The 288358-nt window shown below is 45.6% G+C and overlaps 1 protein-coding gene across 1 annotated transcript; it reads right to left on the reverse strand.

Moving 5' to 3' along the window:
• Window positions 1-79731: 79731 nt before the first annotated feature.
• STARD4 (StAR related lipid transfer domain containing 4) lies at window positions 79732-208603 on the reverse strand. The gene is made up of 6 exons (XM_069625489.1): window positions 208398-208603; window positions 175517-175635; window positions 150116-150165; window positions 117809-117935; window positions 100146-100260; window positions 79732-86820 (listed from the first exon to the last, which is right to left on the reverse strand). Exons 2-6 carry the CDS (start codon window positions 175622-175624, stop codon window positions 86570-86572), a joined length of 651 nt encoding a protein of 216 aa, XP_069481590.1. The 5' UTR covers window positions 175625-175635; window positions 208398-208603; the 3' UTR covers window positions 79732-86569.
• Window positions 208604-288358: the final 79755 nt, after the last annotated feature.

Below are 288358 nucleotides of genomic sequence, written 5' to 3' on the forward strand. Positions count from 1 at the left end.
GCCGCTGAGACTTGTAATGTTCCAGTGGCACCGGGATATCAGGCGGTAGATTCGGTGTTATGAGGATGGCAGCAACCTGCCGGTAGCACCAGCAGGTTACTGTCATTCTTACAATCAAGCCCATGGTCTTTAATTTGGTAGGAACACCCCACAACCATGAACTATTTCTAGTTCCTTCTACTTCTGCTCGTTGAACTGTCCCAAGTGATTCAAACAATCATCTGCTGTTCCCCCTACCAGCGCATGGCATGACATCATCGATCACCGCCCCTCCTGTCAGCACTACAGGTTCTATGACTGTCCCCAGCTGGTTATAACCCTTGCCTTCCATTTCCAACACTTCCAGACCTTCCACTCACAGACCACTGAGTTCCCAAACTAACTGGGGCGCTGAACGTGGTGGCAAATCCTTCTAAAAAACTGGAATAGTATTCTGCTAACCCTAACAAAGCCCTGAGGGTTTCCTTATCGTATGGTGACCAGCTGTTTTGGATACACAACGTTCTATTGACCACAAGGTATTTTGATTGCTTGGCCCACCCCTTTTAAAATGACACAACCTAAATACCCAATGTAGTAACTTATACATGATGTATTATCATTAGGAAGCACAGCAGGATACGCATATCTTGAGACAACAGCAACTGGAAGGAAACACAGCTTATAATGATCAGATTGTGCCCCATAATCGAAGAAAAGGTATGGTTACCTATTATTTGCTACCTAAGGCACCCCTGGGCAACCAATGCCCATTTCGATCAATTACTTTTTACCCATTCACATAACAAATTAGAACCACATCACACATTTACAATATTCCTTACAATGTTAGCCTTATGCTTGGATTTATGGTGCAGAGTTCGGCTGATGTTACCCCAGCCACTAGTATAGTATTACCTCTATGTACAACTAACAAGTTACACATCTGAATATACTAAAAAATTGTTTATGAATGTCTCCCCCTTCTTTCTTTCTTTCTTTCTTTCTTTCTTTCTTTCTTTCTTTCTTTCTTTCTTTCTTTCTTTCTTTCTTTCTTTCTTTCTTTCTTTCTCTCTTCTCGTTTTTGTCGAACTTTTCATCTCTGTATATTTTACCCTTCATGAACTAATTGGCAACTGATTTATGTTGCATAATTACGGGTCTATTACCTAAAAACATATCTACTATTGTGACTTTAGATACTGATACCAACCAACAACTAGCAACTAACAAAAGGAGTTAAGAAGTGATTACAGAAAACGTTCAAACTGTAAACTACCTGTAATATATTAGCCATAAATAGCCTTGAAAAAGCCCTAAGGGCGAAATTCCAGACCATGGAGTTGGCCCATTCGTCTAAATTAGATGGCACATTATTCTGAATTGGATAACGAACATGTGATTGAACTTACTAACACACCTCAATTTGTATGACACAAAATGCAAATGACACTATGTGACTGCGAGATAAACTTGTAAAAGCAAATTCTGTTTAATACAACCAACAAACAAAGCAACTTTCTGATTTGCTTTATTTATGATACATGTGAGAAGTACTTACAATGAGGGATCAAGCTCTTAAAATATTTAATAAGCCCTAGGTTGTGGGCCTTCACTCTTGTGAGCTGCTCTCTGTATTTACCGAAAGGCAACATTCAATCACTATAACTCACAGCGACTTGGTAGCGCCACCAACACAACTAAACAACCACAGTTTCTCTAAAATGATGCTCATGAAATACTTCACCCCATGCAAGAGGCTTATCATTTCTTGCACCTTCGGTAGTGGATGGCGATGGACCCATATGTTGTTATTCAGAGACCATAATTCTACACACATTCTACCATGTTTTTTCTTGGCAATCACCACCGCGAAATCCATTCTGCTGCCTCAGTTGATTCAATCACTTTAGCCTTCCACAATCTATCCTGCTCCTTCTTGAGCTTTTCCTTCAGTATCAAGGGTAGAGACCTCACTTCATGAGCTACAGCTTTTGCACCATACTTCAAAATTATTACGTGTTGGAACCTTTAAGGCAACCTATCCTGTTACTAAAAACGTCTCTGAACTCATCACACACCCGTCCCCTTGCCAGCATCACTGCTTCATAATCATTTGGTTCAAGTATAATACTTAAGGAGTTTTTAAGCTTCCAGCCCAGTAAGGACTCACCCCTGTCTGCAATATGCAGTATGCCCTGAGTGCTTCTATCCTTGAATTCAATCTGCACAAGTTTCAAACCCAGAATTTTTATCGGCATACCCCCACACCCTTTGGGGTTTTTGTCAAGTTCACTCAAGTTCGACAACCTAAACACTAGCCGCTGATTTTCTCAGCAGTGACTACAGTGTATTTTGATCCAGAATCTTCCAGCATACGCAATGTCTGCCCCTTAATTCTCACCATTCACCATGGGCCGTCCAGATCGTGCTCCTCTACTTTGGCAATCAAACCTACATCATCTTGGACGAACTGCAAGTCATCATCTACATCTCACATCACCTCCCAACTTGTTCCTGCACAACCCTGTCAAGTGAACACGCTTCTTGCACTTGCCACACACAACAATCTTGACAGGACAACGATCACTGGTAGGAATGTGATCACTGCCTCCACATGCAAAGCAAACACTTCTGCCCCATTGTACTTGCCAGAAAGCAGTTGTCTCGGGGCCTCCACTGTGCTCTGGCACCTCTCTGGGAACTCTCCCCTTCTTTGGGGGCCTTCATAACTGAAGGGTTCACGTTGTGAACATCACTCATGTGTGCACTGGATGATGTCTTCGAATAGGCAGCTTATTGTTCTGCTACCTTCACCAGGCTTATGGCCAGATCCAAAGTAAGCTCCTTTATCATCAGAAGCCTCTCTTGCAGTCTCTTGTTGGTGCTGAAATAGACAATCTGGTCTTTAATGAGACTGTGTCTGTCAAGTTGCCAAAAACACAATTCTTGATCAGGCCCAGCACAGCTGCCACATATGTATTCACTTTGTCATTGGATTCTGGTGAGCATGAGGAAAATAGATGGTGCTTCATCCCAACGTTTATGCAGGGGCCAAACTGCTCAGCCAGAGCACGCTTCGTTGCCTCGTAGACATCATGCACATCACCTTCACCATGTCCTATCTGTACCAAGGGTAGGGTTTCAATGATTTCCCTCCACACCAAGACTGTCCTCCTCTCTGGGTCAAATGCCTTGCCTCCAATGGCAAGTAAGTACGTATTGAATATCTTTTTCCACTGCACCCGGGCGATTCCAGGCTCTGCAGTAGTGGATTGAAAGGGTGTAGGAGGCTGAATGGTGGCCTCCATAACTGTGAAAAATGCTGCTAGTTCTCTCCTTCTGCTCAGCCCAAAATCTAATTAGCTCAAAACTTGCCACGCATAGATGAGAGCTTGTGGCTCCTCAATCAAACCGTTCTGCTGGGCAATGCTGGGCTCTCAGTGGAGTAGAAATCTATCCAATCCAGTAACAAGACACATCCAGTACACCTCCAGTAACAAGATTCAGATGAAACTGCATACCTGGGTGCAGTCAGTGCCACTGGCCCCTAAAGTCCAGCATACTTCCAAAACTGGACTGCAAACGCAGACTCGCCCGCTCTTCAACAATGTTATGGTTAATAGCCGACACCAGGAAGAAGAAACGGACAGGAGCTGGAGTGAACAGGCCCTTTATTGGTGAGCACTCCCGCTTACGGAGCTGCACCGCATCCAGCCATCCATCTGAGATTGCCAATAGCTCTGCTACCCCACCCCGCGGCAGCCAAAACTACAGCTTTAAATCCTGAACTCATATCTGTCACAGTGCAGGGAGCCAGAGCTGTCACAATACAGCGGGAGTGGAACAAAGTCACCACTACATGATAAATGCTGCCCTGTGCCATTATTGTTCTATAATCTGCGTCCCTAATTCGCACTGCTGACATGAGAACCAGCAAACAAGGGCAAAGATGGAGGGATTCATGTGGCTGGGTGCCCAGCCCCAACTGATCATAACATGACAGCTAAACTACTGAAATGCTGAAATAATCCTCAGTGCTCTGTGAGAAACCTGAGGGTATTCTCCCAAGTAGACCTCGGGAATCCCTTATTCAGCTGGCCAGGGGAGGGCTGGTGCTCTCAGATCCCAACCCCAGGGGTGGATGAGCGAGGGAGGATCCCCTGGGTAGGGGAGCCCAGGGTTATGCTCAGTGGAAAACCCCAGTTGAGACGCAGTATCCTGCCGAGGAAGGAGAGGCGAATGAAATCCTGGAAACCTTTGCAGGTTGTACCACAGCGATCTCCTTTCGCTCCGAATGAAGCACCCCTTTTAGAATCCCACCACCCACACACCGCTGGTAAACCAATCAAAAGCCCAAATCCTGGCACAGTAGGAAATCACCTCAGGATCTTTGTTTTCATGTTACCCACCAGAATACTCCCAGTTTTTCTTCTCCACGTCCCCCTGATAATGTTACATCTCCTTACCAGCGCCACATGAGACTACGCTACGCGATTTCCCTAGTTGTTAACAAGATGGCGGCCAGAGAAGGACACTCTCCTAGGGAGCTGCACAGCGTTCAAGTCGCCACCCTGACTCCTCCCCCACTGACGCAGGAAGCATAATATCAACAGGATGGAACCAAGCCTCACCGTTCGCTACTCTTTCTAAAGACGCTCGTAAGTTTACGTATGTCTCTGATTGCACTCTATTCCCTGTGCTTTTCCCCTATCTGATTTCCACTGTATTTTCAGCCGTTCAACGCCTGATCTCTCGTTTGGCATTGACCCAGCAAACCCACGGCACCTTCAGACACACAGATGCGTCATGCCGCACACATCCTCGGCTATCCCACAGTAGGAAGCTTTCTGATCCTCACTTCAAATGTGCAGCTCGCACTGACACTTGCACTCACCCTTTCTCTTTTTCCAGCACAGAAAGATTCTCCCGAGGGACGAACTCCTGTTTTGGACCTGTCCCTTCGCCTCTCCCGGATTCCATATGGTCATTCTCCCGGTTCACAAATACATCATTCCTAGAACAGGTGGGCAACTCTTTGCTGGTCCCTCATTTCTCTCCCCAGTGCTTCTAGGCTGGCTCTTACCTGTCTCTTACCTCTACAGACCTTACCAAGCGGTTCTGCCGACTCATTCCCATACGAATCTCCACCTGTTCTGTTGGAAGGTATACATCATTTTATTTGACCTGTTGCCCTCTGGCCTTTTCTCAGTTTACACTTTCCTTACTCTCTCATCAGAACCTCCGGTCAGCAGCTCCTCTGAGTTTACCTTCAGTCACGTCCTCCATTCCTAGAAGAATACATATGGCTGTACCCATCCTGGTTCCGGTCATCAGAGGGTTTCCCTGGGGACTCTGTACCACTCCAGTCCTTTTCTTAGGGACAGAGAGGGATAGGGCCTCTAGGGTGATCTTCCTTTCCTCAGTCGCTGACATTTGATCCAGGTTAGTACAATGCTGCTGTTACCAAGTCTTACTGTCTGTGAATGATCCCCCATGACAGATAATTAATTCCCGAACACCCAATCTATCTTGATTAATCACTACCGTAGCCACAATCCCATCTGATCAGTTCATGATCCCGGCTACCCCTGTTTGTTTCCTAAACCCTATCAACCCTTTCCTTCAGAATATCATTTTCTGAATTCCCAGTCGAATCTGGCCACCAACTACCGTTTCCATAACACCTCTTTCCCTTCCGACCATGTAGGATGTTTGAAAACTCAACAACCTACCTTTTCCAACACGAACACCTTCTCCTACAGTAAAAAGACAACAAACTAAATCTAAAGCAGTTAACCTGACATGTCCCAACCCAAGGGCCAGACAGAGTCAGGCAATTGACCCGAATCACACACACCTGACAGCCCTTTCCTTTCCCCACAGAGATAAAAGGTGGAGCACAAGAGCACAAGATGAGCAGGGCAGACCACACGATGTGAGAGCTAACTCAGCAAGGCAGTTCAAGAGGAGGCGAAGATGGCGCAATTCAAGAGGACACCAAGGGGAGAAGAGACCTTGCCCTTATAGACAGAGATCCGTGAAGCCTCAAGGGAAGGAATAGTAAGACCATGAACAAGAGCCAGCACTTGTTGCAGCAGATGTCAACGCTGCCCGGGCGCCTCCTCCTCTGACAGCCAAGCCGGGGAGAGACGCATGGCCCAATGGTACCGGCCTTAACTCTACAGACAAGAAAGCAAAGCAATTTATCACAGCCAGTGAGTCAAGGGGAAAGCTGATGAAGAAACCAAACTGTGTTGAACGAATGTATCAAGCAGCTAATTGAACTATGAGTAAGCAAAGGAACTATTAAGCAAGTGGGGGGAAAGCCTGCAACAGAGGTGTTCGGCACCACGTGGGTGCTCACGTAGAAAACTCTGGGTGATTACCCGAAGGTAGAGACTACCATAACCAGAAGGCCTTAGGAAGAGATGAAGCAGGGTCAAAGTGGTCATACGGGAGTCATGTCAAATACTCCGTACAGTCAAAGGTCTTTGACCGGCAGAGGAATGGGAAACTAAGAGAACTGAATCCAGCATGATATGAAAAATACTTGAACATTGTGTTGGCAAGAGTGAACCCGGCAGAGGGATGTCCACAATGAACTGGTGTGGAACAATTGGCAGAATGAACCTGAAGGAGGGAAACTGGTAATCAAAAGGGGTCCGAACCCAAAGGAGGGAGATCCAGGGGATGGAAAGTCATCACCCGAAGTTCACTAAGAAAGGATTGGAAAGAGTGAACCTGGCAGAGGGATGCTAACGAGAAGGGGCAAAGTCTAAAGTCCCATAATGAACTGTGTATCGTAAAGGTTGACGAGAGTGAACCCGGCAGACGGGGGCTAATGAAAAGGGGCGAGGCCTGAAGTCCCTATGAACAGTGTGTTGACAAGGTGAACCGAGTCGAGGGAGACTCACACTGCATTGTTTGAAAAGACATTAGGATTAGTGAAAGCAGGAAATATTGCAAGATACGGGGATGTGAAGTGTTCCCCTCGTCATTTGGGGGTCTGAGCCTGGCTGAGGGGGATCCAGGGGTAGAAAGTCACCACCCTAACCACCGTATGAAAAGAACTGTTGAATTGAATTGTCGAGGAATGACTGTGAGGGGTCTACGCCCAGAAGAGGGGGACCCAGGGGTGAAGCCATCACCCAGAGCCATACGAGGAACAGAACGTTTGTGTTTGTTGAAAATGATCAGGCCCTTGAGGGCAAGAGACTTTTTATGGAAAGGAAACTTTGACCATCAAAGAACCTGATAGCTGATAAAGAACTGTTGGCGCATGCTGAAAAAGCTTGAGCATGTGCTTTGCTCCAAGGTCCCACCTTGTCCCGTGCTGAAAACGTGGGGAAGGGAGACCCCAGGCAATCACATCCTGACTTATTGTTTGTGAACACTTCTTTCTTTATTCAATCCTTATCCCACACTCTTTGTATAATCAGTTGTAAGGAATTGGCAATAGGTTTTTCTTACCATAGGCCCTTTTATTTTGACACAACGCCACAAAGACTGCCTTATTTTTCGTTTGGTGGTTGATGCTCGCACCCATCTTAGATTTAGTTTTAAATTAGGTGTTTTCCACCCTGTATTTACAGTTTAATAAACACCCTTGAACTGTGATCATTTGTGTCTGTCTTTACTGTTGCCACCATGAGTCCCTTACAGCTGCTAGTGAGACGGGTGAACGCACCATTTCAATGTATTCCGACTTCAGCCCAGCCATCCAGAGCACAAGCAGACGATTCTAGGAGGAGAAGGCAATGCTTGGGCAACAAGGGATCAAATACACAATGTTGTCTCCAGCATAGCTTCAACTTATACAAAGTGGGATGACACATTTCCTCACAGACCACAATCAAGATAAACAGTTTCTCTGCACCAAGGTCCCCACATAAGGTGGGATGACCTCTAGTTGAACCCTGATGTGTGACTCCGGAGAATGATGATGGACTTCACTTTAACTCAGACATCTTTCCTCCATAGAACTGGGGGCATGCCATCAAATACCTGCAGTCCCTTTTGATATGTGCTGTAGCTGGCTTCCTGAGGAAGTGGGTAACCCAGGACCGCCCGGGAATGTGTTGCTGGTATCATTCGAAGCAATAGCTGCTTATATTGTTTTGTTTCTCTTGGGGAGTCATTGGAAATGATGCTGCTGTGTTGGCTGTCCATGTGGGTTTGGGCAGCCTGAGCAATCATACTTTGCAGTTGAAGACAATTTCACAGGATGGGTTGTGAGCTCGAAGGGCACAACTATTTAGGGCAGGTGTGCATACTACACTAAGCCACTTTGCACACTTTGAAGCTACTACAGACATGACACAGTCACAAACACACAACAATGCACATCAGGCATGCTGATTGCGTGGAACATAAGAGGCATGAAAGACGGGAGGAAAGGACATCAGGTATTTTCTTATGCAAACAGACACAAGGTAATAAAACTTCTCCTGCAGGACAATCATCAAACAAAGGACCCCCAGTTTGCTGTTGGGCCAAGCTGGTTATCCCAGAACCACTACTCCTCTAATTCCTCCTAGCGTTTTAGAGGGGTTGCCATGCTCATCCTCAAATGATTCAGATTCTGCCTCCATGAACAGAGGTGTGATGATCTGGGAAGGTTACTCCTACTAGAGCGGTGCCTGCACATAGACTCACCTGAATGTTCACCTCCGTGGCAGAATGCCTAGACCATTTTAAGAGTACAGTATTATTTGCGTGGTGGGTAATTTCACTATCACCCTTGAACACCCTATGGATAGATTAAGGGATCTTGCCTATGCAATTCCAAAAGCAGAGCAGCTGCAACCTGGTGCGCCATCGTCAACTACTCACTAGCTGGTTTTCTCTGTTCTTGCCACTCTGATAGAGTCTACAGGTGCTATTCATCAGGGCATGACATAAATATCCCTTATTGACTACATCGCGATTTATAAAATTGAATTCTGAATACTGTGTTGATTATGCTGTATTATGAATTGTTATAATCCCTGGAAACTTGGTTATCCCATATTGTAATTTGAATTTTGAATTGGGTACTATGGATTGGTTTTGACATTTTTGCTTTATGTACATTCAGACAATGAATTACAATTGTCTGACCAGATAAAGGATGTTACAGGCCCTGACGAAGTTATTAGTGTCCGAAATGCATTGGCCCTTTGAAGCATCTGCTTAGATCATGAAAATGACCATTTACTTATGTAGAGAATGTGCGAATAAATTGAATTGAATTGAATTGATTGTTTATTTGTATAACGCTTATACACAATGTGTTTCAAAGCACTTCAAGGAGGGAGGGAACATGGGAGAATACAGTTACATTCTTACAAGTCCTTGAAACAATTTAGAATTTGGAAAAATAACTATCTTAATCAGCCTGGCAACATTTCAGAATAGTGCAAGTGCATGGAACAATAAGGGAGGCAGGTGGTGGGGGGAGGGGAGATAAAATGAGACAAAACAAGCGGTTACATTACTATGCCTGACGACAATTGATGTAGTGCCAGAAAATTAACAGGAGGATGGGGGCAGGAGGGGTATGGAGTGAGGGAGAAGGAGAGGAACCACAAAGGCATCTAACATACTAGGTCTAATGACGATTCAGAGTAGTGCTGGAAGGGGAAGTGGGAGGAGAGGACAAGGAGGAACGGAGGGGAGAGACAAACAAACTGCTATCACAGAGGTCATGAGATGAATGATAGAGTAAGTGCTAATGAACAGTAAAAGGGAGGGGAGGAGGAGAGTGGATGAGAAAGACAGGCGGCTACAATGACTATGCCTGACGACAATTGAGGTAGTGCTGGAATTTAACAAGAGGAATGGCGGGGAAGAGGGATAGGGGTGAGGGAGGAGGAGAGGGACAAGTCGACCAATGTACTAGGCCAGACGACCTTTCAGAGTAATGCAGGAGCGGACAGTTAGGAGAAGAACAAGAATAGGGGGGAAGGGAACAGACAGGCAGCTATCATACAAATCAGGAGGCAAGTATGAATAGCAAAGTGCTAGAGAACGGAGAGTGGGAGAAGGGGGTAACAACACACCATCAAGGGAGACCAGAGGGGGGTGTGAAGTTAATAATTAATAATTGATGTGAAGAAACACAGAACTGTTCAATTTTTCAAGAACTCTAAAGGCACATTGTGGATATTGGGAGTGCAGCCCACACCGCTGGCATCATAGCCAAGATCCTTTTCTTTAATTCTTTGGTGTGCTTTTCACGGAGGCACCTTTTTTACTGGTTTTGCACCTAACACAAAGGCTAAGTGTTCAGCAAAACATGAATAACTTATTGGAGTATCAGCTGTACACACTTACCGCCCTCCAGGTTTGATAATCCTGTCACTAAGATCAAAACAACTGCACCCTATCTTTTGCCAGGATGGTTATAGTAATCTTACTGAACTAAAAGATACGGTCCCCATTAGATCTTACCCACTCGAAAATGGCTGACGTATAATCCGGAGAATAGTCTGATATGCAACCCAGAACTTAATCCACTCCGCCTATTTACCTCTCGGAATGACTGAAGCTCCGGTCTTTCAAATCAATTTAGGGACAAAACTACGTGGATGTCTGTAATGATCCTGACCCCCTTCTATGACAAATCCCACTCCACAAGCTCAGTGTGCCATGCTCAGAAGACCCGGCATACCTACCGGTCAGAAGTTAGCTGCTTGACATTCATTAGGTATTTTGTTGTGGTAGCTACGTTCCTGGTTTTCCCCATACAGCTTCCCGTAAAGTTATGTATTGCAAAACATAGTTATTGATCAGACTGTTGTTTCGCAAACCAAAGAAACACAACTTAGTTCAGTATGTATGAATTCTGGAATCTAATCTACCTGTTCCCGCTCTGCAATAGAAATTGATTAAGATTAAAATCACGTAAAGAGTGCCTCCTTCGAAAACCAGACAGAGAGAGGCTACCGGAAGGCTGTTGGCACAGTCTCAGGCGGCTCCCCAATTCAGGAGGGTTAACCACCCCTACTAGGCATTATATAAATAGATGGGATGTAAATGGGATGGATTTATCCAACAGTAGTGTATCTAAAAACCATCTATGTTTCTCCCTTGCTGCAGCTCTTCAATCTTTGAAGACCTGCCCACCTGAATCTCCAGCACTCTAGATTCTTCATACCATCAAGGTGAGGGGGGTAGGGATTTGGTTGACTTTTGTCACAAAGCCTCCTTCCTTTACTTTTCTTGTTGACTATCTTCATGTGTCCGAAGGTCAGATTGGTATCTGAAATTGCCTTATCTAACACCAGGTGAAGAAAGGGCACACAGCAAACATGTCTGTCAGTTCATGCTGTGACACCGACTGTGAAGTGATCATTCAGACATTCTGCAACAGGGGCAACATAGACCAATCTGTGGGATTTGAGTATCTCACCACCAGGAAGCAGGGATGGAGTCAAATGGCAAAATCTTTCAAACTGTTAGATGTGATTGATTAATTGGCCGGATGTTATAACTTGAGATCTGGAATGTATGCCTGAGTGCAGAAAGGCTAGTATGGGTAGGGTGCACCATTACCCTGCATTTGTTGTAAAGATTAATGGTAAGAAGGACATGTGCTTTCTCACAAATATTATCAGTGAGTCTTTGTTGACCAGGATGCCATCTGAGAATAAGGATGGGTAGAATAGATGAAAAGGTATTTTTCCAAGTCAGTTTTAGTTTTGGCATTGTGAATGTTGCCTTTACATTTTTTCCACAGTCTTTTTTCCAATAGCTTGGCCTGATTAATTCTTGTGGTGATCAGTGCTGCTTGGCCCCTGGCTTCTGCACAACGTGGTACAGATAATCCACGGACATCACGGAGGTGAATCCACAAACTATGCCAAGCTATGAAAAATGACCTACATTCACTTTTCTGATGCAGTGTGGCAGGTGGCCGATCCAGGGCTATTGGCCATGTCTCCAAAACCCGTGGTGGCCTCAGTGTACGCGATCTCACTGCTTCTGCATTGGCACTGCAGAACCCCACAGTTTGGACTAGCCTCTCATGCAAGTAAGCCTTGCCTTGATTTATGTTGTGGGTAGGACTGATGGGTGGTGCACCAGCAAGAGAGGTGCACTCTGATCTTACAAGGGGGCTGGAGGAGCTCTCTGACATGCTCCTTCCCATTCATCATTTCTGATGGCAAAATTAAGAACAAGAGTCATTCTGCAGACCCGAGTTGTGGTTGCTGTCATCCTCCATACGTCTACTGTAGGAATGTGAATTGCTGTAGAACTACCAGGCGTTGGATGGTATTTTGTGTCAGAAAATATGTTGCATTAGTCTATATCCGTCTTTGAAAAGTCCTAGTGACTGACCAACTTTAATGAGAGTTTGATACGTCTCAGAGTGCATTGTGGCCCAGCCCGGTATTAAAGGCACTCCTTAGACCTGCAGATGTGTGGCGATGGTGTCCTCAGTCAGAAGAGTTATTAAGACCTTCGGCACTAGGCGTTCCAGCAAGAATGGGCAGGGCTGAAACATGAAAGAGTACAAGATACAAGTCGGTGATCTGATGTTTTTCCAGAGGGATTCCAGAGGAATGTATAGGAACAAGGTGAAGGTTTTACTTAAGGTAGTGGGGGCCATTTCTTGTGAGCAATAGGTTAAACTAAGAATGGAACGTTTACATTTCCCTGCAGTATACATTTCAATTAAGGATAATATCTGTGTTTAAAGCAGCAACTTGTCTGTGTGAACATAAATATGTTAAAGAACTTGCAGTTGCGATGGGAATTGTTTGTGATACTGTACATTAGACAATTAAAAAATACAAATGTGTAAGTCCTAACTATCAATGAGCAATGAAGTGTAATTTGAGTCAATAGATTTGCATCTTCTGAAAGACAGGTGTGCAGCAGAAAAAAAAGAGAAACGTATTCCTTGAGAAATATGTCAAGTCAGAATAATGTGAACCAATAAAGGCAGGCAGAGACAATTAAAAGAACATATAAAGGTAAACACACAAGATACATTAAATCTCCGTTTGACTATGGCTTCTGGTTTCATCCTGTAGAAGAAGCTTGGAGGCTGCTAAATGCTGATCAGATTCTTTGCCTTGACCAATCATCATCTTCTCTTTACCCTGCGCTACACGCTGTCCTCTGGTACTTATGTATGCTCCGAGTAAGCCTTGTGTTTGCGGGGAGAATTTATGTCTGAACGGATTTGTGTTAATACTGCCTCCGAGGGAGCTGGGACCTTGACAGCGCAAGGTGCAACTTCAGGGTATGTTTCATATCCAAGTTATATGTTTCCTCATCCTAGAAAGCGTGTGCATGTAGAAAGGAGAAGGGATACATATACTAATTCAAGTCAAATTCTGTCAAACCCTCTGTTAAAGAAAATCAGTGTTTCTTTCTTGTCTCCTAGATCATGCTCCTTGTCCGTGTGAAGCTGCTTGCTGGACTTCACAAGCGATGGAAACTGGGGCTTGGCACGCACTGGCAAAACCTTAGAGCTTCCACTAGGGAATGAGTGACGTGCCTTTTTCAACCGTTTCTTGGTGTCTTTATCCCAGTCTCAACATTCTACCTCTGGTTCCTGAAACCCCATCCTTGTCTTCCTCCTCAACAATTTGAAATGGTTTCTCTCCTCTTCCACACTCTCCCGTCCCTCTTTCTTTACCTCCTTGATTCAGTCCTCAATCTTCCTGATTGGTTTCTCCTGGCATTCTATCGCTTCTCGCTCTGTACTTTTCTTCACCTTTCTCTCGGTACTCCAGGCAATGGCCACCTTGGACCAAGCATTGATAGGGCTTGTCTGTCATCTTGAAACTGACATTCTGCTGTTTGAGGACTTGAGTAAGCCGGCATACCCACAGGACTCAACCGCCAAACTGCTGCAGTGTACACACTGTAATGCACACTCCAGAAGCAGGCACATAGATTCCCACAGTTACATTGAACATTTCACTTTTTCATTTCTCACCGGGCTGATCAGACTATGTAGTGTTAATGCACCCGGTATTATTACAGTGCTGCACAACATATGCAATGGCATCTCTTAAAAGGAAAGGATCAGCATAGCAATGCTTCATGTGACAGTCCTCTGCCACAGAGCTGGAGCATGATGAGGTGGTCGAAGGGATTCTCCATATGCTGTTTTCAGGCCCAGCATCACTCTACAGGTGTTGGCACCCAGCACCTGTGGCCACCCTATCTAGTGCCCTCATAAGCAAGGGACCGTGTCACATATCTGCCCCTTTTCTCCTAAATACTTCCAAGCAACATCAATGGTCGGCCAGCTGAAGAAGTCTATGTTGCTTTCTAATAAGCCCCCCCAGATAGAAAAGCATATGGCTGCAGGGTAACAAACCAGCTCATTACCCCCCCACCCCCGATTAATGTCTTTGTTTCTAGCTAGCCAGCTCATTACCAGTCATCACCATAAATTTCCACTCAGTAAGGTAGTAATTTAGGGCATCATGAAATAATTTATGTCCAGGCATTCCAGTTCCAAAACTAAATCATTGCTTTCCGGGGGAAAAGCTTCTAACTGATGTATCATATGGGCTCCTCAAACCTGTCGCATTCCTGTGATAGTTGATAGAACAACACCCAGCCCCACCTGGGAAGCGTTCAGTTTTATAAGGCCCTTTCCGTGCAACCAGTCCATATCAGATTGTTTGGTCCAGATCCCTTTGGATTTTCTGTAAGTGGCACTGGGAGCATTGCCAAGTGTGTAATAGTCTACCAGAACTAGTAAGGCCTTCTTTCTTCATCTGAGGCAATGGCTTCTGCTTTATGGTATCCTAAAGCTGTACCATCCCCATTCCTACCTTACACCCAGATATTTTAAAGAGGGAAAGGCAAGATGACTTTTGTCTGGGTTAGCTCTTAGACCAGCCTTTAGGAGATTTTGTGTGTTGTAAGAGGATTCAATTTAACACTACAGCTAAGTCAATGCCTAGTCTGGGATACTGAATGGAAACCCTTATTGATATATCTTTATGTCCAGTTCATGCGTTCTGGATGACTACCCCTATATAACACCCCTCTCTTGGAATCCCCCTGACCCCACTGAGCCAAGAAGTAGTTCTGTTTTGCAAGTTAAAAAGGTTTATTTGATAATTTAAACAATAGATATATATATCACACTTTATAATAATTTAATAATTGAATATCACACTGAATCTGAGCAGTAATCAATAATGGATAGTCTGGCACTAGCACACTTGTGGATAGGAACAGAAGAATAAGGTGGTAGAGAATGCTTTATATAAGCTCAGATGGATGTAATGTTGAATGAAAATGCAATACAGAAAATACTCAATATGATTTCAACAAAACAATGTAATCACTTTTCTCTGGCAATCCCCTCCCCCCTTTATGCAATGCAAGGAAATGGAAGGAAAGCACACAGTTCTCAGAAATGCAATCAAATGTAATTCAGTTCACCCCAGCAAGCTTAGACTACAGAAGTTTGAAACATAGGCCCAAAATGCTTTTATATGTGCTGGCAATGAAGTGAAAAATATGCTAAAATGCTTTTAATTCCCTCTAGAGGTCCAGGTTGAGGATTAGTTGGTTTAAATTAGTTCAGGCTTACTTTAGCAATGTTCTAGGAATGATTGGCAGGTTGCAAACGACTTTCTAACAGTTCTAGCAAGGAGCTGCAGTTTTCACACGTGGAGGAATTTTCAAATCGCGGTAAAATTCGCGCGTGCGTTTTTCGCGATTGCGGCAGAAGTATCGGGGGTAGGAATGCGGTTCTAGGTTTGTTGAAAAGCCAAGATTCCTAGCTTTCAGAGGAAAGTTACTGCAAGTCTCTAGGACAAACGGTCACGGAGATATGAGCGATATGGTAAAGGTCGTTTTTCAGATTTGAAATTTTAAAGTTCAAAAAGACAAGTGACAGCTTTGCAAATGACAGGTGACAACTTCTAGGAGGCAGTTCTGGTTATATTAAAATAGATTGAATTATATTATTTTAACTAAGAGATTGGTTCTGCACAGTTCTGCTAGGTACTCACAATATATTTAGAAATAGAATGGGCCTCGCCACGGATCTGGTCAGGTTTTCTTCACTCGCCACGGACGGTCTCTGCGCACAGCGTCTGGGTCAGCTCTACTCTGCTGGTCTGGTCTGGGTGTCTGGTTCTGATCAGGTCTGTGGGTCTGGATACAGCGGTCTCCGGTTCAGCTGGTCTCTCTCTAGATACAACACTGCTCTCTGGCAAATGGCAAGGGTTCTTGCAAAGAATTCAAACAGCTCGCCTGGCTGTGATAGTGGCAATGATTTGAGGCCTGCTAAAGAGGGATTTAGCTTGTAGTTGACCTCTCTGCTACAAATTCTGAAGTTAAGTCTTGGTCTCTGAAGGTGGATAGATTGAAGTCTCTATGTTGGCTCTCTGAAGGTTGATGGAGGTAAAGTATGGATTTTCCCGGCAGAGCGTCCCGCAGCAAATGGATTTGAAGGGCCCTATCTGTCCTGACTGTCTGCTTTTATGTGTTTTGAAAATGGGTGTGTGTGCAGCATCACTAGGCTCTACCCCTCTCCACTTGTCATTGGCCACTTCATCCTCTTCCCCTTGATTGGGGGAATTAAATGAAGTGTCATCATGATGAGGTCTGTTTATGGTACAGAGAACCCACCCCTGTCAAATTACACACAATCTATATTTTGACCCAAAAGACATATTTGCACAGGTACACATTTGTTTAAAATTACATGCACCCATCACATATCACAGGAGGTATACCCTGTCCAAATATGCTCTTCCTGGGAGCTTGCATTCAGAAATGGCAACATATTTCACTTTTTGGTCAAGTTACCAATATCAGATTCTTACTCAAATGTACCCAAATGTGTGCAAGGCATGCAGGCATTGATTGATGAAGTATCAGACTTTTCACATGCAGACATTTTAAGTAATACCCTCTTAACTGCTAGTTTGCCCCCAGAACATCACACAAATTGGAGTTTGGGCTTGAATTGAAGGTACATTTTTTAAATTAAGGCTCTCAAAGTTATACATTTCTGTCATTTGATTACAAAGAGTTATCAGTGTTTCTGTAAAATATATATTTTGCTTTCAATTCAGTTCTTAGAGTGTTGGAGTCCGCCTCCAAGACTTGGGTGGGTCAGTCACATGTGTCTTCTGGCAGGCAGGCCTTTGTTGACAGGAAACAGTCAAAATCAACATATCCTATTCAATTGCAAGAGCCTATTGTGTGGTCTCCAGGAGGCTCCCAGCCAGTCTGCCTTCTATCAATCAAGAGGTCATGTGAGATTCTAACTCCTGGTGTGAATCTCTAGAGGTGAGAGGGTTTCCCAGGCTTCAGGCCTCTGGGAACAGCAGGTGGCTAATTTTTAATTAAAATGCAGCCTTTGAAGTCAGCTGAGTCAAATCCCTTTGTCAGCAACTGCACTCAGTTCTCCTGTCAGAGTTTAGACCACTAGCGCCGCCTTGAGGATTTTGTTGGTACTGCATGCAATTTTGGGATCTTTCTTGGATTAATGCATTCTAAACAGGAATGGTTCTTACATGGTAGTAAATCCTTGCTTAACATTGTTTTGATGGGGCTCCTTACAGTAAGATGGTTATGTGGAACCCCACAAAAAGGGTTGAATCTTTAAAGTGGTCCAATGAGCCACGATTTCAGCAACTTTTTGACATCAGTAACAGTGGATTTTGTTAACAAAGATCTTTCTTTACACTGGTGGTTGGCAAGTTAGGTGACCATTTTGGTGTGCGCACAAACTGCGTGGTTCTCCTGGATTCTGGCGCACTTGTGGGCTTTTTGGCCATCTTGGATTTTCTAAGCCCACAGCACCAAATGTTGCAGCATGATAGTCTAAACGTGGGTCAGGACACCCAACAGTGTCCAAATACAAAGGCTTCAAGTGCTCTGATCGGGATTTCTGTAAATGATGATATAATCAAGATATGTCTCCAAATGCACCTGATGGTGTTGAAAGATTTGTTCCATGATCCGTTTGAAACATAGCTGGAGACCTTTCATGGCCAAGGTGTAACACCGCAAATTGGAGGAGACTAACAGGGATGATAAGGCAATCTTTTGTCAGTCCCACAGGGCAAGAGGGATCAACCAATGCTCCTGGGTCAAGCTGTGAGTAGAGATTTATGTTTCAGCACAAATCATCCATATCATACATGTGGGGCATCGTTTAGGAGTCAAACCTGAAAATCTCATTCATCTTTCTGGAATGGATACAGAAGTGCTGCAAGCTGTTGGGCATGGCGACTAGCAAATTGGATAAGCACTGTAGATAGCTCAACAACACTCAGCTCGAGCATGTTTTGAACCCCAAGCTCCAGTTTCTGGGAATCTGTAAAGCCAGATCTAGACATATTTTTCTGCACTGTTTTCAATGCAATGCACATATACCGTCACCTTTCCTGGCTTGTCAACAATCTCTGAAGTTGTCGAGAAACATGTTTGTAGATCACTGGCCTGCTTAGTTTTAGATTATTAAGGATCATCTTTTGTAGTCAAGCTGTCAGACCAGATGGAACATTCATTCCTGTTTAACCTGTTACTCTGAAGTCTTTGAAATCTTTTCATACCTTCAGTCAGCTAATGCGATAGACCTGCAAGGTCTTCTGTGGATCCCTCTGCTGTATTCAATAGTTCAAGTCACTTAGGTAACTCAATATGGGCTTTGCTATTGTTCCAGTATCTCAATCTAAGATGTAGGAAGGAGTACTGGAACCTTGTCTCCCGCCTAGAACTTCTTAAGCAATCCCGACGATCATATAAGTGTTTCTGTTCGTCATGCTGGCTTGTAGATGTTGATGCATGGGCTCTCTCACCAGCTCCACGTGCTCCTTGATGGTCTGAACAAACTGGGTTTTGTACTGTCCCGTCCTTTCTGGGTCCTCCTACCTTTCGTTGTGCATGTTAACAGTGTTTCATGGCTCCAGTTCATAGACCATCTTGCCCTGTGAAAATCTGGTGAATGATTGCACCGTTGTACTCACAGAAAACAGGCACTAGGTCACCCCAGCTCTTCATGCTGCTCAAGTAACTTCTTTCACTCATAAGGTTGGACATACAAATTGACCTCTGATTTCAATGTATTTTGTATTCATTTGAAGAACAGGGATGTCAATTTCGAAGAGAAATTACTTACAGTTACACATTTACAGATTGTGAAAGCATTCCCAAGAACGGTGCATGTACAATAGCATAAAGATGAGAACAAGTAGTGAGCAAGTTTCTGATGGTGTAAAAATATAAGGACATATACCAAGAACAAAAGAAAACAAACAGAAACTAAAAATATATATAAGAAAACATATGTTTTACAACGTAACATTAACCTAAAGGAATAAGTGCTTCTAACTAAAGAGGAGCACTAGTTAGTTAAATATACAAAAAATACATTATAAAGCATCACTAGAGGCAGTAGTGGGGCCAGGTCGGGAGGATGGAGGAGAGGGCAGAGGGAGCTCCCTCTTTAGCAAGTAAGCCGAGCTATGAAGAGAACCACAGCTGGAGATGCTTTGATTGTCATGGGCGGTGGGTTCCAGTGGAGCTTGGCAAGTAGGGGGAAAGAGCGGAAGCAAGAGGAGGCACAGGGAGGGTATGGAACAGTGAGGTTAAGTGCAGAGGAGGATGATTGGAGGGAACAAGATGGTGAGTACACAATAAGACAGGAATTTAGGAGCAAGGCCATTGATAGCTTTGCAGACTAAGAGAAGGAACTTGAAAAGGGCGTGGTTGTGCATGGAGACCCAATCAGCATGTTGTTGGTAGGTAGAAGTGGGGAGGATCTTGGTAGGTCATATAGAGTGCGGGTAGGAAAGTTGAGGACTTTGCCTAGATGGAGGAAAGAGTAGAGAGAATGGCCAAGGAGAAGATGTGAGCGGTAATCCAGTTTACAAAAACTCTAATCTCCTCTCCTGTGCTTGGTAGAGTGGTTAGTAAGCAAAGGATAGATTTTCCTTATGTTGAGGAGGCTAATATGAGCAGCAAAAGCAGTGGTAGTGACCTGTAGGTCATTTTCAAATATGACCCCAAGATTGCAAGCCTTGGGTAAGGCAGCAAGAAGGTCAAGCGGGAAGGAGATACGAGAGGTGAGAATAGGGATGACATTGGAAGCTGGCAGAAAGATTGCTTCTAGTTCAGCACGAGGCAGTGGAGAGCCACCCAGTGACAAATTGCAGCGAGACAGGATGATTTTAGGACAGAGTTTGGAGTGGACTTTTGATCAATGGGGAAGGAGAAAAACTGGGCAGTTGTTTGCTGGGACGTTTGGGTTAGCAGAGGGTTTCTTCAATAGGGGTAAGACAGTTACAGATTGAAGAAGGCAGGGAAGAGCCCAGCATATAGAGAGAGGTTAAAACAGCTCAGAGAGATACGGGCAAGTGATTGAGATTATGTTTTTGACCATTTGCAGATCAAAAAGGTCGATAGATGGGTTGCCACTGCTAAGGATGGATGCTAATTCAATAGGAGAGGTAGGGGAAATGTAGTTGAACGTAGAAGAAGTTGAGGGAGAGGTGCTGGACAGAAGGAAAGTTGGGGGTGAGGGAGAGGACAGATGTGAGAGTGTCATGAATTTAAGAGGGAAAGTAGTGAGCACAGTCATTAGCAGAAAAAGAGGAGGTGATGGATGTTGGCTTGAGAGGTGTGAGTAAAGATTGGAGGGTAGATGAAAGTTTGCGAGGATGATTTCAATCGGAGGAGATCATGTATGTGAAGTAGAAGAAAATGGGCGAGCCAGTGTTGAAGTTAGAGCATCAAAGACTTTTTTTAGGCTTGGACTAGGGAAGGTGTCTGTAATTTCTGCCAGTGTTGTAGCTCACCGTGCATGTTTTTTTTGAGGGTCTGAATTTCAATAGTGATCTAATGCTGATGACGGGATGGTGTGAATGTGCAAGCAGGATAGTGTTGGTCTAATTAAGTCATACATGCATAATGAAAGTCAGAGAAAGCATGGTCAATGGAGAAGGCATGAATAGGGGAAATAGACAGGAGAGAGGCCATCACATCATCAAGGTAAAGGGTCAAGACAGTCCTCCCTGATTTTCCTCTTAGTCATTAAAGAAGGGGGGATGAGGAGTAGAAGGTGGAGGGATCGAGATATTAAAGTGAACAATGGAGTGATCTGAAAAAGGGGAGTCAATGGAGAAGTCGTAAAAGGATAGTGAATTAGATAGACAAGGTCAAGAGAGTTCCTGCCAGAGTGAGTCAGTTGATCATGAAGGGAGTAAAGGGAGTGGTCAGATAGTATGGATTTAAGTTCAAAGCAGGTAGTTGCAGAGGGTTTCAGAAGGTTAAAGTCCCCCAGCATGACAATGGGAATATCGGTTGGAAGTGGCTGAAGGAGAAGGGTCAGATCAGGGAAGAAAGAGTTGAGAGGACCAGAGGCCGATAGAGCCATGACAATGAGAGGCGTAGGAGAGAGGAATTGAATAGTAGCATATTCAAAGGTGGATGAGTTGATATCAAAGGGTGGTAGAGGGGCAGTGTGGAGGGTCTTATTGATAATGAAGCCCACACTGTCACCCTTGCCAACAGTTCTGTGATAGTGGGAGAAGGTATAGCAGAGTCAGTGCTTAGAGCTGTTAAAGTAGCAGTGTCATGAGGGGAGATTCAGGTTTCTGTGATAACAACAAGTGAAAGTTTACAGTGCTAAGAGTCCAAAGGGTCAGTGAATTAGGAAGACCTGTTGCAGAGGGATTGTGAATTCCAGAGGCCAGGTGAATGATTGATAGAAGGTGGGGGAGAGTTGTTGTGCGGCAGGTGAGGTGGATAGATGAGGATGGGGATCCTGGAAGCATATGAGCATCTTATTTGAGGGGTAGAGGTGCAGGGAAAAGGTGGAGATGGAGGACAGAGTCTGTTGCAGAAGTTACAGCAACTTGAGGCTGAAGGCTATAAGAGAAGGAACAAGGAAGAGTGAGTAGAAGGAGAAAGGGAGCAAGATCAAGATGCATGATGGAGGGTGGACAAATGAGGCAAATGAAGACAATAAAAAAGAGTATAGTCTAAGAGAGAGCGAGGGTAGGCGAGTGAGTGGAATTGAGAGTGGCGGATGGCTGGCTGAGAAGAAGCAGTTGTAAGTTCTGAGTAGTGCTAGAGGGAACCAAATGACAGTTAAGAGACCCAAAGTAGCAATGTTCCTTGGTTCTATGAGGGTACAGAAGCTCAGTGGTGAATGAATAGTCAATGGGTGGCTGGGTCCCTATGTTTGGAAGTAGCAGTCAGGTAAAGGATGAGATTGGTTAAGTCCTAGCTTGAGCAGGGGGTCTGGCCATAGTCCCTTCCCTGCCCCAACAGGTGCAAACAGCAAGCTACCCTTTGCTACATTGGCCCTTCACTGCAGCTGTTAGGCTGGATGCCCAGAGGAGGCTGAATAAGGGAGACAGTGTGTCACGTGTATCTGTGGGAGCCAGTCACATTGTTCCAGATGACTTACCCACTTGCAAGCAGCGTCCTGGTCTTTTATGTCCATGGAACTTTGTTTTGTAGGCAGGACCATCAGTTGGTGCACAGGGTCCTCTGGTAAAGCTGAATGTGGCCAAGGAACAAAAACAAGAAAACGGTATTGAAAAATGATCCTCCAAACAATCACATGTCCTTCTGGGAGAAAGTCACTGGGCCTCATTAGGACCTTGGCGGAGGACCATGGCGCTATTAGCACCATGGTCCATGGCGCTAAATTGCCAACTCCGCCATGGTGGTTGGCGGACTTACCGCCCCATTCCGACCTTGGCGGGGCGGTAAGTCCCCAATCCCCATTTACCCTTCCCCATTCCCATTTTTGCCCCATAGGGCATAATGGGAGTGGGGAAGGCGTTAATTACGCCACCGTAAATTACGGTGGCGTAATTAACAACAAGGTCCCTTAGCGCCATGGATTTTAACACCTGCTAAAAGCAGGTGTTAAAACCTCCATGGCGCTAAGGGACCTCGGAATCAGGCGGTAAGGGTCGGCGCTGTTTACGCCGCCGTAAACCCCTTACCGCCTGGGTCCTAATGAGGCCCACTGTGTTTCAGAGGGGTTCCACACTTTCAGGCATATTCCTGGATGTTGTAGGCCCTAGGAGATTCGTTTTGTAGATAGAACCTTCTGGGTCCTCTGGCAAAGCATGATGCAGCAAAGGAACAAACAAAAAAAGTATTGAAAACATACCTCCAGACAGTCACATTTCTCTCTGGGAGCCAGTCACAGTGTTCCATATGGTTTCCACACTTGCAGGCAGAATGCTGGGTGTTGTAGGCCCAAGGAGCTTGATTTTTTTGTTTTGCATCATATCATAGCATATCAAGGAGCCTCGGATGGTGCAGTGGGTCCTCTGGCAAAGCAACATGTGGTAAGGAACAAAAACAAAAGAAAACAGGATCTCAAACCTACCCGGGTGAAGTAGGGGACTAAATGTTAGATAATATGTTGGGTTGCATTGCTCCCAATAGGGAATGCCTCGGAAATTGAGTGGTATGTTCTACGACCACCAAGATGTACCTATTCCTAGCTCTGGAAGGGCTTAGCAGTCCCATAGCATACATGCCTCCCTTCTGACTAGTACCTCAGTGCTTGGCAAAGGGTCTTGTTACGCTCACCTGGTATCCACGGGGACGCCACCCAGCCCTGGTTGGATGATTTGCACTCTCGAACCCTCTCCTGGTCCCTTGGTAAGGCCTCTGGTTAAAGATGGGTCTGCAATATAGGAGAGCTGGATTCAATATCAGATTGTCTTTATGTTTTCCCCCCTCCCTTGGCCCCAACTCTGTGTGGCGCTGTTTCGCCTTTTATATTGCTAACCTGTGTCTTTTCTCTCCTTGCAGGTTGCGATGTTCCTCGCTGAGTGCCGTAATGTTCCAGCAATGACACTGACCAGGAGATGACTACCCAGGTAAGAGTTGTGTGCCTTTCTTCATTCGGGAGGAAATATGAGTAAACGCTTACTAATGCTGTCTTTCTTTCTCCTCTTTCCAGGTTATGGTATTCCAGGATGCATGTGGTGCCGGTTGATGGAGTTCGTACCTTCAGGTGAGTGGAACTGAAGTCGGAGATGGATTGAAGACAGGATACTGTTCCAGGTAAGTTTCGTAGTGTTCTTTCTCTCTCTGCAGGTCCTTGGTTTCAGGTAAGCTGGCATCAAAGAACTGGACACGGTGAGCGTTACGCTGCCCACAGCAGAATAATGCAAAGCATGTTCTGCTTTTTGGGTGCGGTTTAAATAGTCTCAGGTAAAGTAGTCCAGGTAAAGTAGTCCCGGGCCTGGCACACCCAAAAGACTAGACCGCATAGCGCAGTTCCTTGTAACTGAGCTATGTACTTGCCTCCATGTTGGCTGAACATCCCCAAGTTAAATAGTCCCAAGTAAATAGTCCCATTCTAATGTTGGTCTTCATGATGGTTATGAGCCTGGCGCCAAAGGCGCCAGGACTGACTCCAAGAGAGTCTTGGATGAGGTTTTAAGGCCTTTTACCTGGCCCTAACTGGAAGGCTGACTTGCCAGTGAGGGCCAGGGGCAAGGGTCATGACAGCACTCCCCCCCCCCAAGGCCCCTCTCATGGTGGCACTTCTGCCTAATCCTGGTTTGGCTGGGAAATTCTGATGGAACTTTTTTATTAAGTGAGGTGCACAAATGTATTCACTAGGTTCCCATGATCTATCTTGAGGGCCGTATCTCTTCCAAACAACTAAGTAGTATAGTTTGGATCTGGTGTATTTTGAGTCTAGGATATCCTTTACTTCTAACTCTGGTTCTCTGTCAACTAATACTGGTTTTGGTGGTGTTGTAACCCGAGTACCGGGTTGTACCGGTTTCAGGAGTGATACGTGAAACACAGGATGAATCTGCTTAGTGGGTGGTAGGGCTAATTTAACTACCACTGGATTTATTATGGATTCAATAGAATAAGGTCCCAGATATTGGGGACTAAAGGTCTGAGTCCCTTTTATGGGCACATATTTTGATGCTACCAGACCTTGTCTCCAATTTGATAGTCGGGGGCTTTACTACGATGTTGGTCAGCAAATTTCTTTTGTCTGTACTTGGCTTGGAATAAATGTTCTGCTCCTTCTTTGAAGGCCTGGGAAATAGTCATATGTAGGGTTTTAACCACTGGCATTTCCAAAGGGGTTGGGAGATCCAATTCTGAAGTACATGGATGTCTACCATATATAGTGTAGAAAGGGGTTTGTCCAGTGCTGGTGTGTAATGAATTATTATAGGCATATTCAGCTATCCATAACAAGTCCTTCCAATTTCTTTCCACTTGATGTAACATGCAACATACATATTGCTTGAGGGTTTGGTTTGTTCTTTCTGTTTGGCCATCTGTTTTAGGATGGTGACTTGTGGATAGTTGAATGTCAATTTGGGCCATTGAACAGCATTTCCCCCAGAAGTTGGATACAAACTGACTACCTCGATCTGAGATCAAGACCGATGGAAAGTCATGTAGCTGTACGATTTCCTCCAGGAATACTTTTGCTAAATTGGATTCATTTGGAACACCCTTAAAAGGAATAAAGTGTGCCATTTTAGAGAACAAGTGTACAACTACTAAGATGGTGTTGAATCCTTGACTGGGAGGTAGATCTGTACTGAAATCAAGGGACAGCGTGTGCCATGGTGCAGGAGGAATTTCCAATGGTTGGAGAAGACCAGCTGGTTTCTGCTTTTGGGACTTGTTTTGTGCACACACACTGCAAGATTGGATAAATTGTATGATGTCTTTACACCATGTGGGCCACCAATAGTTTTGTTTTACTGTAGCTAGAGTTTAGGCAATTCCAGGATGACTTTCAATCAAGGAGTCGTGATAACCCGAAATAACCTGGTCTTGTAAATCTTTACTTGGCAAGTATAGACGGTTCCTAAAATATGGTAACTGGTCTTTAATGGTGTAATGTTCTCCTTGAGTACACCACTCTTGTGAGAAAGTGGGATCCATTAAGAGTTGGATCTTGTTTTGGAGTTCACCCTGTGTCAATGTTGTCGTAAAACCCAGGAGTTTGTCTTCTGGAAAGATGGCTACTGGATCTGGAGTTATGTATACCTTTTCATCAACACCCATGCGGGAAAAGGCGTCTGCCTTTCCGTTTCAGACTCCTGGCTGGTAGGTGGGTGATCACATAGTCATATTCAGCGAAGAAAAGAGCCCACCGCAGTTGACGGGATGATTGAGCCTTTGCTGTTTTTAGGTATTGCAGATTTTGATGATCAGTTATGACCGTGACCGTATGTCTAGCACCAAGGAGATAGTGTCGCCATGCCTTCAAAGCTGATTTTATAGCTAAGAGTTCTTTGTCTGTGATAGCATAGTTTAGTTCGGGAGGTGAGAAATTTCGTGACCAGAAGGCCACAGGGTGTAACTAGCCAGTTCCTGGGTCCCTTTGTGAGAGAACAGCTCCCATAGCCATGCTAGAGGCATCTGTTTCAACTATATAAGGGAAGTCTGGGTGAGGATGCTGTAGAACTGGAGCAGAAGTGAATTTTTTCTTAAGTTCTTGAAAGGCCTTCTCTGCTTCTTCGGTCCAATGGAACTTTTTATTGTTTTTCACAATAGTGATGTAATTGTATGCACTATTTGGGAAAAATCTGGGACGAATCGGCGGTAAAGGTTTGCAAAGCCCAACATACTCTGGATTCCTTTAAATGAAGTTCGTGATGGCCAGTTAACAATGGCATCTTCCTTGTGCCTATCCATTCTGATACCTTTTGGTGTGAGGATAAAACCGAGGAACTCCACTTCGGTGACATGAAAAGAGCAATTTTCAAGTTTAGCATACAGTTTATGTTGGCGGAGTTTAGTAAGGACGGAGCGGACATGCCTGACATGGTCTTCTTTTGTAGCAGAATACACTAAGATGTCATCAATGTAAACCAGGGAGAAAAGGTTGATTAACTCCCGCAAAACATCATTCATAAAGTGCTGGAATGCAGCAGGAGCGTTGCAAAGTCAAAAAGGCATTACCTGGTATTCATACAAGCCGTATTTGGTACAAAAGGCGGTTTTCCATTTGTCTCCTTTCTTCACTCGAACAAGACGGTACGCTCCCCGAAGGTCCAGTTTGGTATAGATTTGTGTCATGACCACTGCTTCCAAGGAGTCAGGAGCAGCCCAACGCCCTTGGAAGCAGGCTCACAACATTCATTGCAGACGCCAGCAAGTCCCTTTAGGGACCTTTTGGGCCTTGTCCTGGCACCGGTGGTGCCAGGCTCATTGTGGGGACTGGTCCCGGCACAAGAAGCGCCGGGCTCATAGCAAATACAGAAGTGCTTGGGTGGACCTACCTGCAGCAGACCATGCTGCTTCCTTACCGACAAGAGGATGTCTTCATCCTCTTCTGGCAGGAACTACTTTTCCTCTGGGTGGGGCTGGCACCACTCCCTAGGACTGGAACTCTTCTGGAAACTGGAACTCTTTTTCTTACCTGGGCGAGGCTGTGGAAGAAGACGTCTAAGCACTCCTGTGCACTATTCAAACCACACCCGATTGGTGCAACGTGCTTCGCGTTATTCTGCATCAGCAGCAGGACGCTCACCGTGTCAGCTCCAGGGAATCTTCCATTCCGGCTCCTGTGAACGCGAAATCTCCGGATTTACCTGATGAGAATCCAATCTTCAGTCTTCAGCAGCATCTGCAAAACAACAAAAACACAGATTAGCAAAGTCAAGGTCAGCGCTTCAACTTACCCGATCCACCGGAGTGTTTAAGGTATTTGCCGCATTCTTTCTCCGCCATCGAGCCCTGCAAAGACAAAAGAACATTGGTTAGTAACGCTCTGTTTCTGAACGGCTTACCTGTGCGACGTACGCTCCAAAGTCAGTTCGCACCGCACTCCGCCACCTGCAAGGCAAAAGAGAGACATTAAGGTGCGTTTAAAGGCCTAGAACAGACTTTCTACTTACGTGCCTTCATATGCTCCATCATCTTGTTCACTCTTCGGCACAAACCTGGGCATCATCTCCGGCGCCTTCATCATTCTCCATCTGAAAGGAAAAGACATTAAGGTGCGCATTAAAGTACTGTGGCATTCATTCTACTTACGTGCCTCCACGAACTTTGGCATTCTTTCGCCATCATTTCTTCTCAGTGAACCCTGCAGAAAAGGGACGTTAAAAGAGAACATTAAGGACTTTGATATATGCAAAATACGCTCGTGTAATTAACGGCGGCATCGCTCTCTACTTACCCTCTGCAATCAAGAGGCTGATCCCAAATCCAGTGAAGTAACTGGACCCAGAGCCCCTGCACAAGACGCAGGATGGAGAGCCCGGCATTCACCTATTTAAGGTGAGCACAGTTAGCAACCGAGTACCACGGGAGGAGAGAGTGTGGGGGTAGAGACTTCATCCAACCTTCCAGCTAATAATCCCCTGATTTTTCCACTTGTAGACATCTCACCCTCCAAGTCAAGCTTTCGGTGAGAAGGGGGCCAAACCAGGGAGCCAAACGAACCCTACGCCTAACATTGAAGACGGTTTCACCGCCCAGCCAAGACCCGCGCCTCCGAGGGAACCAGGTGAGCGTTACAAAACGCGAAGCCTTACCGCATATTTCCCGCCCAGGCGCAATGGAAACCTCAGACACAAACCAATTGGCCCAGTTGCTTGGGGAGTTGAGGGCAGAAGTACACGCAGCACGCCAGGAAACGAATGCCTTAAGGAGAGAGTTAGTTGTTTCTAAGGAGCGAACTGATGATCTTGCCAGACAGTTGTTACAAGCCCAAGCGGGACAAACTCCTCTGCCCGCCTCGGGAGGGAGCCATGCTCCAACGACTTCCACTAATCCGGTGCAGATTAATCTACCAGGAAATGTACCTTTGGCCCCGCCCGAGCGTTTTTCTGGTGATCCGAGGAGATTCGCTGTATTCTTCAATCAGTGTCGCTTGCACTTTTTGTGTAGACCCGCCGCATTCCCAACGGACCAGGCCAAGGTGGCCTTCGTGCTCTCATATCTTAGTGGCAGTGCCGCAGATTGGTCTATACCTTTAGTGACTCAGGATGACCCTGTTCTTCATAACTTCCAAGACTTTAAAGCTAGTATGGAGAGATTGTTCGCACGAGACTCCCAGGGTCAGGCCTTGGATAATGAACTTCTTTCACTACGACAGGGTAATCAAGACCTCTTGGCTTACATTGCGTCATTTAACAGACTAGTGGTGGAAACCGGATGGCCGGAAGATAAGAGAATCACGCTTTTCTACAGAGGCCTGCGAGGGGAACTTAAAGACGTTCTGGCCCAGGTGGTAAATCCGCCACAAGACTGTTCTGAATATATCGATCTGGTGGTTCAATTAGATCACAGGCTACAGAATCGGAAGGCCGATCGTTCCAGATTTGAATCTCGTGTTTTTTCAAGACCACAGAGCTCCGCTAAAGGAAATGATTCCGTGGAACCCATGCAAATTGGGGTCGTGAAAGGACCCCTAACCCAAAAGGAACGGGAAAGGAGAAGACAATTACAATTCTGCCTCTATTGCGGAAATTCAGGACACTTTCTTCGAGATTGCCCGGTGAAACCAAAGAAGAAGATGGTAGGAGCCTCCGATAAAGGTGCCGAAGGTTCTGAGTCGGAAAACGACCTCGCCTGACAAGTGTAGAGGTCCGCTTGCCGAGCGTTAAAACCAGTTCTTTGACCTCGCATTTCGTCATGCCTATGGTCCTCGTGAGCCCAGAGCAGCCTAATCGTATGCATGGCATAAAAGCATACATTGATAGTGGCGCGATCGGCAATTACGTGGATTGTGAAATGGCCGCCAGGATGAATCTACCTCTTTGTCCTAAGACGGTGAGAGACGTCATTACCACCGTGGACGGTACGGAAATAGCTTCCGGACCAGTAACTCACACCACCTTGGAAGTGACGTTGGTAGGCCAAGATGGACATCAAGAGAAGATCGTGTTTGACGTGATCAAGGCCCCGCAGTTTCAAGTTATTCTGGGAATCCCTTGGTTGGAGAAGCACAATCCTCAAATCGACTGGCGAGCAAAGACAATTCGGTTTCCAGAATGCGCTCCCACCTGTTATCCACAGCCTCCCAACAAGCTGGCAGCAACCTCCTCTGAGACTCCACAATTGCCTCCTGAATACCGGGAATATCATGATGTCTTTCGGAAAGATCAAGCTAACACCCTGCCTCCTCACAGGTCATACGACTGTCAGATAGACCTGATTCCGGGATCCACTCCTCCGTGCAGTCGAATTTATGCCCTTACCGAACCAGAAAATCTTCACCTAAGGCAATATTTGGACCAATACCTGGCTAATGGATTTATCCGTCCTTCAAAGCCCCCAGCCTCTTCAGTTCTGTTCTTCGTTCCAAAAAAGGAGGGAGACCTGAGAACATGTATAGATTACCGTGCCCATTGATCCCAGAACTACTAGACCAAGTTAAAAGTGCCTGTATTTATACTAAGTTGGACCTCAGAGGAGCTTACCATTTGGTACGAATAAAAGAGGGCGATGAATGGAAGACGGCCTTTCGTACTAAGTATGGATTATTCGAGTATCAAGTAATGCCCTTTGGATTATGCAATGCACCGGCCGCTTTTCAGTACTTTATGAATGACGTCCTCAGAGAACTCATTGATGTGTGTGTAGTTGTCTATATTGATGATATTCTGGTCTACTCGGCCTCTGAGGCTGATCATCGAAAACACGTCACAGCGGTACTGGAGAGGCTCCGTCAACACAGACTTTTTGCCAAGCTGGAGAAATGCGTTTTTCACGTTACTGAGGTCGAATTTTTGGGATTCATTTTGTCACCTAACGGAGTTCACATGGACTCAAGAAAAGTGGACGCTATTCTTAAGTGGCCCTCACCAACCTCAGTAAAAGGAGTCCAAAGCATGTTGGGCTTCGCCAACTTTTATCGTAGGTTTATTCCAGACTTCTCTCGAATAGTTCAACCCATTACAGCCCTTCTCAGGAAAAACAAACGTTTCGAATGGTCTACGGAGGCCGAACAAGCCTTTCAAGAACTGAAAACTAAATTCATCTCAGCTCCGGTTTTAAAACATCCCCGCCCGGAACTTCCCTATATTGTTGAGACCAATGCCTCCAGTCTCGCGATGGGAGCAGTGCTTTCGCAGAGGGACCCAGAAACAAACCAGTTGCACCCTGTGGCCTTTTGGTCCCGCAAATTTTCGGCTCCCGAAATCAACTATACCATTACCGATAAAGAACTTTTAGCTATTAAGTCCGCCTTTAAGGCCTGGCGGCACTATCTCCTGGGAGCCCGACACACAGTCACCGTCATTACGGATCACCGCAATTTACAATACTTGAAATCAGCCAAAGCTCAATCCTCTAGACAACTCCGTTGGGCTTTATTTTTCGCCGAATTCGACTTTGTAATTACTTACCGACCAGGCAACAAGAATGGAAAAGCAGATGCCCTCTCCCGAGTGGGAGTAGATGAACTCACGACTAGTCCTGAACCCGTACCAATAATTCCGGAACAAAGAATCCGGGTTTAATTAACACACAATCCCTTGAAGATATTGAAGCGAAAGTTAAAAAACGTATAACTCCAGCAGAAATAAAAGATTGGAAACTCAAGGGGAAAGATTTTACAACGGAAAAAGACTTACCATACTTTCAAGGTAGATTATATCTGCCATGTACGGATTTACAATCACAGGTCATCTCATGTTACCATGACTCCTTAATGGAAGGGCATCCCGGCATTGCTAAAACGTCTGAAAAAGTAAAAAGACATTTCTGGTGGCCATCTTGGAGGAAGGACATTAAAGATTTTGTAATCTCCTGTGGTGTGTGCGCTCAAAACAAAAGTCAGAAGGAGAAACCATCAGGCCTCTTACATCCAATAGACATTCCTCCTCATCCGTGGCATACTCTCTCCATGGATTTCATCACGGATTTACCACCATGCTCCGGATATAATACGATCTTAGTAATTGTGGACCTATTTTCTAAAATGGCTCATTTTATTCCATTGAAGGGGTTACCCACAGCTTCAATTCTAGCCCGGGAATTCCTCGAGAACATCGTTCGGTTGCACGGCTTTCCTTCAGTTCTAATCTCCGATAGAGGAAGTCAGTTTATTTCCCACTTCTGGCAGAGTTGCTGTCGCTTAGCCCAAATTGACGTAAGGCTTTCAACCAGCCATCATCCCCAGACCGACGGGCAGACCGAGAGGACCAACCAAACTCTGGAACAATATCTACGCTGCATGTTGCAGCAAGCAGAAGGCACTTGGAAGGAAATCCTCTGGATTGCGGAGTACGCTTATAATAATTCAGTCCATTCTGGAACTGGAAAAACCCCTTTTTTCCTCTTGTATGGAATCCACCGTCGCACCTCAAATCTCGATCCACCTCAGACTCTTGGAACACCTGCTGTAGATCACCTGCACTCTACAATCACTCAAGCCTTTAAGGAAGCCACTTCTCATCTTCAGCAAGCCAAGGAACATTACAAGAAGGGTGCAGACCAACATCGAAAGGAAGCTCCCCAATATCAAGTGGGAGATCAAGTCTGGCTGTCCACCAAACATTTACCCTTAAAAGGACCACGTACTTTCAATCCACGATACCTGGGACCTTACCCAATCACTGCCATAATAAATCCAGTGGCAGTTAAATTGGGCCTACCTACTCATATGAAAGTTCATCCCGTCTTCCACGTTTCCTTACTAAAACCCATGCAACCTGGAACCCGTTTGACAAAATCTCCAGACCCTATCCTAGTGGATGGAGAACTGGAGTTCGAAATTCAGAACATCCTAGACTCCAAGATTTCCAAATCAAAGCTATACTATCTGATTGACTGGAAAGGTTATGGCCCCCAGGAGCGGTCTTGGGAACCATCGGAACATGTGCATGCACCCCGTCTGGTCAAGAAGTTTCATCGAACTTTTCCCGACAAACCAAGACCCCCGGAGAAGACGAACTTGGGAGGGGCCTTGAGGGGGGGTGCTGTCATGACCACTGCTTCCAAGGATTCAGGAGCAGCCCAACGCCCTTGGAAGCAGGCTCACAACATTCATTGCAGATGCCAGCAAGTCCCTTTAGGGACCTTTTGGGCCTTGTCCTGGCACCGGTGGTGCCAGGCTCATTGTGGGGACTGGTCCCGGCACAAGAAGCGCCGGGCTCATAGCAAATACAGAAGTGCTTGGGTGGACCTACCTGCAGCAGACCATGCTGCTTCCTTACCAACAAGATGATGTCTTCATCCTCTTCTGGCAGGAACTACTTTTCCTCTGGGTGGGGCTGGCACCACTCCCTAGGACTGGAACTCTTCTGGAAACTGGAACTCTTTTTCTTACCTGGGCGAGGCTGTGGAAGAAGACGCCTAAGCACTCCTGTGCACTATTTAAACCACACCCGATTGGTGCAACGTGCTTCGCGTTATTCTGCATCAGCAGCAGGACGCTCACCGTGTCAGCTCCAGGGAATCTTCCATTCCGGCTCCTGTGAACGCGAAATCTCCGGATTTACCTGATGAGAATCCAATCTTCAGTCTTCAGCAGCATCTGCAAAACAACAAAAACACAGATTAGCAAAGTCAAGGTCAGCACTTCAACTTACCCGATCCACCGGAGTGTTTAAGGTATTTGCCGCATTCTTTCTCCGCCATCGAGCCCTGCAAAGACAAAAGAACATTGGTTAGTAACGTTCTTTTTCTGAATGGCTTACCTGTGCGACGTACGCTCCAAAGTCAGCTCGCACCGCACTCCGCCACCTGCAAGGCAAAAGAGAGACATTAAGGTGCGTTTAAAGGCCTAGAACAGACTTTCTACTTACGTGCCTTCATATGCTCCATCATCTTGTTCACTCTTCGGCACAAACCTGGGCATCATCTCCGGCGCCTTCATCATTCTCCATCTGAAAGGAAAAGACATTAAGGTGCGCATTAAAGTACTGTGGCATTCATTCTACTTACGTGCCTCCACGAACTTTGGCATTCTTTCGCCATCATTTCTTCTCAGTGAACCCTGCAGAAAAGGGACGTTAAAAGAGAACATTAAGGACTTTGATATATGCAAAATACGCTTGTGCAATTAACGGCGGCATCGCTCTCTACTTACCCTCTGCAATCAAGAGGCTGATCCCAAATCCAGTGAAGTAACTGGACCCAGAGCCCCTGCACAAGACGCAGAATGGAGAGCCCGGCATTCACCTATTTAAGGTGAGCACAGTTAGCAACCGAGTACCACGGGAGGAGAGAGTGTGGGGGTAGAGACTTCATCCAACCTTCCAGCTACTAATCCCCCGAATTTTCCACTTGTAGACATCTCACCCTCCAAGTCAAGCTTTCGGTGAGAAGGGGGCCAAACCAGGGAGCCAAACGAACCCTACGCCTAACATTGAAGACGGTTTCACCGCCCAGCCAAGACCCACGCCTCCGAGGGAACCAGGTGAGCGTTACAATTTGGGCGTCTTTGACTTGATCCAATAATTCGGGAATAAGGGGCAGTGGATAACGGTTTTTTACTGTGATCTGGTTTAAAGCGCGATAGTCGATGCAAGTCCTCAAATCTCCTTCCTTCTTTGGTATGAAGAATAAGGGACTGGATGCTGGTGATTTAGATGGGTGGATAAATCCATTTGCCAGGTACTGATCAAGATAAGATTTCAAAAGGAGGTTTTCTGGTTCAGTAAGTGCATAGATTCGACCACAAGGAATTTGCGCACCAGGTATGCGTTCGATCTGTCAATCGTAGGGCCTGTGCGGTGGTAGAGTATTGGCTTGTTCTTTCTGGAACACGTCTTGAAAATCCTGGTAATCATTTGGTAGAGTAGTAGTCATACCTAGTACAATTACCGTTGTACTGGGAGTAGCAGATGTACATAAGTGTGTTTTCTCCTTTTTTTGGTAATAACAGGTGCAAGCACAATCATCGGAAAAGGCCAACTTCTTGGCACGGCAATCTATTAGAGGGTTGTGAGCTACCAACCATTGCATCCCTAAGATTAGTCGAAACTGAGGAGCTTTGATGAGAATGAATGCAATAGATTCTCAGTGTCCATCCTGGCACAGTAAGGTTAGTGCTGCTGTGCATTGGGTTACTGGTCCGGAAGCTATTTCTGTCCCATCAACAGTAGTAACTTTTTCAGTAGTCGACTTAGAGCATAAGGGAAGCCCCATCTCTGCTGCCAGATCTTGGTCTACATAATTCTCAACTGCTCTACTGTCTATGTATGCTTCGACAGCATGCACCTGAGACGGTTGTTGGTGATTGATCAAAATTACTGGTAATGCAAAGTGTGAGGTCTGTGGCTTGTTAAGTGACTTCAATTCAGCAATCCCACTAAGTCAGTGCCTCGTCTGGGACGCCCAAGGGAAGCCCTTATTTATATATTTTTATGACAAGTTATACTCTGGATGATAAACCCTTATATAACGCCGTCTCTTTGAATCCCCCTGACTACACTGAGCCAAGAAGTAGGTGTGTTTTGCAATTTAAAAGATTTATTGGAAAAATGAAACAATATATATATATCATAGTTTTATAATAAATTAATATTTGATATCACACTTAAGAATATGATAGTGATCAACAATGGATAACATTACAATTGTACGCTTATTTAATTACTTAGGAGTCGGTATATGAAGGAAAAGGTAACTGAGAATGCTTTTAGGGTTTCAAGGAAATGCAATGATGAATAAATGCAGTACAGAAGTAAACTGATAGGGTTTCACAAGAGATAATATGTTCACTTTTCCCATTGTGGCAATTCACTCCCCCCCTATGCAATAGAAGGGGATGGAAGGGGAGCACACAATTTTCAGGAATACAAACAAAATGCAATACAAAGTTCCAGTTCCCCCCAGCGAGCTTAGAGGAAAACAGGTATGATTTTAAAGCAGGCAAATCCTTTTAAATGTGGTGGCAATGAAGTAAAATATGCTAAAAATGCTTTTAATTCCCTATAGGAGGTTCAGGGTAGGTGATAGATATTTAAGATTAGTTCAAGTCACACTTGCGATGCTCAATGAGGGATTAGCAGGTTGAAAATTAATTTTAGCAGTTGAAGCAAAAGCGGCTATTTTGACAGGAGCTAATTGGACCAAATCGCAAATCACGGCACTTTTTCCGAGTGCGTCGAGCGCCATTACGGAAAAACTATAAGGAGTAGCAAGTCGGTTTTAGGCTTGTTGGAAAGCTTCAAATCTTAGCTTTAAAATGAAAGTTAAATCGTTCCTAGCATACGCGGTTCCAGAGATACAGACGATTTTGTGGATAGTTTCTCAAAATGAAAATAAACTTCAAAATGACAAAATGACACTTTTACAGCTTTGAAATGACAGAATGAACACACAATTCCTATGATGCAGTTCTGGACAGGTTCAAATGTTTTGAATCAGATTATTTTAGACTAAGAGATTGGTTCTAGCACAGTTCTAGCCGAGTACTCACACTATAAATTTGAAATAGGCCGTCAAGGTCTAGTCAGGTTTGGACTGGACTCTGGGCGGTTTCTGGTACTGGTTCTGCTCACAGCGATCTGGTCTGGGTCTGCTAGCGGCACTGCGGTCTGGTCTGGGTCTCTGGTTCTGCTGGTCTGGATCAAGTGGATTCTGGGTACAGCACTGCTTTCAGTGTCTGCTACCGGTTCTGGATACAGCTCTGCTTTCTGGGTCTGGATATGGTTCTGGCCAGAATCAAACAGCTCGCTGTTGAATAATTGGCAAAAGATTTGCGGCCTGCTGAAAAAGTTCTGAAGTCTGGATTCTAAGTTCTGGAGATGGTCCTTCTGGATATTGTCTGGTCCGGCAGAGTGCTTTGCAAGAAAATGGAAAGTGAGTATCTTGTCCAAAGCAGTCTCTTTTTATGTGTTTTGAAAGTAGGTGGGTCCGCTCATTCTGCATTCCCAACCCTCTCATGATTCGATAGGTCAAGGATTTTATGTGACCTGATTTGAGAAGGGATAGTGTGTCAAAGTGAGTCAGAGTGAGTCATCATTTTACAATCTATTGTAGAAACGCCCCTTTGCTTCTACTTGGAAAATGAATTTGACCCAAAACACATATTTCTCAGATACATAGTTTGTTGAAATTACATATACACATTGCAGATGAATTAAGGTACATTATTGCCCAACTCTGATTCCCCTAAGAGCCTGGGTTAAAAAATGGCAACATTTTGTGCTTTTTAGTGACTTTCGCCATATTGGTTTTTCCTCAAAATTTACACAGACCTGCACCCCTTCCCTGAGCATATTACTGGAAATGACTATGTCCCTAGCATAAACCCCGTGTCTGCAATAAAAGTGGAGTTTGGTCTCAATTCGTGAGGGCATTTTCCATATTAAGGACCCCCAAATTGTACATTTCTGTGAGCTTAATACAATATTTTATAAGCAATTAAATCAAACATACATTTGCCCTTAATTGAATGCACATACCCACCCCCCAGAACTTGGTGAGTCAGAGATCACAGGCCTCTCCTTCCTGGCAGGGCAGCTGTGGACAGTTACACCCTAATCTGCATTTCGATTCAATTGAAAGGGTCTATTTTGTTGTGTCCTGCAGGCTGCAGGGGAAACTCCTCCATCTCAATCAACAGGGCCATGTGATATCCTGGACTGTTGTGTGGGTCTCTGAACTGTTAATTGAATCAGACTGCCTTCTGGGAAAGCAGGTGCTAAGAATTTTCATTAATCAGCAAGCCTTTGAAGTCCCAGCTAGCTCAGGATCTTTTTGCAACTCCTGAAATACAGTTCTCCTACCAGAGTTTAGATCGCTAGCGCCGGCTAGTGTCCAATGTCGGTACTGAACCTATTTTTGACAGCTGTCTTGAATTAATACATTTCAAAAAGAAAGGATTTTACTTGATAGTATATGATACTTGCTTGACATGGCATTGATGTGGATCTGCAGTAGAGTAAAGTAGAACACTCAACCAGAGTTGGATTTTTGTTTGGTGGTTTCGGGCCCATGATCTTAGCAATTTTTGACATTAATAAAAACGGATTTTGAAAAGAACCATCTTTCTTTGCACTCGTGGGTGGCAGGTCAGGGGACCATTTTGGTGTGCGCAAAACTGCGCGGTTCTCCTGGATTCTGGCGCAAATGTGGGCTTTTCCGCCATCTTGGATTTTCTAAGCCCACAGCACCAAATGTTGCAGCATAATAACTTGAACGTGGGTCAAGACACCCAACAAGCCCCCCCGCCCGACAACGCTTTGATTTCGAGTCGAGGGGGAGTCGGGTGCAAAGAATGTTTTGATCCACGCGCTGGGATGTCCGCATCATCTTCTTCCGATTCCGCAGATGACAAAGTTCAACATCTTTTCCTCCATCAGGGTGGATCGATCGGTTCTCCTCGCCGGTCCTGATGGGAGTATTGGGCGGTACCCCAGGCCCCTCGGATCTTTGCTCCCGGTCCCCAGGTCGTCTTCCGTGGTCAGTCTCCGGGTTTTCTTTCTCCTAGGATGACAAAGCAAAGCGGCAATACCTATTCGTAGACATTTCTCCCCCACTACTGACATAGTGGGGCGGCATATACATTTTATAAATCAATAGACGTTTACATTCTTATTTTAAAAAAACAAGATATAATCAAGAATTATTCAAGAATCATAATATTTTAGAGACTATATGTGGGATATTTTAGGGTTGGAACTGAATTACTCTGGAGCGGCCCCCTCTGGTATTGCAGAGGACTCCTCCAGTTGCTGCAGAGTGTGCCTGGGATGGCAACACTTTAACTGATTTATATGGACCCACTTGTCTTCCCCTTCTGCCAAACTACCTTTGGGAATGCGGATCTTGTAGGCAACTGGAGAGATCTTGTCTATAATTTCAAAAGGTCCCTTCCATGTAGGCAACATTTTTTGTTGTTTGGCCTGGTTTCTTTGGAAATTGTAAAGATAAATCTGGTCTCCTACATTGTACTCTTTAATGGTAGTTTTCAAATTGTAATGGGTCTTCATGCTATCAGCTGATCTTTCTAGATTCCGCTGAGCATAGGCAAAAGCCTGTTGGAGGTGTTTCCTCAAATTCTCCACATACTCATGAGTTGTGGAGGCATTGATCAATGTCTGCTCTTGGGTCCTGTAGAGCAAATGCGGGGGAAGCACCATCTTGCGTCCAGTCATCAGCTCAAACTGTGACATTTTGGTTGCAGATGAAGGGGTAGATCTGATGGCCATTAGGACCAGAGGTAAGCGGATATCCCAACTTGGCCCAGAATCTGCCACAAACTTCTTTAAGATGCTCACTATGGTTCTGTTGTATCTCTCCACTGCACCAGAAGATGCTGGCCGGTAAGCAATATGTAGCTTCCTTTTAACCCCCAGTATCTCCCACATCTTAGTCATGACTTCGCTGTTAAAATGGCTACCTCTGTCTGACTCAATCCTTTGGGGTAGACCAAAACACGAAAAGATGTGGTTGATCATCAGGGCAGCTGCTGTTTCTGCCTTGCAGTTTGGGGCCGGGAGACATTCCACCCACTTGGTAAACAAGCATGTGACCGTCAACATGTACTTGTTTCCCCTAGAGGAGCGAATCACAGGGCCTATGAAGTCGATTTGCAAACCTGACCATGGCAGTGTCATCCCCCTCTTTTGGAGAGGCGCCCGGTGTGTGAGGGATGTTGGCTGAAATTGTGCACACACAAGACACCCCTTCAATTATTGGTCAAGGTCCTGCCCCATGTGTGGCCAGTATGCAACCTCTCTTAAGATCTCAAGTGTTGCGTGAAACCCCCTATGACCGGCGGTGGCCGCATCATGGGCGTGACTTAACATCAGGCTTCGGAATAAGGTAGGAACCACCCACTGATCATGTCCAGCTTGGGATTTCCTTACCAACAAACCGTCTTGGATTCGAAACATTTTTGGACATTTCATCAACACTCTAAGGTCCTCTTTCCCAATGTAATCGGTATCCGTCAGGGGAAAGTTCTCAGGGTCCTCAATGTGTTGGTAAAACTTACCAATTATTAGATCCCCCTTCTGAGCCGTAATCAAATCAGCATCTGGGGTCTCCTTATTCCATTGTGCAGTTGAAAGATCATTGTGAGCATTTGTCTGGGACCTGGTGATAGCAGTGACCTGGATTTCCCCCAACAGGAACTCAATCTCTATTAGATCCCCTTGGATGGCCCCGGTTATGGCCAGCTGATCAGCTAAGTAATTTCCAGTCTTGTCTGGTCCCTCTACTTTGGAATGACCCTTGATCTTTTTCCAGTAGATGGTCATCCCATTCGATGTGACCAGATCATCAATATTTTAGATTAACTTCCCATGTTTCAGGGGTTTGCTATTAGCACATAACATGCCTCTGGTTTTCCAATTAACCAGGTGCTCCACTAACCCGTTCCGAACATAATCTGAATCTGTGATTATGACCAGTTTGTGAAGTTGATGTTGGACAGCAGTGAGGATGGCTTGATGCACAGCCATCAACTCTGCCACCTGACTACTTCGGGGACCAATTTTGTACCCAGCGGAGGGTTCTGGGGACTCATTCACCCATGCATTCCCTATGCCGGCCACAAGTTCTTTTTCGCCATTGTTGTCAACATGGTAAGAGCATCCATCCACATAGACAGTGGGCATTCCCTCACACTTGTCTTCTTCAAAGACTTTACGTGGGGAATTAAGGTAGGCCTCCATGTTGTCCTTGATTTTTAGACTTTCGTCCTTGAGACAGTTTTCTCTGGCACAATCATGCAAGTCAGCCAGACCTTGCGCGAAGGGACTCTTCTTGTTTTGGCCATATCTGACCTCCACAGGAAAGCCTTGCATTGACAGAATCCAGGAAGTAATTTGGGAATTACTCACATTTCCGGCCCGGATTCTGTCACCTTGGAGATATTGCAGAGGCTGGTGTGGAGTCTCCACTATGATGTGTTCCCCCTGGATGAACGGGCGCTAATTCTTCAATGCCCACACCATTGCTAGGAGTGCCTTCTCACAATCATTGAATTTTTCCTCCACAGAGGATAAAGTTTTGCTCGCATAGGAGATTACTTTATTGACCTTGTCATGCTTTTGGTATGATACTGCATTCAAGCACGTATTAGAGAACCCTGTCTCCAAGAAAAACTCCTTGTTTCTGACAGGGTAAGCTAGGCAAGGCGCTTGTGAGAGGCTTCTTTTGAGCTGTCTTACTGCCTCGGATTGTTCTGGACCACATTCCCACTTGACCCCCCCTTCAAGAGATGAATCAGGGGTCTGGTGATCTCTGCGTAGCCCTCAATGAACTTTCTGCTGTAATTAGTCAGTCCAAGGAGGCTGCTTAGTTCCCACAGAGTTGTGGGGTCTTTCAGTTTCTGAAGTGCTTCCACTTTCTTTTCCTGGGGACAGAGGCCCTGAGGAGTAATCTCATGCCCCAAGAAATTAACACGGGTTCTAAACCACTGTGCTTTCTGAAAGGAAAGTTTTGCTCCGGCGGCCCTCAACTGTGTCAGAACATAACGGATCTCTGCTATGTGTTCCTCCACAGATTAACTTTTGATGAGGACATCATCTACATAAGCCAGGTTACCCCTTGCACCCAGGTCGGGCATGGCGTTATGTAGGAAAATGTTGAATTCATTGCCGGAGTTGAGGTATTCAAAGGGAGTCCGGGTCCATGTGTACTGCTGGCCCCCAAAGGTAAAAGCCAGTTTGTATTGGTCCTCCCTACTGACAGGCACGGTTCAGTATCCATTGGTAAAGTCTATTGCAGTGAATACCTGTGACGCCTGGATCTGGGCCAGCCCTTGGTCAATGTAGGGCAGAGGCCATCGGGAAGTATGAACTCGTTTGTTGAGCTCCCTAAAGTCGGCGCAGAGTCTCCACTGGCTGTTTGACTTCAATATTACCAGCACCGGATTATTGAAGGTGCTGTGTACTGGACGGATTATTCCCCGGGACTCAAGGTTCTTAATTATTTCAGTAAGGGACTCCATTGATGCGAGAGGCAAGCGATATTGCTTCACAAACACTGGAGTCATGCCAGGGTCCGTGGGAATTGTTGTTGTGTGGATGTCGGTGCGACCACAGTCATGAGTCTACCGCAAAGAGATCTTGGAAATCCAAGAAAACTTGTTTCAACTTTTGCTTCTGTTCCAGAGTCATGCAGGCATCAGCTAGGTTGACTCTCTCTTCCACCATCTGCCTGAAGCCTGGAAAGACTTCTGGTTTTGCTATCTCAGCGGCCTCCTCCAGCTGGGTGGATAAGTCCCTGGTCAGAGTGCTGATTTGGACTGGAGGCTTCAGGTGGGAAAGGCAGCCCTCAGGGACCTGGAAAATCACCTCATCCCTCCTGAAGTCACAAGTCACATCTTCCTTACCATAAGGGCAGGAAGTGTACACCAGGAAGTTCCCCCCATGCCGGGTTAAGATCCTGTCTGGTGTTGTATTGTCATCACTGTCACTGTCATAACAGTCCTTGGGGATTGGTCCTAACAGTTCATTTCCTAAATCAATGAAGAAATGTCGGTCATCAACCACCATTCCAATAATGGTGCCTGCGGCTAGAGTAATACTCTTTAAGTTGCTGTTATCCACCTCTATTGGAATGGTGTCATGTTCTATGTTGACTAATGGTGTTGGGTTTACCCCCAACCCTTGCTGTTGGAGAGAAGCATTTAGATGAATATAAGCATCAGGGTTTTTCAATTTTTGTCCTCTTTTAGCTTTCACTTCCAGGGAGAATTTTCGGGTCCTTTCTTGGATGGTGACATCCTCTTTAACCTGAATTTCAACTGCATAAGGTAGCAATTGAGCTGACCTAAATGCTTTTTCTGGATCATCAAAGCACATGGGATTGTCTGCTAATTGGGACCAAGCTTTGAAGTTTATTAGGTCCAAACTAATGGCAAAGCGATTGAGAATGTCACTGCCTAAGTAAAAGGCGGCAGTGACGTCTCGCACGACCCAACAATTATGGACTATGCTCTTGTTGCCAATGGAGATTTTGAGCATACACCTGCTTGGCAGGAGATGTTTGGAATCGGGTGCTTCCAGGTCCATTTCCCATTTGTCTATCAGTTTGAATGTGGGAATGGCTGGATCTTTTTGGAGTTGGCGGAACATGGCTTCGCTGATGAAGCTCTTACCGTTGTTCACACACACTCGGGCGAGAACAGAGTCCTTCCCATCATTTAACTGAACAGGGATGAACAACTGCTCTCCAATTTGCTGAACATCAGCCAGGCTCTGAGCTGATTTCACATCTTTCTGGACTATTGGAGTGGGAGTTTCTGATTGTGGATTAGTAAAGAATTTCAGAGTGTTTCCTTCCAGTGTGGAATACCACCTTAAACTGGAAGGAAGGTTAATTTTCAGAAATAGAGAGGACCCCCCCATCACCAGTCTGTTGTCCTACTGCTCTTACTGTCACGTCTGGAATTTGGTTATTTTGGAAGTGGAATTCTACTTGGTCAGATTTTTGTTCAGCCATGTGGCAGGTGCCGTTTAAACTAACATGGTTGACACTCTGTTTTAATTTTATTGGTTGGCTAGTCTGGGTCCAGAGGACCTTGTTTACGCAATCTATTAGGGGTGACAACCTTCTCAGGAGGTCATTCCCTGGTAAACAAGGGGTGCCATCTGGAGTCACTACTATGACTGGGTGTTTCATCTTGTGTCGCCCAATTTTAATGTCCAAATCTGCAGTCCCCTCGACGGGAATTTCCTTCCCGTCAAAGTTCTGAAGTTGTCCGGGAAGCGAGGTGAGAGGAATTTGGTAATTCTCCCCCCTTCCTAAATTTAGTTAATCAAAGCCCCTTTTGGACAAAAGGGTAGCTTGGGATCCCATGTCCACCAGTGCCAAAATTGTATCCTGCTCCTGTACTTGAACCGGGGCATAGTATCTTCCCTCCTTCTCTGTAAGGGGGCACAGATAATGCACATTTTTGGACAACTGGGGGGCTAATTTTCTGGTTTTGGACATTGAGAGAGAAGAGATTTGGGCAAAATTCTGTGGAGATTCTCAGGAATCTGAAAGAAAAAGTTGGCAACTGGATATGGTTTTAGGTTCCCCTGGTTCCGGTTCTGGGCTGCCCCTCCTTTTTCGAGGCAGTCACCAGGATGGGTTTGGACCAGGGTTTTTTGGTATTGTTGGTTCTGGGATAGGATGATGGGCGGTGACAGCTCGATCCCCACATCTACCCAGTCTATTGATTCGGTTTTAGGTTCCCCTGGTTCCGGTTCTGGGCTGCCCCCCCCCTTTTTGGAGGCAGTCACCAGGATGGGTTTGAACCAGGGATTTTCGGTATTGTTGGTTCTGGGATAGAATGATAGGCGGTGACAGCTCAATCCCCACATCTACCCAGTCTGGATTGCAATCCCTTGGGACCCATTTTTCCTTGGGAGGAGTTCCCCCATCTCTGACGGAGAAGATCCTTTTCCCAGGATCCTCTGAGGATCCCTCTCCCTCAAATTGGAAGACCTGTACCTCCTCCACAAAATGGGTCTGTTTGGGTCCTTTGTTTCTCCTACCTCCTCTCTGCTCCTTGGGGGGCAGACTTTCAGGGGTAGGAGATTTTGTTTCTGGTTCCTGGGTTTCCAGGGGCTGTTTACAAGTGGGGAAGGAAGCTTCCTCCAAGGCTTTACACCCCCCTTCCCTTGTGCCTCCTCCCTGGGAACCGGTGGGTTATCGGGGTGCTGCCCCCGTCATTTTTCTGGAGCACCAGGCCCAGAGTTTGGTGCATTCTGTGCCGGCATGCCCATCTGAGGGTTCTGCTGAGCCCTTAGCACGCGACCCAGCTCCTGTGCCATATTTTGGACCTGGCGCTCAAGTTGGGAAACCCGCTCAGGCTGATACGGGGTTCTATTTTCTCCGCTGGGCTGATCCCGGGAAGGGTAGCTATCCCTTCGCTGGTAGAACCCCGGGTTGGGAAGATTTGGGTACCCCTCCACCCTTGGCCTCCCCTCTCCCGGATTAGGTTGTCGGGGCTCAGGGAATTGGGGAAAGAAGGATGGATGATTTTGGGGCTGGAAATTGGGTGGATACCTGGGAAAAAAGTTCTGCCCAGGGTTTGGTGAAATTCTGCCCTCCTGTGGGAAGTTAGGAGGGAGGTTCCCTGGGTTGGGTGCCTGGTTGTATCCCCCCCTTGGGCTGGAGTAGTCCACACGTAACCCAGGATGGTTCTGTTTCCCTTGTAGCGGGGACTTACATAGTCAGGGACCCATTTGTGGGATTACCTCCTTGACTCCCTGTCTGTGACTGGCCCGAGGGCCTTCTGGGCTGTGAATTATTCAGTGCAGGCAGGTTTTTAGGCCCCCCATCTCCAAATCTAAAACGGGGGCAACCTTTACCTCTGCCACCTTGGCAGCAGCAGGGGTGCTGTTGGTTTTGGGGTTTTTGGGCTGATTCTTATTTTCCACCGGTTTCTGCATCTCATAGATGCGGGTGGCTTGCTCAATGACCCAGTCTGAAGATCTTTTCTCGTGAAAGTCTCTCACGAGCTGGGTCATTATGTATTTGGGTAAGGCATGGAAAAACGTATTAACAAATTCTTTACTGTCCGTGCGTACCCTTTTTGTAGTCTGCGTAAAAGCACGCTTTAACTCCTGCACAAATTCTTGTGGGGCCTGATCCTCCCCACATTGAAAATTGTATGCTGCCTTGCGAGCCTCTTGGGGATTTCTGTGAACAGAAAAATGTTTCAAGATGGCCGCCCTGTAGGTGGACCTCCAGCCCCGCAAAGAAACTGGAGTATTCTGGGGAGAATGTCCATTTGACATACTGAATGCAGCTACTGCTGTCCTTCAAATGGAAAGTCTCCATCATTTGCTCATAAAGCTCCAAGTGTTCCCAAACAGAATGCTTGGCGTTCTTGTGGTAAGGCGTGATGACACTCCTTATTGCCTTAATCTGTTTTAAGGGGTCCTTAAGCAAGGCCCTTTTTGCCTTATTGGCCTTTTTGGTTCGGGTAACCCTGGTCCATTCATCCTCTGACTCAGAAGCACTGCTTCCAGAGGTGCCCGTCTGGTCTTCCAGGTTTTCCCGGATTCTGCAAGCCTGGGAATGGCTGGCAGAATGTGGGGACCTAGTCTCCTGTGTCCTGGGCCGCTCAGAGGAGTCTTCAGATCCCTCCTTGCCACCAGGATTTGATGGGTACCCCCCCCCACTGACCTAACTGGGCAGAGGTTTTCAGGATGCCCTTAGTGGGCCTACTCTCCTGGGGTTCCCCACTAAATTGCACTGTACTTAGGTGTCCATATCCGGATGCCCGCCCATCCATTCCTGGGTGGTACTGGCCTATGTTCCCCATACTTTTGGCTGGATAGTAATCTGCCATCCCCGTGGCCCTGGGCTCATGTGCACCATGGGACATGGGGGTGGCCGAGTCCAAGGACTGGGAGAGATGAAGGCCTCTGGTATTAGGGCTCCTGAGGTTATGCTTAGGTGTTTCCCTTTCCCAGCGAACTTCATCTCTGTCAGCCCCTGCTCCCTGTTGCAATGCAAGAGCCTGCGCTTTCAGTTCCTCAGTTAAGGCCTTAGTAGACTCTATCAGTCTCTCCTGCCTGTCTACCTGTTGCTGGAGCCTATCATTATGCTGACAGAGAGCCTCATTTTCTCTCTGCGCTTCCTGGTTGGTCCTGGAATACTGGGCCAGTCTTTGCTGCAGGAGGGTTACCTCCTGAGTCCCATCCCTACTGGCCTGTTCCTTTCTTGCCAGAGCATCTTCCACCCTCCTGGTGTGCTTTAACAAGTTCTTATGCTCTTTGTGGAGGTCACCCAGTCCCTGGAGGGTCAAGTGATTTTCTTCAATTCTTTCTTTTAATTGGCAGACTTCCTGGCCTAAGGTGTCCCTTTCCTGACTAAGAGCCTGCATCTGTGCCGCCAGGTCGTCCCTCTCCCTTTGAAAGGCACCAGCTTTCTGGCGTTCTTGATCAAACTCTGCCTGGGTATCCAGGTCTTTCAAAATCAGTTTATTGCTCTCTGCCTTTTCCCTATCTGGGTGGCTTTGCAGGGTGACTACCTGCTCTGTGCATGCCCTATTGAAGTCCAGTTGTTGCTCCAGCTTTTTCTGGCTCTGCAGTAGGGCGTCCAAACCTTCTTGGTACTCCTTCTGCAAGGCCAGAAATCTGTTATCCTGGTCAGACCTTTGCTGTTACAGGATACCCATATCCTCTTTTATTTTAATGATATACTGCCTACTATCATTTTCTGACTCCTGGCTCCTCTGCAGCCTCTGCTCGGAAGAGACGAGGTCAGATTGGGCCTTCTCTAATGCCATCAGTTGCCTATTTGCCAGATCTTGGCCTTCAGCACATTTGTCCTGTATGGCTCCCATACATAAATATAAATATGCCGCTATCCTGGCAATCTTGTTGTGCTCATCCTTGGCCTTAGGGGCCATATATAGTTCACTCAGGGCCACATGTAAGGGACCCTGCTCTCTCCATGTATCTGACCCTGTTTCAGTGATCTGGGGTGCGATTGCCTGCAACCAGACCGCCTGGTCCTGATGAGCCCACTCACCTCTCACAGATAGCTTATGTAAGAGGTGTTCTCTGGCTATTTTGATATCTACCAAGGTTGTCATTCTGGAAATTGATTTCCTTCCTGACTTACAGAAGTTTGTATTTTATTTTGCAAAACGGACCGTTTCCTTAGAGCATTCCTTTGAGGGGTGTTTTTACAGTGTAACACGGCGTGGTGATCCAACAGGATTTTTGTATCCTGTCAGTTAGCACACTGTATCAAGCTGCACAAGTGATAGTTCTAATCCAGAATCCCCGGCTCGAGCCCCCAATCTGTTAAGTGACTTCAATTCAGCAATCCCACTAAGTCAGTGCCTCGTCTGGGACGCCCAAAGGAAGCCCTTATTTATATATTTTTATGACAAGTTATACTCTGGATGATAAACCCTTATATAACGTCCCTCTCTTTGAATCCCCCTGACCTCACTGAGCCAAGAAGTAGGTGTGTTTTGCAAAGATTATTGGAAAAATTAAACAATATATATATATATCACACTTTTATAATAAATTAATATTTGATATCACACTTAAGAATATGATAGTGATCAACAATTAATAATATTACAATTGTACGCTTATTTAATTACTTAGGAGTCGGTATATGAAGAAAAAGGTAACTGAGAATGCTTTTAGGGTTTCAAGGAAATGCAATGATGAATAAATGCAGTACAGAAGTAAACTGATAGGGTTTCACAAGAGATAATATGTTCACTTTTCCCCCTGTGGCAATTCACTCCCCCTCTATGCAATAGAAGGGGATGGAAGGGGAGCACACAATTTTCAGGAATACAAACAAAATGCAATACAAAGTTCCAGTTCCCCCCAGCGAGCTTAGAGGAAAACAGGTATGATTTTAAAGCAGGCAAATCCTTTTAAATGTGGTGGCAATGAAGTAAAATATGCTAAAAATGCTTTTAATTCCCTATAGGAGGTTCAGGGTAGGTGATAGCTATTTAAGATTAGTTCAAGTCACACTTGCGATGCTCAATGAGGGATTAGCAGGTTGAAAACGAATTTTAGCAGTTCAAGCAAAAGCCGCTATTTTTACAGGCGCTAATTGGACCAAACCGCAAATCGTGGCACTTTTTCCGAGTGCGTCGAGCGCGATTACATAAAAAGTATAAGGAGTATCAAGTCGCTTTTAGGCTTGTTGGAAAGCTTAGAATCTTAGCTTTAACATGAAAGTTAAATAGTTCCTAGCATACGCGGTTCCAGAGATACAGACGATTTTGTGGAGATAGTTTCTCGAAATGAAAATAAACTTCAAAATGACAAAATGACACATTTACAGCTTTGAAATGACAGAATGAACACACGATTCCTAGGATGCAGTTCTGGACATTTTCAAATGTTTTGAATCAGATTATTTTAGACTAAGAGATTGGTTCTGGCACAGTTCTAGCCGAGTACTCACACTATACATTTGAAATAGGCCGTCAAGGTCTGGTCAGGTTTGGACTGGACTCCAGGCAGTTTCTGCTACTGGTTCTGCTCACAGCGATCTGGTCTGGGTCTGCTAGCGGCACTGCGGTCTGGTCTGGGTCTCTGGTTCTGCTGGTCTAGATCAAGTGGATTCTGGGTACAGCACTGCTTTCAGTGTCTGCTACCGGTTCTGGATACAGCTCTGCTTTCTGGGTCTGGATATGGTTCTGGCCAGAATCAAACAGCTGTTGAATAATTGGCAAAAGATTTGAGGCCTGCTGAAAAAGTTCTGAAGTCTGGATTCTAAGTTCTGGAGATGGTCCTTCTGGATATTGTCTGGTCCGGCAGAGTGCTTCGCAAGAAAATGGAAAGTGAGAGTCCCGTCCAAAGCAGTCTCTTTTTATGTGTTTTGAAAGTGGGTGGGTCGGCTCATTCTGCATGTCCAACCCTCTCATGATTTGATAGGTCAAGGATTCTCTGTGACCTGATTTGAGAAGGGATAGTGTGTCAAAGTGAGTCAGAGTGAGTCATCATTTTACAATCTATTGAAGAAACGCCCCTTTGCTTTTACTTAGAAAATTAATTTTACCCAAAACACACATTTCCCAGATACATAGTTTGTTGAAATTACATATACAGATTGCAAATGAATTAAGGTACATTCTTGCCCAACTCTGATCCCCCTAAGAGCCTGGGTTCAAAAATGGCAACATTTTGTGCTTTTTAGTGACTTTCGCCATATTGGTTTTTCCTCAAAATTTACACAGACCTGCACCCCTTCCCTGAGCATATTACTGGAAATTACTATGTCTCTAGCATAAACCCTGTGTCTGCAATATTAATAAATAGCGGGGTTCGGTCCCAGAACACTGCACAAAGTGGAGTTTGGTCTCAATTCGTGAGGGCATTTTCCATATTAAGGACCCCCAAATTGTACATTTCTGTGAACTTAATCAAAGATTTTATAAGCAATTTGATCAAACATACATTTGCCCTTAATTGAATTCACATACCCGTCTGGCCCACACCCCAGAACTTGGTGAGTCAGAGATCACAGGCCTCTCCTTCCTGGCAGGGCAGCTGTGGACAGTTACACCCTAATCTGCATTTCTATTCAATTGAAAGGGTCTATTGTGTTGTGTCCTGCAGGCTGCAGGGGAAACTCCTCCCTCTCAATCAACAGGGCCATGTGATATCCTGGGCTGTTGTGTGGGTCTCTGAACTGTTAATTGAATCTGACTGCCTTCTGGGAAAGCGGGAAAGCAGGTGTTAAGAATTTTCATTAATCAGCAAGCATTTGAAGTCCCAGCTAGCTCAGCATCCCTTTGCAACTCCTGAAATACAGTTCTCCTATCAGAGTTTAGATCGCTAGCGCCAGCTAATGTCCAATGCCGGTACTGCACCTATTTTTGACAGCTGTCTTGAATTAATACATTTCAAAAAGAAAGGTTTTTACTTGATAATATATGATCCTTGCTTGACATGGCATTGATGTGGATCTGCAGTAGAGTAAAGTAGAACACTCAACCAGAGTTGGATTTTTGTTTGGTGGTTTCGGGCCATGATCTTAGCAATTTTTGACAGAAATAAAAACGGATTTTGAACAGAACCATCTTTCTTTGCACTCGTCGGTGGCAGGTCAGGGGACCATTTTGGTGTGCGCAAAACTGTGCTGTTCTCCTGGAGTCTGGTGCAAATGTGGGCTTTTCCGCCATCTTGGATTTTCTAAGCCCACAGCACCAAATGTTGCAGCATAATAACTTGAACGTGGGTCAAGACACCCAACAGGCTCATCCTTCTCGCTCGACAAATGGACCTCTACGCTTGCCAGGCTTGGTGGTTTTCCGACTCCTTGTTATATTCTTCCTTCTCTGTGGCTCCAACAGTTCTCCTTGGTGGTTTCACTGGACATTCTTTGAGGAAGTGGCCTGGTTTTCCGCAATATAAGCATAATTGCTGTTTCCTTCTCTTTTCTCTTTCAGTTTTAGTTAAAGGGGGCCGTACACCTCCGATTTGCATGGATTCTACCGTGTTTTCCAGTGTACGTGGAACATTATCCTTTGACCGGACATACACAGCTCGAGTGTCTAACCTTATCCAGTCTGCTTTTCGGTCTTGTAATCTGTGATCTAATTGCATCTCAAGGTTGATGAATTCTCCACAGTTTTAGGTGGGTTAACCACTTGAGCAAGGACATCCTTTAGTTCCCCTTATAGACCCTGATGAAATAGAGTGGTCCTTTTTTCCTCAGGCCACCCAGCTTCAACGACTAGTCTGTTAAATGTTGCTGTATATGTAAGCAAGTCTTGACTTCCTTGACGGAGTGACACAAGTTTGTTGTCTAATGCTTGTCCTTGGGTATGACGAGCAAAGAGTTTTTCCATTTCCATCTGGAAACCCCCAAAGTCATGTAACAATGGGTTATCCTGACTTACCAATGTTACCGACCAATCCACAGCGCTGCCACTCAGATTTGACAAGACAAAAGCAACCCACGCTTGGTCGTTAGGAAAAGCCCCAGGTCTGCAATGGAAATGAAGACAACACTGGTTCATGAACGTTGCGTACTTCTTGGGGTCCCCTGTAAATCGTTCAGGTGGAGCTAAAGGAACTGCCCCAGGAAGGGTTATTTGTACTGGATTGGTGGAAGAAGTTGGTACAGGTGCTAGCGGACTGTTACCAGGCAATGGGGTCTGTCCTGCCTGTAATTGGAGCAACTGTCTACTTAGTTCGTCGGTACGATCCTTAGTAACAATCAAATCCCTCCTAAGAGCGTTGGTTTCTTGCCTGGCTGAATGTACTTCAGCGTGTAATTGTCCCAACAACTGAACTAACTGGTCAGTCTCTGAAGTCTCCATGATGCCCAGGTGGATAATATTATTGAGGCTTTGCGTTCTGTTACGCTCACCTGGTATCTACGGGGATGCCACCCAGCCTTGGTTGGATGATTTGCACTCTCAAACACTCTCCCGGTCCCTTGGTAAGGCCTCTGGTTAAAGATGGGTCTGCAATATAGAAGAACTGGATTCAATACCAGATTGTCTTTATGTTTTCCCACCTCCTTTGGCCTCAACTCCTTCCTCCCCCTTGGGCCCTCTCCTCACCTTAATATTGTAAGAGGTGGATTCTCCGTCCTGCTCCTCGTGGCAGGGGCGCGTAGATGTGGGGGGCGAGCAGTGACCAAGTTACTTCACTGGTGCAAGCCCGCCCCCCCCCGTGGGAATCCAGGCCTGCTGCGACTCCGTAGGTTTGCTGCTTTGCAGTCTTTATATGCAGTTCTTATGTTCCTCTTAGATCGAATAATAATGTCTTGCTTCTTTCCTTTTAGGTATGGAAAGGTATTTTGGTGTTGTCATGCAGTTTGAAGATGAGCATGGGCCGGTGCGTAATGCGCAATGTGAGGCTCTGTTTCGCCTTTTATATTGCTTTCCTGTGTCTTTTCGCTCCTTGCAGGTTGCGATGTTCCTTGCTGAGCGCCGTAATGTTGCAGCAATGATACTGACCAGGAGATGACTACCCAGGTAAAAGTTATGTGGCTTTCTTCATTCGGGAGGAAATATTAGTAAACGCTTACTAATGCTGTCTTTCTTTCTCCTCTTTCCAGGTTATGGTATTCCAGGATGCATGTGGTGCCAGATGATGGAGTTCGTACCTTCAGGTGAGTGGAACTGAAGTCGGCGATGGATTGAAGACAGGATACTGTTCCAGGTAAGTTTTGTAGTGTTCTTTCTATCTCTGCAGGTCCTTGGTTTCAGGTAAACTGGCATCAAAGAACTGGACACGGTGAGCGTTACGCTGCCCACAGCAGAATAACGCAAAGCATGTTCTGCTGTTTGGGTGCAGTTTAAATAGTCTCAGGTAAAGTAGTCCAGGTAAAAAAGTCCCAGGCCTGCCACACCCAAAGTAGTCCAAGTAAAGTAGTCCCAGGCCTGCCACACCCAAAAGAATAGACCGCTTAGCTCAGTTCCTTGTAACTGAGTTATGTGTGTGCCTCCATGTTGGCTGAACCCTCCCAAGTTAAATAGTCCCAAGTAAATAGTCCCATTCTAATGTTGGTCTTCATGAGGGTTATGAGCCTGGTGCGAGTCTTGGATGAGGTTTTAAGGCCTTTGCCCTGGCCCTATCTGGAAGGCTGACTTGCCAGTGAGGGCCAGGGGCAAGGGGTCATGACAGGTCTTGACCGGCTTGCCCCTTGTGTACCCTGAATATCTTCTGACAGAAAGCCCTCTCATCATAGAATTATTGTTCTACATATTGGTATATCTTGGGCCAAAGGAACCTGCTTAGGACATGGTCCTGATGCTGACAATGTCCTGGTGTCCTTAGATTGGATGGGAATTTGCTAACTGCAACATATTTCTCATGGAGCTATAACCGCTGGTATCAGGCTTGCCTATTACCCTTTGGATTGTTCTCTGGTCACAAATTATGGTCCATTTTTACTGCAGCACCTTCTGTCTAAGTGGTTTGGTCAAAGGCAGACATAAGGGAAGGATAATTCCTTAGATCTGTGGCAAAATTTAGCGTTAGGGGAAGGAGGACTGTGGGTTCATGTCAAATGTGTTATATAATAACCCAAAGCTCTTTTCCACCTATTAAGCTAGCTGGTAGCTCCGAAACCTACATGAGGTCTGGCTTAACAAGAATCTCATATACCAGCTGAGCTACCTGGTCCCCTTCTTTTATAACAACTGTGTCACTTTCATGGTTAAAAAGAAACACTTTAAATATGGCCCGAAAATAGTCACCCGCCACTCCAGCCCCAATGGCTATTCTATACTGGATGGCCATCCCAGACCTGGAAATCAGGGTTGTAGCCTGCCGGTATGCCAACATTATTAATGTTATATAAATAATATATTTATATAACAATAATATATAACATATATTATACATATATATTATACATATATTATACAATAATATATAACATATATTATATATATTATATATAACATATATTATATATATTATATATAACATATATAATAATATATAACAATATAATAATAATATATATGATATATATATATATATATATATATATATATATATATATATATATATATATATATATAGATATATATAGATATATATATATACACCACCACCGGGGGGCGCACAAGCCTGGTTGCCTGAACCGGTGCCTCTCTACCTCAGGCTGAAGCAAACCCTATTAATTCAACAAATACAACAATTTCCCAGTTAAACTATTCTTACCGGCACTTACTTACCTGGTGCATCTCCGGACCGAGTTTCTGCATGTTTGCTGCCTCCCTTCCTGCTCTGGGGCTCTGGTCGCCACTCGGGCCTCTTCCCACCTTTCTTGGAGCGGGTCTGCCGGGCCTCCGCTAGATCTGCCACCCGCATCTGTGCCTTCTCTGTGTCGGCCCCCCTCCGGCTCTGGGGCAACTTAGCCGTACCTGTTCCTGCTTCTCCATGTGTGCGACGGAGAGCCGATGACCTTGACCTCGGCTCCTACTCGGCTGCTGCTCTCTCATACGTTGGACAGCCCTGTTCTGCCTTTCCTGGTGCTGTGGATCGCGGGGCACCCCTGTCCTGGCTTCTCCTCCGCATCTCCAGCCTCCGTTTCGGGTGCTGTGGATCTGCTGCTTCTTCTGTGCTGGGGATCTCAGACGCTCCTGCCCTGGCCTCTCCCCCGCTGCCTGGCTCACCACCTCTCCTCTGATGCTGGTACTGCGGTGAGTCAGCGTCTGTGCCTGCTGCCTCTGTCTCTTCTGCTGTGGCGACCCTGCTGGACGTGCCTGGCTCCCCGCCTCTCCTTTGCAGCTGGTCGCCGCCGGCGCCTGCGGATCCTCTTCAGTGTTGTTGTCCTGGGCCTCTGCCGGCCATTGCTCCACCCATAGGGGCCTTCTGTGCCAGCGCCTCCTACCCCCGGCCCCTCCTCGGCGTTGTCCCAAGCCGGCGTCCTGGATCTCTGCCGGCTTGCTCTGCCTTTCTTTGCTGACACCTCCGCGCCGTCTCTCCAGCCTCTACCTTGGTGCTGCGGATTCGGGTGTTGGGACCACAGCTCTCAAGCGTCTGCTGCTTCTTTGTGCTGGGGACTGCAGACGCTCCTGCTCTGACCTCTCCTCTGCTGCTTGGCTCACTGCCCTCCTCTGCTGCTGGTACTGCGGTGAGTCGTCACCTCCGAATCCTGGCCCCACAGCCATCTTTCCGCTGGCCTTCCGGCTTTCATCCTGGGAGGATGAGCTGATCTTCAGCTGGCCACGGTCCGCATTTCTCCATTGCTTCTCCTCCGCTCTAGCCCCTCCGAGGCTGTGGGGTTTCACTGCTTCTCCTGCTCCTGCCTCATTGCCTGGAGGATCCTGCTGTTGCCCCTGCCTCCTTGGCTGTAGTGGGGTTTCACTGCTGTGGGGTTTTACTGCTTCTCCTGCTCCTGCCTCATTGCCTAGAGGATCCTGCTGTTGCCCCTGCCTCCTTGGCTGTAGTGGGCCTGTCACTGCCTCTCTTACTCCCACCTCATAGCCTGAGGTGCCTACTGCTGTCCCTGCCTCTCCTTGACTGGAGCGGGCATTGTCACTGCCTCTGTTACCACCACTGGGCATCTATTTAGTGCTCTGCCTGCAATTGTCGTTGCCTCCTGCACTGGCTGCCTTAATCCTGCGGACACACTCCTACGGACTACCTGCTACCTTCAGTGCCACTGCCTCCTACACTGGTTGCCTCTGTTACCATCACTGGGCATCTATTTAGTGCTCTGCCTACAATTGTCATTGCCTCCTGCACTAACTGCCTTAGTCCTGCGGACCCAATCCTACGGACTACCTGCCACCTTCAGTGCCACTGCCCCCTATTCTGGTTGCCATAATACGGGACCTACCTGTTTACTGACCTTTGCCACCTTTTGGTCCCTTCATATTTACTAACCATCCCCCCCTTCACCAGACTCACTTGTCCCTGGACTGCCTGCTCCCATCATAACCACTGGTTTGCCACTATTGGGATCCCCTTTTTCCCTTTGTCTGCCAGATACCACCGTAACCCCTCGGTGTGCAAACTGCCTGCTACCCCCCTGGATCTTTCTTGACAATTGGCCTTCACCAAATCTTGATCTCTCTCTGAAGGCTATCTGCGACCTCCAGAGCGATCTGTCTCTTCAAACCAATTTGTTACTGCCATAGTCCTACCTGATTACTGACCATCTGCCACCCCCTGAGCCCCTACGGTCTGTCGTCCCATTGTCCCCACTGAGTTTCTTCTCTCGAAGGACCGCCTGCCTCCACCTGGTCCTTGGAACTTCATCGTGGGCCTTCCTCTTGGCTGGACCCCCCCCATCATCTGGTCCCCTTTTATCTTATATTTCCTGCTATCTGCCACCCCCTGAGCCCCTACGGTCTGTCGTCCCATTGTCCCCACTGAGTTTCTTCTCTCGAAGGACCGCCTGCCTCCACCTGGTCCTTGGAACTTCATCGTGGGCCTTCCTCTTGGCTGGACCCCCCCCCATCATCTGGTCCCCTTTTATCTTATATTTCCTGCTACTTCAGTGCCCTTTCTTCCTACGACACGCCTTTTCTCCTGGACCCTCCTAACCCACCCACTCAAGCTTCTCTGTCATGCACATCGCCAGCACCTCACTATCATCATCCCCTCACTCCTCTCCCTCCTCCCCCTCTCCTACCCTCCCTCTCCTCCCATTCTCCTTTCCCTTCCCTCATCATCATGCCAATTCCTTCTCTCAACCCCCATCCACCCCATACCCTTCCTTCCCTTCCCCTTTGTCCCAATCTTACCTACCCCCCTATTATCCAACCCTCCAGGCTTATCAACATTGCTCTCTGGAATGTTAGATCCATCTGCAATAAGACCACAGCTGTCTTGGACATGTTTCTCCAACTTAACCCTCACTTCCTCTGTATAACCAAAACCTGGATCCCACCTCACAACTCTACGGTTCCTGCTTCTCTCACTACATCCTCCTCTTCCTTCTCTCACGTCCCTCATTCCTCTGGTCGTGGTGGAGGCATTGGACTCCTCTTCCACCCTAAATACCTTTCTTCTACCTCCTCTGTACCTCTCCCAACCTTCCCTTCCTTTGAATACCTCTACAAATCCTTCTCTTCCCTTCATTCTATTTCTTTTCTAATTATATATAGACTTCCTGGCCCCCTTTCCTCCTTTTACGAAGACCTTGACCACCTCCTCTCTCTCATCTCCTCCTCTCCTTCTCCTCTCACCGTCCTTGGCGATTTCAATCTTCACCTCCCCTCTCCTCCTCATCCTTCCCCTCTCTTCTCCATTCTTGACTCCTACCTCCTATCTCCTCTCCCTTCTCCTCCTACTCATTCCTCTGGCTCCACTCTTGACCTTATCTTCAACTCTACCTATTCCTCTTCCGTCTCCGTCTCTACTCTGCCCAACTATCTCTCTGACCATGCCCTACTCTCCTTCTCCCTTACTCCTCCTCTCCCTCAACCCTTTCCTTCGCCCTCCTCCTCTTCCTTCTTTTGAAGAGATCTCTGTTACTTTAGCCCTCCTCTCTTTCACAATACTTACTCCTCCTCTCTTCCCCCTCTCTCCGACTTCTCTTCTCTCTCGGCTAATGAAGCCTATCCTTTCTGTCTTCATCAATCACTTCCAGTCTTGATCAACTCTATCCGCTCTCATCCTTCCGCCCTATTTGTAAACCTTCTCAACCTTGGCTTTCCTCCCACCTCTTGTCCATGCGTCGTCTCCTACGCCGTCTCGAGCGTCGCTGGCTCAAATTCCCCTCTGTCAGGAACTGGAGATTGTGGAAGCGCTGGAGGCTATGATCAGCGCGCGCTCCAGTCCTCACCCAAGATGGCCGCCGTACCTTTAAGAGGCTGACTCCTCCCACAAACCAATGCGTTGTATCTGTTAGTCAATGCTCGGTTCGTGTGGTGGAGTTTCTTCCGTGGAGCCCTGCGTGCCTACTGTGAACTTGCTAACCGCCTTGTATCCTGCCTTTGATTCTCTCCCTCCTTCCTGCCCGTTGCCTCATTTGTCTGTTTTTTCCGTTTAGCTCTCCGCCTGATCTGTTCTTTTCCCTCTACTCACGGTGTTCGGCGCCGCCTGGTTCCGTGCCATTGCCTCTTGTTAGACTTTCCTAGCTCCCTTTCCTCTCGCTAACTTCAGCCCTTCCATTTTTGCACTTGTGTCACTCTGGTGTAGCATCTTTCTCTGCGCAGCCTTTCCTTTAGTATTTCTTTTTAATTGTTGGCGCCGGTATTCTATTACTTCCACCGGTGCTGCCTTGCCTTTCGCTTGCAGAGTCCCTGTTGCTCTGACTACACCCTTGGAGCCTTTTTCTCTTGCATTATTGGACTATATCTGTTTACCTTTCTATTCCCTTTCAGTTCGCCTTTCACGACCTGCTCAGGATTATTCTTTTCGTCCTAACCCATTTCTTTTCCTTCTTCTGTTTTTTATCACGTGGTGTTGCTTTTTCTTCTTATAATCTTTTGCTCATTTCAGCATTCTATTTGGAGAACTTCTAGTGTTCTCTCCTATTTTATACTCCCTAAAGTCTGGACAGTTGTGGAATCAGACATCTATACAACAGGCTTTCCTTTGTGTTGTGGAGCAAACATCGCCTTCATTGCTGATTGAGAGGAACCGACTGTCCCCCTTCTGAACCCATTCGGAAACAGGGTTTTTTCTGCATTCGTGCTTTTTCCCTGGAAATTAGGACTGGCCCCCTGGGGATCCCCGAGGTCAGGGTTACATCTCTGCCAAGGTGGCCTCCGGAGGGGCCAGACCCTACCTACACGATAAGAAGGTCCGAACTCCAAAGGACAGAACTCCCTCAAGGAGAAGGGATCAGAAGAAGACGGAGGCCAATCCTAAAGAATCCTTCCCAGAAGAATTTGGTGAGGAGTTGGGGGAGGAAGCCTCGGTTCTTGACACCCTCCCTATCTAACCAGACTTCCTACTTCTCTTACCACTCTCTATATGACTCCAGCCTCAGCTCTGCTAAACGCTCTTACTACTCTAACCTTCTACACTCTCAAGCCTCTCATCCTCGTTGTATCTTCCAAACCCTCTCTCGCCTCCTCTCCCCACCTACTCATGACCCCTCAACCTCATCTCCCTTATACCCTTACGACTTCTCTGACTTCTTCTCCTCCAAGATTCTCTCTCTTCACCAAAACATCACTTCCTCCTCTTTCTGCAACGATCCCCCACTTTTCCCCCAGTCCCCCCTACTTGTATGACTGACTTCTCTCCTGTCACTCCATCTGAAGTTTCCATTCTCCTGTCCAAATCTCATCCCACTGCTGCCCCTTCTGATTCACTCCCTACCCTCCTTATTCCCAAGATCTACCCTCTCCTCATTCCTTACCTAACCTCCTTCTTCAACATTTGTCTCTCTTCTGCTACCTTCCCCTCTGCCTTCAAGCATGCTACTATCATCCCTATTCTGAAGAAACCTTCCGCTAATCCTCATCTTGTATCCAACTTTCTTCCAATCTCTCTTCTTCCATTCCTCTCTAAATTACTTGAACGCATAGTCTACTCTCAGCTCTCTGTGTTTGTCACTAACTTCTCTCTCCTTCACCCCTCTCAATCTGGCTTTCGCCTTAAACACTCCCCAGAGACTGCCCTCACCCAGGTCCTCAACTCCCTCCTCACTGCTCGCTACTCTAAGCAATCCTCTGTCCTTATCCCCCTTGATCTCTCTGCAGCCTTTGACACTGTTGATCACCCCCTACTGCTCAACACTCTTTCCTCTTTAGGTTTCAAAGGCTCCGTCCTGAACTGGCTCTTTTCTTACCTCTCCCACCGCTCTTTTACCATCTCCTGGGGTGGTCATACCTCTTCTACACTCCCCTTCGACTATGGTGCACCCCAATGCTCTGTCCTTGACCCTTTTCTTTTCTCTCTTTAGACCTCCCGTCTCGCCCATATCATCTCTTCCTTCGGTATTTCTCACCACTTCTACGCTGATGACACCCAACTTTTCCTCTCTTTCTCTTCCTTCACTCCTAACCTCCATCTTAAGCTCTCTTCTTGTCTTACTGCCATTAAAAACTGGACGTCATCCCACTTTCTCTCTCTCAAAACAGACAAGACTGAAGTTTTATTCTTTCCCTCCAACACTATTCCTCCTCATTCTCCCCCTCCTTCTATTCACTTTCCTCCCGCTAATCTTCCTCTCTCTGCTCATGCTCGTAATCTAGGCATTTACTTTGACTCCTCCCTCTCCTTCACCCACCATATTTATCTCACTTCCCACGTATGTCACTACCACCTTTTCAATATTTGCAAAGTACGCTCCTCTCTAACCTTCCACGCCACTAAACTTTTAATCTCCTCCCTTCTCTTCTCTCATCTTTTCTACTATTCTTCTCTCCTCTTCAGACTCCCTGCTTCTCATCCTGCCACCCCCCCTCAAAACCCTCTACAACTCTGACTTTCGCACCCTCTGTCTTTTCTCTCCTCATGACTCCATTTCCTCCTCGCTCTCACAGCGTGGCTGGCTTTCCTTTCATTCCAACTCAAATACCACTTCTTCTGTCTTCTCTTTAAATCTCTTCATGATCTTTCTCCCCCATATCTCTCCTCTCTCATCTCATTCTACACTCCCTCCCGTTCCCTCCGATCTGCAGATCTCTTCCTTCTCTTTATTCCCCCGTCCCCATGTGCCTCCTCTCGTTTTCGCTCCTTTCAGCTCCTTGCCCTCCTCCACTGGAACTCCCTTCCTCTCTCCATCCGTTTCATCCCCACCTATTCCTCCTTTCGTGTCTCCTTAAAATCTCTTCTCTCCACTCCCCTCCCTGATTCTCTGATCCTCCTCCACCGTCCCCTCTCTCCCATTTTTGTCCTCCTCTTCTTACCTCTCTCCCCCTGCTATGTTTCTCCTCCTCTCTTGCCTTCAGCTTATTCCACTTCCTGTTCCCCACTTCCTCCCCCTCTCCACCCCCTCTTCCCTCATTTATCTCCACTGGCAAATTGTTCTAATTGCTGTATTACTGGTTTGACTCATATTTAGTAATTGCTTCTACTGTTATTGTATTCTTGTTGTTATAATGTACAGCGCTTTGGTGTAAAGTGCTATATAAACACAATAAACATAAACACATAAACATAAATTATTTATGCTCTTTAGAGCACACCTTACTGACTGTGTGTTTGCCTTAAGATGGAGGTTGGCCCCCTGGGAGGCCCTTGCAATCTTCAATGGTGGGGTAGGGGAAATGTGGGGGCTTCCTGAGCAGCCCTCATTCATTTCACATCTGAAACCATCTGTCAGGAATTGGGGTGTATCCCCCTTTACTTTGCCCAGAAACCACCTTCTACACTTACCTCTTTTACATGTACATGTATTTCTTCTTGTTTTTTAATTTGTCTACATCTTCCTATTGTGACAGTGGCCCTCATTACGACCCTGGCGGAAAGTGACTGACCGGACCGCCACAGCGTAAATAGCGTTTCCGCCATTGCACGAAGGAGCAAAGTGCGGCCCATTCCGACCCATCGGGCACGAGCACCACGGCATGGCGGAAGTGCAAAGTCCGCGATGGCGGAAATGACCCCAAAACGGCCCACACCGCCGCCGTACGGAGCCCTAGGTGCAATAACGCCACCCATCACAGCGGACACCGCAGTGTGCGCCTACCGGAAAGTACGGTGACCGGAAATATACGGAAACGGAAGTAAAAACATGGGCCCGGAACGGGAAACATCCCGCCGTACACCTATAAAACCACTAAAACCACACAACCACCAAAAACACTACCCTGAGACACACCCCAACCTGTCATCCACCCTAGCGAAACCAAGAAAAATGGGAAAAGTAGCGAAGAAAGCGTGCGACCGCAAGCGGCAGGTCCACTTCTCCCGTGAGGAACTCACCGTGCTAACAGAGACCCTCCAGGAGAATGCCGCCGCCGTCTTCTCCACGCAAATGACCAGGACGGCACTTGAGAACAAGAAGGCCATATGGGCTCTGGTGGCACAGCGGGTAAGTGCGGTGGGGACCGCACCCCGCAACCCACAGCAATGCAGAAAGCGATGGGACGACCTGCGGATACGCGTCCGCAGCATACTCTCTGCCAACCGCAACATTGCCACAGCCACCGGGGGAGGTCCTGAATCACCCATCAAGTTGACCCCCTGGGAAGAAATCTGTGCCTCCACCATCGGAATGGAGAGCATAGAGGGAGTCGGAGGGATGGAGAAAGGAGTGCAGACATCCGAAGATTCAGGTAGGTGGGCCAGATAAAACAATGCTAAATCCACAATGTCCAATCATGCGAAGTACCATGTGTCCACATAGTGCAACAGAAACACATGGCCAGGAGAACGTCCACATACATCGGCCTGATAGCGCACGTTAAAACTCACAATAAATACATAAATAATTAAAAACCCCTAAAACACCCACTACACGTGCAGCAGGCACACCCTAACTGCAGGCTGCCAAACAACTGCACCCTCACTCCACACACAAATGAAAGCACCTCCAAGGCCCCGACCCAAATCACCCTCAGGTACCACCCCAATGCATGTGATACAATGCCATTCCAATTCCCACAGACCCATTAATAACCCTCGCCCTCCTTTACTCCACCACAGGGTCCGATCCAAACGACGAGCATCAGGACACCCCTACCAGCACACCTGCAAAGAGGGCCAAGACCAACGGCCAAAGACCCTCCACCTCAGCTGCACGCATCAAGACACGGCAGCAGCACAAATCAGGTGGCAGCACAGAGGAGGGAACATCAACAGGCACCCCAGCAACCAGCATGCCCACACCACCACCACCACAGGTCCCCCCAACGGATGCCACAGAAGGCACTGCCTCTGGTGGCAGCAGCACCATAGGTGACACCCCATTGATGGCAGCATGCTCCGACACAGAAGACGGGGATGTCGAAGTCAGATCCATCCATGACCTGTCCCAATCCCCCTGTCTGTCCCATCCCGCACAACATGAGGATACCACGCAGGGGCACCCACAAGACGACGACTGGCCATCCCCCACAAGCCCTGTGGCAAGGCAACATGAGGTCAACAGCCCCTCTGTGACACCCCCGCAAATGGCCATGGCCCAGCAGAGGCAACAGTCCCTCGACCAGTTAATCGTGCAACAGCAGCAACTGGCCACGCTCCTCAAGGACCATGCCGATGAATGTGGGGGCACTAAGGCAGACATAGAAACATCAACTGAGACACTTAGGGCAGAAATGGAGAGAGGTACAGAGACACTAAGGGCACAAATGGAGAGTAGCACCGAGAGCCTGAGAGTCCAAATGGAGAGAAGCACCGAGAGCCTGAGAGTCCAAATGGAGAGAAGCACCGAGAGCCTGAGGGGGGAACTGCATGCGACGTCCAAAGACGTATGTGCCGAACTTGCCGCAGTGCGCCGTGTGCTCACTGAGCTCTCGCAAACCCTTAGGGACATGCATGGACGTGAGCAGGCAGAGACATCATCCGTTGCAAGTTCCGTCCAGGGCAGCCCCCAACGTAGATCTGGGAGGAACCTGCGCTCCACAGGCAGGGGTGCCCCTGATACCCGCAGAGGGGGCTTGCAATAGCGACAGCCCACTGACAATGAGCATCTTTGGACACTGGTGTTCGGGGGGGAGGTAGGAGGGTGGAGGGGGTGTGTTGGGCTCACTTGGGTGGCGGGTCGATAGGGTGTTCAACATGATATCACATATGCCATAAACAGTGCACGATCAACCAATGAGATGTGTGGACATTGATCTTTGTGTACTAGGCCATCATAGGCGTACAGTCCATATTGTGCATGTCCCAGACACACACAGTGCCACGAGTCCCGTGTCCATGTATCAGCCACCAGGCGTGAGTGCTAGAAGCATGCATCAATGAGATGCTGACGAATGTCACGGCCCTCCGGTGCCTCGCAGACTCCTTGAGGTGCTGCCACATCCCCACCCTCATCATGACCATCATCAGGTGCTTGCAGTTCTGCGTCAGGGGGCATGGGCACATTTCTACGTACGCACATGTTGTGGAGCATGACACATGCCATGACCATCTTTGCAACCTTCTCATGGCGGTACAGGAGTGCCCCGCCAGACCTGCTGAGGCAGCGGAAACGAGTCTTCAGTAGGCCGAATGCCTGTTCTATGACTACACAGGTACGTGAGTGGGCATGGTTGTAGTCCTCCTCATGCTGGTCCCGTGGGTTCCGGACTGGTGTGAGGAGCCATCTCTTCAGTGGATACCCAGCATCACCTGTATGTGGACGAGAAACGTATGATGTGGAATGCCATTGCTACGTACGCACACCCCCCCCCCCTTCCTGCCAGGTCATTGCCGCATCACATACCCCACATCATCATGCATGAAATGAGACTCACCGAGTAGCCAGGATCTGTTCCCTGCGTGTCGCTCCATGTAGCGTGGTATAGTAGAGTTCCTCAAGACCATAGAATCATGGGTTGATCCAGGGAATCTGGCACAACAATGTGTAATGATCCTGTTGGAGTCACACACCATTTGTACATTCAGGGAATGAAATTGTTTACGGTTGCGGTACTGGGCCTCCATGTCATGTGGGACGACCAATTCCACATGGGTGCAGTCGATGGCACCAATGCAACCCGGTATGCCGGCAAGTGCATGGAATCCCACTTTTGTGTTTGTAATTTCCTGCTCCGAGCGTGGTAGAGAGATGTAGTCGTCTGCGTGCTGCAGGAGGGCATCGAGCACTTGCAATAGTGTCCGTGAGAACAGTGGCTGAGAAATGCCATGCAACTGTCCGACTGTGTGCTGGTATGTGCCTGTGGCCAGGAAGTGGAGTACAGACACCACCTTCAGTAGGGGTGGGATGGCGGTTGGGCTATCTATCATGCTGACAAGGTCAGCCTGTGTCATGTCCACAATGGCGGCTATGGTGTCCCGGTCCAGACGGTAGAGGGTGTGGATCTGCTCATCAGTGAGGTTGAACGGATGTGCTCGGAGGCGTGGGATTGCGGGCTGCCTGCGTGGTGGTAGTGGCTGTGCTGTTGGCCCTTGCTGGCCCTGCCTTGCCCTCCTCCTCCTCCTGCGTCTCCTCCGTGCGGCCGGTTGTAGTTGGTGTTCGTCTTCTTCTTGGAGTTGGAGTACTTGCAGTGCTATCAGGTCCCCCAGGGCCAACATCGCGAGTCCTGCCGGTAGCATTTCGGAGTGGGTCTGGTTGTGGGAGGAGGCTGGGTGTGCAATTTATGTGTTTTCAGGCTGTATGGCCTCCACCTGTGGTGATTCATTCTACCTGTGCAAACTGCTCTCCCCTTTGGCCGAGCACGTCCCGCACACAACGCTGCAATTCGAGGAATGGCATCTTGCTATTGCAATCATGTATTTGTACCCGATGGCCGTGTAACATTGGTTGATATGTTCATTCTGCTGTGGTCCCATTGTTTCACATACTATCTGTGCAGTCACGAACAGACTTGTGAAGGGTCAGTGGAACGTAGTACTCGAGTAACGGTGGGCCCTCATGCATCACTGTACCGAGTTGCAACGACGGGCGGGGCGTCCCATTTGTGGGTGAAGGCAGTTGCCATTTTCACACACAGCCGCACTAGATGGATTAATTAGTGATTTCAAACGGCCACAGATGCCTCTTCGACGTGATGTTGCAAATGAGGAATTCGAAGGGCGGCGCTTTCGGTTTTCAGCTAGCGGCGAGGAAATGCCCACAGGTCTCACTGCAAATATAACGTTCTATTGTTCAATGTCCTTGAGACAGGGGCCATGGCGAGGATGCAATGATTGATATGAATGGTTTGGGATGCGCAATAGCGACGTGGGCGATGAGGCCGGACGTTCCCAAATACATGTTACTTCACTACACTGGAATTACGGGCTGGGGCACCGTGGATTTTGCAGGCTGCATAACGCACAGACTCAATGGATATTTCTAATGTTATGTGAGTAAATATTCAGGCGTTTTAATCCCGGGATGAGGGAATGATGAATGGATGCATGGGCAGGTGATTTGATACAGAGTTTGCCATGTACAGGGCTTCTTGGAATCTATCCGCCTCCCCTGCGCTATGTGATGCAGGGCTGCCATAGTGGGACCATCGTCTATCTGGCCTTGTTGAGCCCTCCCTGTCTCGACACGCCCTCAGACACTTGTGTCCATGCACGTTACCAATCCCATCTGATGGATTCTGTTTTGACAGACGCATGCACAGGTACACTCGTTTGTGATGGTGTTTACACCTCGATATAGATGGTTATGAGTCGCAAGTGGTTTTGGGGTGGTGATGATCCTTTGGAATGGGCTAGCATGCATATGGCTGTGGATTTAGTGTGATCATTGAAGTGAGTTGTTCGGATGTAGTTCTGATTGCCATTCTGTTCTTTTTCTTTTCTTTTGGTTGACAGGTATCTCCTCCCCTTTTGCCACTGCCATCTGTATGCCACTCCTGCAGATGGCTTTTACTCCCGACACCTGCTGCTTCGTGTTAATCAGTGGAGCAGCATTACGGTCTTATGGGACGATCGCCAATGGGCCACATGCTCTTACGCAGTACTGGTGGCTCGGAGCAACATTTCGGCCTTTCAGCTGGACTAGTGCCTCCCCATTGGGACGGCCCTGCGGTTCTGTGCGCTTCCATGTTGCCTTTTCGTACGTGAATGTGGCTCTGTGTACCATGATGGAACAGGGCGTCACACAAGTAGTGGCTGGTCATTTCTTGCGGATGCAGCCCACAATGGTGAAATGTGTTTTGGAGTTCATGGCCTAATGGCTGTATGGGCTTGGTGATTTTGTTGTGCATTAAATTTCTATTCTGATTTGGCCCGTGTAGCGTTCTTCTTTGCAAGTGATGTGGCATATTCCTATTTGGGGAGCGATGTATTGGGAGGAGATCTGCATTGGGTTCCAGCTTCGGAGTTTAGTTGCGTGGTACTGTACTGGGCGCGTTTGCCTACGAAGCCCAGTGAGGTCAGGGATGGGGGCTGCCAATATGACTGTTTGAATGTTGTCATGCTCAGGGGCGGGGGATTGGGTTTTGTGTAACAGATGCCGGTCAGCCAGGTGGACTGGTGGAATGATGTGATTTTCGGAATATTGCTGGTCACAGGTGCCTGTGTTTGCGTGCGTTTCGGGGGGGGGGGGGACTGTGGTCATGTCCATTGGATTGGCTTCTGTATTCGTGCCATCTGTGCCCTGCAGCTCCCATTGGCCCCTCTTGTGTTTCTTTTGTTCGTTGGCATGCATGGGTGACTTGTACATTTCACTGGTTGCATTGTGACTTCATTGCACCTACGGGGAGTTGTACTTTGTGGGCAGGGAGCGGTGTACAGGCACTCAGTGGGGCCGTTTACAGTTGATTCGCGATGCCGTACTTCTCACCATGGCGGAATGGTACATTCCGCCATGCTTGATGGCGTTAGGTACATGTCCGCTAGGGTCGGAATTAGCGTACCCTTGCGCCATGGTGGTATTTACGGTTTGGCATGGCGCGCGCGCGTGCTTGGTGCAGTTAGCGTTGGCGTTCACTACGGTGTCGCTAATGGCTTCGTACTTTGCGGTGACGGGTCATAGTCGCACCGAGCGCTATTCGATGGCGGTATTGCATTTCCGCCATCGTTTTCCGAATTCCGCCAGGGTCGTAATGAGGGCCAGTGACAATGGATACAGTTATGGCAAAGGGCAAGGTTAGTGTTTGTGTAAGGGTGGGTAGGTGGAGGAAGGATGGGTTGCAAAAGAAGAGAGGTTGCGGGGGTCTGCACCCGTAATGACAAAGTGAATGGTAGAAAAACTGAAAGAGAGAAGAAACAAAGGCAGGAAGGGGTCAGTCAACGTTTGGCAAAGTGAATGCAGAAGTAAAGACATACATCTGGAATCAGAGTTGGATAAGCAACAGGCAAACACAGAATCATTAAAGAATGATTAATTATGGCTCTTCACAGGACTGGGCCAAGAAAGCAATGTGCGAAAACAGAATTGCTTATCCCTAAGATCAATTATTTCTAGTTCAGCAAATCTCAATCCATGTTCTCTTACTGGAGATGGTATAAAATTCACAGTAACTCACAATATGCGAGTTTCAGTGTTCCTGGCACTAATTTCTAGTCTCATGGCGCCTTCCATACAGTTTGTTTGCTCTGTGTCGTCAATGCTGCAAGAGGTTTGTCCCAGGGAGTGGTAGGCCCACATGAACCTACACACTAGGCTTTATGATGGAAGGAGACTGGAGTGCAGTATAGACTGGGAAAACTCCAGAACGTATACTATACAAGGAATATTCCACCCAAACACTAGCTTGCTGCTCTCTTCCTCCCTCTGCACAACTCCTTCCAGGCCACTCGTTGGAACTCCTGTCAACCACTTCTCTGATGTTCTTTTCACCACCCTCCTGCCAACCTCAACCAACCCCTTCCTCACAACCTCACAACTCTGCCAGACCCCTCTTCAGAATTTCCAGCCCCCGCCTTGATGTTCCCTCCAAATGTATTCCATATACTATCTCCTGCGTCTTGTCCCCTCTCCAGCGAGCCTTCCGCAGCATGAGTCTTTCGGTTCCATGTGATGTTTCCGAAATTAATTTTATCAAATGAAATCTTACTGAAAAAAATTAAAATATCAAATGTACTTTTTTTAATATGGGGGGTCCGCTCCCCAAATCCCGTTTCCCCATACTTGTAACGCCACACAGAACCGCCCCACACCTTTTACTGCTTTAGCCCCACCACCTATATATTTTTTGGTAAGATTTCATTCGTTATTTTAATTCCTTCCACTGCCAATTTCCTTTCTACCACAACCTCCTCTTTGATATTAGCATCCATGTCTCACAAGCCATGTTTAAATGCTCGCAACCAAAGTAAGACAGTTGCAGCTTTTATGGTGCCTTTCCCCTCCCTCTGGGCCATGTTTGGCCTGGTAGGGTGCACCCAAAGGCAGCAATAGGATTGGGGTTGTGATTGGTTCAGCAAAGTAGTTTGTGTACACCTGATAACATCACAGGCCTGTAAGGTGGTGGCATAATGTGCTCCAGCCTTCAGAGTGCTCGTCCACCTTCTTGGAAAACACTTGCACAGGTCAGGAGCTGCCCAGGTGCAGCACTCGCCCACCGAACTGCTGCTGTGTCTGCACTGGCCGTGCAGGTTGGAAACACTTGCTGACAGTGCTGCAGGTACAGCAAGTCTGTGCTCTTCCATTTCTTACCCAGGTTTGTTTGTTTGTTTATTTATTTGCATGGCGCACCCAACCCAAGGGTATCTGGGCGCCTTTCCACAGTGAATTACAGGAATACTTTCAGCTTAGGTACAACAGTTACATTGAATGGAGTGACAACAATAGAACAAAGAATACAGTAGGAAATGCAGTAAACAACACACATACAAGAGTATATGTACATATATACAGAATGAGGCAGGAATCTTCACAGGGCCATTTTAAGCACTTTTGGGGCCCAGGGCACAGACACCTTTGGGGCCCCCCACCCTGAACCCAAGAAATTAAGGCATCCCGAGTACCTGGTCGCACCCCCAACATTGCGATGACAACACATAGGTTGATAAGCTGCCTCACAGCGGTCAAAATAGGCAAGGTGTAAAGACTGGAGGGGGGGTGTCTGTACTTCTGCTCTCTATATGGTAGAGGAGAGGCACAGAGGACCCCAGCCAAGATTCTCTATTTGGTAGCTATGGTCGAGCCATCAAGGCCTAGCTTCTCAGGAGGTAATGAAGACTGGTTCTTAAGTACAGTGTAGTCCCCAAGCCTGCACAAAGGAATGTCCACACACGGTATTAGTTAAAACACAGTCTTTATATACTTAATATTGAATGTTATGTACACTATCACAATAACTCACTTTGTGCTCAGAAAATCAATAATGGTAAATATATACAGTTCTAAAGTGGTACCACAATTATTATCAGATCTCATTAAAGTGCATCAACTATGTCGATGCCTACCCTCTAAAACGGTGTGCCAACCACTGGCAACGGCTTCAGTGGGGCAATGACACTTCCTCGAGTCTTGCCAGACAACTGACAAGTTGGGCAGGTCCTGCAATGGGACTCCACTTCTACTCCCATCCAGAACCAGTAGAAATGGGCAGAGAGCCTCTGCTTAGTCTTCTTGGTACCAAGATGACCAGCTAAGGGCACCTCATGTGCCAACTGCAGCAGGAAGGGCCTGTAAATCTGGGGTACCACCAACCTCTTGAGGACACCAGGTTCAGGCTTAGTGGGCTCACTAACAAGGAGCTCACCTTCCCAATAGATCCGGAACGTCCTAGGCACTTCTCCTTGTGGGTTTATAGTCATAATGTCGACAGTCAAAATGTCGACAGTCAAAATGTCGAAAAAAAAATGTCGAAAAATAAAATGTCGACTTTTTTTTTCAATGCATTTTTTTTTTATATGGGGGGGTTCCCCCCCAACCCCCCTTTTTTATTTTTTTTTTTAATTTTTCCCTTTTTTTAGCTCCCAAACCCCTAAAATAAATATATAATTAAAAAAAGAGAAAGTCGACATTTTTTTTTTCGACATTTTTTTGTCAACATTTTTGTCTGTCGACATTTTTTTTCGACATTATGACTGCACACCCTCCTTGTGCATGGGACAGGGCCTGTTTCCTCATACCCTCGAGAGAGTGGCACTCTCTCTGTCCCTTACAGAAGTCCGCCCGGGAGGATCCCCCTTCAGCTAACAAGCATTGAAGGTCGGGAAGATCCTCGGGTTGAGAACCTCTCCCACAGGAGAGTCTTCTGGCTTTTCTCCCACAGGAGTTGAGACGGGGTTTACCACTGGATCCAGCCCGTCCGGAGCATGGATCCCAATGGGTGCTGTCAGAACAGCAGGAAGAGCAGGGGCTCCCTCCACAGAGGTGGCCTTCTTACTCTTCCGTTTCCTTCGTGCCTTGGGTTTCCCCGTCGGCAAGGGTACCGGGCTCGCAGCCGGACCCTGTCTGACCTTCGATCAGGTGACCGCCACAGCAGCCATGGGTAGACCATCCGTGATCATCCCCAACTCGACCAAATCGTTTCCTAACAAAATGTTTGCAGGCACGTTGTCCTGAACCAGGACCGGAAGCTTTGCTGTCTTGTCTCCAATTGTAATGTTGACTAAGGCTACAGGCGATAATTTGGGAGGCCCACCAGCTAACCTGGTGGTTCTCAGAGAAGCACCTATATAGTCCTCTGGCTTGAGCAGGGTCCTGTCCACCACCGTCATGCTTGCCCCAGTGTCTCTCAAACCAGTAGAAGGCTGGCAATTCAAGAGGACACTTCTCCAAAACCTACGAGTGTTCTGTGGGATAGTCGCCGGTACTTCTGCATACTGGTCCCAGGCCCGAAGGGACACTAAGGAAATCTCTACGGTAGCACCAAAGGTGATCCCAGTAGAGGAGGGGAGGACAGTGGCCTCCACCTCAGGTATGGAGTAGGGGTAGGTCAGGCTGACAGCTTGGACTCCAAGTGCCTTACCCTTACACTTGGGGTCACCCCTTCGGTGATCCAGAGCCCCACAATCCCAACATGTGCCAGGAGTGCGGGGTACGTTACTGGAACCACTGGGACCCTGCTTTGCAGCAGGCGGACCACTACTCTTACTCCCACCCACAACAGACTTTTCCCCACTAGGTTTTTGGGTCTTCGGAGAGGAAGGTTTTGGTTTACCCGACTGTGACTGCTTTTGGGACCCCTCAGCTTTCTGAGAGGCCCCCTTTTCTTTGTCCTTGTTCTTCCCACTAGAGTCCTTAGGGGACACCTGATGGGAGACCCACTTGTCAGCCAACCTAGCCATCTTAAAAGGGTCCAAAATGTTCTGGTCAGCAACATACTGACGCAGCTCTGGTGAACAGGCTTCTGAAAAATGCTCAAAAAACAAAAGGTGGGACAATTCAACAAATGTTTTCACTTTGTACCCATCAATCCACCCCATCATGTTCATGTGTGCAGCACTCATCCAGTCAATCCAAGACACATTCTCTCTTTTCTTAAAATCCCTGAACCGCTTAAGGTATTGGGTAGGCACCTTGACAAACTTGGCAATCAAAGCAGACTTCATGCACTCATAATGACCCCTTTCTTCCACACTCAGTTTCAGAATACAGTCATATCCAGTTTGAGGCACTCTGCTTAACAAACACTTAGCCCAATCTCTCTTATCAACATCATGAATTGCACAAGCCATTTCAAATGCTTCAATCCATTGGAGGATATCAGAACCATCCACAAACACACCAACCAAATCTTTCATAAACTTGGTTGCTGGGAACCTGACACTCTCAACTGGTTTAGCTGAAGTCTGCACACGAGCTTTCTCTAACTGGATTCGCTGACATTCAGTGTCCTTGTTTGAGTTCAAGATCCCTATTTTTGAGTTCCACTTGTTGTGCCAACTCCTCTTTCTTAAACTCAGCATCTATTTCCAACTTGTGATATTCAAAGGCCAATTTCATCCTTAATAACTCAAGTTCCAAGGAATTGCTGGGGTTTGGAACAGAGGTAGCAGGAATGGTGGCATTCCCAGAAACAGATTAGGCGGCAACCCTCGGGGTAGAGTCCTCATTGGTTGCATCCCCCCTTCAAGAGTTTCACAATCGATCTGGTAGTCCACCAGGGCAGCTAAGCCCTAGACTTATCCACAAAGTCTAACTCCCTGGTTTCACAAGCACTCTGGAGAGCCTCTAAGCTCATCCGAGTCAATTTACCATTCACAATAGATTCCATTGCTTGTAATGCAGTTATCTTGTACACAACTAAACCTCAATTTAATAAAGTGCAGATATTTTGTAAGTGGCACAGTTATACACTGATTCTTAAAACCATAAGCATCCCACCGCTGCCACCAGTGTAAAGACTGGACGGGGGTGTCTGTACTTCTGCTCTCTATATGTAGAGGAGAGGCACAGAGGACCCAGGCCAAGATTCTCTATTTGGTAGCTATGGTCGAGCAATCAAGGCCTAGCTTCTCAGGAGGTGATGCAGGCTGGTTCTTAAGTACAGTGTAGTCCCCAAGCCCCCACAAAGCAATGTCCACACACTGTATTAGTTAAAACTCAGTCTTTATATAATTAATATTCAAGGTTATGTACACTATCACAATAACTCACTTTGTGCTCAGAAAATCAATAATGGGAAATATATACAGTTGTAATGCGGTACCACAATTATTATCAGATCTCATTAAAGTGCATCAACTATACTGTCAAAATGTCACGAAGATCAATAACAAGGAAACCAGTAATAGCAATAGCAAGGAAAACAAGATGTTTGAAACAATAGGCAAAATATTGGCCTCTACCGATAAGCACAGTTCTGTGTGGAGATCCCCCCACCTGGGCAACCTGTAAAGCAAAGATGTATCACAAGCCCAGTCCATATATTGTTCTACGAGTCTTATTTCCCGCTACAACAGTTCTACAGCCCCAATGTACCTGGAATTGTAGCGTTCGTCGTCAGGGAATCGACGGCCCTTCTTGAGTGCCCTCCCTTTAAGGCAGGAGTCAAGGGTCGTCGAACGTCTGACAGAGAACAGGGTGAACTAGGGCGGTGAAGTGGCGGCTTCGTTCCTAGAGGTGCTCGTCGACGACGGAGTGTTGGCTTCCTGCAAGGAAGAGGTGTGCGGGGCCCCTCGGTGACGATAGTTCTGGACCGCAAAGAGATGATGAAGAACTGTGACCCAGCAAGGGTGTTGAGTCGTCGGCATCTCTGTGGTCTTTAGGTGGCGGGAAACCCACCAGTGGATGCTCCTCGGCGCATCTACGGTCGGGCCTTCTCCAGCGGGATAAAGTGGGCGGCGATCAGTGGTGGCTGGTGACTTTGAAAGGTGGTGGGGCGGAAATTTAGCGCACCAAATTTGTGAGTTAGCGCAGAGAGAGAGCAAGCTAACCCATGTCAGGGAGGGTGTGGGGGGGATTTCCCTCATGAACACTTTTGAAAAATTTCTTCCAAAATGTGCAATTTACTGTCAAACCCACAGCCATTGTTGGTAGCAGGTGTACAATGGAATGAGTGTTTGTACATCTAATAGCAGTGCCTGGCAAAAGCTTCAAACTTATGCACGAGCCAAAAATGTTGGCTTTGCCAATGCTTGTTTCAAACAAGCCTTCAATGGCTTTGCCAATGCTTGGTTTGAACTGGACTTCAGTGAAGGACACGCAGAGTGTTCATAAATCGAGCGGATGAAGGCAGGCCTGGTGAGACATTTTTATTACACCAGTAGCGCGTTTACAACTTCAATTAAGTCAACTAATTTGCCTTCCCTACTCCCTCCATAGTTTGCATTTTGTCTCATCAGGTACCCTACTGTAATCTCCCAGAGTGCAGAATGGTGCCTTCCCCACGCCCAATAGTCTTTGGAGTTCACCTACATTTTATATTAGCACCTGAGGGATTTACCCCACCGAGAGTGCTAATAGCAATAATACCTGCTGCTGGGGCAAGGCTGCATCAGCCAGTAACAGCGCTGGGGCCCAGCATTATAACTTAAGTCCTGGGCCAAACCAGTCTGCAGACAGAGGTATTACTCCTTAGCTAAGTTTTCGTAAAATTATTTATACGTGAATACGCTTGATCATAAATGTATCTTAGACCACAAAATAATTGTTGCTTGGCTACGTTTTAAAAAAGAGAAGCATAAAATGTTTTAAACTACTCGCCCCTTACGAAGATGAAGAGTAGGATGTCTTCAATTAAACCCTCCTTGGGGACAAGACTAGTATGATTGCTTACACTGCTCTCTTATTGCCAGAGTCCTAGCACATCTATTCATTCACCAGAACACCCGTGGAGGTCATGCAGCGTATGGTATCTCTCACTACTATGGTGGGCCATATCTTTCAGCAACAGCCTGAAACTACGTTCTCAGATGCTAAAATTCAAGTGCCTTGAGGCTTTTCATATCCTTGTGTTTGCCATATGAAAATCATCCTGCTACCTTGTCTATTTTAGTACTAACATGCCAAAGTGTCATGTTTGTATGCAGTGCGCTCCTCATGCGTTAGTAGCAGGGGCTATTATTGCGTGATTTAATGGTACTCAGTGTTCCATCTGCAGAAGACAGAGGGGTTGTCTGTGCATGCCGGATTCGAGCTTGTGCCAGAAGGTTGCAAAACATACCTCTGACATAGTGCCTAACTGCCTGAAATATCTTGGAGACAACGATCCTCGGTGCAAACCCCAAACATTACCTGTTATTTTTGAAAGAATAAAACGTTCAGCAACAATTCATGTCTTGTATACTGCAAAGTCATCGTCTCGTACTACATAGCTCTCAACTCACCCCCTTTTGGCGGGTGTCACCCGCCTTCAAAGCAGACGAATCACCCGCCAAGTCCCTCATACGACCATTCACTTCAATGGGCCTCTCACCCGCCAAAAAGAAAATTGGGTGTTTTCACCCGCCTAGGTGACAAAAAAGGTTGGGAGCTATGCGTACTAGGAAATCGCATACTACAGTCCCTTGCTTCAATAGAAAACGAGACCTGCATTTAATGAATTGTAGTGCAGTGGCGGCTTAGATTAGGCAGCCACCTTCCCCTTTCCCCCGAGAGCGGCCTTCCACGAACCTTGCAGCACGAATGGCACACATGAAAAACAAGGCACACGTCACCGGGCCTGCTGCGGTGCGGACACTCTCTCCTGCTCCCGCACAGAAGCACTCTTCAGCGACCCTCCACACTGTTCCATGACACCTTGCATGCACTTTTTCCCATTAAATTCTCTCGCGTTATTTTCGTTTGCAATATTTAATTTACCGGAGTTGCCATTGCTGTTCTCTGGGCAGTTAAGCCTGGCGCACGCGCACACCCTCTGCCATCACCCCGCCCCCACACTCAAATGTCATTGGGTGGCCAGGGTATCGCTTCTTCGTTGCGCTGTTAGCGCACATTTTGAAGCTGGCGGGGCCACCCCTCAAGCGCCCCGCCAGCCTCCTAGTTTAAAGGCATTAGAAACGTTACGTAGAGTGCGTGGAGCTCAGAGCTCCACGCACTCTACCATTGGAAAAGCTGCGTAAAATGGGACGCGCCCCGCTGTAGCAGCCGCCCCATAATAGAAACTCCTATGGGCCAGCTGCCACAGCAGGGCACGTCCATAGGACGGTATTCGCCACAACGCCCACACGCTGCTGGCAAATGTTAACAGATTCAAAAGAAGAAAGTCTTCTGAATCTGTAAACTACTGGGGAACACTGTCACACCTGGTGGGGGCCTAGGTTGGGGGGGCGGCGCCCTGCCGCCCTATGATAGCGGCCGCCACTGGCGGCGATGCAGACGAGAGCATCCTTGGATCAAATGAAGTTCTTAGGCAAACGTGTGCACGGCGGCTCCAGTCGGCGACGACGGTCATCGACAGTGGCGGACAACAGTCCGGGCGCTTCTCTTTGGGATTCTGTGGCAGTCCCCATCTCCGGTCAGCAGCCTGCTATAGGTCTGTCTACCAGGGAGCTTTGGCAAAGATCAGCTGGTGCACGATGGTCCCTCGTAGCTTTGGAAGAGGGCGCCTTACCAGGTCCTCTGTGGGTCAGTTCTTGGAGACACAGCAGCTTTCAGATTGTGAAGGAGAGCAACAGCAATTCTTCTCTTCCAGCCGGGCTTCAAGGTTAAGCTTCAGTTGCACTCCAGTTACTGTTCAGCTTCTGAATACGAATTCTAGCAGTGAGAGGCCCCCAGATATACTAGACACCCACAACACAGAATGCATATTCGTCAGACACTCCATTCACCCAGGTCCCACCCACAGGCATACCCACAACATACAGTCGTTGGGAAGGCTCCAGCCAGTCTGGCCTGGACTTCACAACAACACCACATATGGAACTTCCACCCAACAGCCGGTCAGGGGGAAGGGACAGAGTCAGGGCTTCCCAGGACTTTGGGAAAACAAGGTAATAGGCATTAGAAAGCAAGAGGCCACAGGGGCCATCTTGTTTCCTATCAGAAATCAACTGATTCCAATGGCAGGGCCTGGGTATCCCAAAATAGAGGCTACTCAGGGCACCTGTCAAATTCAGCATGGAGCTGCCACCAGCCCATACCCTGCTCTGCAGGCCACACACAGGTGCCCAAAACATACACTAGGGGTGTCATAAGGGTATCCCATGGTTCTGTACACCAAACCAAATGGGAGAGCTGCACCGCCAGGAGTCCCACATGAACTCCTGCGCAGAAAACACGGCAGAACACACGATAAAAGGCAGTAAAGGACACGGATACAAAGGCCCTGTCCTTCCGATGCATTTCCAGCATCACACAAGGGTACCTTTCAGTCCTCTTACCCTTTTCTTGCTGTCTGTAATCAGACTGATAAACAAGTTGCATTTCAAGGCCAACATTAGCAGTCCATCATGAGGGTATTTATGGTCTAACATAAGTACAGTACACTTTTCATTAATAGCTGACACAAGGAAGGTATACCTGCCATAGTATAAATGTGGGACAGATCATGTGAAAAATGTGCACATAATCCAGAATAGACACGCGTCTCAGATTAACTGCCTCACAGAATGCAAAAGTGCTCAGGCATGGCTACAGGAGACACATTGGATGCAAGGAGTAAGCTACACATACCATATAATAGATAGTGGCTGGAGATTAGAAGCTACCAGAGAGGTGTCCTTATCCAGACAGATTGAGATTATAAGAGGGACATGATTTTCAAGCAGCATAATTACCATTATATAGCAAAGAAACAAGTAGATTTGATGTGCAGTATATCAATGCCTACTATTTTTAAAGAGGAAGCAGCACTATAGCCAGTGAAACCATGAGAATGAAATAACTATAAATGCCGACAATTTTGAAAGCTTTAAGAGACTGGGATTTTTGATAGGTTAGGCAATACAAGATTGAATGGGATGTTTAGGATCACAGATTAGTTAAGATATGAAGCTGGGATTTTTCCTCACTCTGCAATTTCTGCACTTCACCACTTTCTTTTTCAGCACTTACAATGAACTAAAATAATCACATTGTATAGAACTGACTTGGAAAGTAGACAAATAGTATAACCCAACATGTCAACTTTGAAAAACAAAATGATATAGAAGCGTATTATGAAAAATGGTAATGATTGTTGCGTCATTGTCTCCATCAACAAGGCAAGTAATTGACATGATCTTAAAATACTTTTTTCTGGGTTTCTCTTTTCTATTTTAATGCTTTAAATTCACCGAAAACACAGGCTTGTGAAATTGTTATTCATAAATGAGCAGACACACCTTTGAGTTGTACAAAAAAGCCAACCGTTTTATGTCAAAGAAGCAGACTTTAAAATATGCTTGCCAGAAGCCTTCAATATCTGGTCCTCTCTCCTCTATCTAGAAGCCCTTCCACACAAGTGATCTAAAGTAAAAAAATAATGATCGGGCAGTGGGCTAAACAATGCCAGCAGCATTTGAAAAGGCATTCATTTTCACAGAAGACACCACAGTAATGTCAGTGATATAAATGATTTGTCCAAGATCACTGTACTGTCTGCTGGCATAGCCAGGATACAAGCATGAACAATTTGGTTGCACATTTGGGTGCCTCACTGTTTCCAGTTGGTAAGTCGGAACTTGGGTTGAGACCAGACACATCTGCGCTAGACACCACAAGAATGTCAACTGAGTAATTCTCTAAAATACATTTCAAAAGATTCAAGCATCCATTTTTGGTGGCTGAAGTGTTTATTCTGATTTTGCCGACATGTGTTTCGACCTCAGGGGTCATCCTCAAGGCATGAAAAAATAAAGTGTTTATGGTTGTTAAGGCGTTTTCGTTCTGATAGGAAGCGGCCCCTGTAATGTCATGGGGTGGGTAATCCACAGTGCAGCTTCACTGGCCTGAAGACTTCTTCGTATGGGTTGAGATGGTCATAAGTAATCAGAATAAACACTTCAGACACAAAAATTGATGCTTGAATCTTGCAAATTTTATTTTTGAGAATTACTCTCTTGACATTGTTGTGGTGCCTAGTGCGAATGTGTCTGGTCGCAGCACAAGCTCCCACTTTGTAGTGGTGCATGTGGCATGACGCAGACATAGTGAACCTTGCTTGTGGTCTTAAACTGTGGCCACTGTCCCTAAAGGCCACTCCCTGAACAAAATACCCCTTCTAGAGTGCCCAGATGGATGGCCTCCAGCCAGGTCGCAAGCAGTCATCCTGACTACAGCACGGAGGGCCCTACCTCGGCATACTGTTTCCGCCGCCCGATATTAAGCCCCCTTAATAGAAATGTCTGCTTGACTCAGCAACTCAGAAATGTGGACTTGGAGAACATTCCAGGCACTATTATTTGGTTTTTGCTTGGAATCCTCATTCACGACTGCTGAGCCAAGCCAAATGTATTTGTTGCTTCGGTTCAGGCTTGCATGTACCTCCCTGCTATGTGGTTGAGTGTCTCCCACTGCCTCAAATTACTCCTGCGCCTCTGGCACCTATCACTTTCTCACCTAGTGCCTGGCCCCTTCTCCCCGGCTATCCTTACTCCCTGCATGAGAAGGCCCGCAAATGTTGTCGCACAACCTGCCCTGCCATGGCAGCGCCCTGCAGCATGGCCATGTTGCCATGGCTGCAGCGAACTCTGGCGACACAGCGGCTAGTGTGAATGTGCTTTTTCGGTTTGAGTGGATTATGGGTCAACCCCCACAGTTGGTAAGAGAAATAGAATTGGGGAGCAGGGGGTGGAATTCTGGGGCATTGGGTGCCGGAAGCCTTCCGCTTGAGGCATTAAGGCAGGCTTCTGGCCACCTAATGCCTGGGAATTCCACCCACCAAACCCCTGCACCCAGGATTAGTACTGTCACTCATCTCTGACAATGTGTCATTTCTCTACAGCAGCATTGAAAGTAAGCCCTTAGTGTACACGGTTATGGGAGGATAGCTCAGGGGCAACGTGCTCGCCTTGGAAGCAAGACGACGCGGAGCAACACAGATTCGATCCCTGGGTCCGTGCTCAGAAACCTCTGGGTATTAAGCGTGTTAGAAATAATTTATCATATCATGTGTGCAGATCTACTTTAACCGCTGAACTGATATCAGACCTACAAGATGTTTCAGAATCCACAAATTAGACAGAGTCCAAATCAATGTTTTCATTGTTTTACTTTGTGCAATGCTACATACACATTATAAATATAACATCATTTGCATGTGTAAATGCTTGATATGACATGCTTCTTGTGCTCAATGAGAGGAATCACATTGTTAGGTAGACATTATTCTTAAAAACAATATTTTCATTGAATGAGGTTTGAACCCCCAACTTGTGAAACAGCATGGAGTGAGGTATTTGCTTGGGTATCTTGGAATGAGAGAAGTAAGGGATAATAATACAAATGCAGTTGAAATCAAACAAATGCATAGTGGCTGCGAGTGCAGACGAGCAACGGGGCAATTTCCTAAACATGCATGCACATGCCAACTCATAAGCAAGCAAGCAGTTTATTAATGTCACCTGACCCACAAGAGGGCATGCGAATGCTGCTCTTTATTGCCGGGATAACATTGGTTGTGCATTCATTGTAGAAGGGACTGATGCCAGACCTGGCAATAGGAGTTGGCATGGATTGCTGCACGACTCACATGAAGAGTCATCATTAAAATCAACATCATATGTGATCCATGTGCATTGCACTTTATTGCACATGTTATTGGCAAGAATGTAGCACCTGCATGAGGTGTGCACTTCCGTGTTAGAAAAGTAAACTGATAATAAGATCTATATTGACTAACGGCCAATTCGTTTTGACTAAAATGTATATCGTACATGGGTGACAGCCATGAACATGGTCAGGTGCCTGCCATGTACTGCATGTAGATAAAACATCACTTTCATTTTAGCAGCATTAAGTGGCACAGATGTGCAACATACATTTACAATATTTCCCCCCACACTATTAATAATCACACGGGGGCTTTACCTGTTATAAAACATGGGTGTCTTAAAAAATAATTCTCATGACATAGTCTGCTTTATTGCGAAAAGTATAGGTTATACACATTGCAAACGTATCTGGTGAGCAACAGAGTATACTTTACATAGGGGAAACACCAGGAGGGCATGGGGTATTACATGTAGGGTGCGGGCTCAGCAGAGGAGATGGAATGGGTGGATAAAGTGCCTGCAGAAATAACTCAACATCGAGGCGCTGTAGACCGCACAGGAGAAATGAGGATATCATACAAACATGCATGTGCACTTGGCTAGGTGCACAGGGCCGTGTGAGCCTACTTTGAGAGGCATAACAAAGCACATGGCCAACATGCACGTGCTGGTTCCGCCCCATTGGTGGGCAACGTTGTAAACAGTGACTGGGACGATTGAAGGAGTGTCATTCAGTAGGTCAATGATTGGACCGTATAATAATAATAATAATTTAGCATTTATATAGCGCTACTTATTATTACCCACGGTGTGTGGTGCTCATTTATTCATCGGAAGGATGAAAGGCTGAGTTTGGCCCTGCCGGGATTCGACCCTGCGTCAGCAGGCTCTGCACAGATGTCAAAGCGAGCGCTCTACTCGCTGTGCCACTTGACCGGCTAGAAAGTGTATACAATGTACTCCAGGAAACGGAAATGATACAATGAATCCTGACTTGAAATGGTGTCAAGCAGTGAAAGAGACGAGTCTGATCAGTTTCATTCAGGAATGGTTGGGAGTTACAAAGCTTCACTTGGTTTTCCAATCAACGCTTGCACTATTGCTACTGCTGGTGCTTTTGCTGGTGCTTTTAATGAAGGAGTGGGCACCTAAGCTAGTTCGACGGGTTGTTCACGGTGGCACTACTCTGAAAAAGCTCTCGGAGGAGCGCAAACATTGCACAGCTCTTCATGGCTGTCCTCTGAATGCACCTACAGTTCAGGGGGCACGAGGCTCTACACCCCAAGGACAGGAGACTACAGCAGAGGGTCACTTATACCTGCAGGTGCTTCTAGCTACGGACAGAGACAAGCAGTAGTAAGGACGAAGGGACATACAGACCACGAGAAAACAGGGCCGAGCACCATAAAATGAGCCGTTTGTCAGGGCCAAAAAAAGCTGTTTCACGTGCGTCATGTGAAGGTTCTTCCATTTGCAAGAATCAATCCAAGCCCCTTTCCCCAAAAGCCTTCATGTTAATGCAACTAGTAGCAAACATGACTCTCAGAATCCCGGATAGAGCCGATTTGATACGTTTTATGATAAATGCATGTACAATAGTGTCAGGGTAAAACCCGCTTTTTAGGTTATCCCACCATAATAAGGGAAGCAGGAGATGTTTAATACTTCATTTACTGCTAAGAAGCCGGTTCCCCAAACGTGTTTGTCCAACAGGTGCTGGTATGCACCCACTTCACAAGTTGGAAGTGGTGAGTCACAGAGAGAGTGAGTATGTGAACATCACGGGAACTCCCATTTTCACCCCTTTCTGTAATTGAGAAATCCGGTGCACTCCCTCACACAGAAAACACTGTCATGAATGCACAAAAGGGCAGTGCTTTAAGTGGGCTGGGCCCCGATCCCACCACTTGACAGCGGGTCATTGACCCGTCACGGCCTCAGCGGCGACGCGAGATGTGCCCGCCATCATTAAGTCAGGCAGCTGTGACTGACAGAAGTGCAGGGAAGTCACAGCTTCGTTCAAACTAGTTAGCGCAAAGCTGTGGCTGCACCGCACTTCTCTCAGTCACAGCTCAGGAAATGCACAGCGTCCCACCCACCATTAACACCCTTTTGTCTCCAATTCCTGTTGTGCTATTTACAGAATAGGGCTGAGAGTAAAAGGCCCAACAGGAGTGGAGACAAAAGGGTGTTAATGGTTGACCCATTAACCCTATGAAGGGACCCAGCCTTCTATGCCACATCTTGGTTTTGGAAGAAAAAAGAGCGACAGGCACCTGGGGAAGGGGGACAACCAGGGGCACAGCCGGACGCTTGGCAGGAGAGGTACACAACGCGGAGGGGTGGGGGGAAATGCAGGGAGGTGGGTGGCCTTCTGAGGGGGCAGAGGAGTTGTTCACTCAAGTGAGAGGAGGAAGGAATGAGAGGCTAGGAGAAGAAAGAAAGAAAGAAAGTAAGAATGAAAGAAAGAAAGAAAGAAAGAAAGAAAGAAAGAAAGAAAGAAAGAAAGATAGATAGAAAATGGATGGCTGGTGTTGGTTAGGAAGTTATTTTAGGGGCCGTTACAGCATTTGCATAACAGAACAGAGCTGAGAACAGACGCAGAGGTGTTAAACAACTTTGGCCTATCAGTGGAACCCAAAGGCACACACCACCTCTGTCTAGGGTGACCAGATTTAAAAAGTAAAAAACCAGGACAGGGCAACTAACATAAAAGTAAGACTAAGGGCCTCATTATAAGGCTGGCACTCCCGTAATGAAGGGGGCCGGTACGGGACCAGACCCCTTCATTCCAGGAGCGCCGATTACGTGCTTTCCATCGCGGGACCCGGATCGCATGCCTGGTAATACCAGGCGTGCTTTCCGGGTCCCGCGAGGGGAAGAGGGAGGTAATAACGGGCCAGATATAATCTGCCCGTTATGACCTACCTCCCCATTCCCATTGAGCCCTATGGGGGATGGGTTCCTGCAAGGAGGAATTACCGGGTCCTCCTATGTTGGAGTAACCCGGTAAGTCCCCATTGCAGGAACCCGGTAATGGAGCCCGGAATGGAGGTAGCCATGGAGCTAATAGCTCCATGGCTACCTCCATTCTCGTAATAAGGCCCAAACTCTTGAAAGTGGCTGTCAAGGTACTACACTTCAGTAGTGTTTGGAGGAGAAGGTGGGTTTAAGTGTTACTGTTCAAATAAACCCACATTTTAATTAATTTATCACAAACTAACACTATCTTAAATTGTAAAATGCAGCATTTCTTCTGTGTGAGCTGGGCCTGCCAGCTATGAAGACCTACTCCCAAAAACCGGGACCACTGCATTTTCCAATGGGAGCATAATCTTGAGATGGGGGGACAGAGCAGAAAAAACCAGGACAGTCCCGGCAAAACTGGGACGTCTGGTCACCCTACCTCTGCCCCGCTACTCCCCTGTTCCCACCCTCTCTTCCTCACATGGTCATAACCATCTCTTATTTCTTAAACAATGCCTCCTAAAAGCAGGCATCGCGGCCTTCACTCCAGAGTACACCCCAGCGCATTTAAAAACAGAAGCATTTGTAAACTTTTCTGTTTGCTTGTTGGGGTGGGAGGATATGAGGGTCCCCTGGTAGTGCGCTTTCGTAGCAACATCTTCAACCTGTCACCTTACCCTGTCGGCAGCACACCCACGTGCAGGAGCTGGGCTCTGCAACCATGCCCTGGCCGGATTGGGCAATGGCAGTGGTATACAAACTTGTTTATGTCGAAGCCCCTGAGTAATAAAGTTGTTGGTAGGCCCCCCTCCCCGAATGCAAGGACTGCTTGTATTTTATATTAAAAGCAGTCAACTTTCTCTCTTCTTAAAAAGCCTCACCATCAGCAGTGCAATTAAATGATTTGGCCAGGACCACACGTTTTGGTTGTACCAGCAGTGTTGCATTATGCGCTTAGTTATGTAGACGAGACCACCCCTATTAATTTTTACATGCTCTTCTTTAGGCCACGCCTTCAAGTTTTAGGCCACGCCCATCGGGCAAGCCACACCCCCAAATGAAGGCCCCCCCTCAATTTCTTACCCCACTTAAAGCACCTCAAAGGGGTACATATTGTGTAGAATCAAAAGCCGCCCCTGACCTGTACCTGTTTCAAGCAGACAGCGGGTACATACAAATACCTCTCTGACCCTTCTGTGCACTTACTTTCATTCTGAACAAGCAGCAAAAGGAGCCCTGCCCCTCCATCATTCATTCATAGCATCCCCCCAACACGGGTGCAAATGCGCCCAACCCGTTTTCATTTCAGCGTGATAAGTCATCAGGTTTTTTCTTAAATACCCGACTAGTATAATAACTCTCTGCCACAAAGCATGAACCGAAACATCACAGAAATTATTTAGTTTTTGTCCCAAGTATGGCCCAGAAATAAAATAAAAATCTTGGACAAAATCATGAAACACAAACAAACATGCAAAATCAATGTGTTCCTGCTGTTGACGAAATTGTGGTTTCCAGTGCCCTGGGCGTGAAGGAAACGCGAACACACGAGGCCTGGCTCCAAACTGACCACGAGGTGGATGCAGGCCTCGCCATGCGCAGGCATTATTCAGAAATGATTGCCCGGCCTCCCGCTAACCAGAAGTGAAGCGGGCCGACTCAAGGTGCACTGCCATGGCCCAAACGATGGACCCTCAATCAGGGGGGCTGTCGCCTGTGGCTTGCCAGATGTTCTGGAAGAGGATTCCGAGGATCTCTAACCATTGTCTATGCTGGCTAGGGCAGATGGTAGTTGTAGTCTAAAACATCTGAAGAGCCAAAGGTTGCAGAACCCTTCCCTACATGATGACAAGCACACAGTAAAACGTTAAAAGTTGTACAAGATAACTGAATAAATAATGCATCATTTTATGAGGTCTATACTTTGAAAAGGAATACATGTTCTCCAATGTGCGCCTTGGCGCAATTGTGCACAGGACCAGAATCATGAAGAACAACAAAAGGACAATAACAGATGTTGGTTATCTGCTCAATTACCCGCCAGGAGAGCACTAGTGCTATCGAAATGTCTACACTGCACCATATATGCTCGGGGCTGCTGCGTGGCAAATGCATTGTGGCTAGTAATCTGGAATTCGCTGGATAGGCACCTTAGCCCACTTCCCTTTAAAGCAATAGTGTGCAGAGGTATTACTTATTTCTAGAGGAGCACCACAAATTGCATCATTTCAAAAATAAAGACGCTCTTGTCAACAAGAGGTACATTACAACATAAGACAATAATCATTTAAACACACCATTGCACTTGTTCACTAAGGCCCCATTGGGGATGGACACATGGACACTGTCATTCGTTTCAGGAACATCACATGGTTTCCCAGTATTTGCTACAGCCAGTTACAAATATCAATGAAAAACCAAAACACAAATAAATTACAGAGGAGTTAAATACAGCACACACTGAAGGCTGTATAATTTAAAATGGAGCCGGAATAATCTGGATTTTCACAACACATTGGAGTGCAGCACACGCTGGGCATACCTGGGCAAGGAATGCACAGATGTGTGGAAGCGAAAATGCAATCTGTCCATGTGTAAATACATTGGTGCTAGGTCACATGCAGTGCAAAGTCTCTTGAACTGACGCTAATGCAACTTGCACATTAGCAACATGCATTTGCCCTGGTGCATATAAATGGACGTCAGACCCATGGGACACAGCATATTTGATCAACATTTCATCCCATCATTTACATCTATCATAAAAATGAGTCAAAACAAACGTATGACTTTTCGCACTCACAGAACGGCTGTTATATACAACAATATAATTCATGTGCACCCTGTTTTTGTCACAGGATCTTATGTTCATAGACAATTGCTATTAATACATACGTGTAATGATAGACAGTCCATACTGAGTGCTTGCGTGCAATGAACTGAAGCCCCGTTTCAGCTGCATCCATTGCCCCTGCCTGGGCTTTGATGCCATGCGTCGTCTACATATGTGCAGTGCCACACTGCACCTCTAGGAGCGCTAGAGCCGCATTGTGATTGGCTGTCAGTTAAGGCAAGAGATTGTGGACAGCACATTCAGCCACTTGGAGCAGAGATGACAATTTCTCAGCATCCCGCCCAATGCTTGTCTTGTGATCTACAGTACAATCAAAACATACCACTTCCATACGATTGTTTCATAAAAACAAATGATCAACTTTCGGGCGAACGCTGCACAATTCGTTAAGGCCAAATGGCTTCCCAAGAGAAGGCCCTATTTTCTCTCAGAGTCCGATCTATTCTAACATGCCTAATAACACTGGCTGGCAGAAGTGCTTCGCACATGGCGGAAGTCATGGTTGAAAGCTGGAGTTGAGCTTGGTCTTCAGAGCCTTTCTGAGATCAGTGAAGAAGTTTGCCAGAGAACTGGCCATGGCAGAATCGACCGCGGATCGGGGCAACATCCCGCGCAGGTCCGTCTGAATGTAGCCCGTCAGCAGACTCTGGTCTGGGTTGCTCTTCAGCGGGAGGCAGAACCAACCACAGGGGTGATTGAATCCACGGACACAGTTTGGTTGGACCTCTCCATATTCAACACTAACACCTATCAAAAAAGGAACACAAGACATTCTGGTTTATATGTTAGGGAAGGAAAATCAAGCCACCCTCACAGCCACCATGCAAGCACTCCAAGGTAATATCCCACTGCCTCTCACTCCTGCTCTTAGGAACAATAAACTTTTCTATGCGCATATTTTTCCCCAATCCAATTTCTACAACATAGTTAAAAGCATTGATATGGAGGCTCATTACAACATTGACGGTCTGGAAAAAAAGCCGGAAAAATTGCTGGTAATTCTGGCATCAGCATTTTTTTTCCAAACCGGCAAAACACAAGTCTGCCAGTAGTTCAGGCCCCGACCAGCAGCAAAATGCTGGAATCACTGGCACCGGTAGTACTAGTTCCGTTGATTCCAGCAATCCAATCCCTGGGAACTTAACGTCACTCCGCCCAACCCCCGTAATATCCCGGTGATTCCAGGCAACATAGACGGTAAGGTGGGTTTACTGGTAACCCACCAGAATTACCGGCGGGTTACCAGCAAACCCGTAATGAGGCCCCATGTTGTTGCGGCTCTCAGCCGTTTGTGCTAATTTGAAACATGTTCTACTCTTGTTGCCTGCCCAATAGATGTACTGCATATTTGTGTTCTCCTGCCCCTAGAATACATAAATACACAATCCAAGTATGGTATTTTATTCTGCTCATAGGCCGCGCTCCCCATTTTTGAGGGCAAACTGTCACCATGCAGATGTAAGTATTGCACCTTTAACTCTATATCTCTTCGGACCATATCAAAATTCGCCAGGACGTGAGAATAATATGGATTTATGATGTGGGGTGAGGGCTCTGTGAGAATTAATGTTTGTGCTGTCAGCTCCCAATAGGCATTTGAAATGAGGAATGCGCTTCTGTCACTACAGCAACCAATACCAACACCCCACCCCCACATCTGCCATGGTAGCATTGCACTGTAATATCCCACAGACTCTTACCCCTGCTCTGGGGACCAAACAGGTAAGATACACTTGCATGTGTGCACATGTTTGCCACACCACCAATGCCTTTAGGGAACGTGGTTAGAAGCCTTATTGTATCGCTGGAACTCACAAATACTTCTGCTCATGGTAAGCATTGTGTTCTCTGTTACATGTCCAATATATGCACTGCCATGTTTTCGCTTGTAAGACTGAAAATCAAAAGTTACATTTCTGCTACAAGGCCCCAGTATTATTATTTCTGTCTGATGACATTATTTTTCCATGTTAAGACCTCCTCAGGGGCGCAACTCCCGATTTGCCAATGTAAGGTCTTGTGGGCGGGAGTCTCCTGGCACAGGCAGGCCGCACTGGTTTTGGGTATACTTCTGTGCCCATGTAAGGTCTTATGGGCGGGAGTCTCCTGGCACAGACAGGCAACACTGGTTTTGGGTATACTTCTGTGCCCATGTAAGGTCTTATGGGCGGGAGTCTCCAGGCACAGACAGGCCGCACTGGTTTTGGGTATACTTCTGTGCCCATGTAAGGTCTTTCGGGCGGCAGTCTCCTGGCACAGACAGGCCGCACTGGTTTGGGGTATACTTCTGTGTATCATTTTGAGCTGTACTCTAACCCTGGTGTTAATCCAGTGTTCAATCCAACAGCAGAACATTGTGTCGTGCAGATGTTGCCACGTATGGTCATGGCGCTTGCCTGCCTTAGCGAGTGAGGGTTGAACGTATCCAGAATGGGATGAGGTTGGATACTTGAATGCATTCTGGAATCGACTGTGAATCCGCTCCCGAATGAAAGCGTCGGCAGATGACCGGGACAGTTTGAATGCAGTGGCACTCACTGGTTGGATGGTTGCCAAATGTGTGAATAGAATCCTGCAGAAACTCTGAAGGACTGCATCCTTCCCACATGGCTTTTGGCAGCCAACCCTGCCCAGATTTCCTAACACTGACATGCTTCATTTTCACCATAAATAGGCCCTCCACAAATCTCTCTTTCCCTGGAGGGCACAGCCAAGTCACTATGTCAAGGAACCCTTGATTCCAGACAGCCTTCCTTCTTCATGCATGGTAGATACCAAGTATAGCCATTAGCCTCCTAGGTGGCACGTAAAGTCACATCCCGGGTCCAGCACCAGGTTAAAACAAGGAAGGCTTGTGCCTAAACATCTACAAACAGTGTACAGCTAAAATAATGCAGAAACATGAAGAGTACCAGTACAGATAGTTGAAGGAGAGAGCGACCAGGACCGAGGAAAAGTCCAGAATTGCCATAGTTGCTCCTCCTGATGGAGTCCAGAGAGTCAGGTATGGAGAGACTAAGCCCAATACCCAAGACAAGGTGTCTGACTTTAATGACCTGTCTGGGGTCCCTTGGGTAGATAGGTTCACACAGTATGTATGTCCTGTCTCCAGACAGTTCAGCAAACGACTCCCGGGGAATGTGGGTGAGCCTCCTACATGAGAGAGAGGGCCTCATTACAAGTCCGTGGGTAACCCAGCCGGTGCTGCCGGCGGGTTGCCGCCGGACTTGCAATATTTACGACCCCAGTGTTCCTGGAAGTCAGGCGCCAGATAATCGTTAATCCCCATTTCCATTTGAGTCCCATAGGACTCAATGGGAACGGGGATGATGGAAGCACCAGCACCGGTGCTTCCGTGAAAGTCAGCGGGCGGCTGCCGTGCTGCCCACCAGGTCAGACCTGGCGGGTGGGGTGGGACATCACCCGCCCGCAGACTCGGAGTGTGCCGGTCCAGTAACAACAGTGCCGGTAGGCTTACCGGCGCCGTTGTTACCGGACCGGCACACTCCTAATGAGGCCCAGACTCTATTAGGGAGATTGGAGCCTGTGGTGGGATTTGGGCTGTAAACTGTAAAGGTCAGAGGGGCTGAGAACGACAGAATTGCCTGGAAGCCATTTTGTTGTATTCGTTACTTTTCAAAAAAACATCATTTATATGGTAAGTATCACATCAGTTCCTTGTGTGTCTTCACTTTGCAATGAGTCATTAGGAGTTATCATTAAAATGAAACACTCTTGCATATGTGTACCGCCTAAAGGCCTACAGTTGCCATAATGTTACCCGCCCAGGCCCCTATGAACTTCATGTCCAGTTGAATGCGAGTTTAAAAAAGGGTTCTGGAAATGTCTCTCCAAAACCAGGCCCCTAATGATTTCGATGCTGACAAATACTATGATTTCCTAAAAGAGGGCTATGGTTACAATCAGGTTTCTCTCGCAGAAAGGGGTACCAGACCTCCCAAACGAGGTCGCAGTAGGCAACGACTCCTCTTACAGTTATGAGAGGGGACCCTTGTATCCTTATCAAAATGAAAACACACAGCCGCCCTCCACATCGGTACAACGGGAGCTGTTTAAGGATGTAGGATAATATGGCAAATCTTAAGAGCAAGAAGATCCTAATTTTATTTTTTTATTTTTTATTTTGCTTCTATCAATTCAATGATTTTGCAAAAACAGGACAAAAAAATCAGTCAAAATTTCTTTTCTGTTCTTTCTTCGCAAGCTTAATTCGACTTGAAGTTAGAGTTTGGGCTTTGCAGTTACCCTTTTAAACTTAAAAGTCTGATTGAATTTCACGCTCAACTTGTACCTTTCGGTAAACTGGAATTTGCTCCTTCTGGATCCTCTGATTTGCGTAGACAAGACTCTAAAGCATTCTTTAATATTTTGGAAGTTGCCAACGCCCAAGTTGTTCTCGATCCACTCATCAGTCGATTCCACCAGGTTTTTTCTTCATACAAGGAGTCACTGTCTATTAGTGGTCTCAAGTAAGCTCTTCTCCACTTTATTGTTTCGGGGCAATGCAGAAGGAGATGCTTTACGGTTTCTGGCTCACGTGTCGTTCCACACAATCGACAGAGGTTTGTTTGAGATTGGCCTCTAATAGCCCTTATTTCATTTGTCGGCAGTAAATTAAGGCGAGAACGCAAGAAGACGGATCTTAACGACTTGTCAGGAAATCTCTTCAGAACTTCGTTCGGTGTATGTAATCTTTTTGGTTCAAAGTTCACGTGACAGAGGAGTTTGTTTTTTCTAGCCAATGTCAAGGTCTCTATCCAATCAAGTTGGTCCATCTTGCGTTTTATTCTCGTAGGATTTTGAATTAGATCTTCTTCGCTGCAACCATTATTGGCCAGAGATACTTGCTGTTTTGCTGCCCAGCAGGAAATGACCTTGCTTCGTCCTTCAGTAATTTCAGAGTTTATTATTTTGTATAGCGGCGGAGATTCTAGCATTATTATTTTTCTGAAAAGCGCCATTTTTCCCACTTCGATTGTTGCTTTTAAGGAGAGAGTTCCCAATTCTCTTCTGATGATCGAGATTCCTGTGGAATTCGGGAGTTGAAGGACTTTGCGCCAAAAATATGCTTCCAGTTTAGGCCAAATTGTCGGAGGAATCGCTAGCATTGCTTCGCAGCCGTACGTCAAACTTGGTATTACTTTACCCTTGTAGAATTTGATAACAGGGAGAAGTGAAAACCGCCCGTATTTTCGATTGATTATTCTGGCCTGTGTAGTTAGTTTTCGGGTCTTGTCCCATAGGTGTTGTTGCATTGAGGCTTCTGTTTTCGAGTTGTCCAGCCACACCCCCAAGTATTTAAAAAGTTTTACCTCTTCAACAGGCGATTTTTCGATGTACCATTTAAACGATTTTGAATTCTTCTTTGATGGTTGGCCTAAAATCAGAATTTTTGTTTTTTCCTTGTTAATTTCTAAGTTGTTGTTCGATATGTAACTGCCCAAGTTGTCAAGTTGCCTTTGAAGCCCAATTTCGGTTTGATCTAAAAGGATGATGTCATCGGCATATAATAGGCGAGTCACAGGTGTAGTTCCAATTTTCGGAGGAAAAGATCTTATCGCATCCGAATTGTCTTTAAGGTCACCCAAAAAGGAAATGAATAGAGCCGGGGCCAGTGGGCAGCCCTGTTTTACGCGTCTAAGGGTCGAGATTTCGTCAGAAAGCCTTCCTGCTTGATCCAGCTTGACCCTGATCGATGTCTTATCGTGGAAAGCCTTTATTGGGTCAAGGATGTTAAGTGGACACTTCCATTTGCCTAATTTTGACCAAAGCAGATTTCTGTCAATTTGATCAAACGCTTGGGTTAGATCAATAAAGGCAACATATACCTTTCCAAGTCTTTGCGTAGATCTTGCTTTTATAATGCTCAGGGCCATGATGTTCGCTGTGGTCCCCGAATTTTTCAAGAACCCTGTTTGAAATGGGTCTCTGCACGGTGCTGTTTTTGCCCATGATTGGAAGCTCCTTAGAAGAAATGACCCATAAAGTTTCCCGATTGTGTCCAGAAGTGCTATTGGACGATAATTTCTCGGGTCGGTTCTGTCTCCTTTTTTGTAGATTGGTGCAATCACTGCAGTGCGCCAAGAGTTAGGAATCGATCTTGTAGCGCTGCAGTTTTTGAATACCTGCTCTATAAAGTTTGCCCATTTCTCTGGATGATTTTTTAGGTCGATATTGGTTATTCCGTCTGGCCCTGGAGCTCTGGACGATTTCAGACGCTTAATGGCCAGTATGATATCTTCTTTATCCGAAAAATCTTCCCATGCGGTTTGGTCTGCCTCCGTCATCGGATCTTCTGTGACTTGACTAGGAATTTGGAAAATTTTGGCGAAATGTGCTTTCCATTGTTCTTCTGGGACATTATTTAAACCTTTTGCGATTTCTCCTTCATTAGAGTTTCTTATTAATTGCCAGAAGGCTCCCGAATTTTTGGTAGCCAGTTTTCTAAGCATTTCTTCAGAGTCCTGTTGGTATAGGAAAATTCTGCGGAAGCGTAACCAAGATTTGTACTTTTTTTGTTCCTTCAAATAGAGGTTTCTAGGATCTTCTGAGATTGATTGTGCTGCCAGTTTCTTTAGCTTTCTCAAGGTAGAACGTTTTGATGCTAATTCCTTGTCATAGGTGTGAATAGGATTCTGGATAAGCTTTCGGGTTTGCCTTCTGGGAATCACAAAGGGAATCAATAAGGGCTGGTAGTCAGTAGGTTTTAATGACTCGTTATTACCCCGTAGACAATGGCTTTTGTAGCTTCTGGACAGTTCCTCTATTCGGTTGGCAGTGAGTCTTAGGCGATTTCCTTGAATATTTGATTCAATGTGTTCTGGCATTATCGTTTTGTCTTCTCCTCCCATAGGCCATACTATTTGCAAAATGTTGTGATCACTCGCCTCAGCCCTTAAAACCTCAAAAGATGAGATTCGGCGGAGCATCTCCTCTGAGACATATATATAGTCAATTGTCCCATTCAGGGCGCCCCTTTCCCAGGTTGGAATGTGGACCGTCTGCGGAAGTGAGTGGTCAATATTGCGAAGATTTCTTGAAGCCATAAGTGATTCCCATTTCTTTCCACAAGATTCCACCTGGCTTTTCGGACGCGGTGATGGGGTTCTTGAGGGATCAGTCGGACATTTGGCGTTTAAATTTCCACTTACAATTATTAGTGGACTATTTTGGGTTGTCATTATGTTGTCTATCTCTCCCTGAATGGATTCAATGAAGAGCCTGTCCGAAATGGCTTGTGGGTTCCAGTAGACCGTAATAACAGTTTTCTCAAGGGAGGTTAAGGTTTGGCTCTTCCTGTCTAGTTGATCCCACTTTATTGAGACTGCAAGGTAGGATTGGGTTGCTGCCAGCTTCTTCTGTATTGAAAGGCCTGAGCCCGATTTGACTGCCACAAGTAGCCCAGATGATGGATGGCCCAAACGACCTTTCTTGGCCGGGGAGATTGCAACTGCAAAGCCGTCAATAGTCGGGGGGGTGGTAAGCCAAGTCTCTTGAAGAGTGATAATATCGAATGCTCCAAGGTTTATTGCTCCAGGTTTATTGAGATGGTTAAAACCCCTAGCATTCCAAGACATCATTTTGAGTGAACGTGACTGGAGATCATATGGCAGACTTTTTATTTTTGGACTTGCATCTACTTTGTTGAAATCCGCCTTGATGCTAGATGGCTTTTGTTGCCATTTCTTTGTTTGCAGAGATGATGATTTCGGGAACCATGCTAGTAGTTGTTTAATCGGGGCAAAAATTGGTAGATTCATTTTAGGTGCTGATTGATTCGTAACTCTGTCAGACAATTTTTGTTCCGACCTTTTTCTCAAGGGCGACAAGGTTCTTTTCTTGGTTTGCACTCTTTCTTCTAGTCTTTCATTGGCTCTGTATGAGTCTATATCTGCTAATTTGCTAATAGTTGAGACTCGATTTTTCAGCTTTTCTCTATTAGCTGATCGATGAGGTGAATCTCTTCTTTGGGTCGATGACCAATTCCGGTCATTAAATTCAGTTTTGGACCTGTAATGAATTTTTTCGTGTTGTTGCGGGGGGTTTTTGGACTCCGAATTCGGTCCGGGTTGCCCACTTTTTATCTCAGAAATCAAGTACCCCTTTCTCAGGAGATCTTCCTTTCCTTCTTTAGTCAGTCTGCCTTTGGCTTCTGCACTTGCGTGTAAAAACGTCTTTGCTTTTTTGTCCTTATGATAGGACTCTACCAGTAGCAGATCATTTGTTTTTAGGTCTTCAAAGTTTTTGACATGTTTCAGAATTTTCAGAACAGTGCCCCTATTTAGGGTAATCTTTTCCAAGTTGTCCGGGATCTGTTCCAGTTTAAAGACTGACGCAAGAGCCAGTCTTTGTTGCTTTGCCATTTTTTGGTTTCGGATGCTGGATTTAAGGTGGAAGTCTTCTTTCGGCTCTGTGGGGAAGGTAGGTTTGTTTTGCAGAAGCTGACCTTCTTTTCGACTGTTTTCCTTGTCTTTTGGTGATTTTAGGTCTGCATAGTTTTGTTTGATTGCCACCGATTTTTTCCATGTGGCGTCTAGACCTCTAGGGTGTCTTTGATTTGGATTCGACCGCTCTTTTATTTGCTCGCTGAACGTCCTCCATTTTTAGGCGTTGGAGGAGTTGCGATTGCTTGGTTTTTAAGCAAACTCACCTCATTTTGCTTTTCAGTGTGAGGTGAAGTTTCACTTGCAGGAGACGAATAAGTGGAAATTTTCATCATCGTTTCGTCTCGTAGGAAGTCAACAACTGTGACAGGAGAGTGAGACTGTGAGTCTTGTGATGGGCTCCTGACAAGTGTTTTCTTTGTCGTGCCTTCGAATAGAAAATGCTTTGGTGGATCCGTTTTTTCTTTTGATTTTCGGTTATTTGAAAGCTTTCTCTCAAAATTGAAGCAGAATTTGTTTGCAAGTTGGTTGTCGACTGACTGTGTCTGTGTACTCATTTCTGTTACTTTTCCAACAATTTGATCAGTTTGTGTTGCACTTTCTCTTGAATCTTTTATTGCAATGGGATGTGATGAGAAAGTTGAGATTTTTGACTTCGGACACTTAAGGTCGCTTACGATTTTGTCATAAATTGCACTGTCGACTTTTTCTTTTGTGGTATTGTAGCCTTCAAAAAAGATTATTTTGGTGTGAGTCATGGTGATCAGTGTAGTCTGATCCTTTAATGTGTCATTTATTGCTTCATATAACTTTCTGAATGGGGCGAGCGCAATAGTCAATGCTGACATTAATGTTGTCAGGTCTCGCTTTCTTGGAGGGGTCTCATTTGATCCCTCTTCTGTTTGACCAGGTCCCATGCTTTCCCTTCAAGGTGGAGTATGGGCAGGACCCTGTGGGGTAGAAGATGCTGTTTTAGATGAGGGTTCTGGAGACTTTAATTCAAGTGAGACAGTAGAAAAAGGCCGCTGGACTTTTGCTTTCATCGGAGACTGAGGATGAGGTGATGGTTGTTTTCTCGATGAGCGGCCTATTCCTTTCACCCTGTAACATTATCTGTTGGCTGCATTTCTTTAGGTAGAAGAAAAAGTGGAGGGTGCTGAGACTCATTTGTACTGGTTGTCGTTGAAATTTCTCGGGCAGGCAAAAGCATCTTCTCTGGAGATCGATTTGCTGAAACAGGACTTCGATTTTCCAGTGGTACTGTTTGCGCTCCGTTGGCACTGCCCAACGGTGGGCAAACTACCTGGTTTCTTTCACTGCCGACAGAATCTGTCATCCTTTCTTTTGGTGTATAAGGAAACTTTGGTGCCTTTGGGCCATCAGACTCGTCAAGTGCTGCATCCAGCATTTCTGCATCTGTCAGCTCGAGCAAAACGTCGTATTTCCGTTTGCCTTGACTGGAAAAGTACGCTTTTAGCGAGTTGGTTATTGCAGTGTTTCCCAGCATCCTTTCTGATGAATTTGTTTTCTTATTTTTGTTTTTTTGATGCAGGGTTTTACCCAATGGTTTTTTCCTTGTGTTTTGATTTTATTGTTTGTGCTTTACCGAGTGAGTGGGTTTTACTATTTTTTTGGAAAAATTATATGAGGTCTGTTGGTCTGTGGGAGAAATTTCATTTAAATCTTGTAAACGAGGGTTCCATACGTCCCCGTTTATCTCTCTATTTTCACCCTCCTTTGGTGCTTGTTTGTCCTTGGCTCCACCCCCTTGAGGAAGTGGAGCCTCGCTTTCGCTCGTGTCGACCATCCCACGGGCCTCCTTTTGCTCTGATGACGCCTCCGTCATCCGCTTCGCTTCGGGCTCACTCGCCCTCACTTCAACCGCACCCGGCGTCCTCCCCAACGTCAGGTCCGCGTCCCGACTGCGGCTGGGGCGGTTACCACCGGTGCACGGTGAACCACCTGACCCCAGCCCCGTCACCGGGGAACCCAGCCACGAGGTAAGATCGGGGTTTGAGGGAGAGGCAGTTTGGTGCAAGCCCTCCTGGGCTATGTCGGGCTGACGAAGTTGGGAAGCCGCAAGAAGTTCCCTCGCAGCCCACACTTCGGTCGGCTGCACTGGGGACTTTTGGACGTGCGAAATTCCCTGCTCCGTTGTTGGTTTTCTCGGTACAGCCGCCGTAGAGCCCAACTGACATGCGTCTTCCCCGCGGGTGCCTTCTTGAGGTGGGGCGTGTTATGGATGGCACAAGTGATCTTTGTAGAGCCTCCTTGCCAGGCACAGAATTCAGATGTTTTGAAGGTGTAGCGAGGTCAAGGAGTTTTAAAGAGGTGTCGCTTAAAACCCTCGATTTTTGTAGATTCTTTGGTCTCGGTAGAGGGCGCACAGCTGGTGGTCGTGAAAGGTCTAAGCGAAGGGAAGCTGGCCTTAGGCTCTGGCTCGAACTTCTCGTCCACCTGGCCTCCTCATCGTCACCTCCTGGTGGTGGCGAGGTTGGATTGTCGAAATGCCTAACTTCCATGATGGTTTAAGTGGCTCCTGCCCCCTCCTGCACACGGACTGCCACAGACTGCAACTCAGCAGCCAACTCAGCGGCCGCTCCGCGGTGTAGAGGGGCTTTTATGTCCAACCCTCAAAAGCAGCAGCAACTGTAGAAAGACTGTAGAGTAGACTGCCACAGACTGCAACTCAGCAGCCAACTCAGCGGCCGCTCTGCGGTGTAGAGGGGTTTTTATGTCCAACCCTCAAAAGCAGCAGCAACTGTAGAAAGACTGTAGAGTAGACTGCCACAGACTGCAACTCAGCAGCCAACTCCGTGGCCGCTCTGCGGTGTAGAGGGTTTTTTATATCCAACCCTCAAAAGCAGCAGCAACTGTAGAAAGACTGTAGAGTAGACTGCCATAGACTGCAACTCAGCAGTCAACTCCGCGACCGCTCCGCGGTGTAGAGGGGTTTTTATGTCCAACCCTGAAAAGCAGCAGCAACTGTAGAAAGACTGTAGAGTAGACTGCCACAGACTGCAACTCAGCAGCCAACTCCGCGGCCGCTCCGCGGTGTAGAGGGGTTTTTATGTCCAACCCTCAAAAGCAGCAGCAACTGTAGAAAGACTCTAGAGTAGACTGCCACAGACTGCAACTCAGCAGCCAACTACCTTGGATTCTGACAAATTGCCCCCCAGGCTGGCTGGGCTGATGCTTCCAGGGTCAGACTTATTATCACAGGTTCGGGTGTGACAAACTTAAAGTCAATAAATGGCTTGTGGCAATTACAACTGGAGGTCACTTGCCAAAGGATCTGTGGCCAGGTTCATCTAAATGTGTTCATCCAGGTAAACAACAGGGTCAATGATCATCAGATTCCTGGTTGAATAAAGGGTCGTACATCGTGGCTACGAGCACTACGGTGCCAGATATGGATTGCGAAAATTAACTTCCCGAGGACATAATTGTGCTGCAGTGCTCGAAAAAAAAAACTCAAAACACTGGGAGTGTGGGAGAACACGCAGATCACTTGTAGCAAAGATTTTGACGTGCGGTTAGAGCAAAGTTGTTAATCCGCTAAATAGTTAATGGAACGGCAGGTACTATCTGTTACAGGCGTGTCAGTCGCACAGCTCTGAAACAGAAGGAAACGATGCTGCAGTAGTTTCCAGCAGAACGTCTGCTCGCATACCCGGTTAGGCTCCAAAATCAGATCCTAATAAAGACTCTAGCACCCATGTATTGCTTGTGTGGTTTGAGCTCTTTATTTCATTAATTAAAATAGAAACGTAAAATGGGGTTTGTCCAGATGAGCCTGGCATCACACGCTGGCAACGCATGTATATGTGCTTGCTGCCCCCTCTATATATTGGGTAAATGGAAGCACTGTGCAATGATTTCATGAATGATAATCCAGGTGGACTGGAGGGTGGTGGAAGGCGAAGATGCAAAAGACTCTCAGGCAGGCACACTGTAATTAGGGATAATCCAGGGTCACTGACTCAGAGGATGAGGGATCAGCAACCAGAGGTAGGTCTTGGGAAACATTCTCCTCTAACATTCGGTAAGAGAAAGTGCCCTGCTTGCCACCCAGAGTACCAATGTGATGCACTGCGCGCAGCCCAGCAAGGATGCTAGGGGACTCACAGAATAGCCTACTCTTGCCTAATGATGAGAGGAGGCACACCCTCTAGGGACCATGGGAGGAATGTTACCCATTGTAATGACCCCTGAACCGGATGCAACAAAGACCTAAGTAGTTCACACAGATGTTTTGGTAATGGTGCTAAACTGAAGTAGCCTGACGACACCTAGTGAGGGCTGGAGACAGTTCTGAAAAAAGTGTCCTGGAGATTCCTTTGCCAGGGTAGAGAAGGTGGGAAGGGTTGTGCATTGTTACATACATATTTTTTTATGAATGAGGAAAAAGAAGGCGGTCCCAAAGGGGTACACTTATGTCTTTGTGTTGTACATCTTGCCAGTAAAAGGAGGTGCCCAGCAACCCTGGATGTTGATAGATACCAAAAAGAACATGATTCTGGACAAGTCTAAAAATATGCTCTTCATCACAAATAGACTCTGATCTGTTTATTGTTTGGAGGTCTATATAACTACAAGTCTCACCCCATCTGAGAACTTTACATCTGACCGTAATGGCGAAAAACCAATAGAAGGATTTTTTGGTCTGAACAACTTCTGAATGACTGAGGCCGGGGTCTGAAGAAACTTGATACTGGATCCATCAAAAATCAATGCGGGCGGTAATGGGTGAAATATGTGTGTATATAAGGTCCCAGGTGGACCCAGGGGCCTATGAAGGATGGCAGACGGTTAAGGAATGAAGGGTGTATACTTGCTCAGAAAGCCACTCCAGGAATATTAATACGCCTAGTCACTGCTCCTCCTGACCTAATTCTGTTTTCCATCTATCGAAAGTGAAGACTTAGAATTCCAGTAAAACGTATTTTGTAATGTTCTTACAATGACCAACTAATATCACAAAATGGCTGGTGGGTACTATCAAAAAGACCGACGATGTAGCCAATAGACGTTGACAGTTAAACAGGCGATATGGTCCCCGTACTCTTGTGCCACATCTGTGGAAGATGACTCTGCGGGGCTTCTGGGTTCAGAGAAAGCATGGACGTTCAAGACGACAATGATCTGAATATGTGGGCAAGGCTTTGGGTGGGCCATATGCTGCAGATTGCAGGTTGCCAAGGGTACAGATCGAGAAATAATAAATCAATAAATGCAGGCACCCTCCTGTGAGTGGAAAGGAGCATGGACACGAACCAATGCAGATACAAAACTTAAGGTCATACGCATGATGCAGGTTCCGGTCAACATTGCCCAGAGACACATTAGGAATGGCGGTGGATGTGCAACTCCCCAGCTTTACCAGATCAAGAAGCAATTTCCAGTTCAAGAGTCAGGTGGTTGTAGTGGCAATCCCACTGGCTGCCATTATGAGGTCTCTTGGGCATTGGTCCGGTACATTTGCACATATGCAAACACTGTGTTTGCACATATGTAATCACGTGCAATCCCATTAGCACCAGTTCAATTACAATTGCACTGTAATTGCACTGGTGCAACTCCGACTAGGCATGCACAGTGTATGGTAATGAAGACGATTGTACGGCTCAGCGTAAACAGGTGGAATGTGAATGATAGGGAAGGTACCGCATGATAAAAGGCCATCCTCGTGTGGTGTGGTATAGGAGAAGTCGACGAACTCCCTGGGAGCGATGATGTTCCAGAGCTGTCCCGCAGTGGTGTACCGCATCATGCAGCAGCCCTAATCAGAGAGGAGCAAAAGAGAGGGACATCTTCATTAGAGAGGCCATGCATTGCAGAGGGCATGCACACTGCGCGGAGCACTGCAAAGAGACTTTTCGGTGTCTGCATCCGGCAAACACCAATCAGCCAGGGCGGCAAGGGGGCGCTCATCCTCATTCCACATACACACATGCTTTCATTCTTTCCTACAGGAATGGTCTGGCAGGTGGCAAGATATCCAACTTAACTGTGAAGGTCTAGGGCTTTATGCTGTTGGCAATGCCTTCCAATTCATGTCACAGTCTTCTAATTTAACAGATACACAACATGTTTACAAAATAGCTAGACTGCCCTCAACGTGCCCATCATTTTCCTTTCAAGGGCTCCTGGCACACTGCACATTCAAAAAAATATAAAACGTACCTACACAGAAATAAATGTAGGTTATGTAAGTCAAGAGACCCCATATAAATCCCAACTAGTTTGCATATTCTTAATGTCTGAGAATGCATCGCCAAACTTATTGTACCACTGTAAAAGTGGCCAGCATTCCAGAGTAGGGATAAATAGGTCTGAGCACTGTGCACGCGTCTGCACTCGTGTGCTTCATATGCCCACCTACCGGTGTATGCTTGCCTTGCATCCATTCACAATCCAAACTTTGACTATGGCATTCATTCTCATGTGCCCTCGTTCTTCGGATCCTGGAGCCCGGAATAGGAGAAATCTGGCATCTCTCAATCCATGTCCAGATCCTTTGGTGATATGTTATGTTATATATCTGTATGCCGCTTGTTACCATGTGTTATGGCTTCGAAGTGCTCTAGGTTCAATGGCTCCTGGGCAGACAGTGGTCTGAAAAGAAATGAAGCAGTGGAGCAACGCATTGCATGGTGGTAGAGACAATCATTTACACAATTGCTAGCAGAGATGACTAATGAGATGACCGAGAATAAACTGATGTGGTCTGCCATTAGTATTAGGCTGAGGATGTCCGGGACTATGTGAACAGCTGGACCGAATAGTCTGTGGGACTCAGCTATATTGTATGGGGCACTGCGCTAGGTAAAAGGGAGCTAGTACCGACTGCTGGATCCATCCCGAGACAACTGTTTAAAGTTGTCAGCTCTGCTATAAATTATAAGCGGAAAAACATACCCAGTGAAGGGAAATGTGATTGTTAGCAATATAACACTGTCATTACTTAGTACAACCAATCATTGTCAAGTAACTAAAAGATACAGCAAAGCTTGTATCATTGGTCAAGTAATAATTGCAGGATTCTGTAGTTATAAGATGTTATTGGACAGAAGCACTTTCTGGGCTGGACCCTGTATGGAATCAGGCCGTGGGTCACAAGGTACCGCTCCAGACAAGGGGTGTGATGCGCAGTGCCCGATGGCTCCATTCTATAATTGCTTAACTTCTGAATGGAGTTTATGTATCTGCTCAATTTATGTATCTGCTTCAGCTGATACTCAGAACAACCTGAACCTATTTAACAATTGTATACCTAGCAAATACAGATGGCTACATGGTGATGGTAGTCCATTCAGAATAATGTGCAATTTAGTTTTGTATTCTAGTCTATTAGCCCCTGGGGGTTGGGGCAAAAAACAGATTTCTCGGAACTTGGTCTGAATCTCATGATACAAGCTTGCATTTGTATTTGTATTTGTTTATTTATAACGCGCAAGCCATCAGGCCCGGGGGCATCAGGGTGCAATTTGTACAGGGTTGCAAGAAAAGAACATACATACAGGAGAATAGATTACATTCAGAGGTTTAACAATGCTAGCATAATAACAATCTTACTAATTACATATATTACAATATATATATTATTATACATATATATTACATGGTTACAGTGCCCCTAGGATCCGCAGAGGATGTATCCCAGGGTGAGCTAAAATAGTTGGCATAGGTAGCAGGCCGGAAATGGTGTCGGGGACAAGCGGGCTGAGTAAGTAGGACAGATGTCGAACATGTCTATTGCTGGCCAAAGAGCCAAGATTTGGTTTTACTCTTGAAGGTGTTGAAGGAGTCTTCGGCTCTGATAGTAGCGGGGAGGGTGTTCCATAGTTTAGAGGCTAGGACAGGGAAGCTAGTGCCTCCAGCTTTTTGCAGCTTAAACCTAGGGATTGTTAGGCAATGAGTCTGTGCAGTTCTTAGTGGTTGGGCAGTGGAGTGGCGCGAAAGCCGACTGCAGAGATAGATCGGGGCCTTGTTGGCTAGGCATTTGTGCGTGAGGGCAAGGGTTTTAAGGGAAATTCTCTGCTTAACAGGTAACCACTTAAGGCTAGTTCTGGCTTCTGAGATGTGGTGGTTGCGAGGGATGTTCAGGGCCGCTCAAATTGCATTGTTCTGGGTGGTTTGGAGTTTGGATAGGTTCTCTTGGCTGGTGCCTAGGTATAGAGCACTGCAGTAATCAATTTTAGCCATGATAAGTGTTCTCGCAAGTGTGACGCTATTGTGGGTGGTGAGGAATGGTCTGCAAGCTGAGATGAGTTTGCACGTGTAGGCAGAGGCAGACCTGACTGCATTAGTTTGTCTCGACAAGGATAGGGTGGAGTCCAGGTAGAAGCCTAGTGTTTTGGTGTCTTTCGAGACTCGTATGGAGTTGCCGTCTATAGTGAATGACTGATAAGATGGCCCGAGTTTGCTCAGGCGTTGTGAGGTACCCAGGATAAGGAGCTCCGTCTTATCGTCGTTCAGACATAGCTGGTGCTGGGCCATCCAAGCTTGGATGACCAGGTAGACGTCATTGAGGGCCTTGGTGTCAGCAAGATAGTCACCTGAAATGGGAATGAGTATCTGGGTGTCGTCCGCATAGTTGGTGTAGGAGACACCCAGATAATCAAGCACATCAAAGAGTGGTTTCGTAAAGATATTGTAAAGTGTAGGTGACACGCAAGAACCCTGAGGTACGCCGCAATGAATAGGGGAGGGATCTGCGGCAGCGGAAGGTGCAAAGACCCTCATGGACCTGTTGCTCAAGAAGGATTTGATCCAGGCCGCTGCTGAGGGTGAGAAGTTGGCAGCAGAGTGGAGGTGCCTGCAAAGAATCTGGGGGTTAACCAAGCATTCCAAGCGCACTCACCGGTACTGGGGCCCATCCATCATCTTCCCTCCCTCTCCATGGGGACTCGACTGCAGTCCCCACTCCTCCACACCTACCACTTGCCTTTGCTGTTTCGGCATCACTGTGCCACTCCTCCCATGCCTCGAGGGCTGCTGAGGAAAAGGAAGAGGAGCTCCATTCGGAACCTCGCCTCCATTTCCATGGCAGCCATGTTGGTAGATATTTGTCAGAAACAATCGGCTGGGTGCCTACCGCAAACCATTGTTTCAAACAAATATATTGCTAACAGCACCCCAGGACGTTAACATGAGGTGGTATTATCTACAATTACCAGCTCCAAGGGGTGGTAACGTCCTGGGAGCCCTCGCTAAAGGCCCATGCTGTGCTTTGGCCTATTAACTCAGGCCCCCAACTCTTGCCACTGATATGGCCCAAGGAGCAGGTAATTTAACCACAGAACATCAACAAGTGGCAAATTTGTTTCATTACAAGGGAGGTTTTGACACAAGGTGATCCCAAGCAATTAGCAGGGCACCCAACAAATCATATGGTGTATTTCACATTCAAGTTTATGCAATAATATAAAAATAGGTGGTTTTGATTAACATGATTTCTTTTTCCTAAGAATGAGTTTGACATTACTTATTTTTTTAAACAGCCCTATTTACCAATGCTGAAATGTACTCATGAGCTCAAAATGAGTTCAGATATATCATCTGTGATGAGTACCGCTTTAGCTAATTTACTGAAATAAAAAAAATAAAACAAAGATCACAGACTCAGACTAGCGTATAATGTCACAAGCAGTGGTTTTTAACTATACCCCTTGACCTTTGGTTTGATCATCCCGAATCGACTGGCTGGAGTTGCCATCATATTGCTCACATAATTATCTCTGTGTAACAACACGTAACACATTTAAAACGTGTTGTGGATAGTCTTTATACTGCTGAGTACTAAATGCCCTCACATTTCTTCACAATGAAGTTGCGGCGATTGCTTATCACATCAAATTCTTTTATCTCCAGAGCTGTATCTGTGTATCTTTTGACTTCAGTTCAAAATCCCTCTTCAACCTCATATAAAACAGGTTGGAAAAGGACCAGGGGTGTTGCTAGGTCTGGAAAATATAAGGGTCTACGCTAATGCCAGAACTGTCAGGACTCGGGGCTACCTAGCCTTTTTGGTTGTAGCCCCTGAGCTTCTATCCGGAGCTACAACCAAATGACCCAAGGCTATAGCCCCCTCAGGGCCCCCCCTAGCAAAGCCTCTGGAAAGGACCTTCTGTCCAACTGCATTTTATATAGAAATTCATACACAGTTTGCACAAACCTATTATGGTAGTTATTGTCTGCATGTTCTTTTCCCTCCCCACTCTTTGTCATGCACTTGCACTATCTGACATATCATTACGCTCTTCTCTTCCTCCCCCTTCTCTCATTCCTTCCTGTCATGCATGTGCACTAGTTGAAGTGCCTATGATCTAGTATGCTAGTTATCTTTGTGTTTAATTATTCGGAAACTTTGAGGCCTAAGAATGACAACTGTATTCCCTCCTTCCCTTTCCGCCTTGAAGCGCTTTGAAGCACTTCACTTGTGTATAAGCACTTTACATACAAACAATTACAATTCCAACTGTTGCAAGGACATTTTCTGATACTTAGCCAATTTGCACCCCTTTTGTACATACTTTAATATTGGACTCTGAGTGTCGGCCTTAATGTCGGCTTTTCCATGTTTCCTTTTAACCCATTCTCATGGTCATGTATATGTGCATAAACACACATATATACACATAGCCACAACATCCATAAAGCAATCAAATGATGGATATCTTTTGGGATGCAACGAAAGACTTCTAGCTGAAGGTACGTTATAACAATGAAATTCACTAGTTATGACTAGAAATGCAATCATAATTCACACTCACGATGCACTGCTCATGACGCCACATATGACATCACTGATAATATCAGAACTGGCATTAATTGTATATATTCTTTCCATGGTGCTACTTTCCATGCGAACTAGCACACCATGGCACACTAACTGCATTGCATTGTAATGACGAGTCCTACATTATAAGGGTCTCTAATTACAAATAGTGACCGTGCACACTTGTATATCAGATAAGAAACTCTTACATATAGGGACGTGCAGTGACGTCTCTGCAGTGGGCTGAATGAGACTACCTGTAATTTGCCACAGAATTTGAAATACCTTGATGAGGAAAGGGGAGACTGCTCATTGTGGTCCCTTTCATTGCCACTAAGAGATTTATGTGCTTTCCCCTTCTGGTGTTCAGACTTATTGCTCTTGCTGAGTTGGGCGGAAAGTGGGAGTTTTACCACAACTTTCTTGCTGGAGGTAAAAATCTCCCCTTTCTGCACGTTTCCGGTGTAGACCCAATGGGAGTGGGGATTTACCTCCCCACCGCAACTCAGGATCCGGCGCAAATTGCGCTGGATCGAGTTGCGGTAACGCTTACAGCGTTGGGCAGTAGCCCAGCGCAATTACCACCAGGATACTGCCCAACTCAGTATGAGGCCCTTAGTCTCAAGAATATTTCTTTTGCCTGGACGACAGTGTTAATACCATGTGAGGGCAGCCCTCCGCTCTGCCTTCGTCTATACCAGATTCCACCAATGATCCTTGCCTGTTGCAAGTAGCAAAACTCGTCCCACCTCAATTTGTTTTTACTACTCAAGTAGAGCTCCTTTGAGCACACTCGTGAAGGATGGAAGGATGCACTCGAGATTTTCCTTTATTGTGTCTCACAGCTCCTCAGGCAACATCTCACAGATGCTGCAAGAATCATCGCTCCATGTGGTCCACAGCTATGTTCAGAATCTGGAGCCTGTATTTCCTTTCCAGGCATTGAGGAATCTCTGCACTACAGCAGGGATCATAGAACACGTAGTGTGCATGAAAGATACACAGTTAGCTGAATGTGGGTAGTTCCACAAATGGGAACATTGTTGGTTCTTTCTCCTGGGCTGCATGGTGGTGTTGGATGCCTCACTTAGAGCCGGTCTCATGAGTGGTGTAATATGAAATTTAGATGGAATCCCCTCAAGTCTAGGGAATGAAAAAGCTGCTTTGTTTTGGTGGAAAACAGCGATAAAAGTAAGGACAATCTTAAATGATGATCAATGGTGTCTTGGAGAGCCTCTGTCCTGCCAAGACCAAGTGGTATTAACAGGGGGTTAAACAATATCACTCACAAAACAGTTGATAGCCTTCACATGAAAGCCTTTCAGGTATCTTGGATTAAAACTCATAATTAAATAGGATTCTAATCCACGAAAAGTCAATCCAGGGTTCATCTCCGAATACCATTCTTTTCCATGGTCAGCCCAATCCATTTAAATTGTTTGGCTTCACTCTTGTGTATCAATATAAGATGTACCCACAGGGGGCCGTGGTTTAGCGTGTGCAATGGCAGCCACCAACTGTTAGAGCACCATGGTGGCAGCAGGCTCCTCGGCCAATTATGTGCGGTCTGATTGGCCATGCCACCCCAGTATTGAGGTGAAGGGCCTGAGCACAGGAGGAGCGCATGGAACAGACTTGGGAATCTGCTGAGCCTGTGCTGCAGTCATCAGAGTGGATAGAAACCTGGCCCGGAGTCTGGATGCAGAGTGGCCGTAGCGACACTGTCTGGGGTGGAGGCCGTGCCCTGGTAGAGGAAGAGAAGATTGGCCGAACCGACTGATGAGGCCCGTCCATTAGCAACAGAGGGCTGCCAGTATGCATGACTGGCCCGGAGGCCTCGACCCAGTGTCAGGGGTTGGGTCGCGGGGACCAGGGCTTTCACATCAAGCAGAGAGTGTTCTATGCTTGCCGCAGCAGAGGCAAAAGCACCCTGACCATCCGCTGGCCCTGCAGAGCCGCCCAGATGTTGATGGTGAGGCGGGGCTGGGCAGAGGGGACGGCACTTGGAACCTGAGGCCTCAGTGCTCCTGGGCTCCCTGGACACAAAAAGGGGGTCACCCTTCTCCTGGCAGTTAGGAGACACAGCAGTGGGATGTGACACAGCCCGTTTGGAACTGAGGCCTCTTAGGTCATGCGACTATAAAGGAACTGAGCGTACTCCACCTTCCGCCGCACATGCAGGACTCCAGTCAGTGGCAACTCCACAGTGCCATACTATAGGCGCACACTTGTGAGCTGCAGCACCCGACGTGCGGTCACACCCAATATGGACAACATCTCACATGCCTGCCTTCTTTAAAAGAATTTGAGAACTCAGTATGGTCAAACACACCAGATCGCCAAGATCGGGAGTTGTCCTGGCCCTAATGTCAGCGGAGGAGAAACTAAAAAAGGGCGCAACTGTCACGACTCAGGTTCATGCCAAAGATCCCCATGACAGCTGAATTTAAGAAGGAAATGCAGGACAGCATGTTGGAGCTATCCCGCAAAGTCAAGACGCTTGACAGACAGGTCTCAGAAGACGAAAATTGTATTAACGACCTTGAAAATACTACTTACGAGCAATTCTATGAAATCTCAGAAATCAGGTTCAGAGCTGAAGCCCTGGAGGCCAAGCAGGAGGACCTGGAGAATCGCCCCAGGTAGAACAACCTTTGAATAAGAGGTATCCCTTTCTCCGTCCAGGACCAAGCCTTGACTCAATATCTCCAGGAGCTCTTCCAGTACTTGAGACCCCCCACTTACCCTGCAGATCCCATCATACTAGTTTGTGCCCATTGGGTCTATACTACGTATCAGAAAGAGAAAGAGAAAGGCCTGATTTCTGACGTCCTTACAAAGGCACATTACTTCCAGGACAAGTAGTGCATTCTGGGAGTTGCCAGATGGAAATATTCAATTAACTTCTGCTCCTTTTGCAAGACGACCTCTCAATAGCCACCCTCAACAAGCATAGGACCATGCGGGAAGTCGCTGACTGGTTACAGGCAAACAACATCAGATACTGGTGGCGGCCTCTTGGCACCCTCTCCTTCACATACATAGGGTGAGGCTGGTCTGTGTCTTCATCCCAGGATACTAAGGGCTTGCTGTTCCCAGAAGAAGGGGAGACAGGGGAAGAGGCACCAAAGAGGACCCCCTTGCAGAGGGGGTTTTGCATGGGCTAACCAAAAAGCAAGAAGGAAAGGCGCACCTCCTTCCCGCAATGACAAGCAGGAACCTGCACACAACAAGGATGGATGACTAAAGGAATGGCCCCTACATCCACTCATATGTTGAATTTCCTGAGCACAGGGGCCCACCCTCCACAGAATGCCCACCCTCCACAGAATGCCCACCCTCCACGGAATACCCACCCAGCTCCAGGATGAGTAAAACCGCTCAGAGGCTCAACCCTTAATTTTTTTTTTATGATTTTCGTTTTGAGGTTTCAGCTGAATCCAGAAGACATCTTAATAGTCCAGTTTACACCAATTCTATTGTTTTTCCATGACCAAGCGACTAAGAGACCGATTGGCTAACCAGGGATCACTTGATAGTGCTCAAAAGGAGAAATCAGATGACATAGCATGCCTAAAAACCCACCTAAACTAACACAATCCGAGCTTAGGTGAGGCTCACCTCTATAAACATTCAAGGTCTCAACTGACCCTCGAAACGCAGAGATGTTCTCTTTTGCAGATCCTCATGCTTCAGGAGACTCACCTATTAAAGTCAGATGAAACGTGAAAGCGCTCGAAATCCTTCCCAGCACAGTTGTTTGCCTTGAGGGGGAGAAAAAAAGTAGTCACCATTTCATTGACTGAGGACATACCCTTCGTCAAGCACATGGTCCTTAGAGATCCAGGTGGTTGCTACCTCATGGTCAAGGGAACTTTGTTTGGACACCTAATGACCCTGATAACAGTCTATGGCTGAATGAGAAGCAGGAACAATTCTTTACGGACCTAATTCCCAGAAACGCGTTCTTCATGGAAGGCCATCTATTAAAAGGAGGATATTTTAACACTATGTCTAACTCATCCCGGGACAAAACCCTACCTGCTAGCTCCACAGACTTTAAATGTGCACGTGCCCTTCTGCAGCTTATGAGTGACTTAAATGTTCTCGATATTTGGCGTTTCTAACACAGGGAGGAGATAGACTATATCTTCTTCTACCATGTGCATAGGCGGCACTCCAGAATAGATCTGCTTTTGATCTCCTCATCCATAGTCCCCATGGTGGCAAGCTCCAATATAGGCATTAGGGTGCACTCGGAACACTCCCCAGTTGAGGCCAAACAAAGGTAGATCACATGCAACGTTTGCCCAAGCCCCCCTGGAAAATGAAAGAAGGACCCTTGAGAGGCCTGGCAATTCGTCAGGAGCTGGTAGACTTGATCAACTCTTACTTTGAGATCAACACAGCACAAGGCATGTCACCTAACACTATTTGGTATGCCTTCAAGGCAGTTGTGTTGGGGGGACTCATTCCAAATTCCACAGCCTACCTGCACACAATGAAGATTAGGAGGGTGTTGGAGGCTGAGGTTAAGCAATGTGAGACAGCCTCCAAACACAAGACCTCTCTGAAGGCCCAAAGCGTCCTCCGGATAGCTCATAGTAAACTGGAAGCACATCTCTCTGACCGCACGGCACAATCACTAATTCATACACAAAAGCGCTATTACACCGATGGAAATAAGGCCAATGGACTCTTGAATTACAAATGAATGAAAACACGCAGTAGAATTCACATTGCAGAACTAGTAGGTAACACAGGTGTCACACACATAAATGAGGATGCAAAACTGGATAAAACACACCAGTTCTTCACACAGATCATGTCCGGAGATTCCAGCCCTGGGTCTGCACACTCAGAATATTTATGAGGGATTTCCTTGCCTCAGTTTATGGATGATCAACGAGAGCTTCTTGAGAGGCCCGTAATCGCCGGAGGGGGTTGAGTTGGCAATCCGAAACCTCCCCCCTCAGAAAGCCCACAAGCCAGATGGTTTTACTCCATCCTTCTGCAATACCTTTCAAACAACATCTCACCACACTGTTCAATTCCTTCCTGAACTCTGGCGTGCACTCCCCTCTATGGCAGAATCTACTACTCTTCTCATCAGTAAACCTGGAAAAGCCTAAACTGACTGCGCTTCCTATAGGCCCATTGCTCTCCTAAATGTAGACGCTAAACTCTTTGGGAAAATACAAGCCACCTAACTGGCTATAATGCTCCAGTCACTTATGCACTCAGATCAGGTGGGGTTTGTGACTGGCTGGCCCCCACAGACAAACACACATAGGATGGTGAACTTTATAGATTGCGTCACCCGGGAGCGGCAACCGTTGATATTGGTGGGACTGGATGCAAACAAAGTCTTCAATAAAGTAGACTGGCCGTTTCTGTGCGAAGAAATGGCAAATGTGGGATTTGGCTCCAATTTTAGGGCGTGGGTTAATGACACGCTTAGCTCTCCGAAGACGAGGCTCAGAATTGACAACCATCTCCCCCATGGATTGTTCTGTCTAGGGGCGTACGGTAAGGAAGCCCCATCTACCCACTTTTCTTTGATTTATTTATTGAGCTAATTGCATCACATAATCAGAGCTAATTCTGGCATTAATGTAGCAGTAATAGATGATGTCCCCCATAAAATAGACCTATGCACAGATGGTATTCTGCTGTTTTTAACAGAAGCTAGCTCCTCTCTCCCGGGAGTGATGGCAGAGCTCTCTAATTTTGAAGAAGGTGCGGGTTTCCAATAAACTATAGCAAAGCGAGTTGTCTAAACTTCACTGAGGAGGAGCCTGTAAGACAAATCCTACAAAATACCTTTGTGTTGCAATGGGTTCCCTTCGCTCTTCTTCTCTTTTTAGACTGAGTGTTCCTTGTCCTCCATGTGCTCATTCCTGGTTCCGAACTTTTCAGCTTCTCGCTCCTTTTCATTGGAATGTTCTCCCACTCTCCATCCACTGTATTACTGACTACTCTCTCTTCCGTCTTTCTTTAAAAAACCATCTTCTTCAATGCCCTTTAACTTTGTGAAGCGCTTTGGCTTAAGGCGCTATATAAAATACAATAAAATACAAATACAATGGGCGTCCTCCACCCTTCACTACCTCATGATCAAGCTAGCAAAGAAAAGGGCGAATCTAATGCGACACAATGTGTCCCCTCTACTTAAACATCTTCAACCAGGACATTTCAAGGATAGGTAGGATCCATGCTCTGAAAATGAACATGGTTTCCAAACTACTCTGTGTTCAGTAGCCTCCCAATCCAAATACCAAAATGTACCCTGTTGCCATTGAAGAGAGCAATGCTCTGTTTTATACGGAAGGGTAGACCTCCATGAATAGCCCAGAGGACCCTGGTCTGTGCGTCCACCCTTGGAGGGTCCCAAATCTATGCAGATAACAGAGGGCTGCCAAAATAGCACACATCTTTCCACGGCTCCATAACCCCACCGGGAAAAATTTGACCCACAGGGCAAGCAGCCTCTAGAATCCAACTGTAGGATTTGCTAGCCGTGGGTGTAGAGACTCCTGAGGGAAGTGACTTTTGCTTCACTGTCCTATTGGGACGGGGCACAGAAGCCATGGAGGGTGAGCCCACGACTTGGTCCCTTCTCCCCAGTCATGGGCAATCCGGACTTAACCCCAGGATGCAGTCGTATGACCATCCGTAGATGGGCGGAGGGGGTATGAGGAACCTGAGGGATTGTTATCTACAGGGACACCACTTACGTTTGTAGAGGCCAAATCCAAGTTCAACCTTTCCGAGGCTGATTGGTTCACATACTTCCAACTTCCTCACTGGCTTACAAATCCAACTATCAAAAAACTGGCACTAGACAATCCATGCCGCTAGAGCTGACGATCCGGGACGATATCCAAAGAGGGAGCATCTCTTGGCTCTACTGTCATCTCGATAGGCGGGTCTAGAAGGAGACCTTCACCTATATGAAGAAATGGGAGGAGGAATTGGGCTTGCACATACCATTAGACACATTGTCATGCATTTGGACCAAAGTGGCCAAGCCTTCAAGATGCACCACCACAAAGGAATGCCTGTATAAAATATATATGAGATGGTACTACAATCTTAAACACCTACACAGCTTTGGCCCGGGGTTCTCCTCCCAATGTTGGAGGGGATATGGCTAAGTTGGGATGATGGGTTACATGTGGCGGTTATGCCCAATGACACAGCTCTTTTGGGAAGGGAATATAACTAAACTAAAAGAATTACCCATCTCAGAACTGCCCCTGGACCCACTGGTCCTTGTACTGGGGAATGCTTGCAGCATAGAGGAGGAACACATCTATCATACTTTCCCCCGGTTCACCAGGCATGCCTTGAATGTGGCAAGGCTCACGATCGCCCAATGTTGGAAATTACCACAGCAGCCCTCATTAGGCCTCTGATGGACCAAGAAATGGAACACATGGGCAATGGAGACAATGTTTTCAATATTGCAGGTAACCCTAACAAAATGTTAACATGACTGGTCTCCTTTCGCACCCTTCTGCCCGAATACACCAACACCCAGAGCCATGACCTATTCAGATCATTATCATTGCTATAAACCCAAAGTTATAGGCCTGAGCGTAGCAATGCGGTTTTTGCCATTAGTATTCTGGGGTGTGTAGCCCTAGGATACTAATGTCGTAGAAAACCTTTTCAAGAAGCATTTCTTTTGCTGTTTGAAAAGGCGGTCGCAGTACTATACGTTAGTTCTAGGAACACTAGCACGCACGTACTGCTTCATTACTACCGTTCTAGGAACACTAGCACGCACGTACTGCTTCATTACTACAGAGTTACAGGGGACGATTTTGGGCCAAGTTGATCCGTAGTAATGAATGGGAGGAATGCTTTTAAACGTACAATGTATTCTGCACGCGTAAGGCAGTATGTGAAATGCAGTAATGTGTATTTCACATATTGGCTTAAACATGCAGAATGCATTGTACCTATGAAAGCCTTTTTCCCCATTACAAGAACATAAATAGTATGTGCAAATGGAATGACTTCTACATACAGTGAGAATGGATAAGCACATATTTGCAAAACAGACATTTTCTATTTGTGAAGCAGTTACATAGAATTTCTAATTTAATGTGGCAATTTAAATGCAGAAATGTGCATTTTGTAAAGAAGAAAAACATTTTCTGGGTAGCTGCACCAGGTTTGAATGAGTGAAACGTGAGGTGAAAGCGTTTCTTTCAGAATGTGCGGGCTGTTATAAAAGCTGCGGCGCCTTGTTCCAGAGTTGGTGAATTTTGAACTGCAGTCAGGGAAATGGCGGCGTTGGAAGGTAGGTTTGTAAACATCAGTGTACCCGGTGCGCAATGCACGCAAGTACGACCACGGGATTACACTGTGGTATGGATCGAAAACGAGCCAATCCACATGAAGTGTATCCTGTGACTTCGCTGCGCCGGCTACTAATGTGAATTATGATCTTTGAAATATTTCCTTTGACTTCAGTAAGGTGGCATTATTTTCAGATGATAATGCCGTGTTAAAACTGTCCTCTTCACATTTACTAGCTTTGCTGGAATTGAACATTATTTCCAATGTGTTTTTTTTAAAGTGTCTAATCTTTCTTGTGTTATTATAGCTGCGTCTCTGCTACACTCCACTAAAGGTGCACTCTGCGAGCGTGCTGCCAGGGTAGCCTCTCAGAAGGCATCCCGGATTCATGAAGCAATGTGCCATGGAATGCTGCGGTCCCTCCCTACAAGAGTCTCTCCTGTGCCTCTGCTACACGCCAGTAAAGGTGCACTATGCAAGCGTGCCGCTAGAGTGGCCTCACAGAAGGCATCCTGGATTCCTGAAGCAATGTGCCGTGGAATGCTGCGGTCCCTCCCTACATGAGTCTCTCCTGTGTCTCTGCTACACGCCAGTAAAGGTGCACTCTGAGAGCTTGGTGCTAGAGTGGCCTCTCAGAAGGCATCCTGGATTCATGAAGCAATGTGCCGTGGAATGCTGCGGTCCCTCCCTACATGAGTCTCTCCTGTGTCCCTGCTACACGCCAGTAAAGGTGCACTATGCAAGCGTGCCACTAGGGTGACCTCTCAGAAGGCATCCTGGATTCATGAAGCAATGTGCCATAAAATACTGCGATCCCTCCCTACAGGAGTCTCTCCTGTGCCTCTGCTACACCCCAGTAAAGGTGCACTCTGTGAGCTTGCTGCTAGAGTGGCCTCTCAGAAGGCATCCCGGATTAATGAAGCAATGTGCCATTAAATGCTGCAGTCCCTCCCTACAGGAGTCTCTCCTGTGCCACTGCTACACGCCAGTAAAGGTGCACTCTGAGAGCTTGCTGCTAGAGTGGCCTCTCAGAAGGCATCCCGGATTCATGAAGCAATGTGCCATGAAATGCTGCAGTCCCTCCCTACAGGAGTCTCTCCTGTGCCTCTGCTACACGCCAGTAAAGGTGCACTCCATGATCGTTCTGCCAGAGTAGCCTCTCAGAAGGCATCCCAGTTTCATGAAGCGATGTGCCATGGAATGCTGCGGTCCCTCCCTACATGAGTCTCTCCTGTGCCTCTGCTACACGCCAGTAAAGGTGCACTATGCAAGCGTGCCGCTAGAGTGGCCTCACAGAAGGCATCCTGGATTAATGAAGCAATGTGCCGTGGAATGCTGCGGTCCCTCCCTACATGAGTCTCTCCTGTGTCTCTGCTACACGCCAATAAAGGTGCACTCTGTGAGCCTGCTGCTATAGTGGCCTCTCAGAAGGCATGCCAGTTTCATGAAGCGATGTGCCATGGAATGCTGCGGTCCCTCCCTACATGAGTCTCTCCTGTGCCTCTGCTACACGCCAGTAAAGGTGCACTATGCAAGCGTGCCGCTAGAGTGGCCTCACAGAAGGCATCCTGGATTCATGAAGCAATGTGCCGTGGAATGCTGCGGTCCCTCCCTACATGAGTCTCTCCTGTGTCTCTGCTACACGCCAGTAAAGGTGCACTCTGTGAGCCTGCTGCTATAGTGGCCTCTCAGAAGGCATCCTGGATTCATGAAGCAATGTGCCGTGGAATGCTGCTGTCCCTCCCTACATGAGTCTCTCCTGTGTCTCTGCTACATGCCAGTAAAGGTGCACTATGCAAGCGTGCCGCTAGGGTGACCTCTCAGAAGGCATCCTGGATTCATGAAGCAATGTCTTATGAAATGCTGCAGTCCCTCCCTACAGGAGTCTCTCCTGTGCCTCTGCTACACGCCAGTAAAGGTGCACTCTGCGAGCTTGCTGCTAGAGTGGCCTCTCAGAAGGCATCCTGGATTCATGAAGCAATGTGCCATGAAATGCTGCAGTCCCTTCCTACAGGAGTCTCTTCTGTGCCTCTGCTACACGCCAGTAAAGGTGCACTCCACGAACGTGCTGCCAGAGTAAACTCTCAGAAGGCATCCCATATCCATGAAGCAATGTGCCATGGAATGCTGCGGTCCCTCCCTACATGAGTCTCTCCTGTGCCTTTGCTACACGCCAGTAAAGGTGCACTATGCAAGCGTGCAGCTAGAGTGGCCTCACAGAAGGCATCCTGGATTCATGAAGCAATGTGCCGTGGAATGCTGCGGTCCCTCCCTACATGAGTCTCTCCTGTGTCCCTGCTACACGCCAGTAAAGGTGCACTATGCAAACGTGCCACTAGGGTGACCTCTCAGAAGGCATCCTGGATTCATGAAGCAATGTGCCATAAAATACTGCGATCCCTCCCTACAGGAGTCTCTCCTGTGCCTCTGCTACACCCCAGTAAAGGTGCACTCTGTGAGCTTGCTGCTAGAGTGGCCTCTCAGAAGGCATCCCGGATTAATGAAGCAATGTGCCATTAAATGCTGCAGTCCCTCCCTACAGGAGTCTCTCCTGTGCCTCTGCTACACGCCAGTAAAGGTGCACTCTGAGAGCTTGCTGCTAGAGTGGCCTCTCAGAAGGCATCCCGGATTCATGAAGCAATGTGCCATGAAATGCTGCGGTCCCTCCCTACAGGAGTCTCTCCTTTGCCTCTGCTACACGCCAGTAAAGGTGCACTCCATGAACGTTCTGCCAGAGTAGCCTCTCAGAAGGCATCCCGGATTCATGAAGCAATGTGCCATGAAATGCTGCAGTCCCTCCCTACAAGAGTCTCTCCTGTGCCTCTGCTACACGCCAGTAAAGGTGCACTCTGCGAGCTTGCTGCTAGAGTGGCCTCTCAGAAGGCATCCCAGATTCCTGAAGCAATGTGCCATGGAATGCTGCGATCCCTCCCTACAAGAGTCTCTCCTGTGCCTTTGCTACACGCCAGTACAGGTGCACTATGCAAGCGTGCCGCTAGAGTGGCCTCTCAGAAGGCATCCCATATTCATGAAGCGATGTGCCATGGAATGCTGCGGTCCCTCCCTACATGAGTCTCTCCTGTGCCTTTGCTACACGCCAGTACAGGTGCACTATGCAAGCGTGCCGCTAAAGTGGCCTCACAGAAGGCATCCTGGATTCATGAAGCAATGTGCCGTGGAATGCTGCGATCCCTCCCTACATGAGTCTCTCCTGTGTCTCTGCTACATGCCAGTAAAGGTGCACTATGCAAGCGTGCCGCTAGGGTGACCTCTCAGAAGGCATCCTGGATTCATGAAGCAATGTGCCATAAAATGCTGCGATCCCTCCCTACAGGAGTCTCTCCTGTGCCTCTGCTACACCCCAGTAAAGGTGCACTCTGCGAGCTTGCTGCTAGAGTGGCCTCTCAGAAGGCATCCCGGATTAATGAAGCAATGTGCCATTAAATGCTGCAGTCCCTCCCTACAGGAGTCTCTCCTGTGCCTCTGCTACACGCCAGTAAAGGTGCACTCTGAGAGCTTGCTGCTAGAGTGGCCTCTCAGAAGGCATCCCGGATTCATGAAGCAATGTGCCATGAAATGCTGCGGTCCCTCCCTACAGGAGTCTCTCCTTTGCCTCTGCTACACGCCAGTAAAGGTGCACTCCATGAACGTTCTGCCAGAGTAGCCTCTCAGAAGGCATCCCGGATTCATGAAGCAATGTGCCATGAAATGCTGCAGTCCCTCCCTACAGGAGTCTCTCCTGTGCCTCTGCTACACGCCAGTAAAGGTGCACTCTGCGAGCTTGCTGCTAGAGTGGCCTCTCAGAAGGCATCCCAGATTCCTGAAGCAATGTGCCATGGAATGCTGCGATCCCTCCCTACAAGAGTCTCTCCTGTGCCTCTGCTACACGCCATTAAAGGTGCACTATGCGAGCATGCGGCTGCTATAGTGGCCTCTCAGAATGCAACTAGGATTCATGAAGCGATGTGCTTTTGAAAGCTCCGGTCCCTCCCTACAGGAGTCTCACCTGTGCCTCATCTCCATGTTGGCAGTGAGGTACAGTTGAAAGGGCGATGCTGACAGGGGTCACTTTAACACCACCAAATTGCTGTTTCTTTTCTTGAAATGAACGTTATGGTTCCATACCTGTATGTCCTACCAATAAGAACCCTGCCCCTGAGAAAGAATACAGTGATCTGTAATGTGCATGGTGATCAGGAAATAAATGCAAATCAACAATCATCAGGTTTTAGATTACCTGCTCAAATTCTTGTACAATGTCCATTGTCGTCATTAAACTGTCCCATTCCAGCCGATAGGGACCTGGGCGAATGTAGTCTACAATTCTATTAGTGATGCCATCCACAACTCCTTGAGCTTTGTACCTGAAACAATAGAAAAGTAATCTAAAACACAGAAGCAAAGCGTAGGCAGAGAAGCACTGAGTTGCGAATCAGAAGGTTTGGGGATTGTCTGCCTTCGGCTTAAACACCAACAATGCTACATTTTCTATTACAGAAAAAAAAGGCCGAAAGGCACAAGCATTTCAAGTAACTCAGAAAACTATACAATGGGCACTTTCTAAATATGAAAACACGCCCTGACGAAGACGTGTCAGTGAGATTAGGAATGATTACCATGTTTCTCTGCTTATCTCAGCTCTTGGTGGTAATCTGCCCATTTCCAGAACATTGAAACAGGCGTAGGAGAATTGTAGGCATCATATTGAGGCAATAAGCCCCAAGATGGTGGGCTGTTACCGCCTAAAGTAATGCCCTCGGGGCCCACAGTTACAGGCCCCGGGGGCATTACCGTAAGCGGTAAAGGGCCGCCGTCGAGAGGCTTATTTCCATTAGTACCCCAGCCCGTTAGACCAGGGTACTAATGTTTTTTTTCCCAACTGCGAGACGGGTTGCGTTTCGCAAACGGAATTATTTTTTTTTAAAAAAGTTACAATAAAATGCCCGCCACGGACAGACAATGTAGTCCATTTTCTCTTTCCGTGGCAGCCATAGTAAACAAACAAAATGGCAGTGATGGAAGGGGAGAAGGAACTACGTTGTTGTGGCCTTAAAGGACGACAGGATGCTGCAGTGGGTTCTAACTGTCTTTATTGCAAGACAAACAGGTGGGCATAAACTTGGCTGAGTGCATCAGGGGAACTACTCACAGTTCAGTTCAGGGCCCTCCCAGTTACATCACTGGGGGCAAGGTGTGCACAAGGATGGCACGCTGCAAGCTTCCAGGGCCCCCATGTGGCCTCCTATGGCTTTGGACTTATGCCCTGGAAGCTGGAGTCATTAGGCTCTTCAGGGCCTCAGTTTCAATGGCTCCTTATCAGGAGCAGCGCTCTCGGTCGACCTGCTTGGTCTGGCGCTTCGCTGACACTGGCGGGAACGTTGTCTCGCGGAGCACGGGCTCGCGAGATCTCGTTAAGCCCAGATCTTGCAAGACCACACTCCAGCGATCACGTGACGTCCCCACACACCTCCTTTACTGAGAAAAAGGATGGATGGTCATTCCATGACAAAGTCTGCAAACTTGCTGGGTCTCCTTCTCTCTCTCTGGGGTCTACTCCGATCTGGACGTGGGGCAGGACTGCGGGAATGCTCTTGAAGAGGTGCAGGTGATTCGAGTTCTACTTGTCTTGCTCTTCGCTGTGACTCCCTGAGTGGGGTTGAAGAGTTGGGGCTTGAGAACTCGTTGCCGTAGTGTGACTCCGAGTTATCTCTTTCTGAGAGGTGAGAGTTTTCAGATGTCTCCTGGTGGTCTTGATCTTCTCCGGCTTCCCATTGTGGCTGTTCAATGGATCCTTTCCTGCGGTACATGGCCACCCTTTCTAGATTCCATTTCCTTCCGTCGCTGGTGCAAATGTGGTTTGACCCTTTCTCCACGACTTCTATGGGACTGCTGTATCTGGAGCCAGTCAAAGTGTCTTTGTGGGGAAGGCGTATCTTTACTAGGTCACCTTTGTTAACTACTGTGTGGCGAGCGGCTCGACGCAAGTCCACTTGAGTCTTCATGGCTTCTTTGTTACGCTGCATGCGGAAAACCACATCTTCCATGTCCACTTCTTCGTCAGCCCTCACTTGGTGGAGCCACGGTGGTACCAGTGTGGATGCTGCCCTTCTCCCCCTTAGCAGATGGAATGGCGAAACACCTGTGACGGCGTTGGGGGTGATGCGGTGGGCTGCTACAGCTTCCTTGACTGTCTTGTACGGGTCTAGGCCCGAGGCATGCGCCAGTTGCAGCGCCCCTTTGATGAAGCGGTTTGCCCGCTCAACCAGGTCATTGGCCTGTGGGTGGTAAAGACTTGCTCTCCGCTGTCAAATGTTGTTGAGTTTGAGGAATGTCTCCATTTCTCGAGAGACCAGCTGGACTCCGTTGTCCGTGACAAGTTCTTCTGGTAGGTCTTCCTGCTGGAATGCGGCGGTGAGTGCTTCGATGACTGTGCTTGTGGTGATGTCTGAAGTGAAGTCAACTTCGACCCATTTGGAGAAATAGTCGACCATGACTATTCCGTATTTGTGTTCTGGGGGCATGTTGTCCAAAGGCCCAATGAAATCCAAGCCTAGTTTGCGCCACACCCCTTTGGGGACTTCGGTGGGCAGCACGGGAGCTTGCCTCACGGCTAGGCGCTTGTCACTGTTGGTGCACTCATGGCACCTTTCGACCATTTGTCGTTTGTCCTGGTCCATGCCTGGCCACCAGTAGGCGTCGCGTATCCTGCGTCTGGTCATGTTGCATCCCAGATGGCCTGAGTGTGCTCTGCACAGTATCACTTTGCAGATTCCGCTGGGCGGGATGACTTGATCGCCTCTGAGAATGAGACCGTTCATGGTGGTGATTTCCTCGTTCACCTTCCAGTAAGGGCGAAGGCCTTCGGGGATCGCTCTCTCGTCGGGCCACCCTTCGCGAATCCAGGCACTTACGTGCCGTAGGGCATCGTCCTGCTCGAATTCCTCCTGCCAGTGGCGCTCACTCAGGTCCATGTACTCGCCGTTCCTCAAGTCACTGATGGAGGCTGCGACACACTCATCTTCCAAGAATGTGGTACCAGGGGCGCTTTGGTCAGGAGCCTGAACATGCAGTCCGCTTGTGCGCTTTTCCAACCCGCGATGTGGACTATCTCGTATGTATATTCTTTAAGCTTTGCGGCTATCCTGGCCAGCCTCGGGGTGGCAGTCTTGGTGCCGCCCGGGCTCAACATGTGAATGAGGGGTTTGTGGTCGGTGACCAACCTGAATCTCGTGCCCCAAACATAAGATCTGAAGTAGTCGACGGCCCAGGCACATGCCAACATTTCTTTCTCAACGGTGGAGTAATTCTTCTCCGATGATGATAGCGCTTTTGATGCAAATGCCACAATGTTTTCAGTGTCTCCCTTTTTCTGGGTCAAGGTGGCCTCCAGGCCGTATGCGCTGGTGTCTGTAGTAATGCAGGTGTCCCATTCAGGGTTGAACGGTTTCAGGCATGGCGCGTGTAGAATTTTCCTTTTGATTTCACCGAACGCTTCGTTTTGCTCTGGGCCCCAGGAGTAGGCTGCCCCCTTCTTCAGAAGCTCCCTCATGGGGGACGTGGTCTCGGAGAACCTTGGGACGAATTTAGCATAGTACTCGGCTAGGCCCAGGAATGAGCGTAGTTCCTCTCTGGACATCGGAGCCGGGGCTTCTGTTATGGCCTCCATGAGGTTCTTCTTGGGGCTGATGCCTTCACTTGAGATGCAGTACCCAAGGTATTCTACCTTGGTCACTCCAAAGATGCATTTTTCGTGGCGTAGATGAACGCCCGCCTCTTGAAGCTTGTTCAGGACTGCCCTGAGTGCTTTGTCATGGGTCTCGTTGTCTTTTGCATACACGAGAATATCGTCTTGAAAGAAAGAAACATTTGTGAGTCCTTTAAGTAGAGAGTTCATCATCCTCTGGAATGTGGACTCTGCCGACGACAACCCAAATGGCATGCGGGTATATTGAAAGGTGCCCGAAAGGAGAGATGAACGCTGTCAGGGGGCGGGAGAATTTGTGTAGAGGAATCTGGTGATAGGCATCACGCATGTCCAGCTTCGAGAAGATTGCCGCCTCTTTCATCATGAGGACAATTTCGTTAATGCTGGAGAGAGGAAAGTTATCCGTGACTACCTCTAGATTCAGGCTTCTCAGGTCGGTGCATATCCTGAGGTCGTTGCTGGATTTCTTTTTGACCAACACCACTGGACTCAGCCACTCTGAAGATTCCACGGTCTCGATGGTTCCTTCTTCGACCATCTTCCGAAGGTGGGCATCCAATGCGGGTCTCGCCGTGGCAGGTACTGCCCTGACTTTGTGTTTCACCGGGACCACGTTGGGTTTCAGGCGAATCTTGTGGACAAAGTTTCTCACTTTCCCTGGGTCTCGGAAAACAGGCTCAGGAAGATCTCCTTGAAATTTTGCGCTGCTCCTGAGGAGACCATGAGTACCTGTTCCGGAGTGCTGGGATCTAGTTTTATGCTGAGTTTGTGTTGATCGTCCCATCCCAGCACGGCTGGGCCTTTGGGTGAGAAGTACACTTTGGTGGTGGTAGACCTCCCTTTGAAGTCGATCCGGGCTCTGATGTAGCCTAGGAGGTCGACAGTTGCACCTCCGAACACCGTCGGTTTTTGCTTGGTCGTTCTGATCTCTACTTGTGCTTGTCCCATCATCTCCTTATACGTGTTGATGGGAAGGATTGTGAGGTCAGATCCCGAATCTGCCATGACACGTGTTTCCAATCCGTCCACTTTAATGGTGCAGTGGGGCTTTTCCCTCCTGTCATGGGGGGCGTTGACCATGACGACCATGGGTCTGTCCTGTAGTTCGTCATCATCGCTTGAAGCGCAGTCGCCATCGACGAGGGAAACGATTTTCTCCCGCCACGTACATGCCGGGGCCACGTGACCAATGCGTCCGCACTTGGAGCACTCCTTATTCCTGGCGGGGCAGTCGCGATCATTCGCCATGTGCTTGGTGCTGGCGCATCTTAGCATTTCGGCACCTCCTTTTGCCTGGGGCCTTTGTCTCTGGGACTGCTTGTCTCTGCGCCCTCTCCATTGTAGCGCCGCAAGTTCGGGCACGGGCAGGTGACTTCCCGCCTCTTTGCGTCTGCTGTAGGTTTCTTCCTCCACCCAGGCAATTTGGATGGCCTTGTCAAGGGTGACCTCCTTTTCTTGGATGAGCTTGTCCTGGACTTTCCTAGAGTTAGTGTGAACGACGAGCATGTCGCAGATAATTTGTTCTGCATTTTCGGCAAAGGCGCAAAGAGAAGCCAGCTCCCTCATCCTGGTGATGTAGTCGTCCACGGATTCGCTCCCTTCCTGTTTGCGGGTGTAGAACCTCAGCCTGTGCAGTACCACGTTCTCCTTATTCGTGAACCTCTTCACAATGCGACGAGTCGCTTCCTTGCAGACGTCGTCGTCGGCCACAGGTATTGCTTTCAAGCTGGCAAAAATGCGCTGACCTTCAACCCCCAATGCATTTAGCAGCATCGCCCTCTTCCTGACGGGGGCATATCGCGTGCCACCCACCGCCTCCAGATAGGTGGAGAAAAGGGCATCCATGGAATTGCTGGGGTCCCTGGCAAAGGGAGAAACGCAGGGGGCAGTGTGGCGCCTTGCATGGTGGGCCTGTGGGTCTTTTGATATCCTCGTCACCAATTATGTTGTGGCCTTAAAGGACAACAGGATGCTTCAGTGGGTTCTAACTGTCTTTATTGCAAGACAAACAGGTGGGCATAAACTTGGCTGAGTGCATCAGGGGAACTACTCACAGTTCAGTTCAGGGCCCTCCCAGTTACATCACTGGGGGCAAGGTGTGCACAAGGATGGCACGCTGCAAGCTTCCAGGGCCCCCATGTGGCCTCCTATGGCTTTGGACTTATGCCCTGGAAGCTGGAGTCATTAGGCTCTTCAGGGCCTCAGTTTCAATGGCTCCTTATCAAGAGCAGCACTCTCAGTCGACCTGCTTGGTCTGGCGCTTCGCCGACACTGGTGGGAACGTTGTCTCGCGGAGCGCGGGCTCGCGAGATCTCGTTAAGCCCAGATCTCACGAGACCACGCTCCCGCGATCACGTGATGTCCCCACACACGTGTAGTCCCTTCTCCCCTTCCATGGCGGCCATTCACCTACAATGAAAAAAAAGTAAACAGAAAAATGGCCACTAAGGAAAAGGGAGAAGGGACTATGGTCGCCTGAAAAAAAAAAAAGAAGATGATGATGGCCGCGAGGGACGCGCAAGTACGTGTGCGGGATTACCATCTGGTAAGGCTCACAAATGTACCATTCGGTACATTTGTTTCGAGCAAAAAAAAACCTGCGCCGGGTACTAATGTGATAAACTGCTAACAAGGTGACTAGTAGGGATCATATGGTTGTAAATTGCAGGAGGGGCGTAGCCTGAGCTCATGGAGGAAGAGGTGCCTGGGCAGAGGCCTCCTGTCATAATCCTTGATCTGATCCTAAAGGCTAATGACATACCAAGATCTAAGAGACACTAACCATACCCATGTATGGGTGAAGCATTTCCCTAACTCTCCTGAGAAAAAACAGTGACAAACAGAGCTGGATGGCCAAGGATTGAGGCCCGAGAGCAGGAGCCCTGAGACAGGCAAGATGGCGGATGCCGCCGTAGCTCTGTAGCGGAGAGGAGGAGGGGCCGCGATCAACACAGGGACATCGGTAGTGTGCAATCTAATCCCCCTCTGACTCGGTTTCTGGCTGCGGTAGAGGCAGAAGCCGGGGAGCGTGGATGGTGGCTGTTCCCAGTGCATGGTGACACAGTAATATGAGGTGGTGGCACACCGTAAGCGCACTTGCTGAAGACAGCAGGGTGTGACGGGCTGTGGGGAGCGCCGGGAGCGGCCAGTGGGTGACCAGACGAAACAAAGAGAAACAGTGTCCGGCACAGTGCAGGACTGCGCACTAACTGAAGGTGACTGAAAATCAGACAGTCGCGGCACGGAACTGCGGCCCCACGGGGGTAGGAGACGAAGGAGATCACGGAGTGTGGAGGCGGTGCCGACGCTGGCAGATACGTGTATAGCAGCTGCATCGCTGCAAATGATGGCTTGGCAAATGTCCTGAAGCGGAACTATAACGCAGTGACAGTGTGCAGCAAGGACTGCGTCACACACGAGGAGCAGCTGCGGTCGAAGGGGAGAACAGTAAGGAGACACCCGCTGGGAGGACACTGATATGGAAGATACGGTAAACCATGCTACGAAACAGCGCCTGTGTTTAATAGCTGGGAATAGTCACATGCAGTGCTGCCGGGAGAGGTGTGTGGTATCAGAAAAGGGCCTTTCACCACCCAAAAGAGAAGCGCCCACATTGACTTTATTCTGTTAAGGCCTGAACACTGCAACACGCCCACATTAACTTTCAACAGAAAAAGTCTGCGCATTATGACACCCTTGGGCAAGCTACAGTGAAATGCCGCTGGTACACAAACGCGCTGTGTAAGGACAAGAAGCACTCTGTCAGCAAGATGGCGGGAGGTGGACAATGCAATTAGAGGATCTCCACTAAAACCACAGAGGAATGCATGCACTGACTTTGACTGAAGTGGCTGGCAAGCTGCAAGTCTCTATAGCAGCAGAAGGAGAGACGCCAAGAGAGCAGGGGCAGGTAACATAACGTAACAATAGTTGGTGCCTGAGTGGAGGTGGTCCATGAAAGTGAACACAGTGAATCCACCATTGCCAATGACTACCTAGTCAGGGAGAGGACTCATCGACAGTCATCAACGCGGCAACTGCCACAATCACCTCTCCCCTTCACACGTCAGACACTGAGGTGCATGAGTGATGAGGGGTAGTGCAACGAGGCTACCAACCGTGTGACACGCAGAAGGAGCGCTCCCGTCACGGAGAGAAAGGTGCCCTTGATCATGTACGACCAAAAGAAACGCACCCCCAAGCAGGAAGAATGGGCATGCTGCAGTGTTGAGGGGAAGCAGAACCATATAGGAGGTAGGCGGCACTAACGTTCATAGCGCGGTGCACAATGCGGACACAGGGTATGGCGAGCAGCAAATAGGAGATGCTTAAGGGAAAAAAAAATAAACACTGCACACAAGGCCCAGGACTAAAGGAGGCCCACTGGAACACTGAAGTGAAATGGCATACTGCCACGTCTGAAGGCAAGGTCAGCACCCTAGGGTGGACTGTGCAAAATCCCTAAGAGAGAGCGGAAAGTGACATAACCCGAACAACAGTACCCTGCACCTGCGCAACAGGAGAGAACGGGGAAACTGCAAATGGTGCGGGATTTGGAGAACTTCACTCAGAGCAAAGTGGCCAAGCTCTGGAAAAGGGCAGAGTGGACTACCTGGAGCGAGAGGTGAAAAAGAGCAGATGAAACATCTATGAACCGCTCTAGATCACAACCCAGGTAGAAGCATAACATACTGAGGCCGCAGGTCCTGTGAACGGAGCCAGAAGATACACTATCAAATACACAGCTTGAACCACGCAAGGTTGAATATACACACCAAATACTGACACTAGTGAGCACCACTGAGAGCTGTCAAGGCCTGCAAACATCCCAACTACAGGCAGAAAAGCGACCATGCAGCGACAGGAAGAATACAGTGGCAAGCTGAAAGCAGCAATCTACTACTACTACATCAGTAAAGGAGGGCATGTCCCCACCAAAAGGGAAGAGAAAGTCCACAATCATGGACTCCTTTGCTGCAACCAGGCTGTGCAAACTTACACAGAGCAACAATGCGGCACACAGTGAACAAAAGGCCCCAGAAGAAAGCAACAAGGATGTGCAGGTACTGGAGGCTATAGCCCCACTGTGATAATTCACAGACACCAAGATAGAAGAGGTTAAGACCGACATGCAACTAATGAGGCAGAACATGCATAACCTGACAGAGAGAGTAACGGCTACAGAGACTGGGCTGCAAGACACAATGGAAAGCGTGAAAGATTTGCAATCTAGAGTGAGAGGAATCCAGTGCTAGAGGCAAGATCGGAAGATGCTAAAAGACGGGCCCGGTGCAACAAGGTTAGTTTGCTGGGAGTTCCCAAGGGAATGGAAGGCCCGAACCCCACAGGATTCGTGGAAACCCTACTACTGCAAGAGTTTGGCACCGGTAAACTCTAGCAAGGATTTACAGTGGAAAGGGCCCACAGCTCCTTACAAAAAAGACCACCACCAGGCTCACATCCCCGCCCAAAGATTGCAAAAATATTGAATTTCCAAGAAAGGGAAGTTATACTAAAATACTCGAGGGAAGGAGAAGAAGGAGGAGAGATAAGACGGGACAACTCAAAAATAGCTATATACCCGGATTACACGCCCACAGTACAAAGAGCAAGAAATTTGTTCGTCCCGATCAAAGACAGGCTCAGAGAACAGAACCTCAAATACATGCTAATGTAACCGTCAAGGCTCAAGGTGATCTATAATGGACGTGCTGTTTCCCTGGAGACTCCGGCAGCGGCTAACTTGTAGCTAGAACACAACAACTTGGCTGGAGGGGTGGAAGCTGTGACATGAGCTGGGCCTTCTGATTGAGGGGCAGAGGGGGTTGGGGAATGTGACAAATCACCAAAATGGTTATTGTGGGTTACTTTGTGACTAATGTTCATTATAGCCATGTTAAGAAACCCAAGGTTGACGGGGGACCTGCCAGGACACTTGGCCAGGGCTAAGAGGTACAACCCACGAAAGGATCAGTGTCGGCCTGTTGCTGGCACAACGTAACTCGCACTCAACGACCCGGATGGGCCAAGGAGGTGCGGGGACGCCTGAGCACTGCTTGGACGGAGCAGCAGCTGGGTGTGGTTGTTTAGTTTTGTTTGTTGTTCGGAATGTTCTAAGTTCTTCATATGAACTGACAGAAGTAGGGGGAAGGTCACACGCGATGACTAGGAGCAAAGGGGGGCTGTACTGGTGGAGATGGGAGGAAGAGGTGGCTGAGGGACTGCCTGAGTGGCAGCGGGAGGATGACAGGCAGGAAAGGGAAATGACAGTACACAGTCATGGCAGTTAACATTAAGGTGTTAACGTGGAACTTAAGGGGGATGGGCACTCTAATGTCATTTTTTCTGAGCAGGATAAAAGTGTCAATTGCCCTACTGCAGGAAGCTCACCTCACAGAGGACACTATGGCCAAGGTGGGGGAGTATTTGGGAGGACAGGGATACGGAGCAGCATACGCTGAATATGCACGCAGTGTCTTTACATGGATAAGTGCCACTGTACCCTTACGATTACTGGGGATGGAGGCAGGCGCAGGAGGAAGGTACCAGTGGGGCCCGCCACAATGGGGGTTCCAACCACGCGGAGGAAGAATAAACCAGCGACTCCGCAGACAGCGCTACTAGACCCATCTGAAGACCCCGAAAAAATTCCAGTCTTCAATCTGGCTAACATTCCACTATCGGCTGCTGAATCCTCAGTGCTTACAAAGGGCCTGTCTTTTGTGCCAACAGCACAGACTGACTGGTATAACTCAGAGATGGAGGTACGCACCTTCCTAAGAAAAGTTAGACTAAGAACCTTTTTCCACGACCACAATCTGGAACCTGAGGAAACAGACAATGACACTGGACTACACAATCCATCGTCATTCACCCCAACCGATGGCCAAATACCAACCGAGGTCTTAACCTTTGAAAGATGCGTGCTGGAAGACCTTGATCGTTTATGAAAGAAAACCAGGAAAACTAAACACATGTCCCCAGCTGAGAAACAAGCGTTAACATCACTACAGACTAACATAAATATCATCATCAAACCAGCAGATAAAGGGGGAGGCATAGTGATTGTGACTATAGACCAATATAAAAACATGGTCTTAGCACTACTTGATGACCGAGAAAGCTACTCAGTGCTTAGAAAAGATCCTACCCGAGAAATATCACAAGAAATCTCGGAAGCGGTAAATTTCGTATTACAACGTGAGTGGATTTCACAAAAGGAAGCAGAATACCTAATTAAACCAGCTGGCAGGACTCCCTGCTTCTATTCGCTACCCAAAATACACAAAGACTCAATAAACCCACCAGGACGTCCCATAGTTTCAGGATGCGGCTCAATCATTGAACCATTATGCAAGTTTGTAGACACCTTCCTGCAACCAATCAGCATCCAAACTCCAACCTATCTCCGAGATACTACTCATACAATAACCATCTTTGAAGACTTGGAATTTAACCCTCTGGAACAAATGCTGTTTAGCATGGACATCAAATCGCTTTACACCAGCATTCCCCAAGAAGATGCTATTGAATGTATCAGGGAATGGCTTACCTTCAATCCTCCCGGTACCAGGACTCCAGTGACCTTTATTGTTGAAATTATGATGATTGCACTTCAACGAAACTTCTTTACTTTTGACAACACCATGTACCTGCAAACAAAGGGTACGGCCATGGGTGCTGCCTTTGCACCAAGTCTAGCAATCTTGTTCATGGCTAAATTTGAGAAGGACTTTGTATTCTCTCCACACAATAACTGGCAAACTAACATCAGCCACTGGCACCGCTACATTGATGATGTTATCTTCATATGGACCGGTAGCTCAACCAAACTCACTAGTTTCTGGAACTGGTTAAATTCCTGTAATTCACATATCCAATTTACGATTGAACAAAGCAAACTTGAAATAAAATTTCTGGACCTATCAATCCACTCTAAAAACGGAAAGCTAGCATGTGATTTGTACCGAAAAACAACTGCCCGCAACACTCTTCTTCATTACACCAGTAACCATCCGGCACACACCAGAAACAACTTACCTTATGGACAGTACCTAAGAATACGCCAGAACTGCTCCTCTTTAGATGACTACAAGAACCATGCCCAGAGCCTCACCGCACGTCTAATAACAAGGGTTATCCTAAGAAACAGCTAGATTTAGCTAATAAGAGAGCCCGGAACTGCAATCGTGAAACCCTTCTCCAACTACAACTAGACAATACAGACTCTGAGGAAAAACAACTAACATGTGTAGTCACCTTCGGAGCACATACTTCAAAAATCAAACAGATCATTAACAAACATTGGCACATCGCCCGCATGAACATACCCGGGGACCTTGCTCCAAGATTTGCATATAAACGAGGAAAAAACCTTAAAGAGCTCCTCGTACATTCACTGTTTCAACCTGCTTCAAATACCACTCGCACCCTTCGCCCACTGCAAGGACACCACCCATGTGGTAATTGTGTTGCCTGCAAATTTACCAAAAAAATGAACTCCTTTCAAATTTGTACACGTACCTGGACACTCAGAGATTTGACTAACTGCAAAAGCCATAATGTAGTTTACTGCATAGAATGCCCATGTGGCCTCCGGTACATTGGCCAAACATCTCGAGCCATCAACACAAGAATATCAGAACACAGATCAAAAATCAGGTGCAAAAATATAACGCCACCGTTGGTTGAACACTTTTTGAACTTTAACCATACTCCCAACAATATCCTATGGTAGGTGATTGAAAAAGTTAAGGGAGGACCTGATATCCACCATAGCCTCAACAAAAAGGAAGCACGATGGATCCACAGGATGGACACTTATCACCACGGCCTAAACAAAATTTTCCATCCCATTACTTAACGACTCAGAATACTGGCCAAATACTCTCTCCTTCTCTTTATACACATATGCACTTTTGCAATATGTCATGAGCAATGTGTATGTGGTACTCCGGGCACAAACATCAGTGATCCATTTTCCGAGCTAAATTTCTAACATGACATATGAATTCCATGGCGACATGCTCCACACACGCATGAATAATTAACAGTTTGAAGTAAGCAAACACTGTTGTATAGAAATTCACGTACAAACCCCCTTTTTGATTCTGTCCAACCAACTATTTTTCAACACAATTCAAACTAGCAAATATGCTTTGGTACAGAATACTTTCCTTCTGACCCACAACTATCGTGTCTATCGACTATAAATTACTTCCAACATCAGTACTAAACTGTAATTTTACAGTTTTTAGTTAACACTATAGTGTCTAGCAACTGCAAGCAACATCCACTATATGTATCAAAATACACTTTCATAATCACGCTAGGAAGTAAGGGAGCATGCGCACTGTGAAAACACTTGTTTTGTCAATAATGACAAAGTTCGCAGTGTGCACGCGTGGGCGTCCGTAGCAACGACCAGTTCGTTCTCCCTGCGGTCGGATTCCCCATTCCGCATTCCTGGGAGGACTTGTCTTGCTGACTCATTTGCGGCAGAGACCTCGTAGACCAAGGTAGCAGCGCAGCATGACCCAGCGCTGAAGAAACAAAGTGAGCCTGATACCGCTGATTCTTACGTGTCTCTGTGTCTCTCTGACTCCGAGCTAATTACATAAATGCATGCTGCCTACAAAACGATTTTAGGCACATTGTATCACCTTGCTAACATTAGTTGCGGGAAGGGCGTTTCTAACACCAACATGCCGAATCCTTTTACTAACGCTGGCACACGGGACGCCACGTTCCCTATTCTAGCTGCCATCTGAATCCACCGGCACCATGGCGGCAAGTACCACCGGCACCATACCTTGCACACCGCAATCAGAATTTCTCTATTGGGCCACACAACAGCCAACCACTCTGGGGTTAGAAGATGCACTTTAAAACACTGGGAGGCTACATGGCACCCAGTTTGTTCACAAAACATAAAATAAAATAGGTATGTTAACAAACGCACCATACTTTGTTTTACCGCTCAGAGCAAAAGCTAAGCAGCGGATCCTCTGCATGACTTAACCTGTAACCCTTGGAACAGCAAATAAATTGCTGACTGTTTGGATCTAAAATGATCTAACGGCACCACCTGTTTACTTTAAACAGCCTCGAGACCACTCGCGAGCATTCTGGCATTTTTGGGAAGCTCGCAAACCTGGGCCAGGTACCTATATTCATGGTCCCGGCGAAAAAGACGGTCTCCTCCTCTCCACGAAGTGTGACCACACCAATGCGCTTGAGTAAGCGCATACCGGCAAGTAAGTTTGTAATCCGGTTGCCATGAGAACAAAATTAACTGTAAACCTAGTCCCACTAATGGGGACTCCCCTGGTATTATAGCCAATCTCAACAACACTTATGTCTCCCCCTACAGGGTCCCTGATTCTCAGCCCTGATGAAGGCGGACTCCACCTCAACCCATTACCGCCAAAACGTGACAACTACAGGGAACAGTGATATACCTGTACTATAGCCAAGTTGAAACTCTCTGCGATCAACCAATTTCTGATCACGTTGGCTAATGATCAGATATCTTGTATCAAATGACCCTGCATTACTTATGGACCTCTTTATGAAAGAACTCTTAACTAAACGTTTTTCCAGCACCAAATATGGGAACTTTTGATGCACTTAAATAACTAGTAAGATTACACATGCATCTATAACTGTTTCCTTCCCCTTTTCTTTGCGGACAAACGTTGAAGCTCGACTCATTTAGAGATATTGGACTTGAATTATCTCACACCATGTTGATTGTACATGTCAATTGTTTTCAATTTGTCTTCACATGTTAATTATTCTCAATTTGCCCTCACAATGTGTTGAATGTTTCTCTCTTGAATGTAAATAGCCATTCAGGAGAGTTTTATGTTACTTTGTTTCTGCACTGACTTTTTCTAGCGACTTACTTTACAAAGCAGTAAAATACCTTTAATGTATTGCTTGTATCTCTTATTTTCTTTACTAATTGTAAAAAAGTTGTGTTTTGAGATTGTAGTAATATATACCCAGTGGTAGATCCATTCCGTGATTGCTAAAAACTAGGCAAGACACGTTCTGTCCTCCTAAATAACTCAAGAAAACAGTCCAAACACTTTGCTTGGCCTGTTTACCTTGAATACTCTGTGGTAAATACAAAATAGTAAAGGTACACACCTTGTTTCGCAGGATGAAGGTACCAACTACTGAGAGGCTGCATTGAGCAGACAGAAATTTGTATAGTCAACTCCTATTACCCAAACCACGGGATCCCTGCTCACCTCAACATGCTATGCACCAAAATAACCCCATACCGTGATTGCTTTTTTATCTGGGGGTGATTTCAATTGCGTAAGGGACCTGGATTTAGATAGGTCTAGCCCACCGATGAACCAGGCAGAGGCAGCCCCATTGACACTAAACACAGCAATGGGGAACCTGGACCTAGTGGATGTATGGAGGGAGATGCACCCGAAGGACAGAGAATACTCTTATTTCTCTTCACCACAAGGTCTGTAAACTAGACTAGATTACCTATTAATAAGCGAAATCCACCTACCACAAGTAGAGTCTGCACAATACTTGGGCAGAACGGTCTCGACTACTCACCACTAATTCTAGAGTGGCAGATGCGGGGCCCCAGGCCTCCCATACCATTGTGGCGCATGCCTGTAGATGCACTGATGGATCAAGCCTTCAGAGGGGATCTCCAAAATAAATTAGAGGAATATATTGAGAGGAATGTGGGAAGTGTGAAGGACTGGGGCATGGTGTGGGAGGCACTGAAGGTAGTGGTGAGGGGGGAGGTTATAGCCGGTGCAGGGGGCATCAGGAGAACATTGAGGATCGACCTGGAGAACAGAGAGGGGGAGATTAAGCAAATGGAAGCTAGCAACCAGGGAACTAGGGGTGAGGAATCTAAAATTGGAGAAGCCAGACGCAGCTGCCAGGAAGCCTGGGGAAGACTGTCAAAGTTTGATCATAAGGTGAAAACCACGAGAGCACATGCGGAATGGGATAAGCCTGGCAGGCTGTTATCGTGGCTGTGTAGGCGGGAACACCAAAGACATTTAACAACAGAAATTAAAGATGAAACAGGCAAGGTACATAGGTCACAGCAATCAATTAATGACACCTTCATGAAATTCTATTCCCACTTGTATGGTCACAACTCTTTGGTGCACCAAGAAGACATACTGGGCAAACTGGAGGAAATAGGTTTGTCCAGACTAGGCAAAACACAAAGCGAGACACTAGAGAGGGATATCTCACTTGAGGATGTAAGCGAGGCAATCAAATCACTAGCTACTAGCAAGACACCCGGGAGCGATGCACTCCCTCCAGAGTTCTATAAGACGTACGAACCGGCTCTAACCCCGGTGCTACATGAGGTATTGAGGGAGGCATACGAAAAAAGGGGTGCTGCCGAGAAGTATGAGGGAAACACTTGTGATCCCAACACCCAAGCCTGGAAAAGCCACTGACGACTGTGACTCATACCGACCACTAGCGATGCTAAATTACGATGTCAAGATATTGACAACCATATTGGCCAAGAGGCTATCCAGGGTTGTCGGAGACCTGGTGCACAAGGACTAAAAGGGTTTCATACCAGGCCGCAACACGGCAGTAAACCTGCGCAGATTGCAGCATGTTATGGCACACACAGCAGGCTCACAGGAACAATATGCAATAGTCTCGATGGAAGCTATAAAGGCATTTGACTCGATATACTGGGAGTGGTTAGTTGCAGTATTGAGGGAGTTAGGGTTTGGTGAGGTGGATAAGAATACTTTACACTGAGCGAGGGTGAAGACTGGGAGGGTAGTGTCATCGGTTTGGGATATTCGAAGGGTCACCAGGCAGGGATGCCCACTATCACCCATGCTATACATACTGGGGCTTGAGCCAATAGCAATTTACCGTAGGAAGACATTTTGGGATGTGGACATGTGGGTGGGAGGTACCAGCCACGTGGTGTCATTATATGCGGATGACGTGCTACTGTACCTGAAAGATCTGCATCTTAATGTGCCAGTAATACTGGATGTATTGGATAACTAGGCAAGGGTGTCAAGGATCTGTTTCAGCAGGGAGATGTCGTGTATATTCTCAGTAGCTGGCCTACAGGGGTAGGGTGAGAAGGATTTGCCTCAGGTTGGACTGAGGTGGTAACTAGAATCGTTCAAGTACTTAGGGGTAAACATAATGCACAGCCCAGAGTTGATGCATGAGAGTAATACTGCAGCTCTGGTAAAGGGCCTAAGGAAATCCATTAAATTGTGGTCTAGACTACCATTGGCAATGATTGACAGGGCGGCCATCACTAAAATGATTTTCCTGCCGAGATTTTTATATTACTTCCACAACGTACAATGCTACTATTGCAGGAGTTCATGTGGGGTTCCACCCGACACAAACTGTCACTTGCCACACTCAGTCTGCCCTACAGGGAGGGGGGATGCAATTACCAGACCTAGATAAATACTATCTGGCAACTTAGCTTTGTGACTAGATGACTTTCGGATGAGGTCTCATCAGAAACAGAGCTGCTTAGGCAACTAGTAGCACCGGCACGCCTAAAAGAAATACTGTGGGTCCCACTGGGCTGCCTGGGGAATGCCCCCATGATTGTTTTATTGGGAGACAGGTGTGGCACAGGGCTAGGACGCTATTACAACTCAAACACCCTTACTCACCTGAAACCCTGATCGCTGCTGATGTTTGTAAAGATAAAACATATCTGACAGTGGTAAAGCATTGGGAAAAATTGGGTATTTACAATTGGGGGGATATACATGAAGAGGGTGTCTTCAGAGAGTTTGAATCCCTGCGAGAAAAAGAGGGGTTACCTAGCGGGCAGTTCCTATGCTATCACAAAGCCCGGCAGGTGGCAAAAAGGAAATGGGAGAAATGGCCAAATTAACTGACATCGGACCCCCTGCTGATCCTGATGCACAACCTGGGTGATGGCTGGAAGCCGGTGTCCAGGCTATATGGCCAACTGTCTGAGAAGCCCAATCCAAAAAGCACAAAACTACAGACAAGATGGGAAACTGATCTGGGAACGGACATAACAGAGGGGGGGTGAGAGAGGATAATGATGTACCCCCAAGAGGTTTCTAGAAATGCCCGATTTAGGCAAATCCAACTAAATGTGTAATACTGCACGTACATGACACCAAACAGGATAGCCAAAGTCAGCAGAAACGCAAAACTACTGTGCCCTTGGTGCAATATGGGGGAGTCGGGGATGATACACATGTTCTGGGGATGCGGGTGGGTACAGCAGTTCTGGACACGAACAGAACAGGCCTGCAGAAAAGCTGGGTTAGTACAGTAAAATTGGACACCAAGGGAGTGCCTTTTGGATGCTTACCCAAGAATAAGCAAGTTCAGGCACGTGGTCAAATTTATGGATATGGTGAGCATACTGGCCAAGAGAACTATTGCAATGGCATGGAAATCAGTGGGGGGCCCACAATATGTAAGATGGCACAGGGAATTTGAGCACTGGGCGGAGGCAGAAACCAGGGTGTGCGTGGAAGGGGTATCCAGGTCAGAGGAAAGTGTGAGCGATACATATGAAGCCTGGAAAAAAAACGTTAGTTTGGCACATGTTTCATCCATCTAATGATAAACCCCCTTGAATGCAGATAAGACATACCTGAGTAGATAATCAAGACATTATTGTGAACAATATGAGTGTGGTGCTGCCCATGAACCTACCCCCTGTCTGAAAGTAGCGTTGACGGTGGAAAGAACCCCCACGCAATTGTGAAAGTAAAGTGACACTGGAGCCAGCTCACAGAATCGTGAAGTGCAAACAGTTTATTGTTTGTTAATGTGTTGTTTTTGCTGTTTATAACCAATCATCATATAATTGTATGGATAAAAATGGCTAAATGAGATTCAACGTACAAATGCAATTGTATAAATGCCAATAAAAATATTTTTAAAAAAAGAAAATGATTGCAAATTGCAGACAAATATGGTGAATAGTAGATATTAAGGTGTGATGAATTGATGAATTGAAGACGCATATTGAAACAGATTTAAAATATATGGTAATGATAAACTAATTGTCACTTTTTTTAAAATCACATTTTATTGAGGCAATAAGTACCTTGGCCCGTTAGACCGTACATTTTCTCTTTCCATGGCGGCCATAGTAAACAAAGAAAATGGCCGCCATGGAAAAAGGAGAAGGGACTACGTGTGGTCCCTTCTCCATTTCCAGGGTCTTCTGAAAAAAAAAAGAAGACGACGAATGGCACGAGGGACGCGCAAGTACGTGTGCGGGTTTACCTTCTGGTATGGCTCGCAAATGTACCAATCGGTACATTTGTTTCAAGCGAAAAACCCAGCACCGGGTACAAATATGGTTTAAAACATACAACAAAACAAAAACCAAAGCAGCACCATAAATGACCCAGTTGGAGAGATCCGCCATGCAAAAAAACAAAGAACAGCTCAAAGCATAGGTAAGTAGTCTCCATCCCTCATCCCAACCCCTCAGAAAACCCCAGTTACAAAGCTTCTTCCAATTTATGCCATATCCTGTGGGACTTAGTAGGACACCCCAGGCATTATAGCTCCTACTTAAATGCGACATGTATGTTTGTTGTAAGTCAGGGAAAGAGACAAACCACCCCCCATCCAGCACATGGCTCAGAGTGAGGATACCACAGCCAGCTCAGCTCCCAAGCAGCCCAATCTTGTTAATTTTAGGTTGCAGTGTGTTTGTCCATAGAGGTTGGGAAAGTGTTGGCCTCCCGTACCATCCAGTGCCCCTCGTCGCAGCCCTGAAGACTTTAACAATGTGTCGAGTTACATCTGGTGGAGCAAGGTCTGTGCCATCCGGTACAGTGTCTGGACATGCATGACCTCTCTCATCCATGCCCGTTTGGCTTTGGTACGGGGCAAGCAAGCATCGCTGGATCACACTCAGGGAGAGCTGAATTCTATTTTGTATTTCGCCCTGAAGTGTTAATTAGAACATCGTTTTCACACACAACAACACTTCGTGGTGTCCACTCTTTAGTGTGGAGAGTCTTTCATTCTTTTGCTATTTAAATAGTGGCCTCAATGATTATTTCTTCTGTGGTAGCCCTCATAGTATGTACATGCTTCTATCCTTAGGTGAAGGCTGGTGGGGTCTTCTGTCGGTCTTGGGTTTTTGTTTAAGGCAGGTGGGAATCCTGTCCCTAATGTTAACATGAATTGACTGTTGATCACCTGCTGCTTACTAAAGATCGAAGTTTGTCAGTGTCTCAGAGGACGTTGGGGCCACATTTCTAGGAGGAACTATTTCCATGGGTCACGGGACCCTTGTTCTTTTATTGACCTTCACAGGAAGTGTGTGGTCCCCAGATCTTGGATCACGTACTTGTTAAAAGAAAGAGGGTTTTTAAAAAAAATCAAATTTGTTGTGGGCTCCTCCTGGTTATTTTCTGTTGATCCGGATAGGGTGTCCGCTATCTTTTTTGATGGTCTGGTTTGTTGGATAGATGTCACTTGTATTACAAACAAATTGGTGGAGTCCACAAAACAGCAGAATTTTAGGAGGGTCCTTCCTCCATGGGTGACATTCACTTGTTTAAAAGTATCCCATCTGATTTATTGTGATATCCCGGATGTAACAAGGGGGGTCGACCAGTTTCATCTTCTTCAGGACCATGTACTTAGACCTGTCGCATAAGGATCAGGGTGACAGTGAGATCGGAGAAGCCGTCATCCCATCTGCCTTCTACACAGCTTAGTTTGTTAGGGGCTGTATGCCACAGATGATCTTGGGCTTGAAGGATTCGTCTGTATTTCCGAGTGAATCGCTTCCATGGAAACCTCTGGACACCAGGCCTTTCGTGCTGCGTGGTCCTTCCCAAACAAATCAAGCGCCAAGGCTTGCCATGCAGCCATTCGTTGATCACCGTCATCTGTAGTGTACAGCATTCGATTTTCCAATGCCCCGTTCCCACACTGAGCGCTGTATGGTAGATACAACAATCATAGCCTATTTCCGACCCCATAGCAGGTCTATGAGAGCAGAATCCACCCTAGCAAATCCGTTTGGGGTACCGGAAGGGGGCGTTTTGGAGGACATAAAGATACCTAGGTAGCATGAACATCTTAAACAATGCTGCCAGAAGCGTTATCGGAAGGGTCTGCCAGTGTCACACATCTTGTAGAAACCAATCCATAATGGGAAGTAAATTGCGAGAAAGAAAGTCAGCTGGATCAATGCCAATAGGAACCCCTAAGTATCTGAAACCTGCCTGTGAGATATGATAGGGACAGCTGGTAGGGAGCACCAGATTGCCACCCTTTACTGGAATGAGGACTGATTTATGCCAATTAACCTTAAGCCCACTAAGCTTATCACTCTCTCGAAAGCAGTTAGTGACAATGGGGCAGGAGATCCTCGGGTTATCTAGGAATATTAAAAGGTCATCTGCATAGAGGGAGACCCTGTCTTCATGTCCAGTGGGCCAGCAAAACCCAACCATGTCAGATCTGTCTGAAGTTGTATTGCCAACGGTTCAATGGTGACCATACAAAAACGGGAGGAGAGTGGGCAGCCCTGCCTGGTTCTTCGTTCCCAAGGGAATGGCCTAGACATTAACCCATTCACTGTTACCCCTGAAATAGGTGCAGTGCACAGGAATTTGACAGAGCGGAGGAACTGTTCCCCAAAGCCCATCCTGGCCAACACCTCTCACAAATGTGCCCACAGGACTGAGTCGAAGGCTTTTTCTAAATCAACAGCAAGAAGTGACAGGGATTCAGGGAGAACCAAAGAGCTGTCTATTGGCAGATGAAGACGTCTGATTCGGGCTGACTTGTCTGGTATAAAACCCCACTTGTCTGGGTGTATCAGTGAGCTAACCAACTGCAACATCTAATTGGCATGTACCATGGCGAGTATTTTAGTCTCTCGATTTATACGTGAAATCAGATGAAATGAGGGGCACATATTCGGGGGCGTATCTTTTTTCATTAGGACCACAATGGTGGCCTGCTGTAAATCCAATGGAAGGATGCTCATCTCCCTGCAATGTAAAAGCAACTGAAGCAAGTGTGGAACCATCAGTGTGCCCAACCTTCTCCATACTTCCATTGGGAACCCATTAGGGCCTGGAGTTTTCCCCAGCTGAAGCTGAGAGACTGTCTGCAATCTCCTCTTCAGTGAGCTCAGGCTCGCCGATTGGTTTGCCGAAAGGCAAGGAAGTGGGATGCTGTTGATAGCATCACGACCAGTAGGTTAATGTCTCAAGAGTGTCCAATATAGTGTTTCATAATATTGTGCGAATAACTCAGCAATCTCGGAATCCTCTGCCTGACTTTCCCCATTCTCATCCACTACTTCCCTCACATGGCTAATACCCTCCCCCCTGTGTTCCAGCCAGGCCAGCATCTTCCTGGCCTTAGCCCCAGCCTCATAAATCCTACTTAACCTATCTCTGTGTGCATGCTTAGCAGTGTCAAGTTGAAGTTTCCGTAGTGTTTCCCTGGCCGTTAAAAGTAATCTGTGTGTGTTAGTGCAGTCAGATTGAAGGAACCTTTTGCGACTGGGTGTTACGTTATGCTGAGATCAGGGATATCATCTCCCCCCGCCTACTGCTTTGTATCCCTCGCAAAGCATAATTGGGCTATCCACTGACCCTGTGTTAAGTGTGAAGTATTCCTCCGTTTTGGCTGTGATTTTATCCATAATTTCAGGAAAACCAAGATAATAGGTATTTAAACGCCAACTTGTTTGGTGTCCAGGTCTACCACTCTCCAATTCTATGAGAACTGGTGAGTGGTCCGGAATATCTTGGGCTAGGAACCTGGTCAATGTGATCAAGTCTGCTTTATGCTGTGGGTTAAAAAAGTAATCCAATCTAGACATAGACACATGTACCCCAGAGCGAAAAGAGTAGCACCTGGTCTGTGCGTGGACTATCCTCTACACATCACAAAAGTTGAGAGCAGTTATAATAGTGTGTAGTCGAGTGAATGCCGTCTATGTACGGGTCCACAACATCATTAAAGTTGGCTCCCAAGATCCATAAATTGGTTTGATGGGAGAGCAATGCATTTTGGATTGTGTTGAGAAGGTCCGTAGACAGCAGAGGCGGGGAGTAGAAGGCCAGGATACCAGCAGTAGTGCCCCATCGTTCCCCCACCACCAGGACAAACCTACCCCATGGGTCTCATTTAATAAGGAGTATCCTGAGGGACAATCTTTTATTAGTAAGTATCAACACCCCACGGTAGCCCCTGAAAAAGCATCCATGTGTCACACCCCTGTAGGTTATCTGCTTTAATAAATTGCAGTCTGTGCCTGCTAAATGTGTTTCAAGTAAAAGGGACACGTCCGGGGATTATCTATTAAGGAATTGGAGAAGCAGGCCCCTGTTAAGCAAGGAACTCACGTCATTCACGTTCCATGACAACAACTTTAGTTTCCTACTCATGCCAGCCAGCCCATTCAGATGTCATAGAGGGAGGTGTGCCTGATTTACGTTTATGCCCCAAATACAGCCCAAGTGCCGTCTACAGCAACTTTATCTGTGTGCCATTAGCGTGTGTGGCACGGACAAACATTCAATCACCAACTTCCCAACTTCCCCCACCCCATAATTCATCCCAACTCGAAGTACATGTTTCCCCAACATGTGACAAAATAGTCACCACACTAACAAGAAAAGAAAAGGTGCAGTGTCCAAAAGGTTTCACGCTCAAGATCAGAAGGAAGAAAAAAGATCAGAGAAAGAAACGAGAGAAAGAAGACAAAAGGGGGGGGGGGTGTCCCTGTTATGGCCAGTTTGTCCAGTTCAACCCCATACCGATGAGAAATAGCCACGGCCTGTCCACTCTGCTACCGTAAGGACAGTATGTTTCCATAGTTCAATGAAGCTCACCCTGTGTTCCACGATGACTGTGAGGCACCCGTTGGGTAGTTGGCCACATGTGATTGAGACCTTGGTATTTCAGCGGGTCGTGGTCAGTCGCATATGTCCAAAGGAGCACCCCCTTGCCTGCTCCACTCGGGGTCCTTCCCCAGGTGCGTGTCCACCCACGCACCCTGGGGCTCTGAGAATGCCTGAATTATACCAACTTTCTAGGAAAGGTTCCAAACTGGGAGCCTCAGGTTTTTCGGGAAGGCCCAGGATACATAGAATATTTCTACGTGAGTGTCGCTCACGATCTTCGACTCTGTCCTCGATGGCCTTCATCATCTGAGTGACTGTGGACAGACGACGTTCCATTGATCGAAGAGCATCTTCAGAGTTCGCCTCACCCATTCTGGATACAATCTTGTGTAGATCATGGCAAAGCAGTGAGATGTCAGAGCTGAGGCGTCAACTTTCCCCTCCATAGATTTCCTAGAGTCTGCAATGGCGCTCATCACATCCACTAAGGGTAGAGTGGCAGGAAGGGTGTCTTTGTCCGTCAATGCAGCATCCGGTGGTGCAGGCTTAGCGACCACAGAAATATTCACAGTTCTTCAGTTTGTGCTTGACCATATTGGGGATCTGGGATTGCTAAGGGCTCCAAATAAAGGCCAGAGCCACGGTTTGAAACAGAGACCTCCCGGTACTGCGCACCCAGGCCGGCGTGTCAAGGAGCCATCAAACTGTGGTGCGTTGCAAAGGTATCATATGCTCATGTGCAGTAGCATTTGTTGGGCGTGTCTAAGCACAGAATGTAAAAAACGTAACAAATAATCTTGGACCCAAATAACCGACAGACTAAAAGAATATGGCAAAGTACTACTTTATTATTACCTCAATAAAGTACAGAAATCTGGCGAACAATGAATCACAGTCCGCACGCTCTCGGTTATATTTCAGGTATGCAAAGGTTTTATACCTCGATGTACATCAGCTATGACGTCATCCTATGTGGCAAATAATAAAACCTATCAGAAAGAGGGCTTGGTTAGGGGACTATATCTACTTATATGGTCTATAAGTGTTAGTAATATTATTGGATGCCCCTTCTCTGGCAGGGAAGCCTTGAATTTCCCTCTAACTACGTATAATGCTGATTATAGCAGCATAACAGTAGCGTATTGGCCCACACAACATTGCATGCTCATCATTGCATAGGCCCTCATGATAGGTTGGCATCCTCTCCCAACCTTGGACACTCAGATCACTAGCAGCACGTAAGCAAAACGAAACTCAGGTGCAGAGAACAATGTCAGACTACTGACCACTTGTCCAATTAGTCTACCATTTCTCATCAGCCAAGCCTTCAACCAAGGCTTCTGCTTTGTACTTGACCTTGCTGGATGTTCTCTTCTCTTGAACTTACAGGAGAGTTAAGGTACATCGTTATCTCCGGCCAGGGCTTTATGACTAGGCCTTGTACCACATGTGAAGAGACCCTCATTTGGTCCATTTCGCCTCTCATTTATTGCTATTTGATTCAATTGTGTCATTACTCTCTTTGGCCCCTAGATACTTGGTTGCTCTGTCTCACATATGCTTTTCTGCATCTTTTATTGTCAATACTTGGCACTCGCAAATGTTTGCTCATTTACTTAATCTAAGAGAAATATGGCATGCACAAATTGCTTATCCTCGTTAACTCCCTTGGTACCTTCCAGTTACTTCTTGCTGTGGAATCCTTGATCTTTGGACAACAGCTATTCTTTTTTCATGCACACATTTATATTTCCAGCTTCTGTTAGTTCTGCAGCCCTGGTCTCTCTCCTTCAAGCTCTTTGTTTACTATCATTGAGAGCCGATGTCAATTTTCTCAACATGGCCGCTTTATCCGTGTTATATTTTATACTGCAGCAAGTTTCTATAAAACTCATCTAACTTGCGTGTCTGTGTATATATATATATATATATATATATATATATATATATGTATTACTCATCTAGTTACTTATCTTCTTTGTATATATGATTTCTTCTCACTTGTATGTATGTTACTTTGCTTCTTCAGTTATCTTTATTCTGTAAGTATTCCTATATCATTTTGGTGTGTCATTGTATCTTTTCCTCATGACATAACTTGGTATTAACCAAATTGACCAAATACAATTGACCGAATGACCTAATTGGTCGAATTTTATTGGTCCTAATTGATCTTTTGCACAATTTACCTTTTATTTTTTTTATATATATATATATATATATATATATATATATATATATATATATATATATATAGTGGGTTGTTTCGTATTATAAATAATACAAGGGGTTTGGATGGGGGGTTGCGCAGGGTTTTGGATTGGGTGGGGGGTTGTGGGGGGTTTCCCCCCACATATATGTACTAATTGACCTTTAAAATTCGGTCAATTGTGCAAAAGGTCAATTGTCATTCGGACAATTGTAACTCGGTCAATTCGTATACAACCACATAACTGTGCACCTGTCAGAATTTCTTTAGATCTCTTTGATATTTAGTGATGTCTGCAAATCTCCTGCTACCACTTCAGTTCGGGGGTACACTCGGTAAGGATGTCTGAGTGCATGACGTCTCTCATAAACTTGATGCAGTATTGTAATGATACCTGGTGTCATACGCAGTGTCTTCCTACTGTTCGGCCAGTAGGATGGAGGTGAAGGGGCTGGGTCTATCAGTGACGTACACGTCTGCTAGTCTACATTGCCCCCCTCTGGTCAAGTCCTCGACCACCTCCTCTTCCCCAATTCTCTTCATTCATCTTCGACAGAATGACTTCTTCGGGAACCACATCTTAGTCACCCCCCTCAGGTCACCTGCATTCTTTTTGAGTTAATCCACACTCCAGGTCATATGGCAGCACTCTCAAGTTGGTTGACAGAACACCCAACGCCCTACATAGTTCTTATGATCCTTAGGGTAACAGAACTTTGTTCGTTTGGGTGCCAGAGGACTTTCCTTCAGGTGCTCGCCGGTGGTGTTTTCGGTCTGTGTGTGCTCATGAGTCATAGCATTTACATCAATCATTATCTTCATCCCAATTTCTTTCTTTGCTGTCTTCTTGCATTGTCCAATGAATATTCTTATAAGATAGAATCCCAGCAGCACTAACACTAGTATTGCTTCAAGTAGTTTGAAGGCATTTGCCAACCAGTTTAGAACCCATGAAAACAGGGATGAAAACCATTCTTTGGGCCTCATTAAAACCTTGGCGCTAAGGGGTTAACTGCGCCGTAAAAGGCTGCGGCGCCGTTAAACCCTTAACGCCAGATTCATACTTTAAGGCCTGCTTTTTGCAGGCGTTAAAGTCCAACCCGCTAAGGGACCTTGGTGCTAATTACCGCACCGTAATTTACGGTGCCGTAATTAGCGCCTTCCCCATTCCCATTGAGCCCTATGGGCCAAAAATGGGAATGGGGAAGGGGCCATGGTGAATGGGGATTTACCGCCCCGCCAACCTTGGAATTGGGCGGTAAATCCGCCATCCACCATGGCGGAATCTGGCATTGACCATGGTGCTATTAGCACCATGGTCCAACGCCAGGGTTGTAATGAGGCCCTTTATCTTCAGTCTTGTCTACTTCTTCCACCATCTTCGTGTACATGGTCGACAGCATAGTTATTGATTCTGTCAGGGTTCCATTTTCTCCATCATTGGCAGGTGTGAATGTACAGCAAGAAGGCCTGATCTTAGCGCACACGCCTCCTTCCATTACTATAATTAAGTCCAGTACATATCTGTTCTGGAGGGTCATTAGTCTGATGGCCCTCAGTTATTCTCTGATCGCATTAAATCCTTTAATTGTCATATGAATTGTTTGTAGCAGCTTCCACATAGGGATTTGTAACTACTTGGCGTTTACTGCAGTCTAAATTCCTGGCATGAATATAGCTGTAAATATAACTGATGTTCTACTAAACAATGTATGTTCAACTGGAATGTCATTATAGGCTTCTATTGATTTTGCTGAAAAATTGTTCTCCCTTTTTTTGTGTGAGGCTGTGCAATCTCTTCTTTCTCTGGTGCGCATCAATTCTTTCGCAAAGCTGTCAGTATGGAAATCATTTTGGGGAATCACCAATGCAGGAACATGTATGATCACCAAAGAATACATTCCTCCCCAATTTTTAGGCAACTGCATATAGGCAGTAATGGGCTAACAACACAGGGTTGTCCAACTCCAGGCTTTGATTGCAGGAAACATGTCAGGTTTTCAGGAAACCCCTCATTAACATTCATGAGATAAATTTGCATTAAATTATTTTAAATGTATGCACATTTCACCTCAAGACTATTAATGAGGGATACCCTGAAAACCTAGCAGGATTCTGGCCCTCGAGGGCTGGAGTTCGACAACTTTGGGCTAACCCTTTTAAGTAGTTGCTCGTAAAAACCAATAATGTTATGAATGTGACACGTGTAAAACAGGTTCTAGGAATGGAAGGAGATCCTCATATAACATGGAAGGTATTCTCTGATCTAAACAGGACCAAAGTATACAGGGAGGATTACTAGAGACTGTCAACAAAATGCAAGCTGGAGTGCCATCCTCTATATGATCGTAAAGAATCTGTGTGTGGAATATTAAGGGGTTGAGGTTACTTTTGAACTCCTGGGAAGCTATAAAATCCTCCAAATACAAACAACTAGAGATATTAATTAAATGTTATTATAAGAGTAGATTTATTATTAGCCATATATGTATAGCAAGAGCAAATGTAACCACTAAACAGATCACTGGCTACACGCAAATGTGCAGAATAAAATCTAATAGCCACATGTTTAGCTAATGGATAAAGACAGTCCAATAGTAGTCAGGTTGAAAGTGAAGATTAACTAAATGAATGGTCTTGTCTGACTGCAATTTGATAATAAGTTATTGAAAATACACAAAGCATGTGTTCTTGTCGGTAATTTTAGCATTGAGGTCAGTTGATGCCTAAACAAGTAGGCTGCCAATCTGGCAGCTTCTTGCATTTTTGAAGCTGGGATAACATAGGAAACATGAATTCATTTAGAAAACTTCCTCAGTCCAGATTTCCTGGAAACATAATATGTGGTTCTGAGCACCAACGTCTTGCCAGTCCCCATCCTATAATCTACTTCTGAGACCCTCTTGATTCCATGTGACCAGATTAGGGCATTTAGAAGCTAATTGTATCTTAGTTGCAGCAAGCCCTTGCTCCTCCCAAACATATATATATATAGTGAAGGAGCCTGATAGCAATCCAAAATAATGAGATTGCTGTCCAGCAATAAAGAAATAGGTGGGGAATTAGCAGGAGCAGAGGATAGATCAAATATGACTGGTGTGGTAAACACATGTATGGTAGAGCCGTAAGGTGGCAGTCATCCAAGTTCTAGGAAGAACGTCCATTCAGGCCTGGTGCACTGGCAATGACCTATGCCGCAATGCCAGCAAAACAGAGATTCTCTGTATTGGGTCTCCTGCACCATATTTCTTCCCTGCACTCTGGCCTTCCTCCATGCCCCCCCATCCCCTCCACTGAGTTAGAAAACTCAGAGTCATCTTCGACTCCTCTCTCTCCTTCAGCCCTCATTTTCAGGACATTATCAAGAAGTTCCACTTTCAGCGCTTCCTCCTCAAAGGGACTCTATCCTTCCTCACCTTCCCCAAGAGTCTCAATGTTACCCATGCTCTGGTTCTCCACAGGCTAGACCACTGCAATAGCCTCCTCCTCAATCTTCCTTCCTCCACGCTTTGACCACTCCAGTTTACCCAGAATATTACAGCGAGACTTATCCTTGGCCTCAAGCCCAGGCACTGCATCTCTCCTGCACTACAAAGCCTTCACTGGCTCCCAGTCTCAGCAGGGATTAAATTCAAATCCCTCTGTATCATACAAAAGGCTTCCTGACCAAATACTCTCCTTCTAGACTCCTCTGTTCCTCCGGCACCAACTCCCTGCGTGTTAAGCGCTTTTCCAAACAGAGAGCTGGTGGGCGATCACTTTCCTCGTCTGGCTCCCTCGTGTGGAAAAGCCTCCCTCTCCCTCTGTGTCTTGAGCAAGACCGCCTTAAGTTCTGAAAAAGCCTCAAGACCTTTCTCTTTACCTCCTCCTTCTCCTCCTCTCTTCCCTGCCAATCTTACAGCAGCGTGACTGATGTGCATGGCCCTTATGTGTCCTTGGGGCCTTGACCCCCCACTTATTTCATCCCAGCTGCTGTCTTTCTACTGCACTGTCAACTGCACGTACGTGGCTCACCCACTCATCGATGGTGGCACTTAAATTCTTCTCCTCAGCACTTACCCTGAGCACTTCTCCATGAGCACAAAGCACCTTATCCCTCACCCCGCCCATCTGCACTTGCACATTTTGAACACTCACAAGGCATAGTAGGTTTTGTCTCCCCTTCCCTTTATTCTCAATATTTATTTGTACTATTAATGCAATTATTTTCCTTGCTGTAATTCATTGTCTACGTTCCCCTGTCCCCACCATGTTTGCCCTGTGGGCACGTTGAAACAGTTTTGCTAATTGTAAAAGCGCCTAATAAGTGACCAATAAATAAATAAAATAAATACAAATCCCTTTGCTGATTAGCCATTTGCTAGTGTCAGTTTAAAAACATCAAAATGATTAACGGACAACCCTTTACCCAGCTAATCCAATGCGGGCATTTGTTCACCAATTCATCCTGCCCCTCATGTGTCCTGTGGCAACTTCACTACTCCATGCACGAATACCATATTACCTTCTTAGAAGGGTGTAAAGGAGGGTTTTTGAAAAGGGTTGATCTCTCTACACCCACCCATCAAAACTGAGAGTTTTAGAGAAGTGCAAAGTGGTTTACCATTCTTGGGGGATGCAGTTTCTGGCTCGCCTGTTTCGTGATAACTGCCAAAAGATGCGGATTAAGCGTTGATTGCTCATGAGGTGGAGTTACTCCTGAAGCACAATTACCCTATGAACACTTGATATTATCCTTCGTTGTAGTTACCTGACAGTTGTCAGAAGTGATCAGAGTCCTAGCGTATTGATGGACTTCGCTCTTAGGGGTAGCAGTAGTGATAAGAACACTAGCCCAGGGAACAGGGGTCTGCAACCTTTGCCACTCCAGATCAACCTGTGGCTCTCCAGATGTTTTGGCCTATAAATCCCATGATCCCATACCACTGAATATGCTGACTGGACTGATGGGCATTGTAGTCCAACACATATGGAGAGCCATGGTTGCAGGGATCAGATCCCTAGCATCACCCCTGGCACCTGGGATCTCATATTTCAAACCTTTGCTTACATCTATGGTTAACTTAAAAATAAGCTGACGGACATAAAACTGGAGCGGGGATTTTTAATCAGTTTGCCAAATTAAATGATAGGGGAAGTGGGTTGTTGAGGGCTAATAACATTGAATCCTTATAATTATCCTTAACAGAGAGGGGATCAAACATATTTGCAATTGGAACACATTTGTTGCTTAGTGTTTTTGTCCTTCAATGTTTTGTCCACCATGGTAGCAACTGATTGGATTCTAGGGGCATACACTTATACAGGCGTTGTGTGATTGAGGCCCTGCTTGGTGGGGATTCCCGGGCATCTCAAAGCAGGCAAGTTCATCTATATGAGTATGCAACCTAAGCATAGAGCACTGTCAAGTATGCTCGTGTTGGGGTGCTGCATTGTCCCTAATACGGCCTTGGTCATTAGAGCAGTAGGGGTTTCCCTGATGTCCTTTACGAAGTCCTCAATCTCGTTAATAAGGGCATTTGTTTCCATAACAGAGGCTGGGATTGATGTACTCCTAGCAGATTATTGGTACGACTGAGCTGGTGATAACTTAGAATTAGCCCTTTGCTTAGTCATAATTAATACGTGTAAGGCAAGGGAACTCTGTCCCCTGCCACCCATCAACAACATTATAGTAAAATATGATAGGAAAAAACAGAGGTTTATGTAGACTCAAGTCTTTTTATACTTGAAGACTTAGGTTTGAAAGCTGACCTTTTTAGTTTGGAAAAGGTGGTGTGTGTACAAAACGACACACCTATCTAGACACACTGGGATGTGAGAGAAAGGCCAGCAGAAGGTAGCTGTGATAATATTTTCCTTTTTTATTTTACAATCTGTATGGCAAATGAGATAGTTTGTTCATCAGTTTAGAGGGGATAGTAGGGGCAAGAAAAGGCTTTACTTCACTTTACTACCAGTATGCAAGAGTTCTAGTAGGCATGGATTGGCAAGGCATGGTCTCATGTTTGATGTTGAGGAGTATGTGCTAAATCACTCGGTCACAGTGAAAACGGAGCATTGATGGAACCAGAAAGGTTTGGCCTGGTTTCTTACATTTGTGAATGACTAGACAGCCATTTGGGAGCCTGTGTTTGACTGCATTTCATAAAGGTGTTCAGACCTGCTAAGCAAGTGGGGACGAAGGCGGGCACATCATGAGGAACTGAGAGAAGAAAGAGGACATAACTTGACCGCGCAAAATGGTTCACTGGGAATGAAGTCCATCATGTCTAGCGGTGTGTAAAAAGATCACAATGTGCAATGGGCTGGAGTAGAATCATTACACCGTGATAAAATTATGCTATCGTGAGATGTTTCTGAATGTACATTAGAAGTCGCTGGTGACCATGAGGCATCTAAATAAACAAACCAAGCAGAATATATTGCCAACGTGTCTGCACGTACACGATATTGTGTGTGAAAAGAGTAAAGTACACTTGTCTTTACATGTCTGCATGACAATGACAAACTGTAGTATAGACAAGTCATGGATATCTGCCACAGTGTAAATGTAACATGCAATCACCTCTACTCTAAAAGTTAAGAAGACTTTCAATAAGCACATCAACTGTAAGCAAGGCAGCAGAAATAATAATAATAATAATTCAGTCATACATATCAGCACGCAATTCAGAAAGTTAAAAGATGCAATTTACAAATCTAACTGAAAAAAAGTTTAAAATGTATACTTACAGATAGCCACTAAATATTTCGGAAGGCTTCCTCCAAACTGTTACATCGCTCTGAAACAGGACAATAGGGATTGAAATAGATTTTCTACACAAACTGCAAAACCCAATCTATACTGTAAGTGAGCAGTATCATTGTTTAAAGGTAGGAATATGTTTTCAAAAATGACAGTTCACTTAGTTCTTCGTTATTATGCTACTGCTGCAATGGGGACTTGCTACATGGGAAAAGTGAGCAAAACAAGTTCAGGTTCCACTTTGGCCAGACCAGGGGGGAAAGTAGTACAGGAAAGTCTTATTTTTTTCATGCACGCGTCAGTCATTTTTGGGGGCTATTTACTACGCGTATTCATATTTCTTTACAGAAAATGTATTTTAGGCAGCACTCACTGCACTCACACATGAACGGCCATGATTCAGGGCATCATGTCTTACAGGTGGCTTTTATTCCCATTAAGACTGGTGGACTAGTGGAAGCTCGCACCTTTGGCCTGGGGTAGTAAAACACTGCACAACCGACATGTTTCGACCTCAAGCTGTAACATGGGATTAACTCAATGGACTGAAATGACAGTAATGTTACGTATTGCACAGGAAGGTCATAATGGAAACATGCATGTGACTGGTCTGTTGGACCTACTGAGTTAGTGACATATGTCTGCTGAGAGAACTGTCCAGTTTCATTGAGAACTAGAGGTATTGGGGCCTGCAAAGGTCCCCGGTTTCTCACCTATATGTATGGATAATGAGGGCCCAAGCTCGTGGAGCAAAGGTTCTGTAATGTGATCAGAAAAATAATTCCTATTTTTAAAGTCTACGACCTTAAAAAAAAACGTCAAACATATTAGTGACACAGGGCCATTCTATAGTGCTTGGGATGTCATTGGGGTTTAAACTGTTTAGCGGAGGTGAAGGGCATGCATGGAGAATCATACATCATCACTCCCGCTACATGTTTAAAACATTCAGGTATTCAATTTCACAAGAAACCCAAGTGTGGTATGTTTATCAAGATTGGGCGAACCATATATTCCTCCCTATTTTGGGTACTGCCAAATAGCACCTCATAAGTACGTTATGGGATATTTCTGGAAGGGCTGCAGGGATGTAACATACCTGTCAAATGTTAGGAAAAGGGGTAACAGATGCCATGGGTGGGCACATCACACCTGCTCAAGAGAGTTAAAGGTGGATTCATACTTGGTGCTCATTATGTCATGTTTTGGGCTCCACTGTGGAGACTATCAGAAAGTGCCAGCCATATGTTAAAGAAAGCAGTGAAGAAGACTGGGAGAACCTGGAGAAGAACAGAGTGCTGAAACGCTGGCCCGGTATACCAAATAGGCTGCAGCGCGGCTAGAGAGCCGTGTTTCCAAGGAGACGGTGGGAAGTACTTGACTGCAAACTGCCAGTCGTGTTTAAGGAACTACTCGTTCCCTTGGGACGTGTGCCAGTCTCAAGGGTGTCAGAGGGGCAGGTGGTGAGACCCTGACCTCGACCCAAGCAACTAGAGGAAGACCGCTTGCCAGCACTGCGCTTACCAGTGAGTTTCATGAGAAAAGGAAGAGAGAAACTCGGTAGCGTGCAGTGGCTGGAACAGAATTGAAACGTTGTTGCAGGTGGCAGGAAAGTAAAGACAGTTTAACGGAAAGCCTATTGCAGGTTTTAAGAAAGGAAAGAAGACAGAAAGGAAGCAATGTATAAAGCAAGCAGGACAGTACGTCCCTTCGGAGGCATGACTGTTTGGGGACAGTAAAGGAACCTTTCAGAAGGAATTCCTGAGTAGGATAGAAGAGCACTTCTAAGATGGCCATTAAAGGCATTGCACCAGGACTTCACAAGAGGGCTGTGAAAAATGTAAAAGGACACCTCAAAACATCTCTGCAGCGATTCAATACTTTTCTGGCAAAGTACCATCAGTTATTAGCATTCCTATATTTTTATTAACTAAAGCCGCAGAGTTAAAAGAAGAAAAGAACTATAAAAGTTAAAGGCTCTAGAGGAGTGGAGACAAGAAAAGAAGGTACTTGTAAAGCAAAAGAACTCAGAGGGTGCAAGCAACCCAAAGGTAAGGAAAGGGTGCAATCGACCCAAACGCAAGGAGGTGGTGCAAGCGACCCGAAAGCAAGGAGAGGGTGCAAGTGACTCAGAAGCAAGTAAAGGATGCAAGGGACCCGAAAGCAAGGAGAGGGTGCAAGCTACCTGGAAGCAAAGAAAAGGTGCAAGCGACCCGAAAGCAAGAGATGGTGTGAGCGACCCGAAAGCAAGAAAGGGGTGAAACCCACCCGAAAGCAAAAAGGGAAAGGTGCAAGTGTGCCCAACTAATTGTGAAGTTGCAAGAAACAGGTGCAAGTGTGTACAGTTGCACAGTAAAGTGGGAAGAATGTATAAAAGGCATGGAAAGTGTGAAAAGGGATGCAGGAAACCCCAACAGAGAAAAGTTAAGAGACTTGTAGAAGAAAAGAAAACGGGTTATTCATCCGAGTGGTTGTGCTAAGGAGGAGCAAAGACCTTGGCATTCTCGAAAGTCTCTGATACTGCCCCTGAAAGAACTGTGATTAACAAAAGGAGCATCCTGACAAGTGGGACATTTGTGTTGCATAAAAGGGGCCTACGCTTGGGGAAGGGAACCCTGAGAGGCCTACAGAGTTATAGGAAGCTGAACATTTGTATGTTGAATCAAAGGGGCTTAGGGTTGGGGAAGGGAACCCTGAGAGACACAATGACGTTGAATACTTATTTTGAAACAGAGAGGCCTAACCTTGGGGGAGGGAACCCTGAGAGGCCTACAGAGTAATTGGAAGCTGAACTTTTGTGTGTTGCATCAATGAGGCCTAAGTGCCATTTTGCAACCAATTACTTCTGAGCCTCATCACAGCCTTCTTCTCAGCACTCTTCCTACAGTTCACTTTTCATTCCCCATCCCTATAGTTTTAATATCCCCATTCTTCGAATGTTTCCCCAACTAACAACAGGGTGATTTTTTATATACTTTTGCCAGATTTTCAATATCTCTTTGCATGGGATGGCCCACAACATGTTGTTGGTATATGTTGTAAATATCTAAATCTGTGCTGATCTTATTTTCTTTACTTGTTATTTGTGAGGGTGATTTAAGGTTCTGACAACCATGGGTACCAGAGAATGTGTAGACAGGCTGCCTCCCACCATCTCTCTACCTGCCAGGACGGTACCATGGCAGGACCTGGCGTCGAGCAGTATAACATCCTTGCAAGAAAAACCACAGACCAGAAAAGAAGATGAGCCAGCTCATCAAGAGAAACTTCCTAATACAGCAAAAATGTGTAGAAAAGGTGTGGGGTTTAAAGCCCTGTGTAACCTCCCAATCCCTCCCTGATCACACCCCTTGATAGGTACCTTGCGGTACGTTTTAAGCGTATTGACATGGATGTGATCGGTCCGTTGGAACATTCAAAATGAGGACAGTGATACATCTTGGTAATCGTCGACTATGCCACTCGATACCGCAGGCCTTTCCGCTGAGGGCCAATGCGACTAAAGCAATTCTGAAGGTAATCATCCCGTTTTTTACCCGAGTGAAATCCTGAAAGACCAAGGAACCAGTCAAAACCAACTCATAAGACGGAACTCATGAAGATAAAACCCTGAAAACATCTGTATACTATCCACGGATGGACAGATTGATTGAGTGATTCAATCAAACTTTGAAACATATTCTTCAGAATTTAGTCGACTAAGATGGATGAAATTGGGATGACCTTATTTCCTGGGCCTTATTTGCTGTCAGGAAAACTACCCAATCCTCAACTGGGTTCTCCCCCATCTGAACTAATCTACGGTTGGAATCCTCGAGACGTCCTCAATATCCTGCATGAAGAATGGGAAGGTCCTCAAAGAGAACATAGGTGTGATCACCTCATCAGAAACACCCGTGAGTATATTGGAAAGGTGCGAGAATGAGTCAAAACATATCTCCAGGCCGCCCAAGAAAGACAAGAGCAAGCTTACAACCAAGGTGCAAAACTGCAAACATTTCAGATCAGAGACCGGGTAATGGTTTTGTTACCAACCACCCAAAACAAGTTGCTGGAACTGTGGCATGAACCCTATACCTTGACGGAAAAGGTTTACCCACCAACCTATAAGGTACAACAGGCCAATAGGCACAAAGCTTCTGAATTATACCACATTAATACATTCAAAGCTTGGTATGAGAACAGTAATTCCCAGCTACTGCTGTTGTATGCAAACAACACACAGACAACTCCATTACCCACAGAGATACACAGAGTAACCATCCCGACTGGCCTTTGGATAAAGGAACATCAGGAATTCGTACAATTGATTCAGAAATATTCAGACGTGTTTTCACCAAGGCAGGGGAGGGTACAGAGGATTACCCATCAGATACACAGTCTGCCTAACCCCTATCGACTGCCGGAAGCTCAGAAACAGATCATACAAGCAGAACCAAAGAAATGCCAGAGTTAAGTGTAATTTAGAGTGCTTGTTCCAAACCGGATCAAACATGGAGTTTTTGTTTTGACATCCGCCGACTCAATGAAATTTCCCATTTCGATGCATACGCCATCCCAAGAATTGATGAACTGGTAGAAAGCTTGGGATCAGCCCCCTTTATCTCTACCTTACAAAAGGTCATTGGCATGTCCCCCTGGATGAGGAGGCTGTTTTACCCTTCGGACTTTATGGGCCACCCGCATTTCAATTCCTAATGGACTTTGTTCTGGCTGGAGCCTTGCCGAGATTATGGAAGAGCATACCTTGACAATATTGTTATATATAGTGCAAATTGGGATGAAAACCTAAGACACCTTGATGCAGTATGCACACAACTCTGGAAAGCCCACTTAACAGCCAATCCCAGTAAATGTCATCTGGCCAGAAGCTCAGTACATTATCCAGGCTTCCAAGTGGGAAATGGGAAAGTCCTGCCCCAACAAGCCAAGTTTGAACAAGTACAACAAACTAAATTACCACTCACAAAGACGGACATACGGGCCTTCCTGGAACTAGTTGGGTATTACTGCAGATTTATACCCAAAATGTTTGAACTCACTGGGCCGTTAAGAGATCAACCAAAGAAAGCAACTTAAACGAGCCCTACGTACACAGCCTGTCATTAATATGTCAGACTTTTTGAAGGAATTTATTCTGCAGACGGATGCCTCCCGCAACGGTTTAGGAGCAGTATTGTTGCAGTTAGAAGATGGAGAGGAAAAACACATCATTTTTATAAGAGGAAAAGCTTAAACCCAGAAGAAATCAACGATTCAGAGAAATTAACTTTTCTGTTGTCAAATTAGAAGCATTGGCCATAAAATGGGCTGTCTATAGCCTGAGATATCATCTCATCTGTAGGAAGTTCCGATTGGTAACTGATCATGCTCCACTTGTGTGGATGGCTCGCAATAAAGACGCCAATTCCTGTGTGTTGAGATATTTCTTGGCCGTACAGCCATTTTAATTTATGGAACAACATCAGGTAGGAATAAAATAAGCTAATGTAAATTTGATTTTTTGTCACACTATCCACAGACAGTTAGCCCACAGGGAGAGTCGGAAGAAAGAGAAGATGACTTCGGAGAAAGGGTGGAGTTATGTGACAGGGCAGTTGAACCAGCCCTGTCAGCGGTGGGAGGGAGCTGAACCCAACAAGAATGGGTGTCAGATAATGTGTAGATAGACCTTCTTCCACCATCTCCCTACCTGACAGGAGGGAACCATGGCAAGACCTGTCGTCGCACTGCATAACATCCTTGCAAGAAAAACCACAACTAGATATCATCAATTGACTAGTCCTACTCCTTTTTTCTGATAGGGACATTCATAGTTTCTTTTCCACAACACGACACAGAAGTATATCAGTAAATCATTAAGACATAAAGAGGAGAGTTTAGAGTATATGAAAGTATGCTATCTTAACTAAACTCTACTAGATGTACTAATTGTGTTATATATGGTTCATGCTTGTTTAAGAATAATTTCTAAGAAAACACATTTTGAACATCTGCTCTGTAATGATGGACCTGTTCAGTATAAATGAAATATACTGCTGATACTAACCCCTGGACACAAGTGTTTTTTGTCTAGGGGCGGTATTTGAGACTAAGCTTATGCGGTTTATGAATTGTCTAATGAATTTTATGTAATTTGGTGTAAAAAAACTAAAAATATTTTCGATAATAAATAAATGTACATTTTGTGGATATAAAGAAGCTCTGTTCTTATACCTGATGATATATATAAAATTGGGTCAGTACGGTGTGTCACTGTGAAATGAGTAAGTGCAAGAGGTTGGGGTAACCTGTCTTTCTTTCTATATATTGTGTAAATCCTTTCCGCCTCAAAACAGGTCCCCCGAAAAAGAAGAAAGGGAAGTACCCATATATTTCACACATACATATTCATATAATATTCATAAGAAAAACCTAAGACCAGAAAAGAAGAAGAGCCGGCTCACCAAGAGAAACTTCCTTATACAGCAAAGCCGCGTAGAAAAGGGGGTGTGCCTTAAAGCCCTTATGTAACCTCCCAAGCCCTCCCCTGTCACATCCCTTGAAAGCAAGGTAAGCCATTAGTAGGGTAAGTAGGCAATCCAGGGATATATAAGACGGTGCTTGGGAGTTGTTTGGTGTGTGCTGCAGTTGGGAGAGGACCGACGGCAGAGGATGATGTCCATGAGACCAGAGGAGGTGAGCGCGACTGTAGTGTGGAGGTTATTGTTAAGGAGAAGGTCTGTAGAATATCTGTGTGAGAGAGAGGAGTGTAAGCAGTAGAGTTAGAGTAGGAGTGGTGGAGTGGGATAGTAGTAGTGGTGAAGGTCCTAGTGGTTGGGAGAAGAGTTGGTAGGTGGTGGGAGTGGCCAGCGCAGGACACCATATCCCTGGGTGTCTAAAGTAGTGAGAGAGGGGTGCAGGGCACCATATCCCTTCAGTAACTGAGAAGGTAGTAGAGAGAGGTAGTGGTCATAGTGGAGTGGAAACAGTAGTAGTGTTAGTAGAGGGAGGAACAACAGTGAGTGGGGAAATAGGAGTTAGTATCAGAGGAACAGTAGGAGGCAGAGAAGTACAGTGAGAGACAAGAAGGAGAAGAAGGAACAGAGGAGTAGTTGGAGATATAAGTGGTAGTAAGAACAGGAGTGGGAAAGGAAGTAAGAACGAAGGGTGGAGGTGAAAAGGAAGAGTGTGAGATTGGAGAGACAGTGACGTGGTGGGAGGAGAACAGTTGGAAGGTTCAGTAAAGTAAAGGGTCAGGAGTGAAAGGTTGTGAAAGGTGTGAGCATGACGCTGTGTGAAAGAAGGCACCATTCCCTATTCCTGGAGAGACTAACCAATGATAGGAGAGGGAAAGTTAGAAGTTCCTTAGGGAGATGGATAACCAGCATTTTAGGGAAAGCACTTATAGTTATAGTTAGAAGAACAGATAGGTGTTACTGATTGATAGTGACTAACAGCCCGGTAGAGACGTCTGGGGCTGGGAGGTGGGACGCAGGTCTGGGAAGTTGAGAGAGGAAAGGTCACGCCCTAGCGCCAAAGTTCCCAGCCCTTTAGGCTCTGAACAAACTGAAGATGAAAAGAAACCGGCCATTCTGATAATTAACGCTTGAAGTCAGTGTGGTTCTTTGTGGCGCGCCGCCCCGTCATAAATTATATTTAGTATTAAGTATTAATGGTGGGTTCAACCTTAACTTTGACATTACAGATAGTATTATCAACATTTTCTCACCAATTTGTTTATTTATGTAAGAGACTCTTGCATGATTTGTATGTGAGTTTTTGGCAGATATGTTTGCATGGTTTGGTTTTAAGTGCATGCACATTTTTAAAAATGTTTTCTTACAAGCTTCTAATGTGTGCAGAATACTTTGCGAATGATTAACCTATATACATTTTAGAGAAAGCAAAGTGGAAGCGGGTTGACTTTTGGTGATGTATTGGGGAGGGGGGAGGGTGTGTGTGTGTGTGTGTGTGTGTGTGTGTGTGTGTGTGTGTGTGTGTGTGTGTGTGTGTGTGTGTGTGTGTGTGTGTGTGTGTGTGTGTGTGTGTGTGTGTGTGTGTGTGTGTGTGTGTGTGTGTGTGTGTGTGTGTGTGTGTGTGTGTGTGTGTGTGTGTGTGTGTGTGTGTGTGTGTGTGTGTGTGTGTGTGTGTGTGTGTGTGTGTGTGTGTGTGTGTGTGTGTGTGTGTGTGTGTGTGTGTGTGTGTGTGTGTGTGTGTGTGTGTGTGTGTGTGTGTGTGTGTGTGTGTGTGTGTGTGTGTGTGTGTGTGTTTGTTTTGGGGGTTGCAGATCTTGTTGCATGCTGCAAGGTACATACTTTACTTAGTTTGTTCCTCGGACCCTAATGCACATTAAAAAAATAGGTGTCTGTTCTCATGTTGAGTGCAGCTAGTAATCTTCTGTGTTTTACAGAAAACTATTCGTTTTGCAATATATTTTTAATTTGTTTTATTCTGACCTTCTAATGATGCTGCCCATGTACCGTGGCACTATTGCATATTGAATGAAATTTGAAGTTTTCCTTTTTATATGATGTTCCATTTAGACTGGATCCAACTAGCAATGCAGTATGTTTCTTGTCATGTACTTGATGGTCATTGGGACGATTGTTGTCCCTTAGAATGGCGGCTTGGATTCTTGATCATTGGGGCAATCTTTTCTGAACTCTATCAGGGACATTCTGGCTGCATAGCAATGTATTGCTTTCTTTCCTCCATTGCAGGTCTGGAGAGGTTTATGAGGTTAACTAGTAAGTGGGCTACATTTTTCTGAAAGATCTGTGCTATTTGCCTCTGCTGTAGTGAGCATATAGTGAATGGGCATGCGCTGATGTCTTTTAGATTATGAGCTCTGGCTCTGATTTAACCTGCTACCTGCATTTCTAGTGCTCCTTAAATAAGACCTCCAGGAATGTAAAGAGGTCAGGATTAACACTGAATTCATGCCATGCGGTGCCTCTGGCAGTCTGGAAATCTAATTTTAGCCTGGGCCGCTACTATCCCCCAAATCCATGTTACCCATGTTTCAGTGGTTGGTGTGACCCCATCCTACTTTTTAAACATGACATTTAGCATTTCTGACAATAACATTTCTAAATGTGTTTCGTGGGAGACGTATACCGTTTTCGAACAGCTTTCCATTCTTTGGTTCTGTCACATAAAACTCACAAGACATTCGACAATGAACTCAGAAGATTTCATTTATGGGTTATTTTACGCAAGTAAAGTGGATCCAGTACAAAAATCAAAATTAACAAATTGGAAAGGCATTACTAATTTCCAAAAGAAGTCTCTCAATCCTTGTTGACCAGGTCATCATTTAATTGATCCGCGCATTCATAAGTCTCCCACCCAAGACTACCTCATACTAGAATTCCTCCTGTGACCCAGAGTCTGCTTCGTGTGGCTCCCTCTTAGTCTGTCGTTGTGCCTCTACGAGCAGCATAGATACAGCTTGATTTGGAGCTATAAGTCCCCACCACCACTCTATGGATCATCAACCTCCTTTCCTCTTTCCATTCTAAGCTGACTATAACCTTCCTGTCCCTGTCCTATTCCTCCTCCCATTGTCTGGTTCTGCCTAGGGCCGACCTGGCATACTGGAACTTTCCTGCTCTTGCTGCCACATCATCTCCTCGAACTCGCCTCACCTCCTTGTTGGTGTCAGCCCTCCTCCACTGATGGCACTACTACCCTTTGCCTCTTGCCACCTCCTCCTAGGGTACACACATTCTATAGTTCTCCATCCATCACCACTGCCAAATGTCACTTCTCTTCCAATACTTTCCATTCCTACTCCTTGATATTACCAGATCCTCTAATTCGGTCCCTCCTCCTTCTAGTACAGCTGTCTCCTCCACTCTCGTACACCCTCCTCCGATTGCTACCCTTCTTACTTTACTTTAAAAATGTATATAGCGCAATCCTTGGACCCGGGGGTATTAGGGCACTGACAAACATGAAAAGCGAGCGCAGGTTGAAACAGAGATAAAGGAGGGGTTTAGCGTCATGGTTTAAGTAAACAGCCAAGTTTTCAGTTTCTTTTTAAAAGAAGCTAGGTTGGGCTGACACCTGAGGTCCAGGGGAAACTCATTCCAAGCCTTAGGTGCTGAAATGTAGAATGCACCCCTTTCAGCCTTTCTAGTTCTACATCTGGGAATAGAAAGGAGTTTCTGGGAACTGAATCTAAGGGATCTGCTTAGGGTTTTCTCAACTTATAAAGTGTTGCAAGTAACTAGGCATAGTGCCCTGAGTGCACTTAAAGGTGATAACTAGAAGACGATAACGCACCCGGGACTCCACCGGGAGCCAATGAAGCTCTCTTCTAGTGGCAGACACATGGCCACAGCGGGAAAGCCCCATCACAGCTCTAACAGCCCCATTCTGAATGACCTGGAGTCTATAACCTCTGTTTTGCTAATGCCGGCCAACAGACTGCAGCAATAATCGATTTTTGCACCAATAATTGCTCTCGCTATATTCTCTCTCGGTGTTGGCCTGGCTAATGAAAGGCCTAAGGTGAGCTAAGAGTTTAATATAGTAAAGTGCTGATGACATGATGCTCCCCACATGGGCCTTCATGGTGAGTTGTTGATCGAGAACAACGCCCAGTGTTTTTACCTTCTTTAAGGGAGTTATTTTGACGTCACCAAGATGGAAACTTGTGCACAGAGGACCTAATTTGGAGCAAATCAACTAGGAGCCCACAATCAGGAGTTCCGTCGTGCCCTTATTGAGGGCTAAGTTGTTCTCGACCATCCAGTTCTCAATAACAATATACACTCTGTTCAATACAGCCTCGTCCCTGTAATGAATATCTGTCACAGGGACGACACACTGAGTGTCATCAGCGTAACTGGTAAACATGATGTCCTCCTAATCCAACAAAGAGAAGAAAGGCACCATGAAGATATTGTAAAGGCAAGGGGAAATACAAGCCCCCGGAGGTATGCTGAAATCTACGGCGACTGGAGATGCCTCTACTTCCTACGAGAAAACCCTGCTTTGTCTGTTGATGAGGAAGGATGCAGTCCCGCATACAGCTGCCAGGTAAAAAATAGCAACCGCCTCCAACCTGTCGACCAGTAGGCTCTGAAGCCGGTTTGGCGCGGATTCAGCATCGGAAAGTTATTCAAATGGGAAGCAATCTGACTGTACGCGACCCTATAAAGAATCTTCAGCAAGAAAGGAGTATTAGTAATGGGTCTATAGTTGAGAAGAAGCTCCTGAAAAAGAACTGGCTTTTTTAAGATGGGAGTGACCCAAGCTTGTTTCAGGTCCACAGGCACATGACCTTCGATCAAAGATGCATTAATGAACTTACAAATGTCTGTTAGCAGATTCGGGTTGCAGGTTTTAATTATAGTAGCTAAGCAGGGGGTCTCCTTTACAGCATGTCATTTTAAGTTGATTAACAACAACAGAAAGCTCCTCCTCAGAGATAGACAAGAAGTTAAAGTGTGGGATGCACGGACTACGTTTAAATGATCTGGTATCCTTAAGCCCACCAGAGGAGGCTTCTTTCCTGTGCATAATACCGAATCTGATGCCAGATAGTTTATTAACCCTAGCGTCCTAAATACCCTGGCACCAGGACGCATCCTTCACCGTTTTGTTATTAATAGGGGAGCCAGTAATTTCTTGCTCTTTAAGTATGTTAAAAAGCTCTTTTACCTCGGAACAGCATTAGAGATCCTTCAGTTAAAGAAATGTTTCTTCGCATCCACAATAGCAAATTTTATAGATTTTGGCTACTGATCAGGGTCTGAGGCGAGGAGTTGGTCTTCCAACTATAAAAAAAATGATTAAAAAAACTATTTTAAAAAAAGAAAAAAATGCTTTCATAGAGGACGATTTTAACTTCTTAAGATCAGACGAGTACCAGAATTTATTCCGGGCCTCATCCCTCTTTTTCCTAAGTTTAAGGGGGGCTAAGGACTTGGTGATAACCTCGAAATTAGGTTAGATGTCTGTGGAAGAATCATGAGAAGTAAAATTGATAGACGGACAGAGCAGAGGGTCAATTTTTTCCTCTGTAAATTGTTTATGGTTTCTGTTTAGGATACCCTGTGTCACTCTACTCTTGGTTTTGACAGGAAAATCTGCTTGACTAGAGAAGTGTAAGAAACACCTCCTGATGTTCGTAGCTCCTCCACTTCTTCACCGCCACCTCCAAGCACAACAATCTCCTCCAGTACTTCACTACTCCCTCCTGGCTCCTTTATCTGCTCTTGCCTCCAACCACCTTTTCTCCACTAAAGATTTAAAAACTCCAAATGCCTTTATCCACCAGCCACAACCTTCTCCACTAACCCACGTGTCCAAACCAGGTTGCTTGCCTTTTAAACCTGCTTTCCTCTTCTGAAAGTGTGGATGCACCTTTTGAGGGTCTGCATCCAAAAGGTATAACTGTGTAGGTATTGGAATACCTGATCCCTGGAGGATACCTGGGTTTTGTTTTCACAGTGTGGGACAAAGCCTATAACTGAGACGTCAATAATTATGGATCTCAGATGTGTCTCTCTACTTTTCAAAGCTGGTGATTTTGAGGCTTCCTCTGTATACACTAGGGTTTGGAAAGACACTTGGTGAGCTTGCTGCTCCCTTGGGTTAATCATGTGTTGGACATGCTTAGTAAATTTGAGTTTGCTTCGCCAGTGGGTAAGTGCAGTGGTGCAAGTGAGTCGGGAGCGGGCCCCTGTTGAAGCAGCTGCTATACAGGTAGGCGTTAAGCATGGGTTCCAGCAGAGTTAAGTGAGTAGAGGAGATAGATTTCACAAGGCCATATGTACATGTTCCAACTGACTGAGAGAACAAATAATTGAAAAACAATACGGAGGGCCTCCTTGTTTCGACTGTTCCACCGACTTGGCTGTCAACCTGTTCTATCCACAACCCCTTGAAACATGCTTTGCACCTTGCTCCCTTCTATCTACCCATTACCGGCCATCGTTATAGTTCCACTACTTTTTTGGTGCACTTCTACCACTGGGGATGTGTGTGGCTGGGGAAGCAACTGTGGTAACGCCGGTGGAATTGGGCACCTGATATTTGGAGTGCCACAGACTGAATGCATGGCATCTGGGGAAAACAGAGGTAGGTGCAGCTTCCATGATTGTTCCATTGATATGGCAGGTGTGGCAATAATAATGCTGTTGTCTTTGCTCCGGTGGAAAGCTCTTACATTAAAAGAAAGCATGTCCATACAGTGTACATTTGGGGCTGGGTGGTACATGCTTCAGGCTCTCTAACCTGGAGAGGGGGGCATGCTTCCTTTACCTGGCCATATTTTACAAGGGCTGGGTTAAGGCTAAAGCTCTTAGGGCTGGTCTTTCCTGATATGGCCATATGACTGTACCCTACCAGATGGAGGAGGCAGAGGCAAGGTGTCCAGAGGATCCTTCTCCCTAAAGTGTGCCAGGGCCCAACTTCCACTAGCTCGGGTTGGCACCCGGCCTCCCAGGCCACCTTCCTGATAGTCCCCAGACTAAGGTAGGAAACCTTGTCACAGTCCCTACTTAGTTCAGACAGGGATTGTGACATTCTTTAAGTGTTTTGTAGCTTAACTGCACCATTGGGGTTGCTGGCATGTTCAATATTTAGTTACAGTAACCGTAGCCCCTACAACTCTCTTCAAGGCACTGGTATATATCCCCCATGTAAATCGTCGCTTTTTCTGCACTTAAAATGCAATTCCTGTCCATGTTCAATGACTAGTTCTGGTGCCACTTTCTTTTGTTTTGGTCCTGTCGCTACTTTGGGTCTTCCCCCTATTATCTTGAGTCGCATGTGCTGGGATATGTTGGCCTGTGTGTCACCAGTATGATTAAGTACGGGATTCCCACAGTCACGGAGCTGGGTGTTGGTTCTTTGGTAGTGATAGAAATCCGACATTTTCTGTTTGCCTAACGCTCATCAGCCATGTCCAGGACCTATCTAGGTCAGTATTTCTCCTGCAGGAGTTCAGTGGGGCCGATATGTTATTCACGATCATAGTTCTTTGATATTGGTATTACCAGAAATAGGTACTAGAGATTTACTTGCTTATGGGGTAAAACGTATCATGTTCTGACTACTGCTTTTTCTTGTGAAGGAACAATGTTTATATTTCAATCTAGTGTGTTGTGCTGGTCAGTAATCAGCAGCGATTCTCATGAAAACTCCCATGAAACCTGTAACTGTAGCAACTTCCCTCCATGAAGAGCTGGAATGGACCAGCCTTACTTCATTAGGTGTTTTCAGACACTGGAACACTTTTAGAGTGTCAAAGATAAGTGTGACCAGAATACTTTTTAGGAATTCAGCAAGGCAGGAAAAGACTGGGAACCACAGCGCTTGTACGGAACGTAGTCATATGGAAATAAATCATAAAACAATCAAGGGGTAAATGGTGACCCTGCCGTGGCAGGTGATTGCGTCTGGACGTGGAGCCCAAAGCCACCAATTGGAACGCTAGACAAATGATACAATCACAGTGCGCATGTTCACCAGCAATATTTTATATAACGGAAATAAGTAGAATTGGTATCAGGCGATATGTGTTTCGAGCACAGCTCTTCTTCGAAGGCTTGAAATTCCTGTCACGCTCACTTGTGCTGAGTCCAAAATACTCTGATTCAAATTGTTGTCGATTGATAAGTGGCTTATCACGAGAATGAAACGTTACATCTCCTCGCAAGTGCGGAAAAATCCCGCCTGATAGATGCTTTTCAGACTCTGAAAATAATCACGCCCAGAATACATTTTATATGATCTATGCCAATGAGCGGCTTAGTCAGAACATGGCACCCAAGTCTTTTTCCCCACTAGTTCACCTTTCTATTTCAATGTCATTGTTTTGTTCTTCTAGAGAGTTGTTAGTGAGCACGGGGGAATCTTCTACTCCACCACTGGTAGAGTTGCTCTGTCCCTTGGGCCACAGGTGCTGGCAGGCGTGTGATCATTCTGGTGGCAATAACAGACTAACCTGCATATCTGCACAGAACCAAGGCGTCTCAAGCTGTCTCTGCTGAATTGTGTTACCCTCCTGTTAGGGGTGGGTTTACGATTTGTTGAGTCAAGCATTTACTAAGCCCCATGGCACTCTGGTGCATGTTAGTAAAGAGCACATACTTTGGCAATGCATTGGCAATACTTTCGTCATCAAGTCGCGGTGAGAGAATTGCTCTGGGTGGAGAGGTGATAGCAAACTAGTGGCATATATCATATTTACCCTGAGAGCTTCATGATCATGGAAATGCTAGATGCCGGGAGAGTGCCCACGGCATAATCTAATCATTTGCTTCATGGCTCAGGATCTTTTGACCTCATTCGGGGATAGAAGTGAAGGCACATGCTGACCATTTTAGACAGTATGTCACACCATCCTGCCATCTCAATATGGTTTGTCTTTCTACTCCAAGATCTCCCAGCATTGCTTATAAGAATATTCTTTGCGTGTTCTCAATGAAATCAAGAAACACCAAAGGAGTACTTCCCATCTCTCAAGAATACTATTCAGCGTCATTATACTATCGGAAACACATTTGTTGGAAATACAAAGATTGGCTTTGTTCTTTGGCCTTCATTTCTATTGCATAAATATGAACTAAATTATGCATGAAAAACCCTAAATTAAAAAAAAGTGTACATCTTCATGAGATGTGCAGTTAAGCAAGGATGCATTTGCACAATTGTGTGACTCGTGGCGAAGTGTGCATTTACATAGATAGAGCACCTTGTTTGCGCCTTGCACAACTTTTCACAATGGCCCATTAATATGTGTGGATAAAACATGCACACATGATATCATCACGCATATATTGCTCAACAAACATGCACAACATCACCAGATGCTCCCATTTGTAACTCATCAGCTACAAGGGAGCAAATTAAGTGTGCTTCCATCATGCATGCACAATAGATACACATGGACAGTTCATGTTAGGAATCTGCGCAGAAAAACAGGAATTTTGGTTTTGGAAGGAACTCATGGAGAACACTGGTTGCAGCAATGTCAGCACCAATGGCTGAAGAAAGTAGGATGTACCAGGATAAGGCAAAAAGGAAGCACTTTACAGAGGAGAGACATGAGGTCCTGCTGGTATTTATGAAGAATCATGAGGAGGTTTTCAAATTAAGAGGGAACCACTACTGCTGATTGTACCACCATCTGGCATGGGGTGACAGAGTGCATACAGTTCTGTGTTTGTTAAACAACTCACTCAATGACATCAAAAGTTTCATCAAGAATAAATATGACCCGGCAGAAAGGAATGTAAGCGACATCAGAGAAGACACCAGTACAGCACCAACCTGTATGCCAGTTACTGGAATTAGAGGAGTTGACATTGCAGACACTAAAGCAAGTGCTTGACGCTCTGCACCGTCAGTATACATGCACTACACATGGACTACACTACATAATAAACTACACAATTACACATGTATGGAAGTTTATGAAAAGGATAGTGGGCCTCATTATGGGTCTGGTGGTAACCTGCCGGTGCTACCGGCGGGTTGCCGCCAGTCTCGTAACACCGTTTCTTCCACCTGAGATTCTGGTGCCACCGGGACATTACGTCCCGACGGCCCGGGATATCAGGCGGCGGAAAAAGTGTAAGCCCCCATTCCCATGGAGTCCCAGAGGACTAATGGTGCCGGTGCTTCAGTGACAACTCTGCCTACCGGGGCCGTTGCAACCGGGAGGTCAGACCTGCAGAGCGCAACGGCCGAGGGTGGAAGAGTTGTAGTGTGGCGGTCCTGAAAAGGGTGCTGGTACGGTGCGACCGGCACCCTTATTTCCAGACCATCACACTTGTAAGGAGGTCGAGTGTAATTGGTTGAAGGAATTAGCATTGCATTGAGGTCAGGCACGTGTTGAAACAAGACTGTGTTGTGAGCACAGTATATGGGATAGTCTGCATGTCAGATGTTGATGTCTTTACAGTCATGATGGGGCTAGTATGAATAAATGCATGGCATCAGGTCCAACATATGCAGGGTTGGCCATTACACAATGCACAGTGAGATATGTTTGGAGGTGCCAAAACTAGACACTGGCAGGATCATAGGATTAACCCAAAATAAAGATAGCGCCTCTTGGAATGTCAAACAATACTAGTGTATCTGTTTACGTAACCCAGGCCATCTGCATCATCAGGCCTGCAGTTAAGTGGCCATGAACAAATGTCTACTATTGCCACAGTGTTTGGGTGTGTTGTTGAGCTGCCAGAAAAAGGACAGAGAAAGCGTAGCAGTGGTTAGTGGGCAAGAATGAAAAGGGGAGGGAAAACAGCAAAGCTATATGGATGGATGAGAATGGGTGAATGCACAGCTTTTTTGATGAAAGTGGAGATGTGAAAGACATATTTGAAGGCACAGAAGTGAGTAGGGATATGTTGGACAGGAATGTCAACAAAGCTACCCAAAATCCCTGGCATACGGGCAAAGTAAGGATTCAGCACTGATTTGCCAACCAGTGAAGGTGTTCTGTTGTTTCATCACCACATATATGGTTTGAATGGACTTAGATTCCACTTAGTTTTAATGACTCAGCTCCATCACACCCATTTAGGATAACATGAATACAGACATAACTGTTGTCGAGGGAGATGAGCAGGTAGAGGCCATCCCAACGGACACACCTGTGTTAGATATCTTTCCCAGGGCCCTTCTGCCCAAACATCACAGAGCAATTACTAGACATTAGCACCCGGCACGCGCTGCGCAAAGGGAATACTGCGTTGTGATTGGCTCATTTGCGAGCCATACCACACGGTATTCCCTTTTACGCCGTGCGTGCCAGCTACTCTGTTCCCGGCGAGGGGCGTGGCAGCCCCTCAGCCAATGAGGAGGCTCGAAACGGGGCAATCCCCGCTCCGAGCCTCCCCATGGCTGGAGGCTTCCTTCGTCCCCCGCTGGGGACTCAGGTAAGATTTTTTTTTTTCCTCCCTCCTCCCACCTCCCTCCCCACCCGACTTACCTTCTATCCTGCGATCTCCGGTGGGGGATGATGGAAACCTCCAGCCGTGTGGAGACTCGGAGCGGGGCCATCCCCGCTCCAAGCCTCCACACGGCTGGAGGCTTCCATCGCCCCCCACCGGAGACCGTGTTTTTTTTTTCCTTCCCCGTCCCCCTCCCTTCCGCCCTCCCAACCCCACTTACCTTCTTTTTTCTTCTGGTCTTGGGAGCGAAAGCGCTCCGCTCCGGATGGCCGCCATGGAAAGGGAAAACGGACTATGTTTTCCCTTTCCCGGGGGCCATTTTTTTCATTATTTATTTATTTATTTATTTATTTATTTATTTATTTTCTGTTTCGAAACAAGCGAAACAGAAAAACAAATGCCATTAGCACCCGGTCTAACGGGCCGGGGTGCTAATGGCAATAAGACCCTCGGCGGCGGGCCAATACCGCCCACGGTAATGCCCCGGGGCTTCGGTAACTACAGCCCCCGGGGGCATAACCTGGGGTGGTATTGGCCCGCCGCCGAGGGTCTTATTGCCACAGTATCAGCAGGTCAAACAGGTCCTGAAGCAGTGGCAATTTCTCCAGAACCAAGAGACACACTACCAGGGCCTGGCTGATGATCTTGATCCCAAGCTCATGCGGACCACCGCCAACAACATCATGGATACCCTAACAGAAGGACTACAGGGTGAAGTCGATGAAATCAGCTCCACATAATGTGTGCAGATACGCCTCCAGGCACCCCATCGCAATGAGGCACCTGACGTTGGTAACCACTTGGCCTCTGCCCCTGAGGCCTATGAAGATGTAATGGCAGCTTGACCCAGCCATAGGGGTGACTACTCCATATCAAGTGACCTACAAGAGATTATTGTTGAGACAACGTGAAAGTGGTGCATGTATCCCCTCACCAGAGGACAAGTGCCTCGTTGTCCTCACAGAATCAAGATGTGAGGATGATGTCCTCTGAATGAGGTTGCAGTGGCCAAGTGAGCTCCCACACCTTCATGCACCATCCAGGCGCATGAAATAGCCTGAAAAATTGAAGGGGAATTTCTTTAAATGGCTACTGAAGATGTAATCAATATTAAGTGAAGAAATGAGCCTTGAGAAGGTGCACTGTGTTGCAAAACCATTCCAGCAATGCATGTACTAATTATGTACAATTACACTTGCACACTGGGTTGATAATTTCAAAAGAACATATTGTATGATTTAATAGTTGCAAATAGGAGCATGTGTCTCCCTCTGGCGAGGATGCCATGTCGAAATATGGATAAAAAAAATGTACATCTAGGTGTCTAAAGAAAAAGGGTCAGAACAAATGCGCCTTACCCTGTGCCGTGCAGCCCGGCAGTTTCAGGGAAGTTGAAGCAAGCCTGACCGTGCGGAGAGTGCGGTCTCCATCTCATGCACATGCACGAGGCGCATGAATCCAACCAAATGACATCTGTCAGAGTGAGTTTGCTGCATTGGTGTCTATTAAGGTTATCGGTTCAATGATCCACTGGCTCCGCATGTACTCGGGCTGCTATAATATGGTCTTAGGTTGTTTGTTTCCTTTATTTGGCTTTTACAGCATTTCATGCCAAAGGCCTTTACGAAATTATTGAGATGGTTCAAAATAATGATATGAAGACCGAACAAGAAGCAGTGACACAACAGTGAGGCAAGGGGCCACAAGAATGCAAATAGAAGTAACGAATGAGGGTCACGCAAATAATGTATATTGCAAGGGTTCTACGTTATTTCGCAGCGGTATTTTTCATCGCGGGTTTTTTCATCGCCGTTTTTTTTCTCGAAAAAATCGTTTAATTTTATTTTATTTTGGGGGGGGGTTACGCCCCCAAGCACCCCCATTTTTTTTTATTCCCTTACACCCACAACCATATTGTAGCATTTAGAGTATCCATCTGCACTGGGTGCTCTCTGTGCAGATAGTAGAATGTGATGATGTCATCCAGAACCTGATGGTCATTGAGGTTCTGTATCCTACAGTTAAGGACTTGAGGATGGGAGAGTTTACTGACTGGATGTATCTTGCCTAGCTCCTATCTCAAGTAATAAAGCTTGCCCTGTAACTATCAATAAAGCCCATCTACTTTTACAATAATCAATCTCCAGCATCTTACTTGATCTCCAGCAATGCAGATTCTACAAGTGGCGACGAGGATGGGATGAACAGGTTTTTACTGATTCCAGATATCTCTGATAAACTGTTGAACTCAGCCTGTTCATCCCAAGATAAAAGGACCCACTGAAGAAATTCCTGCTGACTCCTGAAATGATGAAATGCGTCTGGCAGAGGCCCATGATGAGCCCAGCAGTGATGATCTCAGCACAGGTTTCCCATGAAAGGATTTCTTTACAACCTGGCTCCCATCATGAAAAGTGCCCACAGAGATTAAACTGGTGAGCCCAGCAGTGGAGGATGTGCCCTGAATTCGTCGTGGCATAAGTCCTGTTGGGGATGGGAATACATGTTCTCCCTAGCAGGCAGCCAGAGAAGTGCTTATCTGAAAAATGCTCTTCTTTATGGGGGAAAAGGTACTGTAAATATGCTGTGAAGCGGCTGGGGGAAGTATCTGGCACTATTCTCAGTGAACAAATGGGAAATCAGTTGGAGCTGTGGTAAAAGGGAAAGTGTCCAATGGGGGTAGCCTCATAAAAAAAAAAATGTATGTTCAATGTACTGTGAATATTCTGGGGGCACTGTTTCAAGTGCGCAGACAATCCTGATTGATGGCACTTTTGCAGGATGCAGTGTTCATTAAAATTATGGGACTTCACAGTGAAGCAATTGCCGTGAGGAGTGAGGCGTTTGTACAGAGATTTAACGACCTTTCCCAGTAATGACATTTTCTTTCTATGTGCGCGCTCACCCTGTGAATGTGGGACCATTAGGGGACTGGAGCGCAGTTCAAGTGGAACGTTTGGTGTGGCCGTTGGGAACTGTCCTTTTTATGGAGCTCTCACTAGTTCATCAGCTGAAGAGAAATGATGACGTGTTCGAATGTGATGAGAGTGTTGGAGGATCTCCGAACGCTGCTGTCTGAGCGTTCTCAACACAGTGTTGCTTCGCCGTATGAATAAAAGAGAAAACATAGAGGAAAGGCCATGAGAACGTGACCTCAACGCAATTATGTATGCGGAAGTATCGAAAATGGGGAAGTCAAGTTTCTGGTGCAGGCTCCATTTGAAGAGCGTGGAGTCAATGCGGTTACTTCGGTTGTTTTAGGTCTTCCTGTGCATCAATGGGAAAGACGCGTTTTTCATTTTAAACTTAATCTGGATAATAGGAGCTGCATAAACTTTAAAAGAGCTGTGTTTGGAAAAGAGGATGAGTGAAATATGTGAAGTCACCTCCCATGTACACATGAACAATTTAAATAATGCGGCTATATTGTTTCCATGGAACTTGTTTAGTCATTTTTAAATGGATTTGTTCTGTCACGGCGCCTAGCAATTTATGGACATTTTGCAATATAAATTTTATGGATAAATGAAATGGACATTGTGGATGAATACTCTATTAATGTTTAAACATGTTATTAAGTATTTCGGATGCATCATTGTACTGTGTGCCTGGCTGGGTAGGTACAGAGAGAATGCTGTAGGATGGAATGAGATAACATGCTGCATGATGTTTGGTTATGTTGTGTTTTGTGGATATGTAGTTCTAACCTGTTTGAGGATTTTTAGGGTGAAAGGTGCAAGTTATCCTTGGACTTTTAAGGAACCTTTGGACTTTTAGGTATATTTAAGTTTTTTTTAAACTAGTGCAATAGTTATTGATGAAATGTGAGTGCACTATGTTTTTAAAGTGAACAAAATGTATTACTTTACTGGTGTGTAAGTAATGGTAGGCAAAGGTGTTTTCATGAAATTAAATGCTTTAGGTCATTGAATAAGCAGATTTAACCAGTTTGAGGATTTTCAGGATGAGTTATGGACTTATATATTTATGGACATATATATATTTATGGACATATATAGAATATTGTTTTTAAAAGTAGTAAGTGAAATGTACATGTGATATGTGATATCTAGGATATGAAATGAATTGCATTACGCTAGAAGTATATTTAAGGTTTTAGGTGAAAAAAAAAAAAAAATGAATGATATTAGATGAATGAAATGTAAGGGGTGCGATAGATGGTGTTATCTGCAAATAGATGAATACATTGGTGCTTCTGGTTGCACAAAATGGCTGATAAAGGGATACAGGTTGTAATGATTGTGAGTGTGTATGGCTGGGTAGGTGCAAGGCAGATTGGATGTTGAGAGAGGATAGCGTATATATATTATATTCACATAAAACATCACCCAAATAAAACAATTTGTTTATAGTGTCTAACAATTTTACAGGATTTGCAGGTTCTGATTTTAAATTTCACTTAAGGACTTTATATGCTATGAACTAGTTATGAATTATTATTTTGCTCTGATATTGTTTTGGGTGTTTTATGAGCAAATATATATCACATATTTATATATATATATATGTGTGCATTTGGTTTAAAATATTTTCTTTGGTAATGTAATGGAAAAAATGTTGTGTGTTCGGATGGAATCTGTTTTGCAATTCCCATTTTAATATTGGATAACCATTTCCCCATATTTGTGATACCTGGATTAATATTGGGCTGCGAAGCCAAATGAATATAGGATGCCTGATATATATTTGTGGTGCCCGGAGATAATTTAAGTCTACCAAGGTATATGGTAGTGATAATAAATCAATCTATTAGATTAATTGATGGATTGTCATACATTAAATGAAATTAAATTAATCTATTAGATTAATTGATGGATGGTTATAAATTTAACAGTGACATTGGAGGTCATGTTACATTTGAGTCTGCGTTGGGCAGATGTGAAATATCATTGGAATACATGTTATAAGTTCAATGTTACTGTCACTGCATCGTTCAGTTGTCAGGTGGTACATAAATATGCGTTAAGTGGATATAAATAGTGATTCTGCATCGTTCAGAGTTCATGATGAATAGGAGTTCAATGTTACTGTCACTGCATCGTTCAGTTGTCAGGTAGTACATAAATATGCGTTAAGTGAATATAAATAGTAGTGATTCTGCATCGTTCAGAGTTCATGATGCATAAGAGTTCAATGTTACTGTCACTGCATCGTTCAGTTATCAGGTGGTAAGTGAATATAAATAGTAGTGATTCTGCATCGTTCAGAGTTCATGATGAATAGGAGTTCAATGTTACTGTCACTGCATCGTTCAGTTGTCAGGTGGTACATAAATATGCGTTAAGTGGATATAATTAGTAGTGATTCTGCATCGTTCAGAGTTCAAGATGGATAGGAGTTCAATGTTACTGTCACTGCATCGTTCAGTTGTCAGGTGGTACATAAATATGCGTTAAGTGAATATAAATAGTAGTGATTCTGCATCGTTCAGAGTTCATGATGCATAAGAGTTCAATGTTACTGTCACTGCATCGTTCAGTTATCAGGTGGTACATAAATATGCGTTAAGTGAATATAAATAGTAGTGATTCTGCATCGTTCAGAGTTCATGATGTATAGGAGTTCAATGTTACTGTCACTGCATCGTTGAGTTGTCAGGTGGTACATAAATCTACGTTAAGTGGATATAAATGGTAGTGATTCTGCATCGTTCAGAGTTCATGATGTATAGAATCTGCATGTGGGCAGGTGTGAAATATCATTGAAATATATGTTATAGGTTCAATGCTCTGTCACTGCATTGTTCAGTTGTCAGGTGGTACATGGATCTGTGTTTGGGCAGATGTGGCATATACTGGTTATATATATATTATGAGTAGTGACCTGCATGTTTTGGTATATACTGCATTAATGTCATGAAGGTTTTGAATGTGGTCTATGCAAAAATGTATGGAAGATCTTTTACACTTGGACTTAGATTTGAATTAGATCAGTCTCTGTCGTGGTGTTTCCTTTTTCACGCACTGTTTTTCTTTTCCAGTTGCGTCGTTTACGTGTGATTCTTTGTCTTGTTTGTACTTTTTCTGTTTTTCCCACTTTAACATGTTTCTTCTAGGCAGTGAAGGTTGTGTGTTTGATGGTACTAGGGAGGATGCATAATACAGGTGTGTCTTTGGAGAGAGTGTGGTGTGATCAGTTATAGTTGAGATGTGGTAGGATGTGTTATAAATACGGCAACTGGATGTTAGTTATTGTGCTTTCTGATGGGTGCGTGAGCACGCCAATGTGCTGTGGGTGTGGCAGACCCTGTCTTCATGTGGCAGATGAGGAAGAAGGTGTTAAGTTATGATGGATGCATTGTATGGGACATACGTGAATGTAGTATACGCTCGAATGTGCTGTGAATGTAGTTAGTTGTTTTATAGTAGAAGAGGCTGATCGGAGGGTTGTTTCAGAGGCTAGTTTGCAGTTTCTTTTAGTGTGTTTTCTTTCCGAGGAAGGGGAGATGTGTAGCATTTAGAGTATCCATCTGCACTGGGTGCTCTCTGTGCAGATAGTAGAATGTGATGATGTCATCCAGAACCTGATGGTCATTGAGGTTCTGTATCCTACAGTTAAGGACTTGAGGATGGGAGAGTTTACTGACTGGATGTATCTTGCCTAGCTCCTATCTCAAGTAATAAAGCTTGCCCTGTAACTATCAATAAAGCCCATCTACTTTTACAATAATCAATCTCCAGCATCTTACTTGATCTCCAGCAATGCAGATTCTACACATATATTTAATTTTTAACCCCCCCCCCCAAAAAAAAACGAGTTTTTTTTCGAAATAAAAACGGCGATGAAAAAACACGCAATGAAAAATACTGCGGTGAAATGCGTGTATACCATTGCAAGATGGAGTCAGACCGCCCTCATGCAAGGATAGCTGACAAGAGTGACCAATCCTACAAAAGGCCAAAAGTTCTAAAAGTCCCAAACAACTACTGGGCCACAGTCACCGTCCCAAGGGACAACTCCTCCAGATGGAATGGGGATCTCTTGCATGCTGTGCCTGCTTCTTTAAGCCGCTACAGCCAGATATGGACAGTGATAGTGTGGGTCACACAACTAATCAACCTTTGTAACTGTGTCCCCCCTTAGATGGAACAAATCAAAAGCCTGAGAGCAGGAGGGAGATGAGAGCTCTGTCCTCTGGCCTATGGGTTGCTGATGACCCTGATTCCGTTCACCTCCCAATAGGACAGCTAGGATTGGATGGTCGGCTAGTTTTGGTCACGCATTATAACACTGTGCTAGTCTGACCAAAGAAGAAGGCACAGTAATAAAATATGGGGAGGGGGCGGTAAAAGTTAATCATGTGCAACACATTCAAGTTAAACTCTATTTTGAAATGTATCGTGCATGAACGTTCTGATTACTAACAATGCACCCAAAAATTGCACTAAAGCATAGAAACATGTATTCAGACATTTTACGTGTATTTCAACAACACACTTTTTGCAAAGATGATAAACAAGTTACCGTTTGTTTCGCTATTCGCCATTCGCTGTCTTCGATGCTGTGGTACAGCAGGAGGGTAGTTTCCAGGTCAGCAGACAGAGACTCCGCATCTGGTAGGGCTGCTTGCATGCTTGCCCCAGCTGCCAGAAACACAAATGTAAATAATAGTTGCATTACTGAAAGGTGTATTTGTGTGAACATGGGTGTAGCATGTTCCGCCTTTGCTCTCTCTCCCACATCTAGCACGCCAGTGACAGCCTAACCATTGCAATGCCTGTGGCAAGACCATTCATGTAAACATTCCAAAGAACATGTGTGAGGCCTGACTGAACACCGGCCTTAGCAGCCTGCAGGCAGCCAGGTGACTTTAGGTGCGCTATCACCGGACCAGTTAACTGTCCCCACTGGAGAATGGATGCTCTACTTCGGCACCATCTTCAGAATACATATTAAAGATATGTACAGGTCACTTTCCGTACATGATGCTGAGCGCATGCGCATTAATATGCCACACATCTTCCGATTATATTCCACAGGACCTTTCTACAGATGCTGATGTAAGGAGGTACGCATCGTATACACCCTTACTTCTCCAATTGGAGAAATCTGACCTTTTCATCCCCTCAATGGTAATCACCTGGAGATTTGCTGGTAGACATTGCGTGTGTTGGACGAATGCAGCACTCCTCCACCCTTCCACAATTCCACACCCAGCCTTCCTATGTTCTGAGGGCCTGGTGGAACTTTTCAACAATGCCACACAAGTGGCGACACATCTCCTGCTGGGGGTACAGAAGGCGTAGGTTGCCTTAGCCTGAGCGTCTGTCCTGCTCCTATCATCGCCTACAGTTTTGTGATGGCCATCCTCCCTCTGTCTCATGCATTGCCTGCCTGTCTAGACCTGTTTCCCAGAAAATGCTAGTTCCTTGTCGGACACACATGCTTATTTATGCCATGCAACAACCTGGTGTGATGTCTGCACCCCTCAACAGCTGCAAATGAGGACGGAGTATTCCTGCCGTGGAATATGGCGCAAAGCAATGAGCCATGACTGAATCCTTTACCCCGTTTCCAATTCATAGCCATGCCCAGGGCCCCGCGTATGCCAACTCGAGTGACTCTTTCGAGCACCTCACTGAGGGCATTGGTAAATCGCGGTCAACTTCTACATCACCCCATTCTTACCTAAATATTCCTCAAGATCCTTTCCCTTCTTATGGACAATACTAAGGGCGGTTGGAAATCTGATCTCATCTTCCATCCATAATTCACAGGAGAATGCAACCGCCACGACTTTGACACCTGGACTATCAGAACAAGGCTATAGTCTCCAATGCTGGTGCCTCTGACTGGCCCCACGAGGTCTAAACCTTCTATTTCCCGGGGGGGGGGGGAATTGTGCTGGGCTACACATATCATAAGGGGAGCGTAGGTAAAACAGCCGATGTCACGCCCTCACACCCCCTTCCACTTGTATGTTTATCCCAGGCCACCATTAACTGCCCCTTACGTAATGTTTAGTCCTGCTTTTCCTTGGTGCCTTTCATGGGTAATCTTAAAGAAAGATTTTTGCCCCGTGGTGGGAGATGTGCTCCTACATCCCTGCCTGGCAATGCCCATCTCTATATGCTGCACTTTCATAATCAGCCAGACATGTTCATACAACAGCCTCTTTCCCGCTTTAGTCGTGGTGTTGGTGTACAGCAAGCTCCACAGCTCACTCTACGGCAGGCCCTGTCTCATACATTCATTCCAGTCTTGTTGCCCCACTGCCGCCTGGGACACCACCACCACTCGCCTGGGACACCACCACCACTTGCTCGGCTTCTTACTCCTCCATCTTCAGTTCTGTTTGTCAACCTTGATGAACAACCTGACCACTTGTTTTTACACCCGAGACCTATGAAACATCAAAGGTATTCTCCTGTAAACTCGACACCCATTTAAAGATGTTGGACAAAATCAAGTCTATCCTCTTGGGTTGCAGTATTTCTTTAACCAGTTTATGGTCAGTCCTGACCTCAAAACATATCCTTCTACACAGAAGAGCTAAACCTATCCAAGTCCCTATCCAAACCTATCCATGTCATCTCGGGAGGATCGCTCAGGGGCAATGTGCTCGCCTTGGAAGCAAGACGACACGTAGCAACACAGGTTCGATCTCCAGGCCCTCGCTTAGAAACCTCTGGATATTAAGCACGTCATACATAACCTATCATATCATATCCCATCTCAAGCTTAACATTCCCTGGATAACTGCAGAAGAGCACTGCCCAACATCTTAGCACCTTCATGAAAAGGCAATTACATGATCTGATCTTGTATCAAGACAGCACAACGGCCTGTATTACTTGCATTATTGGAAGTTACGTCTTGCCTCCCAAGATGATAGGTGCCCAATTCTCATCCCATACAAGTGGTCAACCCTTTTTGCTAAAAGTGTTTTCATGTTAACTGTTCAGTCAGCAAAGTTTAAAATGAACTTCAAAAGGTATCCAAACATACCGAGGAATACGATTTGTTGTGTGTTTCTGGTCCTTGTGTTTCCTTTATCAATGCTACTAAATCCTTGCCTCAACCCATCTTTCTGAGATTACACAACCCAAATACTAAATTCTCTGTCTCCGGGGGGTTTGCAATTCTACTTGATTAATGCCCTCCCGCTTATGAACAATATGTCAATTCCTTCTCTATGGTCTTGCTCATGTTCTCTTTCCTCTTTGCCAGACTCTACAGTGTGCACACCAGGTTTGGCTCCTTTCTGTTATTTGAGGTTTTGGGGTTTTATATAGTGCAGAACAAGCTAAGAAGCAACAGAGCTCTGTATGTGTCACTGGCATTAACATATGAGGTAAGGAGGTAAGGAGAGGTTTACATTATGTGGTATGGGATGTTCTGGCCATGGGGGTGGGATATGATGTGTACAAGCAAGGAACCTAGCTGGCACAAAGGTATTGACTGAGGAGTAAAGTCTTGAGTTCTGTCCTGAACGTAAGAACGTAGACACCATCCAGATGTCTACTGTAATGATGTTCCAGTAGGTAAGGGGGTTGCATGACAAGGCCGGTTACTCATGCACCAGTTTCATCTCGAGCTTAAAAGTGGCCTGGCACCTGGTGGAGTACAGTCCACCTGAACTACAGAGTTGGGCGGCTAGGTAGGCAGTTGTGTGAACAGTGGTTACCTTATAGGTAATGCAGGCATTCTTAAAGAGTATTCTCGCTGGGGTGGGTTACCAGTGCAGCTCCCCTAAGATGGAGGAAATGTGGTTGCATTTCTTATTTCTCATTATGAGGCGTGTTCACTGGCCTTAAGTGGGACAAAGTGAGGAAGGCATTTTCCCCGTCGATGTTGGAGAGTACTGGGGCCTGGACTGTGGTTCTGGAATCCTTGGTTGGAAGGAAGGGTTTTATCTTGCAGAGGAGAGTTAACTGGTACAGAACGGTCTGGGACCTTTTTCAAGACGAAGAGGGTATTGTCTAAAGTGAACCACAATGATTTGGCAGACAGGCCAGTGAGGATGTGAAGCTATCAAGGTGAATGTCATTTAGCCACCCTTTAAATGAGATCCTGCTTAGATGAGTGCCTGAATAGGACACATTCTGTCTCTCTGGGACTGAGAATCAGGTATGTGCTTGTCATCCAGGCTTGAATGGAGACATGAGGCAACTCCTGAGGAATGAGATGTCCTGGGTTCCACTGAGTTGTATGTATAATTGGGTGTCATCATGGTAATGGGAATCACAGACTGCCATGGCTCGTCATCCCTGGAAGTTATGGCACCGTTGGAGATGCAGCCATTACAGTTTGCCACAACGCTAACTAGAACGTAATCAAGGTTCTAGTCTTTTTCCAGAACAACGTCATCCCGCATCAGATATTAACGGTTCAGCATCTCAACGCGGTGTGTTGCAACCCTACCGCTTCCACTAAGGGGTAAGATGCTATTTTTTTCTAAGCATTCTCGCCCGCTCCTGTGCTTCTTCCTTCATTCTCACTTTCCCTCTTTGCTACCGGTGCTCCTCAACGGTACTACCTTTCGCCTCCTGCAGCTCCCTTGCTTCCTTCTCGCTCGTCTGCCATTGTGCTGCTGCCTCTTGCCTCAATCTGTTCCTGCAGCTCATGTTCATTATGACTTGCCTTACCACATACTACCTGGCAGCTTTTGATCTAAGCCATTGCAATCTCTGGCTGAAGACACTGGACTACTTAGTGCTGGAGCACTCACACCGCTCTCTATCGGCATACTGTTTCTACCAAATTCAGCATTTGTAATCAAACCGGATTGGGATAGCAGCATCTCGACCTTGGGGGTTTTTCTGCCATATCTTGGCTTTTCCCACATTAGGATGTCCCTGTGGGGGTACATTCTGTCTGTCCTGTACTTCATCAGGTGGGCATTGTGGCATCTAACAGAGACAGACCATTTCTATTTGAAGGTCACAAGACATCTAAAATATAAACCACAAGAAAGACCACGTCAAAGGGGCAGGTAGGACACCTCTATCAAGGATCCAGGTGAGAAGATTGACGTAGCTTGTGAGATGAACCCTTATAAATCGGCTCTCCTTCAAGCTTTCCATCTCTGCCTCCTCCACTTCCTCTCTTTTTTATTCCTGACTGTATGTCTGCTATTCGGGCATGGTGCACTGCTAACGATCTCGGCCTTAATGCCAGTAATACTGAAATCCTTCTCATTGGGACACAAGCTCCCTCCTTCCATCTACAATCCGGCCGCCCTCCATGGGCCCCCTCCCCTCACCCGCCTGTGATGCACAAAACCTTGGTGTCATCTTCGACTCCTCTCTCTCCCTCTGTCCTCACATCTGGGGCCTTGCCGAGAAGGCCTACTTTTAGCTGCACCTCCTCAGAGGCATTTTCCCTTTCCTCACCTTCCCCCTGAAACTCAATGTCTCCAGGCTTATGGTCCTCTCCAGGCTGGACTACTGCAACAGCCTCTTCCTCAACCTGCCTAACTCCTACCTTTGCCCCGTTCAACTAATCCAAAATAGGACTGCAAGACTTATTCTTGGCCTCAAGCCCACGGACTGCATCTCTCCAGCCCTAAATTCTCTCCACTGGCTCTGGTTGCTGTGAGGATCATGTTCAAGATGCTCTGCATCATCCACAAGGCTTTCTGGGACCTGGGACCCCACTACATCCAACTCTCTCCCTAAATACCTCCCTGCTAGAGCCCTTCGATCTTCTAGCTCCAACTCTCTGCAGATCAGATGCTTCTCCAAGCAGAGGATTGGGGTAGATCTCTCGCCTCCGCAGGTCCCTCCCTCTTGAATGGCCTCCCTGCCTCTCTCAGACTTGGACCGGATCTCCTTAAGTTCTGAAAGCTTTTCAAGACCCTCCTTTGCTCCTCCTACTTCCCTCTCTCCTTCTCCTGCTAATGTCCCCCTCTGCCTCTTAACTGGCTGCCTGGTTCCTTCAGATTCTTACTGGGCACCAGCCCTCCCCTGACCAGTCTACCCCTGCACTTGATCTCCTCTGACCCCGCCCCCCAACCTGCAGCTGCCCGTCTGGGCTCCCTCACCCTGCACAAGTTTGGCTGGGCCTGCACCCCTTAAGCCCTTCCTGCCCCGTTCCACACACTTTGCACATGGACCTTCTGCCCCTGCGCTCTCTTCTTTCCCCTGGCTCTATTCACCTGCCCCCCCTCCTGCCACTCACCTAACCCACCGGCACCCCCCTTCTCCCCTGTCGTTCTGTTTACTGCCCGTGCACAATCCAAATGTCACAAGGCCTAGTATAAAAATTATTTTGTCGTGCCTGCCCCCCTTGTCTTGTTGTGCCTTGAAACACATTGTGTATATACGCATTATATAAACCCAATAAATAAATAAATAAATTAAAAAAACCGTGGAGTGAGATGCCAGGGTGATTGTGAAGTGATTCCAACTATCCCATATATAGATGAAAAATCCCAGGGGAAGAGTATTAAGCCTTGTAAGACTCTATAGGTGACCGGGCGGTGGTTTTACCTGAAGTTGCCTTTGTGGATGGCGTGTTGTCTTTCCAAGAAGAATGATGCTAACCAGTTGAAAACTCTGCGCGATCAGCCCATTCTATTTGTGAGTAGGCTGGTCAATGTGAGGAGGTTGACTTTGTTTAACGGGGCATAGAGGTCGAAGACGACTAGGAGATCGGAGTTGCCTTTGACCATGATTTGAAGAGCATCCTCTATGAACTGGATGGTGGCTTTGTCAGTCCTACATTTGTTCTGAAACCATATTAGGACTCGCAGAGAAAACTGTGTTGGCTAAGCCTATCACAGCCTTTGTAGGCAACTTCCTTCTCAATAATGTTTCTAATGAATAGGTGTCTAGTCATCAGTCAGTAACTCACAAAATTGTCTGGGTTAACGGAGGACTTTTCAGGAGGATGAGGGTTATTGCTGTTTTTAGGGTGCAGGGGAAGCTGCTTTGTATGAGTGAGGCATTTAGTATTTATTTACTATTTCAGGGAGGGTGTGAAGGCGGTGCTCCCTTGATCTGCTTAAGGACGGCAGCTGGAAGTGTGTCATTTTTGTATACCGTTGGGTTAAGCGATGCAAGGGTATTAATAAGAACCATGGGGTGAAGGGCATGCAGGTGGTCCAGGTTTGTGTTACAAATTTTGCAGTTTAAATGTTGTTGTATGCTGTCTATCTTGTGGATGCAAAAGTTAATAATATTATATTTTTTTCTGTATGCTCTGCAGTTTTCTGGGTCAGGCAGTGGGATTGAGCAGCGTTTGCCTGCTGTGAAGACAGCTTTACTCCTGTTGGAAGCCGCAAAGTTAGTTGACGTGTAGTATGCAGATTGTGTTTAAATGATAAGAGACCTGTGTGTACTGCGTGAGGCCTTGAGGGTGAGGAAGTCTTCGTTCCTCTGCTTTTAATGCCAGCATTTTACAAGTGCCCGGATGGTGAGCATATTGTCGGTTAGTATCTCCATGTACCTGAGGGTGGAGGATTAACTGTGATGTGGCCTAGTTTCACGGGAGCATGTGTGTGAATGAGTTCTGCTAGGGTGTGGGTGAGAGTTGGTAACAGAGCGTCAATGTTGGGATGATGGGTTTGGTTTTGTAATCTGATTTGTGGCAGACGTCCTTCTAGGACCCTATTCCTCTTCAAAATATGTTTTCTTCTCCATTCTTCATGGTACCTGCACACTTGCTCACCATTTACCTGCATCCCATCCTTCGCCCTGAGGTCTAAATGCGTTTCAAGATGCTACTGGCGTTCCCAACTCAATAGTGGCACATACCCCTTTTCAGAAATATACACTTTATAATTCTATCTTATTTCCACCTTATGTCACCTGTTTAATGTCTATTTGCAAGAATGATTCCTCTTCTGCGAAGTGTAACATGAGCACCTGTTTTGGTTGCATTGTATATTCTGAACCTGATTCCAACATGGCATCTACAGGTATCCCATTAATGGCCAGAGCTCTGTGGCACGAGAACTCACTGTCCTCTTTACCATCAATGGCAAACACAATGTAAGCAAATTCTTCACATAGATACTCTATTATTTTATTTATTTATTTGTTATTTGTAATGCGCACTATACAGCCGAAATTGTGTTTCAAGGAATAGGGATGGGGAAAAGGTATAAAACAAAAACAGAAACGTTCTTAAAAGGTCTTGAAACATTCGGAACGTGCAAGAGAGTAGGGGAGAAGGGGCGGAGGGGAAGTGCAGGAAGGGAGGAATTAGTTGACTTGTCCAGCAGCACTTCGTCATATGGCCTTTTCTGTTAGGCCTCCTACTAAGTATCCTGAGCGCCAGCGTTCTTGACTGGCAGCAAAATGAAACAGCTGTCACTCCTGATGGATTTATTTCTGTCTCTGCACTTTCTGTCATTACTACCCAAGGGGTTTGCCTGCCTGCCCTCTCTTCACACTTGTTCCTGGCTTTCGCTTCTACCACTTATGCATCTTAAACTTCCCATAATATACCCCTTAACCATTCCGAAGTGTTAGGGTGCAGCACTCAAACTGGGGTTGTATTGCTTGCCTAGGTTGTGCACGAAGAATTCCTATGTGTTCAAAGCTACCGGATCCCCATCTGGGGGCTTCAGTGCGGTGTCAAATGCTTCCTAGGGATGAATATCGACACCAATGCCTTATTATGGTGTCAAGCCTCGGGTACTGGGGGGCTTGGCCGGTAGCGGCCCGCTAGCAAGAGGCAAGGTGAGGGCTTAGGGATGTCACCACCCAAGCCCACCCTAGAAGCAAAGGCACATCGCGATGAGCACCAAGCTTGTTTTGTCGGGTGTTAATACATTTTTGGGTTGAAGATGATGTTCCCTTTGATGGATAGCCATGCCCAGCGCTGCGCCCATCCATCAAAGGGAAAACCGGGCAGACTCAATATGGCCACAAGGGTACCAGGAGAGGTGCTCGGAACAATGATGGCACATTGAAGGAGGGGTGAGAGGAAGGTGAGGTGCATTCATAGCGATTTCATTCCGCCAGCACTGAATCTTGCACAAGCACCCCACTGGCACAGTCTCCAAACCCCTTTTCATCATTGTTTATGAATTAAAGGTTCACAAGGGAGATGCAAAAATCCGAATGGCAGTTGTATTTTCGGTATTACCCAAATTGGTCGTTTCAAATTGACCGTATGGTTATTTTGAAATGACCAATTTGGGTAATCACTACCAAACATAGGGAGCGGGAGTTGCGGGGGTGTCCCCATGCTCCCCATTGTTAGTAGTGATTGCTTTTGGGGGTAGTGGCGTTTTCCCCCGCTTCCGGAGGTCTGGAGGTGGGGAACTAAAAAAAAAAAAGTGAAAAGCGGACCCTGCGCCGTTGCGTCCAACCTGCGTAGAGGGACGGATCTGATGCTGCAGGGTAAAAACATGCATCGGATGGTGAAAAGGTAAGTAGGGGATGGGTGGAAGGGTTTGTGGGTCATTTTAATTAGGGCCGTTTTGGCTGCACGGTCAATTTGGTCAAATCGGCCGCGAACAATTGTGCCATGGCCAAAACGTATACATCCGCATCCTCTCTGTTCAGTTGCTATACCTGGAAACCGTACCTGCAGTTCGCATTGAGTGTCCTTCTCTGACATCCAAATTGGTGCCAGATCAGAGCCATAGCGTCCTTACTTTAGGGGTGAGGCTCTTTACCTTCCCACAGTACACACACGCCTATGGACAGGCCTTGGCACACAGTCAGCCCCAAGATCATTCGTGTACAGTATAATGTAAGGAGATGCTTAACTGTCTCCATGATGGGTGTTAGCTCACACTCTGTGGCTTACCAGTACAGCTTCCCCACAATGTCCCTATAGCATGGCTACCTGAAGCTCATTGCTTTCTTTCAATTCTGTAACAATATGTTTGCTCATTAGGCAGCAAAGGAGCCCAGACTAAAAATGTTAAATCCAAGGCCTACAATCTAGTAGAATAAACCATTTCTCCAGAGTCACGCATGACACAGCGCACCCCACCCAGTAGCCATCACTGAACGTTCACCTCCATTTCAGATCCACGATTAAACTGCATGGCGAGTATGCAAATGAGCACAAATGCAAGCCTTTTGAGCCAGAAATGTGCCTCTGTCTTCCAGGGAGGTGCGATTGTATGCCGAGCTATTTCTAGCCAAGACAGACGGCGCTCAAGGATGCAGACAGCTGCATCCATGTTTCACTCATATTGGGCATCCTCTGTGCAGTAGAGTAAACAATCTATGCATTGCATGCAGTTCCTGACACAGAACATTGTATGGGCAGCTTGCCAATTGCAACATATTCACTGTAGGCATGCGTCTGTAGCATCTGCGGCCTCCAACTGCTCATGCGCAACAATGTCAATTAGTTTGCCAACTCAAGGCTTACTATCAGCAAAAACAGCTAGGCCAAACGAGTGGCTGTCGGCCATATCTGATCCGCAGCTGCTAATGGCCCCGTTATGGAGCGGTGGTGAAGAAACGGCGACAAGGCACAGTGCAAAGTGCACTGTGATAACATGCCTTGGATAAAAGTGACAAGTCGTGCACCGCGGTGCTGTGCACCATCTTTAATCTTGATGATTTCACACTGCCCCATTACCACATTCTTCACGTATTTGGAGTCTAAATCGGATATCTTTTTTTTTTTCCTTTGGGCTAAACCAAGAAAACATTCTGAGTGAAGCAAATTCAAAAGGGATGGTGCTGGGCCTCATTAGGAGTTTGGTGGTAGCCTTGCCAGTAAAACTGGCAAGCTGCCGCCAAACTCCCGAAATTATCCTGCACCCACGAATGGGCAATAGCTGGGGTATTCCGGCCCCGCCAGACCCGGTAATTGCCCGTTTGCAGGTACCGGAACTGGTAGATCCCCATTCCCATTTGAGCCCCATGGGGCTCAATGGGAATGGGGATGCTTGCAGCACCGGCACGGTTCATTACCGTGCCGGTGCTACAGGCTTGCTGTGCTCGCGGGTGACTTTCAATCCGCCACGTCAGACCTGGTGGAATTAAAGGCACCCGCGGGCACAATTTGGAGTCTGCCGGTCCGGATACAACGGTACCGGCAAGCTTACCGGTACCATTGTATCCGGACCGACAGGCTTGTAATGAGGCCCATTGAAATGCAGAAAAAGCGTCCACTTTCTAAAACCCTTAAAACCTTCCACTGACCACAATGTAAGGTCCAACACAAATGAGCCATTTTGCAAGGATGTGTGTGACAAATAACCATATCGAATTCAGCTCAGATAATAAGAGTTATTAATGTATAGGCAAGTAGGCATCATGGAAACATTACATTGCAGAGTCACAGGAGGAAAGGAGTAAGGCCACTCCCCTCTCAGTCATTTTCATTACTCCTGGTCCTACTCTTCCTCACCACTGTACTTCATTTTGAGGTACTAACGTCCAGGGCTAGAAACATTTAAAATGTACTTGTGTTGCGCAGCCTCTGGTGGTATAGCCCTCCCCCCCGCCACCCCCAGTCTCCCACAAATTCTCAGTTACAGAGGGAGCATGCACCTCTCTGATGAGGTAGGCTGCATGTACTGTGAAGTGGAAGAGAAGTACTCCAAACAATGAAAAACACCAGTAAGTAATAAGAGCATTACTTCCATGACCCTCTTACTCATCCCAGTACTTACTTTTGGGGCATACCAAAGCTTCTGATGGAAGGGGCATATGACGCGCCACAATCACTGCCAAGCGTGCCGTAGAATAGCGAAACTTTATCCATTCTAGACAATCCACTACTACCATCAGCGAGACCTCGAGCAAAGCAATCTAAAGCCATACAGCAGAAGACTGAATACCAATCTTCAGTCAGAAAACAACACAAAAATGTTCACTGGCCCGATGATGATATTGCCTTGTTTAGTACCGTGGAAGAAGGCGATAGCCAATCAGGATGATCGGAAAGCGGGCTGTATTGTCTGTTACAAGCCCACGTTCCGAGCAGCTTGGGTGCTACTAGCCAGAGACCTCTTCCCTTCCCCGCTCCTCCTTCCCTTCCTTGCCCCCCTCCACCTCTTAGAACCCGTGCAGCTTCCTACACAGGTGCTAAAAGAGATTATTTAAATAAATAAATGAATAAACTTACCTTGATGCACACCCTTGCGCCGTGGTTCCCCAAGTCTGTTTTCCATGCTGATGATATCATATTCATCAAGCTTGGAAACAGACTTCAGAACTACGGCGCGGCACCGCAAGGTACGTTTCTTTTTTTTTATTCACACCATTAGCACCCGCACAGGGAACTATATGGGTGCTAATGTCGATAGAATCCTCAGCGGCGGCCCGACCCTGTCGGTAATGGCACCGCCGTCCAAGGGACCACTTCCTTGGGTCATATTGCCCCATTAGCACCCTGGAAGAGGGAGTTAGCCAATCAGGATGCTTGGAACACAGGCTGTATTGTCTGGTACAAGCCTGCATTCCGAACACCCTGGGTTCTGCTAGCCAGTGCCCCCTTACCTTCCCCACCCATCCTTCCCTTTCCTATCCCTGTCACCTCCTAGCACCTGTGTAGTCTCCAGCGCACCAACGCGGGTGCTAAAAGTGTGTAATTTAAAAATAAAACCGACTTCGGTAACCCATGGCGAGGTACACACCATTAGCACCCACGTAGGGAACTACATGGGTACTAATGGTGATATAACCCTCGACGGTGGGTCGACGCTGTCTGTAAATGCATCGCCGCTCGCGTTAGGGGACCCTTGCATAGGTTGGGCACTTAACTTGGGTGGCGGGCTGTTACCGACAGGGTCGGCCTGCTGCCTCGGATCATATCACCCCATTAGCACCCTTGAAGGGGGTGCTGTCCAATCAGGATGCTCGAAATGGGGCCTGTATTGTATGGTGCAAGCCTGCGATCCGAGCAGCCTGAGTGCTGCTAGCCAGCACCCTCTTCCCTTGCCCACGTTAAGAGACTATCTCTTTGCTGAAGCCCTTAACCTGGGTGGCAGGCCATTACCGACAGGGTCAGCCCGCCGCCTCGGAGCATATCCCCTCAATATTTCCCTGAAGCATCCTAACCATGAGCTTATTAGGATGCTACCCTCCTCTCTCCCCTGCCTGGGACCATCCCTGAATCTTTGCGGGACCAGAGAATTCAGTCAGGCCTCTCATTCCGCCCCCACCATCACATAGGACCTAAGGCAGGCATTCCAATAATCTGGTAGTTGCTAATTTCCCCACATTTGAGAGAACTGTCATAGCCCTACCCTCCCTGAAGAAAACCAGAGTCTTCGATTGGGGATGATGGGACTAGGAAGAAGGTTGGTAAGCCAAAGAATAGAGCTGGGCATATATATATATATATATATATATACACACAAACTATATGCAAGCAGGCAAGAGAAATGATTATTATTATTAGTATGGTCATTATTGTATATATTGAGTGCGGACCTAGCTTCGAGATGCAACTGAGCGCTTTACAGAGGAATACAACAATGCAGAAACACAACGGAGCACTTTACTGAGGTGTACAACAGTACAGATGCATAACAGAACGCTTTTCAGAGGCACCAAGAGAACAGAAATACAGCAGGGTGTAGGCTACACAGGGGCGCGGAGGAGGGGTACAGCTGTGCAGGGTGCCGGGCAGGAGTGGGGCAGACGCCGTCTAGCGAGTCAGGTGGTGCGGGGCCATATGATGGCCTAACAGGTATGCTGCTCCCAGAGAGGCGTGAAGGTAGAGGGTAGTGTCAGTCATGGCATGTGCACAACCGAGGGCCGGTATGTTTTAGGCAGATCTCAACTGCCCATTTTTGTTTATGCATGGGATGCAGTCAGTCGCTTGTTGGACGACTGTATTTAGAAAATAATCAGGCAGTTGGTTACCTTTCCAGCCATTTCAGGTCCAAGCCTCGACGGAAGCTACCCTATGAACACTCTAGGCCTATTACAAATCAGTTGTGATACAACAAAAACAAACCAGAACTTTTCATGTCGGTTTAAACCATTATTGCCCAACCAAGTCTCTTGAAACTGTAATAATCGGGCAGCAGTTGTCTGAGTTCCTACCACAAACATTAATCAATAATCATTATGTTTGAAATCTGCCACTAATGCTTTAAACATTCTTGAATGCCCATGATTTCCTTCTGCGTGATTCTTTCAAGGTAGGTGCAAATATGCCCATTGATGACACATGTGTCGTTTACCTAAAGCTATTTTCTAGCTAAACAGAATCGCCAGTTTCTACAGCTGACATACGGAGTGCCTCCAGGAGGTTTCCTTGGGACAGGCCCTCACTTAAAAAGAAAACAAATAAAACCATTTGTTCTTGACTTATTCTGACATTGGGCCTCAACAGGGGTTGGGCAGAGCAGCAAAACGGCGGTAACGCTATTACCGCTGCATTACCGCTCCGCCCAATCCTGAGTTTGGGCGCAAAGCAGGAGATTTACCTCCAGCTCTGAGAGACTCCATTTTGTCCACGTTTTCCGACGATCCCGTGCAGTGCAGGAGTCCCCCGACGTCCTCCCTCTTGTCCCCACGACTGAGGCTCAGGAACAGTGAGATCTGCAGGAACTGCCAGGACCCAATGTCTTCAGCTGCATCTTTTGCTTCATGTTAAGGGACAGTACCAGCTCGATTGAGAGAACGCATCTCTCGTGGTGAAAGTTTGTGGAATTTTCCCAACTTGCAGGCCTAATTAGCTTGTGACCCAACATATGATTCTTTTTCGTGCAAGCTACTTCTGAGAACTTTTGCAAAGACTTTACCATGTACTGCAAGAACTGCTCTTTCCTATCCAAGACACTAGTCCATTGACTTTGGCCTAGGCCTATTGAACTGAATCGAGTCCTCTGCTGAACTGAAACTATTTGCACTGCCTTAGAAAATATTTGAGATCTATTCTGCTAGCTTGTGCCTTTTACTCCCATTCAAAGTAACTGAAATGCCATTTTGCTCCAATTTCAGGGGAGCCTAATTTACTCAGAAACTTATTGGTTCAGTACTGAAGTTTGTTTGTGTATAATATTAAGTTACCTCCTTCTAGTGAATGTTTTCTAAATTATTGTGTAATAAATTAATAAGTGTTTTACCAAGAAACCTTGAGTGTAAGTGTGTACTTGAACCACTGTGATTGTAAGACCTCTGTGTAAATTCATTTACTGCTCACATTCCCTCTTGAGATAAGCCAGGCTGCTCAGCTCGCTACCAAAAACTGTGTAGTACAGACTTATACCAAAGGTTGGTTTTGCTTACACCTGTAGTCCTAATTGTATGTGGTGGTCCCAGAGGGTACTGCATGCAATTCTGCCTAACAGAGTGTGTATCCTTTTATCCCTTGGCTCCCACCGCAGTCAGGATCCAGGAGAGTGCGCATCCTTTTATCCTTTGGCTCACACTGCAATCAGGATCCAGGGGAGTGTGCATCCTTTTATCCTTTAGCTCACACCACAATCAGGATCCAGGGGAGTGTGCATCCTTTTATCCTTTAGCTCACACCACAATCAGGATCCAGGGGAGTGTGCATCCTTTTATCCTTTAGCTCACACCACAATCAGGATCCAGGGGAGTGTGCATCCTTTTATCCTTTAGCTCACACCACAATCAGGATCCAGGGGAGTATGCATCCTTTTATCCTTTAGCTCACACCACAATCAGGATCCAGGGGAGTGTGCATCCTTTTTTACTTTCCCATATCATGTTGCCAAAATACACCACCATAACTGGAACAATGTGGACCCCTGTTAGCAGCCTCATCATAGAGGCCACTCAACGAATAAACAGCCATGAAGTATGTACTTCCCTCTGACGTGCTGGGGCAAGTTGGAGGCACCCACTGGGCTTCAGGGTGAGGATAGTTTTATAGATATTTACTGGTTTCCTCTATTATATATCCCTGCTTCCTGTGAACCGTCCTGCATCCTATACACCCCCTCTTATTCCAGCCCCGTATGTAGCACTTGTTGATCTATGTACAATATCTGTAATGAAAATGCTTTCCACAACAAGACTCTTGTACCCAACAATATAACTAACTCAGAGCAACACAGGTTTCAATCCTGGTCCCGCGCTTAGAGACTGGTCCCCGGTATTTCGCGCATTACAAAAGATGAATTAATTAATTAACTGTTAGATCCTCACAATTCAGTGCACAATCCACTTCTCTCCCATCTGTGGCACCACATCCATCTAGCTCAGAGTGTGCTATCTACAGAAATACTCTCACCCCATTCCCCCGGAAGCTGAATGCACAAAGTGCGCTACTGTGCTGAAGTTGGCAAGTCATAGTGTGAGCTTGTGTCATATGTATAATGCACATTTGTACTTGTGCAGTGAGAAATTAATGGGCCCCACGTAATGTATCTACCTGGAGGAGGACATGGGCTGGGCGGTGAGATCAGGTCAGAGGGCAAAGGACTGAGCTGTGAGGCACACACAGGCTGCGGATGTCCACACACAAACACTTCTGGGTATGGGCTCTATGATTTAAATCTATCTATCCACCAGTGTGAACATTGCATGTGACTGACTGAAACCCGAGTCACTCACGCGAGTTTCAGAGCCCTGTTTGGCCCAGGGAAAATGTATGAGTGACAAACACATGGCACAGGATCTGCGAACTTTAAGCAGCCAAAGCAAGCTGCAGCCATGCGTATTCCCCTTCCCATTCATTACACCGGTGTTCTGCTGGGAATGCAGTTTCAAGGTAAACTGTGTGCAGATTTATTTGAAGCTGTTACTTTTGCAGTTTCCACGGCAGGGCTGTGAGCTTCACCTGTCTCCGTGTCTGATCTCCTGGAAATGAATAGCGTTCAATGCTGCAGGGGACATTTCAGGTGAAAAAACGGAAATGCCCTAAGGCTGGTGGCCGCCCCGATCCCGCTCTATGCAGCACAGCAATGCTTTTCCCCAGACCGGACCTAGCTCAGACAGGTCGGTCTTCATGGTTGTTGCGGCCAGAACACCGCAAATGTGCCCTGCCTCAAACAAACAAGCATTGGCTGTGCCAATTGTTCTGGCGTTTACTGCTGTTCTTTGCATTTTGCTTTTATAGGCACCAGAGTGCCAGGAGGAGGGTGCAAAGTTTAAAGGAGGATGTAAAAAGGTGTGTAGAAAGAGGGGAGGTTGGATGGGTGGGAGGGAGGGACTAGAGAGAGGGGAGGTAGGGTTGGCGGGTGGGAGTAGAGAGAGGGGAGGTAGGGTGGGCGGTGGTAGTAGAGAGAGGGTAGGTTGGGTGGGTGGGAGTAGAGAGAGAGGGGTAGTTTGGTTGGAGAAGAGAGAAGAGAGAGAGGGTGTAGGTTGGGTTGGAGGGAGTAGAGAGAGAGGGGTTAGTGTGGGTCAGTGGATTGTAGAGAGAGAGGGAATTGGGTTGGGGTAGGGGTAGAGAGAGTGGGGGCAGGTTGGATGGGATAGAGAGAGAGGGAGAGTGTGGTAGGGAGAGTGGAGGTAGGGTGGGTGAGTGGGGGAAGGGCTAGACTGGGGGCAGCGTGGGTGGAGGTAGAGAGAATGGCGGTAGGGTGGGTGGGGGTAGAGAGAGTGGGGGTAGGGTGGGAGGTTTGGGGTATAGAGAGTTAGTGGGGGTAGGGCGGGTGGTCCGGGGGTAGAGAGAGTGTGGGAGTAGCGTGGGTGGGGGTAAAGGGAGTGGGGGTATAGAGAAAGTGGGGGTAGGGTAGAGCGGGGGTAGGGTGGGTGCTGGGTAGACAGGAACGTAGCCCAAACATTGCCCCCAGTAACTCTACAAATATGGAAATACCCCAGCCATTCCTCTAGCCACCCTACAAATGACATGACCATCACCTCCAAGCAGCCCTTGCTCACCCACAAACTAACCAGGACACAATAAAACAAATACAGTTTCATCGAAGCTTCTCCCCAAAATGATTGACTGCAACAGCCCGTTCCAGGGTTCCGCCCACAGCTGCCATGTTTCTTTGATGTCGACCAATCTGTCTGCCTTTCTACTAACCAGGGGGCAATGGGGGCGGCGAGCCACTTTAAGACATTAAATACATTTTTTTTTAAACTCAAAAAGGGGGAACAAATCTATCGTTTACAGCAGTCTAGTTGCACACTTTTGGCAGAAAGCAATCTCAACATACTGTGCACTTCGTGGTCCCTGCTCACCCTCGCCCTGCTGGCACCCCCAGACTCAGTATAAAATGCCTCTGTGCTAGCTCATTAACATATCGTGCACGGGTGTGCCCCCCTGTGGTGTGGCGCAATAGCGTGTGTAATTAAGAGAAGCAAAGAGGGGGCGGATCACCATGTGACCCAAGGATACATTTCACGGACTCGGGCTGCATGACCCTGAGATTTACGAACCATGGGTGAGTGCAGAAAAGCACCGCATATAGCGGACTGTTCGTAGCGTGGAGTAACAATTGTTAGCAGTGAAAAATAGGCAGTGTTGTTAAGTAGTTTAGGCACAAGCTGAAGTGCATACGTGGTCTAAAGAGGAGGGAGACATCCCGTGAACCTACGCTGTTCTGACATTGGAGACGTAAACGAATACCCTGGCATTAATAATAATATAGAGTTTAATGCTATATTACACAGCCTATCAAAGCCATGGCGCTTTCAATTAAATAACGCTTCGTGAAGTACATCACTGCACTTAGGTGTTAACATGTCGCCACTTAGCGCGTGTTTCTGGCAAAGGAAAGCCAGCTTTATTCCTAGCACTTTTTTGCATCCTAACCATACCCCCCCCCCCGCCTCCTCTTCCACGTTTATTTATTTACACAAGGCAATTCACCCTCTCCAGTAATCGTGTGCAGCTCCACGGCTTCCTTCAAGCACTAGATGGAGTACACTCGTACTGTCGATTCTGGACTTTGGGAAGGGGCTTCGGTCCATGAAGCGAACAATGGAAGGTGGGTGCGGCGGGAGAACTAAAATATGGGTAGAGCGGAGCAACTCAGGCGCAGTCACCAACAGCGGGTGGAGCAATCAGCTCGCCCAGTCACCCCCATCCCTGTGACATGCTCACTGTCTCGCTGCCCAGCTACCAATTGAAGTGCCGGTGTTATTGTATCATTTGGTATATCGGAAAGATATGGGACACCAAATACTACATAACCCCCAACTGGCCCCTGCCGCAAACCTCTGCCCATGGCAAGTTGTGGGCTTGTGGCGTCCCCTTTCCCATGACTGTTCACTCGAAATGTCTCTGAACGTCCTTGCAAAAAGGCCTGCCTCCTCCTGCCACCTTTGCGCATTGTCGCTGCCGCCACAGTCCTGATGGCCCTGCAAACAAAAAAAGCAGCCACAAGTCCATACCGTCCCTTCTCCATCTCACAAAGTGACCCGTATGCGCTCCAGAGTTGAACAGACACGTGACATGTGACAGTACTCCCGATTGGGAGAAAATACATTAAACAAGCCACTATTGGATTACATCCATAGTACAACAGAAATGAACACTTAGTGCACCGGTCATTGTATGCCACAGCATTTCCAGTTGTCATGCCAACCGAAGACTGCTTCTTGCAGCCCCTTTCTTCTTAGCAATGTTTGGCGAAATTTGGTGGATTACGCCACCAAGCCCCAAAACCAAAAAGGGACACAGGAATCACCATAGCAGCTTACTTCACATCCTCCTTTCTTTGTTCCTGATGTGTTTGTAACCAGCACCTATATGCCTCCCGGGTTAAGTGCGCTTTATAAATGTAAAAATAAATTCATCTTTGTGTACCTCTTCCCCCCATCCCAAGAACAACTTCTAGCTTAACAGGATGTGAAAGCAATCAAAACAAGTACAGAAACTCTCCTGAAGTCTCCTGACTCCCTTTATCCATGCTGGATACAGAATTTCGGAATAATAAATAAACGGCACTTCAAAGGCAACATTAGCAGTCAGTCCATGATAAAGCAACCTTTGCTCTAGCATTTGTACAAGAACACAATTTAACAATAGCAGCCAGGAGAAAGGCACAGTATAGAGTCAGGGACACAGATCTGTGAATGTATGAAGAGGGTACAGCCCCACTTTCCCCACATAGATACAGAACTCAGATTCACAGCCTCACAGAATGACCAGTTGCTCAAGCATGGTTCAAGGGGACAGATGGGAAACAGGATAGTTACACATACCAAAGGTCGAAACTATGTATTGCCTGCTCCTCAACGCTGGCCCCGGAGGTGGTACACGGGGGAACCTCCAAAGCCTTATTCTCATTCTTAGGTGTGTATATTTTTCCACCTGGAAGGCCCAGAGACACTGACGTATTTGCGGCAGTTTGAGATCAGAGATGTTGGAAGCACAGAGCTTGCCACTTGCGTTACTGTGGGCACAAGCCTGCCCGAACAACCTGATAACACTAATATGTATGTGAGGTTAATGAAAGACAACTGCGCGAGCATCGCAAGTCAGCCCCATGTAGACACGGGGGGGGGCTCTGTGGCACCATCTTGAGATTGGGCAGCGATGGAGGACAGGCTGTCAGACTCCAAAATGGCATACCACCCTTATGCCTGCTGCTTTTCAGGTTTTACAAGCATCGACTCTATATGGAACATGCAGTATCCAGTGATATTAACAAAAACCATAACACCGAATCACAACAAAATGTATTCAATATTTTTTTTAAAGGCACTATCCAAAACTTTCCCCAAATATTCTAGGACGGGTGTTGGATTATATAATTGCTTCATTCCTAAAATATAAGGGGGAGGGTGTTTAATGTTTTCCGATGTGATTCGATGTTATGTTTTTCTGTAATATCACATAGATCGGGAACAAACAGGTTCCAGAAATAAATCCCAACTGGGACATCGATTACCGAACAAGTAGACCAAGCAACAATGAATCTGACAAGATTTTTCCTTGTAAAGGAAGAGTCTTATAACTTACCATAAGGAACTATTGGATTCCACAAACTTCCAACACATTTGACCCTGAAGTTAGCTGATTAGAAACATTGTTTGCTCCTAAAATGCTATGGTTCATGATTTTATTTTTCAACATATTTATGTCAAGAGATGCTTGATAAAACCAATGTAATTAAAACAGACATTGACTGTTGTAGACTCAGAAAGTCTTGTTCATTTAAATCGTGTTTAAACATGTATAGGCCCTGCAGAGTGAAACATGTGAAGGTCAGGGGTGAGTTATATCCCAAAACATTATATCCAAAAAATATAATTGCACAATGTCATTTTTATTATAGATATTAAAAGGAGCAGTAGGGCAGTGTAAGGAGCGCTTTTTCCCCTACTGTTGAATAGCACAGCTTTTGTACCCAGCATTTGGGACCCAGGCCCTTACTAATCAGCAAATATTGTTCGCACAAGCGGAGCCGGGGCAGGGGCAAGCTGTTTCCTGCTGTTCCCTTGTAGTTACTGGAGGCATCCCATGCAGGAGCACAGATGCTGGAACACCTTGGAACTTGATGCCAAATGGTGGCAAGGAGGAGAGGAGATGAAAGAAGAGTAACCCCTACAAATGCGGAACCTAGATCGAACTTTTTTGTCTCCATGTTCTTGGATTTAGTTGATAGCTTTGATACACTGCTATTCAAGCAAAGTGAACACAACACTTTGTGAGCAGTTATTATTATTAAGCTAATTGGACTCCTTTAAACTGTGGTATTGCTATGCATGTTGCACTATGCACTTTAAACTCACTTGCAGTTGCACCTTATATGTAGCACTTTAAACTCACCTGCACTTTATATTGGTAAGCAGGATAAGATATGGTTAGTGGACTTGGACCCAACTTTGAACCGTGAAATGTGTCAGAGAGACGTGACTTCAATTGTTATTGGAAATATAAAATTGGGAGACTGTGGAAGGCTGCAAACTTTGTGCTAGCCACTGGCCTTTGGCTAGTAGCTATTGACTCTTGGCAAGTAAGGAATGGTTTGCTGAGTGTATGTATAGAATTGAGGTGGCTAGTAACTTTGTTACGGCTGGCTAGTAGCATGCAACTTGACTTTTTGCACTCTGACTGTGGGCATAGTGCCTTTGAGTCCCCCTTCTTGAAACGAGATATTCAAAAAACCTGAGACTTTAAACGGGCTATTATTTATAAGAACTTTGCCTTTCTGTCTTTTTAGCTCTTTTTCTTGAGGAGAGACGACGAGCTCTGTGTCTTTGAACCCAATTGAATGTAAGAGATTGCTGTAATGCAACATGCTATATGTGACATACTACATATTATATGATTTAGAACTACAAGCTAATAAGTGCACAAGAACTTAACATTCCAATACCATAAGGCTCTAAGATTTCATTCGTTAATGTTAGGCTGGAGAATATCACTTGTTTGTATTATGTTACATGGTATTGTATTATATTCTACTGTTCATATTGTGTTACTTTGTATCGAAATGTACTGCACTAATTAAATGTATTTTTAAGAAAAAAAATTGAAAAGAGAAAGGTCATTAACCATATGAACACTCTTGAAGAGTAAAAGCCAAGTAAGATCAATATTGCTAAGGAAATGAACAGGTGAAGGCACCCTCAATAGAATTCTAAGAGAAATATCAGGCACGATCATAAAGGACATTCATTTTCTAGACTGCCAAGATGGAGGCCTTCTAGGGAAAGAGCTGACTCATTGGTTGTCTGATTTTATGGATAACTCATTAGGAGAAGTATCTGAGATAGGGCACAGAGAACTAAATAGGATACCTGAAACATTTGTCTGCCTTACTAGAATTAAAAGCCACTACCGAAGGGCTTTTGGATATTCACAATGGTGGACAGCTCCGGTATGTGGTCGGGCGTCATTTCAATCTTAAGATTGGAAATGGTCCTACGTCTCCTTTTTTCGATGAAACTGAGGACATGATAAATAATACTCCAGCACTAGACATGCTTGACCCATCAATATGTGCTAATGCCTTAACTATACCCTTGACCTATAGAATGGGGTCTTCCTACCATCAATGGCGAGCACCCCAATGACAGCCCAAGACAATTCACTTTTATAGGACAGCAAGACAAATCCACAATAGATTATTTTTGAATCCCTGCAATTGATGGATTTGTAGCCTCGATTTTAACTTAGTGCCTGAATTGATTGGCTATCATCACGCACTAGCATTAACATTGAATTGAAAGACTCAAGGTTGTACAACACAGAAACTGGAACCCCTAGAATCGTACAAATGTGGTATTATCATCCTCTGGGAAAAGAATAAGATGGGATTCCATCCTTAGCAAAGGCCTTCACAATCAAATTATTGGTTAACATTTCTATTTGATTGAAACAATTATTTACCCAGCAGCAACCCGAGAGTTAGATTTAGAATGTTATATTGAGCTTTTGCCTATAATCAATTTTTTACAAGAATGGTGGCCTTTGTAAAACCACACTCAGGGCCAGCTGGTTCAATGACAGCTGTATAATTGCAAAATCGACCCTTTTGGCCTTGTTAAAATCAGCAATCAGTGAAAGAACAGAAGTTGTGAAAACCCGGGCATGTCATGCAGGTGGGGAAGGCAGTATCTGGGAGGAAATTAGCACTGGAAGAGAAACCTGAAGTATTTAGCAAAAGGTGTTGCTCAATTTAACTCAAGGTAAGTCAAGTCAAAATCAAATTAGCACTAATGTGATGGACTCCGATTGGTTGAGTCATTTTTCAACTTTCTACGACATACGAACACAGTAGTGACACTGATTTACTGGGATTATGCTGGCAAACTATTAGCTATAGATGTACAGAAATCTTAATAGCCTTTTGAAAACAGGCGTTGAGGGGAAAAGTCCAAGACCAGATGGTATTCCAGTAGATTTGTACAGATCTTTAGCTGATTTCTCTGCACCTTTTTTGGCTAATATCTTCAGTCATATAATTGAACAGTGCATGTTCCCTTTATCCTGGCAACAGGCTATCATCTACTGTATTTTTAAGAAGAGGCAAACAGATTCTCGGGCAGCATACAGAGCCATCTCTTTCCTTGACTCTCAATTTAAAACCTTTAGTTGGCTGATGATGTAAATATTTGACCAGAGATTCAGCTGCGATTTGGGGAAGGTGTAACGATCAGGCCTTAAATCTATATTTGAGTATCAAATTCTGAAAATAGGAAAAAGGAAAAAAATATATCTGGCATTCATGGACCTGAGCACAACTTTCAATAAAGCTAATAGAAGGGAGCTGCAGGTGTGCTTAAAGAATATGAATGGCCAGGAGGATTTGATATAACTATCGATCTGTTTACGCGGGGACAATGTAGCATGTGTACGATCGGGCTTTGATAGCTATTGTACTCTGGGGTTTTCTGTTGATACTGGAGTCAGGCAAATCAGGATTTTAGCCCATTTATTTTTTCACTTATCCTAAAGGCCTAGCAGATTGTTTAAATCTTTGTAAGGAATGTGTACCCCATTTTGGTTGCAATTCAGGGATACATCTTTTGTTCGTTAAGGTGCAAGTTTTGGTTGCAAGTTTATTTCCATTTTGGCCTATGTGGATGGCACAGTTCTGTTGCCCAGTACCACATGATCATTGCAGCGGCTCATTGATACCTACCAAGGCATACAATAAGCAGTGTCGCAGAGCAATTTGCTATGACATTCTGTAGGTTTGCTAATTAAACTGACACATGAGTAGCAAAGCTAGTTATTTAAATCACCCTGTTCGGTGAAAGCACAGCTCGGCCTGCATTCCTCTCTTGCCGCTCCATCCTCTTTTCCATGTTTACTGCATGTTCAAATGGGCTAAGAGAGAGAGAGTGCACCAGTAATAATCTCCATCACTTCTAAAAGTGCAAAAAACCTGTGTGGCTGTGTAAAAGGTGCTTAGTTTTTCAAATAATTGCAAACCAGAAGTAATTGGGATGACACTTTTATTAAGCTAACTATATCCTGTTTAGCAAAGACCAATGGGTTTTTTAATTATTTTTTGTAAAGGCAGTGCTGCCATTAAATTCCTAAACAAATTAAGTTACATAATGCATAGAGTATTGCTACTGTAAAACACTGCATTGTTTCCATGTTTTTCAGTGTAGTTTAGGTTAGAGTATCTAAATCTCACAGTGACTATATTTAATTTCACTGGGTAAGGTGCTTCATATTGACCAGTGAATACTTTTGAAAATGTGCTTGATTTCATGGCCAAATGCTTTTGATGGCAAACCTAGTTTTGTGACCTGCTGGTTACATACATCTGTGCAATGGGTGCTCAACCCATGAGCTGAAACCAAACTCGTCATCCTATCTTTTCACCCTGTTGCTTTATTCCAGCTACCCTGAAAGTGAAATGGCTGCAAACTTCAATACTGTACCGAGTTGGCCCAGTGCTCTGCCTACTATGCCTATTCCTACTATGCCATCCACTCTGCTTAGTCTCTTACTTTCTTTCCTTTTACTTAATGAACACACAAAGCTAACTAGTTGTGTACTCAAAGTAGTGCTCAGTGGTTGCATCCAGTCTATACATGTAGAGATCTGCTGCCAGACCATAAACTGTAGTTAGCCGGCAGAGATTGCTTTGCTCTACGATTATGACTGCATTATATATCAGCACCTGCGGAAGAGAGCTTGCCAATCTGGAATACGGAAACACATGCAGTATCTGCAAGTAGCTGTCCGCATTTCATATCAACCAGCTGCACCTCTACCCAGCCTTAACCCTGTCCATGGTGACCGTGCCCACTGTAATACCACACCTGAACGCCTCCCTGCCTACTCACTGCGCACCTCCCGGCCAACCTTCAGGTCCTGGAAGTAGTTATTTCCAATTGCTGTCATGTGTTTAGTACCCTTTTAAGGAAAGCAAGAATTGTGCAAAGCCTGGTTTCTTTAAAAAGAAAAAAGTAACAGCACCCCTGATGGAGGCTCTGAGTGCTAATAGTGATCAAGGCATAAAATAAGCAGTGTCGCATAGCAATTTGCTTTGCAATTCTGTAGGTTGTCTAATTAAATTGACACTTGTGTAGCACAGCTAGCTATTTAAATAGGTAGCTATTTAAATGACGTTGTTCATTGAAAGCACAGCTCATCCAGCATTCCTATATTTCCCTCCGTGCTCCTTCCACCCTCTTATCTGTTCACTGTGAATGCAAAGAGGATAATGGGAGATGAAATTAAATTAAATTATATAACAGAGATAATTTCTGCTGCACTATTATTATTTTTTTAAAACACAGTTCTGCAATTCCTTTCCTAAAAAATGTAAGTTGCTAAATAAGACATAATTACAGTATTGTGACACTGCATTGTCTAAATGTTTTTCAGTAAAATTTAAGTAATTGTATCTGAATCTCACATGAATCTACATTTCATTTTGTTAGAGAAAGTGCATCATATTGATAAGTGAACACTTTTGTAAATGTACATGATCACATGGCCAAATGTTTTTGATGGCAAACCTATTTCTGTGACCTGCTGATTGCATGATCTGTACAACTGGTGCTCATCCCATGAGCTGACCTCAAATTCCTTGTCATCCTATCGTTTCACCATGTTGCATTATGCCAGCTCTCTTGAAAGTGAGATGGCCGCAAAACTACAATATTCCACTGAGTTTGCCCAGTTCTATGCCTGCTAAACCATTGACTCTGCTTAGTTGCTTACTTTGTTTCCTCTTACATAATGAATACACAAAGCAAACTAGATATTTACACAAAGTAGTGATCAATAGTTCCATCCAGTTGTACAGCTACAGATCTACTACTCTGAGTAATAATAGCGATAAATATCTCTTTCATGGATGCGTAGGGCTGAAAGGCTGCACTTACAAGACCCAGACTTGAGGACCGTTAGCGGCCCTGCTCTGCCCCTGAAAGTGGTAATTAACGCTATATTGAAAACAGTCGATATCAATGACAGGCAAGGGCCATCTTGTCCACCTGAAGTTGACAATGTCCCTCCCTGCCGCAAAACCATACTACATCTCAGGCTAAGAATTTCCTTTAACATGGTGAACTTTTTGGTTTTATGAACCGTCTGAACTTCTAACATAGCAAATGATGGTTCAGGTGCACAATTTGAAGCACACTTCCCTGTGCAACACTGACTGCACCTAGCCGCACAGCCTTGCACTAAAAAATGTTTTCAGATAGTTTATATCATATCTATTATATCTATTTTTCTTTGTCCGTTTGTATAGCTAACCCTTGCATTTTACAGACAGTCATTGCACTAATCTATTACTTCAGAGGTACAAAGAAATGCTGTATTCTTCCTAATGTTATGTCTTGGGTACAAATAACTTCTGGTGACATTTAAATTATTAGTACAAAATTGCTAATCAAATAAGTTTGTTTGCTAATCAAGAACATTTTTATTGGCAAATTCTGATAATCAATTTCTGAAAACTAATTTATGCCATGGCGATATATACTGCTTCGATGGGAGCGCAGGGCTGGAATGCTGCACTTGGGTCTACCTGGCTTTGGGGCTGCTAGTAGTCCTGCCCACCTCCAAATTTGGTATTGAAAGCTATATTGAAAACCTTTGAGATCAATGACAGGCAAGGGCCATCTTGTACACCTGAATTTGACAATTACCCTGTCTGCCGCAACACCATACTATGTACTAAGTCTCAGGCCATGAATTTCTTTTAACATTGTGAACTTTTTGTTTATGAAACTTCTGAACCTTGCTTTATGCAGCAAATGATGTGTCAAACATACAATAAATGAAGACTTCCCTGTGCAACACCGACTGCACCCAGCTGCACAGAACCTTGCACTTAAAACTGTTTTCAGAGCTTTTTTGGCATATCTATTTATTTGAATCCATTTATCAAAGTTCAATATTGAGAGGAGCTGGGAGCTATTTAGCTACTTTGTGTGGCCAAGAAGAGCCTGGTTAGGTTGACACCAGCTGTTACCATTATGGCATCCCGGGCCAACTGATACTGAACAAGCACACCTAAGTGGATTGTGTTTGTGAACATTTTAAATAAGCATTAGGACACATCAATACAATATTTGAAGCAGAAGGGGTAATAAATAGACAACGTGATAGGTTTGCATCTAATGTGGAAGTTTGGATTGGCAGAACATTATCTACTATATACTGGTTCCCCAGTGGTCGCTCCTGGTCTCTAGTTAATGCTGGATACACAGTAGCTGCTTTTAGCACCTGCTTATCAAACTTAATTTCGATCCCTGTTCATGCAGCTAACCTTTACATTTTACAGACACTCATCTCACAAATGTCTTACTTCAATGGTACACACAAATGCTGTATTGTTGCTCATTTTATGTCTTACATAAAAAATAACTCCTGGTGACATTAAAAACAATGCTAATCAAAAACGTGTGTTTGCTAATCAAAACAATTTTAATTAGCAAACTACACTAATCAATTTTATGAAAACTAATGTATGCCTTGCCTACACTGAATTCATGTGTAGGATTGATTTGAGTGACAATGCAACATATTCAGCAGTGGTTGTGTGTGCTCTCGGACGAAAGACCAAAAATAGTAAATCTGTGACTTTTTGGGTTGATATCTGCGTTGGTTTTTTAAGATTATTTGGGTTTGACTTTTACCTCACTCATGAGTGCCAATAAACTTATAGATAAACAATCATTCAGGATGCTGCAGTCTACAAGCGGCATGTGCCAATTTCTAAAGTTCACAAGGGATACCAAGTTCTGTTGCCATTAATAGTATAAAGGGCTAAGTTAAAAATCTTTGCAATTTATGGAGCCGGGATATGGGGATTTCACAATACCTCTGCAGTGTGTCCTCAGGAAAATAACTTTCTTAGGAACATTTTAGGTCTTACTCCATCTGTGCCTAACTATGTGGTTCCTTTGAAACTTGACATGCCATTTTTTAAGGACGAACTAATGCTTGACACGGTATGACTGTGGTTAAGAGTTTGGTTCAATGAATAAGCCCTTCTATGCAAGTAGTTCCTGAAATATATTTCAAGTGTGGAGGGAAATTCCTCATTAAGATCTTAGTTAGCCCATCAAAAACAATGTTTGACAACAATAATGCTCGATCCTATTTTCATAGTAGAAACATTATTGCGGTGCAATCTGTTAATAGCGTAACAAAAAAAGGTTGGACAATGGATAGGGAAGCAAGACAGCTGATGAAATCTCAAAACAGAATGCATGTAATTTTAACAACCAATCAGATGCCTAGTTACTTACTGTAGACTAAATTTCAATTTGAACGTGCATTAATAACCAGATCATGCTTTAATGTTCTATTGTTAAGAGGACACAATTCAAAGTAGTCATAAGAAAAGTAATTAGATTTTAACAGTTTCATTTGTAATGCACCGAAAGAAGATTTATTGCATTTTTGTTGTCTGGGCTATATAGTACCTCGTAACAACTTCTTAATCCCTCTAATTAGAGAACAATATTTAAGTCAATGCAAGCCAGCATGACATTATTTGTTGATGTCTAATTTGCTTGCAATAGTTCTTAATCCCTCTAATTAGAGAACAATATTTAAGTCAATGCAAGCCAGCATGACATTATTTGTTGATGTCTAATTTGCTTGCAATAGTTCTTAATCCCTCTAATTAGAGAACAATATTTAAGTCAATGCAAGCCAGCATGACATTATTTGTTGATGTCTAATTTGCTTGCAATAGTTCTTAATCCCTCTAATTAGAGAACAATATTGGTCAGTGTTAGGCTTTTTGAGAGGAGTGTTAAAAAACATTAGCACTGTGCTGAAATAGACTAAGGCAAACAGATATCAATCACCCTGACATGAATACAATCCACAGGAAATGGACTGCTATTGTGCACATTGCTTTATCTGTTATAATATTTATAAATGTGGTGCTTGATTTTTAATTGTGTTTTATGTCGTTTGATAGGAGTTTAAATGCTAATGTATAGGGAGGAAACAAATAAGAACAAGTGTATTCATATGGAATTAGTATAATTTTTGCATCTTGACATATTTGCATTTACAAGGAAGTAAATGTAATTTGTATATTTTACTTGTATTTTGTTGACTTTTTAAAACTTTATTGTTGCATAGTTTAATGGAATTTTATTCTGAATAGAATACATAATCTTTATTCTAACCATGTTAAATATTACCAATAAATGCACAATTTTGTTTTTTTTCCATACATATTCGTACCATAATGTAAGTTTATGTGTAGAAGTAGTTAGCGCAGGGTCTACAAATTCATCCATTCTAAAATTCCCTTATTCTTTGCTGCGTGGACATGCTCCGCAAATCAAGCGACCACACATGTGGACATTTCAGTTTGTCACGGTGTCAGTCAATCAGAAAGCCTGCTCTCGGTGAGTGCACTGTTGCTGTGCGTTTCCCACTCATGAGTCCATTTAAGGAATGACAAACAAAATGAGAGGCGTGGGAGTAAGGAGATAGTTGATTAACACAGTGAGAGGAGTTAGAGGTAGAAAAATAGTGTGTAAAGGAGAAATAACTGGAGAGTGGGACGGGAGAAGGTGGATGAGAAACAGCTAAGGAGAAAGAAAAGGGAGAAGGAGGACGAACTCAGATGCAGGGGAGAAAGGGAGTCTGAAAAGTCAAACTTTCAGAGAGAGAAAAGAGGGACAGAGGAGGAGCATATAGAGGAAGGAGAGGAGGCAGAATAGGAACTGTGAGAGAGCCAAAGGGGAGGAAGACCACACCACCACAGAGGGAAAGGAAAGAAGCAAGTGGAGGAACATCTAAGGGAGGATGTTGAGGAGGGGAGAAAAAGGGAGCAAGTACTGGGCGGAAGAAAATAGGTGAGAAGGTGTCAAAGCCTGAACCAGAAAAGAGGTCCTACATGGTGGAGAGGGGCTAGATCATGGTCCAGAGATAGCCTGGCAATAAGGGTCTTGTGGGGATGACATTTTCTTTAGCCCTAGGTTTAGCTAGCGTGCTTTCAAGAACAAACAGTAGGGAACATGTACACAATTTCCTGTTGGCCAACTGTTGGAGCAGCCTCTGGTGGCTAACCCTATTGGATGGCCAAAAGGACCAGCTGGTGTTACCTGGTTGCAGAGTCCAGGAGGACCAACATGCGACCATGATGATCCATGCACCAACCAAGAGAAATACAGAGTCAAGGAGGAAGTATTCCGGAGAGTCCACAATCCAAGAGTGAAAGTGACCGTTTCCCAGAGATGTGACCCTGAACTAAGGGCTAGAGGGAAGGACCCAGGCTCCTAAAGGAAGTGAAAGACCTGCTAGGAAACCAGACTGGTATCCACATGTGTGCTAAACCCATCAGATTGCTTATCAAACTCTGATCTCTTTGTAAATAAGAATGAAGTGCCTAGAGATTAAGTTTTGACTTGTGTGTTGAATCCATCGGCCATTACAATGGTTACTATTAAAAGTGGTAAAAAGATTAAAGCTGCCAGCCAGGCATAACAATTCACTTGCCCACTCTATTCCCTACATGCACGCAGCACGCCTTTTCTTACTCGCCAAGAGTCAATTATCAATCACATTGGCTAGTTCACATTTTGAGTCCTTTTATTATTATAAATGAAGAAAAACGATAACCAATTAAGGCATGATTCAGGCTTTTCTAGAGAGCATACTATGAGAACTAAATAACACATTTGGCTTGACTTGTTGAAATAGTTTTGGAATGGCAATGTTAAAGGGTTTGGCACAATGAGTAGACGTGTTGCCAAGGATCACTTGGCTGCACTGTCTCTAATTTGGCTACAAAATCACCTCTTCCAAGTAATGCATTTTGCTCCTTGTTGGAGGTGGCTGCTTACTTTGTTTGAGATTACCCATATCTGGTTGCCTGGGACATTTTGCCATATTTTATTTGTGTTTTTTCAACGAGAGACAGATTTCCACTCTCTCTCTCTGTTCTCAATTCCCTGTTACCCTTCACCTCTATCTCAACTCCTGTTTTACCAGCCCCTAACCATCTTCCTTACCAAAACCTACTGTACTAAAATGCAGTAAAATGTCCCACTACAAAATGCATTAAATCTGTGGCCTGGTGGCTGGATACTTTTTTCGGCCCTTGTTTGGGGTGACAGGTTCTAGACCAGAACCACACCGATATTATGTTAGTATTCATCAGGATCAGTTTCTAGTGCGGGTAGGATATGGAATATGCAGATGCAGTAGTGACAGTAAAGAAATGACTGCTGCTTTTCCCCCTCTGCCATATTATGAGGTTTGAGTGGTGTTTTTTCCTCCACGTTACCGCCAGAAAATTGATCACTTACCATGGGCGGAAGAAACGCTCAAAATCCCCATGAATGGGAACTAACACTGCAAGCCCAGCACTCGTAGCTAGTGGGTTTGCTGTCGATACGAGTGGTGGTAACAGTAATAATGTATGGTGACGTTCCCTGTGGAAATACCACCATCCCCATAACGAGGCCCATTGTTTTGTGGCACAGTAGTTGCTACCATCAGCAAAGTTTGCATCCTCAAGTGTATCTACCTCAGAGAGATTTGGTACTGTGATCTGGCATGTGACTATAGTACTCTGCAACGAGTGCCGGACACACTGAGCTATCTTCTTAACCATTGTGGCACTCCATTCTAACTGTCAATATGCATTTGAATTTAGGTTCTTGCACATGATCAGTACATTCTCCCCAAAAATGTACAAACGATAATCGAGTTGTGCTGTAGTGAACACATACACTGTACGTAACACAGCCCGATTCATGGATTGTTTTGCACAGTGCAAAGTGACTTGGCACTGCTGAAAAGTGACTTTGCACTGCCAACACAAACCCTGATTCATGAAACTGCAAAGTTTATTTCTGCAGTGCAATGTCAATTTGTAATGAAAAAATGACTTTGTACTGCAAAATACACGTTGCACAGTTCCATGAATCAGGGTTTGTGTCGGCAGTGCAAAGTCACTTTTCAGCAGTGCAAAATCACTTTGCACCGTGCAAAAAAATTCCATGAATCGGGCCCTAAGCATTCAGCGCATTACAGAATGCATTCATCAGATAGAAACGTAGTTGTCAGGCAGTAGAGCAGAACACCACACAAACAATATCGTGTTATTTATGTTTTGTAAAATAATGTTCACTGACTTCTTGCCATCAGGAAGACTACGTGAGGCCCCATCCCACGGTGGAAGCCGTGTTAACGCAGAAATGTAGGGGCAGGGGGTGGCATTGTGCCCCCTCCACTCTGAACTGTGAGAGGTGTTTGCCCCCTACCCTTTGCTCCGTGTGCTCCTGCCCGAGGTCCATCCGTTGCTATAACGGTGATAATAGTGATGACGTTGCATGTGTAACAGCTCAGCACTTTTGTACGGTGATGACAATATTGATAACAGTGGCCTGTTATTTTTACCCCAGAATAGCTTCCCGGTGTTTGTGGTGTTAATTATATATTACAGTGACACCGGCTGGTCCGTTGGCATGATAATGACATAACTGTTATGGTCTTGCGCATTTACACGTTACTACGCTACATGAACACACCACAGATTGGTCGTTAGGGAAGACGCGTGGGGCTGGCGGTTAAGAGTGAAAATAAAGATCATACGTTGTATGTGTGACACAGATTGGGCCGATGAGGTACACCGCCGTGCCCCCTCCCTGTAACACATGGTATAGTGATGTGTTCCGGCTGCCGGTCTCACCTTTTTGGCGCTCCCCCGCGGTTGCTGATAGGTTTGTCTTCTGGCGATGGTGAAGCAACCACCGAGTCCCTGCTCCCTTCTGCTACGCGCTCCGCGTCGCGTCCACCGGACCGGATGAATGGCTCTTCAAGTTCAGGGCAGAACAAGAGCAGCCACACATACCTTTCCAATCCCCTATCATAGGAGCTGTCACTCAAAAGATATCATCGAATGGCAGCAATGTGCAGCGGCCAGAAGGCGGGCGAACTCTTGTATAACTGAGAGAAGGTGAACCTGATTGGGGACTGTACACTCTCTACTCCACTGACGAAAGCGGGGGGCGGTGCCGGAGAGCGAAATGAGCTGAATGAACATGAGGCCATAGTACGTCACTGCTGGGATGCTCGCGGCGTTCATCAGAGGGTGTATATGCAGTCACCTGGAGGACAGCTGATGAGCTATAAGGCAGCCACACAGAAGCCAGACGACTCTTGCGCATTCCAAACTGCAAGGAGTTCACGTCACCACTCAACTAGGTTTTTTGGGCGTGCTTGAGTGCCCCGCTTGCACTATACAGTGTCATTCTGGCTCAGGTTGCTTCGTTGTACACTTCGTAATGTGAGGCTTACCATTGGTTTTTATATATAACATTACCATCATAGTACGAACACTTAAAAGGTAGAAACAAAAGAAATGCCCTCATAGCTAACAATTACCTCTTGACAATACTCTGAAAAGTTTTTACATGACAGGATCTTTAAGAATGCTTGCCAACTCCGCATGTTGCTACACACATTGCTAGCATTGCATTATCATTAGTGTTGTTAATACCGTGCCACCTCACCACAGTAGTAGTTTCAAGCGGGTAAACCATGTCAGAGTTAAGGTGCGTTAAGTCCCGCACAGCAGTGCCAGCTTCGGGACCGGGCCACCGAATCCACCCACATTCACCCCACCTGTCACGCAAGCGCAGGGAAGTCCTTCAAGGGCTCTCCCAAGCTGGCATGGTGGTGGGTGAAAACGTGGCAGGCGCTCTATTGTAATGAAATGCATCCCGCTCTTCTGCTGCCACTGGGCATGCCAGCAGGAGAGCAGGGTGCTTTTTATTACAATAGGGCGCTGATGCTAAACCTGCACTGATCAGCCTTTGAAAGGCAGCCCCATGCTGGTTTGCCTGATGTGCTCTATTGAAGTGATTACCTCCCCGCTCCTGCAACGGCGGAGAGGGGAGTTAAGCACTTAATTAAATAGAGCGTCTCTGCTCATTTTGCAGTGGTGCTCTATTTAGCAGAGCAACAAAAAATGTGTCTCTCCCTCCACCCCCCACAGGGACACGTATGTGGGTGCCAGGGGAGGGAGTGGGGTCGCCAAATTTTGTTCACTCACCCCGGGTACTGCCAAAGCTAAGGCCGGCCCTGCAACCCAAGGACAGGAGGACCCTATTCTGTTTCAGATGCATTGACTGGAACAGAGTTTGATATAAGAGGAGAGCCATGTGTCGAAGTAAAATGTGTCAGGGAGTGTGATGGCATGACACGCTCTAGTTGTTACATGGTCACACCTTGTTAGCACGAGCCACAATCTTACATCCATGCATACAATCCTACACCCATGGGAGCGGTGCTCCAATACTTTTTTTTCTCCATTACCATTCCTATACTTTTATTTTAAAAAGAAACCGCTCCGGAGCGCTCCTTTTTGAAGTAAAAGTATAGGAACGGTCGCAGCACTGCACCGTCTGATGCAGGCTGCAGACAGTAGGCTGATGGCAGAGCCTTGGCCCACGCCTGCGCATTGAGGTGCAGTGCCGTTCATTTCTGCACGTGCCCCTCAGTATGCGCAAGTGTGGGCCAGTGACCAGCAGTCTCTGTCGGAGTTGGACTGCGCCAGGCCTAAAATTTCGTTACCTGCAGGCTGTGCTGCCAGACAGGTAGGTAAAGGGGGAGGGGGACACAGACGGAGGCGAGTGCAGTGGGTCGGGAGAGAGGGACGGTTGGTTCAGTGCTGTCCCTCTCTACCCGACCTCGAGCATATTTTATTTGGTGCAGGCGGGAGGTCAAGGCAGTCCAGGTGCTGGTTCGGGAGAGAAGGACGATTCAGTGCCGTCCCTCTCTCCCGACCCAAGCGTATTGTAGTCTGCAGTAGTCTGCAGTGCAGGGTGCGGGCGGGAGATCATGGCCACTGGGACAGGTCAGGTGCCCAGGGTTGGGAGAGAAGGACGGTTCAGTGCCGTCCCTCTCTCCCGACCCGAGCATATTACACGCAGGTTACTGGCATACAGGTAAAGGCCCAGCATGCAGTTCTAATCTCGGCTGCGTGGACAGTTTTTTTTATTCAATAAAAACACATTTCATGTTCTCCCTTCACCTCTAACCCCATTCTGTTTTCCAAACGCCCCATACCATAGTGGGGGGAAATATCATGGACTGTGCAGGGCGGTATTACCGCGCAGCTTTGGGTGTTTTGCAAAAAGAACGGAAACAAATTCATAAAAGACACATGGCTTTAAAGAGAATAAAGGCCTGTTTTCTGTTCACTTCACAGCGCATTGACAAACCCAAACACGAGCGCTATTTAGCAATTGCCACGAAAAGGCCAAAACAAAAAGGGTAGAGCTGGGGACCTTATTTAATGTAGCAACATGCGTAGCCCTGGCTCCAAGGAGGCACCACATTGAAAACCAAGCTTTACAGACGAAATGCAAATAATAATATTAATGCCCGCCAGCAGGGTTATCTGTATGTCTTTAAAACGGTGGCACATTTTTGGAAGTTTCACCAGGATCCAGTCACTGTTTTTGGCCACCCCTCAGCTATTGCCCAGACACACTGTTTATGACTCGGGGTGCCTGTGTGGTGGAACAGCTTTGAACCCCATCAAATGATGGGATTAATTGCAGTATAATGAGACCCCCCCACCTCCTTCAAGGGGTGGATGCGGTGCGGGACTGTCCTCATTAGGGGCCCCCAGGGGAGGCAGAAGGCGATGTTCACGTTACTCAGAGTCATAGTAGAGCCGCATTTTAGGAGCTGGATTGGTTTGAAGACAGAAACTGGGTCTCGGTCCTGGCTACAGGATTTGACACCCAGTGTGACCTTGGGGGCATATTCCTATGTTGCATTTCAGTTTCTCAGCTTCTAGGTCTGACGGTGCTATGCTGTAGGCGCTATGAAAGCGCATAAGACACTGCCTCACCACAGCCAGCTGCCAGCGTCTGTGCCCTGAGGCTTTGCTGGGCAGTATTAGAAGTATTTGAATTTTGCGGAAATCGGCCCTGTGTGTTGAAGGGCATTGTGTAGCGCTTGCAGGGATGCCTGCGTGGTGGAGCAGCTTTTAGGAGTTCCTGTTGGTCCCAGAAATGTTATCTGCCCTGGAAATTGGGAACTATTGGGTTCAGAAGCTGCATGTTTCCAAAGTTCTGGGGCAGTGAGACAGGTGTGCTATCTCACCGGTTCTTCTATCTTTTGTTGCAGAATGGGCCCCTAGATGTGGTGAGATTGCGACTCAAAAAGTGTACATTGAGTGTGCTGGGCAAGTTCAACCAGTGGCAAAGCTGGAGACTAAAGAACACGCACGAGAATGACGTGCGTGGGACAGCAGGACACCACGGCTGTCAAGAACAGTTCAGGCTTTGGGTGGGCCTAGAACAGACAGGGGGGGAAAACAGGGTCGGACTGGCCTAGGCAACAGGCCCATGGTCAAACCAAAAACACAAAATGTTGGCGTGGACAGTTTTTAGTTGGTCAAAGTGGGCCACTTTTTGGGCCAATGTGGGCCAGTTTGATGAGTTACTTAACTATGCGGATAGTCGTTTTGACCAGTGTTGCTGAACAAATATTCATTAAAATGCACAATTTTCATCCCATTTTATTTAAAAAAAACCTCCCCCTTGGCTACTATTCAAACAGTGTCACAAAAGGAATGAATTCCCATTTGCAACTGTGGGCCACTTTTTAATTGGTGCCCGAGACAATTTTATGGCCCAGTCCGACCCTAGGGGAAAATGAATACAATTGAGAGCGGATGGGTAAAGCTGAAGAGCACATGAACCCAGAGCATTCGCACACTGAGGGCATCCATTGCTTTTCTTACCTATGCAAGCAGAGCCAGGCGCATAGAAGCTATCCAGCAATCTGGCACTATAAAAATGCTTCTAAAATCGAACAAACACACAGGTGAATAATTTAACTGCATTGCACTGGGTAACACAAACAACCCCCACCCCTCCCCCCTTTTGTTTTTACAATATAATGGGAGTAGATGTTAATTACACATGTTCAAAGTCCTCTGTAAATGGAAAGTGATTCTTACCTTTATCCGGTCCCATGCAGGTAGAATGAGAATCATTTTTAGGGGGTGGGTGGGGTTGCTGAGATAGTTTGCTCGTGTTGCCCCCGAGGACACTGATCCAAGGCCCCCCAAGTCAGAGCGCCAATGCCATCTCCTGGGATGAACAGCCTCGCCCTGGCAGAGTGCTAGCGGGAGGTCAGGGTCCAGCCAGACCATCCATAATGTCTAACTGCTTGATGCTAAAAACTAAAGTTTGCTTTGATGTCCTTAGTTGAATATTCTTAAAACCATACATAACAACACGTCATGCCGGAGGTTTGTGACGAATCTCCAAACCTAAGTGAGTTTATGACACAACGTATTTTATTGTGAGTGGCTCTTAAATCGCTGAAAATGAAGTGGGTAAATAGATAGTTTGCCTTTTGCATCTTATTGTTTTCCATTTTGGATGTGGAAAATAAAACGCACACAGATATTATTTTGGCCCAACATGCTGCTATACGAATTTATATGTTGTCATGATGCTTTACTGTGCAATTTGTGTATTTTGCAAGTAAACTCTATAGGACAGTATTATTGTAGGTCTTGATTGACACCCAAAACTTAAATATTTGCTCCAAGTGAAGGTGGCTGTGCCCAAATTACACAGTGGGTTAAAATCCCTGTTCACTGTTTAGCGTAAGTGTGTGATCCTGGGCATATAATGTAATCTCACCCTGACTTCAACTGCAAAAATGTGAGTGCGTAAAAGTGATTACATTTACACCCTTACAATAGGACTTGATTTGGCAGGTCGACATAGTCCCACCAGCCAATCAGCGCACCAGAGATTCTAGTATAGCAGACTAACTGTGGTTGAGCCAACATTACATTTTCTCCCCTGTTGCTCCCAGCCACTGAAGTCGCTTGGTTCATCCAGAGTACTATCCCACGCTCTGCTATGTCCTGCTATGCTATGATATTGAGTCTTTCATTGCACACCATCTGCCATTCTGACACTTTCTAGGACCTTCAAGTTCTGCAAGAAGTGGGTGTTTTCAGAGTAAAGGAGAGAGTTAACTGATTGTAATATTGAAGCTCCACTAGATTAGTCTCCTTACAATGAGTAATTAAGTTAGATGCCCCTACAAAAGTAAGTTTGCCACTCCTCTACCGTCTCTGAAGTTAGCGCCTCTTCCAATATTTGAAGGATGCACCCCTATAGCACTCTCACACAACCTGTTCTATAAGGACAGCAGCCTACAAAACAGAGTACTTGCCGAAATAATGAAAGAACACATAATTGAAAATGAATGCATGTCATAATGTGCTGATGTGAGTCTGATCAACGTGCATGCGGCATACACTGTGTGGTCCCCATTGCAGAAGGGCAGCCCATTACTTAAGAGCTACCCCCAACTGGAAGCTATTGGGCACCCTCTTTAATCTTAAACCTCTTGTTACTTTATTGGGGACGTGCGCAGTCAAAAGTAATGTACGTGTAAAACTTAGATATGGGATTACAGCGGATGATTATTTCATTTATTTATTTGTTTTTTTGTAATGCACTACATGCTTTGTGTTGCTCCAGAGTGGATTGCTGGGAGAAGAGAAAGTTTCTGGGGTTCATTCTTTGGGAGAAAATGTAATGGATGGGGGATGAAAAACAGGTCAAAGGAGGGTAATGGGGCGACTGCAGAGAATGTTATGTAAACAAAGGATAGCCTCCCAATATGACCAGCACACGCTTTCATCCTTCTAAAGGTAACAAAAATGTATCATGAAAATGTGTTGGGAAATGCTCCTGTGCACTTTTGGTGACTCTGCATCAAATGTACCGTAGTAATCTGTTTGTAAACTTTGTATTTTTTTACCCAATCTTCTCTGAAAACGTGCTGCAAAAAAGCACTGTTGAACCCATTATTTAAAAAAAATTCTCATGGCCAAAACCCTCTGAACTCTTCTCATTTATTTAAGGCTCACTCGCTACACTTGGTTGCTACCACATATTTATGGCACATGTTTATTCCCAGTCCCACCCATTCATAAAATTCAGCAGCCGCCACTGGAAACACCAATTTTTCTACAAAATCCATAGCTCCACTACTATTTTTACCCCACTTCGACCACTGCACACGTGTGGAGCCTGGAAGCATCACCATGCTTAATTAAAGGCCTGGACTGTCGCGCACGTGCCAGAGAGTTCACGGCAGAGAACAACTACAGCCCTGGTTATTCATTTGCGGTAGAGACGGTACTCTGCAAGTCATAGGTTTTGCTTGATGCACTGGTCACCAGAGCTCTTATGGTATCTGAGCCATGTAATACCCTGATATATATTCCCCCACTCTTGATCACCATCAAGAAGACCTCCAGTCCTCTTCATTCAAAGTTAGGACACAAAAACTGGTGGCAAGACTGGTTTGCAGACTCAGATGAAGATTCTGCCCCTTTGATGGTCCCCCACTACACCCTACGCGCAGAACAGTCATCAGCAGCCATTCCTATCCACGTCTTTGACAAGCAAGAGTGTGATGGATCGCCATTTGGCAAGGTTTTAGAAGACCTGGATTTATTTTTATTAATAAAAATGATGCCGGTAATTTCATCTCCAAAAGGATAATCTGCTAATTATAAGATCCACGCCAAAAGCATGGTGTTTATCTGTGCCTTGCTGCATCAGTAGCCTGAACTAAAGCGCCTGCTCTACCTGTGACATAGAGTAGGTTTAGAGGTCACGAGTGCCCATTTGACAGCTAAGTCTCTGCAGCATAGAGGCTGCATTTATAATATGCACCCCTGTACCAAATATATGATGATTGTAAGTAGCCAAGGCTGGTGGTATGACACACTCTGAAGATAAGTTATGCCTACGTTAAGGCCTGGTGCATAGTATTACTCATGAATATTGCAGCCACATTCAATTTGATATCACACACGTTTCCTCTCCTGTGAGTCAGATCAGCTGTGGGAGGTGAGGTGTATTCTGGCCAGACAGACTGAGCCAGTCACCTGACAGGATAGGAACCTGAATTGTCATGCCTCTTTTTTGATTGCTTTGCAAGAGTACATAACACTCTCCTCTAATGATGGCGGCATCACAAGCAGCTGTCCTGGACCAGGCATCAAAGGAGCACATCCATTGAAATGGAGTAGCTTCACACCAGGGTGCTGCATTTCTAAATGATTTCTGATCCTAGTGCAAAAGGCAGGGTTAGAATAGACAGGAGGGCTTTGTACTGTGGAGGAAGACTGCATCATCTTGTTTCTCTCTGCCTCTCTTCTTCTGTCCACTCCACTTCCTCTAGTGCAACACACATTGGGTGTGATGTTAGGAGGGCAAAGTACATATCTTCAAAGTACAGGGATTGGACCACTAAGGCAGGCTAGCTTTGGTCCAATCACCTGCAGACGTTTACTTTTAAAAGAAGGGGTCTCCCACCACTTCTTTGATTCACTCTTGAACAAAAGCCTGAGGAAGAATTCAATGAGCCTTTGTTGGGAGAGTTGATCCATCCTAAGTCCTCTGCCAGTGAGGTGAAGACTGAGCATCCAAGGCAGAGGTGAGCTGACCATCCCCAGGGACCATTGGGGATTGACCTGCTGCCGGGAAAAAACCTGCCCCTCTGCCAGCCACAATGGTACCCTGGACCTCACCATGTTTTGAGACTCTTGGAGTTGAGAACCAGCCTCCCGAGTGCTTGGGAGAACAAGAACAAGGATCAAACCTTATCCTCGAGCCCCTGGATTGGAACTCACAGCAACCAGAGGACCAGGACAGCCAGGAAACCCGCATTCCCAATGTCAAACCAATTTGAGTAGTGATTCCAGCCCGTTTGACACCTTCAAACCCACAGCAGCCCCCGGAATGGCTGTTAGCACTGTACTTCCTTGAACCGCCATCCTGTGTGTTGAAAACTGTTTGCTGCTGATTGCCTCGGCTCGAACTATATGCTCATAATTGAATCTGCCACCTTTGAACTGCTAGCATCTTCACTGGCAATTGCCATCACCAGTTGAACCGACCCTAGTGGCCCACCAAGCCCTGACAATCAACTACTGTAATGCATCGAGCCTCTCAAACCGAACTGTGTGTTCATCTCCAGCAATTTTGTCGTCGAACTGACCCTGGTAGCACTTACGATCCACAGCTCCTCAAGTGCTCGTTTGAACCGATCCAGCAGAAACATGCGTCCAATCTCAAGCATCTTCGCAGCTGAACCAACTGTTGAACTGACCCTGGTGGCCTTAACGATTCGGCCTGCTGAAGCATTGTGCTCCAAACACAGCAAGCCCCTGGTTGAACCCAGCACGGCACTGCTTCCTGCCTAGAACAACCTGACAGCTGCTTCCGAACTGCTGGACTGCATCGTATAATCAGTTCGCCTTTGCACCATACCAGATGAGTGTATCATTATCCCAGCTCGAACCTGAAGCTCCTTGCTGCACCCGCTTCAAACTGCGTCTTTGAAACACCAGCAAATTTGCTGCTGATCTCCTCAGCAGACAATGGGCCTCATTACAAGTTTGGTGGTATCCCACTGGTAAATCTGAGATACGCCTGAATTACTAGCAGATTCAAAGTGCCAGTAAGGGTAGTTACTCCCCGTTCCATGGAGTCCAATAGGACTCCATGGTGGGAGTTGCCGGTATTATCGGCACCGGCAATACCAGTGCTGGAAATACTGTCAGTTTTTGCCAGTAAGGGGCCTGACTTACCACTAGCTCTTGGCTGGAGGTTAATCAGGCAACTTACTGTCAAACTCGTAGTTGGCCGGTGGGGTTATGTGCCATTAAATGGTATTAAGGGCACGTTAATACCACACAGGCCAACTTGAAATGAACCCCAATGTGTCTAGGTGTGAACACTTGGCTAGTTACTGCATTCCGTTTCATTTCGGTAATGGAAATGAAGTTTGCAGGTCAGTTAATAAAAGTTGCAATATTCAGGACACTTTGATTTTCAGCAGGATATTTCTACATTATTGTGGATGATCTTGGAAGGTGGTTTTAAGGTGTTTTGATGGTGTCACACTGAGCAACTGATGCAGGCTAGATATTGCCCCGAAGAAGGACCTTGCAGGTCTGAAATGCACTGGCCATTTGGTATCTGCCTGCAGATTTATTTTCAATACATTTGTACACTATCTTTTACTACTTTGAGTAGTGTTGTAATAGAAGAAAGTGTTACATTCAAACAGAATACTTTACATTTTTTGACAGGGTTGTTATAGCGTGTGTAGCCCTCACTGAGTGCAAGGTTTCCAGGTCTTTTCCCTCCTCAGCGGACAACCAGACACTGGAGGCGATTTCAAACCACAAGCTTTGAACACTGCAATTGAGCCCTTCAACTCGAACAACAAATTCATTCATGTTTGGGTCCCTAGTGAATCAGATTCACACCCTTCTTAAGAGCATAGCATTCCCTCTGGCCAAAAAAAGATGAAGGAGGTATATCCATTAACTGTGCCTGTTTTACCTTTATGATTGTGTTGGCTCTTGGTGAGTGAGCATTTTAGCCTCTATTCATCCTTGTACATCTGCAGGGCTGTTTCCAATTCATCACAGTATGCCCTGGGACCGAAGTGGGCTATGTGGGTATAGAGACTTGAACTTTACTTTGACTGCACCCGAGATTTCGAATTAAATGCCAAGAAGAAATCAGCTGTTCTATTCTATGCTGACCAAGCGTCCACAAGATTTTCAAAACTCTAAACCTAACTGACATGTCTTACATGGAGCCCAGGAGGATCATGGCAGATTTTTTAGCCCTCATGCCAATGCTGTTTTCTAACACTTTTAATTATGACACGCCAGGAAACTTCTTTTGATCTTATTGATGCTTTTCGTGCCCATCTTTGCCACCTTGCGTTGACCTGCACCCTTGTAGATGAGACTGATGAGGTTTGGGACTATTGATCCAAGGTTGCTACTTCAGTAAGCTCTGCCGGCAAATGCTAAGGGAGCCACGGCTGGCCCCACAGCGCATCCTTGAGCTCAGCCACTTGCATGAACTCACAGAAGTGACAGCGGGGAAGATGGAAGCACCATTCCAACTGGTGAACATTCAGGAAGTACAGGCTGTTGTGAAAAGGCGTCCTGGGAGACCCGATGCTCTTAGCAAGGCCTCCCTATAAAAGCAGAGATAGATACCACAGGCCCATTAACTCAACAGGCATGTGACTTCTGTGAAGGACTGCCGTTGCCCTACTCGTGCAGCCAAATTGTAAATTTTGCCAAAGTATGCAAGTCAAGTACGTAGATACCATCCTCCAGATCGCCCGACCGCAGCAAGCTAAAGGCACGAAATAGCAGTAGTAGGACCTCTGACCCTGATTATTCTGATGATGAGCATGACATGTTCATTATCCCTAGCCTGCGCCGCAAACCAGGCAAGAGGAAAGAGCCATGGAGTAGTATGATAATCTGGGGAAACCCCATGCATGCACTTATCGATGCAGCGGCATCAATAAATGTAATAAGCGTATCCCGGAAATCTCTACTCAAACCGCACTCTTTCTGGAGAAAAACAAAAGTATGCAGGTTTGCGTATGGCAGCGACACACCAGAGTTGCCGAAGTGAAGTTTCAAAATGACAACATAAAATCAGAAGATAACATGTATATCACAAAATCGACACAGCCACTATGCTGAGCTTTGACAGCACAGAGAAGCTTTATCTAGTCAAATTTGCCTTCAAAGTACACGTAGAAGACATTGGAGACCTTCTACAAGAGTTCACGTTGGTGTTTGAAGGTATTGTATGGCTATGTACTCATGAAATACGATTGCATTGACAAAACAATCTGACCTATGTCTCTCAAGCACAGGCACATTTACTTCCAACTGCTCCCTAAGGTAAGGAGGAACTACACAAGCTGGAGGAGGCAGGCATTATAGAGAGTGCACAAGGCCCCATGGCATGGGTATCATCGTTTATTGTTGCAGGTAAGCCTAAGAACCCAGATCAAGACCGCATCTGTGCGGACATGCGGTTACCAAACAAAGCTGTGAAGAGGGAGAGGCATGCGAAACCCACACTTCATGACTTGCTAGTTGACATTCAAGGTGCTCAGTTCTTTTTAAAACTAGATCTGAGGGCGAGTTACCACCAAAATTCAATTACACCTGATTTTAAGATGGATTTCTGAACAATGACCTGGTGGGGAGAGGTTCAGAAGGTCAGCCTAGTTTCTTGGAAAAGGGTAAACTTCTGAATAAGCAAGACCAATGAAGGTAGCATTGGCAGCAGTCAAGATTAGATCTCAGGAGGGGTGAGTGTGATGGAAAGCCCACAATGAGCACACACAGCAAGGACACTACAAATTACTGTCAGTCACGTGTACATCAAAAATACATACACATTTATTAAAGGCCTTTTAAATCAAACACAAGCAAAGATCACCAGTAAACTTAAACCAAAACCACACTACTATAGAACATATGTACAGTTACAATGGCATAAAGGAATGACACACAGTGAGGGTCCAAAAGGGAAAGGAGCAAACAGTGTGAATATACTTTAGGCATTCCTTCACTTTATGAACCCTAACTGAAAGGCAGTCCAGACCCTAAGAAAAGTGGAACCTTATGCTCAAATATACTTTGGATGCAGATGCACGCGATCGTGTGGTTGGGCAAAAACGAGGTCTCTTGCAGGAGCTGTTGCAGCTCAGGATGGCAGGTGAGGCAGTGAAGAATACGTTCCCACTATTCGAGGAGGGTCTCCTCAAGAGGGCAGAACAGACTCCAAGAATTGGGATTAGCTCAGTAGCACAGGCCACCTCAATAAAGGTGAGTGGCCCCCAGGGGACATTTGTGAGTAAAAAGTGATGGATGCTCCAGGGACCACCGGTAAGGGTTGCAAGTACTCACTGACCCCAGGCACCATTCGGACAAAACTTCGCCAGTCGAGTCCACCTCGGTTGCAGGTTCAAATGCTACAAAAGTGCAGCTCTGCGGCTTTCAGCGGCTGAGTTGCAGGGATGATTCTGTGGTGGGACAGTGGAAATTTCTCCTCTCCTGGTGTAGGGATCAACGCAATTTCACTGCAGCACATCTCAGGTCAAAGGGGGGCACAGCATCAGAGCACCCACAAAGTTCGTCACAATGACTGGGCGACACAGTGACCGCATGTACTCGGGTTCAGGCACACTCTCCTAATTCCAGACCTAGGGCACCTAGGTGTACGAAACTCGGCAGGAGAGTGCCTTGGACACAGTACTTACGATCTTCAAAGTCTTAAGAGTTAACTCGAGACGGCAGTGGTTCCAAAGCAAAGGTCCTGTGCAAGCTGGTGAGTTCACTGGTTGGTCCAGGAACACTTCCGAAAAGGCTCACTTGCAGGTTAAGGTTCAGGTGCCGTGATTAGTTGTTCCCATTATTCAAATAGGTCAAAGTGCCTTTGCAGACCTTCTAGTTCAATCAGATGCAGAGGGGCCCTGCGGGACAACAGCAGGCTCAGGGTGCCAAACCTTCCAGCGAGTCACCAGTGGTTCCTCGACTTGGCTTCTTAGTTTTAGGATGCTTGAATCCTATCCTAGGTTCAGTGAGAACTCAAGAGATCGACCTGGTATGGGTGTTTGGGCCCTTCTCTTATCCAGAATCTCCTTTGCTCCAAATCGAAGAGCAATGAGAGACTTGCTGACATACATCCATGCCAGATGTAGACCAATCATGGACCACAGTGGTCCCAGGCATTCCCAGCACACCGGACTATCTGGCACCCAGGATGTCTATTGGAACTAGACCGTCCAGCCCACATCCTGGAGGCACACACACAAGGCATGCAGAAGTCTTTGAAATCTTGGCGTTTCGCGGGAGAATGCATGACCAAATAAGGACTGACCCAGGGAAGGCAAGGGGACAAGATGGCCAAAGGACAGAACAAGGGCTCTCGTGGAATAGCCATTTTGGGGTCGATCCACTGTCCAGGGCTAAACATGGTAAACACCAAATGAACCACAAGAAAGGGTTACAAATATGTGAAAATTAACAGCTGCTACTAGCTCTGTCCAATGCACATCTGCACTTCTACAAAAAAAATCCTTTGAGGGTGTCTAGGGCCTCAAACGAAAGGAAGACCCCAGTGCACTGTACTGTGAGGTACCTTGTGCACTGGTAACATGTTGCAAAGAATCTGTAACACTGGAAAGGACTAAGGGAAACAAAGTCTCCCAGCACTGACTGTCTTTAAGAGCATGCCAGTTTCCCCATAATAAAGTGAGCGAAAACCCAGGAGAGTGCAGCAGAAGGCTGTGCTCCACTGGCAAAAGTCAGGCTAGGATGGTCAGACAACAGCAAAAAGTTGGGGGGGGGGGGTTCACAACTGAAAAGAAAATTACACATAAATGGAAATCTTTCCTGACACCTGAAGTCAGGTACATCACCACCTTCTCTTCACACATAGGTTTACACATAGGGTTACACTTCTGAACATCTGAGCTTTGGGGGGTCATCGACAGCAGAGGTCTTTCAGAACACTATACCTGGAGTTGTAGCATGAATTCAAGGAGATGTGAACATCAGCAATGCTATCAGCCGCCTATGCACTGTCCTGCAAAGAATTTGCGACCACTGACTTATGCTCAACAAGGAGAAATGTGAGTTCCTCAAAGGTCACTTGTTTTGTGTTTCACAGACTCCAGAAAGTAAAGGACATCAAGTCAACACCTGCAAGAAAGAGTCTGTCCAAAATGCACAGTTTTCTCAGAATGGTAAAGTACTGCCGAAGATTCATTCCACACCTCGCCACTCTGTCTGAATCATTGAGATTCCTCACAAGAGTCACTGAACCCTGTGAGTGGGGCAAACCACAACAGGAAGGCTTTGAAGCTGCCAAAAGTACTCTAGCTGAAGACACAACCATATTGTATTTCAACACTCAAAGTCCAACTGAGTTGATTGTAGATGCCAACCTTTATGGTCTGGGAACTATTTTGACCCAATGGGCGAAAGAAGGTACCATCTTGTTGATTGCTTTTGCGACTCGTGCTCTGACATCCACAGAGTCCAAATACTCACAAATCGAAAAGGAGAATATTGCTGTTCTATAGGGTTGCCACCACTTTCACCTCTACATATGTGATAGACCCTTTAAAGTTCTGACCGAACACAAGCCGCTGATCCAAATTTTCAATGGGTCCTCACTATCCCTGCCTCATAGAATTGAAAAATGGACTCTACAACTACAGGAATTTAATTTCTCTCTAGAATATCGCCCCAGAGTTGACAATCCAACAGATTTTCTCTCATGTCACCCTAGAGAGGTGACACCCAGTGAATCTACAGCTGCCTCTTGAATGGAACTGCAAGTGAATCTGGTGGGACAACATCCATGATCACTGACAGTACTGGAAATCAAAGAAGCCAGTCAGAGAGATGAGTGCTTCCAGTTGGTCAAATCAGCCATGTTGTCAGAAAGATGGAAAAACCTCTTGAAGACAAATCAGAACAGGATTGAACAGAGTCTGCCTATCAAAGTTTTTTGCAGGATTGAGCAGCTGTCGGTGACCGAAAATGGTCTACTTTTCAGAGGGTCACACATTGTTTTAACGGCCTCACTCACCAATCTGGTGGTACACCTTGCCCATGCAGGTTACCAGGGTATCAGCAAGAACAAATCTCACCTAACCCTAGTTGCATTGATGAGTATTTTCACTACCTGGAAGTGTGCTGCTGCGAATGCTGCCGGCATCCATCTTGTATTGACGTGTAAGTGCGTTGTTGTGTTTGGGTCAGGTATTCCGTGTGCGTATTGAGAGTGTAGCGTGCAAGAGGGTTTCAAGATGATTGAGGGAAAAGCCAAGTTCTGAGGGCCTTTCTGAATGCCAGGTGATTCCCAATATTGCGAATGTACAGGGGTAGGGAGATCCACCCAGTCTGGAGGAGTTGTAATGTGCGACAACTGAGACAGATGCTGTGCGAGACGTGAGGGTTGTTGAGGGGTGTTAGAGAGTGACTTAGTCTTGAAGGGATTCTGGACCGGTGTTGTGGATGGCCCAGTGGGTGATGCACATGGTTTTAAAGGTAGCGTGTCAACCAATGGGCTGCCAATGGAGGATTTTTAGTGTAGGGCTGATGTGTTCTCTGGGAGGTAGGTTAATGAGCAGGTGGGCTTCAGCATTTTGAATTATTTGCAGTTTCCTTAGCTGTAATGTTGGTGCACCTAGGTAAATGCAGTTTGCATAGTTTAAGCTTGAGAGGATGATGGAAATGATGATGGAGAAATGGTGAGGAGAGGTGAGGTAAGGGAAGATACTCCAGAGGATGTGTAGATGGAAGAAACAGGTTCTGGTACAGAGCTAATGTATTGGGAGAGGGATAAATCTATGTCCAGTGTAAATCTGAGGCTTTTCACTGAGGTGGAGGTTGCCGGTTGGGAGTCCTAGGGACTGCGGCCAGGCAATAGGTTGGGGGAGGAGTGCTGTTTTCCCACAGACTAGGATTTCAGTTTTACCAGGATTGAGGGTGAGGTGGTTGGTCGTCATCCAGTAGTCAATATCCGAGAGGCATGATGACAGATCTGGATGGCTGGAGCCTGGCGATTTTGGGATTTTAAGGGTCGTCTGCGTAGTTGTAGCAGGTAAGATTGTGGATGAGTAAGGGCAGAGGGTTTAGATAGATGTTGAAGAGCAGGGGAGATAGGCATACTACTTGTGAGACCCCTTTTGTTACTGGTCTTGAGGTGGTGGTGAACGAGTGGAAGAGCATGATTTGTGAGCGATTAGAGATGAAAGAGGAGATCCAAGAGAGGGCAGTGTCTTTGATTCCTAATGTGTGTAGTTTGTCTAGGAGGATGGTATGATCAATGGATTCGAAGGTGGCACATAGGTCAAGAAGGATGATTACAGTGCAGCCTTCTGCATCAGCTGTTCTTTTTAGGTCATCACAGACAGACACTAGGGAGGATTCTTTTCCTCATAGCAGCCTGAAGCCAGATTGCGCAGGATCCAGGACATTGTTGGCTTCAGTGAAGAAGCCAAGCTACTTGTATGCTGTGTGTTCCATGAGTATGGCCATGAAGTGGGTGTTGGAGATTGGCTGGTAGTTCTGAGGGATGAGTGGGTCAGGTGTAGGTTTTTGAGGAGGTGTTTGATGTAGGAGGTTTTTAGGCTTCCAGGAAGGTTCCCGATGTTAGGGTGTGGTTGAGGATTGAGCATGCGATACTGCCAGCACAGGTTGAGGTTAGGATGTTTTTGAGGAGGGTGGGTGGGCAGTGGTGCGCAGAGGAGCCTGATGGGTGGCTTTGTGCTAGGAGCGAGAGGAACTCCTGGTGTAAGATTGTAGAGAAAAAGAGGTGACGGTTTGTATCAAAGGGGGTCTCGAAGGGGGTCGGGCTGTGGGTGGGTAGGGGGTGGGGACTTGTGTTCCAATTTAGAGATGATGGCAGAGTGTCTGTCGATAGTGACATTGTGGCAGTGTTCTGATAAGGTGTCACATAGGGATTGGGTGATGGGTGAGGAGAGTTCAGAGCAGGCCGGGGAGCTGAATTCAGAAATGATTCTATGCAGTTCCTTGCTCGGGTTGTGAGAGTTTAAGAATCTGTTCCCTTAGAAAGCTTTCTTGGTTTTTCTGATTTCCAATCCGTATGCTCTGGTTAGTCTTGCTGGGGCGGCTTTGTTCTGGGCCATAGAGGTGGTTCTCCAGGTCCGTTCCAGACAGTGATTGAGGGTTTTCAGTGATTTGAGGTTGGCGGTGTACCTCCTGGGTGAGGGTCCTGATCTCTCTGAAGTCCTTTATGTTGGAGTTAGAACATATACTTACAATATTCTCCCTGTATACCAAAATAACTGATAACCTGGCTGAAAACCCAGGCTTCTCGCAAGACAGTAAAGGATTACGTAATTATTATTTACTTGTAGAATGCACTAGAATTACAAAATCATCAGTGAAGGAATCAGATCAGGACAATGGAAGCGAGCCAAAGAAAGAAGACATCGCGAGTCATACGACATCAGAAGGAAAGTGGACTGTCTCATGCGAGTGAGAGAGGAGCTAGCCCTTCTCCGAAGACAATATCCTGTTAAAAGGACACAAAATGGTAATTCCAACCTCCCTCATGAGGAAGGTTATAGAGCTTGCCCATGAAGGACATAGATGCATTGTCTCCACAAAGCGAATGCTAAAACAAAAGGTGTGGTTCCCTCAACAGGACTTGCATGTGGAAGAAGTTTTGAAAGACTGCCCTACCTGTTGTCTCATTACCCCGAACAGACGCCCAGAGCCGTTACACATGTCTGAACTACCGGGAGGGTTTATACCGGCCTTCTCTCCTGAGGCCTTCTGGTATCTGCAGTCTTAGTTATCATCACAGGGCTAATAATTCCTTAGGTTACCTTTATATTTCGTTTCACCTTCTGACAAAGACTTTTGACTGTACGAGGGGGGTTGAACCCTTGACTTTACCCTTGTATGACCACTTTGATTATTCGCCTCCTCTCTCAGTTACACTTTCTAGTACTTCAGATTTCTTTCACGGCTTCTCTCACAAGCACAATCTCGGCATTCTTCATTCTTGCTACAATGTGCTTTCGCTCGCGGTTTCTCGACAACCCAATGAGAACTTCAAACGTTAATGTCCTTTTCATTTATCAACACAAGCCGGTCTCTCATTTCACTCACCAGCTGCGGCTGATGCAGTTTATGAAGACCTTCCGTCTAGCCAAGGCTTTTGGCCCAGCGCGGCTCGCCTCCTTTCAAGTCCTCAGACTGCCCATGAAGGCGATACCGTTGTGAGTTTCTGCAATAGCAGGGAGTTGTCCTTTTGGGATTCTGCAGCGACCTTCACCCCGCAGCTGGTAGGGCCACAGCCTTTCATTCACTTCCTGGTCTCACCTTCTCTGCTTCCATGGTCATGTCGCCTTCCTAGGATTTCCTGCCCTTCCGTTCTGCTGGTCTTGCTTGCTTCGGTTGCCCTTCTTGCCTTGCTCAAAGTGTGTTCTCTTGATCTGCCTTTTATCCCAGTGGGGAAAGGTAATTGGAGTCAGGTGCGGGTCATCAGGATGAATTGCCTGACCCTGCCTGATCCTATCATTGGGACATGTCAAATGGAAGGCTGTGTGTGAGTCTGTTTTGTTTCCAAGCACTTTGTCCATACAGCAATGTGTGTATAGGAAAGGGTGCTGGGGGTAGAGTTCGTACATGTAACCCAGATGGTCGATAGGAAAATGGGGAAGGGTATACCACCTCTCTCCACCTGATGCCCCACTTCCAATCCCCAGGTACCCTTCATCCAGGTGATCCTCCCACACTGGTCCACCCCCGGGGTCTGGATACAATAGAAATGGTTGTGCCCCAGCCACCTGGATGACAGATCCCAAGGGCCTGGTCAGTGAGACACCCTTTGGTTCTCACAGAGGGTACACAACACTGTTTCTTATATTTTCTTCATTGTAAAACAGGCTGAAGGCGTCCCACTCCTGATTATTATTTGTAATTTTGCTATTTTCTTTTCATGACCCTCTAAGCAACAAAAGGATACACAAGTTACTCATCATATTGACCTTTCTACTGGCAATCCATGACCCCTCTTCCCACAGACCATCCTCCCACCCCTCCACCATTCTATTAAGGCCACATAAAGATGTTGAGCCTCATTACGAGGTTGGCGGTAAGCTACAGGTGCCACCAGCGGGTTGCCAGCAACCCTGTAACATCGTTTCCGGCACCTGACTTCCCGGTTCCACTGGGACATTAAAAGCCCTTGCGGATCGGGAAGTCAGTCATTCGAAAATGTTAGTACCCATTCCCGTGGAGTCAAATAGGGATGGGGACTTGGAAGCACTGGCACCGTTATTAACGTTGCCAGTACTTCCGTGACAACTCTGCTTTGCACGCCTGGCACATCAGACCTGCCGGGTGCAATGGCCCTAGCAGGCAGAGTTGTAGTTTGTCAGTCTGGAAAAGGTACCAGTAAGTTGCTACCAGCACCCTTATTTCTGGAGTGGCAAACTCGGAATGAGGCCCCTGTCTCTTTTACCTTCAGTAATAGCGTCAAATTGAGTTGCTGTTGCCGCATGCGCTAAGCATGCAGTGAAGTCTGATGCACCCATTCAGTTCTTCTCCTTTTTGGTGTCCAATGAGACTCCAGTGGGGAAATGTGATACTGCTGCATGCGGTAAGATCACATTCAGTGATATGTCATGTGGTAACGGTTTTGTGGGGGATTACGTTTCCACCATACAAAACCAGCAGCCTGATTCATAGAATTATCTGCACGGAAAAATAGGACTTTGCGTGCCATTCTGTGTGCAAAACCCTATTTGCCAATTCGTGGAATCGACTGCACAGGACTTTTCTGGGACTTGCGCGGACTTTGCGCAGGTCTGGCAGACCTCTGCAAGCAGTCGAGTGCCTGTCGCAAGACTCCTTGCAGAGTGTGGGTTGGGCCTATGCAGAGTCCGAAATAGAGGGCAGAACATGCAAAATGGGGAAGAACAAGGAAAAATGTGGGTGTGCCAGCGGACGACCTGCCACAAGGAGCAGAACAAATCATATTCACGGATCTGACCACGCAACCTCACATTGGGGTAATGACCACTCAAAGCTCCCGATCCAACCGCTACACGAAGGCAGGCATACAGACACTTGCACATAGGAATCACCATGCTGAGGTAAGATTGCATGTTGGATTTAGGGGTGTTTGCATGACGTCAGGGTTCTGATCAAACTTAGGGGTGTGCGTGAAATTACTCGAGTTACGGAATATGGTGCGCCTGTTGTCACGGTGCATTGAAGAGTTTTGGGGGACCCTACGCAGTGTCGCCGGGATGTTTGCTTGGTTGCAGGGGTCCCCACGCAGGATTACCGGGGTGCATGAGTTTGCGCCCGAGGACCGTGCATACGTAGGTGTAAGTGGCTATATTTGATTTGCAGGGGGATGTTCTGGCCACAACCTGCGCATTGGGTTACTTAGCGGGAAGGATTCCATGAATATGCGGGTCACACACAGGTGCCTCATGCACGAGGGGGCACGCACAGTCCTTCTCGCTGTGCGAAACTTTGCAGGACCTGTGCACACTTTTCTATGAATCTGGCCCCTGGTGTTCATCAATGAGTTTCTATAATGAAGCTCTAATGCTGGCTGTCTGGTAAAAGTGGTGGTTATCCTGGGACAGAGGTTTTGAAGCCAGTGTTTAGGGGAGGCCGTGGGCTAGCAGAGCTGCTGTCCAGGGTTGCTCCCCTGCATGGGCTTCCGTTTTGCTTTCCAAGAAATGTTCTGTTCGCAGTATCAACGCTTCGGATTTCTTAGGAATAAGTAGTAAAGGACACTACCAGTACAAGGGCCACTGGGGTGAGTAGCCTTTTACAGTGCTTTGAGGCAGGCGAAATCCAGCATAAAGCAACACAATCAATTATATTCAGCATGATCGAATATATTATTATCATTTTCATTATTACTATTACATTTTAACGTTCAATGTTACCACGTTGACGTTACGTTTATAGATCTCATATCATTGCAATATCTCTCCTCATTGATGCAATTTTTGAAATGTTTTCCACATTTATATATAATACAATGACAGAAAATACCTATGAAACAAAACCACGTACTCAATGTGTCAAGTAATCAGCTTATTGCAATGTCGCTGTTTTGTAAACAGGTCTTATGCTGATTTTGTTTCAGTACCACCGTGATATTGGGTATGGGTTGGAGAGGGTACAACATCCTTTAATGTGACAGAAACCTATTAATGATCGGCGTGCTCCAATATAACAGATGACACGATGGTCGCAGTTGAGCCGTAGTAATATTTTACATGAAAATGGCTAAACTACAGCTCTCATTTCCAGCTCAACTGTATTTGCAGCCTTCAAACTCTTGTAAGCCACGTGTGGTATTATTAAGTCTGTGTTTGGTTTATTATCACTAGTAAATAGCTTTTCTTATTTAATTCTTATAGCTTAACAGTGATTTAGACGTTTTCTCAGTTCCTTTGATGTGAGTGTGAAATGGGCCACATCACGAGTTTATCAGTGTGGTAAAAATGTGGCAGTAATTACATTATATTACTGCCAATTTCTATGCGCGGTAAAAGAAATATTGCTACTTTTACCGCACTGTCAAATTCCAACTTAGGTGGTAAAGTGGAGGGTTCACCTCCAGCGCAATGATGTTGCCGATATGCTGCCAAACTGGCATGTAAGTAAGTGAAAACAATAGCCTCCGGGCAGCTTTAACGGCAAGCTTGCACTTTGTACTGACACCGTTGTATTAGTGCCAAGGTTACTAACGTTTATCTGTGGTATCTCGCATGTGCTGGTAAAGAATGTAGCTCAAGGACTTCGGATTCAGGTCCACACGTCCTTAACTCGATGCACATATATTCTAAGGTTAGATACGTGATGTGTACATTACTCTAATATCGTCCACAGAAGGTGAGCTAGACTGCAGCCATTGCACATAAACACTTTTTTCAAAAGCAATAACTTTAGTTTTGGTTGAAAACTATAAACTAGCATGAACTAAAATAACCAAAGACAAAAGTACACTGAGCGATCTTCGCCTATAGCAACACAACATCTGCCAAGCTTAAAAGCTTAGATGTATTTTCGTCAAGTTTATTTGAAAAGCGTCAGGAAGCAGAGAAGTTTATTCCTGTTAGGTAAGATTTTCATATCAATGATACATCTCCTGACCTGTGTGGACCCCAGAACATTTTGCTTTCACTAGATAACTATTGTACCTTGTCCCATGGTGAAGGGGACTCCTTTTCCCCCTCTCACCTAGTCTTTTACTCTCTTTACGGTTGACCTTTTTATGTCTCTCCATAGTGTATGGTTGAAGTTACAGTTTCCTACAACTTTTGGGCTTAGGCTGGGGTGCCCCTATGGGCTCCCCTGTTAATCTCTCTTTCATGTACTTGGGTGAACTACAGTTCCCAAGTAGTAAAGAGGGATTTCCATCCCCCTTTACATTTTATATAGTGAGCCAGCACACCACACCTCACGAGGAGTGCTGTGGGATACAAAGTATCCCCTTTCCCCTAGCAACATTTTTTTACAATTGCAAGTTTCCCTGAATGGCTGGTGGCAGTGTAACTACTTTAATTACTTTTTAGTCTACATTACTCGCAGGTTGTTAATTCAGCTTCAGTAATGCACATAAGTGCCACCATTTTGCAAAAATGGTGGGCTCCTTTTTTATCCATTTCTTGTAGTCCTGCTGTTTTTTAGGTCTCCTCCTGCCATTTTAGAGGGCGGGATGACCTCATTGTCTGTTTTGTCTTCAGAAGAATTTCTGTGGATTCCCCACTGAGGCTCCAGAGAGTCTGGAAAGGCGGGAAGCGAGGGAGGAGTCCAAAACTCTGCATTCCTTTCTCTTTCACCCTGCCTGAAATAAACAAACTCCTCCCAGTGGGGGGCTGACTGTCCTGACTGGACAGCCAGACCGACCCCTGCTGTAAAATGCAGGGAGAGAATGCAGAAGTGGTGCTGTGGTTCCTGATAAAAACTCTAAACCTGGGAGCTACCGACAAGTCGACTAGGGGAGCTGAAAGTAGTGAAAAGGAAGATGAAGAAACAATGGCAGTAGCAATTTCGAGCGACCAGAGAGGCTGCATTGTAACCAGCGCCTTCTGTTACCCTTCCTTCCAAGCAAACTGGAGATACTGAAAAGGATGATACTGACCCAGAGCCTGGTGAAATCCACTAGATCAAGTATAACTGCATTTGAGCCATCCCACATCATGCTGTAACCTTACGGCTGTAATAGCCCAGTACCCTGGGACCTCAAGCCATCGTGCTGTGCATGGTCTTCTGAATTCTGAATCAAGCTGAAACGTTGGCGGCATCCTGCTGGACCTCCAGAAACGTGAATTGAGTCTGGAAATTCCCCTCACCAGAGTGCTGGAAAATGATGTGAATCCAACCAGCGATATTCAATCTTCTTCTAGCTCCAGAATAGGGTGCCAAAAACCTCAGAGCTGCATCCAGCCATGTAGTCACTTTTGCCCTTCCAGTGTCCTGTCTTCAGTAGTCATGACAAGGAATTCAGCTATCAGATTTTGGGCTGCATATCCTGTAGTCTCCCCCGCTGCAGCCTCTCCTTCGGTGCCGAGTAGACCATGCGAAGAACCTCTTGCCCAGAGCCATGCCCATGATCCCTGCTGTAAAAGTACTTCCAGTTTCATGTCTTCAAGCTTCATGATAAAGGAATACAATGACCAGGTTTTTGGCTGCAGATCCTGAAATTGTCTTGCTGCAACTCTTCTTCCGTGATAAGGTATTGTGTTGACTGGGGTATTTACTTAACTTAAGCCTGTGTGTTTTCTGTAAAACTCTGGGGTGTTCTTCTGATTGGGAGTCCTCTCATCCAGTTCACCCAGGCCCCCTGCTGGAATCCTTCTCGGGTGGGCTAGAACTGAATTGTAGGGCAATAGGCCCATGGTTGAACCAAAAACACAAATGCTGGTGCATGCGGTTGTTTGGTCAATGTGGACCACGTTTTTGGCCAATTTGCGCCAGTTTGATGAGTCTTATGAGTCAATTCACTGTGCCGCTAGTAGTTTTGAACAGTCTAACTGAATAAATATCCTTTAAAATGCACAATTTGCATCACACATTATCAAAAAACGCTCCATTGTTTACTATTCAAACAGTGTCACAAAAGGAATGAATAGCCATTTGCAACTGTGGGCCATTTTTTCATTGGTGCCCGCGACAAATTTATGGCCCAGTCTGATCCTGTCCTAGGGTGTCTTCTGAGAAGGCCAAGGAACCTCAACTAACTTTAAAGTGAAATACTTACTTGTTTCAACAGTCTTCCTCAGGAACTCTGAATTTCTCCTGCAACTGAGCCCTATTTCACCCTGCCTATACCTGGCTCCTAGACCACTAGGGTCCCTCTTCTGCCTCTGAGAGAACACATGGCATAGAATAGGGAAGGGGTGGATAATTAAAGGGGTCTGTCTTGAAAAGTATATAAGTGTTGAAAAGCTTACTTACTTGTAAAAGAGTTAGTTGGTAACTGTAACTCTGAGAGTGGACAGTTACAAAAGTTCTTACCTTGAATGTGTGTTGTGCCATTCTGAAAAGTATATTTAAGGTCAATGTCCTATCCTGTGAATTGGTTTTGCCTCTTTCCCAAAAGTAATGCTGATGGCTTCACTATTTATTTCAGAGAGTAGGTGTGTAAGCTCCCCAAATGGGTCTTGCTTCCCCTAACTTGCCGTATAGCCTGTTTAGAATAAGTCTGCTTTAGATTTTACCTACCTAGAATAACATTGAGTCATTCATAAAGTGTAACATTGGAGTTTGCTTTACCTGGTCTGTTGTGTAAAGATGCTAAAACAGTCTTAGGTGTATACAAACCTTTGAGTTACTGATAGATCCTTTAAAAAGTACATAGGTTTTACTTACCTTGAGTTAGCTGTGCGCCATCCTAAAATAAGTTAAAGAGTTATTGCTTACCTCAATCTGTGTTCCACTGATTAGAAAAGCAATGGCTGTGTGCAGTTTTGAGAGTTTGGATGCCTGCCGAGTCCATTCAGAGTCTTTCTACTGTTCTTATCAAATTTGGGGGTGGGTGTCACCCTTATAGCCTGCACCCGACATGATACGTGTGCACTGCGCGGCTGTGTGCAGTTTTGCAGTTCTGCTAGTGCTGCTGGCTTGCTGATTGCTGATGGCACCATTGGATATTCTCTTACCCTGTTGGCCTGCTTCTCAGGTCGACTCTTGAACTGTAAGTACTTCTTTAGACCTATTGAATCTACTTGTCTCGATGCCTATGGTCTTTGGTGCGAGCGTCTCTGGTTCCCGGTAGTCTGGATTTACTCCTTTTTATCCTTTCGACCATGGCTTTCATCTGTAGCGACGCTGAAGCGATGTGACGGTTGTGCTCTAGTAGCACGCTAAGCGAAGCGAGCTGCTTTTAATAAACTGGGCGCAATGGACAACCAAGCAGTGCTTGTTACCTCACTGAAGGAGGTATTCAAGCCAACCTATGAGGAAGAACAGGACGGATGCTCATTAGAGATTCTGCCAAAAAACACCAGATGCGTTATTCGAGTGTGCCCCAAGAGGACAGTTAAGCTGGAGAGCCCTACCAAGGGCCTTGCGGCTAACCCAAAAATTACTGACTTTTATTCCATTTCTAAAGATGAGTATTGTGTTGAAGCCTTTGCAAATAATTACAACAAATCCCTTACAGAGGAGTTCTCTAAATATCATTTGTGACTGGGGTCTAAAATCATTGCATCAGTCATCAGGGCTCTTACGAACACCACTCCCCCAGCATCAGATATTGTCACTGTGCTGACTCAGGCGAACATTGCAGCCTCCGTTTCACCTTTAGGTCTTTGCTGTTAAGCACACAGCAAGAAGGATTGCACTTTCTAGAGGGAGCTGTTTGAAAAGAGTTCAACACTTGGACTGTTGCAAGCTCGGCTCCCGCTGGTATTGTGCCTGCACCCGCTAATATTCAGATGGAATTGTCATTGTTGCAATTGCTGCTCCAGGCAAATCATGCCTTCGAGGCAGTAGAGCCGGTCACTAGGAATGAAATTCCCTTACCTTTAAGGGAGTCGCCATTTTTAGATGATCGGCATCCGGTCTCACTGTTTTGTTCCAACAGTTTTTCACCACTGGCCTTTGACTATCCGCCAGATGTGCTTGATTTGGCTAATGAGAGCATCTCTTCTGCAGTCCTGTTCAATATTTTGGAGACATTGCTAACGGATTTGTCAAATAAAATGGATTTGCAAGGTGCCCAGCTCACCAAAACTATGACTCTGGTTGACATTCTTTCTAAATCATTTAGCACACAACTATCATCCCTGGCAGAAGTTCGTTCTCTCATTTCTTCCTCAATTGTTTTGCATTCTGAACAGTCACCCCTGACCACGATTCTTACCCATCCTCCACAGGAAAGTAGGCTGGCAACTTCTCCCGAAGCTTCCGTTGATCGGCCACTTGTGACTGGTAATAGAAGGTGCCAGTGGAAGCCCATAAGCCAGGCCCTGATGTATGAGTCTCTTGCTAATAAAAGGAAAAGAATATGAAAAGAGTGGGAGGTCACTAAGGCCCCAGCGGATGTGGTGCCTGCTGTGTTATACCCCATTTTCCAATCTTCTTACACTAGTGACTCCTCGCAAGTGGTGTTGCGAGGGATCTTACTGTCCTCTTACTGTGTGATTTATGCTGAGGGTAATGAGGGAATGTTGCCTATGGGCTCTGAATTTGACCCCCATCGTTTACTATCTTCCCCTGGTCTACCATCAAGAAGCTCAAACTCTAACTTGCACAGAAAGCCCTCGATTCAGAAGCCTACAACGTTATTGATTAACCTTAGTGGTAAAAGGGTGCATTTTTCCAACACTCTTTCATCAAGGCCTACTGCTAACACGCCTGTAGCAGAACAGGACTGTGATATTAATATTGACTCATTGTTTACTACACAATCGGACACTGTGAAGAAAACTGCCAATGCCTCCTCTCTGACGAACTGGGGACTTGCAAGCTGTGATACTGGACCAGCTGCTCTTATGTCACGGCCCATAACCTCTCCCTTGTATGTAGCGAGACGTGACCCTCAGGGACCAGCCTCTTTTGAACAGGGCTTTTGCCATAGTAGCAACTACGCCCACATGTAAAGTTAATTCAAAGGCTCTTCAAATTCAGAGTCTTTTCTGCGATGGTAGTAGATTGATCTTAAACCGAGCTTGTTTACTAAATTTATTTCATAGCATCATTCCTTATGATGCATATGAAGTAGAGATATAAAAACTGTTGCGAGAATGTCAGTTATGCTTCTTAAGTGGTATTTTTCTTTGCATCCAGCACCATAACATATATTTTGGAACACATCGACCCTTTTAACCGATTGAGTGTACAGTCATTGAGGCTGAATATAGCAAGAGAACCCGTTCAGTCGCTTTGGGTGGCATAAAAGACGGTTGTAGGTCATATGGTCGAAAACAAAAGGATCGAATGCCTTTTGATCGACAGTAAACTGATCGAAAAAAAGGGTCGATTTTTTTTATTTTTTTATTTTTATGGGGGAGTTCCCCCCAACCCCTGTTTTCTTTATTAAAAACATTTTTCTACCAACCCAAACTAAAATATATATATAAATAAATAAATAAAAACCTGCGACCTTTTTTTTTCGACCATTTGACTGTCGATCAAATGGTCATTCGAGCCTTTGTTTTCGACCATTTGACCGGACACCATAAAAGACGTTGCCAACCTACGCAGTGGTCATTCCTCTACTGTCCCAAGATTGCCATTTGATGCTGGTACAGAGGATGAAACACAGAGGGAAAAAACTCACTGGGCATGGTTGGCCAAGCTGGTTGCACATAACGGGAAACTGGGATCTTAGTATTAAATAAGGTGCCCCCTGTTCAACTCATTAGCTGGAATACTCGTGGCACCTTCATTTATTTGAGGGTGATGATTTTATGGAGCAAATTAATCAGTTGCACATGTGGAATAGGATGAATAGTACCTATAACACCCCATCATGAAGCCCATTTGCCCTCAAACAGTTGCATGAGATGTGCCTCTTGTAGAAATGCTACATTTACATTATGCCTTTTCATTTACATATTTAGTACAAGGCAGGCGAGGGGTGGCAGCCTCCCAGCCAATGAGGAGGCTCCACCACCCTGAGCCTTCTCACTGCTGGAGGCTACGATTTTTCCCCACTGGGGAAAAGGGATTTTTCCCCACTGCCCTCTCCCCTACATACTCCCCCCTCACCCTGCCTTTCCACAGTGTTCCCTCCCTCTGCCTCCCGCCCCACTTGCCTTCTCCTTTTCGAGAGCGGACATGCCAGTAACACTCTCCCCAGTGTGTCCAGTCCTGATCTGCGACACGCCACCATGGAAAGCGAGAAGGGACTATGTGGCGTCCATTTTCTTTGTTTACATTTGTTTCCTATTTTTTTTATGGCCGAAATGGAAAAGGCAAAGGGACTATGGGCCTCATTCCGACCCAGGCGGTAAGGGGTTAACGTCACCATAAAAGGTTGCGGTGCCGTTAACCCCTTACTGCCTAATTACGAGGTCCCTTTGCGGGTCCCTACCTTAACGGCTGGTCTTGACCAGCCGTTAAGGATTGGAACCGCAAAGGGACCTTGGAGGTAATTATGGTACCGCAATTTGTGGTACCGTAATTACCACCTTCCCCATTCTCATTGAGCCCTATGGAGGCAAAAATGGGAATGGGGAAGGGCCATTGGTGAATGGGGAATTACCGCCCCACCAACCTTGGAATGGGGCGGTAATTCTGCCATCCACCATGGCGCAATCGTTAAAATACCGGCATCAACCATGGCGCTAATAGCACCATGGTAAACGCCTGGGTCGTAATGACCCCCTATGTGTAGTCCCTTCTGCGGTTCCATGGCGGCCATCTTATTTGTTTACTTTTTTTAACTTTTTCGATGGCCACTATGGAAAGTGAAAACGAACTTTGTTTTCCATTCCATGGCGTCCTTTTTTTCTTTTTTTCCCCTTTTTTCAGTTGCGAAACTCCGCTGAAGAAAGAAGCTTTAAGTACCCGGTTCAACGGGCCGGTGTACTAATAACAATAAGCCTGGATGCGGTAATGCCCCCCCCCCCACCCTGGTTCAGAGTTTATCTTGCCAGGATGATTGCCTCCGCTGATGTTCCAGGTGACAACCTTAATTAACACAGGGATATTCTGGGTATTACCCTCCCCACAGGCCATATCCTTGCAAGCTATTGACCATGTTTGGTCATCCAGCAAACCCCCTGGGTTGCAGAGCACAGTGTCTCTACCAGAACAGGTCTCCATTTTATATTGCTCTCAGATCTCACATTGATGCGCTCAAACACAAAAGCAATCCCTAAACAGCAAAACAGCCACTCACCACATCCCCTCCCATCCCCACCCATCCTGGCAACCCCAAATGGTCCGACATTCACTCCACACCTCTCCCTTACCAACTAAAGGTGGATAACGCACAGGGAACCCCCACTGCCTCCAATCTGGTCCATATAAGAATACCAATCCTACACAGATACATTTCGCTAATATCATCCCCTGATGCAGGCTTTTACTACTTCATACTGCAGTATACATCTTGGTCCTCCAAAGTATGCCTCAGAGCCTTGTGACAATGTTAGAGCAAAAGCATCTCAGAGCGCACAAGGACTCAAGGGCTGCCACTTTCATCACAGCAGGTCCCACATCACCAGCTCCCGACCTCGGCCCCCTTTTGGGCAGCTTCACTCTGATTTTCTCCACAAGTGTACTAGCTGTCTCCGTTGAATTGAAGAAAAGTACTTTCCCCTCATGCTGGATCCTCAATTTAGCCGGGAATAGCATAGAGTACCTCATGTCGTTATCGCATAGCAACCATTTCACTCTGGCAAATGTCTGCCTGGAAGCCTTAACCGCAGATGAAAAATCTACAGCTGGTCCACATCATGTGTCAACTCCCCTTTCAATCTTTCCATCCTCAAAATAGCACCTCTGTCTCAGTAGTTACGGAGACGTGTAATAATGGGCTGTGGCGGAGCACCCCTCCTAAGAACGAGGATTCTGTGGGCACGCTCAGCAACAAACATGGGGGAAAGCTCTTTTGGGTGAAACAGCATTTTGCAGAGGTTCTCGATAAATTCTCCCAGCTGCCCAGTCACTTGCGTTTCTCTTACCTCAACCAGGTATATATTATGTTGCCGGGGAGTGCCCTTTCAGGTCTTCATTCTAGGCAGATATAACTTTCAGGGACGCTTCCATTGTCTTGATCTTAGATAAGGAGGTTGTTGCAGTGTCTTCCAGCTCAGAGATATCCGTTCTCCACCTCATCCAATCTATCACCATGTTTATACAGGCGCAATTGAATCAGATCCACCCTGCCAATCAGAGCATCTAATTTCATGTCAATTTTTTCAATTCCTGACTTGAGTTGTAAGAGAAGCTGTTTCACCTCTGTCTGGGAGTCTCTGTCCAGTGACATTTCCTTATCACCATTCCCTTGTGGGGGATGGGACTCAGCAGTGTTTTAGGGCGCAACACCACTGCTTGCCCTACAAAAGGTGACTCCTCCGCCTGGTGATTATCCCTGTTGGTCCATTAATTTGTGAACCCAGCAGGGACCAAGAGGAGAAACATGTTTTGACAGTCCTCAGTTAGCCAGCTTTCAGTGATGAATAGGAGGTTAAATATTGTCAGTTGCTTCTTTTGATGCCACTTTCATTCCCCCTCCCACTCCTGCCACTGACACTCACACTGATACAGCCTTCGCTAACCTTCACCTCTCCATCTCCAATACCCTTGACACCCTTGCCCTGTCATGAGGATCTGTAGGAAGCCTGCCTCCAAGTGCAACAGCTGGTATGATTTCGACATAGAATCTCTGAAAGGCAAGTGCAGAGTTGCTGAAAGGAACTGGCAAGCACATCCACTGACAAACTGGCTTGTCGCCTGCTACAAAGGCAATACCGTGTCTTCACCCACTGCAAGAAGATGGCCCATATCCAAGATCCAGTTCTGGGTGCATCAACAATATGGTTCAATTGTTTAAAATCTGTAAGAAACTTGCCAATCCTACTGCAGTTTCCACTTTTCCTCTTCCATCCCAGGCCCTCTGTTCTTCACTGGCCTCCCATTTTACAATTTATATTTTAGTCTTGGGAGGATAGTTTAGGGGCAACGTGCTTGTCTTGGAAGCAAGACGACATGGAGCAACACATGTTCGATCCCCGGGTCTGCGCTTAGAAACCTCTGGGTATTAAGCATGTTATAAATAACTTATCATATCATATCATATCAACCAAAACCCAGGTCTCTACTCTACCCACTCCCTACTCCCCCAACTGCTCTCAGGCCTCCCTTGGCTCCCCTCTATCATCCCCCATACTCTCCTCCTTTTTGCCCATAGCACGGGATGAGGAGTCTAAAGCTGTCCACTCTATGAAAGTGTCCTCCAAACAGGTGCTCCCTTGCTCCTCCGGAACTATCGAGGACAACATTTCCTCTCTTGTTCCTGCCTTGGCTGATTTCTGCAACCACTCCTTTGCCACTGGCTCCTTCCCACTATCCCTCAAGCACTCCCTTGTGCACCATCTCCTAAAAAAGCCATCTACCACCCCCCCCCTGCCCGGCTAACAACTGCCCTATCTCCACTACCCCCTTCCTGGTCAAACTCTTGGAGAATTTGTTGGCTGTCTCCATAACCACCAGTCTGGATACAGAGCGTCCAGAGGCACGGAAACTGCTCTCCTAAACATCTGTGAAGATCTCCTCTCAAACATTTACTCCAATTCTCCTTCTACTCACATCCTCCTTGATTTGTCCTCTGCCTTTGACACAGCCAATCATGCCAACCACATAAAGCAGCTCTCACAGATCTGACACTGGATTGGTTGACCTCCTTCCTATCTAATCGACTTTCCTGGGTGCAACTGGGCCCTTTGCTCCTCCATCTCACTCTACACCTGCGGCATCCTTCAGGGCGCTATCCTATCATCTTGGCTCTTCAACATCTACCTTGCCCTTCTGTCCCACTTGATCTCCTCCTTCTCTCCTCATTTCCAGTGTTATACCAATGACACACAACTAGCCTTCAAGCTTCCCTCCACTACCTCCTCTTATTACTCTCTCATTCCTGACTGCCTGACTGCTATTCAGGCATGGTGCACGGCTAATAATCTCTGTCTTAATGCCAGTTAGACCGAGATCCTTCTCAGTGGGGCCTGGCTTCCTGCTTCCCTACCACTCTCTGGCCGCCCTCCTTGGGTCCCCTCCCCTCACCATCTTGTGAGGCTAAAAACCTTGGTATCATCTTCGACTCCTCTCTCTCCTTCTGCTCTAACATCATGGACCTTTCCAAGAAGGCCCATTTTCAACTTCATCTCCTCAGAGGCATTTTGCCCTTCCTTACCTTCCCCCAGAAACTCAATTGCGGTCATCACGGGTTGGGCGGAGCAGCAAAATTGCAGTGGTATTGCTATTACTGATGCATTGCCGCTACGCCCAATCTTGCGTTTTAGTGGAATGTGGGAGATTTACCTCCAACTTTTTGCTGGAGGTAAATCTTGTCACTTTCCACCCATTTGCAGTGCTATTACCGCAGTGCTTATAGTGGCCAGGTGCAGCCAATGGGAATGGGGATTTACCGCTCCCCTGCCCCACACCACTCAGGATAAGGAGCTAATAGCGCAAATCGAGTTGCGGTAAGTCAATTTGCATTGGTGGTTTCCCAGCGGATTGAACGCCAGGATACAACTAACGATGTGATAGCGCCCAATGTCTCCAGAGCTCCGGTTCGCTCTAAGCTGCATTACTGCAACAGCCTCTTCCTCAAGCTGCCTCATTCCTCTCTTCGCCCCTTAAACTAATCTAGAATAGGACTGCAAGACTATTCCTTGACCTCAAGCCCAGGGTCCACATCTCTCCAGCCCTTAAATCTGTCCACTGCTCACAGTGGCTGCAAGGATCAAATTCAAGACCCTCTGCATCATCCACAAGGCTTTCTGGGGCCTAGGACCCCGCTACATCAAACTCTCTCTCCCTAAATACCTCCCTGCTTGAGCCATTTGGTTCTCTAGCTCCAACTCTGTGAAGAATAGCCCTTTTTCCAAGCAGAGAGTGGGCGGAAGATCACTCTCTTTGGCAGGTGCCTCCCTCTGGAATGGCCTCCCTGCCCTCTTAGACTTGAGCCGGACCTCCTTAAGTTCTGGAAGATTCTCAAGACCCTTCTCTTCACTACCTCCTTCCTTCTCGCCCTCCCTTGCTAATGCCCCATCTGCTGCTGCGACTGACGGCCTATCCCTTATGAGTCATACAGAGCATCAGGCCCCCCTTGACCAGTCTTTTCGAGCACCCCCCAAACCAGCACTGCCCTCCTGGCCCCCTTCCCTGACCAGCCTGGTGGGTTGTGCAGCCCTCTCGAATCTGGTCCACCCCTGTCCTCGCACTTACATGGTGGTCTGCCCCTGGTATCCCCTGGCACTTGTCCCCCTTTGCTCCCCCCAGCACTTGCCTAGCCCCTGGGCCCTTTCTCCCTTCTTCCCCTCCCTCCTGAATTTTATGACCATTCCCCTGACCGTCACTTATACCCTGTTCCCCCCAACAGCACTCCTCTCCCCCAGCACTTCTTGTTACTGCACTTGCAGGATCCAAATTTCACATGGCCTAGTAGAAAATCCAATCAAATCAAATCAAATGGAAGGATACAGGATAGTGCCAGGATATCTGACCGGGGAGCAGAGCTCACCAAGGTGCCACCATGTTGGTGCGGCTCACGAGCGCCCCCCTCATGCGGGCATCATAGTTAAGGTGGCACAGCTTCAGCACCTGCTGAGTTTCACGGTTTATGTGGCATTACATTAGCACCTTCAACTAAATATTTTTCACCTAATTTCAAGGGTTTTGTTGCATGAGATTCTTTCAATTTAACATCACTTCAAGTAAAGTTTTGTCACTGAATTTGAACGGTTTTGTTATGCTATACCTCCATGTACTTGTAATTCTACGAACAGTGATACATGAAAACGCATACCTTCAGGAGTCAACGACTCACCCTTCAGAACAACTGCAACACCATATGATATGGAAGTATATTTTCATTGGAAAGACTATAAATAACAAAACAGTGCATCAATAATTAAACAAAACATAAGCAATACAAAAATACAAAGACATTTCCTTTTTGCCCATCATGTCAGTATAGAAACAAAATGCTAGTAATCAGGGTGAGAGATCCGTAGACAGCTGTCTAGTTTTGAAGCCATTTTATTTTGCCTCCAAAACGATTTTGCACGGATGAATATATTTAAACATTTACAAGGCTTTCGATAAGCACAAACGTTTTTAGGACAGACGTATATTTTACAAGGGAAATACAGGTGAGTATCGTCCTCTTATATTGTTGAGGAACAGTTTCCACAGTGATGCACGAGTATGCAGTACAGGTAAGTGGTGACATAGAATTTTCACAGGGTGCGAGCCAGGACTGTGGTAGGTCCGGGGGTACTAAACACAATAGTGTACACAACACTATCTATAAACACATATACACAGGGGTTGTTCCACAAAACATCAACACAGAAGTGTTTCAGCCAAACAGGGCTGGGTGAGAGCCCGAGGTGGTGGTGGCCTTCATCAGGATGATCACTGGTAGTGGTGCTGTCCGTAAAGGTAATCGTCTGCTGTGGTGCAGCGGGGACGCTGTGCTGAGAGTCCTGTTATGGGTACCGGACTCTGGGAAGCATGTCAGCACGTGACATGGGTAGACTCGTAAAAATCGGGTCACAATGGCAAATGAATAACCTTGGGTTTCTAGGAGCGGTGCCCATCAATGGCTGACTGCACTCCTCGCAGAAACCATTTCCGCGAGGATTGCAGTCGCCATTGATGGGCACTGCTCCTGGAAACCCAAGGTTATTCATTTGCCATTGTGACCCGATTTTTACGAGTCTACCCATGTCACGTGCTGACATGCTTCCCAGAGTCTGGTACCCATAAAAGGACTCCCAGCACAGCGTCCCTGCTGCACCACAGCCAGACGACTACCTTTACGGACAGCACCACTACCAGTGATCATCCTGATGAAGGCCACCACCACCTCGGGCTCTCACCCAGCCCGGTTTTGCCGAAACACTTCCGTGTCGATGTTTTGTGGCACAACCCCTGTGTATATGTGTTTATAGATAGTGTTGTGTACACTATTGTGTTTCGTAACCCCGGACCTACCACAGTCCTGGGTCGCACAGTATAAAAATTCTATGTCACCACTTACCTGTACTGCATACTCGTGCATCACTGTGGAAACTGTTCCTCAACAATATCAGAGGACGATACTCACCTGTATTTCCTTTGTAAAATATACGTCTGTCCTAAAAACTTTTGTGCTTATCGAAAGCCTTGTAATTGTTTAAATATATTCATCTGTGCAAAATCGTTTTGAAGGCAAAATAAAATAGCTTCAAAACTAGACAGCTGTCTACGGATTTCTCACCCCGATTACTAGCATTTTGCATACAGGTACCCTCCTGGGCATATCAGGACTCCGCCAGGCGCCCTTTATATATTCTTGAGTATAGAAACAAAGAAATGTATGTTCCATGTATCCAACCATCTAAGACTGTGAAAAATTATCATTTGTGCAGTGGAGAAAAAATCAACTGGAGAGTGAAAAACCTCCACATACAAATATTTCTTTGTTTTGTATTTTAATGTACCATACTCCAAATAATTTAAATTAACTCTAATTTAATGGTTTGTGAATATTGAAGACATCTGCGTTAGAACATTGCAACTTTCAAAACAAGAAAAAAGTAATATATGCAATTGTATGGTAGATCAAATAACATAGTATGAAAAACGGATTCAATAATTTACATATGTATTAGACTTCTCTATATCCTATAGCCTTAAACAATCAAATGCATACATTTACCTAAAAAACGTTTAAAAATTTGAATAAATCAAAAGTATTTCTATTCTTCTTCTCGTGTCATACTGTTCCCCCGCCCACATGGATCACGAACCACAGCTACTCTCACTTAACATAAACACCAATTCACAATATAAGCAACAACAAAAACATATACATTCTTTCCAAATCGAGAAGCACACCTACAAAAATCTGCAAATGGATTTGCCCAAGTGCACATACACGCTACTGTTAACGAGAACCTATTCTCTAATGCACACAGAGTTCTCGAGTCCCCCGTTTATAATGCAGGAAATCTTCCATTTACTGACTGATTAGGAGACAAATTCATATAGGCAGAGTGCAAACTTTGCCTACCCCGATTGTTGAAATAGCTTTTCCCTTACACAAACCATCTTCCCTTTGTTGTACTTTGTTTCCTGTTTGTTTGTTGCTTTCATATTTGTTTTTGTTTTTTAATCCTTTTTAAAAGGCGTTTTAAACCTTAATATCATTTTTTTAAAATTTCGTTTATCTTTTTGATTTAAACGTTTACATTTTTCTGGAGATGGAGATGGATAATCCTAAGGCACATTCCAGAGATGAAGAGATCCATCTGGTCATTGTTTCGGGAAGTACTCAACACCTGCAGCAAGAGTAGGTCGAGTGGGTGGAGCATCCTGCTCCACCAAAGAAGTACCCCCGCAAGAGCTTCACCCCATCTCTTTTCTAGCAGTACTTCAGATACTCAAAGACACACCTCTCAAGGAACAGTGCACCTTATGCAGGGAGGTACGCAGAAACAGACTGGCAACTGTGGCAACATAGAGCTTGGACACGACTGCTTTTGCAAATCACCTGATCCACTACAACTGGCATCAAGTAGACCAGCAATTTAGGAACATGTTCATGAAGAAAGACATCCTACTTCAGTGCACTGCTCTTGAGACCATCTCCACACCTGAAACATCAGAGTCCACTGAGAAAGCACCATCAGCTACATCTTCACCTACACTTCTGCCACCTTCATGGTCCCCTCCTTCTGATTTTCAGAGTCCCTCCTCTGATGCCCCTGCATTGGCCACTCCACGCCAAAGCAATATCCAGAAGGTGGCATTTTCACCTGCAGGGCATGCTTCATACAAATCGGTTTTTTGCTCTCTTTTTCAGGAACATTTCTCCCTGTGTGTATTTATTTTAGAAAGTTTATAAAACCTGTTAAAACTAAAAAAGGCCTACTTTCTTACCTACATCCTTCAACCTCCCATCCCTTCCTATAACCCCAAAAGTTTATTTTCAGAAGCACATAAACATGTTTTTCAAAAAAGGACTCAAATGGGGGAGAGTAGGTTTAAAGTTAAGCAAAAAATAACAGGTCTTACAGATAAGTAGGAAAAGAGGGAAGGGGTGGAGGAACAGCAGTGTGGTGGAGGGAGAATGAAGACATACGCATGCTCCCTTTTGCCAACCCACAATCAAGATTACTTTACTCAGGGAAGGGACACTGATAAGTGAAGTATATGTGGGGGGTTCACAATGTATTCCAACCCATATTTTCTTATTTTCATATTTACAGCCATCTGATTGCTTGAGCACCCTTTCCTGAGTGAAAATAAGGCAATATATCTACTGTATATATATAAGTGGTAAGGATGTTTAAATGAAAAAAAGCAAAACATACCTGTAGATTACAGTGCAGCACTACACAGTTCACCTAAAGTCCATTTTCTATGCAGATAAGCTTACAATAACCACACGGTGCCACACCAAACACTGCAGGTAAGCTTTCTTCTTTATTGATCACTTCACAAAAAAGGGCCACACAGTGCACAAACACCATCATAATGGACTCATTTTATATACACCCATCTAGATGACCTTTTTTAGATCTGTGCATTTTCACACATCAAAGACCTTCTCTGTACATTTAAAAGTGCATCCAAATATCACAAACAGGATGCATCAAATGATATTTCCTGACCCCATCATGCAATGTTTCTTTAAGAGTGGCAGCAGGGGTCTAAAGAACTGCTGTCTTACTTGCATTCCTATTTGTCGAAGGGGATACATTTTCTTTTGCTTGCATCACATTTTATAGTAGCATGCCTTTCAATTTAAGTGCTGGGTTACGGGCAGAACCTATAATCTTGCTCTATGGGAATTCTGGATTAATTTAGATGCTGTTAGCGCTTAAGGGGTTAAACCACCATGGCGAAATGCACTGGGAGCCTATACAACATTAGTGTCAGCAGAGCGCACCCAACAGCAATTTTATTCAAACTAGATGTCCAGCACATAATTTACGCGACAACTCAACCCCATGGAAACGCGTAAATCACCTTTAAGAATAAGATCACCTCATCATTTACAAAAATGGGGCATCTTAAAACAGCACCACCTCTCCTGTATTTTTAGATGCTCCACTTCATAGGGGTCTGACCCACAATCAAAATATTTAAAAAACTTAAAAATGTGTCACGATATGAGGGGGAAAAGAGACAGAACGGAATGATGGACCATATAGAGACTGATGGACAAGAAAGCAGAGGCAGAAGTCGAGGCAAAGGCAGAGGTAGAGGTAGAGCAGTGGGCCAGAGCAGAGAATAAAACATGACACAGCACATTGCATCAGGCATTCACCCCCAGACCAAAGTTATATGCCCACGCAATGGAAAGTACTTAATAATTGGCACTGCACCTATAATCAACCAGTGCAGCCAACCATCAAATATATTACCCATATTAGCACCCCGCTTTTTAACATAGGATGCTGATAGCGATCTTTCTTTTGTTTGAATAAATATTAGTGTTTCATGCATTTAAGCAAAATGCCTACCTGATCTGGCCATAATGCACAACCCCTCAATCACTTACCTATTACTACCTTTTCCATCAACAACACACATAACACTAACAATTTTAAAAGTTATAACAATTTGCAAAACAAAGATTTAAAAAATATTTATTTGGGAGGGAAAGAGGTTGTGCAATTGTTTTCGTTTCTTAACTTCGAAATGAAATGTACTTCATTATTCAAAGTTTCCCCTATCAGACCGTTCACTTTCCTCCTGAGCTACACATTTTTGTTCTTCATTTTCTGCATGTCCATCTAAACATTGTGCAAAATCACATTCATCTCTCCCAAACACTCCTTAGTACCACTGTTTTCCACATCCTGATGTCACTTCGTATCGATCCTCTTGCTCACTTGAATGACTTCTTTATCTGTTAAATAAAAATGTAAAATGAAATAAAACAATTAAAGCCACAAATGACTTCAAAGTACTTTTACCAGTAGCACTCAAATGACTAACCTAAGTAGTAGACCAAATAACACTTTTATTAATAATCCACTGCCCAGAAGTATTCACTAATATTATCCTACTGGCATGCTCCTCCCTCTCAATGGAAATCATGCTAACACTTACTCATGGCCTAAACCTAATCTACGGTGCCATAAATAAAACCACAATGATCTCTATAACTGACAATTATTAGGGCTTTATCATGGGTTGGGCGGTGGTTGGACACAGCAGTGGAAATGCACCGCTCAGCCCAATCCTGATTTTTTTTGCTGGAGGTAAACCTCCCCTTTCCTCCCATTTTCAGTGCCATTAGAGCTGCACTATTTGCATTGGTGGTATCCCGGCGCAATTACCACTGGGATACCACCAAGGCCGTGATGAGGCCGTAAGTCTTTACTAAATTGTATAGTAACATAATCAATAATTGCACATAATCCAGAGCTGGAACGTCCTCCAATTGTCAGCAGCTCAGCCTCCTCCTCCTGCATTTTCTCATCGGAGGGGAAATTCTCCTCCAACCACTCCTGGTAGCTAACCATTCTCAATCAATCGAAACACAGCACTCTCCACAAAACACTCCAAATCCTCTCTTTCTCCACTCATTTTAGAATGAAAAACTAAAACACAGCATGGTAGAGAAGCCTGCAATAACACATCTCACTACTGTGTACAAGATGGGTAATGATAGTAATGAAAGCATCATTTCAGATGAAGACGTCTATTCGTAAAAGAAAGCTACAGTGATCCTACCAGTAGAGCAGGAAGCACAGTAGATGATGATGATGGTGAACCAAATCGTCACTGGTTATGTGGTTATTATTTTCTCTTTATCCGCACTTTAGACAGTATTGCATAAATGAGTGCCTCATGCGCATGACGTGGTCAGCTTTTCCTCACAGGTTCCACATATTTCTAATACTTCGGAAAAAAGAAAATTGTCTCTCATATGAAAAAAAGAACATTGTGAGTTAATCAGATCACTAATACATGGCACTACAAACTGGCTTCTGAAAGCCAACAACTTACTTAAATGCAAAAATAGGAAAGGTAATACAACACCATCAACTTCTAATATGCAATCAACAGTCTGAACCGAGAATCATATTTTTACAATCATTCATATCAAATAAACACACTACCCACAACATTTATAATTAATCCTTTCCTTGTTCCAATCTGTACTTGTACCACTCATCGTGAATCACAAGCTAATATCTATACATCACTTTTACTTGTTTTTCCTTTCTTGTCCCAGTACTTTACAAATCGAGAAATCATGCAAAATAGTATGCATTTATCCCCGTGCAAACTGCACTTCTGCTAAAAGTAACACCACTCACCTACCTCCTCGGTAGCCCTTACATCCTCCCCTCAAACAAATCAAACATTAAATCATGCTAAAACGTTCACATATTCTTTACAAAGACCGACTTCAAGAACCGCTCCGAACAGAATACTGAATCGAGAATCATTCCTCATCCAATCAAAACAAAACATAAAAGGGATCATTATGAGTTGGGCGTTATGCAGAAAAAAAGTGGTAGAACGGAATTACCACCACTTTTACCATATCGCTGAATCAGGTGCTGGTGCAAATCCCACTGGCGGAATTAGCGCCGGTGGATTTACCGCCAACATATTGCAGATTCCGCTATGGTGGTAATTCCGCTGGCACTAATTCCGCCAAGATGCTAAATGGTATTTCAACTGCATTGCAAGTCGCAATACTCCCGAGATATCTCTAAAAATGGGCGGGAATTCTGCCAGAACACAGTGCTGTTATCTCCAAAATTAAGTCACACGTGCATCCAACCCACTTAGAAAGAGTACATAAGTCCCACACCTGACCCAAACATACTTTCAACCACCATGCTGCCACTAAGCAGCACCTACTGGGAAATGCAGCACTTATTGCTCGGGGATGAGATGCACAGGCAGGGACAGCACCACAGAGCACCTGAAGCAGAGAGTAGGAGGAAACACCATGAAGGGTGAATGCCCATTCCCAGATCAGGCCCTCACCCCAGGCATTAACTAAAGTCCAGCTGATTACCCTTTACCAGCTGAACAGTAGAGCTACTCACCTGGACCCATGACGACATGTAGAGCATGATTAACATTAGCACTTCCTTTCCCCCGCTGCAGGATTTTGTGTTTGTTCTTCATTTTCTTGCAACTGGCAGCTACCAGCACACTGTGGGCATGCTACATGGCATATCTCATTCCTCATTTTCATTTGTGCTTAGCAGGTGCAGGAACTGCACTATGCCTCCCGGCACATCTCCCTGACCATCACCCCGGCACAGATTAATGTTATGTTATTTGGTCTTGCACCGCAAACTGCTGCTACCTGCATGGTCTTTGGGCGTTCTGGTGGATCTGCAATGGACGGAGTGTTGAGGGGTTTGTTAGTGGGATTGAGAGAGCGAAGAGCAAGAGAGCTTTGATGTGCTGTTGGCAGATTCAATTTGGAAAAACCGGTCACTGAGCGTTGATGCATATTTGGTTGGTAGCCATCATGGTTGTGCATGGGTGTTTTGTGTTTTGTTTCATGTTGGGTGTTTTAAAGCGTGTGTGGTTTGTGGTGCGGTAGATGTAGGGTTGTGTTTAGTTAGGTTTTAAGGGTAATATGTAGTATGCAGAATATTGAGTTTTCAGTACGGCTAGTTAAGTTCAGTGCAACACATTTCATACCCCCAAAATACATCCAAGTGCAACGCATTTCCTGCCCACAACAATCCATCTAAGTGCGACATATTTCCTACCCTCAAACTACAGCTCAGGGTGACACATTTGCTATCCCCAAACTACAGTGAAGTGCAACACATTTCCTACCCCAAAAATACAGCTAAGTGCAATGCATTTCCTAACTCCCAAATCCGTCTAAGTGCGACACATTTCCGACCCCCAAAAAACAGCTAAGTGCAATACATTTCTATCCCAAAAAAGAATGCTAAGTGCAACGCATTTCCTACCCCCAAATCCATCTGAATGCAATGCATTTCCTACCCTCAAATCCATCTAAGTGTGACACATTTCTTCACCCCAAAATTACAGCTAAGTGCAATGCATTTCCTGCCCCCACAATGCCAGAAAGACACGTTATATGCAGCAGCCCACCTGCCCAACGTAATTGCCTGTCTGGACTGCACCCATGTGGCATTGGTAGCCTCCCAGGCATACTGCAACAGGAAACACTATCACTCCATGAATGTCCAGGTCACCTGCGATGCTGATCTTGTGATCACACACTGCTGTGCCCGCTTTCCTGGTTCCACACACGTTGCTATGTTCCTGCGGAGCAGCACTCTGCCTGCATACATGGAGAGCCACAGAGGCCAACTGACATGGATAATTGCTTAGTACAAGTGCCATCACACAAACTAATCTTCAGCACAAGTTAAATGCTATGTGAAAGTGGACCATAGGGGCCTTAATATACAAGCCAGAGAAGATCAGACAAATATTTGTTACCTGTGCCATGGTGCATAACATCTGTCTCATGCAAAATATTCCCCTGCCGCCTGATGAGGACATGGCTCCCTCAGAGGACACGACTCACTTTCTGCTGCTGCATTGCTGCCACACAGTGAGCGGGAGGAGGGAATGGATGGTCATCTGGTGCGGCAAGAACTACTTGACAATTATTTCTGAACACATAGCTATGCACCTGCTGCTCACTTTTGTTATAGCCATGTTTTGAATACATCACATTCACACAAAAAGGTTTGTTCTTGCATTTCTTCAAGTACACTTGTGTTTAATTGTGAACTGTGAAAAACATCATCCCAACACCATACCCTCTCAGCTCTCTATCCCCAGCACCCATAACCACCCACCTCCCCATCCCCAAACCCATACCCCCCTCCTCCCATGTGCCAAGGGAAATAGTTTCAAAAAGTAACAATGTTATTTCCTTGACCTCTTGCCCTTGCAAGGCTGTTCTGGCTGTGGACGAGCCACATTTCGTAAAGAGCTGTGTGGTGGGCTGCCAGCTGATGACCCCACTGTGGGGGTGACCCAGGTGCATAGGTCAGACTCCTGGCTCCGTTTGTGCTGGAGGGTCAGGAGCATGCTGGCATGCATCGATTCAGAAAATTCTGAGATGTCCTCTGTCAACTCCCTCACCCTCTGGCCCACAGTTAGGGAACTAATTGTCATGTACAATTGCCGTTGTTCTTTGTGTGCTCCCTGCACTGAGTCACGGATAACTTGGAGATTCTTCACCTCTGTATCTGCAATGGTCTCAATATTCATCTGCCGCTGCTCAATTGCGCCCAGCCTCCTCGACATTGCATGAATGGAATGTTATGGCATGGACTGTGGTCTATGCCAAGGGCAGAGGTGGAAGCAAGGGGATCTAAAAACCCTGTCACCTGCGTCACGTGGTCCACTGGCATCAGTGTCACCCTCTATATCCGGGTCATGCTGCAGAGCTGTCTGGTTATATGCTTCAGGTGATGAGGGGGGAGTCGGGGCAGAAGAGTGGCTGTGGGTGTAGATCCATGGGTACAAGTGGCTTCATGTGGCTCCTCAGACACAACCACATGCGTCAGCTGTGGAGTGGTGGTTGCAGCTGTTCATGGTGTAGAACCTGCAGATGTGTGTGGTGTGCTGCCATTGGGTGCAGTGGCATGTGCACTGCTGGCGGTTGTGTCACTTGACTCACTTGTGGGGACTGTGGCGCTGTCTCCACTTTTTGCAGCTGGCATGATGCTGAGGGACCCTGACCCTGGTGCTTTGCTCCTGCCCTTCCTCCTACTTTTCCCATTACTGAGAAGTGCGGGAGTGTAATTTGATGTGCTTGCACCGGTGGCCCTGCCGTTGGATGTAGATGGGCCTGCATCATCGCCCAGGGTCGACTGTGAACCTGTTGGATTGACAATGACATGTTATAAGTGATCATGCATACTTGTACGTGGGCTCGCAAGTCACTCATGCAACTTGATGGAAGGTCATACACACATGTCTTCTCGTGGGCAGGGTTGATAACAGGCCAACGTATATGGCTAATGCAACGTGGGGGTAGTGTCTGCTGAGGACCTACACCATATATGCGTGGGCTCATTGCCCGTAAGGCTGGCGATGTGGCTTGTACATGTGGTGGCTCTGGGGGTTCACTTTGCCACTTGGACTTTCCCAGCACATATGGGTGATTCTAATGGTTGCATGGGCTCACATGCACATTTCACTGACAGTGCATGTCTATGTGCACAGATCCCCCACCTACCTTTCCGTAAGCATTGCTGTGTATGCACTGCCATGTGGTTGCACATTTCCCTGTCCATCGGGCACAGCTATGCTGAGGGACACATGCATAGGATGGTCATTTGGCCAGTGCATTATCATGGGAGGGGGAACATCCATACTTACCATCTTCGCATTGACTGCTGGCTCTGACCTCGGCACTCCCAACACCCTAAATCTTTTCCATATAGAAGATGCTGCTTGCTTTCTCCTCTCACAGGGTCATGCCAAGGGACTCCACTGTGCCACCTCCTGTGGCAGATGCCTCACACCGGTCTTTCTCGAGGAGATTGCGGAACCTGGACTTGAGTTAATTCCAATGCTTGCGGCAGTCCTCGCTGTCCCTTGGGACCATGCTTACTGCCACAAAATGCTGGAGGTGATGACAACCTTCCACTGTCCAGATGTCATACTGTACTTTGACCAATGTTCTCTCTAAGCTGTGTGCATGTGTGCTTGCCCAGGTTCCTTCTGGGTGCCACTCAGAAGAGTTTTAGCAGCGCACACACAGACAATCGCAAACTTCTCAAGAATGTATAAATCACAAGCTGCAGCAGTTACCAGACTATTCTTTTCTCTCTTAATAGAGCTAAATTATTCTACCTAGTCATTATTTTGTGGTGTAGCTTATTTACATTACCCTACTGTGCCAACCATGACCTTAAAAACCTAAAAACAGAATACACCTCCAAGAACTTAAAAACGAATATGAAAAAGTGGCTCCATGAACAGAAGGTCTAAGATATGCCTGCACACAACCAAACAACCTTCCCTCCCCACCCATGACTCCTATAATTGACTCTACCACACTTATACCTTATGACTAACATCCGCCCCAGGCCACATCTACATATTACCAGACAACCTTGACTCTGCCTACCTTGGCTCAGTGAAAGGCTTCCAGACCTGTACCTATATCCACTTGTTTTATATTTGTTGTAAAATGAAGAATGTTCAATCACAAGACTTTCTGTGAATCATGGTCACCCACACTATGTAACCCAACGGTTCTGGTAAAGTAAGCAGGCTAGTTGGACCTGTAAACTCATTGTATGCTTCCTATTCTTTGTACACATGTACACAAGCACTTTAATGCATTATGAATATTAATTTGCCCTCTAAGGATTTTGAGTTGGCAAGTGTCACGCCCACTGTCTCCTTCCTTAGCATTACTTACATTAGCCTATAAGTGGAGAACAACATTAACATATCATTTACTTAACCTGCAAGGAATAATGGGTATGGGCTATGCCTGGTATTACTCATACATAGTACTAGCGCAACTGATATCCATTCAGTGGGAATGCATTTTACATAATATGCATCCTTTCCAGGTTTTCAGAGTTACAGTGGGCATAGACCTTAACAAATTATATACAAAAACGGATTCAGTGAGCACTTGTGTAATTCTACCTAAAATATTAAGATGAGCTATGCTGCAAACGATCATCTATGCAGTGCAATCCAAAATAATTGCGTACATGCAGATTCATGTCATTTTCTTAACTTGCCCATAATATCATGGTGAGGATCTAAATATGATTTGCCTGAAAGTATGCAAATATCCCAGTGAGTCTTTTACTGATACAATCACTAACTTTTTACCAGAGTAGTGTCAGCTAGTTTCGGAGCCAAGCACAGGAACCAGTGAAGGGTTCCCGGGGAAAGGCACAGGAGAACTTTTCTTGTTGCCGACGAACAAATCAGCAACTTTCAAAAGCCAAGTCAGATGTTGGAGCTGTACAGTACAGTGAAGGAAATGTGTTTGTAAGCTAAAAATAGGAAACTGTAGTAAAAGTCTAAGAAACTGCATCTTTTGTTTCCTTTTATGTTCAGCTGCAGAAGGTTTTAAAATATAAAATTAGTTCTACGTTTATTGCCTCTAGCATCCCCATACATCTTGTTTAACTGATAACAGCGAAATGCAGAAGAGGGGTTCCTAGTTACAGAAGAAGGAACTCAATCTTTTGTATCTCTGAGCATTGCAGTTATTACCTTAAAAGGCATATATATTTGATTTATGTCATGAACCACCGCCTGCGCCCGTTCTGGACTTTGTGGTCCCTGACCCATAGAGGACTGAATTCCATGATCCTTCCAACATGGCCGTTTGGTGCGGAACGCAGCTTGCCAGTCTTTATGCGCTACGTTTGACATTCTACAAAGCAGACGCACCCCCGTGGCTCTGCGCGTCTCAACACTACCGCTCGGAGCAGTCTGACGTGTGTTGCCGAAGTTCGCTCGGAACTTCCATCCTAGTCCTGTTTCCCCGATTCCTTGAATCTACTTCCTCCTTTTCCTTTCCTCGAACTTACCTTACTATTCTTCCGGGATCCTTGCCTGCGCTCGAGTCATGGCGTTCCGTGCCTCCGAGCTCGGACTTAATCTCCTTCCTGGTTCCTGGTACTGGACATCCGACCGCCTCCTGGAGTAGGACCGCTATCCCACGCTGGAACCAGATGACCAGCACACGAGTCTCTACAAATCCCAGACTGTGCGAAAGAAATCTTCAAAGAAGGTTGCAAGCAAGGAAAGACAGGTGAGAAGGGGAGAGACTTGGGACAATTTAATTTGAGGCACCATACGAAACCTCAGGAAGTCTCTTGTTGAATTTTGTCTAGGCTGTGGTAGGTAAGAGAGGGAAACACCAAAAGCTATATTATGTGCCCTGGAATCAAGTGATTTTTCAGGGAGTAAAAAGGAAATTAGCTTTGCCAATAGGCACTTTTTGTTCATTGAAAGATTTTCTTTCCCCTTAAAATTCTTCTTAAGATCGTGCAGTAATATTAACGTACATTCCTTCCTATGTCACTGCTCTGCTAGTCACCTAACTGAAATTATCAGAAGCAGAGGGTAGGTTTCTATATGTTCATTGTTTCCCATTGTTCCCCTGGCCCTTGAGTTACTTAATTAAAGTGGCACATGAACTCCTTTCAGTATGTTTTCTGACAAATTAATTTTAGTTGCCATTATTCCATCTGCAACTTTGTATTCTGTCTGATTTCTTTGCCATTCAGATCAGTCATGATAAGCAATCTTTGTTTTTTGTAATACATGAGTGTTTTTTGTTTTTTTCCAATGGCATTAAACACTTTCTGCCTTTGCTGAGCTGTGTCAACAAATTAATAGCTGCAACTCAATACTGAGCATGCAATGATTTTTTGGTGCAGCCGTATATTACGCTCTTAACAGGATTTCATTCGCTAGCAGCTGTGGTAGATCTTAAAGTCTTGGATTGTTGATGAGCTCTCGTTATACACATATGAAATATTTGGTTTTTTAACACATGTCTTTGGAAAGTGTGCTCTGAGGTACACCTTTTACACTGATTTGTAAACAATTGCAGTCATTGGGAAGGGGAAATTTACTTCCACACTCTGTTTGGAGATGATAGCTCATTGACTACTCATGCTCACAAAGCAGCTTCTCTAGTTCGTCAGTTGTGCACAAATTAAAAAGTGTGCGCAAGAAAGCCATCCATTTCCGCAATTCGAAAAAAATAATTAGATGGAACATTGACCTTGGTCCATATATCTCATCAGCATGAGATACCACCTCATATTTTGCAGACTCATATCTAACATTTTCCCTTTGGCTTTCTCGAGGGACATCTTCTCAAGTACTCCTGTGTTCAGATGGAAACAGGAAATGTGGAAAATTGGGGATTTAGAGTCAATTGGATTTTTGAAGTTGTCCGCTGCTGGGCTTACTATTCCTGCGATTATGCTATTTTTGCCGGCACTAGTTTCACTGCCGCTTATTCCACCCTGTAATTAGCCCTGGCAGGCCCTGCGGTAATGGTAATTCCACCTAAAATCAGTGGAATTATCGTCCAAACTACTTTTCGCACTTTATATTCACAAGAGAAAGTTAAATAAAAAGTTCTTGATCTTAATACTCAAACACAGGACTTTAAATCACCTTAATACAACCTCTGTACACATTTTAAAATCATTTAGAAAACTTTTCTTTAATATATTTTAAAAAGCCTGACTTCGAGAACTGCTCTGAAGAGAACACTGAATAAAGAAACATTCCTTCGCATCATGTGAAAACCTCATAAAATCAAAACAAAACTCAATGTAACCACAGCTACAAACTGTGAAACTCATACGACCCTTGATATAGTTTGTATGAAAAATGTCCATTCACTACATCACCTGAAAACTAACATCAAAATCAGCCCTGACTTTGATGTGAGTTTTCAGATGTAAACTGCATAATGTACAAAATGTGAAACTCATAAACCTCTTGGTACAGTTCGTATGGAAAGTGTGCATTTATTCCATCTCCTTAAAACTGACTTCAAATATAGTCTGACTCCTGACTTGCCTTTGATGTGAGTTTTCAGGAACTGTTCATTTTGTCATATACAAACTGTAAAAATAATAGACTTTGCTTATGTCATTGCAGCGTATGATGTAGGCGACTGTGTGGTAGTTGTACGTGTTATAAGAGTGTGTGTTGTAGGACCATGTGTTGTGGGAGCAAATGTCAGCGTGCATGTCATTGGAGCATGTGTTATAGGAGCCTGTGTGTGTGTAGTAGGAACATGTGGATTAGCTGCACATGTTATAGGAGCACATGTTGTAAGAGAGCATATTATATAAGAGTATGCCATAGAAGCGTGTGTGCATTTATTACATTTCCTGAAAACTAACAACAAAATCAGCCCTGATCAGATGTAAACTGTGAAATGTACAAATTGAGGCATATATAACTTCTACAGTTTATAATTGTATGCATTTTACAGCTCCTAAAAACTTACATTAAAGTAAGCCTTGACTTTCATGTGTTTTGAAAAGATGTAAACTGTGAAACTCATACAGCCCTTGGTATAGATTGTATGAGAAATGTACTTAAATTACATCCCCTGAAAACTAACATAAAAATCAGCCCTGACTTTGATGTGAGTTTTCACATGTAAACTGTGTAATATACAAACTGTGAAACTGTGAAACTCATACATCTCTTGGTTCAGTTTCTATGAACTGTGAAACTCATACATCTCTTGGTTCAGTTTGTATGAAAAGTGTACATTTATTCCATATCCTTATAATTGACATCAAATATAGTCATGACCTGCTCATTTTGTGATATATGAACTACTCTTTGCATATGTCATGGCAGCGCATATTGTATGCACGCATGTGATAGGAGTATGTGTTGTAAGAGTGTGTCTTGTACGACCATGTGCTGTGGAAGCAAATGTCATAGGAGTGCCTGTCATAGCACCATGTGTCGTAGGAGCATGTGTGTGTGTAGTAGGAGCACGTGGAGTAGCTGCACATGTCATAAGAGCACATGTTGTAGGAGTGCATGTTGTAGGAGTATGTGTCATAGGAGTGTGGGTCGTAAGAGTGTCGGGTAAGTCTGCATCGTAAGAGCGTGCAGAGTAAGTGTGTGTGGCGTAAGAGTGTCGGGTAAGTCTGCATTGTAAGAGCGTGCATCATAAGTGTGTGTGTCGTAAGAGTGTGTGTGGTTGGAGCATTTATCGTAGGAGTTGTGTCATACAATCACATATTATCTGTAGTAGATGCACGTGTAGTAGGTGCATGTGTCATAGGGAATTGTATCATAGAAGTGTGTGTTGTAAGAGCGTGGATCAAAGCAGCGTGTGTCATAGAGATCTGTTCCATTAGAGTGTGTCATAAGAGTGTGTGGTAAGTGTATGCCGTAAGAGTGTGTGTGTGGTAGAAGCATTTGTCGTAGGAGCATGTGCCAAAGATGTTTATGTCATAGGTACATGTGTCCTCATGCATATGTCCTAGGAGCACATGTTGTATGTTCATGTGTCATAGGTGCCTGTATTCTAGCTGCATGTGTCATGGGTACATGTGTCCTAGCTGCACCTGTCATAGGTGCACATGTCATAAGAGCATGTGTCAGGAGCGTGTGCCATAAAGTGTGTGCGTCATAACTGTGTGAGTTATAACAGCACATGCTGTAGGTGCCTGTGTGGTAGGAGTATGTGTTGTAAAAGTGTGCATTGTAGGAGCACATTTCTTAGGAGCATATGTCGTAGGAGTGTGTGTCTAATAGGAGCATGTGTAGTGGATGCACCTGTCATAGGAGCACATATTGTAGGACAGTGTGCCATAAGAGTGTGTGTCATAAAAGTGTGTGGCAAGGGTGCATCATAAGAGCGTGTGTTGTAAGTGTGTGTGATTGATTCCTGTGCCATAGGAGCATGCGTAGTACTTCCACATGTTGTAGGTGCATGTGTTATAGGTACAGCTGTGATATGTGCATGTGACACAGGTGCACATGTCACAGGTTCACATGTTGTAGGTGCACGTGTCATGGGAGTATGTGTCAGGAGCTTATGTCATAAGTATATGTCATAAGAGTGTGAGACATAGCAGCTCATGTCGTATGTGCACATGTAATAGGAGTATGTTCTGTAAGAGTGTATGTCATAGGACGGTGTGTCATAGGAGTGCATGTAATAGGAGCACATGTTGTAAAAGTGTGTGTTATATAGCCACGTGTCATAGAAGCGTGTGTTCTAAGACAGTGCATAGCAAGAGTGTTTGTTATTAGTGTACATATACAAAATGTTAATCTCACACATGGATAAACTTGAATGGGAAAACATTTTGCTCGTGGCTACAGCCCAAACTGATGGACTTTTGCCAAATTTGCTCAAGGAGCGGCGGCCTGGCCCCAAAAGCACACTTTTGCAAATGTGGGGTTAATCTGTCCAGTAGACTTTTTCCAAATTTCCCAGATTGTAGGTAAAACAAAATAGTGATATCTCTGTCCGGTTTGTGGACTTACTTCCTGATTTAGTTTGCATGGACACCTCTGAGCCAATTAGGAAGCCGCATAACATTTGCGGACATTGCGTTAAGGCACTGATTGGTCAATTGAGTAAAATCAGGTGCATCAAAAGTTTTGAAAAGGTCGCCATGTTGGATCCGCGAACTAAGTCTGCAGTTCACTGACCAGATGGTATAAAAAGGGTTTGAAAAACACTTTCTGGTTCTGTTGAGGATAAAAGAGTGCCTGGCGAGGGTCTTGGAGAGAATAAAGGGGTACAATATATATGCTAGTGGGGGCAAAAATGGTTGCATGTTTTCCGTTGCATTTGTGGTCTTCATTCAGAGCCATCGTGGACGGTATTTGATGTGCACACTTCCATTGACAGTTGTGGTCTTATGTCATGTACTATAAGAATTATTAATTTGGGTTTAATACTTGTAATGGAACTACCAAGTGTGTCCATGGCCTAGCAATGTAGTAACTGGCCAAGGACACTGATACAATTACTTTGGGTTTAATAATTATGTAATGGGACTTTTGGCCATGGCCACAGCGACTCTTACTTTGTGTTTAATAGTAGTTTGAACAATTTAATCCCTGGGCATAGCCACAGTCACAATGGGACTTTTGGAGTGTGGGTATAGTAGCAGTAGTCAAAGTAAGTGTCATTGTGCCCTCACAACTTTAGGCTCCACACACTTCCCGCCTTGTGTGTCAACCGACACTACCGCCCAACTCCATGTGCGCTGTTCCCTCACAACCTTAGGCTCCACACACTTCCCAGCCTTGCGCATCTACACACCCTAACGCCTGACTCCATGTGCGCTGCTCCCTCGCATTTAGGCTCTCCCCTTCTATCGGATAACTTCACCTGTGTTCATACTTTTCGTCTTGAGTTCCTCCCCAGTGGTTGTCATTGTTTTGTATACAACCGTATTATATTGCATGGATTTCTTTTCATCTTCCCTAGCTCCCCACAGCAGCTACTTCTGTACTATTGTAGTGTAGCCTACTATATTGCTGTGCATGTTTTTCTCCTCCTATACTCTAGGTCCCCAGTGGTCACTATGGTATTGTACTTTTGTACTGTCTCCCACTTTCTGCCCCCCCTAACTGTGATTACTTTTTCTACTGTATTCTGTGTTGAGAGTACCTGTTCTCCTACTGTGTTCTCCCCCCTCTGTGTGTCCGTGGTGTTCAAAACCCCTCACCCATCTGCTTGGGCTGCATCTCCTCATTCCTTCTCCACGCACCCCTCTATGTTGCTTTCAGTCTCCCCCTTCTTCTCTAACTGCTACTCTATCTAATAACCTATCACTCTCACTATGTCTGGTAGGAAGATGTTCAAGAGGGATATCCTGATCTACAGCCCAGGCCTCCCTATCACTGATACCTACACCAGTGCTTCCTACAGACAGACCCTTACCGACATCCTCTTTGTCGTTCCGTCTCCAGGCCTGTGGACCCCTCATAAATCCAAATAAATAAATAAATATCTGCTCTCTCCCATTTTTCCTCGTCTCTCATTAATGGTGGAACTCAGGAGGTCCTCTTATGGTGGCACTCATTAGGAGGTCCTCTTAGCCTCCTTCCACTCCTCCAAAATCATCATTAATGTCTACCTGAATGGCACCGTCCTGATCCAGGGCCCTCAGCCCAATCTCCTCCTTTTCCATAGGTGCTTCCCGCATCTTATCAACTTCCTTCCTACTCCATCTACTCCTACCTACACCTCCCTAACTCCTTGGCCACCTCCCTCTTCAGCCACCTCTGTGGAACCCTTCTCACCCTCTATGGCTACTCTGCAATCTCCTTATTCCTTCTCCGCCCAATACGGGGCTCCCTAACACCTCCACAGAGCGTACCTCAAGCCTGTACCCCTCCATGGAAGTCTTTCAAATGTGGCAATCTTTTCCACATTTCTACTCTCAATTCTTACTTTGCTGTTAAACACTCCTCTGACATATGCCGACGCCTCGAAGAATTTGATCTGTATGTCCTCGGTCTCACTGAGACATGGTTCACGCCCAGCTCTGTCACATGTTTTTACACCCTCCATCCTGATGGCTACAAGATCCTCTCTGAACCCAGATTCCAACCATCCCAAAGGGGGAGTAGCCCTGATCTTTCCGGAGTGGACCCTTGCTTCTGCCATTCCTAGACAGGCCACCTCCTCTTTGAATGACTTATCTGCAGGCTCTCTATCTCTCCTGGCCTCTCTCTGACTGTGCCCGCCATTTATTTACAGGCCACCCGGTCAGGTCGCCCTATTCGTCTAGGTTCCATGTAATAATGTCCCCTCAGAAATAACGGCATGCAAAAAAATCACCTTAAAATTGCAGTTTTTTGCGGGGCCATTATTCGATGCAACTTGTGGGGGACTCCCCTGCAACTCAACCCCCTTTTTTTTCAAGAGGAGCGGGGGACACCCCCGCAACCCCTGCTTCCACTGTCCCAATATATATGATCACTTATATAATGACGCCACTACCTTTTCCCGGTAACATTATATATGATGACCATATATATAGGGATATTATTACCTGATACCTTCCTCTCTGAGTGGGCTGACCTCTCCTCTTTTCTCCTTGCCTCTACCTCTCAACTTCTCTTCTCAGACCTCAACATGCATCTGGATGCTTCTAGCCCCTCCTCAGGGCCCTTTTCACAATCTCTGCGACTCTCTCTCTTTCTATTCTACCTTCGGGCCTGACAAACTCTGCCGGGCACACCCTGGATGTTCTCATCTCCTCAGACATCTCCGTCTCTAACCATCTCACCTGGACTGAGCACTTTCTTCTCTCCTCCTACCTGACACTTTCTGTCCCCCAGGTGAAGCCGACCCCAGCACTGCAACCTACCTTGTCGGACATCCGGCCCATGAAGGGTGTCAGTGGAGGCTTTCACCGCTAATTTCTCTCCTTTCCTATGCCCGCGGCTGACTCACTATGACACAGCCCTCTCTAACCTGTATCTTTCTATTTCTAACACCCTTGATGTCCTTGCCCTTGCCATGAGGATCTGTCTGAAGCCTACCTCCAAGTGCAACTCTTAATATGATTCTGACCTTGCCACCCTAAAACGCAAGTGTAGGGTGTCTGAGAGGAAGTGGAGGGCATCAGGCGCATCCTCTGACAAACTGGCCTGCCGCCTGCTCCAAAGACAGTACAGACTTTCTGTCATGTCGAAGAAGAGAGCTTACATCCAAACCTGCATTTCTGCGGCCTCTAACAACACAGCCAAACTCTTTAAAATCTGCAAAGAGCTGTCCAATCCTACTGCACTCTCACCTCTCCTGTTCCCTCCCAGGTTCTCTGCACAGCACTGGGTTCTTACTCTACCACTAAAGCTCTCCTCTCCTCCTCCTTTCCATCTCTCTGCCCCTCTCTGGCCACCTCTCCCTCTCCTCCTCCTTTGTCCTCTTTCCCTGTGTTCACTCCTGATGACATTTCTAGACAAGTCTGATCTATGAAAGTGTCGTCCAAGCAGGTGCTCCCCTGCTCCTCCAGAACCATCAAGGACCACTTTGACACCCTCGCCCCAGCCTTGGCCGATTTCTGCAATCACTCTTTTGCCACTGGAACTTCCCCCTCCCTCTTTAGCACTCCTTGTGCGCCCCCTCCTTTATTTATTTATTTGTTTATTTATTTATTTATTTACTACATTTATATAGCGCACCTAACCCTTGGGCATCTGGGTGCTTGTGCTTAAGAGTACAGTTACAACCAACCAATTACATTTTAGTCTTGTGCTTAGGGAGATGGTTACATCCAGTTACTTTTCATGCTTAGTCCAAACACAAAATGAAAATACATATTGGTTACATCCAGTTACTTTTCATGCTTAGTCCAGATACAAAATGCAAATAAAGTTACAGTTACATTGTACTATAGTTAGGTTTCGATCTTAGTCTGTATCCTTGCAATGAAACATATTACATAATACTTTTCCTAGATCCCTTAGAAGTGCCTAGTCTGAGGGGGATAGGAGGGTGTTTAGTGCTCATGGGTGGACTAGGGATAATTTTTGATATCTTGGCTGAAGAGCCAGGTTTGAGTTTTCTATGGAATGACCAGAGTGAAGGGTCAGTCCTTAGCTCCGGGGGCATGGCATTCCAGTAGTTGGCTGCGATAACAGGGAAGCTGGAGCCTCTTGCTTTTTGTCTTTTGTATCTCTGTGTGGTCAGCTGCCTCAGATAGGCAGACCTGGTTGGTCTAGATGGTTGCCCTTTGGTTATTTGGTTAGAGAGGTAGCGTGGGGTGGTGTTGGACAGGCATTTGTGTGTGAGTGAAAGCATTTTGAATTTAATGCAGTCTCTGACTGGGAGCCAATGGATATTTCCTCTGGTTGTAGTTATGTGGTCTGATTTGGGGATTCCTGGACTGACCCTCCCAGGTCCAACTTGGGTCTTTTCTCTCCACCACCACTCTCTCCATATATGGTGGTTCTTCAGGGCTCTAACCTCTCACCCTGGATTTTCAACATCTACTTGGCACCTCTGGCCTCATCTCTACCTTGTCTTCTAACTTTCAGTGTTATGCAGAGGACACCCAGCTCTCCTTCAGGCTCCCCTCAACCTCCTCTCCTGTCTCGCTCATTCCAGACTGTCTATCCGTGATTCAGCAATGGTGCACCTCCAACAATCTCTGACTTAATACCAGAAAGACAGAGATTCTTCTCATTGGGACCCCTGCTCCCACTTTCCCTCTTTCACTCTGGCCACCCTCCTTGAGCCCTCTCCCTCTGCCTTCCTGCAGGCCAAAAATCCTTGGTGTCATCTTCGACTCCGCCTTCTTCTTCTCTCCCCACATCTCAGACCTCTCTAAGAAGTCCCACTACCAGCTGCACCTCTTCATAGGTATACTTCCTTTTTTCACTTTCCCCCCAGAAGCCCACTGTCTCCAGGGCTCTGGTTCTCTCTTGGCTGGACTACTGCAACAGCCGCGTTCTAAATCCACCTGCCTCTACTCTTTGCCCTCTGCAACTAATCCAGAACAGGACTGCAAAACGTGTCCTTGGCCTCAAGCCCAGGGATCGTATCTCTCCAGCTCTGAAATCTCTTGCCTGGCTCCCTGCGGCTGCAAGGATCAAGTTCAAGACCGTCTGCATTGTTAACAAGTTTTTCTGGGGCCGGGGACCACTCTACATCCAACTCTCTCTTCCTAAAGACTTTTCTTCTTGAGCCCTTCGCTCATCCACCTCCAACGCTCTGACGGTCAGACGCTTCTCCGGGCAGAGAGGGGGTGGTAGATCACTCTGCTCAGCTGGTTCCTCCCTCTGGAACAGCCTCCCTGCCTCTCTCAAACTTGAGCAGGACCCCCTCAGGTTCCCGAAGCAACTCAAGACCTTCCTTTTCGCTTCTGCTTTCTCTCTCTCCCCGGGTGATGTACTTGTCTGCTGCATTAACTGGTTGCCTGGCCGCCCTCTGAACATTATGGAAACCAGACTCCTACATGACCAGTAGCCCCTGCACTGCCTCCGGGCATGCCTTGCACTTAGGTACTGTATCTGCAACCCTACAGTCCCCTACCTTCTGTGCACTTTACCCAGACGCGGCACACCGGTTGCACTTACTTAGGGCTCGCCCTACTGCACTCTCGGCCCTCCATCCCCTGGCACTTCTCCTCTACCTTCCCCTTTCTCTTGCATGATCTGAATAACACAAGGGCCCTCATTACGACCCTGGCGGAATCCGAAAAACGATGGCGGAAATGCAATACCGCCATCGAATAGCGCTCGGTGCGATTATGACCCGTCACCGTAAAGTACGATGCCATTAGCGACACCGTAGTGAACGCCAACGCTAACTGCACCAAGTACGCGCACGCGCGCCATGCGAAACCGTAATTACCACCATGGCGCAACGGTACGCGAATTCTGACCCTAGCGGACATATACCTAACGCCATCAAGCATGGCGGAAAGTACCATTCCGCCATGGTGAGAAGTACGGCATTGCGAACCAACCGTAAAAGGCCCTACTGAGTGCCTGTACACCACTCCCTGCCCACATTGCACAACTCCTCGTAGGTGCAATGAAGTCACACAATGCAACCAGTGAAATGTACAAGTCACCCATGCATGCCAACGAACAAATGAATCTAGGGGCTCCAAGTGCCTTGTGAGTGGCCATCCATATTTGCCATGGCACCATTGCCGTACTGATGCAGCACAGGCATGTGAAGGTTCAAGTCCAGCAACATGAACTGAAATATGAGACAAACAAAAACAGGCCCCCCATCGCTTGACACCAGTGTAAGGCAACATTCAAAGCAGTATCCTGAGGGAGACTGCACCAGCCCTGTACTCCTGCCAGTAAACAAACCAACCATCAGCATAAGCATGTACCACACAAGTTGGCAGAGTGACTGAGCAGCCAAGCTCATCTCAAGAGGGGCCAATGGGAGCTGCAGGGCACAGATGGCACGAATACAGAAGCCATTCCAATGGACATGACCTCAGTCTCCCTCCAAGAAACGCACGCAAACACAGGCACCTGTGACCAGCCATATTCTGATAATCACATCATTCCACCAATCCACCTGGCTGACCGGCATCTGTTACACAAAAGCCAATCCCCCGCCCCTGAGCATGACATCATTAAAACAGTCATAATGGCAGCCCCTATCCCTGACCTCACTGGGCTTCGTAGGCAAACGCGCCCAGTACAGTACCACGCAACTATACTCAGAAGCCGGAACCCAATGCAGATCTTCTCACAATACATCGCTCCACAAATAGGAATATGCTACATTACTTGCAAAGAATAACGCTACACGGTCAATATCATAATCAAAATTTAATGCACAACAAAATCACCAAGCCCATACAGCTATTAGGTCATGAACTCCAAAATATATTTCATTATTGTGGGCTGCATCCGCAATAAATGACCAGCTTCTTCTTGTGTGACGCCCTGTTCCTTCATGGTACACAGGGGCTGCATTCACGTTCAAAAAGGCAACATGGAAGCGCCTAGAACCGCAGGGCCGTCCCATTAGGTAGGCACTAGTCCAGCTGAAAGGTCGATATGTTGCTCCTAGCCACTAGTACTGCGTAAGGGCATGTGGCCCATTGGCGATCGTCCCATAAGATCGTAATGGTGCTCCACTGATTAACACGAAGCAGCAGGTGTCGGGAGTAAAAGCCATCTGCAGGAGTGGCATACAGATGGCAGCGGCAAAAGGGGAGGAGATACCTGTCACCCAAATTAAATGAAAAAGAATAGTATGGGCATCAGAACTTCATTTGAATTACTCACTTCAATGATCACACTAAATCCACAGCCATATGCATGCTAGCCCACTCAAAAGGATTATTCCCACCCAAAAATCACTTGCGAATCATAACTATATAAATCGAGGTGAAAACACTATTACAAACGAGTGTTTGTGTGCATGCGTCTGTTAAAACAGAATCCATTAGATGGGATTAGTAACGTGCATAGACACAAGTGTTTGAAGGCGCGTTGAGACAGGGAGGGTTCAACAAGGGCAGATAGACGATGGTCCCACTATGGCAGCCCTGCATCACATAGCGCAGGGGAAGTGGACAGATTCCAAAAAGCCCTGTACATGGCAAACTCTCTATTAAATCATCTGTCCATGCATCCATACATCATTCCCTCATCCCGGTATGAAAACGCCTGATTATTTACTCACATAACATGTGAAATTTCCATTGAGTCTGTGCGTAATGCAGTCTGCAAAATCCACTGTGCTCCAGCCCGGAATTCCAGTGTTGTGAAGTAACATGTATTTGGGAACGTCCTGCCTTATCGTCCACTACGCTATTGCGCATCCCATACTATTCATATCAATCATTGCATTCTCGCCATGGCCCCTGTCCGAAGGACATTAAACAATAGAACTTTATATCTGCAGTCAGACCTGTGGGCGTCTCCTCGCCGCTAGCTGAAAACCGAAAGCGCTGTCCTTCGAATTCCTCATTTGCAACATCACGTCGAAAAGGCATCTGTGACCGCTTGAAATCACAAATCGATCCATGTAGTGCGGCAGTGTGTGAAAATGGCAACTGGCTTCACTCACAAATGGGACGCCCCGCCCGTCGGTGAACCTCGGTACAGTGCTGCATGAGGGTCCAGCGTTAATCGAGTACTACATTCCACTGACCCTTCACAAGTTTGTTCGCGACTGCAAAGATAGTATGTGAAACAATGGGACCATAGCAGAATGAACATATGAACCAATATTTCACTGCCATCGGGATTAAATACATGATTGTAATAGCAAGATGCCATGCGTCGAATTGCAGCGTTGTGTGCGGGACGTGCACGCCCAAAGGGGATTGCAGCTTGCACAGGTGGAATGAATCACCACAGGTGGAGGCTATACAGCCTGAAAACACATAAATTGCACACCCAACCCCCTCCCACAACCACACCCACTCCAAAATGCTACCGGCAGGACTAGCGATGTTGGCCCTGGGGGACCTGATAGCACTGCAAGTACTCCAACTTCAAGAAGAAGACGAACACCAACTACTACAACAACCGGCCGCACAGAGGAGACGCAGGAGGAGGAGGAGGGCAAGGCAGGGCCAGCAAGGCCCACCAGCACAGCCACTACCACCACGCAGGCAGCCCGCAATCCCACGCCTCCGAGCACATCCGTTCAACCTCACTGATGAGCAGATCCACACCCTCTACCGTTTGGACCGGGACACCATAACCGCCATTGTGGACATGACACACGCTGACCTTGTCAGCATGATAGATAGCCCAACCGCCATCCCACCCCTACTGAAGGTGGTGTCTGTACTCCACTTCCTGGCCACAGGCACCTACCAGCACACAGTCGGACAGTTGCATGGCATTTCACAGCCACTGTTGTCACGGACACTATTGCAAGTGCTCGATGCCCTCCTGAAGCACACAGACGACTACATCTCTGTACCACGCTCGGAGCAGGAAATTACGAACACAAAAGTGGGATTCCATGCACTTGCCGGCATACCGGGTTGCATTGGTGCCATCGACTGCACCCATGTGGAATTGGTTGTCCCACATGCCATGGAGGCCCAGTACCGCAACCGAAAACAATATCATTCTCTTAATGTACAAATGGTGTGTGACTCCAACAGGATCATTACACATTGTTGTGCCCGATTTCCTGGATCAACCCATGATTCTATGGTCTTGAGGAACTCTACAATACCACGCTACATGGAGCGACACGCAGGGAACAGATCCTGGCTACTCGGTGAGTCTCATTTCATGCATGATAATGTGGGGTATGTGATGCGGCAATGACCTGGCAGGAAGGGGGGGGGTGCGTACGTAGCAATGTCATTCCACAAACATCCTTTATTGTCCACATACAGGTGATGCCGGGTATCCACTGAAGAGATGGCTCCTTACACCACTCCGGAACCCACAGAACCAGCATGAGGAGGACTACAACCATGCCCACTCATGTACCCGTGTAGTCATAGAACAGGCATTCGGCCTACTGAAGACTCGTTTCCGCTGCCTCAGCAGGTCTGGCGGGGCACTCCTGTACCGCCATGAGAAGGTTGCAAAGATGGTCATGGCATGTGTCATGCTACACAACATGTGCGTACGTAGAAATGTGCCCATGCCCCCTGACGCAGAACTGCAAGCACCTGAAGATGGTCATGATGAGGGTGGGGATGTGGCAGCACCTCAAGGAGTCCGCGAGGCACAGGAGGGCCGTGAAATTCATCAGATTATCATAGATTCATGCTTCTAGCACTCACGCCTGGTGGCTGATACATGGACACGGGACTTGTGGCACTGTGTGTGTCTGGAACATGCACAATATGGACTGTACGCCTATAAAGGCCTCGTACACAAAGATCAATGTCCACACATCTCATTGGATGATTGTGCAATGTTTATGGCATATGTGAAATTATGTTACACACCCCATCGACCCGCCACCCAAGTAAGCCCAACACACCCCCTCCACCCTCCTACCTCCCCCCCGAACACCAGTGTCCAAAGATGCTCATTGTCAGTGGGCAGACGCTATTGCAAGCCCCCTCTCCGGGTATCAGGGGCACCCCTGCCTGTGGAGCGCAGGTTCCTCCCAGATCTACGTTGGGGGCTGCCCAGGACGGAACTTGCAACGGATGATGTCTCTGCCTGCTCACGTCCATGCATGTCCCTAAGGGTTTGTGAGAGCTCAGTGAGCACACGGCGCACAGCGGCAAGTTCAGCACATACGTCTTTGGACGTCGCATGCAGTTCCCCCCTCAGGCTCTCGGTGCTTCTCTCCATTTGTACTCTCAGGCTCTCGGTGCTTCTCTCCATTTGTACCCTCAGGCTCTCGGTGCTTCTCTCCATTTGTGCCCTTAGTGTCTCTGTACTTCTCTCCATTTCTGCCCTAAGTGTCTCAGTAGATATTTCTATGGCTGCCTTAGTACCCCCACATTCATCAGCATGGTCCTTGAGGAGCGTGGCCAGTTGCTGCTGTTGCACGATCACCTGGTCGAGGGACTGTTGCCTCTGCTGTGCCATGGCCATTTGCGGTGGTGTCACAGAGGGGCTGATCACCTCATGTTGCCTTGCCACAGGGCTTGTGGGGGATGGCCAGTCGTCGTCTTGTGGGTGCCCCTGCGTGGTATCCTCATGGTGTACGGGATGAAACAAACAGGGGGATTGAGACAGGTCATGGATGGATCCTACATCGACATCACCGTTTTCTGTGTCGGAGCATGCTGCGATTAATGCAGTGTCACCTATGGTGCTGCTGCCACCAGAAGCAGTGCCTTCTGTGGCATCCATTGGGGGGACCTGTGGTGGTGCTGTTGTGGGCATGCTGGCTGCTGGGGTGCCTGTTGAAGTCCCCTCCTGTGTGCTGCCACTTGATTTGTGCTGCTGCCGTGTCTTGATCCGTGCAGCTGAGGTGGAGGGTCTTTGGCCGTTGGTCTTGGCCCTCTTTGCAGGTGTGCTGGTAGGGGTGTCCTGGAGCTCGTCGTTTGAATCGGACCCTGTGGTGGAGTAAAGGAGGGCGAGCGTTATCAATGGGTCTGTGGAAATTGGAATGGCAATGTATCACATGCATTGGGGTGGTACCTGAGGGTGATTTGGGTCAGGGCCTTGGAGGTGGTTTCATTTTTGTGTGGATTGAGGATGCAGTTGTTTTGCAGCCTGCAGTTAGGGTGTGCCTGCTGCACGTGTAGAGGGTGTTTTTAGGATTTTTAATTATTTATGTATTTAATGTGACTTTTAAAGTGCGCTATCAGGCCAATGTATGTGGACGTTCTCCTGGCCATGTGTTTCTGTTGCACTATGTGGACACATGGTACTTCACATGATTGGACATTGTGGATTTAGCATTGTTTTATTTGGGCCACCTACCTGATTCTTCGGATGTCTGCACTCCTTTCTCCATCCCTCCGACTCCCTCTATACTCTCCATTCCAATGGTGGAGGCACAGATTTCTTCCCAGGGGGTCAACTTGATGGGTGATTCCGATCCTCCCCCTGTAGCTGTGGCAATGTTACGGTTGGCGGATAGTATGCTCCGTACGCGTATCCGCAAGTCGTCCCATCGCTTTCTGCATTGCTGTGGGTTGCGGGGTGCGGTCCCCACCGCACTTACCCGCTGTGCCACCAGGGCCCATATGGCCTTCTTGTTCGCAAGTGCCGTCCTGGTCATTTGCGTCGAGAAGACGACGGCAGCATTCTCCTGGAGGGTCTCTGTGAGCACGATGAGTTCCTCACGGGAGAAGTGGACCTTCCGCTTGCGGTCGCACGCTTTCTTCGCTACTTTTCCCATTTTTATTGTTTTCACTAGGGTGGATGACGGGTTGGGATGTGTCTCAGGGTAGTATTTTTAATGGTTGTGTGGGAATTCTGATTTTATAGGTGTACGGCGTGCTGTTTCCCGTTCCGGGACCATGTTTTTACTTCCGTTTCCGTATATTTACGGTCACCGTATTTTCCGATTGCCGCTCATTACGGTGACCGCTATGATGGGTGGCGGAATTGCACCTAGGGCGCCGTACGACGGCGGTGAGGGGCGTTTTGGGGACATTTCCGCCATTGCGGACTTTGCACTTCCGCCATGGCGTAGTGCTCGTGCCCGATGGGTCGGAATTAGCCGCACTTTACTCCGTCGTGCAATGGCGGAAACGCTATTTACGCTATGGCGGTCAGGTCAGTTACTTTCCGCCAGGGTCGTAATGAGGGCCAAGGCCTAGTAAGATCATTTGTCCTCACATTGTTTCCCCTATCCTTGTCTTGTCACGCCTAGAAACATGTCTGTACAGGTACGTTATAAATGACATATCATATCATATCATTGTGGCCATCTCCACTGGGCAGATTGTTTGGGGCATGTTGGGTTTAATAGTTATGCAGTTTGAACTATTTGACCTCTGGGCATGAGCACAGACACAATGGTACTTTTGAAGTGCAGATATAGCAGTAGTAGTTAAGCAGTCTGCTTACTTTGGGTTTAATAGTTATGTAGTTTGAGCATGGCCACAGCCACAATCAGACCTTTGGAGTGTTGGTATAGCAGTGGTCAGAGTAAGTGTTCCGGCCATGGCCTGATCAATCTGTCCACTGGCCATGGCCACAGTACGCATACTTTCTGTTTAATAATTATATAGTTTGAACATTGTGACCCCTGGTCATGGCCACAGCCACAATTGGACTATTAGAGTGTGGACATAGTAGTAGAGGTCACAGTAAGTGTTGTTGTAGTGGATTGTTTGGCATTGAGAAGTAGTGGACATGGTAACATGGGATCATTTTCTTTGTCTGGAAAACAAAGAAAATATCTTTAGTTGTAGAACATTGTATGGAAGACATACATACTTTAAGTTTCATACATACATTGAATTTTATTTGTATGAACTATGTTTTAAAAAATTGTTGTGTGATACACTGTTGTTGTATTAACATATTCTAATCATTGGTTCATGGGGAACAAATCCAAAGTGGATTAAAAAAAAACATTTTGTAAATTTAAATTTACTGTTAATAAAATGTACATTTTGTTCAACATTTTCTCCATTTTTCCAGACTGATGTGTGTGAAAGGGAAACACATTTGGTATGAGTAAAAAGGAGTATGATAATATGGATGGAAGTGATTGGATGGTGTGTTTTAAGTGTAATGTAATTAAGACATATTTGTTTTGTGTGTTTGTTTGTGTTTTAAAGTTGTTCGACCCATTGGCATATTTTAACTGTATATTATTGTAAATATGAATTTAAAGAATAATTAAACGACAACATTTCGATTTAAGGTATATTAAGTAGGCATTGTTAGGTTTGTTGGTAAACTTTGTTTTTGAGTAACTTAAGTGTTGCTACATTCAAACCAACCACATATTGGGCCTCATAACAACTCTGCTTTCCTGAGCCTTTGCGCCCGGCAGGTCTGACCTGGCGGACGCAATGACCACAGAAAGCAGAGTTGTCACGGAAGCACCGGCACCGTTATCAATGGTGCCGGTGCTTCCGTCTATCCACTCCCATGGAGTCCTATAGGGCTCCATGGGAATGGGACTACCATTTTCTGCCGCCTGATATCTCGGGCCACCGGGACTTGTAATGTGCCAGTGGCACTGGGATATCAGGTGGTGGAAACAGTGTTTCAGTCCGGTGGCAACCCGCTGGTACCACCGACAGGTTACCGCCGGACTTGTAATGAGGCCCATTGTTTTTCACGTACTGAGGATAGTGCCACGAAGTGGTTGTGGCATTAGTGAATTATATTAATGTCTACTCTTTCTTTTTTTTGCCAAGAGTTATTTGGGCATGTATGAAGTTAATGAGTGACGTTAGCGTAGCAGTTCATTGGGAAAATGCTCTTCAGAAACATGGTTGCAGAGACTGCATGGATGTTTCCATCTGTATAATTTATAGCAATTTGTTCCCTCTCTAATACTTCCAGTTAGTACATTAGAAAGTATTGTGGATTCCCCCATGTACTTATGGTGATTTCAACAATTCTTGCAGAGCGATCCAATTCCTATCTTATCCCTGATTCACAGTTATAAATTTAGATGTTCTTAGCCATTTAAGCACATATTGTCCACAATTGGTGTCAATTGGAATAGTGGATTGATTGCTACATTTACATAGCAATTCACTCCAGTTGTGTTGTTAAATTTGAACGGACCAGAGAATCTAGTCCCATTGGGGATTGTGGGGAGATCTGCTATAGTTTCAGTTTGTACTACTTGTCGTTTTAAAGATTTTCTTTTTGGAGTTACGGAGTACATAGCCAGATGTGTAGTGTGCACAGTCTGTTGTATTCTAGGATGCAAGGAATGTCAGTGTTGACGTTATTTGCATCAAAGTTGACTAAGAATACACCAGTGAGTGTATGAAGACATGAAAGAGCTATGTAACTCATACCGTCGTTGAAGATTATGCTGTCAGTGCCTACCAGTTCATTGTTGTGCCTTAGACCTTGTGACTGGTAACAGCATATTCAAGAAAGAGAAAGAATTGTTCTCCGTAAACACACATATATTTCAAAAGAAGCAAACGTGCCGTGGTTAAGGACATTTTTTTGTTTAAGTTTGTCAAACTTGATGATGACAAATTGGATATTGATTTCCTTTGGATATGTTTGAAAGCCAACAACTCTTTCAATTGCTCCATTGGCTAAACCTTGTTCTACGTCCAGGTGGCGTCTTAGTGTTACTCAGATGTTTACGCGCAGAGTTAATACTTTTTTACCAATTCAGCTGTGTTTGACATAAAGGAAGTGTCATGTGATGCACTTCTAGTTTGTCCATGTAGATGATGTGGACTATGTGTTGCATCTCATTTTTGACCATTGTTTCAGTAAATTGGTCACTGTTTGCAAGAATTACATTAAGCACATGCATTGTTGATTTTGTTGTGTTAATTGTTCCATTACATCACGAGTAGTGGTGTTTTTCCATAATGATTATTTTTTAGTCTACCCTTCAAGGAATAACTTGCATGTTCAGTAATCATAACAATTGATTGCATTAATTAATGCTCTTCAAAATGTGAGCATACGTTGGATCTGCAGATTGATGCATATTTTGTGCAAGTTGTCTATAGCAAAAATTATGCCATAAATTCCTATTGCCTATGCTGCTGACTGTAGTACAGCATTCGTTGTAACCTAATGTTTTGAATATGGATTGCACTTTGATTGGTGTTAACTGTATGAGGTATCCAAAGAAGATTATATGTTTTCCTCCAAACAGTTCTTCATATCCAGTCTTTAGGACTTCCTGTATTCTTAGATGAATTAAAGCAATCATTAGGTTGGAAACCACAAAGCTTCTGCTGACAATTTTAAATATTCTAATTTGTTTTGGTGTTCCACTGGGAGTAGGAGGAGTCGGTGTAAAGTTACACCTCCTATGTTTTAAGAAGCGAGTGGGGGCTTTTACGACAGCTGAAAGGTTCTTATTTGTTTCCCTTCTAAAAATGTTCAGATTGTTTTAATTAAGAAGGTTTTGCCAGAACCAGATTAACCACTTACATACAAGAGCAGACGTTTGTAATCTTTACAACTGTAATCATCATGTTTTAATCAATGTTCAATTTCTTCAGTGACTTCTAGGTAAATGGTGAGTTGTTCATCATTTAACTGTGATTTAAGCACCAACAAATCTACATTAGATTGTTTGGTGTTTTCTACTTCATTAATTTTCATTTCTGCTTCATTTTGAATGAGTGGTTTTCCAAGTCGTTCTTGGCTTCCTGTAAGAGATGGTTGACTCGTTCAGAAGTGTCTTTATCTAGTTGTCTTTCTATTTTCTATTTCTTGTTCTTATTGGCATTCAGTATCTAACATGTCTTTGTATCATTTAAAATTCTCATTTGTTATGCTGCTTTTTAATTCAAATGGCAATAGCTGTGTGAATGCAACAAATACCCTGAATACAGCTTCAAAGGTGCCATGGCCACCAAAACAAGTGTTCCTCTTGTCTCCAAGGTTTGAATAGTTGTAGTAGGGCTATGTAATTAAGTTATCTATGCTCTGTAGATCTAGCGGATAATTTTACTTGATTAATTACACTGGGTTTTGAAAGTCTTACCAGCCTTCCTACACAATTTAATACTGAGTATTTGCCAACTGTCTTATTTCGCATGGCATTATTTTTGTATTTATAGTTTGCTCTCTGTTTTCCAAAGCAGTACTTCTGTTTGGATTGTATGTGTCAATCAGATTATTTTTGAAGATGCTTGGTAATGCCGCAAACCATGTGGGGAGGACAAGGTCCCTTAACATGTAGCGAACATCAGCATGACATTAGAGCCACTATTCTTTTCTATTGCGCATGTTTGCAACGAGATTTGTAATACTTGACTCTAACTCTTCATCTTTGTCTTTTATTTTTTGAAGGAGTTCACTAGCTCGCATGCGTATAAAGTGGCTTCCTGTTATTAGTGTGTGTGCAACTCCATAACACAGAGTTGCAAGTCCACTTTCAAACAAGAGATGGAAAATGTATTCAATATTTTGCAGATATCTTGGATCTTCAGAATACATTCTTAGAAAACGATATTTTGATGCACTGATTTTTATGAGTCTTCCATTGTGTCTTCCTCCTTTTCCTGTAGGGAACATTAGTGGAAAACAATGTGCTTCTAAACTTTTTTCCATATACTCATTGGAGAAACTTTGGCTTGACTCATTTGATTTTTACATTTTGTTTTATTTGATGTGTTACTAATGCATTATCCATGGTGTCTTTGGGATGTAGTGAGTGAATTGTATACTGGTCAATAATGTTGTCCATAGCGCTAGGGTCAACACATTCAAATTGACTAGTTTGTGGTGTATCTTTGTATATTTCTGTTGTTTCATTTAGATTCTCTTATATAACCATATATTTGTAGTATTCATTGTTCAGTTTCTGATACTTTAGGGCTTCTTTAACTTTGTTCAAGTAAACTAGTTATTGTCAATTATTGTTCTTTTGTTGGAACCCCATTAAAACATATAATTAAAGATTGATGCACTGGCCACCCTACTCCAGGTGTTGCAACATTTCATTATGGTCTAATGATAAATATTCTACCTTGCTTTGAATGCCGTTAAGTAATTCTGATAAAGGCAATTTGGCAGTGTTGGGCTGAAAGCGTATTATTGGAATGGTTTTAATGTTTGAATTATTATAATCTCATATAGATTTAGTTGTTGGAGACCATTTGGAAGTGGACACATTTCTAAGTTTTTATTGATAGCTTGCGATGGAAATTGGTTAACATCAAGCTTATTATTGCTCTAAGTGCAAAGTATTAAATGGTTGAGTATGTTGTATTTATTTTTTGCAGTTAGATACACAGCCAATTTGAACCATTGTGATTCCTCATTGAATTCTATCTTGTAGGACATATCTACAGTTTGTGTACTTTTCTTATGGAAAGTTCTGCGACAACAGACACATACTTTGTCTGGTATTTCAGCAGACGTTTATTCAAACTTTGCTATTTTTTTGATGTATGTTTCTGTAAGAAGGGTTGTGGTTGAAAGTTGGTGGTTACTGTTTTCTAAGTTACTTGTGTTTTGTAATTCTACTTTAGTGCCAAAATATATATATATTTTTTATTTTTTTATTAAATGTTGTAGTTTTATTCAAAACTTTTCATTTATCCATACAATCATACAGTTCCAAAATGTAGAAAAGAGAAAAAAAAAATGTAAAAAAATAAAGAAAAAACACATATTTCATTGACCATACTTTCCAAGCTATTTCATTTCATTTCCCTTGCAACTTTGGATACTGCTATAAGTCCATAATAACAATTTATGTGCTTTTCATCATAGTAATATGATTCCAAATTGAATTATGACAGTAGTGAGGCTCCTGTTATTTCCTGACAGTATTAGATTCCATCTGTCCTGGCTATTGAGTTCGTTTCCAGATGTAGATATCATGTCTCGAAACCAGTTTCTTTTTTCAGCCAACACAGGGCAAATCATGATGATATGATGTATAGTTTCAGTCGTTTGTTTGTTCTCACAGAAGCGACAGAATGCTGCCTCTTTCAAGATGAGCCTGTTATTTGCCATGAGTTCCCGTGTTGGTAGTTGGTTCAATCAAAATCTAATGAATTGATCCCCAATCTTTCTATCCGGAAATTGCTTCAGATACGCCGGTAAGTCATTGAGTGCACGGTTGTCCAGTTCACAGTTCAAGTTCATCTGATATCGTGCTTTGTCTGTTAGGGTAGAAATCCAAACATTTCGCTGTAGTCTTTGTTTAGCGCATTGAGGGCGGTTCACAAGCATCTCTGTTGTTATACTATTTGCTGCCATCACGTCAATCATGACGTTCTTCCATGTTGCTAATGCCGCGTTAGCCACTGTATCAGATCTCTGTTCAAATAGTTTGTATGCTGGTATTTCGTCCTCATTAATCATCTTTCTATACAAGTCGATCTTTTTCCACTCGACTATTGATCTTAATGATTGGGTCGCAATCTCATGTCTGATTCTTTTGATTGGAAATGAGCTCGATAACCCAAGGATTTTCCTCCAAAACATGCCTTCTAAGATATCGCATATTGATTGGTCGAAATTTATCATAGCCTCACTCCCGTAATTCAAAATTGCAGTCACTTTTTGTCGGTAGAATATGAGGATCGGTTGTAAGGAGTATTTTCTGAATTTTCTGTGTATAAATAACCCTTGTCTCGCCAGTGAGGCTGTTTTTGTTCTTAATTGTTTTATCCATGGTGTCTCAACTTCTGATTGATTCACTAGAACTCTGAGGTATTTGATTTCTGTTACCGTTGTCAATTTTTGTTTGTTCATGTAAAATTGAAAAGACTGTTGCTTTCTTTTTTGTCCTTTTTTTGCTAAAAGTGGCATGATTCTTGTTTTGGCGGTGTTGATCTCTAAGCCATTTTCCACCATATATGTTTCCAACTCCCATAGGCTTCTTTGTAGACCTAATTCTGTTTTGTCTAAGATGACAATGTCATCTGCATACATCAAGTGCTTAATCTGCTGGTTATTCAATTTTGGTGGATTTGCCTTCTGAAAACGAGGAGGATCAGGGAGATCCATAGTATATAGCTTAAACAGTGTTGCTGCAAGAGGGCAGCCCTGTTTGAGACCATTTTCCGCTTCAATAGGAGCCGATAATTGACCCTGTTGTGAAAGTCTGATTCTTAAGGCGGTATTGCTATATAGTTGCTTAATGGGTTCCACTATTGTCGATGGACACTCCCACTTCATTAGTTTTTCCCACAATGTTCTCCTATTTACCAAATCAAAGGCCATATGCAGGTCTATGAATGCTGCATATGTGGTATGCTTGTTGACCAATGCCTCCTGTTTCAATAGATTCAAGATCATTAGATTTACATGAGAACCCGTGCTCTTTGTGAATCCAGTCTGCCTGATGTCAAATTGCTTATTTTCCTTGATCCATATATTAAGTTTGTTTAGTAGAAGCATTGCAAAAATCTTCCCAATCGGGTCCAAAAGTGCGATTGGTCTGTAGTTTGTAGGTAGTTGCCTATCACCTGCTTTATATATTGGTATCAAGATTGCAGTTGTCCAGGTATCGGGTATTTGTTTCCCTTTTTCAATTGCAGAAAATAGATGTACGCAGAATTTTGCCCAATCCTCTGGGTGTTTCTTTATAAGCATGTTACTTAGACCATCTGGGCCAGGGGCCCTTGATGAGTTGAGCTTCTTTATGATTGTCAAGATATCCTCCTCTGTCCAGGAGTTTGTCCAAACAGACATTTCATTCTGCTCCATACTGGTGGAATGATTTCTCACTGTAGATTTGTAGATTGCCTTGAAGTGATTAGTCCATGCGGATTCTGAAATCCCTTGGATTTTTTTATGGTGCCTGTCCATTTGCGGATTCAATAGGTTCCATAATCCTTGCGTATTATTCGTTTTCAAGAGGGCTAAGATTGCTTCTGCATCTTGTTGTAAGAGCAATGCTTTTGCATTCTTTGTCCAATTTCTGTAACTTTGTTTTGCTTGTCTAATTGCGATCCATGAGTTGGCCTATTTCTTTCTTTTTATTTCCGTGATCGATTTCCGCAATTCTTTTTTTTTGTTTACTACTTGTAGGTTATACGCATGGGTGTGGCACTTCTTTGAGGACTCTTGGTTATGGGTCTTTTGTAAGAACGGCAAGAGTATCCATTCATAATTTATTTGTTCCATGCCAGATACCACAGAGCTGGTGTAAGTACTTACTAGTTTCTTCATTTGATTATCATTGATGCGCAGTCAGCTGACTGAGGAGTTTGTTTCCATGTGTGGTAGATGAATTTTATTACTTTCACAATATGGTGCTTTCCATGTTATGCTGACATTGTGATGATCATTATTATCTGAAGTTATATTGTCTTGGGCCGTTACTTTGGAGATTAGATTTGGTGACATATAAATGTAATCCAAAGTGGCTGACACTTTTCCATTTGACCATGTTGCACTTTTTGGATTGTAGTTCAGTTCATTGGTGCAGTAGAGCTGTCGCCCTGTGGTTTCTTTGCTCCATATTTTTGCTCTCGCTGAGAGTTGCGTTTTCTCAATTGCTAACCTTTGTTGGTCAAATAAATGTATATTGAGGTCTCCACATAAGATCATCTCAGTATCGTGTGATTCCAGCACAACTTTATCTACGGCGGAGAATAGCGTATCAATTAATTCTTCCATTTGAATCGCCGCCTGATTCCAATATATATTGAATATTGCTAATCGATGCACCGGCACTTGCACCAAGTTTTCATGTTTCTTCTTGCCACTCAGGATTTCTACCATCGTTAGTTGGATCCACGGTGAGATGTTAATAGAATCTGCCACTAGGATATTTTCTTCCATTTTTATCAAAGTTAAGAGTCCAGCTGATGGACATCCTTTTTTACGGGATATGGCAGGATTCATGATCATTGTGTACCCGTCGCATCCGGGCATAATGTCAATCCATGTTTCTTGTAAACATATGAAGGTATATTTACATAGATCATCTGGATTTAGGCGAAAGAGATGAGAAAATCCTCTGTTATTCCAAGTACACAGAGTCAGAGTAGTGTTAGGTCTGTTAATTGATGGTTATGAATACTTTTTTCTCATTGCTGTCATCGTTTTATGTGGGGTTTCCTCCTCTCTCCAGAATGGCATGTTGGTAACATTTACTCTCGTATATTTATTTATCACTCTGCTGAGCGTACCATTCTGCTTTTTGTAGAGATCCCTGGGGAATGTGCACCATCATTTTCCCCTCTCTCCTGTTTTATCAATCTCTTCATGTAATGCTGAGGTTCCCGTGTTGGTTTCCTCATACTTGCTGTTTCAGCCGTACATGAGAACCCCAATTTCAAAAAGAGGTGTGCCTTTTTCATGATCTTTTCACTATCTTCTGTATTATGCAAATGTACGAGAATCACATCTGAATTCTTTTCATCCATGAATTCCACCACTTTTAAGTGTCCTGTGTTGACCCATCTAAGTGCGGGAATTGTGTGTATCAGTCTCAAAGTATTTGTTTTGTTTAGGATCAGATCTTGTTGGTAATTATCATTTTCCACTTGCTTGATTTTTAATTTTATGGTTTGAGGAGTATCCATAGGATTAATAAATAAAGGTTGTCGCAGTTTTGATCTATTACCTGTGTCTACACTATTTTCTAATTTGTTGTTTCTTTGGCTCCTCTCCGAATAATGTGATGTAGAAACTTCATTGTCTGAAATTGATTCCACACTAAGTCTAGACGTCTCCAGATCTAGATGAGCAATGTCTTCACAGCTAAGGTCAGTGTAGCTGGACTCTATGGTGTAACCTTCTTCATAACAGTCAACAATGATTAGAGAATGATCATTGGTAGAAATTTGCGAATCCCAGTTACTCTCTTGCTCTTCTTTGGAGTAAGTAGATAGGTTCAACAAAACTTCTTGACTATGTGCATCTCTTTGTTGTTTGTTTCAGTCATCACATCATCCATCCTAGTGATATCTATTTGGATATTTTCAGTCGTATTGGGTTTTTGTGGCTTCACTATCCTACTTAGTGTTACCTCTTTTTTTTCTCCTTGTTGTATGTTTTTGTTCGCTTTAGGGGTTGTCAAATTATGTAAGAAGGCTCTCGACCCATTTGTTTTCTTTTTCTTTGTTGATTTGGTAGTTTTTTTCTGTGATGGTTGTGGGATATTTGCAACGTTCTTATTGTTGTCACAAAAAGGAACATTTTCCATTGGCTTCTCAGGTAAGGAGGTCAGAGCCTCAGTGGTTTCAATCACATTCTCACCTCGTTGGATAGAGTCCAATGTCAAAATGTCGGTACTACCCTGCACATATTCAGATTGTGCTTGCGCAATTTGTTGTGGCACGGGTTCCTTTTGTCCAGTTTCATTTTGCGGTTTTACACTAGGCGGCAGGTGCCCCTTTGCTAAGATTTCCATCATACCTGCTGTCAGTGTTGCCTTCTCTTCATGTTCTCTTCTTGCTATTTCAAATAGCCTGGACTGCCATTGGGCACTTGTTTCAGCCTCTTGATTCAATCGATTATTTATCGTGTTTAGAAAGGACTCCACAAAAATCTGCTTTGAATGGATGAGAGCCAGCAGGGTAGCTTGATCTTTTTGCACATCGTGATTACTTTCTAGTAACTTCATGAATGGTATCATCGCTTGTGAGCTTACAGCTAACAGCAAATTTTGTAAGTCTAGCATAGTTGTGGGTATTGATTCTGGTGTGTTTGTCGGTAATGCATTTGGTTGACATTGACAGAAGTTCTTATTGTTCGATGTATGCTCTGTTGTTGGGGATCTATCTCCAGGTTGTCTGATATTATGTGCTATAGTAGATGTGTGATACTCCTTTGTCATCACATCAGGCATTAAGATTCATGGTGTTGATGCTAACCATGGCGGCTCTCCCTTTATGCTTTTCTGCATGTTAAAAACTTCATTTCTTTTAGCCTGATTCGTCATCAAATCCTCAATTTCTGTAATGTCCATCGATAATCGAGCTTGCCTGGTATTTTTTCGCTGGAAGCTCCTTTGTCCGATATCTTCTCGCAACTTGGCCTTTGTGTATGCCAGCTCCCAATTTTTTTTTCGCCGCAATCGCTTTTTATTTTTGTGATAATTGCGGCTCCCATGTTTCTGTCTGGATCTTGTATACATGATTTGGGGGCTGGCTTGGCACTGTTGAGTCTTTGTCTGGATAGAACATGTCCTTACTAATCTCAGAGTTAATGTTGCTTTCCTGAATATTGTCCTCCAATGTGTTTACTAGTGTTACAATATCTCCTTTTGTGTTCAATGCTTGTGAAATGTCACCTACTGTGGTTTCATCGGGATGATTGGTTCCAAGGGACCACAGTTCAACCATAGTACCAAGTGTGATCTTGGTTTTGGTTGCAAGTCTTGTGCCAGTCGCCATTAGTAGTAGTGTTTGCAGGCAAATAGTGCTAAATTCAAATGAGACTTTTCCACTCAGTTTGTTTGCCTCCAAATTTGGTTGATGAAGTGAGCTTCACTATGCGCTGTTCATAAACACACTCTGCAAATAGTTAGTTGCACACAGCAGCAGAGTGGCTTTTGTGATAAACTGAGGCCCAACTCACCAGCAGGATCAAAGGCCGTAGGCCCGCAGTCTCCTGTTGTAGTGGCACACAACCACAGAGTGACTGTTGTAATATGGGGTGGGCCAACTCACCAGCAGGATCAAAGGACGAAGTCCCGCAGTCTCCTGCTACTGCTGGCCCACTCCTGCCACTCAATTAATCCTCTAAGTTTACTCACTCAGGTACCGGTAGTGTTAGAGGTACCACACCCCCAGATTCCTCCTTTCTTTCCTGGGGATACAAGGTTACCGCTATTTACCTTGGCTCATATTCCGGTTTGAAAGAAGGAGAAAGAAAAAAAAAGAAAAATAGGGGTTATTGAGTTATTAGCCTTATTTCAAATTTCGGATATTGCCCCAGGTAGAGACCCCTTCCTGTATTGCTCTTGCTGAATGGAGAGTCTAACAGTTTTCTACCTGATCGCTCCGTGAGATAGCTCACGCAGGCTGTCTCTCGCAAACTCCCACAAACTCCCACAGGCAGCAGCAGGGGGAACACCGGAAGCGCTCGCAGAGTTAGCAGCGCTCGCAGACGTGGATGGCTGCTTCCATGTCTCCTTGGCGTGCCCAACCCACAGCTACACTCCGCGTGGGACCCGAACCAGCAAGGAGGTAGGAGCGGGGAGCGGGGTTCGCTGCTTCCGTGTCTCCTTGGCGTGCCCAACCCACAGCTGCCCTCCGTGTGGGACCCGAACCAGCAAGGAGGTAGGAGCGGGGAGCGGGGAGCAGGCAGGGAATGGGAGGGGAGATGGAAGATGGGAGGGGGGTGGATCCACTGCGGCCTGACGGCGAGAGTCGCAGCAAATTTTCCGAGTGCCAATGCCCGAGGCAAGTTTAGTGTTTTAACACCAGGTAGGCGGTTTCTCTTGGGCTTCCAGAGGAATCGTGCCTCAGACGGGCAGAGTCAGGCGTAAACCTTTACGATGTCGACGCCCAACTTGTTCCCGCTTAACCAAATGTAACAATTTACAATTGCTCGCTACTCGTTGCTGAGGACGTAAGTGGAGGGCAATGATAGGTTTTCCTGGGATCCACAAATCAGTACTGTTTGCAAAGTTTTACGGGGCGTCTTACCGTCTTTCGTCAGCACGCTCAGCCCAACAGGCCCAGCAGACCAGAGACAAGAGACTCTGCAACCCGACTCCGCGGCTCGCTCCGCAGCCAGGTCAGGGTTTTAATGAGTCAGCTGGTGGTGTAGCAGCAATAGTGGACAGACTGCAGCTCCTCTGTGAAAAATCAGACTCCAATGCAGACAAGAGACTCTGCAACCCGACTCCGCAAAATATTTATTGTGTATGTTTTCTATTTGTCTCAGAACTTCTTTGGCTATCTCATTTAGGAGACTGTCATTGAGTTTTTATAGTTCTATAGCAGGACTTTAAGCACAATATAATGCATGCACAAAGTTGCGCATTGTGGAATGCTCTTTTGCTAACATTTTTATCTGATGAGAGGTACTTTTACAAGATGCTCATGGAATGCAGGCAAATGAACGTCCTTGTAGTCTATTTTGTAAAATGTGATTTGTCTTTTGTCTTTAACTTTAACTTTTTCATTGAGAAATTGTCATAAACATTTGAATGACTATTGGCGCACATTGCATATTTAGCTGCACCTCCAATTGTATACTGGACGAGCTAGGTGGACATGAGGACCATTTGGTTGAACATTTGCTGGGGAAGATTTTTCAATTAATGTTTGTTTTGTCATAATCATATTGCCTACTATTTCATAGCCTCTTCCGTTAGTATCTATGGCAATTGTGTTTGTTTGTTGTTGGTTGTAGACTTCTTCGTTGAAGTATGGCTCTGTGCAACTGGTGTGACAAGATTGACCTGCACAGAAGTTGCAAAAGGTATCTATGTTGACATTGCACGTGTTGAAATGTTGTTAATAATTTTTTAACTAATTTAGTTAGTGGTTTAATCTCTTTAACACTCATGTAAATTGTTTTCTTTTTAGTGTGAATGTGCCATCAATCAGTGCTTCAAGTACCAGTTTTCTTTGGTAATTTTTAAGTGAGGAATGTGACTTTTTTATGGGATTGCTAAGGACTAAGGAAATTGATTATTTCTTTTAAATGTTTTATTGTAACTACATTTACATTGCTAGATATAGTGTGTGGTTCATTTTCAGTTGTAATTGCTTTACCACATATTTGGTTGTTTTTCTTTTTTGAAGGAAGAGCAATACTTTTGTAAGTGGTGACTGTTGGTGTACTTCGCAAGAGCAGAGTTACTTGTTCTCTTGACTATACATTTTCTATGCATGGTTTTGGTGGAGGGTGAGTATAAAACTTTCCCTTCATTTTATCTGCTCAATATTTTCTTTGTTTCTTTATGGAGCTGGTTTTAGTAGGAACTCTTTTGTATCTTTTGAGAAAAGGAAGGGTGTACTTGAATGTAGGAGGGATGTGTGGGTAAAGATATGTGTTAATATTAAATAGTGGAATAAGGAATATGCATGTTGAGATAATGATAGGGAACACTATTAAGCAGTAGGACGATGAAGATGAATGTGGAGGTACTAATATGGATTGGTAGTATTGTATTGGGATGCGAAAGAGTGGTGTATGATATGGATTAATGTTGGGTACTGGGACGAGGAAGAGGGATTTGGGGTAATGATATGGATGATAATTGGGAAGTGCTTGGAGGAAGAGAGTTGCATAGGTCATGGGAGCTATGGGCTAAAACATTTGTAGAGCACAAGTTGTAGACCTGTGGTGTAGTAGGACAAGGAAGTGGAGCATGTGGATCTTGATGTAGATTATAATTAGAAACTATGATGTGGAAGAGGAATGTATAGGTAATGGAAGCTGCGGGCTAAACCATTTGTAGAGTACAAAGTTGTAGTCATCTGGTGTAGTGGCATGAGGAAGAGGGGTGTGGTTTAATGCAAAAGAGTGTGATTGCAGGAATGATATGAGGAAGGGGAAACACAGCAATAAGTGCATTGCTCTGAGCATAGTGAGATGAGGAAGAGAGGTGTAAGCATAATGATATGCATTAATGTTGAGTTTCGATAGGAGGAAGAATGCTGTTGAGGAAATTATATACATTGCATTTGGGAAGTAACATGTGGCAGATACATGTGTAGGTAATAGAATGTGTGGGCCAAATCTTTTGTAGAGTGAGAGGTTGTAGAACTCTGGTGTACTGGGACGAGGAAGAGGGGGGGTTGGGGTAATTATATGGATTGTAATTGGGAATTGGTATGTGGAAGGGAGATGTATAGGCAATGGGCGTTGTGCGTTAAAATATTTGTAGTATAACAAGTTGCAAAGCGTACTGTTAGGATGAGGAAGAGTGGTGTGGGTGGAATGGAAACGAGTGTGATTGCATTAATGAGATGTTTAAGTGGCAAATCTGATAGAGTAAATTAAGAATGGACAGCTTTATAACCTCCAAATAGGTTAGGGTAATACACAGTATAGTTATGTTATTAAAATAAACTTTAATGGCATACACACTACATTAATATACGTACTTTTTAGTAATGAAGAGCTTGCTTTGTTGAGCAGGTTTCTTTGATAATCTTCATTTTTTCTGGAAATTTTAAAGAAAGAATTCTCTCAATTTTGCAAAATGTAAGTACGTGTATAGAACATGAATCTCCTTATAGAGTTGGGATGGGTATTTCAGGGAATTATGGTTTGCAACACAGAAAACAAGCTATAGTTGGTAATGCAAGCTTGTTTTTTTATATTGTAATATGAAGGTCTCTTATAGTAGTGACAGAAGGCAGGGCATTAAAAAAATATGCAATTATTTTGTGTACTCTAGGTTGGTAATTGAGGTATTGTTAATTATGGAATTGTGTACTGCTATAAGTTGCAGGACATATAGCAGTCACTATGCAAGCAAAAAGTACTTTTAAAAACACTAATTAAGTATTGGGATGGGTGCTGGTGTGAAGCATGTTTTGATGCACAGAAAACCGTTTATAGTTGAAGTGAAATTAAAGGTCTGTTATAGTTTTGACAAAATGCAGGGAATTGTTTTAAAATATGTCATTATTGTTGTACTGTAGCTTGGTAATTGAGGTATTTTTAACTATCGGATTGTGCAGTGCTATAAGTAGAAGGACATGTAGCAGTCACTATGCAAGCAGAAGTACTTTTAAACGCACTAATGAACTATTGGGATGGGTGTTGCTGTGAAGCATGTTTTGCAACACAGACATTTTTTTTATAGTTAAAGTGAAGTTAAAGAGAAGGTTGAAGTACATGGTCATTTTAAGGTATGTTATATTTATGTAGTTATTTTTGCATTTATATAGCGTGCTAAACCTACAGGCATCAAGACGCTGTTACAACAATCAATTATTCTATGTGGAAGATGTTTTGAGGAAAAAAGTCAGTTAAGACCACCAGAAACTCCATTGAGTCTATTTAGCAAACAACCAGGTTTACAATGACCTCCAGAATACCCAGTATGAATGTTGTGCATGCCGGCTGGTGGGATGGTGTTCCAATGTTTACCTGCTATTGTCGGCAAGCCTGAGCCACCTGCTTTTACTCATTTGAATTTGGGTTGTGTCTGGTGGTGTGCATATGCTGCACTCGTCGGTCTGGATGACTTTACTTTGGATATTTTCTGTGAAAGATATGCGAGGACGACATTGGCAAGACATTGATGAGTTATTGATAAGGTTTTGAATAGGATTTGTTCGCGGTTAGGAAACCAGTGGTCCTTTCTTCTGACAGAGGTGACATGATCAAGTTTGGGGATATTGAGCGGTACTCGCAGGGCATTTTCCTCGATCACTTGCATCTTACTGATGTTGAGCTCTGACATGCCTGCGAAAAGAACATTGCAATAGTCGAGTCTCGATCCAATGGTGGCCCGGGCTATAGTGAGGCAACTGCCAGAGGACAAGAACGGTCTGGAGGCATTAATCAATTTTGTAGTGTAAGCCACAGAGGAAGCAATAGTGTGCACTGGACGCTTGAGAGAGAGGGTAGCCTCTAAGTGGAACCCCAAGGTGGGTCTTTACTGCAGGCGAGACTGGGATCCTGTTGCTGTCTATAGTGAAAGCCGAATATTGGACATCAAGTTTTTTATCACTAGTTTTGACAGAGAGCAGGGAATGTTTCAAAAATATGTCATTATTTATTGTACCGTAGCTTGGTAATTGGGCTATCTGTAATAATGAAATTGTACATGGCTATAAATATTATAACGTGTAGCAGTTACTGTCGAAGCAGAAGTACTTTAAAAGCACCGATGAACTACTGAGATGGGCACTGCAGTGAAGTAGTATAGCACAGAAAAACAGTTATATTATACAAATGGTGGTACATAATATTACTTTTGAAAATTGAAACATACCTGTAGTATGGGTACTTAGATGTAGTTACTGGAATGCAGATCCTATAGATCCTGGAAATAGAAATCTTCAAAGGTTTGTAAAGTGGGTTGTGATAGAGCAGGCTCTGAATCACAGCACAAAGGCACTGTACATCTGAACTGTTGAACTAAAGTGAATGGAGTAAGATGT

Source organism: Ambystoma mexicanum, chromosome 6p (assembly GCF_040938575.1).
Source record: "Ambystoma mexicanum isolate Mex_15411 chromosome 6p, UKY_AmexF1_1, whole genome shotgun sequence".
In the NCBI taxonomy this organism is placed as follows: domain Eukaryota; kingdom Metazoa; phylum Chordata; class Amphibia; order Caudata; family Ambystomatidae; genus Ambystoma; species Ambystoma mexicanum.

What these genes read in the sequence shown, in the direction of transcription:
- STARD4 (XM_069625489.1), bottom strand. Translation starts at nt 175,624, where the DNA reads ATGCAAGCAGCCCTACCAGATGCGGAGTCTCTGTCTGCTGACCTGGAA. An exon ending in GGCGAATAGCGAAACAAACG is followed by an intron (nt 150,166 to 175,516) that starts GTAACTTGTTTA and finishes GTCCTGTTTCAG; the next exon opens with AGCGATGTAACAGTTTGGAG. An exon ending in GAAATATTTAGTGGCTATCT is followed by an intron (nt 117,936 to 150,115) that starts GTAAGTATACAT and finishes CTATTGTTTCAG; the next exon opens with GTACAAAGCTCAAGGAGTTG.